This window comes from Carica papaya, chromosome 2, assembly GCF_054855325.1.
Source record: "Carica papaya isolate Zhongbai chromosome 2, ASM5485532v1, whole genome shotgun sequence".
NCBI lineage: Eukaryota > Viridiplantae > Streptophyta > Magnoliopsida > Brassicales > Caricaceae > Carica > Carica papaya.
In genome coordinates, this window is record NC_142310.1 from 36,786,164 (window position 1) to 37,021,858 (window position 235,695).

A 235,695-nucleotide genomic window follows, 5' to 3' on the forward strand; every position below is an offset into this window, starting at 1 on the left:
AGGCTGCAGAATCGAAGTGTGAGTCTGTACTCCAAATGATGATCCAACTTGCATCCTTGATGCATTGTTTTGAACATTGTTGAACGAGGATCCAATCTGCAACAATGAATTGTTAATATGCATCAAGTAATTCTCATTTGCTCCGGGGTGCAGCATAGGAACATCAGTTTGCTGCCATCTGAATGGAAATCCGGGTTGCAGCAACGAGATATTATGCTGCATGTTTCCTGATGATCCGGATTGCAGCATTGAAATATTATTCTGCAGGTTTAGTGAGGATGCTGATCCGGGTCGCCGCACTGGATTGTTTCCCTGCATAGCTAGCATTGGTGACTCTGGTTGCAGCACTGAATTGTTTCCCGGCATAGCTAGTGCTGGTGACCCTGGTTGCAGCACTGAATTGCTGTTTTGCAGCCATGGTCGCGAAGATCCAGCTTGCACCCTCGCATTGTTAATCTGCAGCCGCTGAGATGATGATCGGAACTGCCTAAATGAACTGCTATTATGTGCTCGATTTTGCAGAGATCTCGATTGCAGCAATGAACTGTTTTCCCTCATTGGCAGTGCTGGTCCAGAATCATTGATTTGGTTGCCAAGTAGTAAGGATGTCAAGGGAAATTTGGACTCAGGAAGGGGTTGAGCTTGAGCTTTGTACTTCTGGAAACACAACTCCGTTACTCATCAGTGATAATATAACAATAAGATTTATATATACGTAGACTGATTTTCAACCAACATATCAAACTTTCAATGTATTTGTACACTAATCTGTTTATAATTATTTCTATAATGTATATATTTTCCCTACATTCATAAGAGTTTTGTACTTCTTCTACTATGCATGCCTAATTTTATAAAATTTATAATTAATAGAAAATTGGAGAATTTTATTGTTATTGACTCAAGGAAAAAAAGAATATATATATATATATACTAATATATATTATTTAAAAATCAAAAAGCAAAATTTCATAGTATATGGTTGATAAATTGTATATTACATTTGCCCATTATGACCAAAATTGAGACCCTAAAAATCCATATATTACATGTCTAGTAAATTTCAATAAATCATACTTTAAAATTTATTTTAATAAAAAATTTTATAATTTGACTTAAAATTCAAAATTAAATCTCTGTAAATTGTATCGAATCGTATGTTAATTACATTCTAATTTTGATTTTGTTACGAATACTTAACCAAATTTGTTCTTTGAAGTAGTAAAGATTAATAATTAATACATGTATAAACCTGACTACATACAATATAAAAGCGAAAGAAAATTAGATGTTAATAATTATTCTTATAATTTTTAGTGACTGTTTGGGTAGATTGTAATTTTTTTTGTGAATTTTAAAAGTATTTTTAAAATAATTTTGACTAAAATATTTTTATTTAAAAATTATTTAATATTTTAAAAAAATAGTTATTTGTGTTTTGTGAAACTTACTTTTAAAATTTTAAATATAAATTTTTAATAAAAAATAAAATTATTTTATCTATTTTTTGTTTACTTTAAACTTATAAAAAGAAAATTTTAGATATAATTATTATAAAAAATATTTTATATTTTATTTTTGGGGGAAAAAGTTCTTAATTGCAAGTTAATTATATTTCTGGAGCAGATAATAGCTTTTGGATTTAAGAAACACTGGCAGAAAAAGGGTTATAGTAAGGAACCTGTAGATGACTAGCATCTTGGCGTTGAGTCAAATCTGGAACATCCATCATATTCAGGATTGTCTTTGGACGAGCATCTGTATGTAGAAAACAAAGGATACCATTATATATACTATGTGCATATATATATATATATGTGTGTGTATATGTATATTAAAATTAAAGTAATAACTTATTGTGAGGAGTGAGAAATCACCATTTTTGCCTAAAGCATTAACAGCAGCTGTAAACTTCGACTTAAGGTCTGGGTTCCAAACCAGACGTTGTTTCTTAGCACCGTTCTCGCCCTTGTCATCCTCGTCGTCTTCCTCACCAAATCTTGTCTTTCTCACTTTTGATTTTCCATTCTCAGCTCCAGCATTTGGTTCCTTTCTTTTTGACACTGGAGTATTCTGGCTACTTTTAGACATCCCTAATGGGTCCATGTTAGCTTGATTTTTCCCAACTCCATTACCAATCTTTCCTTGATCTACTGCTTTCTTCTCCCTTTTCGGAGCATTAGGGCCAACGTTGACCGCCTCCTTTCTGGCTGTTGACACACCAGTTCCCTCGCTGATCTTCACGACTTCCAGTACTACCTTCCTTGAACTTTCCTCCCTGTTTTCTCGACGAACATAAGAGGCTGGTCTGGCACCAGGTGTGGTTTCATTTGGTCTCCTTCTACTCATCGCATATTGCCAGACTTGTCTCGCATACTCTGGTAAAATGGGTTTCTCAAGATAGTAGTATGCACCATCTTGCAAGGCTTTTACGGCAGCTTTGATATTGTTCTCTGAGGACATCACTGCATGATAATAGAAATAAAATAAGAAGATCTGAAAATTAAAAAGACTTACAAACTCTTGAATCAACTTACCAATTATTGGAATTCCTGTTCTTTCCACTGTTTTCATAAAAACTGTAATGTTCAAATCATGTAATTCCATAGATACCATAATAATCTTGAAAAGATTTGGCTGTGCCAAAATCATGCTCACAGCGGCAACTCCAAATTCAGTAGTCGTCACTGAAAGAATAAAAAATAAATAAAAATTATTAAATTTAAAAATGTTGAAAAATTTTCTTAATGAAATTATATATTATGTATAAATATATGAAATCTAATGAACTGGGATGCATAATATCTTATGTATGTATATGCATGTGGGTATGTTTGAATGTAAGAATAATGAAATTCATAATGATTGATTGTATTTAATTTTAAATTTCAGCACAAACTTAAAATTAAATATGCATACAGAGATGGCACATACTAGCAGACTCGCATTCTATCTTATGGAATAAATACTGAGATAACGAAGAATCTAATTGCTTATATATTTGTATTATATTTTATCATGAATCATATGAATTGTCTGAGTTAAAATATTATTTTGAACATAGATATAATAATTATATATGATCAAAGTTAAAAATCGTAGTAATGATATGTTTTCTATATTAATTTGATATATTTAGAGATTGACTCTAAAAAATTAATGACCAAATCAGATTTAGAATATTAAAATAGAAAAAATGTATTCTTTTTTCATCTTATATAACATATGTGATCGGATTATGCTTCCTCTTAATTTATTAAACATTATTGTCCGTGATTTTCTATTTCTAATAATAATGAATAATTGAATCTACCCATTTACATGTATTTTTCTATATATTCAAATGATAAATAGATATATATAATACATAATAAATATAATTTTTTCTTTCACTTAGAAAAATATGAAAAGACAATAAAAGATGACAATTCAAATAAAAAAATTCTAAATTTTAGATTATAAGAATAATCAAGTGTCATTATCTAACAAAAGAAAATAAAAAATATTTGAAAAAATGATAAAAATAAAACATGTATACATGGACAAACCTTCGCATGCATGTCCAAAAAGCAATTCTCATTCAAACAAAAAGAAAAATATAATATGTTATACTGAAAAAGGAGAAGCTAGCTGTATATATATATTTATATATATATTATACTGAAAAAGGAGAAGCTAGCTGTATATATATATACATATGGGTAATTCAAATAAGTTACCATATGGTGCAATATCTAGACATATGTATGTTACAATACCAACCTTTCATTCAATTCTTTTCCATACATAAATGGGCGATATAATTTTATTTATTGTGTGCTGAATGGTTAAGTTGTAGATCTATGAAAAATCTGAACAATTTTATTAAACATTATTGAGTATAGAAAAATACCTTGCGAGATCTATGTCAATACATACACATACACAAACATACTGAGACATATATATAAAGGCATACGCATATATAGAGATAATCCAGAACTAAATCTATGGTTAGATGAAAAAATATTGTCATCAAATTAAAAACGTAAATTTTAAATTAAACTAAGTTAAAATCACGATAACCAAAATTTAGATCTGATTGATACAAACACACAGATATATATGGGAGTTTACCACTGTAGTTGTACTGTTCAAGCAGTGAAGATAGGTGCATGCGTGACCTTGTCTCTTGATCAACCACTAGGACAGAGAGGCCTTGAGCGAAGGTTGGGATAGAGCTCTTTGAACGATAATTGGTTTTTTCCATCTCCATTTTCGTCAAGAGAAAAAACAGTCGATCTATCTAGATACAAAAGAAGAAGAAGATCAAAAAGGATTACAGTGCGAGAAGATCGGATAAAACAAAATGGTGAGTTTTAGATTTGAAGAGAAAAATTGAGAAAAAAAAACGATAAAGAGAGAAGAATTTAGAAAAGCCCCTTGTGACTTTGAACCTTGATTGTGTGAATAGAAAACCAAGGAAAAAACACAAAATGTAAGTCTTATACTAGGAGATAAAGACCCAAGAGGGCAGATTGAAGAAGATGAGCGAAGAAGACAAACCTCAAGCTTTCAGAGTCTGAAACCTACTGCGATGTAGAGAGAGAAAGAGAGAGAGAGAGAGAGATGAGAGATAGATATTGAGAGAAAGTGAAGAAAAAGACTGCTTTTGAGTTTATAAAACAATAATAGAGGGCTGTAACATCAACACGTGGCATACGTGACGATGTGAGAAAGTCTGAACCGTTCATTCGAAATCATAGTGAAAAAGTTAAAGGACAAGGATTCTGTCTTTTTTATATGGAAGCGTTTTTAAACATCAAATCATTAATTGACACGTCAAAGCTTATCTCAAAATATAAAATTAATAACCGTTACATTTAACGGATAAAAATCAGCTGTGTCTATCTCATTTGACTATGGTAACGTAAGCAGTAAACTCATAAAATTACCAAAAGGTCCTTCCAATCTTAATTTGGTTTTCTTCTCCAATTTTGATAAATACGCTTAAATGAGTAATTTAAGTAGAAAATCATTTATATATAATTAATTTTTTTGTATTAAATACATCATATTTAATTACTACCAACACAGTAGTATTATAATTAAAATATTTGCACTTTATTGAAAGTTTACTAGTTCAAACTTCACTAATAACGTATAACTCGTCAATTTATAAGTATATTATATGCTAATAATAACTGAATTGTAATATTTGATTCAATATAACTTATAACTTAGTTTATTAATATGCTAGTAGGACCATCATAATAATGTAAGTTTCGTTTTAGCGAGTTATAATGTACCGGGTACAAAAAAAAATATAATGATTAAATTTTCTTAGTCGATACAATTTAAAGGACTAAAAAAATTTGATATTTGACGTATGTGATGGCATGAGAACTCATGGTTGCTCATTGAAAATTTTAGTGAAAATTTAAAAGAGAAGTGTTCCGTCTTTTTTAGTGGTCTCATTTTTAAATATCCAATTATTGGCTGACACGTTAGAGCTTATGCTACCGTGTGGCATTAACTGTTAGATTTCACAAATAAAAAGTTAGCAATGTCTATCTCACTTTGTAGCGCCCGGAAAGGGGCCGAAAAAAAAAAAAAAAAGCCACGTCGGCAGCCACGTCAGCAGGCCCGGTCAGCAGTCCCGGCCAACCGAGACCTGCCACGTGGCAAGACCACGTCGTTCCGAAACGGGCCACGTTGGTGATCCGCGTAGGCGCGATCGGACGGCCCAGATCAAGCGTGCGATCGGACGGTACAGATTCAATCAAAAACGGACGGTCCAGATTAAAACAAAATGGACTGCTGAGATCAAAAGGCAAAGGGTTATAAATAGAACCCCCACACCAGACCACAAACCCTAGCCGCCTGCCGCTCGCCGGAGAAGACGAACCAGAACCCAGCCGCCGCCACCCGCCGCCGCACCGGGGAAATTTCCGACCGCCGATCGAGGTAAATTTCGTACCCCCGACTCGTTTTTCCACGCTAATTCCTCCTGTGGCCAAATCGGAGCCAAAATCCCGGCCAAACGGCCGGAATACACGGCCGAAGCCCAGCGGCGCCGTCACGCCCCTTCTCGGTTTTTGCCTCCGATGAGGCCCTTCTCGGCCTCCGTTTGATGCAATTTTTATATCATCGTGATCACCATTCTTTTCTCTACAGGTTGACCAGAGCCGAATCGCCAAAACACGAACCTCGCCGGAGAGCCGCCGCACCCGAGAGCGCCGCCGCCGGTAAGCTCCGTTTTTCCGTGATTTTTTGGCCCCCCGAGGGCCCTAGGGTTGTTTTGTCGCAGGGACCGATGCGAGTGTGGCCAAATTTGGCCGGAAACGGCCGAAAACAGCCAACTCGAGGCGAATCGCCGCCGCCAGCGGCGGTGCCGTCGCCGGAGCACGGCGGAGCCGCCGTGCCGGAGTTGCGATATTGGCCGAAAGGGGCCCTGGGCCTAATTTGGGATTTTTTGGAACACGTGCAGGTACCAGTAGTGCGTTTCAGTTCCCCGAGAAAAATTCAGAGAAAATTAGGGACAGCCTGTAGGCGCACTGTGAAGCCGTGTTCGGACCCTGAAACGTGTAAGGACCCCTCACCTTATTTCCTATCACGGTTTTAAAGTTTAATAAATGATAAAACGGTATTTCATGAATCAACGAATGTGTGAAATTGCTTAAGGTCGCTAATGGAGCCCAAGTCTAGTGTATTTGTCGGTTAACTGTTATTTGGTCTGTTTTACAGTTTTAAATGTAGCATGAGGTTCGATGTTTTCATTTTATAGTTTCGTGTGCATATTTTACTGTTTTATTGATTATGGATTAAATGACCGGGATATTGATGCTGTATGTTGTCTGTTTAGCATAAATTACTGTTTGCTTGCTTGTATGTGGATTAATGATGCTGATTGAGGAAAAAGAGAATGAAAAATTATGTAAATGGGTAATGGTATAATGTGGTCAGCCTGACTAGATATCCTGGGAGATGTGGACGGACCGGGTCCGTAGGGAACCCTACCGGGATTGTGGTCTCCCATACCGGGCGGGGTATGGAGATCTTATGTGTTTTGGCGCCCATACCGGACGGGGTATGGGGACGGCCCGTTTCACCCTCATACCGGACGAGGTAATGAGGTCTATGGTTTGGCGCCCATACCGAACGGGGTATGGGGACGGCCCTGGAATGGATTTTAAATGTTAAGGATTAACGGGTAGCGGGACCCCTATGGATCCCAATGGATACTAGTGGGCTGGTAAATGAGGAAAAGATATGTTGTATAATGATTGAATTACAAAAGGCATGATAAGTGTTATGTTTTATAGTTTATATGATTCCATGATTATGATAATGTTATTGATTTCGTATATTATTTTATAAATTCCACCGAGGTAAGTGGATGGTAAAGATTTTATTATTAATAAAATGATTTGTTGTAAATTATGCTCCATTGGTCTTTTTGTGTTTTCCACCCACCTTTACCTCCGTGACGGTGAGATATCGTGATGTCTTTACTGGGCTAGTGTAGCTCATTCCTTATTTAATCATTTCAGATCAAGAGGACATCGTTCCCGAGCCGGTTCCGCAGGAGGACGACGAAAGGGACGCCTAAAGACTCCCTAGTCACATTCGTAATTTTTTTTACTTTCAAGTTTCTCCTTTAGGTAGTTTAATCTTTTATATTTTGTGAGCACGTTTTTGGTTTTAGTGTAAGAGATGTTATTCAAATTTTGACTTCGCTTCCGCATTTGATATTCATAATATAATTTTCATTTTAAATTTCCGGGGCTGCTACACACTTGACCACAGTAATGAAAACATTGAACTCATAAAATTACCAAAAAGTCCCTACAATCTTGATTTGGCAAACATTTTTAATACCGTTTTCTTAATTTTTTAATTAAGTACTTGGTTTTTTATTTTTCAATTTTGCCGAGTTCACTTAGTTAGTACCTCGTAACGGGTTAAAAAAATTCATCTTTATATTTTAAAAACAATTGTACTTAAAAATACTTGGTTGAATTGAGTTTTATTTGATAAAGTCATTCAATTTTATTATTCTTTATTTAATTTTTAAATATTAACTATGGAAGATATAATAAATAAGTCATCATTTACTTTTATCTATAGTTAAATCAATTTTAATTCTATGTTTAATTCCATGATTTTAGAATATATATATTTGTACGTATTATAATTGAATTGAATATAAAATTAACTTAAAATTATGATATATTTTATTTGAAAGAAAAATCGAAAATCGAGGGTCAGAATGCAATTTAAAAAAATTTTGTCACGTAGGATGCCCGGTCAGCAGCTCCGACGAATCAAAACATGTCATGCGGCAGCGGACGTTGACGCGGTGCCACGTGGGAGGCCACGCGAGCGATTCGCGTGTCCGCGATCAAACAGCTCAGATCTATTCCCACGCGTACCAACCCTGATGCGTCTCCCTCTAAACGCGATCGAACGGTCAAATTTGAACGCGATCGGATGACCCAGATTAGATCACGATGAACGGTCTAGATTGAATTGCGATGAATGTGCCAAATTTACTTCATATTTAATCGCGATCGGACAGTTCAGATCAAACGCGATGGACGATCCAGATCAAAAGCAGACGAGTATAAATAACCATCTTTATACCAAACCCTAGCCCTAGTCGCAAGTCGCCCTTGTTGGAGAAGAAGACCCAGCCGTTGGGAAGGAGAGTCACCGCCGTGCTGAAGCTACTTTCGACTGCCAAAAGAGGTAAACATTTTCTTTTTTGCTCGGAATTTAATTTTAAACACCCATATGTTCAAATCGGAGCAAAAAGACTGGCTGATTGGCCAAAAACCACAGATGAAGCTCGGCGATGACGCCGCAGAAAATTTCACAAAACGCCTTCGATGAGGCCCTTTCCGATTCCCGTTCAGTAAAATTTTTTCACCATTGTGATCATCGTTTCCTTCTCTACAGGTACACCTAACCGCAACGTGAGCTGGAGGAGCCGTCACACCGGAGAGCCCCGTCACTGGTGAGTTTCAATTTTTTGTGTTTTTTCGGCCAATCGAGACCTTTTAACATGTTTTCTCGCATAGATTGATGCAAAATCAGCTGAATTCGCCCGAAAATAGTTGAAAACAGCCGACCCAAAGTGGAACACCATTGCGGGCGGCAACACCGTCACTGGAGCACGGCGGAGCTGCCGGACTATAATTCTAAAATTGGCAAAAATGAGTTCTGAGGCTGATTTTGGATTTGTTTGGGACATTTATAGGTACTTATAACACATTTTGATTCCCGAAGAAAAATTCAGAAAACTCGAAGACCATCAGTAAGCGCAGTCAACAGTTTAGCCTTTCGGGTATCAAATTGAGTAAGAATCCATCACTATATTCTCTATTATAGAATTGATGTCTAATTAACAATAAATACAGTATTTTGTATAATTTAAAAAATATTCATAATTAATTACGGATTGCTGATGGAGTCAGAACCAGAAATTATATACTGTTGTTCTGTTGATTATTTTTATAACTTTGAATGCATGTATTGTTGTTTTATGTGTTTACGGTTGAATTGAAAAAAAAAATGGAGGTTAAAGGTAAACGAAAAATTTATGTAATTAAGTAAATAGATAAAACGGCAGCCTTACTAAATATTCTGAGAGATGGTGGACAGGCTTGGTATATATGGAACCCTACTGTGAATGTTGTCGCATACCGGACGGGGTATGGGGATGGCCAGCTTCACCCTTATACTGGATGGGATATTGATGTTTAGTAATTTGACGCTCATACCGAATGGAGAATGTTAAAGAAAAATGTTCATACGTAGCGAAGACATCCCTATGAAACCCCATAAATACCAGCAGACTGGTAGAAAAAGGGGCAATTGTTATTTTGATGATTTGAATATGAAAGTAAATTATATGTTATGTTGCCAATTATATATGGAATTATGATATATATAATATTATTGTTTTCTATATGTTATTTTCTATAAATCTCACTATGGTAAGTAGACGGTAAATGATTTTATTATTGATAAATGAATTTGTTTAATTTAGTACTCCATTAGTTATTTTTTTATTTTCTACCAACCTTCATTTATGTGTCGGTAATATAGTGTGATATTCTTATTGGGTTAGTGCAGCTCATCCTTTATTTAACCGTTTCAGATCAAAAGGACCAGGATTTAGAGCCCGATATGCAAGAGGATTATGAGTAGAATGTTAGTTTTCTTTATTTTCCGTTCATTTCCTTATTTCTTTGTATTTCTTTCAAAAATGTGAATTCCGTAACAATATTTGGTACTTTAAATTATTGTGTAATGAATGTAAAACTTGAATATTTATTTCGCTTATGTGTTTTAATTATCATTTATTTCCTTTGAATATTTCCAGAACCGTTATAATATTGTATTTCTATACTTGTTATTCTACGAAATTTAAAATATAAATCAAATTCAACTTAATTATGTATATAATTCATGATGACTTAATTGGTTCAGCAATAGGCTATGCATGCATATGTTCGAATATGCACTCATGAAGTCATGAACATATATATATATATATATATATATATATATATTACAATTTCTTTTCTAACAATAAGTAAAATAAATAATAATATAATTATAATTATATTTTAGGTGAATAATTTATTGGGATTATAGGATATGACAATGATATAATTATGAAAAAGAAAAATAATTTATTAATTATTTCTCTTGATAAATTTCTCATATCAACTTTTTTTAATTAATTTATATATATATATAGAGAATTAATTATATTATTACGCGTAGCAACAAATTCACGCTAGATTTTTAAATAAATAAAGACAAATTTAAGTATAAAATTAGGCAGCCTTTATTTCAGGGCCTAATGGGCTTGACCCGCCCGAAACCAAAGAAACCAATGGGGGAACGAAAGCCCACAAAAACCCAATTTCCATAACTTTTTTCAAATCATTTATTCGTTTCCGAATACCACTATATATATTATATGTATATATATATCTAGATATACTAAATGTTGAAGGAGCATCTGCACGAACAAAATCCAGCCTTTATTTGGACGAGCTTCTGCAAGTAGAAAGCAAAGGGTATCACTATATATACTATATGTATGTATATGTGCATATATATATATATATATTAAAATTGAAGTAATAACTTTTTGGGACGAGTGTGGAGTCACCTTTGGTGCCAAAAGCACTGAGACCAACTGTAAACTTCAAATGTAGGTCTTGCTTCCAAACCAGACATTGCTTTTTAGCACAGTTCTCGCTCCTGTCCTCCTCACCACCCTCTTCATTCGCATTACCGCTAACATTCTCTGAGGCAAAAGCCTGCCATTATTTTCATTTTCAGCTCCAGCATTTGGTTCCTTTCTGTTTGACACTGGAGTATTTTGGCCACCTTGAGACATCCCTAATGGCTCCATGTTAGCTTGATTTTCCTCAACTCCGTTACCATTCTCTCCTTGATCTTCCGCTTTCTTCTTCCCGTTCGGATCATTAGGGTCAACATTGACCACCTCCTTTCTAGCCGTTGACACGCCAGCTCCCTCGTTGATCTTCACAACTTCCAGTACTCCTTTCCCAGAAATTTCTTCCTTGTTTTCTCGATGAACACGAGAGGTTGGTCTCGCACCAGGTGTCGTTTCATTTGATCTTCTTTTCCGCATTGCATGTTGCCAGACTTGTCTTGCATCCTCTGATGAAACGGGTTTCTCAAGATAAAAGCATGCACCATTATCCAAGGCTTTGAGGGCAACTTTGGTTTTGGTCTCCGACGACATCACTGCATGATCATAAAAGTAAAATAAGAAGATTTTAAAATTAAAATGAATTATAAAATTTTGAATCAACTTATTAATTATAGGAATTTCGCCTTTTCTGATCGTATTCATGAATGTTGTGATGTTCAAATCACGTAATTCCATAACTATTATAATAACTTCGAAACGATTTGGTTGTGCTAAAATCATGTTCACAGCGACAGTTCCCAATTCAGTAGTGATTACTGAAAGAATTAAGAAAAAAATTAAATTTGATCAATCTAATGTGACAAATAGAAAGAAAGAACAAAAGAATTGAAAGATTTTCTTAATAAAATTATATCTTATATATAAATATATGAATTTGATCAATTCAATAGTTGGAAGTATAGTATTTTATGTTCGTATATGCACGTGGGTGTGCTTGCATGTGCTGGTTCATGAAGTAATGTATATAGTTACGAAATAAATACACGTACAAATATACATAAATGCGGCACATGCCATTGTGCGGCAGCCCAACATGCATATACGAACATAATATAGTATATTGTGTTATATTCTAATATGAATCATATTGAAGTATAAGTTAAAATGTCGTTTTGAAGGTACACATAATAATTATATAAACAAAATTACAAATGATATTAATAACATATTTTTTATATTAATTTGATATATATAGATATTTACTCTAAAAAGCTAATGATCAAATCAAATTTAGATTATTAAAATAGAAAAGACTGTTTATTTTTATCGTCTTATATAATATTTTTGATCGGATTATGTTTCTTTCTAATTTATCAGATAATGTTATTCTCTATAATTTTCTATTTCTAATAATAATGAACAATCGAATCTGATTACATAAATATATCTTTATTAAATTTAGATTATAAAAAAATCAAGTATCTTTATTAAACCAATAAAAGTGGAATTTTTTTTATAAAAAATATTAGATTAAAATAAAGCATGTATACATGGACAAATCTATGTATGTTCTTATGTATGTCCGAAAAGTAATTCTCGTTCGACCAAAAAGGAATATATAATATATATACTGAAAAAGGAGAATCTAGATATATATATATATATATATGGGTAATTCAAATAAGTTACCGCATGGTGCAGTATCTAGATATATATATGTGTGTGTGTGTGTGTTCTGTAATTTTATTTCTTGTGTGCTGTATGGTTAAACCGCAGATCCATGAAAAATCTGAATAATTTTAGCTCAAAAACTCCATTTTTATGCAAGATATGGGTATAGATAGGTACCTTGGAAGATCTATATCAATATATACGAGAGCATACACAGACAAATATATATAAATGCATATGCATATACGGAGAGAGTCCAGAAACCAATCTATGGTTAGATGAGAAGATATTTTCGTCAAATTAAAAATGTAAAATTAAACCAAACTAAGATAAAGCGGATAATCATAATTTGGATATGTTTAATATATATATCCATATACACACACATATATATGGGAGTTTAAGTTTACCACTGTACTTGTACTGTTCGAGCAGTGAAGACAGGTACATGAGCGACATTGTGTCTTGATCAACCACTAGGACAGAGAGGCCTTGAGCGAAGGTTGGGATAGAGCTCCTTGAAAGATAATTGTTTTTCGCTGTCTCCATTTTCGTGAAGAGAAAAAACCAGTCGATCTACCTGGATATCAAACAAGAAGAAGACCCAAAAAGATGACAGTGTGAGAAGATCCGATATAGATTTGGAGAGAAAATTGAGAATAAGAAGACAATAAAGAGAGAAGAATTCAGAAAAGCCCCACGTGACGTCGAAGCTTGACTGGTCTGAATAGGATGACAGGGAGAAAACACAAAAAGGTGAATCTGAAACCTACCGCGATTTAGAAAGAAAGAGAGAGAGAGAGAGAGAGAGAGAGAGAGAGTGAAGAAAAAGACTGATTTTGGGTTTCTAAAGCAATGAGTTGAGGGTTGTAACATCGACATGTGGCATATGTGATAATATGAAATTTTCTGAGTAGATAGTTGAAAATCCTAGAGAAAAAGTTAAAAAATTAGGGTTTTGTTTTGTCAAGATATGCCATTAATAACCATTAGATTTCAAGGACAAAAATCAACAATGTTTCTCTCATTTGACAATGGTAATGGAAGCAGTAAACCTATAAAATTGTCAAAAGATCATTTCAATCTTAATTTGGTAAATATTTTTAAAAACATTTTCAACTTTTCAATGACGTATTTATTTTTTTCTTCTCCAGTTTTGACGAGCTCGCTTAAAATAGTAGTTTAAATAGAAAACTATTTATGTATAATTTATTTTTATCTTTACTTCTGCTAAATACATCATAAGTAATTACCACCAATATAGTGACATCGTAATTAAGATTTTTGCGTTCTACTTGAAATTTAATAGTTCAAACTTTACTGATAGCGTATAACTCATTAATTTATAAGTAAATTATAGTGTGATGATAATCAAATCATAATGTTTGATTCAATAAAGACTATGACTTAATTCATTAATGTAGCACCCGGAAAGGAGGAGGAAAAAAAAAAAAAAAGGGCCACGTCAGCAGCCACGTCAGCAGGCCCGGTCAGCAGTCCCGGCCAACCGGGGCCTGCCACGTGGCAAGACCGCGTCACTCCGAAAGGAGCCACGTTGGCGATCCGCGTGGGTGCGATCCGACGGCCCAGATCAATCGCGCGATCGGACAGCCCAGATTCAATCGCACGGACGGCCCAGATTCAATCAAAAACGAACGGTCCAGATTAAAACGAAATGGACGGCTGAGATCAAAAGGCAAGGGGTTATAAATAGAACCCCCACACCAGACCACAAACCCTAGCCGCCCGCCGCTCGCCGAAGAAGACGAACCAGAGGCCGACCGCCGCCACCCGCCGCCGTACCGGAGGAACTTCCGACCGCCGATCGAGGTAAATTTCGTACCCCTGACTCGTTTTTCCACGCTGATTCCTCCTATGGCCAAATCGAGGCCGAAATCCTGGCCAAACGGGCGGCCGAAGCCCAGCGGCGCCGCCGCGCCCCCTCTCGGTTTTTGCCTCCGACGAGGCCCTTCCCGGCCTCCGTTCGATGCAATTTTTATATCACCGTAATCACCATTCTTTTCTCTACAGGTTGACCGGAGCCGAATCACCAAAACACGAACCTCGCCGGAGAGCCGCCGCACCCGAGAGCGCCGCCGCCGGTAAGCTCCGTTTTTCCTTGATTTTTTGGCCCCCCGAGGGCCCTAGGGTTGTTTTCTCACAAGGACCGATGCGAGTGTGGCCGAATTCGGCCGAAAACAGCCAACCCGAGGCGACTCGCCGCCGCCAGCGGCGGTGCCGTCGCCGGAGCACGGCGGAGCCGCCGTGCCGGAGTTGCGATTTGGGCCGAAAGAGGCCCTAGGCCTAATTTGGATTTTTTTTGGAACACGTGCAGGTACTGTTAGTGTGTTTCAGTTCCCCGGAAAAAATTCAGGGAAAGTTAGGGACGGCCTGCAGGCGCACTGTGAATCGTATTCGGATCCCGAAAACAAGTAAGGACCCCTCACCCTATTTCCTATCACGGTATTAAAGTTCAAAATGATAAAACGATATTTCTTGAATTAACGAATGTGTGAAATTGCTTAAGGTGGCTAATGGATCCCGAGTCTAGTGTGATTGGTGATTCACTGTTATTTGGCATGTTTACAGCTTTAAATGCAAAATGAGGTTTGATGTGTTCATTTTACAGATTTGTGTGCATATATTACGTTTTTATCAATTATGGTTTAATGACTGAAAAACTGATACTGTATGTTGTCTGTTTGGCATGAATTACGATTTGTTTGTTAAAATGTGAATTGATGATGCTGACTGAGGAAAAAGAAAATGAAAGATTGTGTAGACTGATAATTGTATTATGGGGGTCAGCCTGACTAGATATCCTGGGAGATGGTGGACGGACCGGGTCCGTAGGGAACCCTACCGGGATTGTGGTCTCACATGCCGGACGGGGTATGGAGATCTTACGGTTTTGGCGCCCATACCGGACGGGGTATGGGGACGGCCCGTTTCACCCTCATACCGGACGGGGTATTGAGGTCTATGGTTTTGGCGCCCATACCGGACGGGGTATGGGGACGGCCCGTTTCACCCTCATACCGGACGGGGTATTGAGGTTCATGGTTTTGGCGCCCATACCGGACGGGGTATGGGGACGGCCCTGGAAACTGATTATGAATGTTAAAGGTTAACGGGTAGCGGAACCCCTATGGACCCCCACGGATACTAGTAGGCTGGTAAATGAGAAAATGATATGTTGTACAATGATTGAATTACAAGAGGCGTGATAAGTGTTATGTTTTACAGCTTATATTATTCAATGATTATGATAATGTTATTGTTTTTCTTATATTGTTTTCATAAATTCCACCGAGGTAAGTGGATGGTAAAGGTTTTCATGTTAATAAACGAGTTTGTTATAAATTATGCTCCATTAGTCTTTTTGTGTTTTTCTACCCACCTTTACCTCCGTGACGTTGAAATATCGTGATGTTCTTATTGGGCTAGTGTAGCTCACTCCTTATTTAACCATTTCAGATCAGGAAGACATGGTTCCCGAGCCCGTTCCGCAGGAGGACGACGAAGGGGATGCCTAGAGACTCTGTAGTCATACTCATAGTTTTATTTTCGAGTTTCTCTCTTAGTTAGTTTAATCTTTTATATTTTAAGTACGTTTTTTGGTTTTTCGTGTAAGGGATGTTAACTGAAATTTTGATCTCGCTTCCGCATTTGATATATTTAAATACCCATTTCATTTTAATATTTCCGGGGCCGTTACAATTAATATGTTAGTGGGATTATTATAAACGAGTTGAGTTTTATCTCAGCAAGTTATAATATGTTGGGTAAAAAAAAATCCTATAATAATTAAATTTTTTTAATTAGTACTATGTACATGACTAAAAAAATATGACATTCTACTAAATACATCATAAGTAATTACCACCAATATAGCGATCTTATAATTATGATTTTTGTACTCTACTTGAAATTTACTAACTCATCAATATATAAGTAAATTATAGTGTGATGATAATCAAATCATAATGTTTGATTCAATAAGAACTATGACTTAATTCATTAATATGTTAGTGGGACTATTATAAACGGGTTGAGTTTTATCTCAGCTAATTATAACATGTCAAGTAAAAAAAAATCCTATAATGATTAAATTTTTTTAATTGGTACTATGTACATGACTAAAAAAATATGACTTTATGCTAAATACATCATAAGTAATTACCACCAATATCACTACCTTGTAATTAAGATTTTTGCGCTCTACTTAAAATTTACTAGTTCAAACTTTATTGATAATGTATAACTCATCAATTTATAAGTAAATTATAGTGTGATGATAATCAAATTATAATGTTTGATTTAATAAGAACTATGACTTAATTCATTAATATGTTAGTACGAGTATTATAAACGAGTTGAGTTTTATCTCAACAAGTTATAAAATATCGAGTAAAAAAAAATTCTATAATGGTTAAATTTTTTTAATTGGTATTATGTACATGACTAAAAAAATATGACCTTCTACTAAATATATCATAAGTAATTAGCACAAATATACTGAACTTGTAATTAAGATTTTTGCGCTCTACTTGAAATTTAGTAGTTCAAACTTTACTGATAACGTATAACTCATCAATTTATAAGTAAATTATAGTGTGATGATAATCAAATCATAATGTTTGATTTAATAAGAACTATGACTTAATTCATTAATATGTTAGTGCGACTATTATAAACGAGTTGAGTTTTATCTCAACAAGTTATAACATGTCGAGTAAAAAAAAATTCTATAATGGTTAAATTTTTTTTAATTAGTATTATTTACATGACTAAAAAAATATGACATTCTGCTAAATACATCATAAGTAATTATCACCAATATAATGACCTTGTAATTAAGATTTTTGCGCTCTACTTGAAATTTACTAGTTCAAACTTTACTGATAACGTATAACTCATCAATTTATAAGTAAGTTATAGTGTGATGATAATCAAATTATAATGTTTGATTCAATAAGAACTATGACTTAATTCATTAATATGTTGTGGGACTATTATAAACGAGTTGAGTTTTATCTCAGCAAGTTATAACATGTCGGGTAAAAAAAAATCTTATAATGGTTAAATTTTTTTAATTAGAACTATGTACATTACTAAAAAGATATGACCTTATGCTGAATACATCATAAGTAATTACCACCAATATAGTGATCTTGTAATTAAGATTTTTGCGCTCTACTTAAAATTTACTAGTTTAAACTTTACTGATAACATATAACTCATCAATTTATAAATAAATTATAGTGTAATGATAATCAAATCATAATATTTGATCCAATAAGAACTATAACTTAATTCATTAATATGTTAGTGGGACTACTATAAACGAGTTGAGTTTTATCTCAGCAAGTTATAACATGTCGGGTAAAAAAAAATTCTATAATTGTTAAAGTTTTTTAATTGGCACAATGTATATGATTAAAAAAATATGACCTTCTGCTAAATACATCATAAGTAATTACCATCAATATAGTAACCTTGTAATTAAGATTTTTGCACTCTACTTGAAATTTACTAGTTCAAACTTTATTGATAACGTATAACTCATCAATTTATAAGTAAATTATAGTATGATGATAATCAAATCATAATGTTTGATTTAATAAAAATTATAACTTAATTCAGTAATATGTTAATGTGTTTATTATAAACGAGTTGAGTTTTATCTCAGCAAGTTATAAAATATCGAGTAAAAAAAATTTCTATAATGGTTAAATTTTTTTAATTGGTATTATGTACATGACTAAAAAAATATGACATTCTGCTAAATAAATCATAAGTAATTAGCACAAATATACTGACTTTGTAATTAAGATTTTTGCGTTCTCCTTGAAATTTAGTAGTTCAAACTTTATTGATAACGTATAACTCATCAATTTATAAGTAAATTATAATGTAATGATAATCAAATCATAATATTTGATTTAATAAGAACTATGACTTAATTCATTAATATGTTAGTGGGACTATTATAAACGAGTTGAGTTTTATCTCAGTAAGTTATAATATGTCGGGTAAAAAAAATTCTATAATGGTTAAATTTTTTTAATTAGTACTATGTACATGACTAAAAAAATATGATATTCTGCTAAATACATCATAAGCAATTACCACAAATATAGTGACCTTGTAATTAAGATTTTTGCGCTCAACTTGAAATTTACTAGTTCAAACTTTACTGATAACGTATAACTCATCAATTTATAAGTAAGTTATAGTATGATGATAATCAAATCTAATATTTGATTCAATAAGAGCTATGACTTAATTTATTAATATGTTAGTGGGACTATTATAAACGAATTGAGTTTTATCTTAGCAAGTTATAATATGTCGGGTAAAAAAAAAATCTTATAATGGTTAAATTTTTTTAATTGGTATTATGTACATGACTAAAAAAAATATGAGCTTATGGAGAATACATCATAAGTAATTACCACCAATATAGTGACCTTGTAATTTACTAGTTCGAACATTACTGATAACGTATAACTAAAACATATGACATGTGTTATATTAAATTACATGAGAATTCATAACTGTTTATTAAAAATTTCAATGAAAAAAATTAAAACTAAAGTTATTCGTCTTTTTTAAGTGGCCCCATTTTTAAACATCCAATTATTGACTGACACATTGGAGCTTATGGCAATAAGTGACATCACTATTGTTAGATTTCACAAACAGAAAATTTGCAATTACCAAAAGTGCTCTGCAATCTTAATTTGATAATTATTTTTAATATAATTTTTAATTTTTTAATTATGTACTTGTTTTTTTCTTTTTCAATTTTGATGAGTTCACTTAAAGAAGTAATTTAATTAAAAACTTATTTACGCATAATTAACTTTTTCTACTTTTGTTTTTATTAACTACATCATAATTAATTACTACCAATATGGTGATCTTATGATTGAGATCTTTCAGCTCTATTTGAAGTTTATTGGTTTAAATCTCACTAATAACATATAACTCATCAATTCATGAGTGTATTATAGACTAGTGATAGTTAGAATGTAAATATGGATTCATTAAGGCTTCTAACTTAGTTCATTAGTATGTTAATGGAATTGTTATTATCAAGTTGAACTTCGCCTCATGAACTATGATGTGTCGGATTAAGAAAAATTATATAACAGCTAAATTTTCTTAATTGATATCTCGTAAAGGACTAGAAAAATTGACACATGTTATATGTGATGACATGAGAAATCAGGATTACTCATTGAAAATTTTAGTAAAAAAGTTAAAAGAGAAGTGCTCAATCTTTTTTAGGTGGCCTCATTTTTAAACATTGATACACATTGGAGCTTATGTCAGCATGTGACGTCACTTCTAACATATTTCATAGATAAAAAGTTTGCAATTACCAAAAGGCCCATGCAAGATTGATTTGCTCAACATTTTCAATACCATTTTTAATATTTTAGTTATGTACTTGTTTTTTCTTTTCATGTTTTGACGAGTTCACTTAAAAGAGTAGTTTAAATAAAAAATTATTTATACAAAATTAAATTTTTCTATATTAATTTCTATTAAATACATCATAATTATTACCACTAATACGGTAATATTGTAATTAAGATCTTTGCTTTTACACAAAGTTTACTAGTTCAAACTTTATTGATAACATATAACTCGTCAATTTATGAGTATACTATAAGATGGTAGTAGTCAAATCATAACGTATTATTCAATAGGAATTATGAATTAATTTATTAATACAGTAATGGGACTATCATGATTAAATTGAGCTTTCTCTCGGCAAGTTATAACGTGTTGGGTAAAGAAAAATTCTATAACGACTAAATTTTCTTAGTTGATATCCCGTAAATAACTAAAAAGAATTGGCACATGCAATATGTGATAACATGAGAACTCAGGGCCATTCATTGAAAATTTAAGTGAAAAAAATTAATAGAGAAGTGTTTAGTTTTTTTAGATTTCACGAAAAAAAAAGTTTGTGATTAACAAAAAATTTGTGCAATTTTAATTTGGTAAACGTTTTTTAATATCATTTTTAAATTTTTAACTATGTACTTATTTTTTTTTTTTAATTTTGACGAGTTCACTTAAAGGAATAGTTTAAGTAAAAAAAATTTTATGCATAATTAACTTTTTTTATCTTTCTTTATCAAGTACATCATAATTAATTATCACAAATACAGTGATATTGTGATTTAAGATCTTTGTATTCTACTTGAGGTTTAAACTTCACTAATAACATAAAACTCGTCAATTTATGAGTATATTATAAACTAGTGATAATCAGATTGTAACATCTGATTCCACAAGACTTATAACTTAGTTCATTAATATATTAATGAGATTGTCATGATCAACTTGAGCTTTGTCTCAGCGAGCTTTGACGTGTCGAGTGAAGAAAAATTCTACATCGACTAAATTTCTTAGTTGATACCCTGTAAAGAACTAAAAAAAAAATTGTCACACGTCATATGTGATGGCATAAGAACTCAAGACTGCTCATTGAAAATTTTAGTCAAAAAGTTAAAAGAAAGTGTTCCATCTTTATTAGGTGACCTCATTTTTAAACATCCAATTATTGGCTTATACATTGGAGCTTATATCAGTGTATGACATGACTACTATTAGATTTCAAAGACAAAAAATTTGCAATTACCAAAACGTCTTTGCAATCTTAATTTGGTAAATATTTTCAATACCATGTTTTAATTTTTCAATTTTGTACTTGTATTTCCTTTTCAAATTTTAACGAGTTCACTTAAAATAGTAGTTTAAATAGAAAAGTGTACAATAATTAGTTACCACTAATACAGTGACCTTATGATTAAGATTTTTGTGCTCTACTTGAAGTTTACTAATTCAAATCTCACTGATAACGTATAACCTATCATTTATAAGTGTATTATAGGTTAATGGTAATCAAATCGTAGTATTTAACTCAACAAGATTTATGACTTAATTCATTAATATATTAATGAGACTGTCGTGATCAAGTTAAATTTTTTCTCAACAAGTTATAATGTGTCGAGTGAAGAAAAATTCTACAACAACTAAATTTTCTTAGTTGATACCTCATAAATAACTAAAAAAAATTTGACATATGTCATATGTGATAGACATGAGAATTTAGGGATGCTCATTGAAAATTTTAGTGAAAAAAGTCAAAAGAAAAGTGTAATCTCTTTTTTAGGTGGCTCCATTTTTTAAACATCCAATGGTTTACACATTGGAGCTTATATCAGCATGTGATGCAATTACCAAAAGGTCATTGATATCTTAATTTGCTAAACATTTTCAATACCATTTTAAATTTTCAATTATGTACTTGTTTTTTTTTTTCTAATTTTGAAGAGTTCACTTAAAATAATAGTTTAAATATAAAATTATTTATGCATAATTAATTTCTTCTATCTTTGTTTCTATTAAATATATCATAATTAGTTGCAACTAATACAATAATATTGTGATTAAGATTTTTGCACTTAATTTGAAGTTTGTTGGTTCAAATCTTACTGATAACATATAACTCGTCAATTTATAGGTGTATTATAGGCTTATGGTAGTCAAATCGTAACATCTAATCCAGCTAGGCTTATGACTTAGTTCATTAATATGTTAATGAGATTGTCATATTTAAGTTGAATTTGTCTTCAGCAAGTTATGACGTGTCGAGTGAAGAAAAATTCTACAATAGTTAAATTTTCTTAATTGATACCTTGTAAAGGACTAAAAGAAATTGACACATGTCATATGAGATGGCATGAAAACTCAAGGTTATTGAAGATTTTAGTAAAAAAGTCAAAAGAGAAGTGTTGTCTTTTTTAGGTGGCTCCATTTTTAAGCATCCAATCATTGGCTTACACATTAGAGTTTATGTCAACATATGATGCAATTACTAAAAGGTCCCTGCAAGCTTAATTTGGTAAATATTTTCAATACTATTTTTAATTTTTTAATAATATACTTTTTTTTTTCTAATTTTGACGAGTTTACTTAAAATAGTAGTTTAAATAGAAAATTATTTGTGCGTAATTAACTTCTATATTTGTTTTTATTAAATATACCATAATTAGTTACCACTAATATGATGATATTGTGATTAAGACCTTTGTGCTTTACTTGAAATTTACTAGTTCAAACCTCATTAATAACATATAACTCGTCAATTTATGAGCGTATTATAAGTTGATGGTAGTCAGATCGTAATGTATTATTCAACAACGCTTATGACTTGGTTCATTATTATATTAACAGGATTGTCATGGTCAAGTTGAATTTTTTCTCAGCAAGTTATGACGTGTCAGGTGAAGAAAAATTCTATAGTGGCTAAATTTTCTTAGATGATACCTCGTAAAAGACTAAAAGAAATTGACACGTGTCATATATGATGGCATGAGAATTTAAAGCTGCTCATTGAAAATTTTAGTGAAAAAGTCGAAAGAGAAGTGTTATGTCTTTTTAAGGTGGCTCTATTTTTTAAACATCATATCATTTGTTTACACATTAAAGTTTATGTCAGTATATGACATCATTACGGTTAGATTTCACAGAAAAAAAAAATATATACAATTACTAAAATGTCCCTGCAATCTTAATTTGGTAAACATTTTTAATGCCATTTTTATTTTTTTAATTATGTACTTATTTTTTTGTTTTTCCATTTTGACGAATTCATTTAAATGAGTAGTTTAAGTACAAAATTATTTACGTATAATTAACTTTTTTTATCTTTGTTTTTCTTAAATACATGCAAAATTAAGTACCACTAATATAGTGATCTTGTAATTGAGATCTTTGTGCTATACTTGAAGTTTATTAGTACAAATCTAACTGATAATGTATAACTTGTTAATTTATGAGTGTATTATATGTTAATGGTAGTCAAATCATAATGTTTAAATCAATTGGACTTATGATTTAGTTTATTATTATGTTAATAAAACTATCGTAATCAAGTTGAGTTTTTCCTCAATAAGTTATGACGTACCAGGAGAAGAAAAATTCTATAATGGCTAAAGTTCCTTAGTTGATACCCAGTAAAAGACTAAAAGATATCGACACTTGCCGTATGTGATGGCATGTGAACTCATCGTTGCTCATTGAAATTTTTAGTTAAAAAGTCAAAAGAGAAGTACTATGTCTTTTTTTTTACGTCGCTCCATTTGTAAATATCCAATCATTGGCTTATACATTAGAACTTATGTCAACATGCGAAATCACTATTATTAGATTTTACAGATAAAAAATTTGCAATTATCAAAATGTCCTTGCAATCTTAATTTGTTAAACATTTTTTAATAACATTTTTAATTTTTCAATTATGTACTTGTTTTTTTTTTTGTTCTCCAATTTTGACAAATTCATTTAAAAGAGTAGTTTAAGTAGAAAATCTTTTATGCTTAATTAATTTTTTCTATCTTTGTTTTTATTAAAAACATCATAATTAAGAATCACAAATACGGTAATCTTGTGATTGAGATCTTTACACTCTACTTAGAGTTTACTAGTTCAAATCTCACAATAATATATAACTCGTCAATTTATGAATGTATTATAGACTGGTGGTAATTAAATCGTAATATCTTATTCAACAAGGCTTATGACTTAATTAATTAATATGTTAATAGGACCATCATGATCAAGTTAAGTTTTGTCTCATAAAGCTATGACATGTTGGGTGAAGAAAAATTCTACAACGGTTGATACTCCGTAAAGAATTAAAATATTTGACACGTGTCATATATGATGGCATGAGAACTTAGAGGTGTCATTGAAAATTTTAGTAAAAAAGTCAAAAGAGAAGTGCTACGTCTTTTTTAAGTGTCGCCATTTTTAAATATTTAATCATTGATTTACAAATTGGAGTTTATGTCAGTGTATAACATCACTACTGTTAGATTTCACAAACAAAAAGTCTGCAATTACTAAAAGTTCCTTACAATCTTAATTTGTCAATTACTATTTTCAAAATTTCAATTATGTATTTGTTTTTTTTTTATTTTCTACTTTTGAAGAGTTTATTTAAAGTAGTAGTTTAAGTATAAAACTATTTATGCGTAACTAACTTTTTCTATCTTTGTTTCTATTAAATATATTATAGCTAATTACCATTATTTCTATCTTGTGATTAAGATATTTACGCTCTACTTAAAGTTTACTAGTTCAAACTTTATTGATAAGTACAACTCGTCAGTTTATTAATATATTATAGATTAGTAGTTGTCAAATTATTATTTTTAATTAAATAAGACCTATGACTTAAAAAAATGACATATGCCACATGCAATGACATGAGAACTCAAACATGATTTATATATTAGAGTTTATATCAGTATATAATGTAAGTGACAGTTAAATTTTATAATTAAAAGTCATCAATATGTATCTTATTTTACTGTGACAATATAAATCTGCATAATTATCAAAAAGTCCGTGCAATCCTAACTTGGTAAATCATTTTATCCTTTTCATTTTTTTCAATAATGTATATTATTAAATTAATTTTAACTATATGTTAAAATTCCATGATTTTAGATTATGCATTTTTTGCATTTATTATAATTAAATTAAATATAAAATTATGATATTATTTTTAAAATTATTTTCTCCGTATCTATATTGTATTTATGTACGTATTAGGCTACAAATTTAAAATATAAACCAAACTCAACTTAAATATACATAATTCATGCTGAATTAATTGGTTTGACAATAGGTTACTCGTGCACATCTACGAAATAACAAAAATATATATAATTAAAATTATACTTTAGATGAATAATTTATTGGGAATAAAATTAATTTATTAATTTTTTCTTGATAAATTTCTCATGTCAATTTTTTAGAAGAATTAATGATATTATTATATGTAAACAAATTCATGCTAAATTTTTAAATAAATAAAAACAATTTTTAATTATAAAATTAGGCAGCCTTTATCGTAGGGCCCAGTGGGTTCAACCCGCCCGAAACAAAAGAAACCAATGGCGGAACGGAAGCCCACACGGAGCCATAAAAGCCCGAGAAAACCCAATGCCCATAACTGTTTTCAAATAATTTATTCGTTTTCCAATATCAGAAAAGGTTTTCGGCTTTGAGCAGAACATCGGGCCATCGCAGACTGAAAGCAAGTTACAGAGCGTGTGAAGAGCGAGAGAAGAAACATTGGAAGATAATCTATGGTTTGCTGTTGCTTTGAATAATATTACTTCTGTATATGTGATTTATTGTATTGGATCTAGGATTCTCTCTTTGTTTTTTTTCTTTTTAATGTTTTGTTGATTCTTTTTGAGTTCGTAATCCTTCCAGGCGGATTCGTCCGATGAACTCGAACCTTTATTCGATTATAGTCGCGTTCAGCCCGTTAATATCGTTTTTGTCGACGGTAATTTCATTTCTCTGTTTCTTTAGCGAGAAAACGCGGGAACTCGGAAGCAGAATATTTATTAATTTATTAAATTTTTTATCTCCTTATTTTATGGTAGACGACGATTCGCCAATTGCGTGTCCGAAGAGGAAGAAGATTTCTGAACCTGTAGTGAGAAATTTCATCCGTTTTCTTACTTTCCTGTAAATGAATTTGTTTGGATTGATGCAATATTTCGTAATAGAGTTCCTTTGTAGATTTTGTTCGAAACTAGTCGTGATGGCCTTCTTTGATCAATAACTGTGCGGTTAGGTTGAAAAAGGAGATGAGACCGTGAAAGTGATTGAAATAGTGAATTCTAAGGAGGCCGAGGAGGATTGGCTACTTCCTCCGCCGAAGGTTTCCGTTGATGCTCATAATGAGCTTGGTGAGAATTCAACTATTAAGGAGTTAAGGTATGCTTGAATGAATAGAAAGTGAAGGTATGGTTGAATTATTGGATCTTAGTTCATTTTACACAATTTATTCATTTGGTCTATTGTGTTTTATCTTATATATCAGGGGTTAAGATGTAATCTTATGTATTTTTACAACTGGATTGAGCATGTATATAGTCTTGAGTTTTTAAACTAGCTGTTAAGTTGTTATAACAAGCTTTTAGTATTCTCAAGATGATGTATTGTGAAAGAAAAATATTTTAGCTGGTTGAATAGTGCCTGCTGAATTACATAGAATACTAGGTTGCCCCAAGTGCTGCAAGGTTTGTTTGAAATGGATTTCTGTTTGTGCTGTGAGTAAGATAATGATCTTAAATGGGAAAGTTTGGAACTGTTTTTTTTATTGTTTGCTTGTGCTAATTGTGGTTTTTCTTAATGGGAGAAAATGGAGCTTTACTATTGATATAGCTATATTTACTTTTGCTGTCTTTATTGGCTTTGTCCTAATCTAGTTTGAGCCATGCATTCAGATTAAGAAAGCAGGAGCTTTTGTCATATGCAAAATCAGCGGAGCATGCTTTAGAAGAGGTTGAGTCATCTGTTACAGGAGAACTGGACAGATCATTGCAGCCTTCTTTAGATGCTGTTGCCGTGGAACCACCAAAATATTCCCATGAAAGGGCTAAAGTTGTAATTTCAGTCCAGGGCAAGGATGGACAAAAGCAATTTCGTGTGTACATGGTATATTTTGGTGCCAGCCTTAGGATTTCGTTTTATTCAGTATGGCCTGCCTGAATCTGGTTGCTTGCAATGAATTTTATTGTATGCAAACTGCAAATAAGGAAGTCATATGCTAATTATTGAGGGGAGCAACAGTGTTTTCAAAAGCTAGTTGCTTGATATTAAGGATGTGACAGCTGTTGTGATTTTCCTCTCTAAACCAATGGCTTCTTCTTCGTAATAAGATGGTTTGAGTAATATTTATAACATCAGCCTTCCCATAAATCATCTTTTGTTTCATTCTGATGTTCAAATAATTGCACCTTTTTCTTTTTCCTCTTTTCTGCAGCTTTGTATATTTTTCTTAATATCTACGATTAATGATACTTATAGCATATATGTCCTCTTTATAGATGAATAAGCGAGGTTTGATACATTTTGTAGGATGACAAGTTTGAGCGGCTCTTTAAGTTGTATGCTGATAGAGTTAAGCTTGACCCAGAAAGCTTAGTATTCTGTTTTGATGGTAGCAAAATTAGTGCACATGCAACCCCTGATAGCCTTGGAATGGAGGATGATGACATTATTGAAGTGCACGTGAAGAAGAGTTGATCGAGGTAGGGTATAACTTTAGTCAAAGTCAAATTCGCCTGTGATATATGTTGTGGAAGTATGTCTCTATTTCTGGATGAACTTTGAGCTTTCTACATATAGTAATTTGTGAATGATTTTACCTCACAACTCAATAATACTGTTCTACCTTAATAATTCAATATTATTTTTTAAGAATAATGCATCAATTACTTCAATTAGGGGCTCAAGTTTTCCTCTTATTTTTTTCATACTTCTTCTGCTGTGATTCAGGTTTTCACTTCAGCTTAAGTGCTTATTTGTTTTCAGTCTTGGAGTCTCTGGAAATCCTGTTGTTGATCATAGTTCCTCAAATCCTTAGTTTCGTAGAAGTTTTTGCTTTTATGCTATTGCTGCAATTGTACAGTCTATCAAGCATGTTTTGAAACTGTTTATTAACAAAGAATCTCTCAAAATATTCTAATAGCTTAATGATTGAAGGATCTCCTGTGATAGGAGACTTATTCAAACATTATTTAATTGTACACTAGCTAATGATTCTTCGATGAAACAGTCATTTTGCTTTGCATTCTTCTCTGGTGGCATTATGGATTCTATACACACATAATTAAGTACCGTCTGTCCATATACTTGGGAAGCCACAATCAAGATTGTTGCATTTCAATGAAGTTCCACTTAGACGTGGCCATGAGTTGGGCATATATTCTGTTTGCTGGACCTTGCCAAACTGGATTTGCTTTCTGTTTGTGCCTTGTATCTAGTGAGCGAAGAATGTACCAGGGCTGCAAATGGATAGTAAAACATAAAATCCATGAGATTGCATTGAGCTTCTTGCTTCTTGTTTTTGTGTATCTTTGGGCAGCAACTTTTCTCTTCTTTGCAGTATGGCTGGTTATATAATTGGTAATGCTTCAACTAGAATGTTTATCAACTACCATGAGAAATACCAGTCTGTGGTGGTTAAGCAATATTTTGAAAAACTGTTGATAGATTGTTGAATTTCAATTCTACTGACATTTTTTTGGGTAAACCCTTGTTATCCAATTGAGAAGTTGCTCTAGCCTTCTTTTGATCAAAGTTGTACCAAAGTATTTTACCTTATTGTATACATCTTAGAGCATACCCAGAGGACAAAAAAAGAAGGCAGCAAATCGAAGAATGGATTCATGTATAGAGGATATGCCTACAGCCTAAATTTGGTTGCAGGTATGCAGCAAACACTCTTAACATTAAGGATAGGTGGAGAATTTCTATTAATGTTTCTTATTACATGGTGAAGAAGTTTCGACAAAATTGTTGGTGGATTGCGTAATGATCCATAAGTGCATATGCTAGGGCATGGTTGCATCATTTTCCTCCTTGGATACAGCTTCACTTTTATTCTGTGGGGAGGAAAATTTCACACTGAATTTTGGTATTGAAATTGTCATATTTACTAGAGGTTTTCATGCCATCTATGTCTCAATAAGCAACTGATATTTTTCTTATGCTTCCATATCATGCATGCTTTCTCTGATTTTGTAGTATATGCAAGAATTTACAGTCAAATATGGCTTGTGACATTTTTCTTTATATGCAAATAGTTGTGTTTGGTTCAGTTTATGTAAATCGTGATTAATTCACCTTTTTTGTTTGTTTATTGACCGAGCATTCGTGTTTAGCGTTAGAAGATTCTAGGGGCAGACTTTTATGCATTCGGGATCTATGAATTACTTTCAATTCAAATTCTATAAATCTTTTCTTTTTAACAATTTAGTTCATTTAGTTTTTTTTAATCGTCTTACATAAAACTTAGTAGTTTTTAAAATATTATCTTGTAATTTTTTTGTAACTTTATTTTTTTTAACATCAAATTTTTATGTATTCATATTTAGAAGCCTAGATATATTCAATTAAGTATTCGAAACTTAATAGTTTTATATATAAAATTACAAAGCAAAACAAATTACATGGATTGAATTGTTACGATAATCACTAAGATTAAATTGCAATAAGAATCACCTGTAGATACTGAACTGAATTACTCTTTCTTTTTATAACCCGAATAACAAACCAACAATTTTACTGCAAGGTAAGTACAAATTTTGTAGCAAATATTGCACATTTGCCTTTGTTTTTTGTTTGTTCTTTTTTTTAATTCTAAAACCCTGATATATTACGTAACAGACCAAACAATTTGAAGTTACACGAGCCACTAGTGTAGAATATGAAAATCAAGATTTATGAGAAGAAACAGAAGACCATGTCTCATTGTGTGAGTAAGATCACCTAGAAATCCAAACACAGAACTTGTAGGTTGCCGTCAAACTCCAACATGCCTAAAATCATTTATTGCTCAAAGTGGAATATGTGCCCTGTTTTGAATACCCATTTTGAGAGAGAAGAAATGATGATTTTGATGGGTCGATGACTCCATGGCCAGCCTTGATGGCTTCAAGAAAATTCTCGACCTAACAAAATTTCTAGTTGCCTCTCTGTTAAAGAATCTAATAAATGTTTAGATGAAGTCGGTGCTAAAAGACTTCAAAGCATGAATCTTGAGAAGTCTTGATTCTTGACCCTAGTTTGACCAAAGCCAATGTAAGTAAGATGAATAGCTTTGGGTGCGAGCGGCTAACATAGTCGATTTGTTTTTCAATTGTAATCATATGATAGTTTATCTATCCACAAGTTTAAGTTGTGTTTATTAATAGTATTTTGGAAATAAAACTTCAACTGCAATAGATTAAGACATAGGAATGTGCCTGAAACTCTTGTAGGTGTGAATTGGAATCCAATTCGCAACCCCAAATTATACTAACACGTTTGAGTGGTTTAAAGATGAACTACTTAGAAGTTGGGTTCTAGTGAAGTAGATCATATTTACGGATGGTGTAGGTGTAAGTGTAAGTGTAAGTGTAAGTTTAGTTAACTTTGGTAGTTGAATATCTAGAGTTAATGTATGTATATACATATTAAAAACAGTAAATAAGATGATAGAATACATATTCAACTATTTACTTTCATCTAATAATGTTTGTAGTTATTTTTATATATTCGAGTCAAATATTTGAAATTTCAAACTTGAGTATAGCTTTATTTTTATCTGTTTTGAAATCCACTTAATATACAATGAAACAATGAGGTAGATTCGGGTCCAAAACTCAATCTAAACTAAATATGTTTTTCTATATTTGGGAAAGAATTTAGTATTTTAGCACCAAGTTGCTACTGAAACAAGAAAAAGTAATTCTTATTTTAAAAGGTTTAATTTGAGTTATAAGATTGATAAGTAGTACTTTCTAGGATGTTCCATTTGGCCGATAGATTTACAGTTAACATATTGAAAGTAAATTATCATTGTAGTAACACAAAGTAAAAACTCTTTTGAATAATTAAAAGTACAAATTATTATCATAAATGATTTTATATTCCTAATTTATCTATGAAAATTATAGTAAAAAAAAAAAAAAATAGAGTAAGATCTCTTTTATTACCATGATGTCTTAAAATCAAACATTATTATTATCAGTACTCCGAAAAGTAAAATTTGATAAACTGAAAAATTGTTCAAGAACAATTTAGCAAATTGAAAAGGTGTTTGGAATTAGTATTTATTTATTTATTTTTTAAAAAAAAAACCCACTTTAAATAATATATTATTGACACTTTTTTTTTTGTCGGTGCACAACATTTATTTACATATATGATATGTCATACTAGATTTTGCAAGATCTAGCAAACTCCCCAAAGGTCAGAAGAACGAGATGCATGAATTCAATAATTGGGAGACTATTTTTACCAGTCAGTATAATAATTAATGATGATTTGGTGCAGGCGTTGGTAGATATAACTTTGTCGTTACTATTAGTTTATATATACAAGTACTAAAAATTATTCATTACTTTTCAAAAAAAAAAAGTTAACATTTGATGGATTACCGTAACTTATTTTTACGTCAAGTTGCCATAAAATTTACGTTGTTACTCAAATATTTTTTGTCTGCTTGTGTGGGGGGAAGCAAGAGAAAGCGACCCTTTCATTAGAATGTCCAAGTACAGAAACAGGTTGATTTAACATATTAAACTAGATAGATTTAGGTAGACCGATTTAGTTAGTCTGGTTACTAAGTTTAATTTAGTTTTTAATTAAATATTGTACAATATTCAATTTGATTATTCGTTCTGAAATGTATAATGAGACCAACTCGTTTAATTAACTTCTTCAATATTTTTTAGTAATATATAATATTTAAATTATATATTACAGAACATTAATATAATATTGTATACAATACTTATATAATGGCAAAAATAATGATTTTTATTCAAATTGATTTCTATTTTAATTTTTTTACCAAATTGATTTCTATCTTAATTTTTGGTCAATTTAGTTTTCGTATTTTAATTATCTATTTATAGCGTCAAATCTTATATCATACATTGAAATAATTTTTCATTTGCTATTTTGTTAAGAAAAAAAATAATCCGTGTAAAAGAAAAAGAGAAAGAAAAAATTATTTTAATTAAATCTAATTTATTATCAGACGATAAATCAGTTGTTTAATTATCACGTGATATTGTATTAAAAAATTATTATATAATATGCAGGTGAAGCTTAAAAGTGTAATATGGATAAGTTATATATAGTTTTATGAATTTTTAAAACTAGTAAAATAATAAAATAAGGATCAAATAATATAAATTTAAGGAAAGCTTTTTTCTTGGACAAAAAACATTTCTTATTTTCAAAATTTTTTATAACAATATATTAACATGTCAACTTTTTATGTATATAATGATAATAATAATAATTAGTAGAATGACAAAAGTTTTTTTCAGAAGTCAAAAAAAAGCACTTTTACAGTACGAAGACTCGAGCGACTCGTGACATGTACTTCTTCTCCGGCCGGTTCCTCACGCCGTCAGAACTTGACAGCAGTCAATCTTCACGCCACGTGGCAACCACTCTTTGGCCGAAGGAGGTAAGCTTTTGGATCCTCACATGAAAGGAGAACTGAAACCTCCACAGCTTCCCATAGCCTCCGCATGGACATGGATAACGTACGCGGGTCCCACACCGACCACGTGTTCACGTCCACGTCTGAAAAAAGTTTACGCTCCGGCTGCTCACGTCAGCACGAAAAGGTAAAAGACACCGAAACAGCGAGAGAGAGAGAGAGAGCTGAAAGATAAAAGAGAAAAAGAGAAGCTCCCAGTACTCTTCTCTCAAAACTGACCATTTTCTGATTCTTCGGTTGCTCTTGGCCTTTACCTCTTCATTTTCTAGAGAAACAAACACAGGTACGTTTCTTCTTCTTTCTTCTTTTTTCTCTTCTTTGTGTTTGTATGTATTCCGTCTTTTGTCACCATACACAGTGAACATCCATTCATCTTTAGCTCGCTGTGAATTACTGTGAAGAACTGAGATTTGGGGTTGAGTCAATGTTTTCTGGTTGAGATCGTTTTCGATTTAAATGGTTTTTGGAGTTCTTGAGTTGTGAGCGTGAATTGGTGGATGAGATGCTGTTTGTTCTTAGAAGAATACGTGATTTGGTTAATTAAAAGCAGCTCGAAAACCGCTAAAGCTCTGTGAATTATGCTTTCTTGCATGATGAGCGTGAATTGTTCGACGAAATGCTGTTTGTTCTAAGAAGAATTTGGAAAATCAGCAAAAGCTCTGTGAATTGTGACTGGTTTGAGCCTCTTAATTCTTGGATTCTGGTAATTGTATACCCATATATAGCAATAGTAATTTTCATTTCTTGTGGTGTGTTTTAACTTATGCAAATTGTACATATCAGTTGCAGTGGTTCTATATCTGTTTAGTTTCTTTATTTGATGGCCGGAAGTTGCTTGTGAAGAAGGAGGCGGCGTCTGTTTCCAAAATTTGTTACAATCTTCTCGTTGTGACACTTGAATCTCCTTTTCTTTTTTCCTTGATTGCTCTAATTTGTTAAGGTTTGGATCTTTTTGCCTTGTTGCAAGAATTTGATAATTATTTACAGTACGGTGTATTTGACAAAAAACAGGATTTCCCCCGCAAGTGTTCTAATCTGTCTGTGTGTGTATGCTTATGTTGTTTCCTATAGTGTGATTCTCTTGTAAAACGGGTAAGGAGTTTAATCGGAGTCGGACTCATGGGGTGACCATTATAACTTCCAGGTCAAGTTTGAATGTTTAGCATATGAAGAGTGATGGTATTTTGAGGTTCATAGCTACTGGAAAAGAATGAAATGGAGAAAATATGTGAGTTCTGCACGGCTTTTAGGCCAGTTGTATACTGCAAGGCCGATGCAGCACATCTTTGCCTCTCATGTGATGCAAAGGTTCATTCAGCAAATGCACTTTCCAACAGACATCTGCGAACTCTTCTATGTGATGCCTGCAGATATCGCCCATCTTGTGTGCGGTGTTTGGATCATCAGATGTTTCTGTGTCGTAGCTGTGACCGCAGCCTGCATGGTCTCTCTTCCCAACATCGGAAACGGGCTGTCAGTAGCTACATGGGATGCCCATCTGCTAAAGATTTTGCAGCACTATGGGGTTTTGAATTGAATGAACTGGACAACAACACTATTCAGAATCATTCTATCCCCAGTTTACATGGTTCCTTGAATCCAAGTGCCACGGATTTAACTTTCACAGGGCAGTTTTGTTCACAAGGCGGCTCTTCACATGCATCTTCAGTGATTTGTTCAACCTCAGCCTCTAGCGAAGAATTTGGTGTGGGATCAAACAGTCAACAAAGTGAGGTGGGCAGCACCTAATAAAAATACTGTGTTATGTTTGCTTGAACTTTGATTTTTTGGTATATACTACTGTGACACAAATTCTATTGATTAAGTTTCTTGAAGATTGTGGCTACATCCTCTCTGACATCTTTGTTAATAATAGGCCACAGTTATGCATGCAAATTGTCATTTTTGTTCAGCACATGCGAAGTTTCAATCAGGTATTAGGTGATCCATTGAGTGAAGTCTAAAACTGAGAAATCCTGTTTATTTTGATTTTGTACAAGAAAATGACAGCATTTGCATTTGCTTAAAATTGTGCTTTCTCTTCTTTTCCTAAAGACTGGGAGATCCTGTATATGTTTTCTTAATGTTGTGCCAATCTTGCAGATGTATTGTGAAGATCAACACAATCAAGACAATTGCTTTATTTTGCACCAGATTCTTGACTTGAAAAGGCTTCAGCTCACTGAGGGAAGTGGCCTTTTTTCTGTGGTTCGTCGCCAGGAACAAAATGAAAAGTCTTCATCGTATGATCAGAATTCACAACTTTCCCAGGATCCTGGTACTGATCTCCAGCAAGTCTCCAATCCACTTCAGGAGCTAAAGCTGGATCCCCTGCCATCACCATTTACTCAACTGGAGAATTTATCGTCTACTTCAACCGTTGGGGTTAGCTTGGGTGGAGAATCCTTTTGGCAATGGAAAAGTCCAACTCAGTGTGGTCAGGTTTGGTCCAATTCCCAGAATATTCATGATAGATCCTTTCTTATTTGTTGAAACTAATAATCCTTGAGAACTTAGGAGTTCCTATGGATACAGATTAATTGATAATATGCTTTCTTTTTATGAAGAATAAGTTGCCATAGTTCTCTAATCGCTTTCTCTTTATCAGTCAGCTTAATCCAATTTTTGGTTCTGAATTTCTTAAACATTCATAATTTGATTATTTGAACTGGGGTTTGTATGCAGCAATTGGCTGACTCTCAGATGCTTATGTTTATATCAACTACATATAGTTGTCTTCAAACTTGATCTATTTAATTTCATCTTCTTCTTTAAGTTTGCTGCAGGATAATTGCTTGGTCAAGGAGCTTTTATCCGCTCAAAAGTGAAAAAAGTGGAGTTATAAAATTCTAAATTTCAGAGACGTTATCACCATTAACACAGATTTTGACCCCCTTATATTGTTCTACTGATTTATACCTACAGTAAATGTCAGTATTCATGAAGCAATAGATCTAACTTGTTGCTAGGGAGCTATCTTTTTCTGTTTTCCACTCTGCCTAGGTATCTGGGTATTAGAAAAGTATTGGTTTGTTAAAGGTTGATATATAACCTGTAAATACAGTTGCATACAATCTCCAATTACAAGTGACGAGCAGATTGTATAGGGGACTCTTAACTTATATAATTTTTGCAGTTATGGCCCCATAATATGTTAGACCTTGGTGTTTGTGAAGACATTGTTCACCATGATTACTTCAATATACCTGATGTTGATCTGACATTCCGGAACTTCGAGGAACTCTTTGGAGCTGATCAAGATCCAGTCAGAGCATTGCTTGATGAAAAAAATCAGTCATGCTCCTCTGTAGAGAAGGATATTTCCATTGATAAATCAGACAATGCAAATGCAAAAGCAATGGAGGTTTGAATTCAGGCATCTCTTCTCTAACACATATACATGGATATCTCTGGACTAGTTTGGAAAGGAAATTGAATAAATAGCATAAGCAGTATAAGTTTGTGACTTTCAATTTCTAGAACCTTTAGGACACCCAATTGATATGCATATTATCTTTTTAAATTTCTGAAGATTTTGACCTTATATGCTTATGAACATCATCTAACGTGAACATCATACCATTTTTTAGAATAAAGCATTACTTGGCAGTGGTTTCTTGGCACTGTGACAGGTCTCCTTGTTGGAATCTAAAACATCAAATAATGTGAGCACTTTATCATCTTTTGGGTGTGGAATATTAATTGATGATGTGAAATGACTACAAAGATTTTTTGGGAACTCTCACACGTGTAGTTAGCCTAGGAAAGTAACGCGGAATCCATGTAGAATTCTAGATCATATAAGTATGTGCATCCTATAATTTCTTGATTTTGATGGTTCAAGCTGGCGATAGACATGAATTTAGAAAGAGATGGAGCCTCTTTTTCTGTAGGTATTTCAAAAAGTTCTTAAAGGCCACATGTTTAGTCAGTCTACTAGTTTTCTTTTTTTCACATACATGATTTATTTTCCCTTCTTGTTTCAAAATTTTCAATCATGAAAGGATGCCTCCGTGCCTTCACCAGCCTACATCATTCCATCTGCTATGATGGCGAAAAATGGTTGTCCTTCTAACCAAATTCATGACTTTGCTGGAAGTGTGGATCCTCTTCGTACAATTAGATCATCTTATTCGACTATGTCCTTCGCTATGTCAAGGTTTAGTGCAGAAAGCACTGGTACTGAATGTCTTGATAGCGGATTTTCCCCGATTACAAGAGAGGAAGTTTCATGTTACTCACCTGGAATAGAGTGTGCAGATCTGGAAGCTAGAGAAAATGTTATGATGAGGTACAAAGAGAAGAAAAAAGCCAGACTGTAAGTTTCAGAATTTTCTATTAAGCCAAGTCTATTAAAGTATGTTGATTTTTTTTTTTTTCAAAATATGTGCCCTAAATTTGGTGGATTCTGTTAAGTGCTGTAGTTTTTCTACATTTGTGCTCTGCCTGCTCGCATACACATGTCATGTGAAGATGGGTCTTACCATATCAACCAATTATGATGACATACTAGTTTATATATCTATTGACAATACCATATAGTTTCGAGCTAGAATCTAATAAATTCACTATTACAGTTGCTAGAACCAATTATGTGACTGTTTCATGTTCACTATGTAATGCTATACATTCCCCTCCTCTGAACAAATGATTTCTAGATTTTGTGAGTACGTGATGTGTGTGACTTTGACTAAACAAGTCATGTTGACAGAGTTTTGCCTAAACAAGATTTATTTTTTAAACACTGATTCTCTGAGTCACCAAAATGGACCGGCATTCTTAACCTAGCATTACATATGTACTGCAGTTACTGCAGTGTGATTTAATATTAAAGTAATCTGCCAAAATTGTAACAGGAGGTATGCCTGAGGGTGACTGCATTAACTACTGCTAATGAGGGAATTCTTGCTCAAATTGTGTTGCTTCGATCTTTTTCTGTTTTTGGATTGGATATAAGTTTCTATTTTCCTGTTATAAGCCTTTCGAGATTGTTCTGGTGAATATAGTAGAATTTGGCCCATGAGGTGAAACAGAAGATTTTGCTGTGAAAATGATTGTCATATGATTGAATCCATGGAAGAAATATGCCACTTTGGACTTTTGTATTTCCATGTTTAAGTAGAAAAACTTATAGATTCTGTTGATTTTGCTTTCTAACGCCGTATGTATCCATCCTAATGGATTTAGGCATGACAATCAAGTTCGACATACAGCTCGAAGAACCAGATCTGATGTTCGGAAGAGAATAAAAGACCAACATATGAAGACAGCAAGCTATGACTCTGAGTCTGTCAATGTGACAAGGAGCTACTGAGATGTGTTCTCATTTTGGTTCTTGTACATAAAATCTGTTCTAAAATGGATAAGTGCAATGTTATTCCCTCCTTCATATTTAACTTCACCAGACCTTCTTTATGTCCTCCATGTTTATATGTTCTGTTTCTAAGAGATCCGTTATTTCGTGCATCTTGCATCCCATTTTTCTTTTCTAACTTTTTTTTTTTTTTTTTGGTTAAGCTCCGAATCAAATCCCTTACCTTGTGCCCCCACGGGTTCGGGTTTGAGCTCGATTTGCCTCACCACCAAATCATCTTATACTTTAAAAAAAAAAAAAAAAAGAAGGAATGCTTCATGGACAAAACCAAACAACATGGGCAAAGTGAAATGAAAATGAAAGAGAAACTTAAAAAGGAGTTTTATGATTACAAAAGGCTATAATGTTGAGAGGAATTTTGTGGGTAACTTAACAACCATATGAAATTAAAAAAAAATTATGATTTCTCATTTACTCACCAAACTATATTGATGTTATAGGATTTGATAGGAGGAGGAGGAGGAGGAGGGGAGCCATTTGTCAATAAAGAGGTAGTTATAGTTGTAATGAGGAAGCAAACTCATCCATAATCATATAATTAAATCAATTTTTGCATAAAAAATTATAAAAAAATTAAAGTAATATTCATCTATATTATTTTTGTATAATTTAACATTCCATTTATTATTTTTTTTAAAAAATACAAATAAAACTTAAACTCAGATCGTAGAATTCCGTATAAAAATATCATATCATCTGAACTATATATTTTTAATAAAATTAATCTATGAAGATGAATAAATAATTTTGTCTTGTAATAAAAAATGAGCACATGTCTTAATCTCTCACTTCTTTCATGATATTGCAAGAATTAAAAAAAAGCCTCCCAAAACCACCACCAACAAATATTCAATTATCTTCCAAACCAAGCAATTAGACACAATCAAATGCTTCTTTAACTACAAGGGGGCCTCCATACTTCCCTACTTACCCTCCCTCTTACACAAACTCATCTTCTTTTTTCTTTTTTTTTTCAGAAAACAAAAAATGGTCAATAATTTCTTTGGTTTTTTTTTTTAGTAAATTATTTAAAAATATTTATACTTTGAACTTAATTATATAATTGGGCATGCGAGTTTATTTTAAGACGTACAACTTTACTTTAAAAATTTTATAAATATTAATACGTGTATTTATAAAAATTAAATTTTTAAATAATTTTTAATTTATTTTATTTTAATACTGTCTCAAACTAAAAATTTATAATATAATTCAGTCTGAATTAAAGTTAGATCAGTTTATTTTTTAGTTGAGTAATTTTTTTTTTACTCGACTTTATTAATACAAAGAAATACTTATAATGGTTGTATTAATAGAGTAATTGATTTTCTAAAACAAAATAATTAAATTAATTATTTCATAAAATCATTTGATTAAACTAATCCCTCTGGCAAGGAAACTTCAGGGTCAAGGAAGAGGGTATTGATGTAAATAAAACAAAATAAAGAGTACATTTACGTCAATCCAAGTAAATATTCCCCGGGGGGGGGGGGGGGGAGTGAGAGTGTGCGCTGTATAACGCACTACCCAATTCTCGTTTGGTGATGGTGACCCACGCACATGAAACGTCAGTGTCAGTCTCCTCCTGTGTATAATTTTTCTCCCGTCCGAGCGACCGTCAAGTGAGCTACTCTTCACCGTTAATCAAACGGATTACAATCAGACGGCTAAAAGCATCTGCTTCAATCTTTGGAGTCGGTCCCACTTCGATTTGGAGAGACCGCTCATTTGAGCTGTTTAATATGTTAAATGACGTAAATACCCCGATAGGATAAGGGTATATCGGGTATATAGAGGTTAATTCTGTTGGAAAATATTGTTACTTCTTTAACGGTTTGAGACAATCATTTTCGCTCTCTCTCGTCTGTGCTTCTCTTTGGACGAGCGTGCCTCCCTTTTTTTTTCTTTTTTTTTTTTCCCTCCAATTCTTGACGGTCTATAAAGCGACCTCCCAGGTCCCTATTTTCATTTCTCTCTCTAGCAAACCGGAGAAGTAACATCTTCGTGTTCTTCACCGGTCCGGTACTTCAGGTGAGCTTTAGTTTTTGTTCTCAGATTTGTTCAAGATTTTGTTCGTTTTCATTATCTTTGTTCGTTGCAATGAAGCTGCTGCATATGTGTGCGTGTATGTATTAGTTTATTGCAACTTTTTTCTAAGTTTGATGGATTCTTTTTTACGTAAAGCGATTTGTTTGTTGAATTATTGATGATTTTATGATTAAATTTAAGGCTGATTTCAGTGATCTGGTGAGCTTTTGCTTTTTGGCTCTCAGATTTGATCAAATATTTTGTGGCCTTTTTTATATCTGTCTGTTTGTTGAAATGACGCTGATGTACGTCGTGCGTGTATGGTAATTCATATTGCAATGTTAATATCTCTCTGAATTTGTTCGAATTATTTTTGTTGTTGAGGTTCTTCACTTCTCGAATTACTAATAATGTTCTCATAATTTAATTTTACGGCTGATTTCGTTTTTCATTCTTGGATTTCTACAATCGATTTTGTTCCTGAAAATTTGATTTTAAAGTTCACAAGAACGGCATTTGGTTTACTTATTTTCCAAGAAAGAAAATATTGTTTTCAGCAAGAACTCAGGTTCGCCAAAAGAAAAAAGAAAAAGAAAGAGAATCCTTGTGCGTGATTTTCCGGTTTCTGTAGATTTTCCAGCAATAAGGATTTAAGTTCTCCTTCATCACTCAACAGTGTACGATCTGTTTTTGGCGCATCTTTTTGGAAAGTTTCTAGTTAGATCTCAAAGTTATGGACCTTTTTCTTCAAAGAAAATGAGAGGAGCAGAAGAAACTAAACTTGAATCCGTACATAATATGGTAGTACGTTTATGTATTCATTGAGCTTTGGCTCATCCACATTACCTATTATTTGTACTTCTTTTAACAACTGAATTCAAATTTCTAGTTCTAGTTTTTTCTTTTTTTTTAAGACAGATTTTTCAAGTTCTTGTTATTCATCTGCAGTGCGTAAAGAAACCATATAACATGCAAAACGATACCACTTCAACCACCTATGGCGACTATACCACGGATGCCGCCACAACCACCACCATGAAATTCCAAGACCAGCAATTTGATGGCGGCGTTATGAACTCGCTATACTCCTCTTCATCTCCTATGTTTTCTCCAGAAACTTCCCTCTCGCTCGCTCCATACTTGGACCCTTCATACCAGCAGTCTCGCCTCCTCATGCAACAGCACCAAGACATGGTCAACCGCCATGCACTTTCACTCTCACGTCTCAGCGAAGCTGAGAAGGAAGCGGAATCCCTTCGCCTGGAGAACGCCAGACTCCGGTCCGTCAACCGCGAGCTCAACAAGCAACTCAGCATCTTAATCCGAGCATCCGTTCAAAACCACTTTATTTCCTCCTCGGACTTTGAAAGTACGCCGTTTGACGTCCTCAACGGCTTTCGCAGCCTCTCCATCTGTGGCGGAGACGATCAGGAGCATGCTGCTAGTTGGGAGGATGTCTGCGATGAGAGTCCAACGAGCGTGATCGAGAGAGTGGATGGAGAGAGGACTTCATTGCCCAAGAGTATCTCCATTAGATCCAACGGATATTTGAAGATGAGTGTGCAGAACGGTAATGGACATGGTGGAAGGAGTACTCGTGGCGCGACTCGTCCTGGAACTTCTGGTTTGCTCAATGAAACGGTAATTATTTTATTGTTGTCCTTTTATTATTTTCCCTTCTAATTTCCGGTTTCTTAACTGTTTCTTATTTCTATTTCTCAGTGGTAAATGGCACTTTATTTGGGTTTGTCATGAGAAAATGCCAGTACTACATAGAAAGCATGGTTGGATATGCTAGCTTTACGGTGTTGCCATGAGCTTGCTTAATATATAGAGTAGTCTAGTGTTGATGTAGGAGCTCGAGTAATGAACGAGATGCCTTGCAGTTGAGGTTTCTGTTCATGATTTCGGCTTGTCGTAATTCATAATTATACAAGGCAGTATTATGATGTAGAGTCTGATTGACAATCATATTGAAAACCTTGATCTATAAATTAATTGGGCTCGTAGGGCTCAAAAACACGACGTCCGAATAAATAAAATAATTGATAAGCTCTGTATTAGGTTATCTTTAATCGGTCGGCTAGCTTCAGTTGTACGTGTTGATAATTCTTCTTTAATATAGAGTGACGATATATGATAAAATTAAGAATTATGTAGGAAAGTGGGATGGTAGCGTAGTGCCTATTCATGACAAGTTTGACCGCATATTTCCTTTTCATCTTAATTTGTATGAATATTTTGACGTTAAACGAAATTGGGATATCCTCGATGGGGCCCTTTCTCTAGTCTTTGCAACGCAAATAAATTGCATATGCCTTCCCTCTTCAGTTTTGGCGATCAATATTTGATTAAGGGGTTACTCTGTAGTGTGAAAATAGAAGTTTATTATATGACGGGAATATAAATGATATAGGATTCCGGCTATTGGAATGGACTGTCTACTAGCTGAATATTTAAAGAAAATAAAAAGAGGTTTCTTCACTTATTTTCCATTTCGTCTTTCTGATGCGATGTATGTTTTTTAATTCGTTATGCAAATATTGACAATGACAAATGCTGAAATGCAGCAAAAGGTGTACGTACATGGAGGAAAGAAAGAAGAGGAGCCACTTGAACTTGAAGTGTACAACCAAGGAATGTTCAAGACCGAGTTATGCAACAAATGGCAAGAGACTGGTTCATGTCCATATGGCGATCATTGCCAATTTGCTCACGGCATTGAGGAGCTGCGCCCTGTCATCCGCCACCCACGCTACAAGACCGAGGTCTGTAGGATGGTCCTTGCTGGTGACGTTTGTCCCTACGGTCACCGATGCCACTTCCGACATGCCCTCACCGAGCAAGAGAGGTTTATGGGTCAAGTGAAACCCAGGGCAATCAAGCTTGAAAGGTAAAAGAATATCAGAGCTATCTGAATGATGATTAATATTTGAAGATAGACTTTTCTGAACGGCTCACATAGTAGAGGTTTTCCTACGATTCTCTAAGAGGGAAGGTAAATCATGTTCATAGATATAGAAATAGAGGCTTTGAATTTGTTGGAGATAAAATAAAAGACCAAAAATAATCGTAATGTAGGAAGAAAGAAAATATTGATACGTTGAGGCTTGAACGAGGCCGGGAAGCTAAGAAATTTGACGAGGAATATAGAGAGAGGGATTCACTGTTTCTCGAATTATATTTCTGTTCCTTCGGTTTTTTTCTAATAAAGGTTTTTCTTTTTTTTTTTTTTTTCACTTTATTAACATGACTTGTCGAAGCATGATATATACTTGATATGAGACTCTTGATGATTGAAACCAACCAACCAAATGGGGACCTCATTGTAATGATATTTTTGTCGATTCCGCCGAATTTTATTTTGTTCTCAGAGCTTTCTAATGTTATATTTCACAAAAGCCTTTTCTCGAACATTTTCCTTGTCCAATGTTCATTTACCATTGCAGTGGAGTGTCATGCATCTATCTCTCTGAGACGTGCATACGCATACGTCGTCCTTTTAAAAAAAAAAATTCGTGGATTTGGTTTGTAGATGAAGTAAAAAGTCTACCGAAGCTATGATTGAATTTGTTGGAATGCAGAAAGCCGTGTTATGCCGATCCAGCCTGTGAAATGAATAGAGTTCATTAATTAACCAACATATAACTCTCTATTGTGTTGTACAACCAAAAGAGCCCATTATGGGTTTTTGGGCCCAGGGCAAGTTTCCTCCCGAATGTAACATGCGAGACATCTTTACCCAATTATTGTATCTTATTTTTAAATCACTCCCTCGACATCCCACGACTACAACCTTTTCCCAACTCCTACACCAATCCTGCTATATATTATCTAAATAATATAATGGAACATTCTATTTTTAAAAAAAAAAATTTACTCATGTCGATAATAAACTTGTGTTTTTCTATGCAAAGTATCTTATTTTTAAATTTTAGTTTAGATATAAAATGCAACTGAAATATTATTTTTATTATTTACACCTGTAATTTTTATTTTTACTTCTATACTAAAATTTGAATCAAAATTAAACTTACAGGTTTTAAAAAAACAGAAGCTTTGGGATAGGCATAAGTCTTTTTTAATCGAATACTGACTACTCCCCGTTGCCATCAGCAACCACCGAGCCGCTAATAAAGGCTAATATTTCTCGGCATAAGTCTTCGTTAATTGATTACTATCAGCAACTACCGAGCCACCAGCAAAGTTGGTTACGTAGGATATGGTCTGTTTGGCATCTTCTATCTGTAAGAATAAAGTTGGAACTCTTTCTCTTGAGCTGTGCTGCTGAAGATGAAGTTCTAATAGAGAGGCGAGAGAGGGAATGTGAGAGAGTTGGAGGAAGTTATTGGCATGAGAGATTTGGAGAGGAAATACTCTCCGTCCAACTGCGGATTTATGATGAATATCTTTTCCAAATTCTCTCGTACCGATGATTTCCTCCTATTCATCCCTTTCCCTTTCCTTCCCTGCTTCCTGGTTAGCTGGACGCTATCTCTTTACTATGAATTTGACAATAATCCATCCTCCTTACCAAACCTACTGTTTTCCTCACACCCCTCTGTTTTTTCTTTTTGCATTTCAGGTTCTTCAAACAGTATGAGCTCAAATTCCATGTTTATAATAATTCAACTAACGAATTAACAGTGATCATTATCCAGTACGAGCTCAAAATTCCGTTCTGACTTCTCACTTGTCGGTAACCTGCAATCTTCACCGAGGAATTTGGGTTAGCAAATCACGGGAATAAGGCGAAATGTTGGGATGCCGGTGCTTCGAAAATGATAGGAATTGAAATCTTAACAGATGTAATTCTGTGTTTATCCTTGTCTATTTATAATTTTGTATTAATAAATCTCTTCAGTAAATATGTTTTCATTTTTGCTTTCTTCAAAAATAAATCAGTGAACTGATTTGATCCGGCGAGTTTCTTTCAGTCCACCGGCAGCTTTTTTCGCGTGAACCCTGACAGCTAAACGTGGGCTTTTTACAGAAGCCTTAAGCTACCTACAATCAAATTAGCTTTTCTAATTTTGTCTGGTTAGAGAATTTTTAGGATTTTTCGATTAATATAAAAAATTAACAAAATACTTCCTCCATCATGAACACAACTCTCTTGAGCAAATCAAGCTGTTCTAATAATTAATACATTATTTACTAATAATATAATATTCTCAGAATTAAAAGGGATATTTAGATATTTTGGTTGACAATCACGTATTCAAATAAAGTGAGTTTATTGCAATAATATATACAAATAATATATATTTGTATTACATACACTATATAAATATTAAATACATAAATAGTATGTGATATATATATATATGCTATTTCTTAACATTTAAAACTATATTATTAATATATAAATAATATATTTAAACAAATTAAAAATTTTGACACAAAAAATCCACTCTTGATGAAATAAAAAACTAAGAGATTAATTGTTGGCCCAAATACGATTGTTGTGTTTCTCATAGCCCATGACTTTTGGGTTTTTAAGTATCAAAAGTTTGGTACAAACCAAGGCTTTGGACTCGGGTTAATTCTTATTTTGGTATTGTAATTTTGATAATTTATTTTTTTCCAAAATCGGTATTGAATTAATTTTTATTTTATATTCAACTCAACGATATATATAAACTCTTTTCAGTTTTAAGAAAATTTAATTAAAAAATACATTGAGTACAATAATCACAAGATAATTTAATATGATAGTTTGAGAGAAAATTCTAATAGAATTTATATATTTTTCTGTACTTAGAGGTTCGAAAGATAAAAATGAAGTATTTGTACTTTCAATGAAAAGAAGTTGACGTGCACACCTTATACACCTTAGCATTTTTTATGTTTAACCTAATATGTCTTCATCACTTGTAGCTTTGGTTAATTCGTTTTACGATCTAAGATTCATTAACATCGACGATAAAAATTTTAATTTTGCGAATTTAAAAGTTTATTAAGAGATTTTGGTCTTTCGTCAAAAAACATTTAAAAAAATAACAAATAATACATCAAATAACATAAATCTCTATATATATATATATACACCTTTAAAATTATATTTTACTTACAAATAAGTTTATTTAAGACAATTACTTAGAACAACCAAATGAAAGAAACTTTGGACCGTGAAAAAGAGTGTCATTGACTCATAAAAAAACACCCTTTTGAGGTCTCTCCCATCACCACTTTCACTTCTTTTCACACACTCTTTCCTCCTTCACCACATAACCAATCAAATTTTTTATAATTTGTTAAAAAATAAATAAATAAAATTGTATTTTCTCTTTAAATTAAATATTTAATTGGCTTCAATTTTATGTTAAAAATTTATAATTTTAAAAACGAAAAATAATATTTAATTAAAAAAATAAATGGTAAAAACCAAGATTTCACAATTTACCACAACCCATGCAGGATCCAATGCAAGAGCAAGTGCGTGTGATCTCAGTCGTCTCTCCTTCAAAACGGATCGCCGTATGTGGCCAGATTGACGGCTTGAAACGGCTCAAAACGGGGTCTGTGGGTCCCGCTTTTTTTCGTTGGAGGAAAGATTGTGTGGATCGAGGCCCATGCGCCGCTCTCTGTTCGCCGTGGAAGCGACAGCTAGTGGGACACGTGGCACCTTTTGTTCCACAACACAAATTGTCAGCGTTTCTGATGACCGTTGAGTATCCAATGATTGCTTTTCTCCTACTTAGCCAGTAAATTTATCACACTCTCCATCCGCACTCTGAGACACACTCTCCAACTTTACTATGCCATTTTACTTTGGAGCAGTGTCGCCCCACACTACAGAGGGCGAGTGGTTTTGCTTTTTTCACAATTTCATTATTTAGAGCCATTATCTCACTTTTAGTAATACTTTCAATTCGTGCGGGATTAAAATATAAATAATTATGATGTGTTAATGACGTGGTAGTGACGTAGGAAAACCGAGTCGCGTTTAAACGTCAGTCGAGCCCGACTGGCGACGGCTCAGATTTAACGCGCAGATTGGGAAAGTGGAGCACTCCCCGAGAGTGGAAGTTGCTGTATCGGGACCCACTTATATAATTGGTCTATCATGGTTCAAATGGATTGGATTTAACGATTCTCGACATATCAAATCAGTCCCCTTCACTCAAAAATGAAAAAAAGTCAGTCCCCGGGTGAAAAGCTAGATATAAACCGTTTGATCAAGATCAGACGGTTTTCACTGTGAAGGTGCACAAATGTTACGCTGGACAAGTTTAGCATGGTAGCATCAACTCAAATAAGTTATCCTTTGGTCGGTATCCTACTTATTTTTTTAAAAAAAATACTATTAAATATAGTAATTTTGCATAAGACATGAGTCAATATATAAATTTTAATAATAAATTAAAAGTAAATTAAAATTTATTTTTTATTAAGTAATATAAATATATATATATATATATATGTATGAAAAGAAACAAGAAGATGAGAATTGCAATGGCTGACTATTGAATAGGCTTTATACATGCACTTTTTTTTTTTTAATTTTTTTTTTGGGGTTATGATGGAATAGACAAATCCAAAGGTAAAGTTGAATTTTAGAGGTCCCCCCAATTTGCACTTTCTCTCTTGTTTACTCGTTAGGTTTAACTTCCCCCGTCCATCAAACCTAAAAAAAAAAAAAAGGTGTTTTGGTAATGTCTTCCCAAATCATGCCTCAAACCAGACAAATCACTAGTGCCATTATTTCTTAATTTCTAAGGCTAACTACCCCACTTTATTTGACAAACTTTGTGTATACACATATATGTGCATACCCACATACACATACGGGTAAGTTTTGTAAATTACAAAATTGAGAAAAAAAAAATAATAATTGGGTTGTTTTATATATTTATTTGTAAAAATATATAAAATTCATATATTTATAGGTTAATCATGTATGATTTATTATTGGAATCTTTATCGCTGATTGACATATATAATTATGAAAATATTCTTAGGTACTAAATAAATTTTCAATTTTTTTTTTTTGTTATTGTTCCGACGATTAAGGAATTAAAGGGTTCTATCTATCTTGACTTGAGTCAAACTTAGGTCAAGCTCTTCGACTTGACATAACTTGATTTAGTTGTTCGGCATGTTTTCTTCTCGTTTATTTTTGACTTTTAACTAATTATATATTAGATTGCGTTTGATAATAATTTTAATTATATAAATTATGATTGAAAGTATAATATAAATAAAATAAAGATATAAACAAAATAACATTTCGATGTTAACTGTGTTAAATATTATTCTGATAATTGTACTGATAAATCAAAATAAAAATAAGCATTAAGTATGTTATTAATTATATTAATAAAGTTAATTAAATATAATAGCAATAAATAATTATTTTATTTTTATAAAAAAATAGGGAAATGTAATTTGGAGATGTTTGTATTAAAGCTTGTGCTATATGAGTTGACTTGCTTGTAAGTTTTTGTAGATATTTCTATTTTGGTTGTGTCAATTCTATCAATCATCATTATGCACATGCTTATATATTCAAAGTTTATATTATAATTCTCAAATAAGACAATTTTTCCAATATTAATTTACGGGTTTTAATTAATTTTTTTACAAAATGATTGGTTGATTAATTAAACTAATCAGTCAATTAATTGTTTAATTAATTAATTTTATTTTACCATCCAACCTATAATTGACTAGCTAGTGAGGAATCACTAATCATCCATACTATCAATCCAAGGAGTCTACATCACTAATCATTTTGAAAATTTATATTATCAATGAGTTATTTTTTCATATATTTCTAAAATATTACAACTATACTTAATTACATTAAGAGGAGATTTATTAAATAAATAATATATATGGTATTATATAGCTAGTATAAATTATAATTTTTGAAAACAATTTTTTTTTATAAAAAAATTAATATTTAGTGGCTAAAAAATCTTTATCTCATAATTAACAACGCTCGTAATTTGATTTAAATTGAATCCAATAAATCGTTCTGTATTGAATTGAAATTTATATAAAATTTTCAATTCATTATATAAATTATCAAAAAAAAATTAATTCATTTTTTAATTCAAACTAATTTATAAAGTAAAAAATGTGTTAATTCATTAATTTTAAATAACGGAAATTTTTTATATTAATGTATAACAAAATGTTGTCGTTTTGTAATTAAATTAAGCTTGAATCTTATATATATATAAAAAAAAAAAATTATAGACAAAGTTAATTTATTTCAAACATAATTACCATAAAATAAATTGTCCAATTATATATAATTATATAAATGTATATATAATTTTTTTAAATGTGGAAAGCAAGTCATAATTGGTGCATAAGCTTTAATATAGATAAGTATAGAGCACCATCAAATAAACAACCGAAAAAATGGAGGCATGTGACATAAAGCTATAATATATATGTATATATATATACATATATGAAAAGCAAATATATATATATGTATATATATATAGTAATGGAGTTCGAAAAGTCAAGAAACATAATTAATCATAACCTTTCTTTTGATATTCACATAGTAAGAAGAATCTAATTACCACCTAACACTAATGATTTTGTTTTAAAGTTGACTTCTCTTTCTCTTATTGCCTTAAAGTTCATCTCCATTTTCGTCTCAACAAATCAACCAAAAAGCTAAAACTTTAAATTTAATTTTGTTACACATTAATCTTTTGGGCCATCGTGGTACCTAACAAGTATGCATGCACAGCTAGCACATATAAATACATATATATATATATATATACAATCATTGTTATATCTTTCATTACTTTTTTTTTTATATATATTAATTAGATATTCTTTGCCTAAATAAATGGGTATTCATGCATATTCACCGCACCCACTTACCCACTTCTCAATATGGTAAAATTAATGTACAACTTATAAGTTAAAAATAATTATTAGTGGGTTAAAAACTAAAGTTAAAGAACTCTCACTCTCAATTATATGGTAATAAAATTCAAAAGTTGGCCATCAACACTATTTTTGTCTCGACCCGAGTGATTCATCAGACTCAGTCCTACTCGACTCGTTTTTACACACCCACTATGTTATATATATATATATAATATATGTGTGTGTATAGTTTCAGATTTTTCAGCAAATCGAGCCACGTTCACATACGGAGACAAACAAACCCCCTCTAACACCCACTTTTTTTTTTTTTCCTCTCTTCTTGTCCTCCATGGAGCATAAATATGAAAACTCCAAGAGCCTTGGAAATCGAGTTAGTGGAGTTATTTGCATTTCCCCACAAACATGCCCTTACACTCCTTGGACCCATCATTTTCAACCTTCACTTTAACAATAACTTAAGCTTAATCCTCAGTTATAATTATTCAATATATATATATATATATATATACTGCTTAATGTGATATTGATAAAATAGTTTATATCATGGTTGATAAATTTCTATAAACTAGCTATATGTATATCTTTATGTATATATATATATATACACACACGCAGAGACATATTATATAAAGAAAAAATCCAAAAAGCTATAATCTCGCCTTTATATACGACCCATCATGTCCCCTCATCGCCCTATATCTCACCAAGCCTCATGCACTCTCTCTCTCTCTCTCTCTCTCTCTCTCTCTCTCTCTCTCTCTCTCTCGCTTCCTCATTTGCTTTTCTCTACCTATTTATAATTTTTGAGCTTACGCATCCACACACACCATCTTTCTCTTTTGCTTTCTTCTTCCTCTCCCTAACTTAAATACCAGCCATGATCCGCAGCCACCGGCACGGATTTTTCGACTCCGGTGGCGGCGGCGAACGGACAACAAACGGTGACGACAACGACGGCGACGAGCGGTCGCGGCGAGACGGGGAATGGTTCTTTCGTAAATACGGGTGAAAACTGATGGCAAAAGAACAAAGAAAACCAAAAACAAAAAGCTTTGCAATTTTCACTCTCCTGATTTCTTTTATGCTTTAGAATTGGGAGAGGGATATTATTGCATTGCGGGGAATTGAGGGTAGCGGTCCGATTTTTAATTTACTTTTAACTCGCAGTACCATTTTCTTTTTCTTCGACTTCAAAATTAATTTACCTTTCTCCTCTTTTTTTTTTTTTTTACTAAATTCCAAGTTTGACCCTCGGTCGACGTCGTTTTTACGTATATGCCCTTAGTTTTTAGGTTGAATTAAATGGGGGATGTAAGAGATGCATACGAGGTAGCTTCTTCTTTTTAAGTTATTTGGGTGTTTTTCCTTTCATGGGTTTGGATTTGTTTGTAATGCTACTGGGCATGCATCGCTTACACACACCTATCGTGTACTAATTTGCTTTGCAACGAAGCATATATTTGATTATCACAAATTTGGGTATTTGAATTAAGTTGTGTGCCAAAAGTGTTACAAAAAAAAAAACATATATTACACGTGTGTATATAAATACTGCTGAATGAATCGTACGTAAACTTTTGAAGATGAGTACAATAATGAGGAGACAAATTTTACAGCCTTCAGAATTTGCAGTTAAAATTAAGTTACCAGACGCACTGAAAAAGTTGGCAGCCTCCAAAATTCCTTTCAAGTGCATCGTTTATCAATCTCTGCCTTAAACCTTACTGATTTTTTAATCTTTGTTTAAATTGGTTTTTATCACTATTTTCAGTCAAATTAATTTATATATATATTTTTTTATGTGTTAGTTGATATGATATTTATTTACACGATTATAAATTAAAAGATAAATACGTGTCGCGGTTGATAGAAAATTAATTAGAGAGATTAAGTTAAAATTTTTTTAAAAGTATATAAATTAACGAGGTAGGTAACAATTAAAGTAAAAATTAAAAAACATAGTAACGAAATCAATTATTTTTTGGTAGGTGAAAGAGCAGCTGACGAGTCCTTTTCAAGCTACAAGTATGCGTTGCTTGTGACTGTGAGTCACCGCTTTTATTTATTTTTGGGGGGGGGGGGGGGGGGTGAAAAAAATTTACCTTTTTCTTTTTTACTCTCATGAGGTTGGTAAATAGCACAGTAAAGTTTTATCTTTTTGTTTGTCTTTTAACACCCCTTTTTTTTTAACATGGTGAGTAAATATCAGGTCGCTAAATCTGCTTTACAATAGCAACGAGGTAATTTTTTTGGAGGAAAAAAAATTACCATCCTATTTTAATTTATTATTATTATTTTAATTAAAAAAATATTAATTTTCTTAAAAAATATTTTTTTTTATCTAAAATCGTAATAAATATATCGATATTAATTTAATTTTATTATCATAAATTTATAAATAAATTATTATTAATAAAGTAACGAACGTGATATTCACATAAAACATAATAATTTTAATAATAATATCGAGCCAATTGAGAGTTCGATAGACATTCTCAAACTTGAGGTGTCAGTATATACATATTACCATGTGTTTAATATTTTTGTAATAATTTAGTATTAATTATTTTTAAAAAATATTACATAATTAAATATTTATTAAAATCTAAGAATTGTACGAATTTTTAAGAAAAATATGATAAATTTTGTAAAATTTACTTAATAAAAATTCCACACGTAGTTCAAATCAGAAGTTATAATTCTAATAAGATTTAAAACAACTAAAATCTTATTATAAAACCCTACGTGAAATTTGATAAATTTATTTTATACTTTTATTAATTTTGATAAGATATAAAGTATAATATAGTGTTACAAATTTTATTATCTACAGTTAATTTTTATCATAAAGTAATAATTTAACATTATAGTCCAATCCGGTCAACTACTAGTCCATAGAGCCCTATTTGTGTGCGTTGACTTTAGGAGGATGTGTACCGGGTCTCATCTGTTATACCAAATGGGCCTGCAACAAAGTAGATGGGCCCTGCGTCTCTCCACACTGAGCCAATTTTTTAAGGTTTATTATTAAATTTGTTTTAAAATTTTGATTTTATCATTTTTTTTTCGTTATAATATTATATATATATTTTAAATTTTTATTTATTATATACCAAAAAAATATTAAAATAATAATAAATATTTATTAAAAATTTTCGAACATAACTTAATTATTTTAGTTTTTTTTTTCCATAAGAATAGATAAAAATTAGACTTTTAAAATAAATATAAAATATAAATGACCAAACTATAATAAAAAATATATTAAAATTAAACTGTTATAAGCATTATTTTTGGAAATTAATTAATTAATCAATTTATTTTTTCAATTACAAATTTGCTTTTTTATTAATTGTCTTATGACAAATAAGATACCTTTTTACAGTTTGCATGTAGTAGCCCTACGTAAGTATTAAGTCAACAAGTCAACCAAACAAATTTCCCTACAGTGCGAAAATTATAAAAAAAAAGTTCTAAGAATTATAATGTGTTTTTTCCACAGAATTTTAGAAAAGTCAAGCCGCCATTGACAACCGATCAATTATCATTTGAGTTTACTTTCTCAGGCAGGAGGACTTGGAGAAGAAGACAAGAAAGGATTTGGAGGGATTGGAAGATGCTCAAACTTTCCCTCTAACATTTCCACAACTTCGGCTATGGAAGGTCTATCTGATACCTTAATTTGTATACACCAGAACCCCACTATACACAATTTTCTGACTATCTCTTCCACAAAATCACTTACATTCTCAACCTCTGAATCTCTTCCTTCACTCAGCGCATCGTAGACCCATGAAGGCAACTCTAAATCCCTTGTCATCTCTCTCACATTCCTTCTTCCTCCTGCAGCAATGTCCAACAACAACATCCCAAAGCTATAAACATCTGATTTTTCCGAAACACCGCTAAAATTTCTCGATAGAACTTCTGGAGCCATGTATTTTGTTCTTGCTTCTCTTGATAGAAAACCGTAGTTCTTCGATGTGAATTTCGTTAAACCGATGTCTGAGATTCTGGGGACAAAGTTTTTGTCAAGCAGGATGTTTTCTGGCTTGATATCTAAATGATTATGATAATGTACGTGTAAGTATTCGATTCCTCGAGCTACTCCTAACGCAATTCCATCGAGTTTCTCCCAAGTTAATGAGTTTATTTTTCCTCTCTTGGGAAATATAACCTCGTCAAGGGAACCATTAGTCATGTACTCATGGACAAGGGCGCGATTAGACCCCTCAATGCAGAATCCCACAAATGGTACCAGGTTGGGATGGTGAATTTTGGAGATTGTAGAAGAAATTCCATTGATGAATTCTTCTGCAGAGAGATTGTGATCATCGAGAATTTTAACAGCAACTGAGCCACCACCAGGAAGTTGTCCTTTATACACAGATCCAAACATGCCTTGGCCTAGCTTTTCTCTGAAGTGGTCAGTCATGGCAAGTATATCTTCATATGAGTATCTTCTAAGCTGATTTTTCTCATTAGGTTTCCCCAAGTTAACATACTTTCCCTTTCTTAGTGTTCTGTATTGGTGGATAAGGAAGACAAACACAACTAGGGGAGCAATTATATATCTTCCAATGAGCATTAACCCTAAAAAGCACAAGTTAAAAGTTCATTGAGGATGCAGATATAATCAAAAGCTAATAAAATACAATCAGATTTCACGTGGGGTAACTGAAATCTCACTCACCGAAAATTAAGTATATGATACTTGTCAAGAGAGCCAAAACCAAGTGGAGAAGGTAGTTTTCTTCACCTGCAATGACAGTGTTAAGAAAATAAATTCCTAATATGCATACAATTACACAACATAAATAGTGAACCAATAAAAGATATAAGATTTAATTATAGTTAGACAAGTATGCTTATATTTATGGATAAAACCTGGACAAAATATCAAACTTTCCTCCTAAAATAATGCCTAAGATGTGCACAGTATATTCTTCATTATATATACAAAATATTTTCACAATCAAACTACATCAACAGACAGTAAGTAAACCTTGAATTACCTTAGCCCTATGGATAATCAAACATCTCAATTCTACATTCTAGTCTGGTAACAAGATTTGATACTAACAAACTCAGAAATCAAGATTTGAAAAGAAAAAAGGAAGTGAAACAAATTTATAAGAAAACTTACCGGAACTCTCGCATTTGAAGATAGAAAGTGTTTTATCAGTGTCAATGGAGTCCAAGACACAACCACGGCCAATTTCAGCGCAATCCCTGCACTCCACAGACCATAAAAGGTCGAACCCAGAAGCCAGCATCCTCTGGATAGTCTCGTAAGAAGGATTCTTCACATCCTCATAAACCACCGGAGCCTTTGAAATCACTGAGCAGAACTCAGGAACAGGATCGCCGAGAGTCACGATGCGAAAATTCCAGTAATGAGCGTAGAAAAAACTTGACGAGTTTCCAGCCAGACATGGAACTTCCCTGTAATCCGGGTCGCTGATTTTCTTCGAGCACCTGAGAAAGCTTACGTCCGTGTTGAGCAGCATCCCTCTGTATCGACTATCGAAGAAAAGTTCATCGATCGAGAGAGACTTGCTCGGGAGGCTGCATCTTCTGTCAGACAAATTAACATCCAGAAGGCGGACAATACGCTGGTCGTAAGAGATTTTCTTCACGTAATAGTTTCCTGAGTTGAATTCGAGGAGGGCTCTGTTTCTTTTGCAAGAGATTTCATAGTCGACATCGCCGCAGCCTACTGGGTCGGTGGTGAGGCGAAATGGGTAAGTGATGTTTGTGATTTCTCCGCAAGAAGATGAACAGATCTGTTGATTAAGTGGCCTTCCCTTGGTTTCCATGGCGGACAAGAAGAAGAAGATATGAAATAGAGCAGTGGGGAGTGGTGATGGTTGTTTGTTTTTCATGGCTGGAGTTTTATGAAATGGTTACGGAGGTGAGATTTTAGAGCAGAGGAGGAGATTACGTTTGGGGAAGAAGAAGATGATCTGTGTAGTATTTAATTTGGTTTCTGTTCTGTGTTTCTTGACCGCCATGGTTGACACAGGGTCGTCTTGGTAAAAGACTTCGATGTTGAGAAAAGTCTTCGAAGCTTATCCATAATTACGCAGAAAGTGGTCCATAATTATGCAGAAAGTGGAGAGAACTTAACGTAAAGTACTTTCTCTGCGAGTGGAAGATACATGCAACGCCATTAATAAAAGTTAATTAGGTCTAGATTGTAGAAGATATTTCCGATCTATTGGAAGGTTTTTAACCCATCCTATTAGTATATAGATTTTACTATTTTATAACTATATTATGAATTATCCATATATAATTAATAATATTTAATTTAAAGGATTTAAATTTTACTTATTCATGTATTAATATATTATAATAATTAAGTACGAATAATAATGCATTATGGTAGGAGCTTCCTTTATTTTTTTTTTATTTCAAGAAAAAAATTTATTTGGATGTAAATTATGTAGTGAAATTGGATCCTGTTGGGCCTCTATATTTACATTTATGCATATAGATATTTATATATGCATTTATAAATATAGTAATGTGTATATTTGTATTTATACTTTTATATATATATATATATATATTGGTTGGCACTGATAGATCAAATATGAACCTCTCTTGCCTTGCTCACCTCTTATTTTTGTGCCAATCCAAATTTGTTCTTACCAATACTTGTTATTTAACAAAAAAAAAAAAAAAGATATCGGATTAAGTTGGATATGTCGAGTTAAGTATGTTCGGAAAAAAATATTATTCTTATTTTTTAATATCTATAAGATAATATTTTTATTAATAAATTTCGTTAATATAAAATTTATACATTTATAAATATAATAATATTTACATATTTTTAATATATATTGAGCTAACTTTAAATAAATTTGATAGGTCATATTTGAACTTACCTTGACTTACTTTATTTTATATTTTTTTGTCAATTTAAATTTATCGAACCAATTAAATTAAATCGGTTTAAGTAAAAAATATTATTATTATTTTTTTATTTATATAAAAAATTATAAATTCAAATCAAATTATATATATTTATAGATGGTTGGTAATAGAGTTTATTATAAGGGGGTATGAATGTATTACTTGATTATTTAAACATATATATTTAAAAAAAAAAATGTTAAATTAAAATAGTAATATGTTGTTGATTAAAGTCGTAACATATTTACCCATTGAGAGTTAATTTAATTATTGGATATAATAGTTAATCCATCAAAATCAATCAACCTCGAGATTAAAAAATTGAACATTAAAAATTACAATAATTACCACGATGGAAAAAAAAAAAAAAAAAAGTACATGAAATTAAGACAACAAGCGTGTCTTTTTTTTTATTATATTTTAATCAAACTTTTTTTAACAAAAAAACAAAAATAAAATTAATAAAAGTAAAAAATTTAAAAATAATAATAATAATTTAATCAAATTATAAAATTACTACCATTCTAGTTTCTTCCACTTTATTCCCCTCATTAATTGCAAATTTGACAGTGTGAATTATTATTATTATTATTATATATTATTTTGCTTTCATCTCTTCGTGGTCCCTCTTCTGGATTCACATGCACCCAAAAAGCAACAGGAAAAAGTGAAGCTCCCTCTAAATTTACAAATTTTTAATTAGAATTTGAACAATACCCATTAATTTTTATGCTATGAATTTTAAATCACGCACAAAAAATTTTACCATTGAGGAAACAGAACTAGAAGCATTTTCTCATAAGCCAAGCATGGTTTTTACATACAATAGGTGCCAACCCCTATTGCAAATACTAAAACTGTAAAAAAAAAAAAAAAAAAAAGAAAAGAATTTACAGCGGTTGAAAGGTTAAAAAAAAAAGTGCCCACGAAAGAGGGCCCTTCAAAAAAAAAAAAAATGGAGAAGAGAAAAAGACAAAAATAAAAAAGCAGAAAAGGAGAAACTAAAAAAAGAAAAGGGTAGCCACATGGTCCAAACGGCCACCAACTCTCTGTAAACTGGAAAAGGTTAAGAAACGGTAAAAACTATCGTCGTCGTCGTTAAAAACCACCGTTATCACATCGTGATCATCATCGTCGACGTGATCGTGCACATCATCACCACCGCTATGGACTACTCCATCCAATAGACAACCTGGTGCGCACGCGCGCGCATCATCTCAACGGAAACCACGCAAGTAAATCCCCACCCACGCGGCGCCGGGTGACTGCCACGCGCTCGTCGGAGACCAGGGGAGTGCGGCACAGGGGACAGGTGAAATGGAGATGATCGAGCCAACCGTCAAAGCAATCTTTATGGAACACGTGGCGGCAATCGAGCATGCGCACGCGGTCCCCGTCCCTTAACGTGGACAAGCACACTACGCAATCGGAACCATCGCCGCGGCAGCAGTAGCGATAGGAGAAAACGCGGTTGATATTCAGTTGCTCGGCGAGGACGACGAGATTGGCAAGACCCGAGCCTAGGAACCGACCCTGGTCCGGGTCCGGGTCCAGTCGGGGCAGGAAGCCCATGGATTGGAAGATGCCGTGGAGAAATGAGCGGAGCTGGTTCATCGCGCCGGCGATCATGGCCACCACCAGAAGAGGGATTGAATCCGATGAGATGTCGTTCAGTTGGCTCTGTAATCCCATTTTCTTCTCTTTTCCTCTCGATGTATGTATGAATATCTCTATCTATCTATATACTTGTTGTTTTATAGCCAGAGGAAAGATATGTATACACGATTCTGTATGTGTGTATGTATAGAAGATGGAGAAGTCCGGGAGAAGGGGTAAGAGGAAGGAGAAGGTGCACATGTAAAATGAGAGGGCAGGAGGTTTTGTACCAGAGCGATGAGATTTGGGTTCTTGTGTGATGAAGGCCATGTGTGATGGGGTCCCATTTTTTAAATGGTATGTTTAGTATATTTGTAATGTTTATTATACTTAATTAAATCTAATCCAAATTATTATCTTTGTAATTAGTTTTTTTACCATTTAATTTTTATTATTTTGTACTTTATTTACATTTTTTTTTTAATTGACGATAATTTTTTTTTTTATTTTAATATTAAAAAATAAATTTATTTAATATCTGATAGTTCTGAATAAAATAGTTACAAAATATTAAAAATAATAAATTTATCAGTTCAAACGATGTAACACCGTTAAAATGACGTCATCTCTTTGAACAGCACATGCTATGTTGGCAAAACAATCACCTGAGTGTTGTCTTTTCGGTACGTTTTGAATTTTTTTAAAAAATTTTTCATTTAATATAAAGAAATTATTCGAACATTCGCACTTATTTTATTTATGATATATTTAACATTCATGATATATTAAAAATTAATTTTTATAAAAAAATTTATAATTATCTTTGACAATGTATTTCATTATAAACACTAAAAGCCTCAAAGTAAAGAAAGAAGTACACAAAGATAAAGTTAATATTATGTAATAAGTGATTATTTCAAGTACCAATATTGTTTTTAACGAGATCTTTAATGATAACATGCTTGAATATTTACAATTATAACTAGTGATACTAAACTTGATTAGTTCGTTTAATAAAATATTTTAATTTCGTTGATAGCTGAAGTTATAATTATAAAAAATATTTAAAATACGATCATTATCAATTATTGTATAACACAAATATTAAACTATTTAAAATAATAGAAAACTTTCAACTAAATTTTCAATTACTATTTACGTATTTTTCTTCAAAATATAACATAGTATATGTTAATTAAAAATCATACTCTATATCTCTACCATAAATTATGATTCGAATAATTGCTACACGAAAACTTATCATTGATCCCCATCGTCGTACGTTAATTGACATCGATCCGTGTTATAATCATTCATTAAGGTGATGAAAAATTGGGTCACACGTATCATTGATTCATATTGTGAAACAAAAGCAAATTGAAGGCAAATGACAAGAGAGAACCAAGCTTCAATTGGTGCAACTTGTAGGACTAGTAAAAATTGTGTCATATGTATATATAAAAAATGAAATTTAATTATAATTTTTAGTTAATTATTAATGATTTTTTAGATTATTTTTTTTGATTAAATCCCAAATTATGTTGTAAATTTTTTTCAAATCCGGCAATTATGATATTTTATGGTCACATCTCAATGATCTTCAATTTGTGTAAGAAAAAAATTCTTAATTTACTCCCAATCAATATGCACGGCAATTAGTATTCATAATTTGTATTAATTTAATATTTTTAAATCATTAATTTTTTTAATGGGTCAAGAAGAACAAGTTGTGTCATAAAATTTAGTATTAGATTATAAAAATAAAAAAACCTTTGAATTGTGAAGTATAAGAATATAACAAAATAATAGTATGGGTTGTTTTTTATTTTTTTTTTAAAATTAAATTATATAAGTTTAAATTAACTTAAAAAAACAAATAAATTATTTAATTAAATTAGATTAAAGTAAATTAATTTTCTCACTATTTAAAATTTTAAATTATATATCGTATAATCATATTCAATCTGAATAAAAATCGTGGTATAACATATCTTATTTATTTTATATATAATTAAATTAATAATATTTACGATAATTTATTTATTAATATATGTTATCATTATTGTATATTCATTAAATAAGATTAAAATTTTACTTTTACATCATGAAATTTGGTTTATTTAGTTTTGGGGGGCTGGGGGGGGGGGGGGGGGAGGCGTGAATGTGATGGCATATTGAGACAAAATGATTAGAGAGTGAATGAAAGCACACGTGGATTGTGCGCCGCCGTTAGTCAAGGGTCAACACACTTCTTCCACAACCTGCCTGCCTAACTCAATTTCTATTTTTTACACTGCCTAATTTTTTTTCCAATATCACCCATATATTATTGCTATTTACCGGACTGTCCAAAAACTCATAATAAAATCTCATTATAACCCTAAAAAAATAAAATGTACCCAAATAAATTTTAGTACATCTTAAGATATATTAACTTTACTCGGATCAAAAGTTTTATACTAAGTTGAGTTAAGATTCGGGATGATCGTAGAATTAAAATTTATTAATTTATACGTCTTATTATATATTTTACGATTAACATTTCACGCGATCCCAATGGAATCATAAGCATGGCGCATGCCACAAACTTATATATAATTAGGCATGAGGATTACCCAAAAAGAAAAGGAGCACCAAAAATTGAAAATGCATTAAGTGATGACAGAGAGTTGATATTTGGTAGACCCACTTGCAAATCCATCCTCATATTTCCTTTTCTATCTTTAATGCTTCACCTGATTCTTTCGTTTCTTGCATTTATTCTTGTTATATACCACTTCCACTTGCTCCTCTGCATACGTACAAACATCCTTACCTATATATATATATATATATATATATATATGTGTGTGTGTGTGTGTGTATATGTGTATGTATGTATGCATACATTAATATTTACATACTAAATGATGTAAAGAAGATACCCTTTTTATTCTGCAAGGAAACGAGAATTCCCAGTTTCTCTGTGATGATATTTTGTTTTTGTTTTTGTTTTTTTTTTTAATTTTTAACGTAAATTAAGTCTACATATAATTTTTAATATGAATACAACAAAACAATTTTGAAAAAATAAAAATAAAATATAAGTAGTACGAAGAGTGATATAAAAATTAATTGTATGTTTGGAATAAATAAGTAAATAAATGGTTTATAAATTATATAAATGAAAAGTTAGACTAAAATTAAAGAGATGATATAGGGAGAGAGAAATGTCGCCCAATTATGAGACATACAAGTAGGTTTATTGAACTACTAAATTAGTAATTAATCACATTAATTAAATTAAATCCAACCGGTCATTTTGGACGGTGTAAGATTTAACCTAAAATATAATTAGTTTTTTAATTTAAAAAAAAAAGCCCTTTAACTTAGACAGGAAGACCAACTCAAATCAAGAAAAGATTAGGCAAGATCTGTGGTTATTAATATTCTAATTAGAAAAATTTGTAATAAAATATTTGGAGTGATTAAATAAAGAGATTAGAGGATTTGAGATGCAATCTCCGCCGTCCAAAAAGATCCGCGTATCGACCGACCATGCTGTTCAATGGTCTTGATGTGTAGCTCGAAGTCTCCCCTCCACACGCCTAACTTGTTATTTTAATTTTTGATTTCCATAAATTTTGTTGGTTCAATGCACATTGCTTAATTTCCTTTGTTTGCTAAAACACATACATACACATTAGTCGGCTTATGAATATTATAATATATTTAATATAATTTAATTATAAATTATTCAAATAAAATTATAGATAAAGGTCAATACATACTATACGTATTAAATATAAACCATACATATAAATAACAGGTTGATGCCTTCAACTCATCTCTCTGAAATTATTTTGATAAACAAATATATATATATATATATATGTGTGTGTGCTTGTATGATATAATCTTATATTATTATTTTTAAAGTGAAAGTTCTTCAACTTTCTTAATATTTTATTAATAGTGAAGATTTATAAATGAACTACTAGTAATTAGTGAGGAAGAATATGTACCAAGTCACTACTCTATACCGAATATATATTGTGTATATATGTTTGCATGCATGCATGTATCTATACATGTACTTATACATGTAATGATGCATAATGATTAAAGAAAAAATAACTCTTAAATAAATTAATTATAAATTTGAGTAAAATTATATTTTTATATATTCTATTTAAAAAATATATTATTTTATAATTATAAACTATTGTAAGATTAATTTATAATTACAAAAAAAAGACATGAGTTAGTTCACATATAACCTGTGTTATCGTTTTTTTTTTAATTTAGAAACTAAAAATTTATAATTTTTAATTTAATAAAATTAAATATTTAACTCTATAGTATATTATTAAAGTTGTATTGATTTAATTGGATTAATAAATATATTATGTTTCTAATCAAACAAATATTATGAGGTTTATTTTTAGTTAGAATAATTACAAGATTAATAGAAATGAAATTGAATGTTTTAATTTTAATTTTTTTTAAAAGTTTTAGAAACCGGGAGGTATTATACATAATTTCTGTTCTACTTTCTAAAAAAAGATTTATATATATATATATATATATAGAAGATTACAAGAAAAAACTCATGCCATTAGAAACTGATAAAAAACGGGAGGTAGAGATGCGAAGATGGAGGCAGTAGGTGGTGGTGCAGCAGCAGCAGCCACTCATGCACAGAAACTGCTAAACAGAAGTCATGGTTATCCATGGAAGTCCATGGAAATAAGATGGTTAAGCAGAAAAAGAAGCAGCACAACAAAATCATTAAACGACCTCCGCCGCAATTTAAAATCTTCATCGGTAGCACCGCCATTAATGATGCCTGTATATATCTCCACCCAGCCAATACACATCGATCCTCAACAACTGAGAGAGCTCTGCACCACCTGTAATTACTCCTGCCATCGCTTCCCCAAATTTGAACCCGAAGACGGCAGAGTTGAAGAATTGATAGACGTCGACAAGCTGCGAATTGCTCTCTCTCACAGCTCCATCCTCGTCTCCGTCTTCTGCAGGCCTCAAGATGTTAATGACGAAATCGATTCTTATTCCTTAAACGTAGAAAGGAGAGAAAAGGAAAGGGGTCCTCTCGGAGACTTGCTACAGAGAGTGATTCCGGTCAGTCCTTCCAATGGCCAGCTTGTAGGTTTTGGCCGGGCCGTCTCTGATTGTGGATTGACTGCTTCCATTTACGATGTTATGGTACTTTCTCTTTTTTTTTTTCAATCAACCGATTTATCTGTTGCCGGAATCAGATTTGACACTTAATAGACGATGCTATTATGTATAATTTGTTCAAATTTCATTCAGGTTATTCCTCCATTGCGCAGAATGGGAATTGGAAAACTGATTGTTCAAAGGATTGTGAGGTAATTGGTTGATGGAAAGGCTTCATTCTTTTCTTGTTTTTTCAATTCTTATTCTTAACATTTCTCATTTCCTTCTTTCTAGGATGCTGACAAGTAGAGACATCTATGACATATCAGCTCTTTGTTCAGAACATGAGAGGTGATTCAACTTATCTTTCTTAAATCTTCAACCTGGGTTGCCCAAAATCTCTTTCAAGTTTCCTATTTTCCCATTAATATGTGAAATTAAGCTATGAATTCAAGCATTCTTATATTCCCCCAAAATGTTTTAGGACTATTAAATTGCATATTGGCAATAAAAGTCGGAAAGTTTTCTAATTGCTGGGACTTGGGAGAAAAAGTAACGGAGAGAACCTTCATATTTGGGCTGTTCAAAGCAAGCCTGGGGATGTCTATTATCTTCCTAATCAAGATGTTGGGTCACTTTTTATCAACTTAAACTTTTGGTATAATTGGTCTGACACGCAAGAGAGTGCATATTAAAATACAAATAATAGATTGGATATCTTTCTATTAATTTCAGCTTTGGGACTGTTGGTATATCACTATTATTTTAAGAGTTTCTACACATGATGATAATGGGCATAAAGAGAAAAAGTAATAACTGCTTATCATGATCCTCAAAACTTCTCTCAGGTTGTTCTTCAAAGCGTGTGGATTTGGAGATGACATATTGGGTTCCACTACAATGATGCACACTAGGACTGTCACAACTAGTGGTGAAGATAATCAATTCGTGGGACATGAGATCTGAAAACTCCTGTTAGTTCCACCACTTTGGTAAACTTTTTCATCTTTGAAGCCTAACAAATAGTAAAACTATGCCTTCCTCTGAAGTATTCAGATGGCTAAATCAAGAAAATCCTATCAAGAATACTAGCAGCAGAGTGAATTTGATGCTCTCTCTGCTTATGACAGATTATAAAGTGAAGTTTTACCCCCTTTCTCCCTTTTCTTATCGCCATCTGGAAAAATATTAACTTTTTGACTAGGAGCTCTGGCCTTTTTTTCCCCCCCTTTTCTAAATTTTACCGGCCACATAATCAGTGAGAATCTTTTTCATTGCATTAGGTATACATTTTAGTCCACATTTTTGGGCCATATGAACTGTAATCTTATCTAGATTCCTGCCCATCTGTGATACACTTTTTAGAAAAAAACGTTGACAAAAAGTAACACAGATTGGGCATATTGCTCAACAAAAGTAAAGTAGCCCCCCCCCCTTCTAGTAATGCAAAACTTGGAAGAGCAGCTTGGCATCAGCTTTTATCTTTTTTATTTTAATTTTAATTTTTAATTTTTAATTTTTTTGGGAGAGAGGAGAGAAAGAACCTTAACAGAGTTCTCTGATCATCTTGATCTTCCCTCTGTTTTCCTTCAATGGGAAAGATATGTGTTGAAGTTTGTCTGATTTCTGGACGGGGGCTTAGGCGGTCGTCCTCATTTTGGAAGCTCCAATGGTTTGCTGTTGGATGGATTGATCCTAACAACAAATATTGCACCAGAATTGATGCTTCTGGGAATGCGAATCCTGTATGGAAAACCAAGTTTTCTATATCAGTTGATGATTCAAACTTGCAAGATATTATGCTTCATGTTGAAGTGTACAGCAGGGAACCCTTTTTCCTAAGGGAAAAGCTCCTAGGGACTGCCACTGTGGCCTTGAAAGAATTTATGACAAAGCACAGCAAAATTTCTGAGGAGTCTGCAATGTCAGGAACAGAGGAAGCAGGGAGCTACCAGTTGCGCAAAGGAAATTCTAGTAAACCTCAAGGGTTTGTTGATATTTCAGTTCGTATCTTGAAAGAAAGGGAAGAACCAAGTTCATTCTCAGGTATTCTGAGATTGATGTTAGATTCATCTTTGTCAGTAATTACAATTAAACTGAGCTGTTGACAGGATTTAAATCTGGGGAGACTGTTTTTCGTCTCTCCATTTCCTACATTATTTATGATAGCAGCTAGAATTGGGGCAATTCTATGCTGCCTCTTCCGATTATTTTTCTATTTGGAGATACTGGTTTTTACTTAGATTTGACTATATTTTGTTATACTTTGGCTATAATTTGTGACCATCCATTTTTACTACATACTTTTAAAGTTTGTATATAATCTTTAAATGAGTGCTTACTGGATATGACTTTTTGTTTGCAGGTGAGGGAGGACTCCTGCTGATGGATCATAGCAATAATATTGCAGTGTGGCCGGTAGGTGGATCAGGGGAAGCCTACTTTTCTGGTCCGGCACCACTACCTTCAACCTCAGCCCACCCACCACATAGTCCGTCACAGAACAATTTTCGATATAATCATCCAGTGGCATGTCCTCCAAACCATTCAAACCTGTTGCAGGGAGGACCAAGCTATTCAGCTGGTGGAAATTATTATCAACCCCCACGAACTCCTCCTCCACCACCTCCACCTTCTAATGTTGGATACATACCTATGTTTCTTCCAAGAACTGAGAATTATGTTAACATGCCATCATCTGGAACAGCACCTGGACGAGGGCCAGGGCCTGGATTTGGCATGGGAGTTGGAGCTGGAGCACTAGCAGCTGGTGCCATAATCTTTGGTGATGACTTCTTGTCTGGATTTGATTTTCCTGGAGGCTCACAAGATGCTAGTCTTACAATATCAACTGATCCTCCTTTTTGATAAAGAAGTGATTGTATCCTGTAATAACATCACCTGTTCAATAAGATGCTTCTTTTTAAAGTTTTAGTTGTCCTAGTATCAACTCTTAGCTATTGGAAAATTAATGTTGTTTATGTTAAGCAGTCATCATCTTCATTACCTAACAAATTGAAAGTTACGGCAGTTATACTTTCACTCCATAGTTTTGAAAAATACGATTCATCATAGAAGTTATTCTAATGGAATTTGGAGAAAAAGCTTTGGACTGCCAAAACATTTTGATGAAAGACTTATCCACTCCTAGCTAAAATGAACATGAATTTTGAAATAAATTTCACAAAATGTCATTTGTTCCAAACATAGCCTATTTTCAAGTTGACTAATAAAGGTAGTTGGCTGTGAATGTACAACTATCAGACAACTGAATGTACTAATTTCAATAAGACTAGGCATAACCATTCATTCCCTGTGTATCAAGAGATGGCAATAGGAATAGGCACAACCATTCAATCCCTGTGTATAAAGAGATGGGGTGGAGAGGGGGATTCTTTCTGTGGGCTGGTAAGGATATGTGAATTCACCTTCTTTACAACTTCCACAAGCAAAATTTGTACGGACAAGAGCTTAAGGAGCAGATCTTCCTTCTCTGCCTAAAAGTTCCTGAAAACATTTGATACACCAGAAGATTAACTTATTATTAACAAACAATAAAAATCTCCATAATATCCTCCCTCTCTCTCTCTCTCAATCTCACAATACCAGCTTGGTTGCAGCAATTGATAATCGCTGCCTTTCTCTCTTTTCACGTTGGCACTCCCCGCACCAGCTTGAGCAATCATCTTTCAGATATTTCTTCAGCTCCCGAAAAATCGAACTGAGAGAAGATTGTATATGGAGTTTGAGTAAAATTAAAATAGTATACAAATATCCATTATGTCCAAAAACTACACAGGTAGCAGAAACGTAGATACTTTTGCATTTGTCTCCAGATTCTAAATATCTCAAACTTTTAAGAATATATTTCAGCTGAGGTTCAGCATCACTATTGACTAAGGTCAATTCCAAATGCACAAGTAAATTCTATTTCCCATGTTATTTTAAAAAAAAAAATTCTATTTGCCATGGAAAAAAGTGCCAGTTACCTGCCTAATAAAATGAAAGCTCTCAGCCTTCCATAACAAATTAAAAGACAGAAAAAACATGAATGGCTTTCTCCAACAAAGCTCCTTAATAGCTCCAGAAGATATAGACTACATTTCTGCTAATCACTGTTATATGCTAAAACTTTAGTATGTTAATCAAGCACTATATGCCAATACTGGCAAATAAATCATAAAAAAGCTATAGATACTCTTTCAAAATGATGCTTCAGAATGATTACACTAAGAAAAAAAATATTACTTGATTGGAAGAACAAATCTAATAACAGATACAGAGAACTAAATATTCTTTTCAAGAAGTTCAGAATTGACTAGGATTGCATTGCACAATCTCCATCACCCCGGATATTAAATTTCAAGTCACAAATTATTTCCATTATTGTGCTACTTCAAACTTCACTGGGGCAGTGAATGTTGCTTTAAATCTTCATTTTATCTTGTAATTATCAAAGGGATGGATGCTGGACTTTCTAAATTACAATATGTTTGAGCCCCTATGAAAAAAGATGACAACAAGACATGCAAGTGCACCTTAAATGCTTATTTAAAAGAATCAAGACGGTAGATGGCATTATTTTTGTTTTCTCCACCCATGAGGCAGCTTGTGCAGATATCAGACTTTCAAGGGAGCTTATACAGGATCTGCAGGCTACAGATTCTATAATTTTAATAACAAATAGATGAAAAAGATACCTCCTGCACCACAAAATTAAGTTGACGCGATGCCCGAATGTTGTGGCTCTAGCACCATGTCGGTGTCGCCCACGGTGAAGAACTGCACATCCCGGGACATGAGAATAATCTAAAATTTCCTAGTAACACACAGTAAAAAGAATCAATCACAAAACCACTTTGTTAATTAAAATTAGAAAAAAGAAGAGGTTCCATACGCAAGAAGGTACTATTAAAAGACAATGAAATAGTCAACGCTAAGGTTTTCTTTACTTGCTTTCATTTTGAATAGAAAGTAATCAAAGAAGAGAAGCAATGTGAAATTTATGGGAATGTTAACAATTTTTACAATTATTTTCAATGCAAAGGAAGAAAAAAATCATAGTTGACCGAAAGAGATTGCAAAGCCAAGCCTGTCTAGTTGCTCCTTAATCATGTTGACTTTAGAGAGACCAAATCACACTTATTAAGTCAAATGTGAAGATTGCATGAAGCTAGTGAAATTCAAGTGATCCTTAGCCTTTGCTAGCATTGCTTGTCGAACAGGTATTTATATTGATATGAAAGCTAAATTACTGGGCCCAAACAAAAAAAGAAGTAAAAAATCACAAATATTAGCATACCTCAGGTTTAGTTTCTGTATTCACATGCCTATCACACCGAATGCCACGAAAGAACAGTTGCCCACCAGAAAATTGTCTTCCCAAGCAGACGTTCAAGGTGACTTCTGAGTCATCCACATGAAATCCTACAGATAGAAAGCTGCTAAGATTTCATAAAAACTTATGAAGTCCTACTTTAGTGCCCATAATTGAAGAAAAAATAACAAAACCTGTGAGACAAAGAAAAATTGTAGAACATTATTAAAAAATAGTATATAAGTACTTACCAAATAAATGTTTTCACAAGTTTCTTTTTCTTTTCAAAATATGAGATGTTTTCAGAAATAGTATTATACAGACAAAAAATGCATTACTAATTAAAAAATAGTATATAAGTACTTACCAAATAAATGTTTTCACAAGTTTCTTTTTCTTTTCAAAATATGAGATGTTTTCAGAAATAGTATTATACAGACAAAAAATGCATTACTAATTAAGTGGCACCAAAACAAAAATATAACAGCACAAAAATCTCACCAAGACCAGAAAGGAAATTGTGCAGAGCAAAAACTCAACTTCACTATTCGTAGTTAATTAAGCGTTTGTTTATTTAAGAATGAACAATTCAACAACATAAAAAATTTATAAAAAACGTGTTTTATGGATAAACAAAATCCTATAAAGTATTTCTAATTGACATAATGAATTTTCTTTCTTGCAGATATTTCATTATGAATAGTTAAGCATACTGCTTCTTCCTTTTCATCTCATTTTGAAATGAAAAGCAGATGAAAAGAATTGAAGCGTTTAACTCTATCAGAATAACATGGCAAAGAATCAATATCTCTATGTTAAACTTAATGGAAAAAGGAGAGCAAGGTTGAAACGAGCACCTACCAAGCTCAACATCTCTATCAATTCCATATTCAACAATGAAACCATGATGATAATCCAATGTGGATCCACCAACTTCAGGAAAGAAAACTGCAAAGAATCAAACCAAAAAAGAATGAGCCTAATCCATAACCTCAATTGTCTATTATTATGTCTATTTTCTTTTTTCTTATAAACATTAAGGGAAAAGATAATACCCTTGGATATAGGTTTTATATAGACATCCATCAATTGGCCAAGCATGGTTTCAAAGCCAAAATCATCTAGAACGACACCATATTCATTCATTGTATTTGGGCGCATGATTCCACAATTTACTGCATGGACCCACCTTTCAAAATTCTCTACCTAACCAATTATAGTTAGATAAGAAAAGATGACTTGTATTTGAAAAAATAAATTGAGGAAAAGAGACTACACCTCAGACAACAATAATCTGCAAAATTTTGGTTGAAGCATTTCAAATGTGAAAATTCCTGGAGTTTGTTCAGCCATTATACTCCTAAAACTCTCCTCCGTATTCTCTTTAATGGCTCTGAGAAACGAAGGGACAAAGAAGCTTTCTGCATTCATTGTGTACAGCTCCCGATGCTTACTCTGCAGAGAAAGAAAAAATGAAGGAAAACATGCATGCCAGTGCAGATGCAGAATCCTAAAATGCGGTCAGCAGAAAGGAGAACTTTGTGCATTCCACGGGAATCAATATCTCCTCTGACCTTTTACTTATCTGTTCCCATATCTGTAAAATCTGAGCACCAATGCAGCACACATTTTTTTTTTTTTTTTTAAAGAAAGGAGGAGTTATTCAGAAAAGTGCATGAAGGTGCCAGCAAAGAATGCAAGGGTTTCCTTTATGTATTTACCTTCAAATGCCATTTTATATCTAGCCATATATATGTCAATAATCTATCAGATATTAGCGATTTATAATCCATTTTACATCTAGATATATATATGTCAATAACCTATAAAAACCAACCAACAAAAATCCATCTCATGAATACCTTGTAATTCGATATAATCTTCTGCCTGTATCCTTTAAGTTCTTGAATCTGTTCAAAAGCAAAGACCATAAGCGATAGTTTGACCAGATTGAAGGAAAAACAAACATGCAAGCACACAAAAGGAAAAAGGGAACAGTATCCGCAAACGAGCAAAAGAAGATGCATCAGAATAGAGACTATAAGAAAGATCAGCCATTAGGCCACGTGCATCATGATTACCATCCAGCCATACGCTCCATGGGTTACTATCTTCCTGAGTTTGGATGAGAGAACGTGGAAAGCAAACAAATCCCTTGTCAGTCACGCCACATAATGACAACAGAGACGCAAAGGTAAATTAACTGCACAATCACCAGTTTTCATGCTCGGTAATTCAAGAATAATTTATTGACCATTTAGTTAAATGTTACTATCACTTTTGTCTTCTGCCTAGCCACTGCAGGGTTCAAACGTCAATTGACTGCAAAAGCAGTCTGGCATATCCAACCCTAAAAACAAATACAACTTTGGTAGAAGGCTCAGCCAATGAGAAGTGACAAAATCAACTCCAGAAAGCAAGGCTATATAGCCTATTCAACTCATCGCTCAGCTTAGTATTTGTATTTTCCGTTTTTTGTAAGAATGGCCAAGTTAGGAAAAAGATAATAGTAGTTTATACAATATTAAATGAGGATCCCTGCGCAAATGTCCCTGGCAGAGAAACCTGTTTGAAAGAAGCCCAATCAGACTGTAAAAATCTCACCAAAACTAAATATGATGAAGAATGCAGGAATACCACAGACTAGACCCCGCAACACAAAGCAATTTGGGAAAATGAAAAACGCACGTAGAAGCAGTACAAATGTATTGCTTCCTTATTTTCATATACCAAACGTACATATTTGCTCTCTTTCCAAACAGATTCTTGTTCAAATCTCAAACAGGATACGCCAGTAATTTTGCATATCACGCTGACACGAAGAACCACATAAAGGCAGGAACACGCATATACACATTGAATTTACTTGTACAGACACGGATATGCACATGTATACATTAATACACAGACATGCAATTCATTGCAATTTATACTTACACGAATACGCTCACTCTCAGGCAAGTATCGGTTGAGAATGTCCTTCATGTACTGAGCCTTAGCATCCCGTGACATAGAGAGCATGGAGTATGGCAAGTACCTCTCAAGGGAGCTGAAGAGGAGGGGACTGAAATCCAATTGGAGGTCATCGTAGCTATCGGGGTGGTGGTCCGTATTAGGCTTCAGTCTCAGCCTGCTCATAGTCAAAGAACCGATTCCGTTTTCATCCCCCTTTCTCACGATCGCCTGCTGAGGTTGCAGTTCCTTTCTTCCCTCCATGGAAGCGTCCATTGACATCATTTTCCTTCTACAGAGATCAAGAGGTACCGATCAGATTCCTAGAGAGATTGTTTCAAGCGCAAGAAACTGAATGCACCATTTTTCCCTTCTTCCCGAGCAATGAGAGCCGTTAGTGGGTGTGAATGTAATTTTGGGGATTATGAGGACGAGGGAAGAAGAAGCGGTAGTTTGTACTGCAGGTTAGGGTCACGGCGTATTTTAAACGCAACGAAATTTGAATCAGACCGGTTAATTTCATGTCGGTTTTTAACTAAAATCGAACCAATTTAATTCGCATTGAGTCAGATTTTTTTTTTTTAATTATCGGATCACTTTACACTCAAGTTCGAACTTAAATTCGATTCGGTATAATACACATAATTTATATAAATTTTAATACAAAATATTTTGTTTATTAAAATTTATCTCAGTATTTTATACATTAATAAACTAATTATTTAATGTGTATATAAAATATTTTAGTTTATATATTTAAAACATAACAAGCGAATTTCCATTAAAAGCCTAAGTGGAGCAAATGTATAATTTATATAATTTATAACATTGACTTTAACAAAAATTCAAAGGTTCATTAAATATTTCCATCAATTTTTTATAATGGTGTACATTTAAATAGTTTGGTTTAAAGTTATTCAAATTATAATTTAAAATAAAGATTTTAATTTCAAATTTTATTTAAAGCAACCTCTACATAGATTATAAAAAAAATGAAAAAAAAATAAAATAATACACCATTATTATTGAACTGAGCTGTTGACAGGATTTAAATTTGGGGTAACTTTGTTTTTTTGTCTCCCCCCATTTCCTAAATTATTTACGACAGCAGCTTAGAATTTGCCTCTTCCGATTATTTTTCTATTTGGAGATACTGCTTAGATTTGACTATATTTTGTTATACTTTTGGGTATAATTTGTTACCATTCATTTTTACTTCATACTTTTAAAGTTTGTGTATAATCTTTAAATGAGTGCTTACTGGGATATGACTTTTCGTTGCGGGGGAGGGAGGACTCCTGCTGATGGACAATAGCTATAATATTGCAGTGCGTCCGGAAGGTGGATCAGGGGAAGCATACTCATCTGGTCCGGCACGACTACCTTCACCCTCAGCCTGCCCACCCCCATAATCTGTAACAGAACAATTTTCGATGTAATCATCCAGTGGCATGTCCTTCGAACCATTCAAACCTGTTGCAGGGAGGACCAAGCTATTCAGCTGGTGCAAAATTGCTATCAACCTCCGCGAACTCCCCCACCACCACCCCTAAGTTTCTCCCAAGAACCGAGAATTATGTTGATATGCCATCTGGAACAGCGCCTGGACGAGGGCCGGGCCTTGGATTTGGCATGGGAGTTGGAGCTGGAGCACTAGCAGCTGGTGCTGTGATACCTGGTGATGAGTTTTTGTCTGGATTTGATTTTCCGGGAGGCTCACAAGATGCTAGTCTTACAATTAAACAACTGATCCTCCTTTTTTATAAAGCAGTGATGGTATCTTGTAATAACATCATCTTGTAATAGTATCAACTCTCAGCTATTGGAAAATTATGATTTTCATATCAAGGAGTCATCATGTTCATTACCTAACAAACTAAAAGTTAATGCGGTTATAATTTCACTCCATAGTTTTTGAGGTTTTGGAGACTATCAGAACATTTGGAAGGAAGACTTATCCGTTCATAGCTGAAGTAAAAAAGAATTTTCAAATAAATTTCACAAAATGTCATTTGTTCCAAACATAGCCTATAATTCAAGTTGACTAACAAAGGTCTACTTGGCTGTGAATGTACAACTATGAGGCGATTGAATGTATTCCAGTTTCAATAGGAATAGGCACAAACATTCATTCTCTGTGTATCAAGAGATTGGCAATAGGAATAGGCACAACCATTGATGATTCCCTGTTTACAAAGAGATGGGTCGGGAAGGGGGATTCTTTCTGTGGGCCGGTAAGGATATATGAATTTACCTTCTTTACAACTTCCACAAGCAAAATATGCAAGGAAAAGAGCTCAAGGAGCAGATCTTCTTTCTCTACTTAAAAGTTCCTGAAAAAATTTGACACACCAGAAGATGAAGTAATTATTAGAGAACAATAAAAATCTACGTAATATCCCCCCCTCCTCTCTCTCACAATCTCACTATACCTGCTTGGTTGCAGCAATTGATAATCGCTGCCTTTCTCTCTTCTCATCTTGGCACTCCCCACACCAGCTTGAGCAATCTCTCTGATATCTCTTCAGCTCCCGAAAAATAGAACTGAAAAAAGATTGTATAGGGAGTTTTGAGTAAAATTAAAATAGTGTACAAAACTTATATCCATTATGTTCAAAAACTACACAGCTAACGGAAATGTAGATATGTTTGCATTTGTCTCTAGATTCTAAAACCCTCAACCTTTGAAGAAGATATTTCAGATGAGGTTAAATTCAATTCTCCATGGAAAAAGGTGCCACTTACCTACCTGAAAAAAGGAAAGCTCTCAGCCTTCCATAACAAATTAAAAGACAGAAAAAACACGAATGGCTTCCTCCAACAAAGCTGCTTAATAGTTTCAGAAGGTATAGACTATATATCTGCTAATCACTGTTACATAATGTTCTCTATACCAGTTAGAACTTTATGATGTTAATCAAGAACTAGTATATGCCAATAATGGCAAATGAAATCATAAAAAAGCTATTAGATACTCTTTCATAATGATGCTTCAGAATGATTCCCCTAGGAAAAAAAATATTAGTTGACTGGAGGAACAAATCAAATGAAAAGATACAGAGAAGCAAATATTCTTTCCACGAAGTTGGGAATTGACTAGAATTGCATTGCACAATCCCCGTGATCCCGGATATTAAATTTCGAGTTGCGAATTATTTCCATTATTATGCTACTTTAACCTTCACTGGGGCAGCTAATGTTGCTTTAAATCTTCATTTTATCCTGTAATATCAAAGGTACAGATGCTGGACTTTCTAAATTATCAGAATATGTGCGAGCCACTATGAAAAAAGATGATAATATGACATGCAACTGCACCTTAAGTGCTTATTTAACAGAATCATGAAGGTAGAAGGCACTGTTTTTGTTTTTTCCATCAAAGAGGTGGGTTACGCAGATATCAGACTTTCAAGGGAGATTTCACAGAATCTGCAGGCTACAGATTCCATAATTTTAATAACAAATAGATGAAAATGATACCTCCTGCACCACAAAATTAAGTTGACGCGATGCCCGAATGTTGTGGCTCTAGCACCATGTCGGTGTCGCCCACGGTGAAGAACTGCACATCCCGGGACATGAGAATGATCTAAAACCTCCTATTAACACACAATAAAAAGAATCAATCACAAAGCCACTTTGTTAATTAGAATGAGGAAAAAGAAGAGGTTCCATACGCAAGAAGGTACTACTAAAAGACAACGAAATATTCAAGGCTAAGGTTTTCTTTACTTGCTTTCATTTTGAACAGAAAGTAATCAAAGAAGAGAGAGCGTAAATTTATTGCAGCTAACAGTTTTTACAATTATTTTTTATGCAAAGGAAGAAAAGAAATCATCATTGGCACAAAGAGATAGCAAAACCAAGTCTTTCAAGTTGATCCTAAATCATGTTGACATTAGAGAACCCAAATCATACTTATTAAGTCAAACGAGAAGATTGCATGAAGTTAGTGAAATTCAAGTAATCCTCAACCTTTGCTAGCATGGCTAGTCGAACAGGTATATATATTGATATGAAATCTAAATTATTGGGCTCAAACAGAAAATAGGCAAAAAATCACAAATATTAGCATACCTCAGGTTTGGTTTCTGCATTCACATGCCTATCACACCGAACACCACGAAAGAACAGTTCCCCGCCAGAAAATTGCCTTCCCAAGCAGACATTCAAGGTGACTTCTGAGTCATCCACATGAAATCCTACAGACAGAAAGCTGCTGAGAATTCATAAAAACTAATGAAGCCTAACTTTAGTTCCCATAATTGAAGAAAAAATAACAAAACCTGCGTGAGACAAAGAAAACTTGTAGATCATTATAAAAAATATTATATAAGTACATATCAAATAGATGTTTCCAGGAATAGTATTATACAAACAAAAAATGCATTACTAATTAAATGGCACCAAAACAAAAATATACCAGCACAAAAATTCTCACCAAGATCAGAAAGGAAATTGTGCAGAGTGAAAACTCAACTTATGTATTTATAGTTAATTAAGCATTTGTTTATTTAAGAATGAACAATTCAACAACAGATATTTCATTTTGAATAGTGTTTTATTGATAAATGAAATCAATAAAGCATTTCTAATTGACATTATGGATATTATTTCTTGCAGATATTTCGTTTTGAAGAGTTAAGCATACTGCTTCTTCTTTTTCATCTCATTTTGAGATGAAAATAAGATGAAAAAAACTGAAGCGTTTTAATCTCTCAGAATAACACTGTCAACCTTTCGAAGAATAATGCTCTGTCCTTCAATGTTAAACTTAATGGAAAGAAGGAAAGCAAGGTTGAAACGAGAACCTACCAAGCTCAACATCTCTATCCGTTCCATACTCAACAATAAAACCATGATGACAATCCAATGTGGATCCACCAACTTCAGGAAAGAAAACTGCAAAGAATCAAACAAACAAGAATGATCCTAATCCACAACCTTAATTGTCTATTATTGTCTCTATTTTCTTTTTCTTGTAAACATTAAGGGAAGAGATAGTACCTTTGGATATAGGTTTTATATAGTCATCCCTCAATTGGCCAAGCATGGTTTCAAAGCCAAAATCATCTAGAACGATGCCATATTCGTTCATTGTGTTTGGCCGCATGATTCCATAATTTACTTCATGGACCCACCTTTCAAAATTCTCTACCTAACCAATTAGAGTTAGATAAGAGAAGATGACTTTTAGGTTGAAGAAAAAAAGTGAGAAAAGAGACTATACCTCAGACAACAATAATCTGCAAAATTCTGGTTGAAGCATTTCAAATGTGAAAATTCCTGGAGTTGGTTCAGCCATTATACACCTAAAACTCTCCTCCGTATTCTCATTGATGGCTCTGAGAAACGAAGGGACAAAGAAGCTTTCTGCATTCATTGTGTACAGCTCCTTATGCATACTCTGCAGAGAAAGAAAAAATTACGGAAAGCATACATGCCGGTGCAGATGCAGAATCCTTACATGCTTTCAGTGAAAGGACAACTTTATGCATTCCACGGGAATCAATATCTCGTCTAACTTTTTACTTATCTTGTTCCTATATCTGCAAAAGCTGAGCACCAATGCAGTGCATTTCCCTTTTTTTCTTTAAAAAAAGGAGGATTTATTCAGAAAGTGCCAAGAAGATTCTAGCAAAGAATGCAAGGGGTTCTTTTATGTTTTCACCGTCAAATGCCATTTTACATCTTGCCATATATATGTCAATACTCGTTAGCGACTTATAATCCAGTTTACATCCAGATGTACATTTGCCAATAAAATATTACATCCAACCAGCAAAAATCCATCTCCTGAATACCTTATAATTCGATATAATCTTCTGCCTGTATCCTTTAAGTCCTCGAATCTGTTCAAAAGCAAAGACCACAGATGATAGTTTGACCAGATTAAAGGAAAAACAAACATGCAAACACGCAAAGGAAAAAAGAAGATGCATCAGAATAGAGACTATAAGAAAAATCAGTCACTATGCCATGTGCATCATGAGTACCACCCAACCGTACGCTCCATAGTTTACTATGTTCATGAGTTTGGGTGAGAAAACATGAAAAGTAAACAAATCCCTTGTTAGTCACGTCACATAAGGACAACAGAGACGCAATGCTAGCTTAAGTGCACAGTCATCATTTTTCATACTCAGTAATTCAAGAATGTTCTGCAGACCATTTAGTTAAATGTTACTATCACTTTTGTTTTCTGTCTAGCCACTGCATGGTTCAAATGTCACTTGACTTCAAAAGCAGTCTCGCATATCCAACCCTAAAAACAATTGCAACCTTGATAGAAGACTCAGCGAATGAGAAGTGACCAAACCAACTCCAGAAATCAAGGCTATAGCCTATTCAACTCATCACTCAGCTTAGTATTTATATTTCCCTTTTTTTGGAAGAATGGCCCAATTTAGGAAAAGATAATAAGAGTTTATCAATATTAAATGAGGATTACCGTGCAATTTCCCTGGCAGAGAGACGTGTCTGAAACAAGCCCAATCAGACTGTGGAAATCTCACCAAAACTAAATATGATGAAGAATGCAGGAATACCACATAGCCTATATCCCGCAACACAAAAGCAAATTGAGAAAAAAAAAACGCACGTAGAAGCAGTACAATTATATTGCTTTCTTATTTTCATTCACCGGAATATATATTTGCTCTCTTTCCAAACAGGTAGAAAATCTAACAGTTCTTGTTCAAATCTCAAACAGGATATGACAATAATTTTACATATCACCCTGACACCAAGAATCATAGAAGCCAGTAACAAGCATACGCAGATTGAATTTACATGTACAGAGACGGATATGCACTTGTACACACACACACACACACATGCAATTCGTTGCAATTTATACTTACACGAATACGTTCACTCTCAGGCAAGTATCGGTTGAGAATCTCCTTCATGAACTGAACCTTAGCATTCCGTGACATAGAGAGCACGGAACATGGCAAGTACCTCTCAAGAGCACTGAAGAGGAGGGGACTGAACTCCAATTGGAGGTCATCGTAACTATTGGGGTGGTGGTCCATATTCGGCTTCAGGCTCAGTCCGCTCGCAGTCAAAGAACTGATGCCGTTTCCGTCCCTATTTCCCACGATCATTTGCTGTGGTTGCAGTTCCTTTCTTCCCTCCATGGAAGCGTCTATTGACATCATTTTCCTTCTACAGAGATCAAGAGGTACTGATCAGATACCTGGAGAGATTGTTTCAGGCGCAAGAAACTGAATGCAACGAGAGCCGTTTGTGGGTGTGATTGTAATTTAGGGGATTATGAGGACGAGGGAAGAAGAAGCGGTAGTTTGTACTGTAGGTTAGGGTTATGGCCTCTTCTACACGTGAGGAAATTTCATTTCCTATTTTAACTAAAATCGAACCAATTCAGTTCACATCGAATCGGATTTTTTTTAAATTATCGGAATACTTTACACTTAAATTCGAACGTAAATAATTCGCTCAAATTTAATTCGATAGAATACACATAATTTATATATATATATATATTAATACAAAATATTTTATTTATTAAAATTTATTTTAATATTTTATATATTAATAAACTAATATTTAATATATATATATATAAAATATTTTAATTTATATATTTCAAAAATAATAAGTGAATTTATATAATTTATAATATTAAATTTAATTAAAATTCTTGTTCATTAATTAAAAGATAAATATTTTTATTTAAATAATTAGTTAAAAATTGTTCAAATCATAATATAAAATAAAGATTTTAATTTCGAGTTTTATTTAAAGTAAATTCAACGTACATTATAATAAAATGAAAAAATTAAAATAATACACCAATTGTATTTTATGTGTCCATACTTTCGACGTATGTTTTCACAAAATAGCAAAAGAGTGATGTATGGGATGTTGATAATATTTTTGTGGAAGAGTCCGAAGCTTGAAGGCATTGAGAAAAGTAGTTGTCAAATATTTGTAAGATGGTAGTAGGTAAAGGCTCCCCTCGGTACGTTGTGAAATTGCTTTGACAAAAACACCCCTCGCATTTTTTTTGGTCTGACAAATATAATAATGTTTGTATAATTATATAAAATATTATATAAACATAATCTTAGAGAAATAAATAAAAATTTATAACAAAAAGTTAAAAATTAATAATTAAGATATACTATAATATTAAATTAATTGATAATTATTTTATATTATTAAATTAAATTTTAATAATGCCACCGAATAGACACTGAATAAAAAAAAAATGTGAATCTCGGAAGATTATGGGGCAATCCGGTAATTAATGGAAAGTCCATGAGCCAGCTGTTTGGTAATACCGCAGGTTCTTTGTCTTCGATACTCTCTCTGACTCCTCCCTGCGGACTCCTCGAGGACCCAGACGCATCTTGCCTCAGATATAATACTAACCAAGTCGAGCACGACTAAAATTAGCATATAAATCGTGGAAGGGTCAAACCAGCTTTCTCGCTTGTTTTGCAGCTATCATCGGATTCGGACCTCGCTCTCTGATCTCTCGCTATTGTCTTCTCCTCTGATTTTCTGGTGTAGTTTTTGTTGAATCGAAAATGGCTTGTGTAAGCTTCGCAAAGCTAAACGCGGCGTCGTCTCCGTGGATCGGCCAACAGTCTTTCGCTCAACGTCCCGGATCGTCAACCAGGTTCGCTACCCGCCGAGTTTCTGTCGTCCCGATCCGCGCCAGCGCTTATACTGACGAACTCGTTCAAACCGCTGTAAGTCTTATCTCTCGTTCGATTTTTTCTTTAAATGTTTAATTGTATGATTGATTATTGGTGAGCTTTGCAACTTTGCGTGATTGATTGTTGCTGTAGATACGCAATTTCGATATCTCGGTAATGCATTTTTTTATTTGAGGAGTTTTGTTTGTTTTGCTTGTTTTAATTGATTCATATGGAAAGCTGATTACTAGCCCACATGATTTCGTGCTTTTTTGATGAGAAAAATCTATGGTCAAATTTTACTGCATCTCTGAAAAGACGCCCGGGGGTGGGTGGGGGGGGGGAGGATAGGGGTTTGCCGTCTGGTTGCGAGTTTCAATCTCATTATTGCTTGAAGAAAATTTACAGTAACATAGTTTTTTATGAGGCTTTATTAAATTTTCTTCTTGTTTTTGGATGGTGTAGAAATCTATTGCATCTCCTGGTCGTGGTATCCTTGCTATTGATGAATCAAATGCAACTTGTGGGAAGAGATTAGCATCTATTGGATTGGAAAATAATGAAGCCAATCGACAAGCATACAGGCAACTTTTGCTGACCACTCCGGGGCTCGGTGAATACATTTCTGGTGCTATTCTTTTTGAGGAAACGCTTTACCAGTCAACCACAGACGGCAAGAAGTTTGTGGATTGCCTGCGTGATGAGAAAATCGTGCCTGGCATCAAAGTTGACAAGGTATAACATCAGTTCTATGTGGGAGTTTTCTATTGTTCTTTGAATTGCTTAGGCTGACAACTCTTTGCTTAATATGCATGTGTTTACACGACACTTGTCCGATCCTGTTTCAGGGTCTGGTTCCCTTACCAGGATCAAATAATGAATCCTGGTGCCAAGGCCTGGATGGACTAGCTTCAAGATCTGCTGAATACTACAAACAAGGTGCACGTTTTGCTAAGTGGTAAGACATCTTATTTTCTGGAAATTTGCGCATTCTAAAGTTTACTTGAAACTTTCTGATTGATAAATTTAATAATTTTTGTCATTTTATTCAACCAGGAGGACAGTTGTTAGCATCCCTTGTGGTCCTTCGGCTCTGGCTGTTAAGGAAGCTGCATGGGGACTTGTACGTTATGCTGCCATTTCTCAGGTATATCTTCACTAGCGAAGTCCTTTTCTGTTCTGATTCCTCAACTTTTCGGCTTTTAACTCAGGCTGTTTACATTTCTATCAGTAATAACATTAAGTTATCTAAGCCCTTTGATTTTTTCTAAAACCATTAAACTATCTATCAATTTGCTTACGATGGAATTAACTTCTATCTATGTAGGAGTAAATGCACATAAACTTAAGCTAAGTAATGAACAACTAACTTGAAGAGAACTTTTGTTGGACAATTTTGTTCTCCCATCTGAATGGTTATCTTTTTCACATCTTTTGTAATATTTGTTTGTTTGTTTCAGCCTATGGTTAACTCAAATTAATATGCAGGACAATGGTCTTGTGCCCATAGTAGAGCCTGAGATTCTTCTAGATGGGGACCACCCAATTGAAAGAACTCTTGAAGTAGCTGAAAAGGTCTGGTCAGAGGTCTTTTTCTACTTGGCCCAGAATAATGTTGTTTTTGAGGGAATACTTCTGAAGCCCAGCATGGTGACCCCAGGAGCTGAACACAAGGAGAAGGCCTCTCCTGAGACCATTGCCAAATATACACTCACAATGCTAAGAAGGAGAGTTCCTCCTGCAGTTCCAGGAATCATGGTACGAATACCCTGAACTTTTCTATTGAATCTGAGATGATATGCCGTCTTCACCTCATCTTATATCGCAATGCAACTGTCGAACATTTAAGCTTGTGTTGCCAAATTGAATTTATGATCCTAGCAAATGATTTTTGTAGGCTGATTTCCCAAATAATTGATTGCGTTACCAATTATCCAAAAGCTTAAACTTATATAGTTAATGACTTCAACTCCAATTTATGCTACAATTTTAATAACTGGGTTTTTTTTTTGTGACCAAACAATTTCTCTTCAATATTCTTATCACTTTGCACATCGGTCAATGTTTCAATAACTCTTATGGCAAACAGGGTATCAGATAAGAACATGATCTTCATACTTTCATGTGATTTATATTTTTGAGTTTATAGCCCCATTTTCAAACTGTTAATCTTCACATTTGCATTTGTATAATTTTATTCTAATATGCCTTGCATTTAGACTTCCATTAACGGTTGTGTTTAATTGTCAGTTTTTATCTGGAGGACAATCTGAAATGGAAGCCACACTGAACCTGAATGCAATGAACCAAAGCCCCAACCCCTGGCATGTTTCTTTCTCATACGCACGTGCCTTGCAAAACACTGTCCTCAAGACATGGCAAGGACGTCCTGAAAATATTGAAGCTGCTCAGAAGGCACTTTTGGTGCGTGCAAAAGCCAACTCTCTTGCGCAGCTTGGAAAGTATTCTGCTGAGGGTGAAAGCGATGAAGCAAAGAAAGGAATGTTCGCCAAGGGCTACACCTACTAAAGTCAAGGCAAACTGATCTCCTCTTGCATCTCTATATATGTTTGATTTCAGTGTTCACTAGTTAATAGATTTCGCATTTTGAGGACTTCCAATATAGATAAACGGGTATCTTCTTTTTACTTACTGAAGAATAGAGAGCCGAATAATACTTTTGAGGGAAAGGAAAATTTTCCTGTATCGGTGACCTGATGAAAGATGAGAGTTGATAAACTGTTAAAGCAATAATATATATATTTTATGCTTTGTATTTTACAACTATTAAAAGTAAATCTATTTTGAGTCTGCAAATTCTTCACCTTCCATGCCAAAAATTTTATTAAAAAAATCAAAATATGTTTTCTCTAGCATATGTGCAACTTTTATGCTCCTTAAAAGGACTTCTTTTTCTCTTTTCCTCTATACCTTAAATTCCAAAGAACTTTTTTTCCATATTATTTTTTTTATTAGTTACCCGATGATTTAAGTTGTACAGTTCAAAATTTGAACCCATATTTTTTTTAAAAAGCAGTGAAATAACTAACCATACATTGAATAAACAATGTAACGAGCTGTAGTTAAATGTAAATTTTGAGCTTACAAAATAATTCTTTTTACAAAAATCAGATTCTTCTTCTTTACATAATATAATTTTTTATAATTATACAAAATATAATACTATTTTATATGAAGAAAATTTTATGAAATTAAAAAAATTATAATAAAAATATATTAAAAAAAAATTATCATATCTTAGTTTTTACTGAAAGATTTATGAAATGAGATGTAGAAAAAATATGTGATCAAAGAGTTCATGTAGTGTGTAAATTCAGAGTTTGTAATTGATTAAAAATAAAAAATTATAAAAAAAAATTATACTCACATATGTGTTCATATTTAAAATAATTAAATAAATAATTATTAATACGATCACACATTAAGAATTATTATATTATTACATTAATTTTATTTTGATATATTTAAAAATTATTTTTTTATCCTAGAATGTTAATTCTTTATTTTTCTGGTTAAATCAGATAATTATAATGCGGATTCAAGTACAAATACCATCCTTTTTCCTTCAGAAAAGGTACAACCACCTTTTTACTGCGTTATAATTAAGCCATATGGTATTAGTTACTTTTATAATATTACTTCTTCCCCACATCACTTTTAGCTGTCGTTTCATTCGATAGAAAAAGCGTTTTGAGGGGGGTTTTAGGTAGAAATCTTTTTTTAGAGGATTTTAAATAGAAGTTCAAAAGGACAAATAGAAATTAAAAAAGAAACAAAACGGGAAATAAATAAATAAAAGACAGTATCACTAAATATTCTCTTCACTAATATTCAAATATTTTCTTCCGTTTCCAGGATCTAAGAAGAAATGAGGGCCGATAATTCGTAGCATTTCTCTGGTCTCTCTGTTGTCGAGGACCCGAAAATCACCGTCTTCATCATTGCATGCTCTCTTATCCTCTCCTGTCGACGTCTCTGTGTTCATCTCTGTCTCCGTCTCCGGAATCTGGTTCATCTTCACAATCACACCTGAAAGCAACAAAAAACTTATTCCTACTCCCTTTCATCGCCATGAAGGATCGCCCTCCTTCCTCGTACGGCGACGTTTACATCCCTCCTCACCACCGTTTACGCTCCGTCGTCACGGTGCCGCCTCGTCACTCTTCCTCCGCTTCTCCGATCGACTCCAAGCTCGGTGACAGCCAAACCGCCGGTCTAAAACCTAAGGCCAGCAACTTGCCTTACTTGCAAGCTCGTCAACAGGAACAAAAGCAGCGACAACGGCAACAGCAACAGTATGTTTCAGCTTACGATGACGGTGTGTCAGAGGATGGCTCTGATCGTGAGTACGAGACACCATGTCAGCCGGTTGGTTCATCTATGTTCATGCATTTTTACGTGGTTTTATATTCGTTTTGACTGTTTGTTTGAGTTCAATTTGTGAGAATGATATTTTGGTTAGCAGTGAGCTGGGGTTTCTGATTCTTGCTTCATTTATTTCTTGTCATCGTTGTATGAAATGGTATCAAGGTTGTCGGATGGAGCTTTAAATTTTGGATTTGGATTTTGATTACGGTTTGTGCATTTGTAATTTAGTTGACGTTAAAGTGACAATGGTCATTTTTTCATTTTCAAATGGCATATACACGAATTTAAAGTTATAGCTTTCTATTGAAGTACACTTCTTCAGGGCTATCTTTGAGAAAAATTCCTTCTGAATTTTAGTAGCCAATATTCCATTGATCACATGCAGAATAGAATGCCACAGTAGCAGCAAGAACAATTAAAGTCAGTATAGCTGTTGAATTTCATTACGAATTCAGTCAACTTGACAGAAAATACATGTCCGGGTATGAAACTGATCTGTTATTGTTGTGTGCTTCCTTTGGCCTTGCTTGGAATTAGTACCTGTATATTCATGCCCTTAGAGATATTAGGAACACGAGCTATATTAGTAGGAAGTGAATGAATTTGATATATAGGATAATAGTGGAGGACAAAATCCAGTTATAGTGTGATTGTTTGCTCTAGAAATGAAACCAGGTAGCTGTTCAGGACTATTCTTGATCTTCCTCAGATACATAATCTATATATGTCTGTGTGTGTGTGTCTATGCATGTAAGCATGTATATATTTCATATGCTTGTAATTCCTTTGTGGTCACGTCTTCCTTGCAACTGAATTATAGGTAATTATCATTGTTGTTGTTTTTCTGTTTAGAGGTTTTCTCATAATAATATGTGTAAGATACTTGGGAAAATAACTTTTTTTTTCTTGCAAATGCTTTGAGCTGTTGCTATTTACAAGATATAACTCTCTTTCTTGCAATGTGTAGAAGATTACTACATAATGTAGTAACGAGATATACTTATGCTTGAACCTGTTCAGTAGTATTCCTTGTTGATGGCATTTTTACTGGGTTGGGTAGTTGAAAGGTTTAAAGTTCTTGAAAAATTGTGGCCATTAATTTACTATCCGAAGGCCTAAAGTTTTTTAGGATATAGATTGTTATTGTTTAGGGTTCTATGGTTGTATAACCTAGACATATCTTGTTGCAGTGATGAGAACATGGATCTTTTGTGGTTGACAAGTGAAAACAATAATCATGATCTGGAGTTGGTTGCGGCATACTGCCAAATTAAAGCCGTGGGAGGTTTAAGCTGAATATGATCCTATACTTTTGGGTTGTAAAAGGGTATAGTTGCTGATTAAATATCTGAGCATGCCCCTGGGAGTTAGTTATAAAGATGTGAGGACGTGGGGTCTTGTTGTCACAAGGTTTGAGAGGATGTTAGCGGGATGGAAGAAAAATCTCATGTCCAAAGATGAGCGACTCACACTAATAAAAAGTACATTAGCTGATTTTCTTATTTATTACATGTCCTTTTTAACAATCTCAGTGAGTGTTATTAAGAGATTGAAATCAATTCAATGCAGATTCTCTCGGATCGATTATGAGGATAGAAGAAAATATCACTTGGTGGCATGAGATGAGATTAAAAAACCGATGCAGCAGGCTGGGTTGGGGTTGGGATCTTTTGTTAAGATGAATATAATGCCACATGGTGAGTGGCTGTGGTAGTTTATGGAAAAAAAAAAAAGGTATTCTTTGGCTGAAGGTAAATGAGGCGAAGTTTGGTATTGTGGATAGATGATGGTATTCTAGAATATCGTTAGGACTGCATGGAAAGGGGACATGAATAATAATTCGCATGTGGAGGGATAAATTTGAGGAAAGTATCAAGGAACGGTTGGCAATAGAGAAGAATCAGTTTCTGGATGGACTCTTCGTTTAGGGGAGGAGCTTAGAGATCAATTTTCATAGATTTTTGCTATTGCATGATATAAAGATATCTTGCCTTGTGAGTCCTTCAGAAACATTGAGAGGAATAAGGAATGGCATGTGGAGTTGACGAGAAACCGCAATGATTAAGAGATCAGTGAATACGAGTCCCTTCTCATATCACTATCCCTAGCCTATCTGAGCAGAAGTAATGGTCAACTAGTTTGGAGCCTCAATGCTGAATATTCGCAATTAAATCTTTCTATAACTACTTGTTAATAACAACTCCACTGATACCAGCTTCTTTCCGAAAAATTTGGAAGATGAATGCTCCTCCTATTATTTTTTTTTTCACTTGGGAGCCAGGGAGGGGATGTATCCTCACTATTGATAAGTTAATGAGAAGAGAAAAGATTATAGTGAACGGATGTTTCCTATGCAGGAGGGTGGAGAAGTCTTGTAATCACATCTTGCTATGATGCCCACTTGTGTATAAGTTATAGACCATGGTACTTGGGCTCTTGAGGATTGTTTGTGTAATGGCAGTTACTGTAAGGAATGAGATTTGAGCTTGGAAGGGTATTAACGGTGGGAAGAAACATGTGGCCCTCATTCCTCTTGCTATTTTTTGGATAGTGTTGAAAGAAAGAAACATGAGAGTTTTTCAAGAGGTGGAAGCTGATTTCGATAGGGCTAGAAATAAATGGTTTCAGACCTTGAGTTTTTTACCATGAGTTATTCTTTATATTTTATGAAGGATTTTGGGAACCTTATTAATATCATACTTGATATGTAAATAATTTTGTATATGAGTTGGCACCCTATTGGTGCTTGTAATTAATTATACATATTATACTTTTTATTACAAAGAAAAAGGATGTTATCCTTATTAAATTGTGGTTACCAATTGATATAGGTTCTACTCAGGAAAAGGTGTTGAGAGGTTTTCTTTTTTGGCTTAACATATACTTCTTTTTCCGGTTCTACTCTGTTCTTTCTCCTCTTTGAGTTGTCCTCCTTCTCTTCTTTCCCTGCACTATGTTGTCTTCCCTCCTAAATTCTTTCTTTTCTCTTTTCCCCATTTTGCTCCTCTTTTTATCCCATCCTACATTAAAATGAAGAAGAAAGGTGTTTGTGCTAGTTTTCTCTCCAAAATAGTGTAAGACTAAAAAAGTAACTGAAATTATCCGAAATTTGCATTTGTAATCTCAAATTTCATGTTCCCATGCTTGTTTTGAGATAGAAATTATATCTTGCACTACGAGTATCACAAAATGTTTGTGAATCAAAAGTGAGTTGACATGTTTGGCGACCTCTTCTCTTTTACAATGGATTAGGCATGCATGTAATACCAAATATTTGCTGAGAACCCAGAAACCGGAAATTTGGGATGTTGCCTAAAGTTGGCAAAAAGAGCTGCTATAAGTGGTTGTTGATAGTAATTTAAAAGATAAAATATACTAGATGAAAGTGATCTTGAAAGTTCCCTTCCAAAAGTTCCTTTATGGTGTATGATTTTTAGATTTCATTTGTTATAGAGAGACAACTTTTAGCTTTCTATTTGGCTATTACTGTTAAAAAACTCCAATACACTTTTGTAATCCATAAGTCCTTTCCTTTTGAAATCAGCCAAATGGATCTTTTTTCTCTGTTTTTTGAAGGGCACATGTTCAGTGAAATCTTCAAAAATCAATCTATCTGGCTCTAGGTTCTGGACCTTTTACTTTAACTACCATTCAGAAGAAATGCATAATTAATTTGATATTTGAAGTAACTCTTATTATTTTAAGTTGTAGAATTCAATTCAATCACTGCATTTTGGCAAAACTCAATGATAATGCAAGGCACATTTCTTCCTCCCAAACTCTCGACCCTATTTTCAAATTCCATAAAATTTGATGAGGTTTGAAATGCACCTCCTCTATTCTGTATGATATTCATTTCAGATGATTCTGTAGTTGGAAATAATTTTAAACATAAAATGCGAGTTACTAAGTTCCACATTTCTTTTTGGGAATTTATTCGTTCCAGACATGGTATATATCTGTCTATAATATCCGAGTTAATTTCATATTGCCTGTGTACTCCTTGTTGCTTATGATACAATTGACCATATTGGCATTACTAGTATCTTTTCCTTTCTTCTTTCCTTTTTTTTTTTGTTTTTCACTGTTATAACATTGGTCTTGCAGGGTACTTCCCCTTGTGCTAATATTGATGAGTGGAAACAGAAGTTAGCCATGCTTTTACTTGATGGGGGAAGGCAAGAGTTGGTCTCTCGGGAGAAGAAAGATAGAAGGGATTTTGAGCAAATAGCAGCTTTAGCAAGCAGAATGGGGTTGCACAGGTATCTTATTCTGTATGAAAATCCATGTCTTGATTCTGTTAATTTGAAAGTGGATTCTTATCAAGGAGTATATTTGGCAGCCATGCATATGCTAAGGTTGTTGTCTTCAGTAAGCTCCCACTGCCAAACTATAGGTTTGATTTGGATGACAAGCGTCCTCAGAGAGAGGTATTATTGTCATTCTATTGACTTAAACTGCCTTTTTCTATTTCTTCCCTAAATAAAAATTTTTGCGTACTGCAGAAATGCCATTTTTGTTCACTGACAAAGTGTACACCTTTTCTACTGTTTTTACCTGAAACTTCCTCCAGCTGTCTCTTTTTCCCCTCATTTTATAGTTTTCAACAAAAGTATTTATGGTTTTGAGATTGACAGGTCAACTTAAACACCTATCTGCTTAAAAGAGTTGATGCCTATCTTGGGGAATATCTTTCTCAAAAATCAAGGACTAAAGATAAGTGCCCTGAAGATTCCTTTTCAAGATCAAGCAGCAGTGGTAGTATTGCTACTGATGAAGGGCTTTTCGAGCAACCAGAGCCACTTGCAGCCACTAAGACTGTAATGGAGAAAATCTTCCGGAGGCGAAGTTCTCAACTACTTGATCAGCAAAAGTCTTGGCAGGTTTTTTCCTCCTGATAATTTTCCAGCTCAAGTTCATTTCCAATTTTCTTGATTCATTTCCTTTCTTTAGGACTCTGTTAATTTCTATATATCCATCTTGGTCTGTCCCAAATTTCATATTACCCTACTTGGCTTCTTATTGAAAACAGGGGTATCTTTGGCAGTGTCTTAAAATGGATATGATACTTGTTAAGGCATGTAAAGTTAATTGTAGCCCCTTTAAAAGAGTTTGGGATCATAACTTAGCATCTAGTAGAATGTGGACAAAATGCTGGGAGATTGTGTGTTGGAGATAAAAAGGAAATAGGGGATTTTGGAGGGATGAGGAGCTGAAGAAAATTACTTAATATGACAATATAGATAGTCTAGGCACTTCTTGTTAGTTGATTGGCTTTTTTAGAATACATATAATATTATAGTTGCACCCATTAAAAGGGCTTAATTTCTGTCTCCAAGATATCTCCTCCATATGGATTCTGCTAGCTAGTTCAAGCTTTAAGGATTCCTTTCGTGCTAGATCTTCAGCTGACAACCACACTTCCTCCTCCATCCTACTTGATTTTTTGGGATATTTAAATGCCTTTTGTACATGGGTAGCACTTCTCCGGTGCATGTTTCTGACATTTTTTCTTTCCCTTGCGACAAAAAGGTTTTTAAGATAATCGGTAACAACTCTTTTAACATTGTATTGACATGAGATCTAGTATTCATATCATAGGAATCTCACCACCTTTTCATGAAGGGCTTCATTCGACCTTGTCCACAGTTTGACCTTTGTACAAATCCTGTTAGCTGTTCTTTGGCTTCTTGCTTTACAGTTCAGTGAACAAGTCAAGTGTTACCGAGCTTGCATGTGAAAAGGAGTATTAGAATATACTAATTTTGTTTTTTCATTTTGGAGCATTTCCATGAGTTTAAACTGTAGAATTATTTTTCTGTATTTTTTCCTTTCTCCTGTTTTTTACAACCTGGCAATATCACAAAATGGTTACTGCCAGGTTATGCTGTTTTTTCCCTTCCACTAGGGAAGTTTGTTAGCTTTTGTCTTTTTTCTTCCTTCCTTTATCTATAAAATGTTGCTGATTATCGATGAATAAAATAGAAGAGTGTGAGAAGAAAAGAGAAGTTTTTCCTTATTCTCAAGTTCTTCATAAACTTTTATACTAATCCTTATTCTGTCTATTTTGAGACGGTTCACCTTTTACACTTTCTTCGGTCATTATTATGATCTTTGGATGAGGTCAAGGCAAATAGTTCTGAAGTGTCCAAATTTAAGGATAGGTTCAATATTCAGACCAATAAGGAAGGCTCCAAGCCCAAAAATTTGATTTACCTAGAACTCTCAGCTTCAATAGGTGGGGGCTTTCGTGGTCTCATCCAGAGAGAGCTATGTCATGTTGCACTTCCCACCGTTTGCTCCAGCAAGGAAAGAAAAAGAGAAACAATAGCCTATGGAAATGTTTAATAGTCTTGTCTAATTGTATACATTTTTTATTTGGTACACAGTGATAAAGGGCTCTCTTGAGTTGGTATTTTTTTCTTGCAACAGGAATCTCCGGAAGGTAGCAGAATGCTGGAATTTCGTAGAACTCTTCCTGCTTATAAGGAGAAGGATGCAATATTGACAGCCATTTCACAGAATCAGGTGCATCAATGTTTCAAGAATTATTATTTTTTCTTTTTAGTTGTTTTCTTATTCTCAAATGAGGAAGACTCTTTCTGCAGAGTGCATCTTACAGAACATCACTGTAATGTTAAACAGGGCTGTAGATCCACTTTGACATTTTGTTGCTCTATTTTCCTGAAACGAGACTTGGTGTCATAGAGGATGTCAAATATTAACTACAAAGAGAGCTTGATTTCTTTATGTTCTTTTAAGCACATATGCTTGAGCTTGGGTGCTGTTTTGTATTATATGTTGTATTCACATGTATTTCTTTTGTAAAGCAAAATGAAATAATGATTTCACACCTCCTTACCCAACAGACTAGAATTTAGTGCTGCCACTTGATCTCCCATTGTTAAGTACACTTAAGTTTTGGGTTTTGGAATTTTATGTTGATTGTGGAACTTGCTTTTCTAATTTCTTTTGTCCTCTTTATATTTTCCACTATTTAAAACTCTTTATTGGTTAGTATGGAATAGATATCAGCACTTTGCCCTATTTAATTGACCATTTCCAGTTTGCATATTCTCTTTATCTCCTCCCTAGCCGAACTATTTGATTATTCTAATGAAAATGTCTCCCTAGGTGTTAACTAATACTACTGAAGAAGTAATGTTGTTTAAGTTTTAATTGCAAGGGATTAAATTATGGATGCTTTTTAGTTTATACATGAATGTTTCATAACGAGTACAATGTGGTACTATGCAGGTTGTTATTGTCTCAGGTGAAACTGGCTGTGGCAAGACAACACAAATTCCCCAATTTATTTTAGAATCTCAGATTGATATGGCTTCTGGAGCTGCTTGTAGTATTATATGTACACAGCCAAGGCGAATATCTGCCATGTCTGTTTCTGAAAGAGTTGCTTATGAGAGAGGGGAGAAATTGGGTGAATCTGTGAGTTTCTCGGATAGAATTTGTAGCAACAGCTTTTCTGAAACATTGTGTTTAACTGCAAACTTTTCCCTACCTTTTATTCCAAAAAAAAAAAACTGCTGAACTTTTCCTAGCAATAAAATTTCTCTCTTGGCTTATTGATTTGCAGGTGGGATACAAAGTACGGCTGGAAGGTATGAGAGGCAGGGATACTCGCCTTCTCTTCTGCACCACAGGCATTTTGTTAAGAAGATTGCTTGTCGATAGAGATTTGAAAGGTGTTACCCATGTGATTGTGGATGAAATTCATGAACGTGGAATGAATGAAGGTAAAATGTTGCTTGGTTGAAGACTTAGTTGTCATGTTAATTATGTGATTACTCACTGTCATAATCATTTGATGCCAGATTTTCTACTTATCATCCTTAAAGATCTTCTTCCTCGTCGCCCAGAGTTACGGCTGATTCTGATGAGTGCTACTTTAGATGCTGAGCTTTTCTCATCTTATTTTGATGGGGCTCCTATAATTCGCATTCCGGTGAGTGAGGAACTAGAAAAGCTTGGTAGTACAGTGATTTTTATCTTCTTTTTTTTTGGTGGGGGTTAGGAACGAGGAGGAGGTTCTTAGTTCTGATATTTCCATAATTTTCTTTAGACACAGTAACTGTTTCCTTTCATCCAAACTAACTCGATGTTCTCATATCATGAGGCCTGCTGAGATTGATGCTTCTTGGGAGCTAACATCATCTATGATTATTGCTTGACCTCATATTATCATATTTTCATTTTATGAATTTTGGTTCAATAACTTCTCGTATTTGCACAGATATCCCTAATTAAGCAATTCATTAATCATCTTGCATCATTACTTGCTTTACTTTTAGCCATCCTTTTTGCTGGTTTCTTATTCATTTTTGCACTTATATTTGTACTAATGTTTACAAAGGCCTCATCTTGCTAGTCTTTGCGCTATGCTTCTCCACTTTGAAATTTCAGACCCCAGTACTCCAGACATTTCTGCTTTAATGGAATCAGTTGCTTTTGCATTTATTTCTTTGTGCTATCATGTTGCACTTTGTTCACTAATGTTTCTTCATTCAGCCTGTCATACATTGAATAACTGATTACTTAGTGATCAGCTGGAAAGAAGGAAAGACTTCCTTTAGAATTTCATATATTAGGTTGAAATCTGGGATCTGCCTGATTGTGTGATATTTAGATTGTAGTCGCCTCACTTATGAAGGATGTCAGATCAGCATCTACCGTTTTTCCAAGGCATATTTATGGGCATATAGATTGAACTTTTAGATGGTGCTTGAGGGCTAGAAGAGCTGTGGGATTTAGCTCTGGCCTTCTCTTGACTCTGTTGGTGTTTTGTTCAGTTGGGCAGGAATTGTTTGCATGATTGGGCTCCAAAGCTTGTAAATCTAGGGAAAAGCTCTTCAACTGATTCTCTTATCTGTGAGTCATTTGGAAAGAAAGAAACAATAATTTTTTAGGGTATTTTCTCTTGATTTGATAGAATTAGAGGTTATTGGTACCATACCCTAAGCGTTTTGTTGACAGAGTGCCCATTCTTAACAGAGAGGATCTGGGAACCTGATAGACATTTTGGTTTTTAAGTTTTTTTAAATCAGTTATACATGCATGGAATCCATTGGTGTTTCTTAATGATACTTCTTTTTTCTTCTAAAAAACATTTATTCAACCTAGAAAAGGCTACTGATTTCATCTTTTCTTGAAGCTTTTGGTTGATGTTTTCAACCTAGAATTTGCCATTCGCGTTAATGCTTCAATGGGTTCTCTCCAGTTTATCATCTTCTATTAAATGGGATACATTTTGTATAAGGCTTCTAAAATGGCCTTTCGGAATAGTGAGTGAAGCTTGTTTAGTTCAGCATTCAAGAAATTCCAATAGTGTATACATTATCAGTTTCTCCTTTAGTTTTGGTTAATTTAGTAGAATTTAATACTAAACTTTCTGGATTAAATATTTTGGTGCAGTGGCTCAGTTTGTCATTTGACTTTTTGGTCTAATTTAGGGTTTTACATACCCAGTTCGGACTCATTTTCTGGAGAATATTTTGGAGAGAACGGGCTATAGATTGACTCCTTACAATCAAATTGATGATTATGGTCAAGAAAAGATGTGGAAGACGAGCAAACAAGCACCAAGGAAGAGAAAGAGCCAAATTGCATCTGTTGTGGTGGTATGAACAATTATCTATATTTTCCAAGCTGCATGCATATTTACTTATTTTCTTTTGAAAAACTTGGAACCAGGATGCACTTAGAGCAGCTGATTTCAAGGAATATAGCCCCCAGACTCGGGAGTCTTTGTCATGTTGGAATCCTGATTGTATTGGTTTTAATCTCATAGAATTTCTTCTCTCTCATATATGTGAGAATGAAAGACCTGGTGCTGTTCTAGTTTTTATGACTGGCTGGGATGACATAAGTTCTTTAAAGGAGAAGCTCTTGGCACATCCTGTTTTGGGGGATCCAGCCCATGTTTTGTTGCTTGCCTGTCATGGTACCATGGCAAGTTCAGAGCAGGTAATACCAAGCATTTTAACATCATCACTTTGAATTTTATTGTTTCTTACATGTACTTTACATGTATTCTAAAACTGTTTGCCTTCCAATAAATTATCCATTCATTGTTTATTTATGTTGAAAGACAAAATGAAGTTGAATTCACTTCTGGAAATTTCTTAGGTTCAGATTACCTAATGTATAACCACTTCCCTCGGAAAAGGGAGGAAAGCCCTATTAGCGAGTTCCAATCCTTTAGTTTGAAATTTTGTCTAGTCTGATATTTAGATTTTTCTGCTTTTTTTACTCAAATTATAAAGTGGATTATTTTGAGTGCTTGTAGAGATTGATATTTGAAGAGCCTGAAGATGGCGTGAGGAAAATAGTGCTTGCTACTAATATTGCGGAGACAAGCATCACAATTAATGATGTTGTTTATGTTATAGACTGTGGGAAGGCAAAAGAGACCTCCTACGATGCACTCAATAACACTCCTTGTTTGCTGCCATCATGGATTTCTAAGGTTTCTGCTCAACAGGTGCGGCTATTTTTGCTTAATTTTGAGGATCAAGATAGAGAAAATGTAATGATTATATATCGTTGATGAACTAGACAAAGTTGTGTAGTCTTTAAAGAATAAATTTCATTGTCACCAAGTATTTATGGTGAACACTTGATATCAAAACAGTTATTCCAAAAGCTTATGTCATCGGGAAATAGTTCGACTTTACTTGCTAGAATATGATAACAATGTGCATGCTTGGAAAACCTCAATGCCATTTGATCTCCGTGAACACTGATAGTTTGGCATTTTGCGGGCTTGATTTAGTAAATTTCTATTTAAGATTGATTTTTAAATTCTAGGAGCTGATTAGTCAACTACCAGATTAGTTGATATACTTGTTTGATCTGCTTTATGTATTTGCAGAGAAGAGGTAGAGCTGGCCGTGTTCAACCTGGAGAATGTTATCATCTATATCCTAGATGTGTATATGGCGCTTTTGCAGAACATCAATTACCTGAAATTTTGAGAACACCTTTGCAGTCTCTTTGTCTGCAAATTAAAAGCCTAAAACTTGGGAGTATTTCTGAGTTCTTGTTTAGAGCATTGCAATCACCCGAGTTATTAGCGGTATTGGCTCATTTGTTGAAACTTCAGGACGTTAGTTGCAGTTTTCACCTGTTATATTTAGTAGCTTTACCCTTCTGATTTCTTAACAAGATACAACATTTAGTTGTCGAGGCATTTTTTATCATTTTCCCTTCCATAATTTTTGGGTTTGGTTGATTATTTTTACAGGTCCAAAATGCTATTGAATACTTAAAAATTATTGGAGCCTTAGACGAGAATGAAAATCTCACTATTTTAGGTAGGTGGAGACTTGCAGTCTTTTGTTTTTCATCTTAATGCTTTCCATAGTAATTTAATTTCTTGAGAAATTTGTTTCATGGGAGCTAAACAAACTTGGCAGGTTGCTATCTAACCATGCTTCCAATGGAACCCAAGCTTGGGAAGATGCTTATATTAGGAGCCATTCTCAATTGTTTGGATCCAGTATTAACCATTGTTGCTGGCCTTAGTGTTAGAGATCCTTTCTTAACACCATTGGATAAAAAGGATGTAAGTGTCTGCCCCTTTCTTATGCCCTTGCGTATCATGGTTAATATCATAGCAAAGAAGGGACTTATTAGTCTGCCTTTTACTTTCTTTTTGTTGCTTCCCTACTCTTATCAATGGGTAGACATGTTGGTAAAACGTAGCTATTTAACCATGCTTCCACTGGAACCCAAGCTTGCAAAAATGCTCTTATTAGGAGCCATTATCAATCGTTTGGATCCAGTATTAACTATTGTTGCTGGCCTTAATGTTAGAGATCTTTTCTTAACACCAATTGGATAAAAAGGATGCAAGTCCGTGCCCCTTCTTAACACCAATTGTGTATCATGGTTGATATCATAGCAAAGTAGAGACTTACTAGTATCTTTTGTACTTTCATTTTGTCTTTCATTGCTTCCCTACTCTTATCAATGGGCAGACATGCTGGTAATTGGTCAGATGGGTTCATTATTGTTCCATTTAAATATGAAACTAAATATACTCAATTTTTTCCATATGGATTTGTTTCAAAATAATAATCTTAACATAAAGTATGAATTTGCATGTGTTGGTAATCGATCGGATGGAGTCATTTCCATTCACTTTTAAAAGTGTAATAAAGCACATCTAATATATTAACTTTCTTCTATTTGTTTATCACTAAAGAAGTACGGAAATAACTTTTAGCTCAAGTGAGGCATATGCATAGTGTTTTGTTTTGCAACTACCATGAGATTTTCTTTTTTTGGCTGTACTGAAGCAAACAACATTATCTGCTCCAAATTTAAAACAGCTTGAATTCCTTTTAGAGTTGCCATTTGTTTTTTAACTTCTTTCTGGGACCACTCCTCCCTGTGAGGAAAAACATGAGGGTTTACAGTTACAACTATCTCAATTTATGCTTGGTGACTTGGTGAAATTACGGTGTAATTGAGCAGTAACATTGTAAAAAATTTCTCGCAAGTGAATGCTGAAAACAATGAGTTTAATGTTTTTTTTTTTATTTTTTCCAGCTGGCAGAGGCTGCAAAGTCTCAATTCTCCCATGATCATAGTGACCACCTTGCTCTTGTCCGGGCCTATGAGGGCTGGAAAGATGCAGAGAGGGACCTTGCTGGTTATGAATACTGCTGGAAAAATTTTCTTTCAGCACAGTCGATGAAAGCTATTGATTCTCTCCGGAAAGAGTTCTTCTCTTTGCTTAAGGATACTGGACTTATTGATGGCAACATAAGCAACTGCAATGCATTTGCCCATGATGAACATCTCATCAGAGCAGTTATTTGCCATGGCCTGTATCCTGGAATTTGTTCCATCGTGGTGAGTCTTTTGTTTCATATATCCAGAGTTCCTTATTATACTCCAGTCTCATAAAATTTCTAGCGGGAAATTATTATCCTTTGATCTCTTTACAACTCCATAAGAGTGGATTTGTTTTGTACAATTGGCAAAACTAAATAATGGAAATGGTTGTTGATACTGGTTTATCTTCATGAATGTCTCAAATTATGGTACTATTTTGCAGCCAGAGTCTCATTCCTTCGAGCTTTCTGGTTTGACTATTTATGGAAGTTGTATTTATTCATCAGTATAACTCTTAGAACAGATAATTTGGCTGTTTCCTCCCATTTGAACTTTTATCTTTTACATTGTTCTATTTTCACAATTATCTTAACATGCATTCATATGCAGCACACTGAGAGATCATTCTCACTGAAAACTATGGAGGACGGGCAGGTGCTTCTGTACTCGGTGAGCATGTGCACCCAAATTTTTGTGTGGCTGCTGCTGCTTGCTTGTACTCATGGCTTGCGTTTTGCGTGATCATGGCTTCTATCTTGTTTTGTTAATTAATGTTACTTCATTTGCTTAGAACTCAGCCAATGCTAGGGAGTCAAAAATTCCGTATCCGTGGCTAATTTTCAACGAGAAGATAAAAGTGAACTCTGTCTTCCTAAGGGATTCTACTGCTATTTCTGATTCTATCCTTCTCCTTTTTGGTGGTTTTATCTCGAGAGGAGATGCTGTAAGTATTTCCCTATCCTACCATCATTTGTTGGTTGTAAAAATAATGCATGTGCATCTCTTGGCCCCTTTTTTCCCATTCCAAACAACTGTTTAGTGGTTTATGCCACACTTTGACAGGATGGCCACTTGAAAATGTTGGGAGGATACTTGGAATTTTTCCTGAAACCTGCTGTAGCAGAGATGTACCAAACCTTAAGGAAAGAACTCGATGAGCTAATACAGATAAAAGTAAGTTAAAGTTCTCCTTGAGCTGGTAGGATTCCTCCATTTTTCGTTTTTTTTTTTCTTTTCGTGACCCTTTCAAGTTTTATATACCTGTCTGCACATGAAACAAAGATATCCTTACTTTTCTCCTCTGGCTTTATCATAGTTTTGAATTGAAAAAAACTGTGATGATTAGAGAGAGGTGTAGAACCTGACATAAATAAGATGGGTACACTTATGGGCATTTGTGACAGAGAGACAAAGCTAGGGAAAGAAAATATTCTAGTATGTGGCCTTATAACTTTTCTCTTTTATCTTTTTGTTTCTTTTTTATGTTTCTTCAGTAATTCTGGGTAACAAAATTATATTTATGACTTCAACTAGGTTTACCAACATCGGGTGTGACTTTGTTAGTAATATATATAGGTTTCTCTTTAAGGTAATAAATTCTCAGGGAAAAACAAAAAAACAAGACTGCATTATTAAGTTGTTTTATGTTGTAAATATGACCAGCTTTTAAATCCTAGAATGGACATACACGCCCATCATGAACTCCTATCAGCCATAAGGTTATTGATCTCGGAGGATCACTGTGATGGAAGATTTGTTTATGGCTCTCAAGTTCTTAAGCCCTCAAAGATCTCTGCCATGGCAACACAACCAACACTTGTTTCAAGGACTGAAAGTGGACCTGGGGGTGATAATTCTAAGAGTCAACTCCAAACATTGCTCACCAGAGCAGGTTATGCTGCTCCAACTTACAAAACAAAGCAACTGAAAAACAACCAATTTCGAGCCACTGTAGAGTTTAACGGGATGCAGATCATGGGCCAACCTTGCAACAACAAGAAAAGTGCAGAAAAAGATGCCGCTGCCGAAGCTCTGCAGTGGCTGATGGGTGAGACTCAGGCTGGGCATGAGTACATAAACCATATGTCCATGTTGTTGAAGAAAAGTAAGAAGGATCATTATTGAATACCTGGCTTAGGTTTTTCTGTGAAACTTGGCGACAAGTGGCCTATTGGTGCTTGCAAGTGCTGGCATATATGGAAATGTTTTGATCACGAAACTCTTACTTTCCAGGCAGGTGTAAAATGCTTGAGTGGTGTGCTAGAATTGCTGCTTAGAAAAGTTGGAAAATTTTTTGTAGATCCTCGCTTACCCAAGTAGCCAGAATCAGCTGGATTGAAGTCGAATTAAAAGAGAGGAGTTGCGGATTCATGAGATTTTTTTTAGACTTCTTTTGACCATAAAATCTTGGGTCTGCCAAATTGGAACGACAGCTGACGAATTAGTGTTTAGGAGATCAGGGTTCACCTTATTCTGTAGGTTTTGCCCCTATGCAGGTACCATTAATCAAAAGCTCACACAAAATTTTTCCAAAGGTAAATGTTGATATTTTACTCATTTTGAGCTCAGCAATAACTCGATGGTACATATTTTTCTGTACATTTCAAATTCAATCTTGCAAAAGAAGTAATAGAGCATGTATTTTCTTATTCCTGATCACGTCTAAAAAAAAAGATCGTTCCTGATTTTTCTTGTGTGTGTGTATTTCATGATTATGTTAGTAAAGAAATTATTTGTTTATTACAACATTATTTTAGAAGTATAGTTTTGCGCACAATGGATTGGCCCAATGGACCTTTGATGAAGCAAAAGAGAATTCAAGAATTCAGGGTACTCATCCAAGGGGATACACGGGCTTCAGAGGCTTTCGAAGGAACCCAATTTCAATACCTAAACAAGATTCCGGCTTAAGCCTTGTTGAACGATGATTAGGCCACAACCTTTGATTTTGTCATCTAACCCAAGAAAGGGACAAAAACAAAAGTGACCCGTCTTGTACATATGTGTATATATATATATATATATATATATGTATATAGACGCTGCATGGTCCCGTGACCCAAGTTGACTCGTTGCACGTGATCGTAATTAAGTAGTACTCATATTTTATATTTTCGGAGATAAAACCGCTGATCTTTGCTCGTATAAAAGGTTTAAAATTTGTGTTTCCTTTCCAAGGGCATCCAATCTTTTGTCCCAAAAAGAAACAATCTTCATAATAATAATAATAATAATAATAAGAACCAATTAAGAAAATCTACAAATCAATCCACATAAATAAAATTAAAAAAAAAAATTGAATAATTTCGTAAATTTTTTAAAACAAGTAAATAAATATATTATAATTTGATTTTTTATATATATAAAAAAAAAATGTGACTCGTCCTCGAAATGCGACATCGATTTTGCTGTCGGGTGTAGTAGGGCTAATTGATTAGGTAAATAATTTTTGAAAAGAGTGGAATCTGACCATATGGGCACGAGACAGCCTGGGAACATTTGTTCCGGTAATGTCCAGATTCCTTTTAAATACCAAAATTAAAACTTCCCTGTAAATTTAACTACTAATTTCTACTCCCCCCCCCCCCCCCCCCTCTAAAAACCCATTAACAAATTTGCTTAATAGTCAGAAAACATTGTAATTTTTATTATTATTATTATTATTATTATATATAATAAAACGAAGTCCACAATTTTTTTTTTTTTTTTTTTTTAATCCAATTGATCCAAACCTAAACCCGGAACCATGTGAGAACTCACCGCTCCTCGCGACGCTGTGTGTCTGCCGGTGTGTCGGGCCATCAATGGCGGATTCGAACCCACCTCTTTTGGGGTTTTGATGGCTTTGCCGTCTTCTTTTATTGCCAGTTTCTCATTTGGAATTGACTAGGTTGCTTTACGGGTCCCCTTTTGGTGCGTGTCTTCTTCTTCTTAAACACTTCATCTTTTGCTGCAGCACGTCACCGTTTTGTTACTGTTTTACTTTTTTCTCCTTTGGGCCACTTCTCTTGTTTTGTTTTGGGATCTTGTCAATGTGTTTCTTTGAATCCCATTTCACATCTTCCCCCGCCCCCTTCTCTTCTGTTGGTCAATTTGCTTATCCCAAACTCTTATCTACTTTCCTATTTTGATTTATCATCACTACTTTAAACTATATAAAATATCAAATTTTTTATAAAATTATTAAAATTATACTTACATACTTTATTTATAAATTTTCACTTAATTTAACAAAATCAAGTTAATAATTATTCAAAATTTTTTAAAAACCAAAAAAAAAATAGTCAAAATAACAATATAAGTATGAATTCAAGTTAGGTCTCTTGTAGACTTACTTGCAAAAAAATATATATATATATATATATTTTTATCCCGATCCAATAAAATTTTTATAATATAAAATAATATTTACTCGACTTTATATAAAATTTTATTTAAAATAAACTCGTAATCTAACATAATTCTAACTGTATTTATTTATTTCAAATAAAGTATGAATTTTTGTTAAGATAATTTCTTACTCCCATATGTTTTTTTTTTTATTTAGAATTCTATTATTATGTTCTTATATTGAATTTTAAATATACACTTATTAATAATATGTAAGTACTAATTATTTTAATTAATATAATAAATTAAATATGTTTACCATAATTATTTTTATGCAAAATTTCAATTTTCATACATTGTTATAATGTTTATCGGTACATTTATTTTCATTTCAATAACTAATTTTTTAGTATGATATTAACTTTTTTAAGTGACTAATCATTATTTTTCTATTTTTATAAGATACTATGATTTTTAGTCGAAGTATATATTTGTATATGTATTTATTAATAATTATCATATAATTAATATACGTGCCTTAATGTATAAATCTTTATTTAAAAAATATTATCCAAGTATAGTTATATATAATATAAATACATTAAAAAAAAAAAAGAGAAGCATTTGGGAATATTCTTTGCCATGTGCAATATATATACATATATATATATATACGTATATAGTTTATTTTTATGTATATGTTTGGGTCAACTTCGGTGGCGTAATTATTTTCGTTATTTATGCATGTGGAATATGATTTGTCACGTACCAAAATAGATACACAGATACATACAATTTTTAATGCGTACTATAATTTTAATACAACTAAATTTATTAATTCTTTTACCAACAACGTATGATATAAGGTTTTTCATTAAATAGTTGATGACCCCAAGTTTAAATATTATTTTCTACAACGTTTTAAATCGAATTTTAAAAATTATAAATTTATCGGGTTCGTATTATTATTTTATTTTTACACTCAAATTTTTTTTTTTTTTTTTTTGGGAATTTCATTGTTTTTCATTTTTCAGTTTTTTAAATAAAATTATATAAATTTTAAATATATAAAATTATAATATAAAATATTTAAATTTTAAAAAATAATTTACACGAGGTGTCAAATCAAGAAGCTAAAATGGAGATTCCATGAAGACCAAGAAAATTAAAATTGGGGGGGGGGAAACCTTTAGAAGTGGGTCTCCTTTTTATAATTATTGCTTGGGATTTGCCATCAAAACAACTCAATATTTCATTCTCATAGCTGGATTATTCTACCAATAACTTAATTTTTTTTTTCCTCATTTAATTATTTGGGTATGTATCTATACATACATACATACATATATTTGGGTGGGTATATATATATATGTACATATGTTTATTTATTCAGGTAGGTAACCCTACAAACAAACATTAAGCAGAGTTCCATATGGGCACTGTTCCCTGTAGATAGAGATAATAAAAGTACTGTGTGAGATAAAGCAGATGGGTCTGTCTTCTGTAGTTTTATTTTTATTTATTTATTTTTTAATGTTTTTATTTATATATTTTGTTTTAATTAATTAATTAATAATTATAATAAAAATGATTGGAGAATTTTTTTAAAAAATATATAAATAAAACCCAAATAATATGTACATTCAATTTTTTAATTTTTCAAAATAAATAAATAAAGAAACCATTCCTTGTCAATATAAAGTTGTAAATGACATTAAAAGATAGAGGATATGATTATGGATTGACAAAATATTTTGTCTTCTTATATGTTGTCCTTATATTTCTTCACACTAAATTTATCACTTGTTATAATATAATATAATATATTTTATAATAAAAAAATTAAAATTAAAATCGCTTGAATACTTTAAATAGTAAATTTGGTTAATTAATTAAATTAATAACAATATTGGGTTTTTTTTATTATGAAATAAAAAAAATAAGAAAACTAATGAATATTATTTGTCATTTGATTCCTTGCTTTTAAAATATATTAATTTCTTATAGACATTCATGTATTAATCATAAGATTCTTTGAATTTGATTTTTTTTCTAACCCAACATCTACTTATTGTTAATGCAATATCATTTTATTAAGATATGATTTAATTATATAAATAGTTGTAACTCTTGTTACACAAGTCTTGTGTTGATATTTAAAAAGATATATATATATATATATATGTACATTTCACTTTTTATCTTATATTATTTCTAATGAATTTATAAACAAAAAAGTAAAAGGGAAGCATTGAGTTGATTTGATTTATGATAATGAGATTATTCAATTCAACTTTTTTACTTAACCCTCATCTAATAATGAATTAAACATGAGTATTTAGATTAGCATCTCTCTATCAAATCAAAGATACTTATCTTTAATCCCATCATTAAACCCATTTAATTAAACAACTTTTACTATTTCTTCTCTACATTTGTATATCAAAATTTACTAATTATGTAAACCCATTTAGTTTAAATTTCTATTAAATTCAAGACAAATGGGTTATTTTCTTGATAAATAATAATTGATTTATATCCCTTAAGTTTAATAATTTAATTATTTTTTTTAACGAACTCTTCGGATTTTTTTTTTATTTTTATATAATTTTTTTTTTTGGTGTATCGGGTTATATTATTTATTATTTATTTGTATTAGGGTTTTTTTTTTAATTTGATTAGAAAAAGTCAAGTAACTTTTATCAAGCACAATGATTTCTTTGACCTAAATAAATGATTTGGAAATAATCTAACTAAACTTTTTTTTTTTGTTTAATTTGTCAAAGATTCTACCAATTTATATGATTCTCCATTAAAAGAATTAATTTTTTAATAAGTAAATTCCTAAAAAATACAGTGTTTGACTGCCTGTTCGTGGTCCCTTCCACCTCATATCATCAATTAAATATATATATATATATTTTCAAACAAAAAAATTGTAATTACATATATATATATATTTTAATTTGATACCCCCACAATTAAACTTTATTCTCTTCTGTCCCCCACTATCCTTTTCGACTTGTCCCTTTTCGAGCCTCTTGATATTTCGTACCACACCATACCCAACTCCCAAAATTCCAAATGCAACGCCGTTTTGACCGTCTCATCTTCTTCCCTTGCACCAAACCCAAACCCAATTCAAAATTTACATTTTTACCGTGAGTAAATTCCTAAAAAACTTGTACCGTGAGGTAAAAAACAATTATTACTAGTTTAGTAAGTTAAAAAAATAAAAAAATAGGAGCTTACCCCTTAAGAAAAAGTGGGTAGTGTGACTGGTATTTGTCGGTCATCGGTCAATCCACCTATTAACTTGGAAGGACACCCTAAACGTCCAAAAACTACAACTTTAAGTGGCTTGTGATAAATGAACACTAGGAGTTGTACGCACGTGCAAAGTACACAAGTCATTAGCGTCACACGTGTGCGCGACCACACGAAAGTCAAAACTCAAGACACCCCGGTCAAACTTGGTTTGTTTGATGAGCCTGCTGCAGCTGCTTAATAATAATAATAATAATAAAAAAAATCAGCCAATCCAAGTGGGCTCCACGCTTTGCGCGATCGAGGTGGGCTCCACCTACACGCTTGCCAGCCAGTACGCCAATTTAATTTTCTTCATTTCATAATTATTCGTGCAAAAATATATATATTTTTACTATTTTTAAATATTTTAATTTTATTTTATAATTTGTTGTATTTATTAATTTTACACATACATTTACTTCAATCATATACATTCATGCATTACTAAATTTACATTGTTTTTATATTTGATTGTCAATAGTGAATTTTAAAAAATATATTTTTTTATTAACAAATAAATTATTACATAAATTAAAAATTAAACTTTCGACTAATCCTTCGTCCAACACTAACAGAGATGTAATACGATTAGTGATTAATATTTTATGTTTAATTAAGTAAATTTACACATAATTTTTAATTTTTAAAAATAAATAATTTTACATATTTTTAATTTAATTTAATTATTTTAGATTATCACAAGTCATTTATTATATTTTTTTTATATAATTTTGACAATATAAAAAATTAAGAAATTATTTTTTAAAAAATAATAATAAATTAATTAATATTCCAATACTATAAATTTTTACAACATAATTGGCAATAACATCTTTGTATTATACAAGTAATGAGTCTCGTATAAGATTTTCTTTTTAAAAAATTATTTTTATCATTATTCAAACACATCATAATTTTGTATTATTATTACTCATGAACTCATTAATTTATAAAAATAAAGTCGATAATATTTAATAATAAGAGTACATTTTAGTAACATTGAACACGTAAATGTATTTCATACTTAAAAAAAAAAATATCCAATTGTGACATTTCAATTAAAATAAACTTAACATTCACGAAATATTTATTTTATTAATAAATATAGTCAATTCAATAAAATTATATACATTTAATCAGTGTAATTTTACGTAATATATGTATATTATTAATAATATAATTAGTCTACACGAACATATATAAAATATACAGTTTAATTTAAATATATAATATAAAAATATATTAACAAAATTACCCGTTAAATAATTGTTAATTATATTATAATATAGTTAAAATATATAATTTGAGTAGTTTTATAAAAGGGAAATTAGGTATACAATGTTGACAAATTCCCTATTTAAAGGGATATAAAGCATAAACCTATATAGCCCCATATCACTAGGAGCTTTTAGTAGAAATATAATTGAGTGGTACCTAATTGATATTGGCATTTGCTTTTTGTAGTTCATGGCCAAATCAATTCATATTTATCTTTCACTTTAAAAAATATATGTCAATTATATGCTATAACTATATATGCCTATTAATATAGGATGGTGACCGGCACATCAAATGACTATGAGTACCTATAGATATAGGACCCAATTAACCATAGGGTATGTTTGTATAGAGGAGAATGAGAGAAAAGGGAATGCATTTGTGTTTTCTAGTATGTGTATATATATATATATGTATAGATATATATAGGAGAGATTGAATTCTCTACATATTTCCTCTTACCCAAGTAAGATATTTGGTGTAATTTTTATAAAATTTACTTTAAATAAACATTATACTATAACTATAGAGTAAATTGTCAAATTAATTTTTAAAATTTGTTACTCATTATATTATAACTATGAAAGTTAATTTTTTAAATTAAATGAAAATGGTGACGGTAAATTGTTAAAAAAAAAGTAAAATTTACTCGTGAGGGTCAAAATATATACGAAGCATCTTATTGGAAATTATATAATTGTGTTATATCTATCTATCCACGACCTATGGTTATACACATTCTTCAAGTTTTTCCTCAATTTCAGCAATAGAACCAAATCTTATATACCAACTAACTCCTCTCCTATATATAGATATAGTCATTTTTATTTATTAATTTAAATTACTTTTTTTGGGTATATGATTAATTACGTGTTAGATTTGGAACAAATAAATTTCAATTTCAATTTTTATAAGTAAAATTATACGAATCATACCCATATTGTTTTTATAATAATAAAAATTAACTCATAATATATACAAGTAAAATTTATAATCATATAACTTAGTGCATAAAAAGTTAGCTTTCGTATTTGTGTAGTGGAGTGGTTGTCTTCATAATTATTATTATTAAAAAAGTAAAAAGTAAAGATTATTGCTTGATTGTTTAATTTAATAAATAAAATATTTATAAAATTATAATATAAATTTACCGAGTGTGAAAAAAAAAAGTAAATTAAGATACATATTTAACTTTAAATAAACATTTAACATATGATTCAAATACATATAAAATGGTAATATTAATTTACGAATCGAACCCTGAATTTGTTAATCATCTATTTTTAAAGTGCAGAACACGAATTTTTTTTTTTTTTTTTCACACGAATTTAGAAATTGAATATAATCATAAAAGAAAAATGCTCGGTTGATAAATAACTCAATTATTGATTCTATTAATCATCGTCGCGCACACGAGTAAGATAAAAAGAAGAGGTATTTGATCCCAAATCATTGATGCATATCAAAAGGAGGAAAGGAAGAAGAACAAAAGAAAAAAGTAGGGAAAGGAAAAAAAAACACAAGGGAAAAGGAAGTTGAGGGTATAATCGTAAATTCACAAGTGATAACGGAAGAAAAGCGTAACGGCATCTAACCCTCGGCCACGGAATTAGATTAGATACTTAAAGCCACAAATCTCTCTATTATTTTTTTTAATTCGAATTTTTATAAATTAATTAAATTTTGTAAGTTAAATGAAAATTGATATTACAGAAAATTTAATTATTAAATTTTATTAGAATTTTTTTTTATCATTTAAGATTGTATTATTTATTAATAATAATTTTTTTAAAAAATTTTTTAGAGAGAATTTGAACGTATTATTTGTTGATTAATGAAATATTTTAAATTTCAGAAAATAATAAATTATTTTTTTATCGAGTAGAGCGTATCTATAACCATCTTCAAATCTCTCTTTGACCGTCGTACTCTCTCTCTCTTTCTCTCTCTCTCTGTGTCTGTGCATCCGCATCATCGCCTTTTCGCCGCTGTTGCAGAGAAACCAAAAAAAAAAAAAAAAGCAACTTTAAAGACGACGAGAGAGAGAGAGAGAGAGGGAGAGAGAGAAAGCGGAGAGAAGAGATTCAGAATTTCAGATTAACGAGCCTTAAACATGCATTAAATTGAGAAAGCAAAGAGTTATCAGATAACTTCTTGTTTCACTGCCTGATTATCCTCGTCTTCCTCCTCTGATTTCGATAATTCATCGTCTTCTTCTTATTTTTCTCTCTCTTTTTATTGAACTTTCTCTTCTCTCTCACGCATAAGCACGCTTTATCTTTTATACATCTGTTCCTGACTTCCTGAAACCTATACATACATGTATACACACTCACACAGGCATATACAGATATATATCGAACTCTGATTCGGACGGCTACGATCTTCTCGTCCCAAGCAATCGTACGGCTAGGGCTTCCCTGTCAGCTCTCTCTATCTACGTAAGTATCCCCACTCCTGAAAAGAAAACTCACTTCGCCTTTTTAGGCCACCTTTTTATTTGTTCTTCTTCTAATCTCCATTTTTCTTTTATTTATTTATTTTTTCGTTGCTCAGTTTCGTTTCTTGGTTTTGTACGCGTATGTTGTTTGAATATCTGAATACGTATCTTAAAAAAAAAATACATACGTATTGTGTTCGTGTGTCTCTCCGTCGTCGTCTTTCTTGCCACTTCTGAATCTCGTTGGTTGTTGATTATACAGATTTTGAATTCTGATTGCAAACTGGTTTTTTTTTATTTTTATTTCTTTTTCGGGAATGGGGAGGGGGTGGGAGCGGTGGTGGGCTTACTGTAATTTAGGCATTTTGTGGTTTACTGCGGGGTGTTTGAGTATTGTCTGATTACATGCAATTATCAAAATTTGGAGTGTGACAATTGATGTGAGATTTTGTTTTCTCTTAATTGTTTTTTCCTCCATTATTAGATAAGGTTACCTTTAAAGTGTATGGTTTGAGTTATAGATTTTGAATTTCGGTCAAAAGATCTGTTCGAAACGGTCGTTTAGCGGCAGTGGCTGTTGCATCAAAGAAGCGGTTCACTGCTGCTTTTTCTACTTCTTTATTTGGTTCAATTTTTTTTTTTTGCTTTCGATCTGCATATGGATTGAGTTTTATGTTTAATTTAAGAAGATAGGTTGTTTAATTCTCTTAGGAGCTAATGTTGCGTCGATAAGGAATTGCTTTACTTCTTTTAGAAGTTCATAGACTTATCTGTTAGTTTGATACTGTGTTTTACAGAATGTTAATTTTTTTGCTTGAATACTGAAAGCTTGGTCTAAATTTTCGGTCAACTTTCTATTACTATTTGTTCTTTCGGAGTTTCAGTTTTTTGGGTGCATTGGTTAGGTGACACTAGTAAGTTCTGTGTTTTATAGAGATGTGAATAATTGGCTTCCCCAAGCCTCTTAAGTTTCACATGGAACTTTCTATCATAAAAGTTTCACATGCAATAGGGCTCTTGAGATTTTTTTTTATTATGATTAATGACCTTAAGAAATTGTTGTTGTCTGGAAGTGATTCTGGACACTCTTGAATTGTCTCTCAAAGAGACTGTAAAAATTTGAATGTTTGTATCCTGTGTTACTTGTAGAAATTGCCTTATTTTGATTGAAATGATGTGCAACTTTAAAATTATGGAGGATAATGTGTAGCATCTTTGTAATTGTTGTGATAATTTCTTGTGGTAGATAGATTAAAGTTCAGAATATATCTTTTTGTGGTGGGAGAGTAAGTGGAATGGATTGTCACATCATATTGACCTGTGATGATATCAACATCAGTTATTGGCACAATTTGTAGGGACCATAGGTTTATGTATGTTGAATTGGTTTGCTTTTGTTGTAAACTAAATTTCACTTGTTTCTATCAGAATGTTTAGAAGTTCTGTTGCTTAAATAGCCTAGCATTTCGTACTCTCCGGCCCAAGCATGTCGCGTAAATCTTGCAATGCCATTGGATTTGTTGTCCATATTCCAACCTATATGTGTGCTGAGCAAGTAAAGTGATCATGTAGAGTGGAGCCATGATAAATTATTGGAGCAATAACCACACTGGTTTTGGTTTGGTTTTAGAATATCATGACCTGCCACCAGCAATCTGATCAAAACTCTAATGATGGCCATGCATAAGAATTTGGAGTAATTATAATCTAATGTTACCAAGGCCCATAAAACGATAGGATCACACATAAGATCAATTGTCTACTAAAGTTAGATGCTGCATGGCACTCAAATAGCAATCTGTGGATTGACTTCTTGAACCTGATTAGAGAAGTAAGAAAACTACCGTTTTTCACATATGCAATTAGGACTGAGAATTACTAAGAACGGTATAAATTCTGGAGTTTTGTCTTTTATAACAATATTCTTAACAGACAGCGCAGGAAGCTTTGTATATATGGATTCTAGTTTAGTTTGTGCTGGATTTCTTTTGTTAGTTGATGACTGGAACTGACTAAGTGCAGGATCCGACGGCGTATAGAGATCACCTTGAGATCATATATAGTGCTGTGAAATTTGCCTCCCGTTTTCTAGATTGAACTTGAGAAACTCATATATGTAGCTTTGATTTTTTAATTATTACTCTCCTTTTTATGCTTAGTGTCTCATTTATTAATGTCTACCTTCAACTTTATTATTGTTTTATTTTTTAAGCTGATTGAATGCACAAAACCAACTGGGATTTCATGAGGACCACTCCACTGGTATTGAAATGTCAAGAGCAATATGTTTTTAGGTTTGTGCAGTATAAGGAGCACATGGTGTTGCAAGAAGGGGCCTGGGCCTGTCTTGATAGGGTTATGGGTCCTATAGTTGAATAAGAATCCTAGAGTTTTTATGAGCAGTCTTAGTCAGGCCATTTCTCTTAGGATATACATACTGGTGTTCCTTGCTTCTCTTTGGGCTAAGTTCTGTGGTTTCTTCTGGGAGGTGTCTTTATCTACTTTGCAAATGGATTAGATGTCACCTTGTCTTGATGCATCATCTTTGCATTCTTTGCTTCTTTCATTTTTTCTTCTACCAGAAGGTGCCATATACTCCCTATCTAGTTTGCGATTAGATTCTCCCCTTCTAATTATGTTTCTTCTTTAAAATATTTTTTCAAGATGGTACGAGTGTTTCTGCAAACACGGACACTGGATTTAAAGTTATATTTTAAACATTGTAACTAATGTTGTAAATTGATCTTGATCTTGTTAGTTTTATCTTCTCGACTTCCCTCTTGCGAAACAGCTGGAAAGTGTAACGATTCTGTAGTTTTAGTGCATTATAGTGATGCTTTAGTTTTCCATTTTTGAGAAACTTTACAGACATGTTTTAGTTGCCTCATCGATCAATGGTATATTCGGACAATATGTTTACCTATGTTATAGTTGTATTTGCATATTGTCCTTTTGGTATTGTGAAAGATATTTTTGTTCTTAAATGGAACATACCTGAGTGTGATGCCTGATTTATTTTTTGCAGTGAATAAGTTCCATATTTTCAATACAAGTAGACCATGGAGCCTAATGGTCATAGGAGAGTCAAAAGGAAGGACCATTTTGGCCAAGAAAATGGTGATGTCAGTTTATCTAGTGTTGGTGATGATCTTGACCCATGGACTGCATGGGCATACCAGCCTCGTACCATTACTTTGTTACTAATTGGTGCATGCTTTCTGATGTGAGTCAGTGGAATTCTATTGGATGTATAATTGTTGTCAATTTTCCTTTCCCGAGTTGATTTTCTTTCTGTGTTGTACCTCAAACCTTTTTCATTTATTTGCAATAAATTTATCATATTTCTCGGATCATGTTTTAATGTCTGTCTTTTTACTGTGTTTTAATGGATTTACTTAACAGTTGGGCAAGTGGAGCCCTTGATCCTGAAAGTAGCACATCTGGTGATCTAGTAACATCTGTCAAAAGGTTTCTTTACATTTACAGATTTCAAATTATTTCCTTTAGCTCTCCATGACTAGATATTGTAAGGCTAATATCAGCCACTTCTTGTAGGGGCGTATGGGCTATGATTGCAGTCTTTCTTGCTTATTGCCTGCTGCAGGCTCCTTCTACGTAAGTTCCTTTACAAACTTTGTTGTAGATACTTTCTACTGCTGTTTGTTTGGACTTCATTTAATTGCATATATGGAGTTTATCCCAAGTTTGCTTTATGGTTTGGAGAGTACTATTATGATTTCCAGGATGGGTTGGTTTGACTTGTCCACTGGATTCAGGTGGACGAGTCTGTCATTGAGCATCATTTCCTGTAATATTAATGTATCTGGTTCATGATATCAACAGTGTAATTATTTTTCTAAATATATGAATGGTGGCAAATAATTGTCTTTCTGAAGCTACCCTTAAGTGCTGGAGCTTGAGATGATTTTCAAAAAATAAGATCCTGTGGCTGGTATTTCGGTTTAGTTGCTGGAAATACTTTTTATGGTTCAACAACAGATTGGTTGGTATCAGAAAATTCTTGTTTTGGACAGGGTCCTTATTAGGCCTCATCCTGCTATTTGGCGCTTAGTTCATGGAATGGCTGTTGTCTACCTGGTTGCACTAACATTTTTGCTTTTCCAGGTCGGTTTATTTTGCAAATGGTTCAATTTTATGTGTCAAATAGCACTCTAAATTAATTGAAACTCTGTCTGTATTTAGGCTTTTGAATATATTTTTTGCCTCTCTGAAACTAAGTAAATGATTTCTGATGATAATCTTCAATTTCTCTTTCCCAGAAGCGTGATGATGCTAGACAATTTATGAAGTTCCTACATCCTGATCTTGGTGTTGGTAATTCTTTTGGCCTTAAAAATCATTATTCTTGCTGATGCAAGCACACAACTGTATAAACTATTGACAGTAAATTCCAGTAACTAACTTATCAAGTTTTCATTCTCATATCAGTTGTCATGGATTCATCAATCAAGTCTATATTTAATATCCTTGACTATTGTATCCTCATTCTATGCAGAACTGCCGGAAAGATCATATGGTGCTGACTGTCGCATTTTTATTCCTGATAATCCAACAAACAGGTTTAAGAATGTTTATGTATGAATTCCTCTTTCACCTGTCTACCTCTGTTGTTTTTTTCCTTTGCATCTTTATTTTTCATCCAGGAGATTACTTTTTTAATTAAAATTCATGTTAGTAAAAGTGTTTGTTATATTAACTACTGATGCCTTAAATATCTTTTTTCCCCTCTCTGAAGGAAACGCTTTTTGATGAATTTGTCCTGGCTCATATCTTTGGATGGTGGGGAAAGGCAATTTTAATACGGAATCAGCCCCTTTTATGGGTGCTTTCAGTTGGGTTTGAGTTGTTGGAGGTTTGTTTATGCCCCCCAACTGACTGACTGAATTGAATGAGTAATTACTCTGCCGCTGTAAACTGCTGCTCATCCATGCAACTAACTTAGTTATGCACATTTTTCCAGTTTACTTTCCGCCACATGTTGCCAAACTTCAATGAATGCTGGTGGGACAGCATTATACTTGATATTTTAATATGCAATTGGTTTGGTGAGTTTCCTCAAGCTCCTTCTTTTCCCCCTTTTTAAGTCTTTAGGTTCAATGTTCTAAGCCACTAGATTGAGTTATTAATTTATTAGTGATTGAAGTTGCTTATTCAAGGCCATTTGAAACAAATGTGATACATACTGCTGTCTTATATCTAATGAAGACCTATGGTCTGTCAATAATTACAATCACTTTGAGAAGAAACAACTAGATGCTCAATATGATTTTATAGGAAACTAATTTGCTTTTACATTCAACAAAGCGTTGTTTTTTATCTAGTATTTCCAAGTTTCTTTTCTTTTACAATAAATGAGGCGTCCTTCTGTTCTGTTGGCACTACCTTTTTCTTTTCTGACTGCTTGGTTGTTCTCTGTATATTGACTGGCATGTTTATTCCTTTTAAATTTTTTAAAGGTTTTATTAGAAAAGAGAATACATGACGATTGATGAATTAATGATTACTAGCTAATGACTAGTCATTTTAAATGTTTCTAGGTATTTGGGCTGGAATGCATACCGTTAGATATTTTGATGGAAGGACATATGAGTGGGTTGGTATAAGCCGCCAGCCTAATATTATAGGCAAAGTATGTTTCGAACTCTCTGGTTGTTGGTGAGATACTGAATAGTGGAGCGTTTTGGTTCTATCCTTGAGCATACAATGAGAACTCAGTTTCTGCAAGCTAACTGTTTTTGGATGGAGTTCTTTTTTATGGTTTGACTAATTTAAGAAACTGCCATTGTTTTGTTTGTATCAATATATTCTTGCTATTGTTCAATGAAAGGCCTACTGAAGGTGAAAAAGAAGTCTTATACATTTATACGATGGACTGAGAATGCATGTTTTACTTCCGATGATTTGATTTCAGATTATAGTTTTTCCTTCTCCCATTTTAAATGCTTCCATCTTAAGAAATGCAAGTAATATTTTAGGAGCATATGCATCATGCCTTCTATTTTAATCTTTCTACTGGGAATTCTTCTTTTTCGATAGACTCCATTATAAATGCATAAATCACCAAATGCGGGTACTTGCATTGTTTTCTTTGCTATGGACCTAGATATTACATGTCCTGGGAATTTCTAACGGCAGTGCCCTTTGAACTAGAAATGCATTAAGGTAGATAGAGCCTTTTAACTGATCCTTGTGCTAGTTGGCCTGTGCATATCTTTCCTTTCAATATTTAGTTGCTATTATGTGAAACTGTTCTATAGTCTCATTCAACAAGTGCTGATGACCTATTCTGGGATGTGGCAATGACTTCTTGTTGCCAGGTTAAACGGACCTTAGGACAATTTACACCAGCTCAGTGGGACAAAGATGAGTGGCACCCCCTTCTTGGCCCATGGCGTTTTATACAAGTTCTCAGTCTTTGCATAATCTTTTTGACAGTGGAGCTTAATACATTCTTCCTGAAGTTCTGCCTTTGGATTCCTCCCAGAAATCCTGTGATTGTGTATAGGTTGATATTGTGGTGGCTAATTGCAATCCCAACCATTCGTGAATACAATTCATACCTCCAAGACAGGTATTTGTTACTCCCATTATATGTATTTGATTGAATGTTTGCATGCAGAAGTTCCCTTTTTCTTTTAACCCAACATTTTCCCTTTTTTTTTCAGAAAACCTGTAAAGAAGGTTGGAGCATTTTGCTGGCTTTCCATTGCTATCTGCATTGTTGAACTTCTTATTTGCATCAAGTTTGGTCATGGTATGTTTATGTACTTTAATTCATGCATGACATGTTTATTTAGTATTTTGAAACATAATTTCCAATTGAGTTCCGGCTGACCTGTCTCTGAAGTGGCTGCTAACGCAACTCCTCTTCTCTTTTGGTTCTCCACTATAATTTTTTCACTAGGCCTGTATCCAAAACCCATGCCTTTATGGTTGGTGAGCTTCTGGGTATCGGTTGGAGCTGCCCTTTTTATCTTCCTGATTATTTGGTCTTGGCAGTCGCATCGGAGATTGGGGAAAAAGAGACGATGAATTTGGCGGTACATTATTCTTTGATTCCTTGTCTGCCCAGTATCTGCGCTAGTTGTAAATATCAATCTCTACATGAATTGTAAATGCCTATTCTCATAGGGTTAGAGGATCACAGTTTCTTGAATAGAGCATTACTCTTGTTAGGTAGTGGGAAATGCTTCTAAAGTAAGCTTGTGAGTCAGTTTGCTGACATCACAAAATTGGCACAATTTTCGTTACTTCCCTAATCTTGGGCCATCCTTGACAATTGTTTTTCTCCCCCATTTTGCATTTTCCATTTTTAGGTTCAAATTATTTGAATTTTAATTATAATTATGAGTTTGGAATGAGAATTACCGATTGCCAACATGAAAGATTTAAGGCTGGTTCTCACAAAATCAGAGCTTTCTCCATGTGTAGGCCTTTGCATTTGCAAATGCAGTAGGCAAAAGTCTAAATGATTATTATGTAGAGCTGATTGATAGTAAGGTATAATTGAAAAGTAAAAGAAGTTCAAAAAGGCATTCGGTGTCTTTGGAATCTGATTATCTGTTCTTTGTCTATTCTCTGATTATCTATTTGCCAAATCTCCAAGCAAAAGTGGAAGCATAGGTTTCTTTTTTGGGGTAATTTTGTCTTGATTGTTTCTTTTCGAATTGTGTCATTATTGTTTGATTGACCTTTTTGTTCCGACGTTGGTTCTGTAGTACTCATAGAATTTTATCTATAATGGGGCAATGCATATTAAGGGTGTTCCTTCTCTCTTAAGCCCTGTTTGGATAATAAATTATTAATTTATGTAGAATTTATGAAAGAATAACTTAAAAGGAGGAAAAATGGACGGTTATTGTTATCATGAAGATACGCAAGCGAGAATGTACTCAATGCAGAAAGTTACACAGCTCAATAATCGTTGAATTAGAGTTTGCTTGTACATGAATTGTGATAATTTCCTTTGTGCAGGAATTTTTTATTATTCTGAAAGTCTAATATATATCTATATGTAAGAATTTTTGTCAATGCTTGTGCCAATTGGTTTAAAAAATTAAATACGTGATTTTCTTACATATGACAAATTCCTCTTAACGATTTTAGAGGACAAAGATCTCATCCACAATATGCTTTTGCCCCTTTCTACTTATTGTCAGGGCCATTAATCTTAACTTATGTACTCACTGATGTCGAAAGAGGGATCAGCTTCAAGCCCTTCTTGATTACTAAAAAAAGTGTATGAGTAACCATTTTCAACCTTAGCTACTGTATTCTATATAGGCTTCTTTTTCCATGTTGTCCGGCCTCTAACGATTTCTGCGTGTTCGTTTTCTTTCTCTCCCTTGATTTGCAAGAGATGTGTATACCTTAAAGGCCGCTTGTCTAGAGAAGCCAGAAGTCCGTTGCCTTGTATTATTTCAGATGCCAATGTAGTTAACCCGTTGAGAAGTTTCATGTCATTGTTTTGTTGCATGGTGTTTGCCACTAGAATTCCTTCTTCCTCTGGTTGACAGAGAGATTGAACTATGTCTGAACTCCGGCATTCTCTTCTGTATTCTAATACAATACTTGAGAGCTCGTGAGACTCCAAAAATTGGTCAGGTATGGTCTGCAGAATTTGGAAAAGAAGAAGAACAACAATAAGAACTAGAAATTGAAATTAGTTTCCGAAAGTTAATACTCAAAGGTTCTGTGTGAATTGTTTGACATATTAGATTCTTTTCCCATCAATCTAAGTTTAAAGCAAATTCATTTCAACTTAGTTGTTTAATGTGATTTTAGAGATAAAAGTTTAACATTTGAATGTTGGGTAACTGTCACATTTTTGTTAATTAATTTTAACGTAAGCCATGACATGTGTGCTTAATTCGCATATTCAATTGAATAGACTCACAGAGTTTCAAAGAAAACGTACCTCAAGCATCCATCTTACATATTTGACATTGTTTACATGGTGGTTCATATCCAAATCGCTCCTCTTGGGCTATAAAGTATAAATGCGTTAAGAGTCAGAAGATGTTTTCTTGAGCTTATTTGCACTGGTTGAAGTTTGTTTTTTCATGTTTAATTACCCTCAAGTTAGAGCTGACATATTTTGCTTGATCATCCAATTTCAGAATTTTCTCTGGACTATCTTCTTTGATTGCTTGCTTCTTAATAAACCATGGCGAAACCTCAGCCCTAACCTCTTCGGGCATCTTTGAGAGACGCCTGGTTTGTTGGTTCATCATCACCCAAGTGCTGTGTTCGTGTTCAAACAACTCAATAATTAGTAAAATCATTGAAACAAAGTCGAGTTTAAATACCATGTTTGAAATTGTTAAGAAGTTTACGAGCACCTACCTGGTTGCTCGGGTGAAAATGTGACCTGTGGCTTGACTTCTAACAAGCCAATCTCTGCGCATTCCATTTTTTCCTGACTCGCCTACCCATGTGTCAATTTCCACTCTCTCTCCCCTGCAAATCATGGAAGACAGTTTTGGAAATCATAACATCAACATTGTTTTGCCAGAATTGGATTTGTCATTCCATCTATCATAGTCTCTTGGTCTATATGGTTTAGCTTATGTATAAGCAATATATTTGACCATTGCATATCAACTTCAAGTTTTTATATAGTTAGTCACAATTAGTTATTTAGCATAATTATATCCAAATCAGATATTCAAGATTTGAGTCCTGATTGTCCCAAAAAGAAAAAGAAATTTCACTTTTGTATAAATGGTGGTAAAAGAACTTACCATATCGGGTAACTATCGATTTCAACATTCATTCTTGTGACAACCCAGATGAGATTGTTCCTCTTCATTCCGTGGGTAGCTCCAAATCCATTGCTTAGAAGTCCAGACATCCAAACATGGTTTAACGCTGTTTCCTACATATTTGTAAAATCTTTTCATGTTAATTCATTGTCAACAACGATTATACTTTACTAATCCTATAGGAAACTCTGGGTTTGAGTCTGATTGGATTCTGTTATTATTGATGAGTATATATCATCTGAAAAAAATTACCTGAAAAAGATTGAGGATGCTCTCAAGAGTTACAGTTTTATCAGGACCAACTTCATATGACCGAATGACAAGTGTCTGTCTATAGGCAACTCCTCCTTCAACAATCAACCCTTGTCGATATGGATCAACAAGTTGCTTTTTTGTTGGAATATTTTGCCGGGTCTGCTCCTTTGAGATATACCCATTTCCAGTTACAGAAGAAACCGAGTCAAACCCAGTTGATTGACTCAGTGTATTCACCTTACTAGACCTGGTAAAACTCCCATTCAAGTTCAAGCTTTTAAACCCTTTTGTCTTCATATCCTGCTGGTTCTCACTCCCATCATAACAAGACTTGAGATTTACAGGAAAAGAGACTGTAAAACTGAGAGAAGCCATTGTTGTTTCTTCTTCCCCCTCTTTCTTTCTCTGGAGCTGGAAGAGGGGACTGGGGATTGAATGATTTTATACCAGTTATATTGACGGACATGTCCAAGGGGAAGTGATTGGTAGAGGACAAGATTCTGAAACTGGTATTGAACATATCAAAGAGGATTTTGTAGTTATTGGTAAAGATGTATTGAATTATTTTATCATAGGAGCTATCGTCGAGAGAAAACTGACACACAGTTTGGATTTTGCTTACATGACATCAAGGAGTTTTACGTGCCAAAAGACTTGGGGCTTGTCTGGTTTTCAACTCTGTATTTTTCTGATTTAGAAACATAACAATTTTGTACTAACAAAATACTCTTTCCTACTACATATTAGGACAGTAAGTAGAACCTTTGACCGCCATTGATGAACAGATGAAGCTTTTTTCCCCCCCTTGGTGTAAAGTGTTCTGTACAATACAAAACATTGAAAATCTATTATAAAATCAAATTAGGGTGCTTTTTTTAGCTCTCACTTCTGCGTTTTAGAAGTACTTCTGCAACTAAATATATAAAATTCAAATTTTAATTAAAATATTTTTAGTGAACAATTATTTTAATAGTACTTTTAAACTCACTGTATAAGAACAAAAACATTGGGAAGTGGCACACATTGAGTTACATTGGTTCTCTTCCATTGCTACAATACTAAATTTTACAAATTAAACTTTTACTTACTAAAATTCAGCTTATTTTATTTTGCTTAACTTTCCCATTTACTTATATAAAATCTAAGCAAGACTACCATCATATACTGTTAAACAAATTGGGACCTCAAACTCAGAACCAGTACACATTGATTTCATGTTTAAAAGCTTAAACTGTACAAGTCATTCTGAGTAAGTGGTGAAGTTGACAGCTTGAAATTTTACATATTTAAGCATATATAGATATAGTTTTTGAGCGGTATCGTGGACTGAACAAATTTATAATGAGGACAGCATTATGAATAATTAGAAGCAGGGGATGATTGGATTCCATGGAATTTGATTGGAATCCTCTTGAAACATAGTCAGACAAAAACAACAACAGCACTTGATTTTAACTCAATCAATCGCCATCCCCTCATAGGCCGTTCGCAGCTTTCTATGTTTCAGAATCTAAACCTTGTTATCTACAACAATTTATATTGGATCTTTCTACTTAAATATATATATATAGTATATAGTCAGTAAATATTTACCATACCCACTTAAAAATCAAAACTTGGAATATGAAGTCAAAATTTTAACTTATTATGACTAGTGCATCTAAAAGAACTAAATCAAATTAAATGATTTCGAAATGTTTATTTTATTCAAAAAATAAAAACTAATTAAAGATATGCAATTTAGATTTCTATGCAAATATCATCGCATGCTAATCATTTTCACTACCTTACTTAATCGCGATAACATCAAAAACTAAAAGGCTCCCTTTTCCTCGACAATCATTTTTCAGGTACTGCCAATGCAAGCTATATACTACTTTTTCTTTACGACTTTTAATTCAAGATAAAAAAGATAAAAGCTCTAGAAATACAAGTGCATCGTCCTATGTTTGGTGGGAATGTCAAACAGGTTGTTACTGCATTGTGATCATGTTGTATATGATTTTTTCCGAGTAATTCTGTGTTCGAGTCTAAAAATTGCTAGCCCTAAGGCAGAAATTTATGAATTAGAAGCGAGAGGGTTGAAGAGGTAAAATAAAGATGATCCATCGTCTTGTTTCAATCCTCCCCCACCGAGAAAAGGGGAGAGAGAAATAAGATGAAAGGAAAGAGGAGAAGAGAAGACAGATAATACAAGCTCATCCAAGAGAAGAACTCAGTGAGGAATTGCAAAGCTGTAAGGACAGTACCTATGATATGCAGCCTTTTCTTTGGACAAGAGAGAAGCAATATGCAGCTATTAAGAATTCGGTCTAGTATTCTCATGCCTCCGCAGTCTAGATGGAGAGCATTAGTTTATTTTTGAAGGCTTCTAATTGACACAGTAATTCAAAAACTAAGATGAACTGAGAATAACAAAGATGGAAACTAAATCTACATAATCATGTTTGTTGTTTTCACTTCCAAACCTAGGTTATTCAAATGTGGTTCTGTTTAATTCTTTTAGACCTACGAGAACATAATACGGACAACAGATATTAAGGCCAGCAAAGCCAGGAAGAGGTCATTTCTCTTATTCTTATAGCCATCATTTGGGTGGACAGGAAAGAATGGAACAAGATGGTTCTTTATGGAAGTATATTGCCTTCTGCTAGTAGACCTTTGATAGTTTGTTTAATGATCGTCTTCTTAGATCTTGAGAGAATCCAGGGAACCTTTTAGACACTTTTGCTTTCTTTTGGTAGTATGTAAAGTTTCTCTTGTAAATGGATGCGCATCCTTTTAGTATCCATAGCCTTTTTTTTCCCTATAAAACAAATGGGAACCTAATTATAATTTTCAGAATGGAATTCAAAGACAAGCAACTCGTTAGTGTCAAAAAACCCAAGAAGTAAATTAATCACATTGTTCTCTACTTGGAAAATGAGCAGGGGTCATTAATCAAAGTGTGTAAATAAAAGACGTGTATATTTACAGAAGAAAATTAATAGCACGAGGCCAGAATCAATGGATCATGCACAAAACTTTGACCCAGATAACAAATAATAACGACAACAACCTATGGAAAGAGCTAACTGCTCTCTCTCTCTCTCTCTCTCTCTCTCTCTCTCTCTCTCCTTACCTCAAAAAATCTAAAAGAATGAATAAATACACTACATTTGTGTTTGAGACTTATTCTAAACAACTTGAAACAGTTTTGTTTCATTGTATACCTGTTGTTTATTTCACAGTCTGGTCTGGACTCGTACACATGTATTAGCCAGATCCAAGAACTTGTCTCAAGTATAACTTAGGGTGCATCCAAAAGGGATAAAGATAGGCTTGTGACCTTTCATTTCACCAATACGACACATTGGCTACTCTATCCTGCAATTCGTCTGCAACAAGCAATCATAAAAAAGTATTAACTCTAGTAGAATCCATAAACCATATATCTAGTAAATATCAACAAAACAAACTCAAGCAATTAGAGGTGAGAAACTTACTCATTACAGGGAAAGTTACAAAATGGTTTTCGGAGCACATTTACAACTGGTAAAGATGATTCCTTCAAGAAACAAGTATGCCAGTGTCTCATGGATCATCTAAAAAACCTTCTTGTAGAGGCTCTAATCAAGTCATCTCTCCACAGCTTCTTCAATACCCACAAGTAGATTTTCAAGACACTGAGCTGCATGCAACTTATGGTCTTTGTCTAATTGCTTGAACAGAGCACTGTATGTACAAGAATCAGGCTGAATTTTCAAATCTAGCATTTCTTTGTACAATCTCAGAGCCTCTTGCCAATTGCCAATTTCACAGTTCTCGTTTATCAATATAGTGTAGGTATACTTATTAGGTAGTATTCCTTTTTCTTCCATCTCAGCAAGAAATTTGTAACCCTGATTCATTTTCCTGGCTTTGCAGAAGCCATTTATCAAGGCATTATAGGTGATAACATTTGGTAGAACACCCTTCTCCTTCATCTCTGAAAAATACATAAAGGCCAGTTCTAGCCTCCCGCTACCTGCATGTGCATGAACCAACACAGTGTAAGTCACCACTGAAGGACACAAGCCTTTGCTCAGCATGTCATTGAATATATCTCTGGCTTTCCTAAGAAGGCCCTTGTTCACGTAAGCATGGATGATGCTAGTATATGTTATGTGATCTGGAACAAGACCATCTCTGACCATCTTCTGCAACAACTCACTAGCTTCTTCCAAATTCCCCAATTTACAAAGTCCATGTATGAGAACATTATATGTGATAATATCTGGTGGGAATCCCTTAGCTTGCATTTCTTCTTGCAAACTAAATGCCCTGGTTGGGTCCCCAAACTTCAGTTCACCCACTATTCTTGTAGTATATGCATAGTTATCTGGCTCCAGCCCTTTATTCAACATTTCATTGAAAAATTCCTTTGCCAGTGACAGATTCCCCATCTTGCATGATCCATTTATTAGAATTGTATAGGTAACAACATCTGGGAGAATCCCCTGATTGATCATAAATTCTTTGAGCTGTAGACAAACCTCCAAATCCCTTAATCTGCAAAGACCGTCAATGAGGGTGTTGTAGGTGACAATGGTTGGAACTATATTCATGAACCTTAACTCATCAAACAAGAGAAAAGCCTCCCCCATTTTCCCCAACCTACAGTACCCATATATTAGAGTATTGTATGACACAACATCCGGTTTCAGATTCTTCTTCAGCATATCAGAAAACTGCTGCCTAGCATCACTCATCTTTCCCCACATACAGAGTACATAAATAGAAGTATTAAATGTTGCCACTGTAGGAGAGGCACCTCTAATTACCATCTCTTCCACAAGGCCTAAAGCCTCAGCAAACAACCCTCGTTTGTAGTACCCATATATCAATGGGTCGTAAGTGTGAGACGAAACTGTTACTCCTGATCTTATCATTTCATCAATAAGTCCCCTGGCCTCCTCTAGTTTCCCTTTCTTTGACAATCCATTGATCAGAATATTATAGGTTACATCACTTGGAAGACACCCTCTTCTCTGCATCTCTAACATTAAATCTAGCGCTTCCCGTACTTCCCCTTCTTTGCAAAAAGAATCCAGCATTGTGTTATAGGTAACAATGGTGGGCTTAATCCCATACTCTTCCATTACTCTGTAAACCTCCCTAGCTTTCTCTACGAGATTTTTATCTCTAAGCATCCTAAGAATCCTATTGCAGTTCTTCACATTAGGCAAGAAGCCATTCCTCAACATCGTATAAAAAACGGACAAACACTGTTCTAACATTGATTTCTTGGTATAAATCCATAACAAGAGATCCAGGAGCTTAGTGGAAACATCCGAATTCAAATGCTTACCAATCAGGACATCAGCAATTCCGCCCATATCGGCTAAAACCACTCTCTCCATGACCCAATAAGCCGACCTCATCAAATTGTTTTCCACTAGGATTTCAAGCACCGCACGGAAAGCAAGCTCGGAAGGCTTAACCTCTGACTGCCACTGGATCCATCGGAAGAACCGGAAAGCGATTCTAGGTTTCTCTCTTATCATGTTAAGGATTTTTACAAGCAAGTCAGGGTCAGTTACCACGGTTCGAAATTGATCAGACACCCAGTTTCTGTTACAGAACGCAAAGGGCTTATCTCTAATAGCGTTAAAAATGAGCTCTTTGAAACGGGTTTCTGGGATTCTTAATTCAGTGATTCCCCTGTTGACAATGGCAGATGGGCAGTTATGGAGAGATGTAGAGAAGGGAAAGGTAAAGCGTAGACTGAATAAAGGGTGCGTAATAAAAAGAGTAGCCAAAGATTTTGAACTTCTTATACAGAGGATCATTGAGGAAGAAGAAGGTTATACATGCAGGGCCCCTTCTTCCTCTTTCCCTGTTCTCTTCAGGCTGAACAGGGAAAATTGTCGTCTCTCTCTCTCTCTCTCTCAATAGTGATTTTTGAAGTTGTCTAAATTGGATACTGAAGTTCCAGAGGCCGCCATAGAAGTTATTTCAGCGGCGTAGCTTTTGGGGTTTTGGAGCTCGCCCCAGAGGAAGGTCTTTTTGTGGGATTGAAAGTTCTATCAGGGAAGCAGAGATCGTGGAGCAGCCACCAGCATGCCCATGGTTTTTGCTACCCGACCCGTGATTTGGGATCTGGGTCCGGATCTTAGTCCAGAAAAATGGGCCGGCTAACGCCATTTTTCCTTTAGTCTTGGTAAAGATCATGCTTTGATTTATCAGATTTTGCCTTTGGAAACATTTAAATCCCTATCTAAATCACTTAGGTATTTATACCTTTTCTCTTTCTGGTCATATAATTTGTAACGTTGATAACTTATATGGATGTATCCTAAAGATTCAAATTAGTAGATATAGATTAAAACAGGCAAAATTAGAATTTAACTTGAACTGCTTCATACCATCATCCAATATTTTTGGGCGCAGAGAAATCTTATGGGTGATAGAAAATTGCTTGATCATTCATGTTAACTTTCACTAGATGATACACCATAATGCAAAAAACGAACTATATTTTCAATACATCACTTGGCTACTATCGTATTACAGCAGGGAAAGAGTTAAAAAGGTGAATTTAATAAGTCGCTTTTGTTGGCAGCAGAAGAACGGATACATCAAATTTTCTGATCTCGCAAGAACTTGTCCATCGGAAGCTGCAGAGAATCTTCATCCCTTTTCCCAGGTCTCACCGCAATAAGTTAACGTTTGATTGAAGCCCCAAGTTATTTCGGCTTTCATCGATCCATCAGCTTAAGAAGAACGGCCTGAGAAGCACACCAATCTGCTGGTCAATTTGAGGGAACGCATGAAGGTAATTTCTAAAAGACAGAAAGAGAAATCTTGCCAAAAATGGCCATTAATAATAATGTAGATATCTGAACAGACTGAAAATGATTTCTATAAAATCCGATTGTTGATTGCTGGTCCACCCGGAAATCAGCCTTATTTATAACAGAAAAAATGAACCGCAAGATCTTACACGGTTGTGCAGATGAAAGCATGCAATTTTTTGTGACCGACTTACAGGACAGGACCGATAAGATTTCATTCCCTGATGTAGTTCAGCATGCGAGATTAGAAGCTTCACAGGACGGAATTCAAGAGATTGACCATAGCCTCTGTTGTCGGCAAAGCAAATAAGCTCACGCTGTAGAAGGTTTTCAAATGCCTGCAGAAGTAAGAGCAAAATACTAAGCGTGTTGCAAGAGAAATTGGGTGGAACACTAACCTTGAGGGTCAGTGGTAACTTGCTAGTCTAATTTCATATGTAGAGTCTATAGAGCTAGCCATACCCGTAAGCATACATCCTGAGAATAGTGATCAGATGTCTGAAAAGAATCGTGTACGCTTTTGTACTCTGCTAACATGTCAGAACAATATCTTGTTGAATAACAAATTGGTTTGAACCAAATAATAATTAAGAGATCTTTAAGGTCGACCTTTCATCACAGAATTGAAGTTGTATGAGCTTTGCTCCTTAACTTCTAACCTTTTCATGCAAACCAGAAGATAAAGTTCCAGGATAGAGCAATCTGCTTGAAAATATTGAATATGCATTTAGTATACTGCCTAATTCCAAACTGAGTTAAAAAAAAGGAAAAAACTTCTCTTTAGTATAAAAAGTTGAGCCAATACGTGATGTAACTATTAGTGGTGTTTCATAGTGATAGAGTACAACACTAGACAAATGAATAGTACAGTACTGGACAAATGTACACTACAACATAAAGGCAGTACAGAAAGTAATGTACTGAATTTTGTTTAGTGCATAAATACAGGACTAATAATATGTACGACCCACGTTACAAAGGTTTATCCCAAGTTTTAGTAGTCATAACTTTCTTTTCTGATTACAAACTGCATTCTGTTTGCTACCAAGTTTTTAAGACAACAAAAATAATGTTATACGTCAGAGTCCTTTGACCTGTACTCCAGCAACAAGTGAGAGAGAAAATAGAGGTTTAGAGTAGAATAATCGGAGGACAGGGAGAGAGAAAGATAGAGAAGTAGTTAGGAGAGAGAGGAAGAAAGAAGAGGGAAGAGAGAAGAATTCTGCAAAACCTCAAGGAATTGCCGATTTAGATTAAAATTGATTACAGAAATTTCATCATACTTGAAGATAAGGCTAAAATTTCTCTTATATACTTCCATCAGAATCCAAACAAACTCTCACATAATGCAGTGAGAACAACCCTAATAGAATGAGAACCTAAAAACAAATTCTGGGTACGATTAACCATTTATTGCGCCCTCTCTACTATCCCTAGACCACTAGACACGTCACACCCCCTTAGCTCGACGTTTGTAAACCATTAAAAGCTTGGATGCCCTATTACCCGGATCATCTTTGTCCCCGGATTGTGACATTACACAGTTTAGGTACAGTACAGTAAACAAAAAACTACCTTTATCATGCTTGTTTTTTTTTTTTGAGATAAATTTATCATGCTTGTTTTGGTTGTAATGTGTAATAAAAATTTATGCCAGCATCAGCATTATGTTAATAAATCTTTACACCTCTGGCACGAGTTGCCTGAATGCCAAACTTAAAAGACCCATAGTTGAAAGAAAGATAGATTAATACTAATCCAAGGCATGGCTACTAACAATAAAGGATCGGTACACTTTAGGTGGGATAACGGAAGAAACCTAACCAAGTGGGATGACATCTAGGTTTTTCATATATGCTGTTTTTATAGGAAAATAGGCCAGTAAATACTCCAATAAGCATAACATTCAGCATGTACGACAACAACAGTTAATTTCAGACAACTGATCCATAACAATCGCAACAAAGCAGAAGCCTCATGCTAATGTTAATTTTTCTTTTCCCTTTTGAAGATAAAGGTTAAAGAATAATAACCTGCTCTTCTCAAGGCAACCAGAGGGAATGTTTTCGCATGTGAGATAGGCAAAAAGAGCATGAATGAAGGTAACTATTGACTAACCAATTTATTTGAATAGTGCTTCTATATTCCCGCCCCACATGTTTTATTAATGTGAATAGGTTCCAAATATTAGTTCACCATAGAATAATATGCAAGAACTTCAGAGAAGAAAACTAATACACTTTGGCCCACCATGACATTTTTCATTTACGATAAAGCGACGATATCTAAATAAACCACCAAATATATAGTACATTAAGTTTGTTGCTCGACCTATAAACCCCAAAAAATTTTAAGAAGGAAATAAGTGGATAAAGTAAGTTTTATGTGGTTCTCCCGAAGACAAATATAACTATACGTGGCTGGAAAAGTCCAGAAAATGACAAAGACAATCAAGATACAAATATTTAAATAGACGTATAAAAAAGCATCATAATTTTCCATGCCTTTTATAGATTCCATCTTTGGCTGCCTCTGCATGCTTGAAAATGCAGTTTTGAAGTTCTCAAGCGAAAGGAAGCCAGATTCCACATCCATATAGGAAACAGCAAGAAACCTAGCACCAAGACAGGGTAAGTCAAGCAAAGAAAGAACATAATGATCTTTGCAGCAGTATTCACATATCTGGAAAAAGACAGAAACTTACAGAAATCTCAATAAACTGTTTACTGTCGAATTAGAGTTCAAATATGCATGAATTATATCTTTTAATCTCCCATCCATTAAAATATTCTGTAAAAGGTTAAGGGGATTCAATCCTCTGAGATATTAATTACTTTCGCAATCTATAACTAACATTCCCACGGTTCGAAGCAGACAGCTAAACAATTTTTTGTTGAAATCGGAAAAGGCTTTTCTATCTTAATGTTAACTCTCCACAAAACAAACTTTTTCCTAATGGAGAGACTACCTGATGCCAGTCACAGCTTAATAACCAAGAGTTGAGCCAAACAAGTTGGTTGATGAGCAATAGTAAAAATGGCGACGAAGTTAGATGAAAGAAAACTTTAAAGTATTGTTCTTAGTAATTTTTTGAAAGTTATTTTATTTATATTTTGATTATTCTACAAATATGTAATTCTTACATATTTTTATGAGTAACAACATGCATAATCATATATATGAATTTAGAAAGTAAAATTCATGTAGCAAATGGAAGCTAACATATGTTCTGCTTAAGACAACTCGAAAGAAGACAATTTTATCATGTCCAACTTGTAAATCGCCTAAGGGACCTCCAAGACTCCTTAATTCAATATAATCCTACTCAAGTGAATTATTCAAAAATAAATTTATATATCACCCAAATTCAAAAATAAGGATACTTTAAGCTTTCCGTTAAATTCATCAGTGTATTCACATGGGAAGTCTGTATCTGTTGGTAAATATAGAATGTTTTCCAACAACCTGCATAGACAGAACGCAAGCAAGCAGAAAAGGTTAAGCAAAAAAAAAAGAGTTCTTTTCTTAACAAAAGCCATATATTACATCGAGTAAGAATAGAAAACTTACCTGTCTAGATCTTCCTCGGATGGAGGAAGAAACAACAGTTTTCTATGGGAAAAGCGAGATCTTACCCTTTTCTCCAGAAGCTGGTCAGCATCCTAGATGAGATATGGGAAAAGTTTTTGAGTTAATCATGAATATCAGTTCTGAATCTAGTTTATTAAACAGACAAACTGGGAATAAGCTTTCTGTCTACTTTCAATTAATGAAAAATTTAAATTTAGAGCCAGGATCTTCTTTTTTCGGGCTGAGGAGTTCTATTTCCTTAATAGTTGGAGGATTAGAACCTCATACCTTAACCTCAGCCACCTATCATGTCTGGAGCGATATAACATATGAGCTATTACACGCATGTCTCTGCTCTATGCCATAAGTATTATAAACATCAATAAGAGGCATGAAAGAAGAGCAACTACATACCAATCGACAACTGATACCAATAACAACACCTTGTGATGTTACTGATTGCATTGCATCTAGCAAGCTATAAAGTACTCGTTGTTTTCCCTGAAAAGTTCCAGACAAAGAAACTGCCAGCATTATATCATAGCTACCAAATGCTTTTTTCATTTGAAGAAACAATAGGCTAATTAGCACAGTGCTTGTTTTACCAGTATATGGAGGTTATACCAGCCATACATGACTTAAGATCAAATTACAAATAGTTTTAGGAAAATGAACAGAGGAATGAGCTTCTTACCTGAGCAAACAAGTCAAATTCATCAAGTACAAATATAATTGTTTTATGTGCCAGTCCACACTCCCTGACAACCAGAGACCACAAGACAAGGGTTGAACCATGCTTATGAGAGGCAAAAAGGTTCCATGAGGCAAGTTTAATATACTCACCGTAACATAGATACTATGAACTGTGAGTTCTCATCAAAGGATGCCTGAAAAAGTTATCCGGACATCAGGAAGGCAATATTTTTAAGTTGTAAATGCATTCACTGACCTCAAAAAATAGCAATCATATTGTACCATTTTTGAGAACACCAGTTGATGTTCCACACATAACTGTCTAGCAATTTCCTGGACGGTCAATAAACGAACGCAGGTCACCATCAAAAGATAAGTTCTGGAATTGATATCATTTTGAAGCAATTACCTTCATATCTATACGAGGATATGGAAACTTAGACATGTAGCACAAGGAAAACAAACAACAACAAACAAAAAGAAATGGCCATATAGAAGATAATTTTTATGTAGTCAATATGCACACAATTAAACTCATAATCTCTCCCATGGAAGATTACCAATAAGTAAATCCATCATTATGCAAATCCAGGATCCCATATTTGCAATTTGTCACACAAATGTCAACAATTAGATCTTCCTACGAGATCGTTAAACATATGCTGTTTCCTTATGTGCTTTAGCAGCTGCATAATCACAATGTAGCTTAAAAATTTCAGAAACAAGAGTCACAAGATTACCTTCAGAAACTTTCTATCATGTAATCCCAATCCCATAATTGTCAATTTTCGTGATAATTGTTAATAGCTGAATCTTTCTAACTGACAGTTAAACCTTATGATTTTGTAATGTGCTTGGCACCAAAGCAAGGACAGTATGAGTATACAGGTTAATAAATTCAGAAATGATGTTCACGAAATCACCTTGAGAAAGTTTCTCCAGTAAGATATCTAAGGAAAAAAATGATGATCTTACACTAAATTTACCAAAATTAAGAGTCAAATTGCATCAAGTGCGGAAAGAAAGAACACAAGATATCTGACCTTAAATGCACAATTGTCATCATTGTGCAAAAGCCCATTCAATCTGATCTGCAACATGAATTCCGTTCAAAATAAGATGGAAAGGTACACTTGATGCAGAACAGATCAGTTCTAGATTAGAAGTTATAATACTATTAGATATAAAACTACTTCACTATTTAGGAGTCTATTATTATAATTTTAGTAACTCTCTGGTATTTGATGTAATAAAAAACTTAAGTTTGATGATTAAGATTTCTTATATGTGATGTCCAACAAATCCTAAGGCTGTTGTCTATGTGGTTATACCCAAATCCCTATGGAAGCAAATTAACCTTATTTTGTCCTACATCAACAGTATCTTATAAATGAGGAAGTGTCTGGACCAATACCCAAAAAAACATAGCATATAACAATTATATTACTCTTAATATATTTGCCTTTGTGGATATCCTACCATTTCCTCTTAACTTTCTTTATGTAGTGTGTGTGTGTGTGTGTGTGTGTATCCATCATCCTCATCATGTTACCAGTGCCTCTTAAGTTTCCTCACTGGAACAAAATGAGTTGTTCGAAAAACCAAGAGAACTGCACAATTTAGCCATACCAGAGTGATAGTATCAGGATATTCTTGCAATAAATCACTCAGGACAAGCTCCAATACCTACTAGCAAAAAGAGCAATGAAAAAAGTGTTATCTCTGCTACTGATATTGATATTAATCATAGGCCATACCTGAATTCAGAATTAAAAGGGAAAAAAACAAGCATACCGCTACTTTTCCAGAACCGCGAGGACCAAGAAGCAGGATTGAGTTGTTACATGCCTCGGTGACTGAACTTGATAGTATGAACTTCAACTTGCTGCATATTTAGAAAATTAATTGAATCTAATTACAACAAAATGAACAATAAAAATGGAAGAAACAATGAAGAAGTAATATGCATTTTGTAGTAATATTACCTTTCTATTTTAACCATTCCGGCCAGCATAGCAGCTAAACTTGAAAATATTCAATGTAGGTTTCTTTGGGGGGATGAGGAGGGTTATAGAAAATTATCATTAGGTGAGATGGGATGATGTGAAGAAACCTGTTAGGGAGGGGGACCTAGGTTTAAGATCTGTTTGAGAGATGAACTTTGCACTTCAAGGGAAGTGGCTGTGGAGGTCTCTTATCGAGGAGGAGAAGCTGTGGAAGAAGGTGGTGAAGGCGAGATGGGTGATTGGGAGAGGGAGAGAGGCAGGAGGGGTAGGTTTAGACCGGATGGTATGAGTTTATGGAAGAAAATAAGGGATGACAGCAATGTTTTCATGAGCTGTGTGGGATGGCAGGTGGGAAACGGAGAGGAGGTTTGGTTCTGGCAGGATGAATGGGTGAGAGACTTCAAGTTAAAAGACCGTTTTCCTAGAATTTATGCTAATGCTAGTGATAAGGAGGTTAGCGTGGAGAATGCTTATGGGACAGTTGGTGGGGGTAGGGCTTGGAGTGTTCGGGTTAATAGAAATTTACAGGATTGGGAAGTGGAAGAGTATGACAATTTACTTCTCTGTTTGGCTAACATTAATTTGGCCAAAGAAAAAGATAAAAGGGTGTGAAAACTGGATGTCAAGAGGGGTTTCTCGGTGAAACCTTTCTATAATTTTTTATGCAAGCGAGAGACCAGAGAAAGCATGTCAGCACCTTTTAAGCAAATTTGGAGGTCTAAAGCTCCCTGTAGAATTGTGTTTTTTGCTTGGGAAGCTGCTAAAGAATGCATATTGATTCTTGACATGTTAAGGAGGAAAGGCAGCACTTTAGTAAATAGATCCTACTTATGTAAAGCTGATGAGGAATTGTGTTGCCACTTACTGCTGGGATGCTCAGTGACATACAGCATCTGGTCTACTGTGTTCGGGTTTAAGGAGTTGAATTGGATAATGGCAGGTAATGTAAGTAATGAGCTGTGGGCGTGGGCGGGCTTTTGTAAAAAGAAAGGGCATTTATTCCTTATTCCATTTACTATTTTTTGGATAGTTTGAAAGCAAATAAATGCGAAAGCTTTTAAGAGTATAGAGACTAACTTTATAAACACTAAGGATAAATAGATTCACATTTTTTACTCCATATTGTTGGGTCATGACATTAAAAATTGGGAAGATATTGGTTTAATCATTAATCACTTGATTGATATGTAACTATTTTGTATACGGATCATGCTCCCTTGGTACCTATGAGCATAATAATACTTCACTTTTATTTCAAAAAAAATATGCATTTTGTGGTAAAGAACAACATTGTCAATGAATATATATGGAAATAATGAAGAATTAAAATGCATTTTGTGGTAACTAACAGTATTGTCAATGAATATATATGGATTCCATATTTTGAGATCTGACCTGTAATTGCTCTCTGGGGAGTCAGATAGAGGTTTGAAGATGAAGCAAGGGTTGCAAAGCCTACTTCGGAGGAGAATTAGTGCTTTCTCTGCTAGATTCTCTCTGCCCATTGAATTCTCTCTTCAGCACAACAGGGATATGTAGGTTTTTTCCTGACAAAATTTAGAGGATTCTGATCCATTCATGAAAGGGACCGGGCACCAAAACTAAAATTGGTCAACAATTCAGATATGGAACGGTGTTGGCAAGTTGCAAAACAGTTTGTCTATGGTCAAGACTAATATCAATTAAACTTTCAGGTATCTGAATGGCATCAATATATAAGTCCATTATATTGTAAATACCCGTTTTGGACAGAAAAAAGAAAGGACACCCAAGCCTATCATCAATCATTCAATCTATTTATATTACCACCCAAACAGTATTCACAAACCAAGCATACACAAACTCATACATCACAGAGGTAAGAGATCAAAAATCAAAAGAAAGCAAAACCAAAGAAGTGATTTCGGCTATGAAAATGCCACAGGTTATTAGGTACTTGGCTCATTTTTCTCGTGATTTTTGTGGCAAGATTCCCATGTAAAAACAAGAGCAAATATCAGGTAACCAAGTAAAATCTTGACCAATTTTTATTCGTTCAAGGACCTGAACAATTAGATTCTTTTCGTATCAGAAACAAAAAATCAAGTCACATATGCCTGGTATGTAAACATCCATTTGACTGAGTTCCATGCCTAGGACCAGACGGTGAACGAGATTAAGCAAGCAAAGCAGAGTACTCTGGTTACAGAGCTCCCTCGTCAAGGGAAAATGTGTTTGTTTTAGCATGGTGAAACACAACCTAGCAAAACTCCATTTCAAACATGTTCCACAATTGATTTCTCACATGACTTTTCACAAACATGTCGCGTGCATCGAATGATCATTTATGCTGAGATAAAGATACGCTAATTACCTTAAATCAGTGCCAGGAATCAAAATCAAACGTCCTGGCCCTTTTCTTACTGACTGAAACACGGCTAGAACCTTTATAAAATGAAACCCGAAACCAGGTACATTGTCTATTTAGTGTCGGAAACCAGTTGCCGAGTGTTACCTAGTAAGCGCGATGGAGGAATGGAACGGCTGTGCCGTGATGTTGTACGTGCGACGTCCCCTTTGTTCGCCAGAGAGAGAAGGGCAACGCTAGTGTTTGGAAAGAAGGAAAAAACGAAGGGAAACCAGAACGGACGAGTTTCCCTCGTATATTAGAGCGCCAAACGAACTGATGGGAAATAATCAGGTGTACGCGCATTATCTGTTCCTTCGTAACCGTTGTTCAATTTATGAAAATAGAGGGATCAGATTGAGTGTTATAGATTACATGAATTATGATGCACCCTCGTTGGGCTCATTCGTGGGCTCTCACAAATAATTTTAAGCACTTATATTAATGAGACTAAGTACTAAGTTGTTATTTATATTATTTTAAAATATTAAATTAATTCATATATTAATTTTTATTATCTTTTAATTCATTTATTTTTAAAAAATAAAGGTACTAGTTTATATCTGTTAAATATCGCTTACACTATTAATAGAGTTGTCACGTAAAAATAAATTAGTTACATGATTATTTTTTTGTTACGTAAAATTCTATGTCAAATATAACATATTCAATGACGAACTTTGATTAAGGTAATTTTTATTTTTTTTTGTTCGAATCAATTTATTATATATAAATTTAAAAAATTTATTATATTAAATATTACATTATCATATATATAACATGTAAAATGAAATTTTATTCAACAAAAATTTTTGTAATTTAAAGTTTTTGTAATTTATGTTTTTTTCTAAAATATAACTCTTGTAACTAAAGTTCAATTTAGGAATATAATTAAAAAATATGTTTTTTTTTTTAATAATTTATTTTTTTATTTATATGATTTTTTAAATTTATAAATCTATTTTTTAGATTATTATAATACTTTTTAAAAATTGAAATTCTTGATCAAATGACTACTGGGTATCTAATCCCATTTGCTCCCTTAGCTTTCGTCTCTCAGTGTCAGTGTCAGTCTAGCAAAGTACTTTGCAATTGGTGTTCTTTTCGATCTCTATGCATTTCATTGCTTCATCGTAAATTTCCTCTGCTCCTACTGTACTTCAGCTTGATAGTTTCCACCGCCTGTTTAGGGTTGAGTCTTAAGATTTGATGTCGAACTTAAAAAGCCACCAACAGACGCTTTACACTCAATCATTCCAGATAATACTTGCGTCCTTTGTATTACTGCGGCTGCTGGCACAGAATTAATCGATACTTATTCTCCAGATACCGTCATTCCTTCTTCTCCGGAAAAAGAAGTTCATGGCTATTATTTAATTCATTATCATATTATCCATTAACAATATTAGTGATACTTAACGAATATATATCAATATAAATATTTTTTAAAAATAGGATAACAAAAAGAGTAACAAATTAGTTATAATGACTAATTTAAATATTATAAAATAATACATAAATGAATTCAAGTCTATATTTATATTTGTTAACGTAAATACGAGATCATTATTAGATTCTTATGGATAATTTGAAGAATGTAGAAAATAACATAATAATCTTAATATTTTATATTTTTATTTTTTAATCTAAGTGTAGGAGAAATATTCACTCTTAATAAAATCAATCGTTTATCAACATATTCGCAAAAACAGCATTATTATTATTATTATTACTACATCGTTTTAAATTATTTAATAGTTATGCATGTTAAAAGTAATACAAAAATTTTAAAATTATAAGTTGATTAGGAGCCAAATGGAGAAAAACCAGGTGCAGCCTAATATACGAGAAAAACATATTCTACAAGACTGGGTGATGGGGGGGAAAAAACCATTGCACCCACGTGCGAGACATCAATAAGTAGCAACTGCACAGCAACCAAATATGCCAAAACTACTTATTTTTCGGGCAAACAAACTAAATTAAACATCAAAATTAAAAATTGAGCAATTTAAATTTTCGCAAATAATACAGAAATTCTCTTTTTTTTGTTTCTTCTCCTTTTCAAATAGTAATACAATCATCCAATATCTAGAACAACCTCTTCATCCGAAGCCATATTGAGGATCAATCTCGTGGCGTTATGATCAGATCACATAATTCAGCTTTTTGAAACATTATATATCAAATGCTCCATCATAAACTAAAAGAGGAAATGTATAATCCCTTGCTGACTGACACAAGAGGCAGTCCAGGCAAAGGGGTGTATAGATTCCCGATAAGAAGGCCACGGCAATATGCTTCCGTTTAGAACTCTGTAGGGGGTTTCAGCCTTATCAGTCTTCTAATTCTGTCTTTGTCTGTATTCTCCAGCAATCCCTGCAAGCACACAAAACTACTGAGAACAGAATCATGAGAGTATAATGATGCCAAACAGCAGCCATAGAAGATGTAAAACACAATAGGGTATTAATAACAAGTGCCAGTATGAGCAACCATGTTACTACCCTTTCTAGGCAGCTGAAACTTCCAACTGACTCTTTTTGAAGAAAATAATGAATTAACATCCCTCTATTCAATAGAAAGCAAACGGCAAGGAAAAATCTATTCGGTGAACAGTAATTGCAACTACTTGGAAATTGGCAATTCTTTCCAAGAAAAAAGATTTATAAATGGCACCAAAGTGAGAGAGAACAAATGTGCAGACAAAACTTTAAGAAAGGTTTCCCGTGAGTTCAACTATCGATTTCTTCGCACAATATTTCCCCCCTAAGCCAAAAATATAGCCATGTTTTGAACAAACTAAGAATTTCTTTTAGAATTCATTTTGAAAATTCATACTCCAACTATGAGTCATAGTTGATATAGATATCACTAGAAGATGAGAAAAAACTATCAACTAGGAAATTTCAAATAGATCTATTTTGAGAGAAAATTTCAAATAGTATTAAAACAATATATTTCAAATTTCATCAAATTTGATAGATTTTAGAATTTATTTTTCAATTACACTTGAAATTTCCTATAGGCTTCTTTTAGCTGTCCAATGAGATTGTTTACCATCTCCAGATTTCCAAATAAATGCTCACATTGTTCCCAAATGTTGTCTTAGGATATACGGAGCCAGGTGGAAGGAAAGAATTTCCTCCTTTCAGGTGGAAATTTCCGGGTTCAAACCCAAGCATAAGAGGTGTTTTCTTAATCCAATCTTTTTCTTTATTACAAGAGGACTTTCCACATCACCAAAAGCCTTCTGTTTTTGTCAACCATTCTAAGAAAAATTGGAAATTTCAAACTTCAGATTTCTCAATGGTCTTATTGATTCGAAATTTTTGCTCACCTTCCAAACAATTTCATCCAAACACAGGCATATCCTTCCATACTTATCCAAGAAAAGGCGCTCTGTTGGAGGCTTTCCACATACATCCTTCACTGCTGAAGTTATGACGAAAATCACTTCTGCCACTGGACAAAAACCATACAGTAGAAAAATGAATTCTTGAATGTAGGCAAGAAACGTCATACCCAATTTAGGACTGTAATCAAGAATGTAGAAGTAGGACTCTCAATGTCAACACAAAGGAAAAAGACCAAAGAAAAAAAAACAGCGTAAATGCACAAACTAACATTTCTCCTCAAAACAAGAAACTGATACTAAAGAAGATTACAAAAAAATATCAAACCTTGTGAACATCTTATAATCAGAAAAAGTAGCAAAGACTTACAGGCAAGTTCATCATATTCATCCTTCCCCACAACATAAATGCTGACATCCCCAAGCACTGTGTAAACTATATAAACTGACCTGATAAAAGACAATAATCAAATTAAATCAAATTCAGAATTAAAAAACTTTGGAGGAATAACTAAATAGAGAAGTTAATTTTTTAAAGGTATGTAAAATATTTTACTGATGATTTATTTATATCATCCATAGGTACACCATAACCTGGCATTACTGAATAAGTTGTCTGTTTTCAATAAAAGCAAACCAATCCTATTGAAATTATTTTAGTTTCGACCTCAAATTTTGCAAGTTGCAAGACTTGCCAATGAAGATGTTCGGGATGCATATCAGAAATCATTCACTTAGCCAGATCATTAATGATCATAGGACACAATTAAATAGCAAGACAACATTATTACATCTATTATTTTCTCGGCAGCACTTGATTTCAAAATCATATTTTGTGCCTCTCTCAGACAATCCCCTATGCAGTGCTCTAGCAGGAATGTATATTTCAAAATGATTTTTCCAGGTTCATACCATTCAGAAGGTTTCTTCACGTTCCTACTGTACAGAAACAGAAAAATACCAGTTGAATGCTAGATATTTTACTCTTATGTCTAACACAACACTAATCACACCAAAAATAATTTCTCAAAGAGTACCCGATCCTAACCCTTACCTCAGGATTCTTTTCCACATAATATCTACTTCACATGTTTCAATAAGTAATTGACACACTTACTTGTGTGAAGCAACTAAGAGCTCCTCATTTTTGACACCTCTAAGATTATCTGCTCCAAGCTTAACTAAGAAAGATCGCCAGTGTAGCCTTTCTTCTGCTGGAACTCCATTAAATCTGAAAGAGATAAAGCCTTGAAATCAGTGTTTTGATTGTCAAACAGAGATATCTAACTTATTAGGCATGTGGTATATTCTCTTGTCAGTCAAATCCTATGTTAGAAGCAACGTAATTCACAAGAAAACTTCCATCCATTAAGAGATAGACACTCTAAATGTTGTCTATGATACTCTTTGATAATAAAATGCAATATATTTATGACATTGTAGCAAAAAACCAAGACACAGATATTAACAAATGCCCAACTTCAGTTTTAACAAACACATTGGAGGTCTTGATTCAGTTTAATTTCAATTCATGGTAATGCTCATTCAGTAAAGTTTTTTAAAGTTTTAACAAACATATTTATGACATTGTTTGCTTTCTATCATGACCTAAAAAACTTAAAAATCAATATAAATTGCTGGCAATGCTCATTCAGTAAATAAAGATTTATTGGAAATCCCAAAAATTCATTGCAACAATTCCACAGCTTAAAATTCCTCAAAAAGTAGAGATCACAAAAGGCACAACAGAAACATATGGAATTGAGTTCGGCATATTCAACAGATTTACAGGCACATTCAGACACCAGCTAAATCAAATCAGGAACTGACTCATTCTTATTATAATCTGAAAAACAATTAAGATGTAACCAACCTCAAATGACTCAATGTAAATAAGCTATGATCATATTAAAAAGAAACTTGAAGTAAAACCAAATACAAAAACAAACATTCTTATATTTGTGAACTTTGATGCAATACCAAATTCAGGCACGAGAAACTGATAAAATACGGGAAATGGAGGAAGAGAACAATGCACACCGTTCAATTAGGATGTTCCCTTCGCTGTTGGTGAACAGGATTGCAAGTATCATCTTCTTCGCTTCTCTCTTTTCTCTGTGTCACTTTGGATCTAACGTAGAAAATATCTTTTTTCTCTGTTGTTCTGTTATGAATGAAAACGAATTAAAACAAAGCCATTCTTCAAAAAATTCTGACCTTCTTTGAAGTCCCTAAGCACTAGACAGACAACAATTGGGAAATCATCCATCAGAAATAACCACAAAGCACTCGCGGTGTCACGGTGACCCTGATTTGTAAATTTTGGTGAAAATATGATGTAATCATTGTCCATGCCAATTGGAAAATTCACATTATAAGGACCAGATTCATCGAGGTATAACCGAAAAGAAGAAGAAAAATATCGACCTCTGTTTTCTAGCGAGAATGTCAAAAGCTTCCTTCATTTCATGCGGAAGAACAATAAACCATAAAAACGACGAAGTGAGAAGAGCACGGAGAAGAAGGGAGAGAACCAGAATGAAGAGAAACCGACGACAACATGAAATCATACCAGGCCTGTGGAAGCAGGTTATGGCGTTCCGCGAGACAGCGCCTACGGTTGAGATAGCAAAGGGACTGTTGGGGAGATCAGCGCCCCGCGACGGAGAAAGAGCGAAAAGTATTAGATGTGCAGGTGCTGAGGTGCTTTACAGTAGAATTTATTTGACAATTCTACTTGAAATCCACACCGTTGGATTTGAAGAAGAAGAATCATTATCTACCTTCGTATTTTTTTAACGTAAAATCACATTACCAAAAACACTATCCACTTTCCCTCTTTTTATTCAGCGCACGTTTTTTAAATTTATTTCTACAAACGTTAAATAATTTTTTTAAATATTGTTAATTAATAATTATTTTTGTTATATTTTTAAAATTCATAGCATAAATTAAAGCATATCAAAATAGCCACTAAATTATCAAAATAATTTAATTTGTTGCTAAAAATTAGTTTTCACAAAAATATAAGTTAAGTTCGTATAATTGAAATTCTTGATTATAAATCTGTATTATTTGCTTGGCGTCAATTAGAAGAAACAAGGGAGTTTTACTAAAATGCGCATGGTTTCCTCATATCGCTGTCCGAGAAGCGCACATTAGGAGCCAACCATTCATCGATTCCGTTTTAGATTTTTTTTTCCTGGTAAAATTGAATTAGGAAAACCCCCCAAAAAAAAGAAGGAAGAAGAAGGAAGCAATCGAAGCTTACACCATTTTTGTACGAAAACCCCTATTGAGAACAAAGAAGAAAACACAGGAGCGAAAATGGCTAGTACAAGCACGAGTACTGCTCTAATCCACCATTTTCGGTCGCGCCGTTGCTGCTTTAAACACCTTGAGCCCGTTAGGACACAGCTGAATTCCGTTAAAATCAACAGCTCGTGGAAAGGAGCCGGGTTGCGATTCATTGCATCGCGGAACGGGAATGGTTTTAATAGAGCTGTCTGTTTCGCTGCTTTTGATGATGATTTGAGAGATAAACCGCCTGAGTTAGGCAATACCAGTCGTTCTGGTGGCGCTAGCTCGGCTCTGGAGGATAGACCTGGTATGTGCAAAAGAACCAGTATGCAAAGAGAGAAAGAATTCAAAGTTCACTTGTTTTTCACTTGTTTATGGCATATACTCTGTAAATGTTTTATGTATATGTGCGTGTTTGGTAATTAGTTCAATAAGCTGTTCCTAGTTAAACATGTAGCTTGCTTGAATTGTTTAAATATGGAGATTTCGTGGAGAGTATTAGCAACTAGGAGAATAGATGAGCTGGATCTTGCTTGTTCGGGAGATGGTAAGGGTTGTATATTTGCAAGACGAAGAACGATTCTATTCATGAATTATCAGCAACCATTCAGGTGTAATGGCCTATTGATGGCTGCACAAAGCAGACTTTCATTTTGAAGTGCTTGTTTGATTATTTGTAAACAAATACAGTTTGTTAGCATGTTACTGAATAAGATTTAGGATGTCAGGTCCACCATAAGAGTATAGACCACTAATATGTTGGCTAAAAAAGCATGTTTGCTATCTGAAATTATTTTCACTTCATGTTCTGCATTATTTCTCCGTTTGCTGCTATTGATATGATAGCCTTTGCCTATGTTCTCGGTGATTGTACATTTTTAAGTGTCCTTTACATCATGTCAAGGAAAACTCTGGGTCTATAGTTGTTGGATTGTTTTGAGTCCTAAATTTTTTCTACTGTATGTCTCTGGATCATTGTAAGTTCAGGGAATAAACGTTCAGTTTTTAGATGCTAACAACTTTTCTACAATAAACTACCTAGATACAGCTGACATCTCAGGAGAAGAAACTGTTGAAAAGTTTGAGCAAGCTAATGGAGACAGTGGACTTTATGATTTTCTTTATCCAAGTAAAGAGCTCCTCCCAGATGATAAAGAAATGAGTGTATTTGATCATCTTGAAGAACTGCGTCAGAGAATATTTGTATCAGTTTTGGCTGTTGGAGCTGCAATCTTGGGATGCTTTGCAATTTCTAAAGAACTGATAATATTTCTTGAAGCTCCTGTTAAAGCACAGGGTGTGAGATTCCTACAACTAGCTCCAGGAGAGTTTTTCTTCACAACTTTAAAGGTTAGATAACGAGATATCTATTCCATCTTTAAAATCATTCCATCTCTGAAAATATGGGGGTTATGCTTTCTGGAATTTATTTTATGTCAGATGCTTGTGGCTACTGCATTTGGTCAATCTGCGGCTAGTTTTATTCAGTTTGTATCTGAAATCTGTATCTGAAAATTTTGGTCACTTATCTGTATTAGGCTCAGAATCTCTTGCTCATATTTGTGCTTTTCTTAAAAGAAAATTAGTATTGCAATTAATTTTCAACGAAGAAGTGTGTCAGCAATTGAGGGTTTTTCTGTACTGACTAACTGAAAACATATCTTTGTTGGTGTGAAATATTTATGTTTCTTATAGGATCAAATATTGGTTTTTCTGTAGGTTTTTTCTTATAGAATAGAAGTATTACTTAATAACAAATGAAAAGTGCAATAGAGGACTAGTTTTTCGCCAAAAACGAAGAGAACATTATTTTGAGAGGAAACCATTGTTAGCTTTACATCGTACTAATTCAAAAAACATCTTGAAAATTCAAAATTGTGCTGCCAACTGCACTTGAAATATATTTTAAGTGTGGTAGACTTAAAATATATACTTAATGCACTCTCCTGGCCGAAAAGTACATTCTTAATGCACTCTTGATCTTTAATTAGGTGGTGAACGTTCTACTGTCTAATCTTTGCTTAGGGCTCTTTTCTTTTTACCATATATTTTAAGCATATTTGAATTGATATTGTTAATATTCAGCTAGTTTTATGGAAATTGTATTATGTGCATGACATTGACCAGCACTTCAATCTACACTCTACAACATGCATTCTTCAACCTTAATTAGGTACTAGTTGATTTGCTGCGTCTAGTACGAGATTTTATAAAAAATGCTGGTTCATCTGAAAAAACGCATGCATACGGAAAAAAAAGGTGAATGGAAAGGTCATGTAAACTACTGTAATAATGGTGTGATAAGAAAATCTGTTGGTTCTTTTTCAGGTGTCCGGATATTGTGGACTTCTTTTAGGAAGCCCTGTAATTCTCTATGAGATCATAGCCTTTGTTCTTCCAGGTTTAACAAAAGCAGAGAGGAGGTTCCTGGGGCCAATTGTTCTGGGCTCTTCTGTGCTTTTTTATGCTGGTATCACTTTCTCCTACTGGGTTCTGACTCCTGCAGCTCTGAATTTCTTTGTTAATTATGCGGAGGGTGTGGTGGAATCTTTGTGGTCTATTGATCAGTACTTCGAGTTTGTGCTTGTACTCATGTTCAGCACTGGCTTGTCTTTCCAGGTAATGCTTCTCTTAGAAGAAGTTCATATGGAAGTTCAAGGAATGCCCTGTATTTTGTGCTTATCTTATTAATATCTATATACACAATGCACAAGATATCAGTTAACAAGTCTAATTAGTATGTTGGGATAATTTTGGAACTGTATAATTGGAGTTGTTTTTTCTTTAATAAAAGAATTTGATAGAACATAATATGGCATGTCCAGTATCGCGTTAGAATATGATATAAAATATGAGGTTGTTTCATTTTTCTCAATGGGATTGGACATGAATCTCAGCTGAAAATAGACATGACTGTTTGAATTCAATTTGGTGGAAGATTATAGTATTTAAATTTGTTTTGAAACTTGATTCCAGGTCGTCCTAGGTCTCTAATTTAATTTGTATAAAGAGTATTAATTTTCAAAATTTTCTAGACCTAAGCTCAGGAAAAGAGAGGCTTAGGAAGCTCTTCTCTTATTTATTCATATGGTATCGAAGTCAATTATCAAGAGTTGGAAATTTTACTACAAGCTCTTATTTTAAAATTAAATTCAGCACAAAAAATGATAATCATATTCTCATTCCTGAGAAAAATGTGGAAGTATATTAGTAATTAATCAATTCTGTCCAAAACTAATCTTGATGGAAAGTGGACCAACATATTATTTTATATTATATTTGTGCGTTCTAGGCCAACACTTATTTATCCCAAAGATTTAGACGTTCCTCTTTCAATTTTTGCACAAAATTGAAGTTTATTCATGCTTGTATTACAGGTTCCAGTCATACAATTACTACTGGGGCAAGTTGGCCTAGTATCAGGAGACCAGATGCTGTCTATCTGGAGATACGTTGTGGTGGGTGCTGTGGTGGCTGCTGCTGTACTAACACCATCCACAGATCCTCTTACACAGATTCTTCTGGCTGCTCCTCTTCTAGGGCTTTATTTGGGTGGTGCCTGGGTGGTTAAGCTTACAGGCCGATGATTGATTGGCTTGCTTGTATATTTACCAGACTTGCGAAGTAAAAGCGTTACTAGAGTATAAATTAGCCATTTCTTGATCTTCTTTTTAATTTGTGCATCCCTTTGACATAAATAAATCTTTCATGACACAATGCATGGTTTGAGAATTTTGTTCTAAGCCCAAGGGATGGATCTTAATTCTTTTCCTTTTTATTCCACTATAGGGTTTGTAACATGAATTGAAGATGGGCATTATAGTTTATCTCAAAGGTTGTTCTTCGATTTAAAAATCAAACTGAAAAGATTGAATAGAAGATTGGACCAAATAAAAGAAAGAGGAATTGGTTTGACCAATTCAATATTTGTGATCCTCATGTATCTTTTAATGACTCATTTTGATCTAAACTGAACTCAGTTCATTTTTCTAGTCCAATCAAAAAATGAAACACCAGTATACTATATATTGGCCAGAGGATCATGGTAGATTGATGAAAAATTCATAATTCTAACTTGTCCGGTGGCCTTCTTGTACTGAAATAAAAAAGTGAATACATTGCTAAAACACATTACTGTTTTCACTAAATTCTGCAAGATTAATAAAATACAAGTGAGCAAGGGCAAGTTCGAGTACCCTTAATTTCTTACATCAACATTCTGCATTTTCACAGCTAAATCAGCTGCATCAAAGCAACCTAGTCCAGACTCCATTTGTTTTAAAGAACTCCTCAACGAATTGCATGCCTGAACAAAAGCCTCCGAAGGGCTTTTGAAACTTTCTACCTCCTCCTGTATTTCGTTAACATGGCTTGCTACTTTCTCCAAAGTCTCCTTCATGCCAGTAACTTCTTGTGGTGGATAAAGTGAGGCTCCAAGCTCCTCCATCTGTACTTCAATTCCTCGACAAAGCTTCAATAATTTCTCCAGAGAGTCTACAAATTTAGAATTTTCATCACGATTTTCCAGTTTAACCAAACCTGTGATGGTGCGGATAAGTTCTTTAATGACTATAAGTGTCTCTGACACGATGTTAATTGCCAATTTTGCAACTTCCATTTCTTCGGGTGATAAGCTGACATCTAGAAAATCACTGTCACTTGAGTTATCCTCATCAAAGGGCACTCTTTCTGCTTCAGCAGAGCTACTTTCACAAGCTGCGTCTGTGTGTTGAAGAGAAGCTGGTTTAAGTTCCTTCATCTCCCGAAGAACATCCTTTACAGAAACTGCAACCTGTGTTATTGCTCGACCAATTGCTGTGATATTTGTGGCAGGAGCCTTCTTTAGAGCAGAGCATGCTTCCCAAACTGCACCAGCGAGCTGTGGCATTGATGGTTTTCGGTTGTCGACATAAGTTCCCTCTGTTCCAAGTTACATGGAAGTTTGTTTATACAGAAGAAAGAACCAATCATCTAGTTAGCATGTATTCACCCCTATGAAAACTTAGTGCATTTGTATGGGCAAGTGAAACTATGACAGTAATAACAGCATGCTGTGGCTTGCAAATATCATGACAATTATCTTTACGTATTTCATGAATCAATGATAACAATGTACATAGAAATTTCATCTCAATTAAGTCTCTCTTTTCCAATAAGAATCGTATTTAGAGAAAATCCAATATCAATAAGTTGATTTTTTAGAAATGCACGTGATTGCCATAAAGATAAATTACATATGTTCTTATTTGCAAATACCAATGACCAAGTTCTCTAAAAAAATTGTAATATTTAACCTGATAGTGATTCCTAATTCCTAAAACCCCAGCAGTGCCTTGCTGGTTATTCCTAATAGGTGTTCATAATCCCTTTGAATATCTCTCTATTACTGCAACTCATATTGCTGTTTATTTGTACTCCCTTCAAAAGTTCAGAGCAAACAGAAAAGAAAAGAAAACAAAATTCAGCCTAAATTTCCGTCCATTTCAATTCTCAAGAAATGCCTAACCTAACAAAATTAGCTCCTTGATTCTCTCCCCAGAATCTACTCAACACAGCTGAAAAAAAGTATAGTATGCTGATTCCTAGAAACCATGGTCCACGTCTATTTATAGATGAAGCTGTGTCTGGAACAAGTGAATTCCACCAAAAAGCATGGAATTCATTTAAAAATTGACATATATCCACATTCTGAACACAAAAATGTGATTCGGTACATGAATTCTGACTTTATATGGACTTCTTTTCTTCCAAAAAGTACATAAGAACATTGTCAATTGTATGGCAGCTGGTGTAGCAGTGCATAAAACAGGTGAGTGGGGAAAGGAGGTTTTTACCATATAGAGAAACAGAACCATGCATCAACTTAAAACTGCAATCAACAACTTGCTTAGCAGAGGCAAGGACACTGGAAGAAAGTGTAGGCCCTGCACCAACCATACTTCCATGTGAAAGCAAAAGGAAACCTTGTAGCAAATTAAAATACGTCGTCATGTTCTCCTTGAGGGCTCTAGCATCTGGTGCTTCCCCATTCCAAAGCATTCCAACTATGTAATTAAATCAGGAAGAGTATTAGCTACTTGCATCTTGAGTAAACACACGTAGTCACAGAAATGGGCAAAGCCCAGGACAAACATAGAAGAGAAGAAAGGAGAAAGCAAGACAGCCCATATATATTACCATTTTTATCAAGGTACTTCAGAACACTATTTCTGTAAGAATATCAATGTGAATTCCCAAGCAGACATAGAGTTAGGCCTACAAAAATATCAAAAGATTTTTTAATTACTTGGTCCCTTACGATATGGCCATGAATTGTATTCGTTACCTAATTCATTGAAAATGAATTTTGGTTAGCTTTAAATTCATAACTTTTGCATTGAAAAGTCCTAAATTAGGGGCTAGCCTTTCCTGCTTTTAACATGCATACAAACACAAAATGCTTTGTTCCCAAATATATATATATATAAGAAGTCTAAAATAAAAGAAAGAAGTTTAGCACCAAAAAGCAACATCATTTCAGTGTGCAAAATATTTCGCTATTCCATATAAATAAAACTAATAGAACGCTTTTAATTACACAAAGAGTTTCTTTGGTAAATGTCTTTTAGACTATGTATAAAACAAATGAACTTTGGTTGTAAAATTTATTTACAAATATACACTTACTTTAACAATGCAAATATAGAGATTCCTCACGATTAAAATTGAATATCTACATAACTTCAACTGGAATCAAAATAATATATTTCAAACTTGAAATTATATAAGAACTCAATTATTATTTGTAAGGAATCTCCACCTTTCGGTAACTAACAAAGGTATAGATTTCTAGATGAATTACATCAACAAATTTATTTGTTCCTAACACAATCATTAAAAGAAAGAAAACTCCAACCTAATTGTAACTCGCTTGACTTCCAAACTCTGCCCCCACAATTCCTTAATTTCTAATGGATGAATAAGTAAAAAGTTTCTAACTTCATACAGGAGGATAATTGAAGGGGGATACGAGAGTCATAAAGATTACCAATAGTAGCTTGCTTGGAAACTTGCTCTCCCATCTGTATAACATCTTTCCTAACACAATCATTAAAAGAAAGAAAACTCCAACCTAATTGTAACTCGCTTGACTTCCAAACTCTGCCCCCACAATTCCTTAATTTCTAATCGATGAATAAGTAAAAAGTTTCTAACTTCATACAGGAGGATAATTGAAGGGGGATACAAGAGTCTAAAGATTACCAATAGTAGCTTGCTTGGAAACTTGCTCTCCCATCTGTATAACATCTTTCCAGCTCACTTTCTCAAGTGATGAAGATGGTGATTGGTCCAGCAACTGTATGTAGACCCACAGAGCGAAATTACTCGAATCAATCAATTCCGTCAGCATATAATCAATCAATATATATATATATATATATGATGCAAAAATGAAAAATCCAATGGCGACAGAACCTGTAAGGTATCGTGGATTGTGTTGAGATGGCCGACCAGAATTTGATTCAGTTCCTCTTTTTTTCCCTTCCCCATCTTTCTCTCTGTCTCTGCTGTGCGTATCAGTGTGTGGGTTTTTCTCGCTTGTTAATAGAGTACAAGATATAACAACGGAGTTTCTCGGTTTGGGGTTTTCCAAAGAGGGTTCTTGGTAATTAGAAATCAAACGGCGTCGTTTCTCTTAACAAGCTTTTTCATTTTTTTTAAAGAAATAGTTCCAATAAATAATTAGTTTGATTTTATAAAGCATCATATTTAATAACTTGGAATTTCTTATACTTAGAAAAGTGGAATAAATGGAGTTATAATGAATATATATATATATATATATATAATTTATTTATTTATTATTTGTAGCATTCATTCTCTCCCAATAACAAATTAAACATACTCATAAACACATTGTTCTACTTTTCCAGTGTTCGTTCAGTACCAATTATGTTTATGCTTTATGTAAAGAAATCGGATAAAATTTTTATTATTTTATTACTATTTTATTTAAAAAAATTTAACTATCATAAATATTATTTTATCTAAATATATAATAATTTATTAGAATAAAATGTAACTCGAACACGTAACACCATTAATGCACTAATAAATTAAGTATTACATCATGTAATATTTCGAACATCAGTTCGTTCGGCGGTAAATCTCAATTGACTAAAAAGAAAAACATGTTACAAAAATTCAAATTCATTCTTAGACTTAAATTTATTACAATTCTAAAAAATGGGAAACAATTGAATCCCAGTTTCAACATGTTTCAAGAGATGAGATTAGTCACTATTTCATTGTATTCTAACCGAAAGAGCTAGCATAAGAGATATATGTATATATATATATATGTGTGTGTGTGTATATATATATATGGTTTGACTATACCCAAAATTGCTTCTTGCCTCTAGGCTATGATTTACTTATCCCTGAGAATCTATACTGACATATTCATAACCATCTTCCACTGAAGATATTCTACCAAAGACTCTCTCCCTTGCCTTTGCTGCCTGAAACATTAATAAAAAAGAAACCATAAGAATGTCGTCTTCTTCACAAAACTAACTAAAATTTTATGATTTTACGTATTAATATACTCAAAGGGCACATTATAGTATTTCACGATACTGGTTAATGATATAATATATAGTATATTGCGTTCAGTAGTTTAAGAACTGACATGATATAACTAGTGAAACGCAGTAAAAAACTTTTGCAGGCTAGACAATACGAAAAGGAGAAAATCATGGACTTGGGACGATTTTGAAGGGAAGAGAGAAGAAGAGCAAGACCTGTTTTTCCCAATTTGTGCAACATGTTATGGTAGCAAGCAAGAGTGTCTGAACAAAAGCACCAACTTGTATTCCAAGCCAAAGACCTCTTCCTCTCATCTGTGCCCAGAAACCTAAGAAGGCAGCAACGGGAATTCCGCAAAGATAGTATGCTCCAAGATTGACACAGGCTCCTAAGTCTTGCCGCCCAGATCCTCTAGCGATTCCTGACCATTTTTTTTTTATTGTTTCAATTAATTATGGTTTACCCATTTGATAAACTTGAGCAAACAAATCAAGAAATAAAAACAAATGGGTGCAACATGGATGAATTCTGAAAATTAACTGACCAGAAAGAGTGGCTTGAAAACTGTTCAATACAACGCATAGACATATCAGAGGAGCCATGCTGCTCACATAATCCACAACTTCAATCTCATTGCTGAAGACATGACCGAAAACTCTGCGGTTGGCGAACAAGGTTGAGCTCACAATGGCTGCTTCCGAGACTGCAAGCAGCAGCACAGTCCCAACGGCCAGTTTCGCTGCTTGTGGTTTCCCACCTCCTAATGCATTTGAAACTCTAGTGCTGCAGAACAAGACAAAGGATAAAGGTTTAGTATATTATGTAATATAATATCATATCATGAAATTTCACTATATAAAGGTATATATGTATGTATGTATGTATGTTAATTGCACCAAACCTTGCAGCAGCACCTAGTCCATCTGGTATTGTGTAGAGGGTAGCTATTGTTGACACACTGTTCCATTAATAAACATGTAAGATGCCAATCATCATGAAATTCTAGTCATAAAATTGTAAAAGCAACAGACTTTATGAAAGAAACTTGAAATTTTGGAATAACCCACATCATATTTCTAAAAGATGTAGATGGATGAAAGGGAAACATACCAGACAGACAAAACAGAAGTTTCAAGCTGTGGATTTGGCATGAGCCCGGATAGTAAGGTAAGAAACTCGAAAGACCACCATTCAAGGCTGCAAATCATTCACATTCAAACAAGTTCACATTGAGATATATATATATATATATATATATATATATATATAGATGTCGCATTATTAGGTTCCGAGTCTATTGTATTCTTATTCAATTCTTGGAAAGAATAGATCGTACCAGACCATAAAAGCCGAAGGTATAGCTAAGCGGAAGAAATCTTTCATTCCTTTGAAGAGATCCATGGAAAATGGTGGAGAAATGCTTACACAACTTGACAAATACTTCATGTGCAAGCCAAGCAAAGCCACATTCAACCAATAAGACAAGCTAATTGCCAATGCTCCACCAAGATTGCCTAGTCCAAGCTTAAACACAGAGACCCAACAGAAAAATACATGGAAACAAAGGGACACCAGTGAGCTTGTAAGCAATGGAGTGACCAAGCTCTGGACTTGAAAAAAACGAACAAGTGGCTGGAGAGTTGCGTATGCCAAGAGCGCAGGTACAAGACACATTGCAAATTTACCAGCTTCTTTGGAAACTAGAGGGTCTTGGCCAGAGAAAACCAGGAGTTTTCCCATGGAAAACCAGATAAGAGATAGAGGAAAGCAAGCAAGATTGAGTGAAACTATAGCTGTGTAAATATGAGTCCCAAGTTTCTGATATTGCTGTGCTCCATAAGCTTGTCCACATAAAGTTTCAAGTGCAGCTGACATTCCAAACTGATCACCCATGTGGAAATCAGATATCCAATTAGCTATTTGAGGTAAATGAATTGATCCGAGTAATTACTTTTATAAGATTTGACCTAACAATAAATAGCCAGTAGAAGAAGAGGAGGAAGAAGAAGACATACAATAACGCTGAAGCCAGTGACAGCACAGAAGGAAATAGCTAAGGCGGTGCTGGCGAGATAAAGTTCACCAAGGTGACCAACCATCATTACAGCAATCACTTGCAGAAAATATTGAGAGAGATTCACGGCAACCATGGGACCTGCAACATAGCCCAACTTCTTCATTTCTTGAATCATCAAAGCTATGGTGATACCAGAAGAATCCCCTGCATTTCCCTCCTCCTCATCTTTACCCAACAAACTCTTTTCAATCTCCTCATCTCTCTCTTTGGTAGGACACATATTCTTATCTTCTGGATCACCCTCCTCTGAGATTTGGGACGTGAAGAACGCAGGAGGAGGCTGGTGGGAAGAGAAGAGAGAATTATGTAATGTGTGATTGCTGAGGCCATATAAATAAGCCTCAAGAGAGTACAAATCAAGGGTGGTACCCTTTAAAATTTGTATATCCCATGCCCATACGTACCTCACATGTGATGTATAGAATGAAAGAAACTAACTAAAGATATGACAGCTGAAGATTTCCAGGTGGGTATAGTGCAAAAAAAGGCTTTGAATGATGATTTAAAAAAAATCCGCGAATTACTGTTGACTTTGAGAATTCAGATTGTCAAGTTTGAATCAGTTGTGAAGTTGAGTGGAGGTTGATGACAAAAGAGATGGAAACCAGGGAGAGGAAGTGAAAACTGCGTGTATTTTCTTGTTCCTCCATCAACGTTGTACAAGTGGGCTTTTGCAAGTCGTCCCTTACTTGAGCAAGAATAGGCTAGTTTTTAGTTGACCGAGTATTACGGTAAATAATTAATTATTTTAATTACAAAATTAAGCAATAAAAAATTAATTGATAATAAATTACAATAATATTCATTTTTTACCCAAGTTCTATGATAAATCAACGAATATGAATTTCCTGTATCCCAAATCTGATTTCCTGCCATAGTGACTCACTGCTCGTATCATGGCAGCCCAGGTACTCCACGTATTTGGTGTTATAGATTAATTTAATACATCATTATAAATTAATTATTTATTTATTTATAAAAAATTATATACTCGAGTTGAATTGTGTTTTATAATTCTTATTATTACGATCAGTATTTATATTTAACAAAAAATATAGTTCCACATATATATATATATATATATAATACAAAAACAGTGTATCTCCTTCCAATTTCTTAACATACAAGAAACTAACTCCAAAACCCAGTAGCTTCTCAATCACTTCATTGAATGAGATCCGCAGAAGATGGTCCTTTAAATATCCTCTCCCTCGCATCACTTGCCTGTAATACGAACAGTAAAAACAAATTGAATAGTTTCTCACACATTTCGAGAAATTGTGTCTCTCTCAAGCCAAATATTCTGAGATTTGTAGTTGTTCCAGACAACGGGCGTTAATTTTAATAAATCATTCGTAGTTTATATTCAACACGTTCCCCATGTACTAATGGGTTATTGTATTTCAATTTGTTTATATTTCTAAACACAATTTTTTTTGCTATTTGTCTCTTATAATAATGAATATTCACACACACACACACGATTTGAAAGTACACCCTTAATGATTATATAGAGTTTAAGAGATATTTTATTATATTTGTAAAAACTTACTGATTGTTTATCCGGGTCTAAAAATATAATTGGAAGGTGAAAATTGACCTGTTTTTCCCAATTTGTGCAGGCTGTCACAATGACAAGAAGAATTGTTTGCATACAGGCTCCGGCTTGTACTCCAGCCCAGAGACCAATTCCTCTCCACTTTAACCAAAAGGCCAAAGTGGCTGCAACTGGAATTCCCCAAAGATAGAAAGCCCCAAGATTGATAAAAGCTCCTATATGCTGCCACCCACATCCTCTCGACACTCCTGACTCAAAAAAAATATATATATATATATTAAACAACATTAGTTGGCAATCAAACTACTAAAATTAAATTAAAACAACTGACATGTGTAGAGATATCTCAATTTTTAACCTGAGAGCACACCCTGTATGCTGTCTAATATCACAGAAAGACAAACCAAAGGAGCCATGTTGGTAACGTAGTCCACAACTTCTTTCTCATTGCTAAAAGTATAACCGAAAACCCGACGACTGGCAAAGAGCGATCCGCTGACGAGAAGAGTCTCTATCATTGTGAGAATCATCGCGGTATAGACAGATACTCGAGCTGCAGGAGCATTCCCGGCACCTAGTTCGTTTGAAATTCTAGTACTGCCCAAGAGAAAAACACCATCCTTATTTATTTTGCTAAATATTAAGTATATACTTAGTACTGCGATATATACAGAGACACACGCGCACACGCACACATGCATCGACAGAGAGATAAAAAAAGCAAGGAGAAAGATTGAGTATTTCTTGGAATAAGCAGAGAGATTTTCTTGATTCTAATAAATATAAACTAAGAAATTATTTTATGTGTTATGCTAGCTAAAGATCCAAGGAGAGTTGTGAACCTTGCTGCTGCGCCAAGTCCATATGGTATTGCGTAAAGCGTCGCAATAGTTTGCAGACTGTTCAAGAAAATTGTCGGAAATAAATTAGATGGAATTTTGCTTGAGGCATTACATTTTATTGTTCAAGTCAATGATAGAGAGCATACCATATAGACAGCACAGAAGTTTCAAGCTCTGGATTTGGTAATAGCCCTGACAATAAGATAAGGAGCTCAAATGACCACCATTCTAAACTGCAATTATCAACAAAACAAAAAGGAATTTATAAAGAAAAAATTTGGCGAAAATCATGAAGGAGAGACAAAGATTATAGAGAAATTCTCGCATTACTTGTCTTCTGAATTGATAATTATATTCGACTAAAATATATTTTTTAATTTTCGTAATTTTTTTTCGACTTGATTTCTGTGTCGATTCTGTGTGAAACTAATTTTTATATTTTTAAAACATATTTAAATTAATTTCTGACTGTAAATGTCGACGAACTCTGTTAATGTCTGTACTATGTGTCACCTAAACGGGTGAAAAACCAGTAAAGACGAGATGCCTCGCCTTTCACCGAGCTGAAAAAGAAACAGAGACGGTGTCGCCGACAACGAGAAAAGAGAGTTTGAGACTCGATGCGAGAGAGATAGCGAGAGTAGACGAGACAGAGAGGCGGCGAGAAGCCACCGCGAGACCTAAGGCCAGCGCCTCTTTCTCTTGTTTTATCTTCCTGTCATCTCTCTCTCCTCATCTCTATCTGCTTCTGTCTCTCTCTACCCTCCTTTCTCTCCTCCGTCGTTCTCATCTTAAATTCTTCTCTCCCCTATCTCTTGCATTTTTCTCTCACAAATGAGGATCCTAGCTGGTGAACCTACAGGAATGTTTTTTCCTAATTTGGGATTTTTTTTTGCAGCTTTTTTCTTACAAAGAGAAAGGGAAAGAGAGATCAAGGGGGGCGGAAGGAAGTAAGAGAGAGAGAGAGAGAGACTGCGTGACAGAGGAGAAGGCATAAATTTTGGGCCGGTTTTTTTTAATCTGAACCGGTCTAAAACAATCACTTTTCCCACGTCATATCTTACATGCGCAATGGGATGAAAAATTATTCAATTAAACGACACATGTCAAGTTCCTTGAAACTTGTGTTCGAGAGAGAGAGACTGATTTGAATATTATTTTTTTTAAAAAAATACTAATTTATGGTAAAATTAAAGTAGATACCGTATTTAAAAAATAAATAATATAAAAATTAAATTAAATGTAAGCCAATTATATTGCATAGCCTAAACTATGTGAGGCATGGTAGATGGCATACCAAATCATTACCGCAGAGGGAATGGCAAAGCTAAAGAACTCTTTAATTCCACCGAAGATCTCCATCGAAATTGGAGCTCGGGTCTTGGCGCAAACAGGCGAAAACACCATGTAAAGCACCAGAAAAATGGCGTATAACCAATTTGATATACTGATTGCCAATGCTCCTCCTAGATTGGCAAGTCCAGACTTGAAAACCAAAACCCAGCAGAGAGGAATATGGAGACACAAACTGGAAAATGCGCTGATTAACAAAGGAAATATTAAGCTCTGTGTCTGAAAATACCGAATGAGCGACTGGTTAGTGGCATAGGCGAACAATGCAGGAATAAGCCAAACTGCAACTCGACCGGCTTCGTGTGAAATTTTCGGATCTTGGCCGATGAAAACCAGTAGGTTTCCTAAGTTGAGCCAGAGGAGAGATAGAGGGAGACAGACTAGGAATAGGCAAAACATTGCAGTATAAGTTTGGAGTCCAAGTTTGTGGTATTGCTGAGCTCCATAAGCTTGGCCGCTTAGAGTTTCCAGTCCACTCGCCATTCCTAACTACATTTTTGCAAATACAAAACCACGTCGCGTAGAGAATTAGAAATGATGCATTTTTTTATAATTTTAAAAAATTATTAACAGATTTTTGTTAAAGAGAAACTTTACGTACAAATTAAATCATAATGTTTGCAATATTTAAAATTTTATTATTAAAATATTTAAAATTTAATCGAAATTAAAATAACTATATAAATATATACATATATATATATATATACTAGAATGTAAATATATGCTTATGTACTAACAATTCATTATTTGCTCAATAAAAATTTAACTTATCTAAACAATTATTTATTTAAAAAAAACAAACGCAAAAATTTTATTCTCATGAACTTCGACTACAAGGAGCTGATGGTTGACGACAAAAAATAATTGAGTTATCTTCCTCTCTAATTTAATGTCAATCAAAATCAGTGGTAATGACATTTAAGGACCACTTAGAGATGGGTGGCCTATATTAATCATCTGTCTGTATATATAACTAAATGTGTATAGCCTAAAAGTTAGGCGTACTAATTACGAAGATCAGAAATGGACCAGAAAAATTCCCAATCATCTTGCTGCCTCACTTACATTTTGATTTCTCGAAAAGGAAACAAAAATTATTCTAGAAAATGTTACTGGATTTTGGACGCAAATTCTTCGAGCTCATTAAATTTGAACCGACCAGGAAGAAACTAATCAAGAATTTTTAGAAAAACAAAAAACGAGAGAAAAGCGGCGAAAAGAATGAACTATACAACGAAGAAATAGTAATAAAGAGAAGAAAGAAGAAGATCAAGAAAAAGCTCACGGTAAGACTGAAACCGGTGACACCACAGAGAGAAATGGCTATGGCGGTGCTGGACAGAGCAAGTTCGCCAAGGTGGCCGACCATCATTATCGAAATAACCTGTGACATGAGAAGATTTACATTTACAGGACGAGTTTTGAATTTTGATTTTCACTAGCAAAAATCTTTTGCTTATAGATCTTTTAACAAATCTAGGTCTGAATTGAAAAGAAATTTAACTTCGTAATACTGTAACCTGTATTAAGAACTGTGATAGAGTGACGGCAACCATGGGAGCTGCTAGGTAACCTAGTCTCTTGACTTCTCGTGTGAAGACTGTCCATGTTAGGGTTGAGTATTCTCTGGTCCTATCTTGTCCGAGTGTTTTTGGTAGCAAGGCTTGATGATCCATGTATGTGACTGTAGGTTTCCCTCTCTGCAAGTGTTTGTTGCTGCTGCCGTGGGAAATGAATAGTGAAGAACAGAGGAATCACGCGAGCTGAATGAATGTAAATTGTTAGGTCTAACAAACGTCCGACTCTCCAACATTCCGCAAATTTATACACACACAATCCGACCAAGTCAATATCCTTGATGTGTTAAATTACCTAAATGCCCCTCTCTTTTTTTTTGGAAAAAAAAATCATTATTGAGGTAAGAGATATAATTTTTTAAAGTAAAAAATATATATATCTTATTAATAATATATATATATACATATAACTGACTCATCTCATTTGTATGTATATGTGGAGTTTTGACAATTTGTATTATTTGCAGTAGCGAGGCGGATCGCGTTCTTGGAAGCTACGTGTACGCAAAGTGCACTTTTTAATGTGGTATAACTTTTTTCAGTAGAATTTAATATATATTAATTTTGGACCTACTAAGAGTTTAGAGGTAAATATTAAATGTGTGCTTTTTGTGCTTTAAATGCTTACTTATTAGTAATATTTATATATATATATATACAATTTGAACTTGAATAATTAAATTTTTAATGAAAATATTATATTTTTGCAATAAAAAAATTAACATTTTTTAAAATAAAAATAATAAATATTAATAGATAATATGAGAACACGACAAAAATAATCTTTAAATAAAAATAAACAGAATTACAATTTAATTTGAAGATAGTCTTTTAAAAATATATAATAATTATTGAATTAAATAATAATTAATAATGTAATAATGATGCTAATTTACTTTTTATTTAATTTAATATTATGTCGCTTTGTGCATTAATTAAAGATTCCCTACATCATTATATATAATATACAACATTAAAATACTACATGTACAAAGTTTACTTTTTCTTGACTTTGATCCTTGTCAATTTAATACTAATAGATGTCAAATTTATATGGTTATTAAATTTTAAAGTACCATACCATAGACTACATCTATTTACTTAAGGACAAGATTGCTGACGTTAGAAAAACTTGACTTTTCACTTGTAAATAAATTCATAAAGATGCTCCAATAATATTTTAAATTATTGCGATTTATAAATTTTTTTTATATTTGTTTTTATTTTAAAGTTAATTAATTAATAACGATAAAAATGACAATTAAACTCAAACCCAATTTATATTATAAAATATAAAATCTAAATCTATCTCGAACTTACGGCGAATTTAAATTTTATTTTTGTTTTTCGAATTGTTTCACATTTATAAATTATTTATCATGAACCCGACTTAACTATTAATTAGGCAACACTGAGAAAGAAGAAAACCGAGAGAGAAGAAAAGATAAAAAATGAAGGAGAAAGATAAGAAATAACAGAATGACTGAACAAAAACATAGACTAAAGAATGTGCTTGAGGAAACAAAGCGAAAATGAGGTGAAAAAGCAAAACACGAAATGAGAAAAAAATTTTAAACGAGACGACAGAGATTTGCAAAAAATTTCTCGATGAATCACTAAAAGATCTCTCTCATTATATTATATCGAATTCGGACAAGTTTTTATAAATAAAATTTACACTCGTTTTGTCCCTGTAATTATTGTTTCACTTATTCGAACTTTACTAAACTTAAACCTAATAATGTCAAAAAAAATTTGCTACGAGTTGAGTTCGAGAGATGGGATTAATCAGATTCGTGTGTGTTGGTGATGTTATCTCTTAAGTCAAGAGAATAATATTAAAAGACAAAACTAAAATTTTGGATTTCTTTTTTCTATATGTATATTACTCAATGTATCATTACCAATCAGAAATACCCATCATGTTTTTATTGTTTTAGAACGTTTTTGCTACATCGAAGAGACATGATGAGGCATCACTGTAACAGGGCAGGCGCCCACGTTTGCCCACATGTTATGCACATTTGTCTTTCAGTGTAATATATATATGCATACACATAGTTATAAGGAGAGGACATAGTTCTATAATATACTAATTTGGACGGAAGGAAAAAGGAGAGGACATAGTTCTACAATATATATATATATGTAATATACTATGTACTATATATAATACTATATGAATGTTTTTTCAGCTATATGGAAGGTTTTAAATTTATGGCAATTACTTGCCAAACACTGTAAGATGGGTGTGTCTTATTTTATGTAGACGATGATGCAAATTGTCATTGAACTTTTGAGTTCATGGACAGCAACATTATATACACACACACACATATATATATGCATATAATTGTATATATGGTGGCCAAAAACGTTAAACTTAGACTAAGTCAATCTCTTGGAGAGCAAGATGAGCTGCATCTTCTCTTTTTCTCTTTTATTTTTTTTTTATTTTTTGCCATGTGCTTGCATACACACATTGATATACTCGTTCAGGTTCTTGGATAGCAAGACTACATACACATGCAAATAGACATATACATCTATATATATAGGAAAGTGGAGGTGAGGAAAATGAAAGTGGAAAGCAGAGACTGACCTGTTTTTCCCAATTTGTGGAGCTGGTTAAAATAAAGAGAACAATTGTTTGCAAAAACCTCCAGTTTGTATTCCAATCCAAAGCCCAATTCCTCTCAACTTCACCCAAAAAGCCAATATAGCTGCAATTAGAATTCCCCAAATCTAGAAGGCACCCAAATTTATAAAAGCTCCTATATCCTGCCATCCTCTTGCCACTTCTGAAATAAACAACACCACATCATATATACTCCTCAAAGATCAATGAATATTTATTTTATGTAACGGGTATTCGGCTAATACAGTAAATTAATAAAAAATTTAAATAAATTATTTATAAATTTACTAATACTATGTAATTAAATATAATAATAGATCAACATATAATTCACTTGAATTCAATAAATAATTAATGAGAATAAGAGTTAAATTTTATAAGAATAACTGAAAGATAAACTAGAGAAAAGATGTGTACACAACAAAATTATTATATACAAACCCATTCTTGGACTTAGTTTTAAAAATATCGAAGTTAGTGAAAAGATGTGTTTAGGCTTCTTCTAATGTAAACCTAAGATGAAATATATTAAATATAAGTTAAAAAACAAAAGAACTACAAGGTAACAAAAACGTGTGAAGAGTTGTTTACCAAACCTTGCGGCAGTACCAATTTCACATGGTATTGAAGATTTTATTAAACTAGTCTGAAGACTTCTCAAAAGATGACAACATGAATAAGTTAGTAAGGAGAATTAATTCCAAGTGACTTGCAATTTATTTTTGATGAATAAAAGAGATATACTTTTTCACTCCGTTTGACTATGGATGGAGAACATACCATATAGACAAGACAGAAGTTTCAAGCTCTGGATTTGGTAACAGACCTGGGAGTAAGATTAGAAGGTCATATGACCACCACTCTAAACTGCAATTAAACCCAGATTTAGGAAGTCACTTGGTGAGAATTCTGCAAGCTGGTTGGTGGAGGAGACATTGCAAGCTTGACTGGAGTGAAGGACGACCTTCTCTTGGACAAAGTAACAGTCTATCTCGATATGCTTTATATGAGAATGGAGAACCAGGTATAAAGTCAAGTAGACAGTTGAAAGTTGTCAAAAAGGGTAAAGAAGCTGTGGAGCAGCTTGGAAGATGACTTATGGAGGGCATACAAGCCATGCTTGTAGTTCCCTTGAATAACATTTGGTGGGTCTTGGAGTCCTTTAGACAAAAACTAGAACCATAAAGAAGAAAATAGCACAGGTAAATCAATTGTTAGCTAGTTAACTGACAGCAGCTTCTTCTTCATCTCATGAAATCTTCAAGTGGAATAGAACTGTCTTGGTGTGGGAACAACATCAATATCAGCATGAATTATTACAAGGGCTTCCATACCTTATCAGTACTAAGATGAGTAGAATCAATGAGATTACCCTTTAATGCTAGTGACACATTAGCACCAGTGTCAGGATGCCATTCTGGTACTTCAAAGTCTGAGGTTTGCAACGCAGCAAGGCCTTGATGAATCTCTTCGCTCTGATTGCTGTTGTCAAAATTTCACTGCATTATGACCCCTTTTATGACATATTTGGCAGATTGTAGGAGGTCTGTGTGACATGTCTGATGAGGTATTGATAGACTGCTACTAATGAGTTTGAACTTCCTGGTTAGCAAAGCACCAATACCTCCATGCCCATTTGTATCTTGAATTACGCTCTAAGATACAAAGGCTACCACAGGAAGTAGATATCAGACTGAGGGTTTTCTTGTTGCAGATCTCAAAGCTTTCCAACTGAAGAATGGTCTCTGTCTAGTTGGGTAGCTGAGGCAGGAGCACGGGTAGTTTAAAATTATTCATATTTATCTCCAAGACCTTCAATGAGCCTGAAAACTTTCTTGGCATCAGAAACTAGTTTTCCAATCACATTTAACTGGTAACATGTGGATTTGAATTCTCAAAGATAAGTTGACAGTAGCTTGTCTCCTTTCTCAATATGCTGAAGCTCACAGGAAGTCAATTTCTCTAGCCACGGAATGTTGTTTGAAGTGCTCTAGCAGAGCATGCCATGCCCATTAAGCTGTTCAAAATCCAACAGCACGACCGAGACCATTTTCAGATAGGGCTCCAATAATCAAATATTTCACCAGTTCTCCGGACCCATGAAGCATGATAGGAGTTGATAACATTATCATCATTTTATAAGTGCCATGACTTTTAATATTCTAAAACATGTATATCCACCAATACGCTCTGAGTTTATAATGACTTTGATGTGGATGTCTGGGTGTGTATATGCATATACATATATACGTGTGTGTTTGTATCTAGATATCAACAAATTGAAGGCTTCTAGGGTTAGTTTAGCATCTGTGTCTTGGATCCAGGTAGCAAAGAAGAAGAAACAAAAGGACAAAAAGCGCAGCAGAAATAATATCACAATCAGAAGCAAATAAACAAACAGTTGTCAGTCATAAGAGAAAAGAGTAACGAGAAATTTGAAACCAGTGACCCCGCAAAGAGAAACCACAATGACGGTGCTAGACAGAGCAAGCTCGCCGAGGTGATCCACCGTGATCAACGAAATAACCTGCAATAAGAACTGTGAAAAAAAAAAAATTCACATCTACCATTGATCCAGCGAGGAAATCCATTCTCGTCACTTCCTGAAATAATACAACCACGTCAGTCCTGAATCGCCGCCTCCTCCCGCTTCAGCATCTTTCTCCAGCAAGCTCTCCTCCATGACGCAGTTCTCTTTGCCGGCCATGCGCGCTCTTTTCGCATTTTCTTTCGTTATTAGGATGCGAATAACAATGGAGGCGGACATGAGCAGGAAATGGAGGGAGAATGAATATGTTCAACGAAAAGAAGGAACCAACCCAGTGGAATTCAAATCAAAAGCCCATTGGGCTGTGTGTTGGATTCTTTTCAAACAATTTGTAATTTCTTTATTTAACAAATACATATATATATTTGAATATAAATATACTAATTTAAATAAATAAACAGTTATATAGAGATTAACAAACATTAAATATAAATATTTAGTATGTAAAATTTTATTGATTAGTACCGAAATCGAGTAATAAACATACATAATTAATAACGTATCAAAAAAATAATTACACAAAAAATTATAAACTTAATGATAATGGAATTATTTGATAATCAGCAACATAATTCGTAATAATATTTTTGAAAGACCCACCAAAACATCTTAAATTTGGCTAATGATTATTTACATACTAAAATATTATGTCTTTTAAGATTCAAGAATTGCAATTCTATTTTTGTGTATATTAATTTTAGTGTGAATTATATAAATTTTTTTACTATTTACTATAAAAGCATGGGTATTGATATAAAAGATATTTATTTGATAATATATAAGAGATATAAATACTTAGTGAAAATATAATATTCTTAATAAATTAACATTAATTTATTGACTGTGTATAAAAAGGAGGAAGCTATTTTTTCTCTTATTTATATGACTATTTCAAATATACGTGAAAAACTTATAAAATTACAATTAAAAAAAAATAAAAAAGTGAGCTTGAGAAAATTACCCAGGATGAAATTACATTTTTGAAAAATAAAATTTCAGGTATTTTGGGAGACAGAAGCCAGGGGAGTGACGAAGGTGACTTCTTGTTACCAAACATTCTGGAACAACCAATCGAGGGTATGATCGTCTTTTCAGAGGAACGTCAGTCTATCTTCACGCTCTCACCATCCAAATTTACCAGGTAATTGGAGTGGAAAAAGTAAGTTGCTAAACGACATCGTTTGAGCCATACGGACGGTCTCACGGTCAGCGTCAAAGTAACGCCATATGTCCTCGGTAGGAACAGTAAAACTCCCAGGTGAAGTTCGAAAACGGAAAAAGTAAAAAAAAAAAAAGAGAGAGGAATATTCCTAATTTAACTCCGCGGTAAAAGTGAAAAAATCACTCTCACCTGTACAAATACTGGTCTCACGCACACACGCAGCGTCTCCACAAACCCTAGCATATTTCCTCTTCTCTCTCTTCGAAGCCCTGATCAATGGCTTCTCGAAGATTGCTATCGTCTCTCATCCGTTCTTCCTCTCGCCGATCTGCCTCCAAATCATCCACTCTCTCAGGCCCTAGCCCTAGACTTTCGTCACCGGCTCCTTCTTGCCGCCCATCTCCATGCGGGTATCTCCTCTCACACGCCGCGGAGTATGCCACATCCTCGGCAGCCGCTGCGGCACCGCCCACGCCTCCTAAGGTGGAGGCGAAAAAGACAAGTGGGAAGATCACCGATGAATTCACCGGAAAAGGTGCGGTCGGGAAGGTGTGCCAGGTGATCGGTGCCGTTGTGGATGTGAGATTCGATGAGGGACTTCCTCCTATCTTGACCGCGCTCGAGGTGATAGACCACTCGGTCAGGCTGGTGCTCGAGGTCGCTCAGCACTTGGGTGAGAATGTGGTCAGGACCATCGCTATGGACGGAACCGAGGGGCTCGTTAGAGGTCAGCCTGTCCTCAACACCGGGTCTCCTATTAAGGTATACCTAGTTTTCTATATTTATGCAAATTTATGTCTCTCGATGAGGAATGCTGGGTTTCATTTGCTGGTTCGGTTAGAGTTTCCGGTAAAAGTTATTGCTTTTGGTGCTATTGGATTATCAGCGCCTAAATAAAGTAGGAAACCCAAAAGATGCGTAATAGTTGTATGAATGTAGATCCGGTCTTTCTGGTATTTTGAGTGCGATAAGATCTTCGAATGTTGCTTCTTTATGTTCTGCCAATAAGTTCTTCCAGTTAGATTTCATATTCAACCCATATCACTTGTTAATCGCCTCAGTTACAACTAGTCAGAAGGCCTTTGTCTACCTTCGCCAGTAGGAGATTTTTTATTTTATTCGCAGATCTAGATCTTTATGTAGATTGATAATTTCATTGAGTAAAAGCTACTTTTGGCTGTCTGCCCAAATTAAGATATGCTGTGGGAAATTTAGAGTTTACTTGTTGAATAGTCTTGGCTTCATCAAACTTGAGTATTCACGCAATTGATCTGCTTCTCTTGTAGTTGTTGTGTCTTGGGTTTATTGGGCTTTGAGATTGAAAATTTTTTCCTTTCTTTTTGCCTTCTATTATTTAACTTTTGGAACTGATAAGACAATTTTAATATATTTGCATATTTTTGTGTAGATTCCTGTTGGTAGGTCTACCCTTGGACGTATCATGAATGTTATTGGAGAGCCTATTGATGAGAAAGGAGATATCAGTAAGAATTACAGACATTCCTTCTAATTGAGTTATTTTATGGAATAGTGTTTTAATTATGATATATATTATTTATTTTGATGTTATGACAGAAACGGACCACTATCTGCCCATCCACAGAGAAGCTCCAGCTTTTGTTGATCAGGCAACTGAACAACAGATCCTTGTCACTGGTATCAAGGTGGTTACTACACTGATATATGATATGTTTTTTTTTTTTGCTACATCTCCTACCTAAATAAGGTTGAGTTTAAGGTGAAATTTTTGTCTCATGTTCTTCCTGTGTGTTTATCAATGTTGGTCTGTTCTACAGGTTGTTGATCTCCTTGCACCGTACCAAAGGGGAGGAAAGATTGGACTATTTGGTGGTGCTGGTGTAGGAAAAACAGTGCTTATTATGGAACTGATTAACAATGTTGCCAAAGCACATGGTTGGTTTCACAAAAATGCAGTTTCAAAATTGTATTTTGTCATTTAACCAAACTTTACATGTTCTCTGTTAATCAGGTGGTTTCTCTGTGTTTGCTGGTGTTGGTGAGCGTACTCGAGAGGGTAATGACTTGTACAGAGAAATGATTGAAAGTGGTGTCATTAAGCTAGGAGACAAGCAGGTCAATGAAATACATTTTACTTCTCGATGTCTTTATTATTGCATTTTAGTCTTCTTCATTATCCTTTCTTTTCTTTACAGGCTGACAGCAAATGTGCTCTTGTATATGGTCAAATGAATGAGCCCCCTGGTGCTCGTGCTCGTGTTGGGCTTACTGGTTTAACTGTTGCTGAACACTTCCGTGATGCTGAAGGACAAGATGTGCTTCTCTTTATTGATAATATTTTCCGTTTCACCCAAGTAAGTATGTTGGGGTGTAAACATATCATGTCATGCACTACATTTTATTTATCTTGTAAGATTCTGAGTTTTTTCTATCCTGCAGGCTAACTCTGAGGTGTCTGCTTTGCTTGGTCGTATCCCATCTGCTGTCGGTTACCAACCTACTTTGGCTACTGATCTTGGAGGCCTTCAAGAGCGAATTACAACCACAAAGAAAGGTTCTATAACCTCTGTCCAAGCTATATATGTGCCTGCTGATGACTTGACGGATCCTGCACCTGCAACGACTTTTGCTCACTTGGATGCTACCACTGTGTTGTCACGACAGGTACGCAACGTATCAACCTATTGTTCTAATATTCATGGCCAACAATTAATCTTTAAGATCTGAGCATTTTTTCTCTTTCTCCGTTGTGTAGATCTCCGAGCTTGGTATCTATCCTGCTGTGGATCCTCTTGATTCTACATCTCGTATGCTTTCCCCGCATATTTTGGGTGAGGAGCACTACAACACTGCTCGTGGTGTTCAGAAAGTTCTTCAAAACTACAAGAACTTGCAGGATATCATTGCTATTTTGGGAATGGATGAGCTTAGTGAAGATGATAAATTGACTGTTGCTCGTGCTCGCAAGATTCAAAGGTTCTTGAGTCAACCTTTCCATGTAGCAGAAGTGTTCACGGGTGCCCCTGGCAAGTATGTGGAGTTGAAAGAGAGCGTAAACAGTTTCCAGGTACTATTTCCCCCCCCTATTTTAATGGAGCTTATACTTGTGATTTTTTTGTTGCAATGCAATACACTTGTCATTTGGGGTTCATGATAGTTTTCCTGCTAGAACAAGTTATTTGACTTGAAAACTTGTCATATTCATGAAGTCTGTTTCTATAACCAGGCACGAGATCTAAGAATTTCTGGAACCCTTTAGAGGACCGTCTAAAGTAGATATTGTCAAAATTTTCAGAGGTCCATAGGTTGTCATGTTTCTCGTGGATGTGGATTATTATTCTGGTTCTTGTAACAGTCAGGGTTTGTTTATTATTTGATTGTATTGAAACTTAAGGGTAAGCAAATGGCAATTTGAGTTTTGATGCCGCGATCCTTGATATCTATTGATGGAGAAATTTTTTTTGAATATTTACAGGGTGTGCTTGATGGAAAATATGATGAACTCCCAGAACAGTCATTCTACATGGTTGGAGGCATTGACGAGGTTATGGCAAAGGCAGAGAAAATTGCCAAGGAATCAGCTGCTTAAACCATTCAACCTCGATTTTCTTCTTGTTCTTTTCTCTAATAGATGCAAAAATCAATAATCTAGGTGGTGTTGGTGATACCAACAGCAGGATGTTCAATTTTTTGGAACCCAAATGTACTCGAGGATTTTTTTAAATTTCCATATTAAGGTTATGGCAGAGTGTGAAAGTGCAACAGAACTGGAAGCCGGTCCTGCCAAGATCGCTTTTTTCTTTTAATTTAATAAGGGGAAAAAGGAAGGCGGACGTGTATATTTTTCCTTGGATTTTCAGAACATCGAATGCTCTAATTGCGTTTTTTTTCTTTCCGCAAGGGTACTGTTTATTTTACTTGTCCTGAGTGATTTTCATTTGAACTCAGCCAGTTGCCGATGGGCTTATATATGATCTAAATAGTTGTTTGGATAAAGCTGTTTTGTATTTGGTAGTGATTGAAATCGTGTTTTGTCAATCTGAGCGGAATAGGTGCATGGAAAACGCAGCTGCGTCGTAAGATGAGAATGTTCAGTTCTTCAAATTTGCTGCTCTTAATAATTAACTTGCAAGACGAAGACGATTGACTATTTTTGTCTTTATCCACCACTTCGAAGTTGATTGTGGAGAAGTTAAACCAGAAGTTGTGTACTTTTAAGAGTTCACCGCTTTGAAATTCTTTACTTACAAAATTATAATAAGTGCAAAGTTCCTAAGTGGATCGAAAGCTTTTATAAGATCATATAATTGCTATTAAATATTATTAAGCTGTAAGCTTCTCCATCCAACGTTACTTAATAGCAGCCTTCCTACTCCTGCACCAAAACGAAAGAGCAAATACAAGACATTTACCGATTGATATAATATGAAGTTGCAAATTTTGAACGATGGAAGTGGGTCCCACTTCTTATCTTCCGGATTGAAAGGCTCATCTTCGTAAATCTGCCACGTGGCCATCTTCTTAACCTGTACCCAAACCTATGCCTCTATCGCATGAGCGCATTTTGTCAAACGCCACCTCATCACCAGCGCCCCCTAACTTTAGCGCCGGCGCTCTCTAGCCGACCAACCCGCCATAGCAACGCATATAACCGAACTACGTACAACTGGAAAGAACCATGGCCCTTTCTCTTTCTCCTCCAATCCTCTCTCTGTCGCCCTCTCGCTCCCATGCGCACCGTAGCCTCTCCCTCCCTCCCATGTCTATTCTAAGCCGCCTTCATTCCCATATTCTGACTAGTAACCTCCGTCTCTCCAACAAACGGCGTCTCGCCTCTCTCGCCTCCGCCGCAGTCCGGCAGGACACAGCAGCCTGGACTCCGGCCCCTCTCTCTGAGATTGAGCCTGTTGCCGACTCCCTTTTTCACGTCAGCATCGACATCTCCGATTCTCCGGACCTAGCTTCTTCCCACACGCGCGCCGGCCAGTACCTCCAGCTCCGGCTCCCTGACATCTCAAAGCCCTCTTTCCTTGCCATAGCCTCCCCGCCTTCTTCTGCCGTTGACCGCGGTGCTTTCGAGTTTTTGGTGAAGAGCGTGGCGGGGTCAACTGCGGAGTTGCTCTGTGGATTGAAAAGAGGGGACGTGGTCGAACTGAGTCAGGTAATGGGCAACGGTTTTGATATCAACCAGATCGATCCGCCAGAGGATTACCCTACGGTCTTCATTTTTGCCACGGGATCGGGGATTAGGTGAGGGTATTTTCTGCAGTTCTGCTCTTGTTTGTTTCCTATTTAGTTGCTAGCTTAACAGACATAAGATGTTTTGAATTTATGACTTTGGTTGCTCTTTAAGGTTTTAGGTTTTAATTTAATACACTCCAGATTTATCGACTTAGCCAAATTTGTATCTTTATGCGTGTGGGTGTGTATGTGTATATAATAATTTGCCTGTAGTGGATCTTTCTGCTAATTCAATAGGTGTTTCATGGCGTTTAATAGAAATCCAAGGTAGACATGCAAACACAATACCTTTCCTATTCTAGCAGGCACTTCACAAATTAGCATTAGTTCTGCTAATTCTATAGGTGTTTTCAGGGTGTCACTAGCTATATCAAACCTTAGGTAGGGCATCCTGTGTTAGATCTATTTTCTGTTCTAGCAAGCACTTGTCAACTTAGCTTTCATGTAACATTACATGTTTTTAGGTTTTCCTCATTCTCTGGCTTTGTGATGTCATCTTCTTCGTGCACCAACTGTGATGCATTCTGTATAGTGGAGAGTGTCAGTTATGATGAAACCGTTTTCTCTCCAAGAATAGTGAAAATAAAACCTGAGAAGCACGGGAATTCCATAGCTTGGTCTCCAATCTGTAGTAAGTTATTTGGAACAAGAGCAATCAATTAGTTGGGAAATTGGCGCGTTTGGAAGAAATCTTGTTGGAAATTATTAGTTTAGTGATACTAAGGCCAGTACAAACTTCTAGTAACAGTTTTATTTACTTTGTGGATTTTGGGTATGTTATTGATTCACTAACAACATTGTGAAGCTTTTGTATAGGGATGGTACCTCCGATTGTTTGGTACCATGTTAATATTATTTCACACTTTTTATTTCAAAAAAAAAAAAACAGTTTTGTTTACCTTGGGATGATATGCTGATTGATCTGCCCTTGAGTACTAGTGTTTTATTTTGAGGTCCTGTGCTTGGACTGTTGGATTTGATCTTTCAGAAAATGATGGAAGTGAGTTAAGTCAATGCCTTGGGCTCACTATTTTATGCTGACATCAGTCGTAGCATGTCTGATTTTTATTTTTTCTTTTGAGAAAAAGAAACATGTTTGTGATTAAGATTTGATGGAATATGTTTGATTTTTGTGCTTGATATACTAAGGGAGAATGCGGATGCATCTCTAATTTTCTCAACAAGTCTGTGAGACAAATTTTTGAAGGGTGATGTGAAACAATTCCTCCATATTTGTTTATTCTATTCCTCTTTAAGAACTACACATTCATGTGCGGCCACTCAACAAGTCTGTGAGACAAATTTTTGAAGGGTGATGTGAAGCAATTCCTCCATATTTGTTTATTCTATTCCTCTTTAAGAACTACACATTCATGTGCGGCCACTCAGCCACTAAATCCCATATGATCTCTCAAGGGCTGGGCCACCTTGTTTTGAGTGGATGCTAGCTCCCCCTTTTCCTAGTTCCATGGGTAGTATTTTTGTTCCAGTGGTGAGACCCCATTGAGGGAAAATGACCGAAAGTATACAGTAAATTTTCATTATAAATTTGGGATTTCCTATTTTACATATTTAAATAACAATAATCATTTCAATTGTGCTGTTGTCATTTATTACATGTTGGTAATTGCAAAATGTTTCTAGCTTTTGCTTTTCTGCTACTGAGCACTCACAAAAACTAATTTGCAGTCCAATCCGATCGCTCATTGAATCAGGATTTGGTGCTGATAGGAGATCTGATGTGAGGCTCTATTATGGGGCTAGAAACCTGAAGAGAATGGCTTACCAGGTTCGATTTGCTTATGCATTCATTATTTTGAATCTTTATTATTCTTTGGAAATGCCAATCCTATCTGTTTCATTGTGAACCTTTTGTTTTGTTCTTCTTGTAGGATAGGTTTAAATATTGGGAATCTTCTGGTGTCAAGATTGTACCAGTATTATCACAACCAGATGATACTTGGACAGGTGAAAGTGGCTATGTCCAGGTACGAATGTCTCTGCAACTACATGCTGCAAGGTTGATATCCTCCTGAAATCAAATATTATCTCCTCAAACAATCTGTTTTGCAGGCTGCCTTTGCTAGAGCCAAACAAATTTCTACCGCTAAGGCCACTGCTGCTGTGCTTTGCGGACAGAACCAAATGACAGAGGTTTGATTCTATTTATAGTTTAGTTATCTTCAGTTATTTTTATTTTATTGTAAGCATTATTGGGATTAATGTGTGTGTTAGTTGCATGTTGCTTTTATATAACCATGTGGTGCCTGAAAGATATGTAAACTCTAGAATGACGCAAAATGCTCTTTCATTTTATTTTATTTTTTATCTTCATGCTTCTAATTGTAACTTTTGGCTCCCTTCTTCCATTTTTGAAATTGTCTGGCATCTCCTTTCTTTGTTATTTGTATGAGGAAGTTTTCACTGCAACGCGTCCAGGGCTTTTAGCTAGGTGCTCTGATTGAATTTAATGTTTGTGAGATAGCAACCGATACATGTCTTATTCAATGATAAATTTGGATAAACTGGGTTTAGATCAATAACAGGTTGGACTACCTGCAGTGTCTGCCTGATGTTTTATACAAATTAAAGGATTTGGAAATAAGGAACATCATGTTACCATGAGCTTGTTTGTTGTTTCTTTACTGAACTATATGTTGTTATTCCCAATTCTTAATGCAATTATAACTGAGCTAAACGATCTCTGGATGGATTAATATTATTATGACTTGTTGGTTTCAAGGGAGATGGTGCCTGAGGGTATTAGTAAACATAAAGTTCTGGTGCTTTGGAACTTACAAATGCCTAAAGCTGACAGAGGGGATTCCTAATACTAACAGATGTATATTATCAGTGTTCAGAAATGAAACTTGTATGTAAGCAAATAAAATGAAGTCAGGAGTTTCAGGGATATGATGTTTGTTTTCTTATAAGTTGCCTGGCCTTGCTTTCCCTAGTTTTTCTTGATAGCAGTGTAAGTTTGCCGAAAGTAGTAGTCAATTTTTGAGTTTGATGTATGATTATATTGAGAAGAGCTCCTTTTTTCTAAAAAAGAAGAAGAAACAAAAACTTAAGATATAGATTTCTGATTATGGGATTTATTTCCCCTCCAAATAGCCTAGGATGCGATACTTAGTTTTGGTTTGACTTGTTATTACCTCTCCTTCATTTGAGAAAAAAAAATTACCTCTCTTTAGAAGGGATTAAAGGATTCCTATGTGCAGCTTTTTCTTTATAATATTAAGGGAAAAAACCATCTTCATGCTAGTGTTGAATTATCTGGAAAACATTATAGGATTAACATATTGGTTGAATAGATTGTTCTCTTTTACAAAAAAAATATATTCAAGTGGCACTAATGGGGCATCACCCATGTACGAAGGCTGTAGACAAGAAACAAAACCATCCACAAGTTCTCCATTGCTGGTGAGTGTGTGTCCTGAAATCAATGGGTAAAGAGTATATCTCCCAAACTCTTCTGTCTCTATTCTTCTAGATGAGCCAAAACAAGGAGAGGCAGATGATTATGTTGGCTTTGGGTCCCTACTAATCTTATGGGAAACTGACCAAGCTCAATTATCATTCCGAACCCTTTCCAGCAATCATTTGAACCTCATGAATCGAAGTCCATCTCTCATAAAAGTTTTTTTTTTTTTTTTAAATATATTCTCTCATAAAGGACTATGATTGTGTATTTAGTTCACATTTATATGAGGAACATCTATTAACAAGGTGATGCCACACCTATCCAGGTTGTCCAACGTGAGAATCCTATTCCAGTTGGCTTCCCATATAAAAACACAGCATTTGAGCTGAGTCCTTCCAGAGAGTCCTCAGGAGTAGTTCCCTAGGCAACCTTCCTGTGAAGAGGAATGCATGAATTACAGAAACCTTGCAGTAAATGCTCCTTTCCTGCTGAATTTCCAAATTTCTTTATCCATTGCTCCAGGCTGACCTTGACAGCTAAAGAACCTCTATATATATATATATATATTTTGGAAATAAACAGCTAAAGAACCCATACATCGGAGAGAACACAGAATCCAGCTCCAAATCATTAAACTGCCTCTGAAACCAAATGTCAGACACCCACCTTCTGCTAACAATTACTCTCATTTTCTTAAAAGAGAGAGACAAGAAACAAAACCATCCACAAGTTCTCCATTGCTGGTGAGTGTGTGTCCTGAAATCAATGGGTAGAGAGTATATATCCAAAACTCTTCTGTCTCTATTTTTCTAGATGAGCCAAAACAAGGAGAGGCAGATGATTATGTTGGCTTTGGGTCCCTACCAAGCTCAATTATCATTCTGAACCCTTTCCAGCAACCATTTGAATCTCATGAATCGAAGTCCATCTCTCATAAAAGTTTTTTTTTTTTAAATATATTCTCTCATAAAGGTCTTGACTATGATTATGTATGTAGTTCACATTTATATGAGGAACATCTATTAACAAGGTGATGCCACACCTATCCAGGTTGTCCAATGTGAGAATCTTATTCCAGTTGGCTTCCCATATAAAAACACAGCATTTGAGCCGAGTCCTTCCAGAGAGTCCTCAGGAGTAGTTCCCTAGGCAACCTTCCTGTGAAGAGGAATGTATGAATTACAGAAACCTTGCAGTAAATGTTCCTTTCCTATTGAATTTCCAAATTTCTTTATCCATTGCTCCAGGCTGACCTTGACAGCTAAAGAACCTCTATATATATATATATATTTTGGAAATAAACAGCTAAAGAACCTATACATCGGAGAGAACACAGAATCCAGCTCCAAATCATTAAACTGCCTCTGAAACCAAATGTCAGACATCCACCTTCTGCTAACAATTACTCTCATTTTCTTAAAAGAGAGAGACATGGAAACACAAGCTTCAGTGAAGATGGCTCCATTTAAGGGATTGTGCGAAAACAACAGGAGCTGCCTAGTGTGAACTGCAGCCTCTGCCTGGACCACGCCCACCAATTGTAAACTTCCTGGCCATAAGCTCAGGGAATGGAGAGGAGGGGTAGGTAATGGACAGGACCGTTGGCAATTATGCTATGAATCAAGTTAAGTGGCAGCTTGCTTTCTAGTGACTTTTCCAACCAGTCAGTTGCTTCTATATCTTGACCAGCGGTCTTAAGCTTTCACATTCTTGTGCCTAGCACTCAGAGACAAGCCTAGATAGAATATAGGAGAAACCCCAGGCTTGTAGCTCAAAGTCGCAACTAGCTCAGCCTCATAAATGTCACTATCTACCATAGTCAACTCACTCTTCCACAGGTTTAGCTCAAACTCTGAGAATGAGATGACCTAAAAGCACAATTAGAAGACATCTGAGATGGAGAAAGTCAGCGGCCATCTATGTGAGAAAGAGAATACCAGGATTTGTGAATTGTAGGGCCGAGACTGTTAAGTATGAAAGATCCTACTATGCAGCTTCTTTTGAGTTCTACTTTATCATATTTAAATAAGAAATATTATATCATTCGCCCACTAATATATGGGAATTAATATTAACAGTATAATCGTCCTCACTTAGTAGTTCATAGTTGAAAATTAAGAAATTATCACATTTTGGGGGATTATTTTCTATTATTTTCTAATTGAAAAAGAGTAGTTGAAGGGAAATAACTTCGATGATCTAAACTGTCCATTTCTCTCTTTATTTTTTGTTTTTTAATTAAAAACCAAGCAATTCAGAGTAAGGACGCATCATCATTTTCTTTCTTTCCCTATATCCATAATTCAAACACACTCTCAGTAGTTTTAAGGCACAAAATGATGTCTTTTAGTATAAAAAGTTGTCAAATACTAGAAAAAATTTCTTTCGGCAAAAATGTCTTTATAATACCTGAATGAAGACCCCCCAAATATTTTTCCGACATGGCTATGCCATTTCCTTTTCGCAATTTGTAGCCACTTTAGACTGTTATGGAAATATGGTGAAGGTTCTGAATTATCTTGAAAAACTTGTACTTAGTACTCCTTTGTTATGAAATGGAGTATTATAGCCCTAGACTGGCCTTTCTTTTTCCTATCTTGCTCTAGCACTAAATATGCTATTTGTAGTGCATTTGTAAAATTGGGTGCTATATATTGGACAAGTATATGATTGAGGTTTACATATCGCAAGATTGAAGCATGAATTGTGCTACAGAAGCTGTGGCTACATTTGCAAATAATGACTGATTGCAGCAAAGATTTCGACAAAAACTCTCTCTGGTCTAGATTAGATGGAAGTGTAACATAGTGCTGGTTTTCTTGTGTCTGCAGGAAGTAACCTCAATTCTTGTGGCAGATGGAGTCTCAAGGGAGAAGATACTAAAGAACTTCTGACAAAATTCAGGATTGGTTCCTATTGTTGTATTATTGTTGAAGAAGAGTTGACAATTATTCTTTATTCCAAGTGGCTGAGGATATGAAATTCCTCAAAGCGAATAAAACCAAAAATTTGGGCAATTTTCACTGTGTGAGCTGTCTTCAACAGTTCAATCACTGTATACACTTGAGAGAAATCGAAAAACGGCTTCATGTTTTACTTGTAAAGGACCCGTTATAGCACTGCTCATAATGATCATTGATGTTATCCTTATTGTTTCGTTTGCTCTTTTACAGTATTACGCTTTAAAGAACAAATGAACAAACTTTTGTCTGCAATTAAGTTCTTATCAGTGATATTATCCTTAATGTTTCTTTTGCACTTTTACACTATTACGTCTTAAAGAACAATGAATAAACTTTTATCTGTGATTAAATTCTTAAAAGGCTAAGAGTTGAAAGTCTCAAGAAAAACAGTGTCGTCAGTTGACGTGCTAGATCACATCAATATCGAGGGCAAAAATAGGCACGATCGAAAAGCACAATAAAGTATGCAAACAGAGAAATATTTCTGATCCAAAATTCCAAACGAGCCAAATAATCAGTAACAAGTAGAGTGCAGATTACAAATTCAGATTGAAGTCTTAAGCTACTCAGTTGCTAAAACAATCTAAACCAACCATCCACAGTCCGCTGAATGATAAACCCAGATCACTAAGGACACTCCAGATCATTGTTGCTCCCGATCATGCTTGTCTCCTATCTCTGCATGATCCTTCCCATCGGGTGCTTTGGTATCTTCAGTAGAATGAGTTTTCTCCACATTATGATGCTTATGTTTGTGATGATGTCGATAATGACCATTCTTCTTATGCCTGGATTTTTTACCCTCTTCTTCCAGGTTGTCATCGGATGACTTTCCCAGCGATTGGCTTCTTCGAATATTCCTGTGCCCATCAGAATCAGACTTTGAATCTTCACTCTGTGAATGTAGGTGGCGTTTATGGTGTTTCCGATGGCTTTTCCTTCTGATTACATTATCCTCTTTGGTTGAAGAATCTGAATCACTAGACTCTGACCGTCGATGGCGTTTGTAATGTCTTGTGTGATTTTTCTTTCTGCTTCTAACATGGTCTTCATCACTTGATGAATCTGAATCACTAGATTCTGAATGGTGGTGGCGTTTGTGATGCTTCACATGACTTCTTTTCACTCTCTCGCCATCATCACTCAAAGCATCAGAAGCACTAGATACTGACCTTGAATCATAGTGCCTGTGTGTTCTGTGGTTTGCCTTCCTCCTTCTCTGCTCTTCTTCAGAGTCACTTTCAGACTCTTCACTGCTATCTCCACTTGAGCTTGAGTTTCGTCTCTTCGGCTTTCTCTTTGATCTCCTGTCTTTCTTCCTGTCATTGTCCCCTGAATCAGCATGGGCATGCTTTCTATGCTTCTTGTGAGATCTTTTCCTTATCTTTCTTCCTTCAACGCTCCTATCACTATCACTTTCAGAACTAGATTCAGAAACAGATCTTCTTTTATGTTTTGCAGCCTTGGACTTTCTCTCCTTGGCTTCAGCATCAGCCTTAGCCTTCGCAGCAGCTTCCAGCTTCTGCTCCCATTTCAAAGGAGCTTCTTTCTTTTCTAAAGCTCTCTTCTTTTTCTCCTCCACCAACTGGATGAATCTTCTGCAGTCCATTCAGATACAAAAACCAGCTCAATATCTGCATTTTGGTATGATGATGACCGGAAGTACATCTCACAGAAGAGAAAAAACAATGTTAGCTCTTCTATTATTTAACTATATACCCTCATAAAAATATCACGCACAAAAGAAATAATGGGGTAATGTAGAATAATTAGATATCATGCGTAAATATGAACAGTTGCAACTTATTTCAAACTTGAGGAACCAACCCAATCTACTCCTTCAAGAATAATGTGATAAATACCAGTTCAACAGTTCATTAAAGGCACAAAAGCTACCCCATAAGATTACACCTCACATGACATGTTAAGTGACCGAGGTCGACACAAGCATAAACTGACCATCAAAATGCCATGGATAGCTACAAGAAAAGAAAAGAAAACAAAAGCATATATCCTCCCAGAAGGATGAATTCAAACCAACTTTCTTACCTTATGGGGGAACGGAAACAATGCCAAAGGCCTGAGTGAAAAGTCCAAAGCCACAAGTCTCCACAATATATCTGAAATCTGTGTAAAATAAGTTGAATAAATACTCATCGGTCAGATTCTTCATATCTAAAACTCTGTAGATAGAAAATCTCAAGATAATCAAAGACAAGTCAACTGGGAAATACACAACTAAAAAGGATAACGCTTTGCTAGAGCAAAAATGACTTATCGTCTATGCTATGCAACAGAAAATTTTCAGTCATAAACAATGAACAGCAGATTGGTGAATGATTTAAGAACAAAGCTTAATATCCCTTATACGACCAAACACATAAAAAGAACATCTCTTTATCAGGAAATCTTCGACCCAAATATATCTAAGCCGATGAACTAAAATTCCGAGATCTAAAGCCCTGATTAACAGTTAATCTCAATCACAAATCAATTGTCATCTAGAATCAAGACAAACAGTGACGTTTCTCAAATCCAAATCCCTAATCACCGGGACAATTCAAAACAGAAACAGAAATTAGCAAAAGATAATCACAGATCTGAAAAACAGCACCTGATCGAGAAAGAGTGATTGCAGCGGAAGGGAGAAGGGAGAAGCTAGGGCTTGACTTTTCTACTACGCCTGCTGCCTGCCTTCCAGAAAGCTCTAAAGAAAGAATTCGGGTCGCACAAGCGTTAAGCTTGTATATATAGATTTACACACACGAGCCGCACGTACGAGATACGTAATTTTATTTTGAGCATTTTTTTTTTCTCTTGGAGGAATAGTAATTTTCATTTTGTGCATTTTGACGCTTAATAAAATTAATTAAAGGCTTGATAATCTAATCTAATTTTTTAACAGCGACTTGTTTTTTAATAATTAATTTTGGAAGGGCACCAGAATTTTTCGAAAATTTTAGATAAGAATACATATAAATTTGAAATTAAATAAAAAAGCAGATAAATAAAATTATAGATTAAATTATGTTTAGTATCAAAAAATAAACTATAAATATTATATTAATAAAAAATAAAGTTAAAAGAGATATTTAAAAAAAGCCCAATCAGCACCGGTAGTTAGAAGGAAAAACTCCGAGGCCCACAAACCAAGTTCGCTTTCTGGGCCGAGCGAGTTCGGCCCAGTCCATATCCATGGCCTCTCTGTGTGTTGCTTACGTAGCTTCTCCTACATTTCTATTTTCTTTGCAATTAAGTTTCAACAGTAACAGAGAGGGGGATAGTCAGTCAATCCAGATTCATTAAATCCACGCCTCTTTTGATCCCCAGAAATCGACTGATCGAACCAAATTTCAATTCCCCCTTTCTTCAATCTTCCGCCATGGCCGCTTCCTCTTCCTCCGCGGCCACCACTAATATCATGCTCGCCATCTATGAAAAGAAGACTTCTACCCTCGACCTCTACCGCCCACTCCGCAATTACATCTCCTTCAATTACTCCGACCGCGAGGCTCAGAATTTGGAAGACGATCTCCAGACCCTCAAGCAGCTGCGCTCCGATATTGAGCGGATACCTGACCCGTCCCCGCCCGCACGCCGAGACCTCTTTATTTCCTACTTCAAGGCGCTTTGCCTCGTCGAGAATCGCTTCCCTATCTCGCCTGACAAGGACCATGTTAACACGGTCACGTTTGTTTGGCATGATGCCTTCAAGCAGAAGCAGAAGTCCAGCCAGCAGAACATCCACCTCGAGAAGGCTGCGGTGTTGTTCAATCTGGGAGCTGTGTACAGCCAGATTGCGTTGTCCTATGATAGGACCACGGCGGATGGGCGAAGACAGGCCTCTCACGCGTTCATCGCGGCTGCTGGTGCGTTTTCCTATCTGAGGGACAATGAGTCCACCAAGGCGTCGATGGGAAGCAGCACCACCGTGGATGTGTCGATAGAGTGCGCGGGGATGTTGGAGAGGCTCATGCTCGCGCAGGCGCAGGAGTGCGTCTTCGAGAATACAATTGCCAAGGGAAGCACCTCTGGGGTTTGTGCCAAGATTTCTAGGCAGGTCAGGCGGTTCTTTTTTTTTTTTTTTTAATGCTTCTACCTTCTGTGATTTGTTTAATTTTAATTGCCAGCTATTGAATTCGATGATGAGTAATGCCTTATGGATATTTGGGTTTCAAGTGATGAGAGAAAGATAGACCACCTACTAGTTTGTAGAGAAGTGGAGGATTTACACTAGTAGTTTGTAGAGTATATCCAATTTAGCTTAATACTAATAGTAGATGTGTTTCAGCTTGCTTCTGTTAGCTCCCTTATTTATAAGAGAAGTTGTAACTTATGCACCCACCCTGAAAATATGTTGTTGACTATAGAAGAAAACTGCAGTTTTACAAAATGTAGGTAAAGCATCCATTTTATGGCTTCTTTTGGAGGAATGCAATTCATGGACCTAATTAGTTTATTGCACAACCATGGAAAATATTGTAGAGTTGGTTGAGCTGTAATGAGTATCTAATTGGTCTTTTGCAGGCTGGGTTGTACTACGAGGAAGCTTTGGCAGCACTTAATGTTGCACCTTTGAAAGATCATTTTGATAAGGCATGGTCTTCCCATGTGCAGCTTAAAGCAGCTCTTTTCTGTGCTGAGGCTTGTTATAGATATAGTTTGGAATTGCATGACAAAGAAGAGATTGCAGAAGAAATTGCCCGGTTAAGGAGTGGGATTAATGCTTTAACTGAAGCAAAGAAATCCTCAAAAGGGGCTGCTGCACAACTTCTTGATGCAATTGTCAAGTTGGAGGCCAATCTTAATCACAACTTGGATCGGGCTGTGAAGGAAAATGACAGAGTTTATCTTATGAGGGTTCCTTCCCCAAGTTCTTTGCCAGGACTTCCAGCTTTTTCCATGGTTAAGCCAATGCAGATGCATGAGGTACTGGATGCAAGCAAAGAGAAGATGTTTGCAAGTCTTGTTCCGGACACCAGTGCAAAGGCTCTCTCCAGATACACTGAAATGGTTGATGATGTTATCAGGACACAAGCTGAGAAATTACAACAAGGGAGTGAGCTCACTCGAGTGAGACTCAAGGAAATGGATTTGCCTGAATCAATTCTTGCTTTGGAAGGGAACTTTACCCTTCCAGATAATCTTAAGGAAGATGTGGAAGCAGTTCAAATTAGTGGTGGTCCAGCTGGATTGGAAGCTGAGTTGCAGCAGCTTAGAGATCTGAGGAGGGTGAACCAGGAATTGCTGGTTCAGACTGAAGAGCTTTTGCAAAAAGAAGCTGCAGAGGATGCTCAATTTAGAAGCCAATTTGGGACTCGGTGGACTAGGCCACATTCTGCTACTCTAACAAAGAATTTGCAGGATAGGTTAAATCGATTTGCAGCCAACTTAAAGCAAGCTGCAGAAAGTGATACTCGTATTGAGCGTTCTGTGAGAGATCATTCTGCACTCATGTCAATACTTGATCGCCGTCCGGTGGGTATTCTTGCCTATACATAATAATTCCTTACCGCTGTAAGATATGATATCTCTCTTGTAGCTTATATAATAGTGCATCTATTTGCATGCATATTATTTGGCAGTTACAAATTCGTTTCTAAGTTCTGAGGCCCACTTTTCTTGAATGGTTAACTTGAACAACACTAGAAATTCCTACCATCCATTCTGCCATTAATAGTAAAAATCCCTTCTTTATTTAGATGGCTTATTTTGTGGCTTTTGGCCCTGTGGCATAATATTTCCAAACTATCATTGTGCTTGATATAATTCAATCTATTTTATGGCATAAGTTTTACATTATCGCCTTCTCAACTAATAATTGACTAAATTTATGTTTTGCTCTGAACTCTGAGAATAATAAATGTTGTACTACTTATGTACATTATGTGCTCACCAGATTGAATCAGCTCTTCCAACTCTGTCAAGGCCAATAATGTCTTTGGATGCCAATGAAGATGCTATTGTCGGGGCCCTGAAGCAGAGCTTGGTATTTCTTCATTCACTGGAAAGATTATTGAATTTTTTTGACTTGTTAAAGTAGAAGAAGATAACTATGTTTTACATCTTGCCTGCTTGTCTATGCAGAGGCAGTTGGAGGCTCTTGGTGCTCAACGGGCAGGACTTGAAGACATGCTTAAAGAGATGAAGAGAAAGGTATTCTGTTTGTTTGATAATGCTCGTGTTTTTCCCCTTTTATTGTGTGCTAGCACCTTTTCCCCACTTGTTGCTTCAATTTGGAGACAATTTTCTCCTATTGCAATTAATTGGTCTAATAATCTGAAATTCTTGGAATGTTAACGGTGGCTAAGCTTGTGGATGGCACTAATTGATTGAACATTTTATGTTGGTACTTGATGCATGATACAAGATTTTGACTGATAAGTGCTGATTCTTGGCTTATTTTGCAACTGTGTGTGGACACTGATTTAGAAATTATTATGCCACATATAAGTGACCTTTTGGTCAAGTATATTCCGAATATTAAAAAACAGGGTTCTTTATCCCAGGTGAGTCGCATGTACTCATGGCCTTGGTGGCAATTAATGAGTTTAGAAGTAGTAGCTAATGACAAAAGATGCTTTAAAGATTTTCTAAGCTGTTGTTCTGCTTCATTAAGCATAGGGATAAAGAACCCTGTTTTTTAATATTCGGAATATATTTGACCAAAAGGTCACTTATATGTGGCTCATTAAGCATAGGGATTTATAGGAGTAAAAGCAAATGTAAGATCCTATATTTTCGTTAGCCCCCTTAAAGATAGGATTCGTTTTAAAGCAAAGGTATTCAGTATCCCTCTCTGTTAGGATTTGTCTGGTTTTTGCTGATTTTGTTTAGTTATTAACAAAGGAAAATAATGTGTCATAACTGTTTATATAAGATGTATGAAGTTTCATGTTTGATTTTTTAACTAGGATGATAGAGACTCCATTTGACTTAGGTTGATCTAGGCCAGAAGCAAACCTATGTCAAGATAACCCTTCTTTGAAACACTTTGGTAGTGCTCCTGTATTGTATTAGAATTTAAATAATGAATCAGTACACGTGGAGCCATTTTCTTATTTTTCTCTTAAGAAAAAATATGGTAGACTAACTGATATTTATATCAGTTAATGAAAAAGCTCAATGCAAAACAAATGCATGTTGGGTCTTTGAAAGAGTTCAAATCATTTTGATAATAATCAGTTCGATTTCTTTTACCGAGAAGGTCTACGGTTCCTCATTTATACATTCATCCTTTTCCAAAATTATTATCTCCTTTTTATGTATTCTTCTGTTCCAATTTTTTGTTTCTCAGGCTATTTCAAAAGACTTCAGTTCTAATTTATAACCCTGTATATGTGCAGCAGCTTGGCACCCCCTTGGTGCCTTGCATATAACATTCTTAAAAAAACTTCTTAGTTTTCTTGTGTTTCTCTCCTTGTAGTGGTTAGTTCTATACTGTTGCACATATTCTAGAGTTGGCGACTCTCATGTTGTGTATGTGATTGCAGGATGATATACTACCAAAGTTGATGACATCCACTGGCTCATATGAAGATCTTTTTAGGAAAGAAATATCAAAATATGATCACATTTGTGAAGACATTGCGCAAAACATTGAGGCACAAGAACAGTTATTGATGCAAATTCAGGTTTGTTTCCATGCTTTTCTGTGATTTCTGAACTTGTGATCTCTGATCGCTTAATAATGATGACTGTCAAATGACCTGCTCTTAATAATGACTTAACATTATTAAGAATATTAAAATAAGTCGAACTGAACATTTAAAAAAAAAGATTTTGTAAGTAGAGTTGGAACTTCTTGCTTCCTCTTCCTGGACTTCAGTAATTTATGAATGTACTCTGGAACTTGTTCTGCTCTTGTTTGTATGCACATAGCTTTTGTGCAGAATGATTATGATAAGGTCCGTGGTATTTTGATCTCATAACAGGACCTGTTAAGAGAAAGTCTGAAGCAGAACTGATGTTCTCGCTTTGGATTTTGATTTTTCTACCTATGTTGAATGTGGTTTTAAGGTTTCATTAGATAGAACCCTTGAATTTCATAAAGAACAGAAATAAAATTTTGTTGTCTGAATCTGATCATTATATTCCCTTCAATCGGGTCTTTTGTTCCAGATATTATAACTGCTTCCTACAGTTAAATAACTGTCCTCTAGTAAGATAACTACCTTCCCCTACAATAGGATCGTCTAACACATCAAGCTACTGTTTGGTTCCAATCAAAGCTTGAAGAAAACAGGAAAATACTTTCTGCTGAAGGTGAGAAAGACACCAGAATTTGAGTTGAAATTTTTACTTCCATTCCATCTAAAATTGTAGGCTTTAAATAGCCAACAAGAGATTGCATGATAATGATAAATTCCTATGTTTACGACATGAAAAATAAAAGGATAAGGATCGTGGTCACTTCCGCTGTGGGGAGTTGCTACTGTGGAGTGGAGCGGTTCTTCAATTGGAGGTGGGTAAGTGATGTTGTGGAGAGTTGCTGCTGTGGAGTGGAGTGGTTCTTCCGTTGGAGGTAGATTAAGTGAGACCGATTCTATGGGTGCACGCGTTGTTGACCCGGTCATGCTCCATCAAGATACTTTGGGTTCTTTGTGGGGATCCCTTGGGATCTACGGATCCTAACATTACTCCCTCCTTTTTTAGTGACTTTGTCCTCAAGGTCAGGAAATTGGGTGATGAGGTTGGTAGTGTTTTCCCATGTGGCATCTTTGGTGGGCAGATTTTTCCAGTGGACCAAGCTTTGTTCTACAAATTTACCGCCTTTCTTCAGCCAACGTGTGTCCAGGATTTGATGTGGGTGGAGTAAGACAGTACCTTCCTTGGTAGTAGTGGAGAGATCCTTGGTGGTGAAAACTGATTCGCCTACTTGTTTTTTGAGTAAGGACACATGGAAAACCGGGTGGATACGAGTTCCTGCTAGTAGTTTGAGTTTATAGGCGATTGGACCAATCCATTGCTCTACTTGGTAAGGTCCATAGCATCAATAAGCCAATTTCTGAAGGGCCCTGCGGAAGACAGTTTGTTGGCGGTAGGGTTGTAACTTGAGAAAAACCCAGTCTCCTTCCTGAAATTTCAAGTTGCGTCTCTTGGTGTTGGCGTAATGTTGCATGCTATTCTGGGCAACATGGAGATTGGTTTTTAGTTGTTGCAGTAACTCATTTCGCTCCATTAACTGTTGATCTACTTTGTTGACCGGAGTCATTCTTGAATGATGGTATAGTATGGCAGGGGGAGGTTGCCCTTAAAGAGCTTGAAAAGGAGTCATTTTGATGACAACGTGATAAGTAATATTGTACCAGAATTCTGCCCATGGAAGCAGGGAGCTCTATTTATTAGGTCGTTGGTGACCTAAACATCTTAGGTATTGCTCGAGACATCGGTTGACTATTTTGGATTGGCTATCCGTCTGGGAGTGGTAAGCTGAGCTCATTTTTAGTTTTGTGTTTGATATTTTGAAGAATTCCTTCTAAAAGTGACTGACGAATATCAGATCTCGGTCACTGATTATGGTGTGGGGTATCCTATGTAGCTTAACTATTCCCTCTACAAATTTCTCAGCCACCGTCCTAGCTGTGTAGGGGTGAGATAGTGCCAAGAAGTGTGCAGACTTACTGAGGCGGTCGACTACTACCAAAATGGTGCTCTTGCCACTGGAGAGAGGTAAGCCTTCTATAAAATCCATCGTGATGTCTTCCCACACTTGGCATGGAATGGTAAGGGTTGGAGGAGACCTGCAGGTACCGGTGTCTCTATTTTTACTCTCTGACAGGTTTCACAAGCGGATACGTATTCTTGGATTACCTTTTTCATAGATGCCCAATGAAATTGCTGTGTCAATCTTTTATAGGTGCGGAGGATTTCAGAATGTCCACCTAATGGTGAATCATGGTAAGCTTGTGGTATCAAATGAGACTTGAGGGGGTAGGACTACTCGATGCTTATAATAAGTCAATCCATTTCTTGCGGTATGAGGCCCATCTTTTTGCTCTTCTGCCAATTTACTAACCTTTTGCATATAGGGTTGTGTTTCTGTTTCTTTCCTGGTGTCATCCCAAATTTGATTCTGGTGGATGAATAGGGCATCCAGGGACAGCCCTGTAACGTGTCTGGAGAGGGCATCTGCCGCTGCATTGTCTTTTCTTGGCTTATACGTGATCTCATAATCGTACCCAAATAATTTGGATACCCATTTCTGTTGTTTCGGAGTGGTGATCCGCTGTTCGAGTATGTATTTGAGACTGCATTGATTTGTCTGAATAAAAAATTTCCTGCCCATCAGATATGGTCTCCAAGGCTGTACTGCAATAACAACGACCAACATTTCCTTGGTATAAGTGGACCAAGAGTGCTTAGCGACTCCCAAAGCTCTGCTTAAGTAAGCTATGAGTTTCCCTTGTTGACTGAGGACTGCTCCTATTCCGATCCATGAGGCATCAGTCTCAATAGTGAATAGCTCACTAAAGTTAGGTAGGGGCAGTGTGGGGGTGGAGGTCATGGCCTCTGCTTCAAGCTTTTGAAGGCTTTCTCTGCTTCGTCGTTCCATTCAAACTACCCTTTTTTGAGGAGCTGTGTCGATGACCTGACAATGAACCCATAATCTTTTTACAAATTTTTTGTAGTAGCCAGTTAGCCTTAAAAATCCGTGGAGTTCTGTGGCAGTGGCCGAGCTTGACCAGTCTAACATTACTTGAATTTTACTCTGATAAACTTGTACCCAATTCGGTGTAATGATGTGGCTCAGATATTCTAATTCTTGTTGGCCAAACACACATTTCTTGAGCTTGATATTCTGTCTCAAAACTTCAGACGCTTGTCGCACATGTACTAGGTGAAATTACCAGTCAGGGCTGTATACTAGAATATCATCAAAAAATACTGACACAAATTTGCGCAAGTACGACCGAAATATGACATTCATAATAGCTTGGAAAGTAGAGGGGGGCGTTGCAGAGTCCGAAAGGCATTACCAGATACTCGTAGTGGTCATTGTGAGTTCAGAACGCTATTTTGTGGACATCCTCAGGGTATACGTTGATCTAGTGATATTTGGATGTTAGATCCAGTTTGGTGAAGTGAGTGGCACCATATAACTCATCTAACATGTCATCGACCGTTGGAATAGGAAAACGGTCCTTGATGATGATTGCATTGAGTGGCCGGTAGTCGGTGCAGAACCTCCAAGTGTCGTCTTTCTTTTTGACTAACAAAACCGGGGATGAAAATGGACTAATGCTGGGTCGGATGAGCCCGGAAGTAATCATCCCGTCTACTTGCTTTTCAATTTTGGCCTTTTGGAAAGAAGCGTATCGATACGGCCGAACATTGACTGGTTTACTTCCTTTCTTGAGGTTGATGTGGTGTGAGACTTCTCTAGCTGGGGAAAGTCGATCGGGTTCCTGAAAAAGACCCAAAAACTCGGCCAACAGCTTCTGTAATTCTGGATTGGCAATGGCAGAATCGGCTGTGCTGATGGAGAGCAAGCAAACTGCATACAGAGAAGGTTGTCTACTGGCTTTCTTGGTGATCTCTTCCAGCGAGGCTGCCTGAATAGGAGGGGCATCAAGACCTCATAGAAGTTGCTTCTGATTGTTCCATTAGAATACCATGGTGAGCCTCTTCCAATCGCAGGTCATGGTGCCAAGGTTTTTTAACCACTGGACACCCAAAACAATATCTAACCCTGTCAGTGGTAAAGAAAAGAGTGTGAATGAAAATGGGGTACCTTAGATTTGTAGTGGAACATTGTCAAACCGTCCTTGGCATTTCAGGGTGTTGCCGTTGGCCACCTTCACTGAAAATGGGGTTGTTGGTACGACTGGAAGTCGTAATCAGCTTGCCACCTTTTCACAAATGAAATTGTGGGTGGAGCCGCTATCAATGAGAGCAACTACTTCATGATGTCCGATGGTGGCGGTGATTCGCATGGTGCGAGCCGGTGTCCAGCTCGTGAGAGCATGCAAGGAGATTTCAGGCTCGGGGCCATCTGCTTCTTCATCTTCTTCACCGCGTCCTTCAAGTATCAGGAGCTGCGGTTTGCGACAATGGTGACCAGCCGTGAAGCGCTCGTCCCAGTTAAACGACAACCTTTGAGATCTCTGTCGTTGCATTTCCTCCCAGGTGAGCCTCTTGGGTGTTGCGGGCGTGGCGGCTAGGGTTTGCGGAAGAGGATTGAGTAAGGACGACAGGTGCTGGGCAGGTTGGGCTCTCCCAGATCGGGTCAGTCGGTTTTGTTGACCCACCTGCTCTTCCCGCATTTGGGCCAGGCCGATGGTGTCTCTAAGTGTCCTGGGCTTGAACATTCAAATCCCATCCGTTATCTTAGGCTTGAGCCCACCAATGAAGGCTCCAACTAGGGCCCGCTGAGGCCACCCATAGACTCTGTTGCCCAATTTTACGAACTCTCTCTGATAGTCACAGAGTGGGCCGATCTGACGGATGTGGGCTAAAGCCTCATCAAAGTCTTCAAACTCGATCGGCCCGAACCGCACCCACAGCTCCTCTTCAAACCCTGTCCAGGTGAGTTCTCTTCCATCTTCTCTATAATTTTGGTTTAGCCATTACCACCACTGATTGGCTTCTCCTTCTAGGTGGTAGGCTGCAAGAGACACTTTGTGTTGCTCGGTGGTGCCTTGATAGGAGAAGAATTGGCCAATCCAGCACAACCATTCAGTTGGGTCACCCCCAACGAAGACCGAGAACTCCAGCTTGGCGAGTTTGGAATAGAATGGGTTGCGGCTGTTCTCTTCGGGTTGTGGATTTGCATCGCGGTTGGCGGGCTGGGACAAAAGAGGTGGTAGCTATTGGAGCCTTCTCTGCTAGATGTGATGGAGTTGGTGAGTCGTTGGATGGATTCTTCAAGCGCCCGAAATTGGTCAACGATTTCGATTTTCTTTCAGCTTAAATGATCTTGCACTCCTCCGAGGCCAGCCCCCAAATTCTCAATCCATTCTTTGTTGGTCGACATAGTAAGCTGCTCTAATACCAATATTTGATTCCAATCAAAGCTTGAAGAAAATAGGAAAATACTTTATACTTAAGGTGAGAAAGAAATCAGAATTTGAGTTGAAATTTTTACTTCCATTCCATCTAAAATTGCAGGGTTTAAATAGCTAACAAGAGATTACATGATAATGATAAATACCTATATTTACGGCATGAAAAATAAAAGGATGAGGATCGTGGTCACTTCCATTGTGGGGAGTTACTGCTGTGGAGTGGAGCGGTTCTTCAGTTGGATGTGGGTAAGTGAGTTGTGGAGAGTTGCTGCTGTGGAGTGGAGTGATTCTTCCGTTGGAGGTGGATAGGTGAGACTGATTCTGTGGGTGCATGTGCTGTTGACTCAGTCATGCTCCATCAAGATACTTTGGGTTCTTTGTGGGGACCGACGGATCCTAACATCTACTCCCTGATATAATACAAACACAATAATTAGATAATAACAAACAGTTGCTACATGACAACTAAGTAACAAACCTAAACATCATTGCCACTGTCCACTCTTGCTGTTTCTTTCTTCTGCCTATGCTTATAATATACTAACCCAAATCTTTGACTCGTAGCATATTATATTTTTTGTTTGATTTGTCACTTATCCATATTTCTCCTATTTAGAAATTGCATATTGAAGAATTATTTATCCTTCATTTACAGGCACAAAACGAGCAGTTTTCTGCTGTTTTTAACCTTGAAGATTATAAAGGTACATTTGTCTTTCTTAAGGCCTCAACCTAGTTCCGATTGGTTTCTCCTCGAGGAACTTTGTTATAATTGTGTGTGTGTGTGTTTATGTACATATTATATATATATATTGTACTTGGTGAAGATTTTGTTCTGTACCATGTGCTGCTTATTTAAATATGCTATCAAACTGTTTTTTCTTTTTGTTCTTTTGGGATGGGGATATGTTGTCAAACTTACCACGGAAAAAAGAAAGAAAAGAAGAATTCAGTTGATGGAAATATCATCCTTTTTTATACTGAAGTACAAATTTGAGAGAGAAGCTTTAATTTTATTAGAGAACCATTTGAATGATATTAATGTGATGGTGCTTCAACCCAAACTGCCTGTTAAATAGAAAGCTAGTTAATGTTCCCAAAGTTAATTAGTTTCGAGTGTGTCAATTGTCACCATTACCACCTATCAGTATTGTGCGTAATGCCAGTTGAAAAGTGAAGCGAAGAATAATCCTAAAATAGATTTTATAGATTTTCCTATAATCTCGAAGTTTTTTTTTTTTCATTAGACTTGACTGAGGGGTAGCAGAGACATTTCATTAACTCCTGTTGACTCTTTTACATACAAATTAATAAGATTATACTAGAAACAAAGAACGAGCTTTAACTATATTCTGGAATTTCTCTGGAAATATATTATCTTAGCTATGCCACAGAATGATAGAAAAAAAAATTCTTATCAAAATTCAAAAGTGTGATTGAAACTATATATTTTTAACTACTAAAATATTAAATCAAGACAATATAATTTAAATTCCACCAAATGATTTGCATCTTGTCACAGTTCATTTATTCCGCAAATTAAGTACATGTGATCCGTGCATAGTTAACAAAATATATGTATACTTGGTTGATTGTCCTTAGGGTTTTCCATGTCCCTCTGACATATTATTCTAGTGATAATGTATTCTTTAACTTTATTTAAGGAATTGGCAGTTCTTATATTATTGGATGCCTCTGTGTTTCTATTAAAAAAAATGTATATAATTGGATATCTAGGAGGATTATAGCTTCCATTTGGTGAAATGATAATTACAATTGTCTTGTTTTGCTTGTATTCTCTACATTTGTGCTGGTCTTTTGTTGTAAATATTTATCTATTATTTTTTTCAACTTCCAGCATCCCGAGAGAAGTGTTACAAACAGATACAAGCTGGCATAGCGAAATATAGAGAAATCAAGGAGAACATAAATGAGGGATTGAAGTTCTATGTTACTCTTCAGGTTAAGAATTTTCCAGTTCTGATTATTAGGTTCTTGAGGTTTAGCATTCTGTTTGAAGTATTACTTATTCTACTTTTTGGCTGCCCATGCAAATGTCTGACAATAAATTAATGACCAGTAGACTTTATGTTATCTAGCGCACGTGCTTTCGATTTCACATGCCTGCTAGCTTGCTTTTATGCATCCATAATATTTTTGTAACAGTCAGTGAAGCACTGTAAGTTCTCTACGAAATTTTAATTATCATTCTTCTTTACACAGGATGCAATCACAAATATCAAGCAGCAATGCAGTGATTTTGTAATGACTAGGAACATCCAGTGCCGAGAAATGATTGAGGACGTGCAGAGGCAAATGGCAGGTCTCAGTTTCCAGGATCGCAAGAGCTCGGGCCCGTATTCTGCAGTGGGACAACCCCATCAAACTCCAAGATCAGGTTCACCACCGCAACCAGACCCCCAAACCGCACACCACCCTCCTCCTTCTCAAGCCCCATATTATAGGCCACCAGAGCAGCCAGCAATTCCTGGTTATGGACCCCCTTATGGTGCCCCTCAACCGCCAGCTCCATTCCATATGTCTGCGGCACCTGGTGCTCCCTTCCCTCCTCCACAGGTCCAACAACAGCCACCGGCAAGTCATGAATATGGTCAGCCTGCGTATCCAGGGTGGCGAGGTCCATATTACGGTGCCCAGGGACAGCAACCTGGATCATTTCCACGGCCTCCTTACACCGCTCAAAATCCATATCATCCTCCGCATCAAAGTGGTTATTATAAGCAATGATAGTCTCTATTCCTTCATTATCGTTAAAAAAAGGAGAAATTATTTCATTTCAATTTATATAATGATCTTGATGTGTTGTTCTGTTGTCCTTGTTTGGTCATCTTGCAATGTGAACTGCACTCTCAATGATGTTGCATATCATAGTACAGCCTATTCGTTGTGAATATTCCTGATTGTTTCATATGGATTTTCATAATGTGATCAGATTATAAAGGCCTGTTGTACGTATAGCTTCGGTTGTATTTATACCATGAGATACATGCAGATGAATCCAGGTTTCTTAATGCAATAGAAATTGATAAAACTACCTCGACGGCACCTCAGAAATTCTAATTTCTAACCGGTTTGTTAGTGGCGTGTGTTCGTATGGTCACAGCATGTAATCTTTGTTAGCATGCCCTAAAACTGAACCAGCGGTAGAGTTAGGCTTCATGTGGGACATGTACATATTTATATGTACGTATATATTTTCGAAAATCTGTAAGAAATAAAAATAAATTATTAATTTTTAAGAAATACTGGAAATGACATCATAATAATTTTCAAATTACATTGTTATTTTTATTTATTAATTTTTTATAGTATTAACTTGTTTATATGTTTTTGTTAACAATATACAAATAGACGGAGAAAAATGATATTAACTCAAAATATAATGACAATATATAAGAGACAATATATGTTATTTATGTACCCAAGACTCACCCTACATGATATTCACCAACGTATACGTAAACATGAGTAGATCAACATGCATTATGCATTAAGTTTGAGGAGGACAAACAAGATTGAAGATTTCTGGTTATTAGGGTTCAAGAAAAAAGAAGATTCTGCAACTTTCTTTGAATACCTCTCGAACAATTCATCCACGACCCTGGTGCTACCAAAGTATTTCTCAATGATGTTTTCGAAGACGGCTCTTAGGTACAGTGTCCTTCAGGAACACCGGGAACCAGAAGTGTCATCAAGCTTCCACTCACAAGCTCTTCACCTCTTGAAGATAAAAATAAGTCCACGTCCTTCTTGTACTGAGCAAAGTAAGCTTCCCGAACTTGTTTGGGCGCACCCGTGTAATGGATCCTCCCAGGGTTCCAAGCAGGAGAGGCTTTCTCAATGAGCTCTCCCGGTACTTTAGATAACCAGCACAGGGCACAAGATGAATAAGCAAAATGAATTGAGGCCTTGGGAAATAAGCGACCGTAGAAAGAACCGGGTGCAGTGGCTGCAAAGAACTGCTTTGTGGGTGGCAGTAGAGTGAAGAGAGTTTTGAAGTCGTTGTCTAGTTGATCGTTGAAGAAGACATGAAATTCTGGGTAATGTTGATCAGAGTTCAATCCGTTAATAGACTTGAGTTTTCTCTCTATGGCTTCTAATATGACTTTCACTGCAAGAATCGTATTAGGTCCGCTGGAGCAGCCAAAATCTACAAGGTTAAATGAGGTTGAATTTGGTGATAAGATTTGTTTGATGTCGAGTTTTGTATCGATCTCCTCATTGATTATATTCTTTGCAGCATCCACAGCTCCTCTCTATAAATAGGGACAAGAAGATTATATATTTTAGATCTTTAAAGTAAAAAAGAACGTGATTTGAGTTCTTACATAAGAACTCTGAGAATTATATTTCAGAGTCCAATTTGAGATTAAAGTATCATAACATCATAAAAATTAAGTTTTTATACGAAGCGAAGTGTGAATGATAAGGAGAAGAGAGGACCTGGTAGGAGGAGTTCTGAGCATAGCTGAGAGGGCCATCTCCTCTATTCATGGCAAATGGAGGCAACGTCATTTCTGTCTTCTTCCAAATATGCATGTCTTCCGTATCCTCTATAAACTAAATTTTCTTTTATACTTATGGTTGAATATTATGTTTTACTCCCTGATCTTTTATGTAAATACATTTTTTGGCCCTTCAATAATGATAATTATATTTCTAAATAAATTAAATCAAATTTTTAATTAGTTATAATTACTATAAATATATCGAACCAATCGAACGCACTTCTAACATTTATTCCACTTTTATAAGACCTTGTGTTATATCACCATATTTCGATTTTTCGTATATAAATGTAATTGAAGTATCTCATTCGTAAAAAAATTTACCATAATGCACACAAACAGTTGCTTCTGGAGTAGCCAAATAAGGCTTAGCTGATCTTATATATAACTAAAGAGTCAACTTGAACAATTAAAACTTGACCCGATTTTAGTTGCGGTCCATCTTTGGTTAGACATACATTTTCACAAATAAATTGTCCAAGACTAATTATTGTAGACGTTTCTTCGCAATAATTACGATGATAATTTTGACAGAAAATATACCGATTCAAATCGAATGGATTCAAAATGATATTATAAAATAATAAATTTTATAATTTTAATAACTTATATATAGAATATACAAGTGTTTTAATTATTAAATTATTGATTAATTCAAAGATTTCGAATTTGGTACTGTGGTACAATTCAATAATTTCAGCAACCAGATTAGTGTTTATCCATGCAGCTTCTTTTAGCGGTGTGTTGTATCTAGTCCAAGTTCAGTACACGACCATCCATGCAGCCTTGTTCCTTCATCTACCTGCAGATTTTTTTTTTATGATCATCCAGACCATATATATATATATATATATGTGTGTGTGTGCATATACTTATTATTATTTAGGTTATGGAGTATAACATGTTTAATACCACTGGTCTACGAAATTATAGTGATGAAACCACATTTTGCAAATCACTATATATACATTACTGTTTCTTAATGTAAAATCAGTCAGATAATTATCATCATTATATAATAACTGTTATATTATTCGATTTGGATCGTATATTATTATCTGATTAGATCGAGTTAAACTAAATAATAATTTAGTTGGTTCCCGATCTGATAAGAAGATGTGGGTCAAAAAAAACTTTCAAATCGTATTATAATTGTGAAAAATAGTTAAATGTCAAATTCTTACGAATGAAAATTAATTAAGAATAATTATATTCTAATTATATTAATGACGGATATTAATAGAGCTTGAAATCTTCAATGTTTGACTGTCGGCAAAATTATGAATAAATAATTTCGTAATTTTGGAAAAGAAAAATGTAGAGAAGAAACCAAAATAGTATTTTTATTTAATAATTATAAATACGTTAATATAGTATCTTATTTTATTATAAAAATTGCGAATTTATCAATAATTTTTTTTTTTTTTAAAAAAGATATTTGTAAGTGAATCATGAAAATAATATATATATATATATATATACAAAATAATTTCTCATCAATAGCGTGTGTGTGTGTGAAATTACTAATATTAATATCTTTTTAACGTTACATGCACGTAACCACCTCATGGACAAATGATACTGAATTATGCATAATTCTGTAACTTAATTATTATTCTATACATATATATATATGTTTTTTTATATTGTCTTTGATCAAACAAAGCTTTATATATATATATATATAACTTCATCTTACCTATAACATTAATTTAATTAAAGTTTAGAGAGAAGGATAAACAAATCGACAAAGGGGTGATATTTGGAATCATCTTCAAAAATACCAGAGTCCAGTACTTTCTGAGTGTACTGATCGAACAGCTCGTCCATGATTTCGCCGCCGAAGCTCTCGACAAGAAGTCCTTGGATGACTGCTCTTATCCCGGATGTGAATCGTTGGACGCTTGGCCTGGTTGCCGGAGGCATTGGCCGACCCAGCTGCTCTACTAATTCAACGGCGAAGCACCCGTTTTTGTCTATTGCGGCCTTCAGCTTCTCCGGTGATGTATTGTAGCCTGGCAGGTTGAAGCCGTCCACTTTTGCTTCATCAACTAAACCCTAATTTTTTTAGATCAAGACGAGAGTTATTTTTAATTAATTAATATTTTTATATATTACAACATTATATATACGATCATGGCCATTGAAATGCTGAAATTGAATTTTTGCAATCTTGCTCCAGAAGAGGAATGTATATGAATAAAACCTAGATTTTGCGAAACTTAAATTGAATTCCACTTTCTTATCCTACAAAACTTAGGGTTCGTAAAATCAAAATTGAATTGTAATGTTTAGGGAAATTTTGATTTAGATATAGAGATTAAATCTAGGAAAAATCGGAACTTTTTAAGATGAAGGCGGCTTTTTTTACATTATAAAACATGGGTTTTCTTCAGAATCTAAATTGAAGTCCGTCCATGAAAAAGTTCTAAATTTTAAAAAAAATAATGAAAAAAGAAATATTTAACTATGCGCATGTGGTATGGTAAATAGAACAAAATGCTTGATTACCATCTTGGCCATGTCAACAAGGGCAGATTCGAGCATGTGAAAAAGTGCATTTACAGCACATCTGGATGAGTCAACTCCATCTGGTATACTTGGAACAAGAAGCGCCATGAATCCTCCAGACACGAGCTCTTCAGACCTAGCCTTCAAGAACGAATCTATATCTTTCATATACTGACCAAAGTAGGCTTCTTCTACTTCTTTTCTTCCATAGAAAATCTTCCCTTTATTCCATGCAGGCGATCTGGGGTCTAATACTTCTGGTGGAACCTTGGATAGCCAATGGAGCGAATAAGAAGAATAAACAAAGTGCATAGAAGCTTTTGGGAATAGCCGGCAGTGAAAAGTGCCGGGATTTCCCACGGCATAGTATTTTCTCTCAACAGGGAGTGACTTGAAAAGAGTGTTGAAGTCATTTGTAACATGATCGTTGAAGAAGACTTGGAACTCAACGTTTTCTTGTTTTTCTTCCGAGGTTATAAAGCCCTCGACTTTGCACTTCGACTCAACGGCCTCGACTATGTTCTGCACGGCAATGAAGGTGTTGGGTCCGATTGAACAGCCCAAATCTGCAATACTGAAGAGATGAGGACCGTTTGAAGATGATGATGCGAGTAGTTTCCTTACGTTGAGCTTCTGCCGGATTTGATTGTGGATTAAAGAGTTGACTGATTCTACTCCTCCTTTCTGGAAAAATTATATTTCCATATTAGAAAAGAATTTGAGAAAATTGATATGGTATCCTCTAACTAATTAATAAAGAAGATTTTATTTGAACCTGGTATGAGGACTGTTGAGCATAGCTGTATTGCCCTTCATTATTCATAGGAGATTCAATTGTTTTGTTTTCCATCTTCTCTCCGAACCTGAAAATTATAAGCACCCAACAAGTTTTCTCTCAAGTTTCAATGGCGTTCGGCTTGTCTGTTTTAATTGGTGGTAAGTCAAATAGCTCCCGGAGATGCCAATGTAGATACTCTGAACAAATCAGAAGAATCCAAACAAAACTTGGAACGGGTAAAAACTTGAACTAAATTTTGTTTTACACCGATTTTTAAAATGCACGGTTCCAACATCAGCCTGTTGGATTCAAGATTTTTTAATTCAAGAAGCATATCTATTATGAACGAGGTCGCAGTAATTACCTGTCCTTTTTAACTGTTATGCTGAGATTGTTTCTGTATATATTTTGATCAAACTACAAAAACTTGTTCATCCTTTTAAGACAGCTTTTGGAACTCTAAAATTTTACTGTTAGTATTTAAAAAGTCAGAAAAACGAAGCTTCCGCCATTTCAGAATAGAAAATGATGATTCTCCCGGCTTGGTCTGCGTAGATCACGTGGGATGTTAAAAGGAAGAAAATCATACAATAGCAAAAGAGAAAATAAATCAATGTGTTAAAATAATTGGTAAATTTAAAGAGGAAAAAAAAATTATATTATTAAAAAATAAATAAATTAAGACGTTTAAAATGAAAGAAATCATAATATTAAAAAGATTATAAATTAAATTAAATTATAAAATTATATCATTTGTAATTAATTATTATTATAATTATATCATATATAAAATTATAATATTTAAAGCGAGAAAAATAAATCAATGAGAAAACCCTTTTAACACGGGACTAAGACTGCCTTGAATTGTCAACAAACCTACAATTTAATTTGTTACTGAATCAATAATTGAGTTGAATTTTATCCTTGTAAATTATTGCAAATATTTTGTAATTTAATAATTTCAATGTATAATAATCACCTTAACATTTTCATAATAACCAGATTAAGTAATGGATTATATAAAAATTGTGGATAACAATGAATAATATAACGGCTCGCGGAGAAACAAGAATATTATAGAAAGTAATCAAACGCGACTAAACATCGATTGTATATACACCTGTTTTCGGAGGGTGAAAATTGATATGAACCAGAATTTATATCTACAATACGACATGGAAAATTGAAAAGCAGACGAAACGGAATTTTCCCCCCTTCACTTTTCAGCCCTTTAATCTCTATACACACACACACACGCACCATACAACACGAATCATCAATTGGAAGTTTTTGCTGAACTGAAAATCCTATTACACATGCAAAACTCTGAAAAACGGTATGCGTTTTTCATGGCTTATGCTGTGCATGGATTGATGTACAAACCGCTTGATTTGCAGGCAACCCTTTTCCATTCACAAGCACTTGCTCTAAAAAATCCACTCGAACTGACTTGAATTGGTAACACTGGTCAAATTATGCACAAAATGGTGAGGAAAGGATTTGCAAACAGATAATATAAACTTATATTATCAACAAGCTGCATCCAGTACGTATTTAAATGCGTTTTGACAGTTCTGTGTAGCCAATGACAAAAGCAAAAAATGTGAGAATTACGTGAAAGTACCTTCCCATTCCAAGAAAAATTGACATATCGGTAATTGGGTTCCAACAATGTCAACTGATCTCCCTCTCTAATCTGTGAGCAGAAGTTTCAGTCAGATTCAAATTGTAATACCTTTCTCTTTTTACACACAGGATGGCAAAATCAAGGTCAAGGGTCACTCATTTAAGTAATTTCATTAATCTCATGGACAGATGTTACCCTACAACATAGATACTGTTCGTATGACATGTCTTACCCATTGAAACAGGAAATTAACCAGTCATGTTAACGTATGGCATAAGATGCACAGTCAGTGGCTTTAAGTTCTTTTCAATTAGAAAATTATATAATAACTACCCAGGTTGCTATATGCTTCGGATGAATCATAAATTACAACTGCAATTCAATCACTTAACACATTCAAAGGCAAGAATGAAAAGAGGAGAAAAAAAGGTGAAAAGAAGAACCAGTATTCTTACCGCATCATTGCGGATGCCATACACAGACAGAATAAAGCATATTTGGTCTGAATCACACAGTAAATAATACCTACAAAAAAAATATTTTTGTTACAAATTTATCGTACCCACTTAATAACCTATGCATAAGAAAATGGAAATTCTGATTTCACTTCAAAAATGAACCTAATAATTGATGAAGACATTAACCAAGGGTTTAGCCCATTGATTGCCTCTGCTCTCCTTTACACTGGAGAGTGAGTTTTGAATCTTACCATATGCAAACTCTATATATATGTTTCATTAAAAAAATGATAAACATGATTGGCAGTTCTCAACAAATTAATGTTGCATCAAACATTACCAACGTCATCAGATTTCTCCCTGAGATTTCACCTGACATATCCTCATCCAGATTTATATAGACGCAAGCCTCTAAATAAATAGATTGACAAGTATAGGGTACACAGGTATATGAATAGATGTAGTGTATGAAATCAGGGAAATTTCTTATTATCAACAATCGACATTTTAAAATGCTTCATGTTCTAGGATGAGTAGTAAAAGCCATGTATACACGCAAGTCCAGCATGAGCAACAATACAAATCAAGATGCCATTATTAAGAATGCCTTACAAAGGAGTGCCACTGTCATGCTTGACAAAGGAAAGCACTTTTCCTAATATTGCTGTAGCTTTGTTCAGACCCTCTGACAGCAGGTCAACACTGGCCATTTTATATGAAGAAGTCCCTTGCAAAAGAAAATCCTGATAAGAAAATATATACTATTTCCAAAGCCAATATAGGAATTGTATACTGGAGGTTCCCCATAACCCATCAGACACCATTAACTTTTTAGGCATGGATGAATCAGATAGCTTACAATTAACAGCAGTCAGTGATGATGCAAGTGAAGCAAGTCTTTTAGCTTTAGCATTTGCCTGCAAAACCATATTTTATGAAATCAATTGCAGGGGAAATAGCATTAGATAAATTATACAAGCTCCATCTAGAAATTGTAGAAGGGTCCCGCAGGATCCTCCTAAACGAATGTCAATCATGACTCACAGAAGATTATGTGGTTTGAAATATAAATGCCACTTCAGAGCTCTGAATTCTATATGTTTTCTTTTTTCTTCTAGTTTCTTTTTAGAATAAATTATGAAAATTGTATCTCTGGCAAAGGGTAAAGCAACATAAGTCTCTTGGCTGTTTCTAAGAGAAAAGTATTACCTTCAACAGAATATCTAGCTTATCAAGAAGACTAAGAATCTTCTTAACCTCCTCATTAGCATTCAAACTAGGATCTTTTGAAGCAGCAGCTTCAAAGCCACTAAGAGCCCTCTCATAGTTCTCCAGATACTTGTTTACCTGAAAAGAAAAGGAAAAAGAGGACACATCAATGAATAAAGTTTGGAGATTACCTGTTTCTGGAACATTTGAGAAAAAATTTCAGAAATCTACATTTAAAATTCAAAAGCAAAGACATACAGGACTTACAGTAGCACAGTTGAAATATAGATCTGGATTTGACCTCATTCTTTCATCTTTCTCCTGATATATGTTCGCAACAATCAGAACATGTTTAAAAGCCCAGAATCATTCTTTTGGTTATAAAGAATATGCTAAGTATTTACATGATTGTTTAACAATTTGAACATATACAACAGGGATATGCAAAAGGATCTGATGGGGAATTCCCCATTTTGCAAACTTACAGCATTCTGATAAGCTTTTAAAGACTGCAGAAGTTTACTATGATCCCAAGCTCCCATCACAAAGAAACTAGTGAGGCATGCATTTCCAAGGTTGTCTATCAATAAAATGACAAATTGTTAAGGGAACATAATCTATGGAAACAGCAACAAATGGGGAAAGTTATAACTATAAATTAGCAGCCACAAGAAATACCAGCAAATCTTAAGAATCATAACTAGAAATTTAAAATCAACACAACAAACAGTAGGTGCTGTTGTATATCACTCATGTTTGACAAACAGCAAAGTTAGATCACATTTTGTGTTCTCATAAATTTAATGGGGAATCTTACACCATGAGTGCCCATCCTTGACATCCAGAGTGATAGCTTCCTTGGCATGTTGAATGCTTTCCTCAATTAGTTCAGACTGATTCTCAGCTCCTACAGAAGGGTGACGACCATTGTTAAGCATAATGATAAATCCATCTAAAACCTTCTTTTCTTCCAATTAAACACCGGATGCCATTTACATGTTTTTTTTTTTAAAAAAAAAAGCCATTTATATCTTGATAGCAATTTCTGAGACAAAAGGTTGGCAACAGGGAGCTGTGTATGCTTATGTTGAAACCACATGATGTCACCCATATATCGCCTTCATCCTCAAGGTCATCATTTTGTCATTTCTAACTAAGTAGTGAATCATTCCAATCTAAATTAAGAGATAAGATTGGTAGCATGGCACCTTGTTTAGTTCCACCAAAGATTGAACAATACATTTCATGATGACTGAGCCCTCAAATATCACCTTAACTTCAGAGTTCAGACAAGCTTCAGAAACTCAACGAAAATAGCTCAAAAATCAAAACAATACTAAAATGCACTGAGCAATTACACCTAGTTTTTTAAGAAGACAGTGACACCATATTTCGAACATTGAACATATGCAATTATTTTGTGATTTCTAAAACTTCAAATAAATTAGAAGCTACATTGCTTTGAAATGCTGCCAGCACAATAATTAACACAAGAACTTTTATTTCAACAAACAATAATGCTTTCTCCTGCACATTGTCTCTTAAGACAGACATTCACTTTCATGACCCAAGAAGCAAGTCTCCCTTAGACCTTGGCACTAGCACAGTTGGTCTACTTTGGCCTCCCCATAGAGGAGGCTGAGGTTTCAAGCCCTATCTTGGGCAGTTCCTCTAGGAGAAGAAAAAGTCTCTCTTTGCATGAGCAACCCAAAATTAAGTGCAAGACGACAGTTAGAATACAAGAGAAGAAAAGAAAAGGAAAAAGTAAACTTAAAATCTTGCCTTGTGACATTCTTCTTTCAAGCATTGATAATTGACAGAGTATCTTCTTGTTCGGACCCTGCATGAGTAGCAAAATTGAGTATCTGCATAATTGACAATAAGACACAAGAAATGCGAAAAACGTATTTTATTATTGTGATTCTCAAAACTGTAGGCATATAAAACCAAAAATACCTTGCTTAATGCAAGATTGAGGCAGTTCTTTGCTGAAAGTAAATCCCCCTTCTTCCAGATGGAGTTACCTAGGCATAGCCAAGCATCTGCAAGAGATGGATTTAGCTTGACCTGAAGAATGGGAAGTAAGTTTCAAAAAAAAAAATCCCAGTTATAGCTCTATAGAACAATAAATAACCAACACTAACAATTTGTTCGTACTTACAGCTTTTGAGAGATGATCTTCAGCTTCTTTCCTATAATCAGGTATCACATCGAGTATCTTTCCTCTAAGATATTCATACGTTGCACGTTGCATAGGTAATTTCCTTTGTTCTAAAAAAGATTCAAAACAAGAATTCATGTCTTTTGGCGGATTAACTAAATACTATAGAGTAAACAAGAGCATATAATACCATTAAATTATATACATATATTTACTGTGCACTGGAAGTAATTATTAGGTACTCCAAGTATGTACACAAATGCGACGCAAATCAGGTGAAAGAGGCTCCATAAATGTCTCAGACTCGTACTTTCTACAGTTCTTGTTGACTCTCTCTCGTTAAAGTTCCTACTTCCACTCTCCATATACAGGAATTTCCACTCACTAAACTCCTGCCCGTTTTACCAGAAATTCTATGGGCACTTCTTTCCCACAGCAGGCAGGAGTTCTACTTACTGCATCTTTTGCTAAAAATCCCCTAGACCCATCACTCACTGAGCGATCACTTATCCATGGTTCCTTCCGTTTACAAAAAAGTACAAGGTCAACCAAGTGATAGAAGGCTCTTCTTTTGGTTGATGATACAGAACAAACAAAAAAGAAAGCATCCTACAGCCCATCTTACTACATGTGCCACCATTTTTTTCTAGTTATTCCAAATTTTACTTTCTTTAGAACAAAAGATGAAACTAAAAGCAAGAATTCAAAAGATTGCGATTGAAATTGAAGAAGAAAGTACCAAAAGGAATGGAATCGAGCAGATTGAGAGCAAGATCGGATTCTTTCTGCAAGACGAAGACCTTTTCATCTGGGTTTGCGGGGAAGTACGTGTCTCTGAGATTGTAGAGATCATCGACTGCTTTTGTGACCTTCGCCCATAAATCTTCCTCTCCGTTTTGGTCGCTCATTTCCGCGAGCTCTGTGAGAAAGAGTACACTAACTCACTGGCAGAGAAAAATGGAAAGTAGGAGTAAGAGAGGAGGGGCAGCAAGGGGACGGGGCGATTGAAAACGTTTGTTGTTTGTGTTTGGCGAAGAAAACGGTGCGTTTTAGGAGCCACAAGGAGAACGACGACGTTTAATATATCCTACACTTACCGCCCTGTATTAGAAGCGACAACGTTTCAGTTATTTTTTAGTTTCTTTTCATTCTTTTTCCATGAAAGTGGATTCTAAATGAACTCGGGGCTCAAAAGCATTAACAATTAAAGCAAATGATGACCTAACAAAGCAAGCCATTGATGCACCATGCTCGTGCTTTCAGTTTCATTTGGGCTTTGCTTTCGCCACCACTCCATCCTCCTCAAATATACACACACATATATATGTACATTTAATATGTACTCCCTCCATCAATCTCTTCTTCAGCTTCCCAAGCTTAAAAAATGGAGAAACAATATTTTCTTGTGATTCTCCTTATCACGCAGTTCTCCGTCTTGGCCACCTCGCTCAACGTCCCTGCAATCTTCACATTCGGGGACTCCATTTTCGACGCAGGCAACAACCATTTCAACAAGAATTGCTCTGCACAGGCTGATTTCCCACCTTACGGCTCCACCTTTTTCCATTATCCCACTGGAAGGTTCACCAATGGTAGAACAGTTGCAGACTTCATCGGTCAGTACACTTAATCCTCCTTTTTAACTTCTTCACTTGCTTTACATTGATTCTGTACATATCAAATTGCTTTTCTCTTACTTGGTATTCGTCAAAATGGCAGCACAATTCATCGGCATTGATTTGCAGAAGCCATTTCTTGAGGTAGACATCGCTGTCAAGAACGGAAGCAGAAGGGATTACCCATCTAACGGCATAAACTTTGCTAGCGCAGGAAGTGGTGTGCTAAGAGACACAAACAAAGATTGGGTAATCACGAAAAACTTTAAACTATTTTTTTCAAATCTTGAAAATCTCATCAATGGCGGCCTGAGTCTAATTAATATTCGATTCGCAGGGAGTGATACCGATTCAAGAACAACTACAGCAGTTCCAAACATTGGTGAACCAAAACAAGATCCACAGAGACCTTGTCGGGAAATCTATGTTCTTCTTGGAATCTGGATCGAATGACATCTACAACTACTTCCTGCCGTTTGACCCGCCCAGTCTGGACCCAGATGCCTACGTGGAAGCCATGTTAGTGGAAGTTAGGAAGTTGGTTGACGAAATTTACAAGCTGGGTGCCCGGCGCATTGCGCTGTTCTCGCTTGGTCCGGTGGGTTGTGTCCCAGCCAGGGCGCTGTTGCCTGATGCGCCGACCGATCGGTGTTTCGAGAAGATGAATTTGATGGTTCGTAAGTATAACATGGGACTAGAAGCCATAGTTAAGAATGTACCGGTTAAGTATGCTGGTACTACCGCTGTCTTTGGAGCTGTATACGACGTCGTTCAGAGGTTTAGAGCATTCCCTGCACGTTATGGTAATTAATTTCCCATTTTGACCTTTTTATCTTTCATTTACCCCATTTTTATCCGTAATTTTTAGAAAGTAATTTGGTCTTTTATTAAAATTTACAATATGATATACAGTACGTTCAAATGCCTACTTAATACTTTGTGATTAATTTAGAACTCTAAATCTAATAAGTAAATTTTTTTTTTTTTTTTACAGGACTCTCTGATGTGTCAAGAGCATGTTGTGGTGATGGAATTCTTGGAGGACTGTTACAGTGTGGAAGAGAAGGTTACAAGATTTGTACAAGTCCTAACAAGTACCTCTTTTGGGATTACTTTCATCCTACCGAACACACGTATAGTCTCATTTCAAAGGCCTTGTGGGGAGGCAAGATTACTGAAATCAGACCATTCAACCTCAAGACACTTGCCAATGTCAATGTTCATCTCTAAGCTCGCCACATTTGTAATTTTATCAAGAAAATGCAGTCACGTAATGCATCAAAACTAAACTAAAGGGGTAAGATAAGATCGTGTGGATCAAACTTTTAATATGGTGATGAATTTAAACCGTGAAAAGATTAAGCAATAAATAAATATTAAACTCTGATATATTTTTAAGATTTGTAAACAGTTCCCACCATAATTGACTGTGTCCTGGTGTGAATACGAGGATGGAGTCGGTCTTTTAGCCGACTTGCGCGTAACCGAGAAAACTAATTAAACACACTCGCTGTCAAATTAAACTCCAATTTACAAAAAAGAAGTGGAAGAAAGGTAGCCGACCCCACACGCAAATTACAGCCAGACACATTGGATGACAAGCACCTCCATCCCACTTTCCTTTCTTTTTCCCTGTTCTTCTTTGATTGTGTGCTAGCTAGCTAGGAATCGTTGTTGCCTAATTTACGCGTCTCTTTCTCGTCATCCAAACACTAATTTTCACATTTCCCATGCACCCTCTAACACTTTCCTAATTTATTTATTCAAACTCCATGATTGACTAACTCTCCCTCTCTCTCTCTCTCTTTATGTGTATATATATATATATTATACTAACAACATTCTTGAACCTCGATAGAAACATCTATTCTGCTCTCGTCGATATCTGCTATATATGCTTGTAAATCTTACACATACAACTTCTGTAATAGAGTCAATCCAAAATGGGGAATTACGTTTCGTGCACTTTGGCTGCTCCTTTGATCAAGAATGGCAAAGCGGCAAGAGTCGTGCTTCCCGGGGGGGAAATCCGGCAGTTCAGGGAACACGTGAAGGCCGCCGACCTCATGCTCGACTGTCCCAATTTCTTCTTGGTCAACTCCCAGTCTCTCCACATCGGCAGGAGATTCTCCGCTCTCGCCGCCGACGAGGAGCTCGAGTTCGGTAACGTCTACGTCATGTTCCCGATGAAAAGAGTCAACGCAGTGGTCGCGGCGGCTGATATGGCTGTGCTTTTTATGGCGGCTAACTCTGCTGCCAAGCGGATATCCGGCGGAAAGGCCAGAGTCTTGCCGGAGTCCGGCGGGGGTGATGAGAAGACATCGTCGAAGGAAAGTGATCGGATTGATAGCGACGAAAGTGGAGGTGAAGGGTCAAGATTGAGTTTGGAAGGTGTTGACGATGGATTTCCTTTGCCGGAGTTGAAGTACAGGTTAGCTCTGTGTAGATCGAGGAAGCCATTGTTGGAGACCATAAAAGAAGAGCCTGTTTCTTCGAGATGAGATCGTGGCCGTTGATCCGCTAGGTAGAGACGAGAGACATTAGCTCTTCTCTTTGATTTTTGGTCTTCCAATTATTTTGACCCATTAATATTTTTGTGGGTGAATATTCATAATTCAAACGTATAATTTTAGTAGAAGAATGAAATCAACTCCTATTCATGATTCTTGGGTATTTACTCTTAAAATTACTGAATAAATATCTCATACACATATACTTATACATATACATAATTAAACAAAAGTTAATTCAATTAATTAAACGTAATTAAATAAAAGTTAATGGTTGGTTTTTTAATCATACAAAAAGTCCCACTTTTCGAAGCGCTCACAAGTTATAATTTTATAAGCTGTTACAATTAATTGTATTTCGTTTTATGTAGTATATTATAAAAGAAACTAACTATGGATTTTAACCTAATTATTGTCTCTGATTACCTCTATGTTATGCAGAGTAGGAGATACATAAATGTGGGTATAGCAGTACATATGTAGTAAAAATATATATACTTATTGAAGAAGCGCACGCACATACACACACACACACATACACACGCACATATATATATATATATATATATATGAAGCGGAGGGTGAATATTTTACAAGTGAAAAGCCCAGTTAAAACAACCCACGTAAGGCAATTTTAGTAGGACAGAAGATAAGCAAGGGGCATATATAACATATTACATAAATATGTTATATAAGAAAGAAAAACAAAAGAAAAAGTCCCAGATGGAAATTTGATCTCATATATATAATATATATATATTTATTGTACGGATCATATGAGAGTATCCAAATGGGAAGGAAAGCCTACGCTTCACTTCTTGCCCTTCTGCCCAACATGCAAACCAGTGAAGTAAGCCTTCGGGTTGCTCTCGAACACTCCGCGTGGAATGAAGGATCCACTCCCTCCCGGAGCTTTCATCTGACCTCCTCCGCTGCTTTTGAATCCTCCTCCTCCTCCTCCTCCTCCTCCTCCGCTTTTACTTCCAGCCCCACCGCCACTCTTACCGCCGCCGCTGCCGCTTTTGCCACCACCCATTTTGCACCTTCAACTAGTTTGTAAGTAAGATGAAGTTGTAGTTGTTTAAGATATGTGAAAATGAGGGAGTCTGGTTCAGTTTTTATAGTGGGTGTGGGAAGGGTGAAAAGGGAAAGTAAATTTGTGAAATTACTCTCTCGGTGTGCGGCAAAGCACTTAATTTTCTTTGGCTTTTTTCATATAAGATACTTTTTTGTATGGAAAAATTTATTCTTTTGATAGGAATAAAGTTGTTCGAGGTACCTTTTACTATAGCTGAATTTATCATAGATAGATATATATATATATATATAAATGTATGTATGTATATGTGTGAGAGAACTTTGGATCTTAATTATTTGGTGTGAATGATTTTACTTGTATCATAAGTATTCTTTGGATATAAATCTAAACTATGCTTGCAATGAAAATGTCAAGGTTATTATGTGATGTTACTGCCACCATATAAAAGAACTTTATTTATTTTTGAAAAGAAAGTGAGAGGTGAACTTTATAGTACATATAATTATTCTTCTTTTTATTTTTACAAATTTTCCAATTACTTTTTCATATTTGATGTACGATTTTTTTCTATTTATTCTTAACAAAAAATTATTAATTATTAATTTAATTAATTAGTTAAAATTATTTTTTAAAAACTGTTTTAAAAATATTCAAATATGATTAATCAAATTATTGTAAGTAATTAAATATAAATAATTAATTTCGTAAATTATGTTTTTTTTTTTTCTATTTTACTCAAAAATATTATGCTTTTGCTTTTCAAAGAATATATCATTTTGCAAAATTTCACATTGCTTTATGCTTTAATTTTCGGGGGGGCCTTTCCGGTGTCGTATCAAAAGTTATTTGTAAAGAATGACTTTGTAATTTGTCTTGGTCTTCTTAGTCTTCGGTCATGTTCTAATAAATTTAATTTTTGATTAGTTTAATTACTGGGTTTAGTTGTTATAATACGTTCGGTAATTCATTAATCGGATTAAGTAGTCTTTTAAATTTTTTTAATGTAAATATAATAACAACCAAGTTGCTATAATGTTATATAAATAAGTATTCTTGATCATAATAAATTTAAAATATTTTATTTTATATATATATATATATAAATATGTTTATTAAATAATTTTAAAAGTAAATTCAAATACGTATTATTTTACATAAATATGTAATTTATCACGAAAGATTATATGGGTATGAGATATAAGTCAATAATCTTCGTTTTAATCTGTGCAAGAAACTCATTTGATTTCTACGAGGAGATATAATTACGTAGAAATGAGGTACAGTCAATAATTTACGTTTTAACCTGTGCATGAAACTCATTTAATTTACGATTTCGTTTTAATCCACACATGAAATTCATTTAATTATAATAATATAGGCGTGAGCTATATAAGTCAATAATCTTCATTTTAATCCATGGATGAAACTCATTTGATTTACCGAGACGATGTAATTAGAGAGTGTGAAGTACAGTCAATATCTTCGTTTTAATCTAATATTCGCGGTAAATGCTATTAAAGAAAACTTCTGACCAAACCATTGGATAATCTACTAAATAAGCTGAATGATTATGAGCTTATGTTTCTCTCTGTGCCAAGATATTCCAGCTACCAACAAAACAATCAGAATTCAGAACTACAACCACAACTTTATTCATTCAATTACCAACATGGATCCAAATAATGAAAAATATACACAAGCACTAACACGATTCAGTGAATGCTAATACCTTCAGTTCTTCGTATACAAGAAGGAAGGAAACAAACACCTCTTTTGACTTTGCCATGTCTGCTGGAAAGTCTGAATCATCACCATTACACTGTACTTAAATCTACTACTAGTGAAAGTTGCATCGGCTATAGGACAAGAAAGGAATTACACGAATAACAATCATGGGAAGCAAGTAAGCTTTACCCGTCAAGTTCTGTCAATGGTCTCACTTTGACATATAAACATCATTAATATACAGCATATATCAACTACACCGCGGTGTCAGCAATCACATGTCCATGTTATCAAACATCTCCTCATCCTCCTCGGACGAGATGTTTTCTGTAAGATATCCATCGGCTACCAAGTTACTGCCACAAAAGCAGCAGAAATGTCAAGAAGCTTTCATGTAGCTTGCTGAAACATAAAGAAAATAAGAATATCTATCCCCACCTCAAGCAGCAGAAGTGAAAACTCACTACACGCTTCTGCTTTCTGTTGTAGAAGAAGAAAACAAATGACCATCTGGATGGAAAAACACAAGCAACAAAGTCAAAATACCAGCCATATATGACAAACAAAATAAAGTATGAGATGATAGAAGGATACTCACATTGCTCCTTTCTCTAGAAACGGGTCAGCATCACAGTCAGGATTATAACTGTAAATCTCACATTCTGATAGTTTTACGACCTGTAGCATTAGGTGTGTTAAATTATCTTGAAGCTCTCTGTAACTCACATTCCTTTGAAGTGAACTTACCTCATCTAAAGCCCTGTACAGTGATTCAAGCAGTGAACTATCCTCATTTACCTCAGTCCATTCCTACATAATTGTTTAAAGCAGAAAACCACAACATCATGTTCAGGGTCATAGGGTTAATACTTAACACACCAGGGTCAAAATAACTGCATTATTACAGGCTGCATGAACTCACAAATAGATGCATAAATGAAGAATCCAAAACAATTAATCTCTCCAATCAGAACACTGTAACTTAGACATTAACACCAGTTTTGTGGGTTTTACAAAGAGTAGGGGCGCATGACCAGCATGAGGAATATAGCGATAGACCCAAAAATGATTGCAACTCTAGTACGCAAAGGAGTACCCCCTCTTTTCCTCACAGGCATGAGCTACCTGATGGTTCAAATTTGACAGCTAAGTGGCATATCCTCGGATGAGCTTAATATGCAAAACAAAGTTCACGGCAATACCTTTGATGCTTCAAACATGTAGGTGTCAAAAATCTGCTTAAAAGTGTCCCAGCTTTCCTCTGTGAAGAACTGGTGTGCTCTGACTGCACTGGTGACCAGAAAACATGAAAGTTAATACCATAACATGAGGAAATAATATAAAAACCCATATTGAGATATGAATAGAATCCCTGCATGAGTTTCCAAACATACACCAAAAACCGTGTGAATGGACAATATCATATTTGGGAAATGGAGAGACTTGAACTCTCAGCTCCTCCTGGAGCGACAGTTTTTAGAACTGTCTGTCAAACCTTTTGACAACACTCCCATTGCAGCTGAAAAGGATTATATAGTGGGATACCATGTCGCCCAGAAAGCTGACGAAGGCATTACCCATAATCCCTCTTTGAAGCACTCTTCAAATAAAATTTTTGATGCAACAAAACATACAGAGATACCTGAAATCATAATCCGGATACATGTGATAAAGGGCAAGAACTAGGTAGATCAATGTCTTCCGGCTGGAATAAGCACAAGAAAATACCTATCATGACCCATCATAAAGTATATGACACAACTGAAATTATCTAAAGCTAGCTGGGTAACAAGCAGCACCTTGATCTGCTTAACAGAAATTCAGCTGGAGAAGAGGAGTCAGTGTCCAAAGATTTCCCAAGATAATCAAGGATCTGATTTAAAAAAGATTTAAAAAATTGAAAAAAAAAAGAAAGAGATAATTACAATTCATACAGAAAAAGAATTCTAGGGGTATCCAAATAACACAACATGATACATCTATTCGACACTTATGGCAGTATCAAAATTTAGCGAGAAGAGCAAAGACAGAAAGAAAAAGAGACATGAGACAAAAAGGGTTTTCATGCATTATTACCACTAGCAAGGCATAAGGTGAGACCAATCTAGGACTCTGTTCTATACTTGTACTGCTTAATTTACCTCATTTTCCAAACTTAGAGACAACCTTTTGTCTGTTCCTGTATGTTTACCTGGAAAAAAACAGGAAAAATAAGTTTCTCTTCAATAAAAGTGAGGAGAAAAAATATTTTTGATTTGTGCTTACAAGAGTAAGCTTCAAGGCATCCTTTGATGGTGCGTTCTCCGAGATTTAAATGATTCAAAAAATCATTTATTCTGTAAAATAAGATAAATTATAGTACCCAATCCACCAGAGAATGAGTAATGACTTACAAAATCAAATAATATAAGCAAATTAAACAATCTTAAGGAATCTCATTTCAGCCTAAGTTATCGGAAAATTTACCGATCCAGATGGGTGTATTCAAGGAACTTCATAATGACCGTTCAAACATACACAGTGCAGATATAACCGGCAGGTATACAAAAGAAACCTCCAAAATCACCTGTTCCAATAATAAAGTAACAACTTTCAAGTAACAATCACCTATATGGTCAAAAATTGAAAGTTAAAGCAAATCCAGACCTAGATAAGTGAAGCTCCAAAGCTTGTTACACGGTCAAAGAGTTATGACCATCACAAAATTTACAAGCCAAAAAACTCATACAACTACCAATAACACTCAAAACATCTTAGATTCTAATTAAAACCTACGATATAACCAAAAATTGAACTTTTTGTTTCCCTCTTGGGCTCAAAAATCAGATATACAAAAGATCAGCTTCTAGGCAAATTATACAGCAAAACCACATAACATAATTACTATACATAATTATTTAAACTATGAGGAATTGGGGTTCAACATTTTAATTTAAAAATAACTGAGCTTCATATCTCTCTGTGTACCAAAGGAGATTTGTAAAAAAATCAATCATTTGCAAGGGAATCACACCAGCCAAGATCTAAACTTTACGGGCATAGATTCAAACTTTCACTTACTAGCAATCCACCGTGTTACCAAACAGAAATTGCATGCCGTTAAGTGTCTTACTCATTTTCCTCCGGCTTAATGATAATTAAACATGAACGAAAAACAAAATGTAGAGAAGAATTTAATGTGATAACAACAACAAATAGAACCACGGCGGCAAAAACAAGACGATAAAGAAAGGTGTTAGATCGAATGACAGATCATCTTACCTGGACGTTTGCAGGAAAACCGCACTGATTTTTCCAGAGCTGAGCTTTTTATTTTATTTTTCTAATTATGAGGGGTCGAGGATGCAGAATTTGAAAATTTGAAGAACCCTAAATTCGAATATTCGAGTTGCTTCTTCGGTTCAATCAGAAAATGCAACCGATTCTGATTGGTTGGTAGGAGAGAACGAGGGTTTGTTATGGGCCTAACTAGCTGGGCCCAAAGCAAATGGAAGCGTACGGGAAAAGCCCGAAATACTGTAAAGTTTTCAAATACAATTATTATTATTTTTTTAAATCCCATCCTAAATAATTAATATGTAATTCGTGCATAAATAATAAATAAAATAATTTCTAATTTCTCAAAAAAAAAAAAAAACCTCAAATTTTTTTTGAAATAAAATGAAAAAATTATTTACCCGTTTAATTAATTATATTATTTAATTTTTTTTAATAATAATATCGTAAAATATTACGTTATTAATCACTGTCTACTTTTTTATAATTATATTGAATGAGATTATAAAATTATTAAATTCAACTATTAACTCATCGAATATTTATATCTAAATCAATCTCGTACTTTAATTTCCGTTTATATCTAATTAAGATTTTATGCACATACATAAAAGTTTTAACTAAGGTTTTGACACAAACTTACAAATCAAGTCACGCATTCATCGAATTTCTTAAAGTTTAAAGTGGTTTCCTAATAGTTTAATGTGTATCTAGATATTCATATATATATATATGTATATCTAACTAATTATGTTAAACATTTGTATTAAGTAAAATTATATTAAAAATTTAATTTTAATATGCAAAAGGGAAACATTAATATATATATGTATAATCATGATTTTTATTACAAATTTTACCGTAATAAAATAGCAAGGTTAATGTGGCGGAGACATGTCCGAGAGACGCCCATTAGGGAAACCAGGGGCGGATTCCTACCAGGGAAAACAGAAAAGGAACGGTGCATAAAAAGAAAACGGAGGGAGTTATAGTGCGCACCTACTCCGCCGGAATTTGACCTCGCCTTATCGTGCGCCAGACCACCTCCGTCGCCGCTTACTCTCTCAGTTGTAGAAACCGGAAAGCAAGAACAGATCCGTTCGAGCTTCCATACTGAAGCCTGGAAAACATTTTTTTACTGTTTATCAACATAACACAGCCAGAATCCAACCAGAACTGCATCAGATCCTAAGGAAACCTGATATTGTTCTCCTCCTTTCTGAAAGTTGGATTCCCATGTCTCTAATATACCTGGTTCTGGTCCTGAATCTGCTGAGCCTCGAAGCCACGTCGTTTTCAGCGGGATCGCGTTCAATCCTTCGTGAGATCGGCGGTGGAAATAGCCCTGGTGAGGTTAAGGACAACGCTGTGGAACTGAACGTCACGAATTTTGATGCGGTCCTCAGAGACACCCCTGCAACTTATGCTGTCGTCGAATTCTTCGCTCACTGGTTGGTTTCTTAAACTCTTTAATCTCAGAACTTTTAAAAGCTTACTTCCAGTTGTTTTCTTGTTAATTTCAATAGCTTTTTATGGTTTCATATTATTGTCATTGTCCCGACGACTGGCATAAAATATAGATATTCGATTAGTTTGCACAGGAAAAGGGTCGTGTTATTATTTGAGTAGTATGATTGGAAAGGTTCCTTTTTTTTATTTTGAATTTCCCTTTATCTAACCCTAAACTGTGACGGTTTGATGATCTGGAATCTTTTTAGTTAGACAGAACGCCTAAACTACGAAAAGATAGTCTTAGCTGATGTAAATAGGTGTCCAGTTTATGGTTCACTGCAATGTTACATGTGGAAATTAATTCATACCATATGAGAACGAAAAGTGAGTTTCTTTGCATGAAACTATGCATATCTGCCGAGGTTGTTAGTGCATGAAATATTGGACAGCTGGGCGGTGTAGACTTACGTATTAGGACAAACATTTGAGATTTCTAGATTTGTAATTCTGTTACAATTTCAATTTCTTGGCTTTATGTAGAAAGTATTAGTCCCATGGTCGATTGGTTGCAAGGGTCCACTAGGATTCCTCTGATCAGCTTATAAATGTTAAGAAATACATGCATTTTTGTTAAGGAAAACAATTTTCGGAAAATGCTAAATGGGAGAAGCCAGTGCAGCATGCTTATTGGGAAGTATAATGGAGAGGGAGGTAAATGTAAGACCTTTATTTACCCAAACGCTTCGGTTATTTTGCATGATTTACGTTACATTATATTCAATTCTAAGTTGAAGGGGCTTGAGTATCGGTCTTTATTGAGGAGATGAGCCCTAAACTTGCTCATTAATGTTAGATGATTATTTATTTATGATTTTGTGGACATTCTTTATTTACCGCCATTAGACATGGCCTACTTACTGCCATGTCTGTAATCCCCTTTGAGGTTCAGTTTCGTGATTGGTAAAATTTTTCTCCTCAAGCTGTTCTCAAGCATGTGGGTGTAAATATTCCATGCACACGCACACACGCATATACGTTGTATATGTGCATATGCTGATGTATTTATGCATTTATTGGTTTTTTTTTTTGCTGATTGCTATGTGTGCCTAAGAAGTCGTAAATGATTCTGCCAATATTGATGTTCTCTTTCCGTGTAACTATTGGCTTTCAGGTGTCCTGCTTGCAGAAATTATAAGGTATTGCATGGTCCATTTTTATTCATTTCGGAAACTCATTTTACTTGGTGATCATTATTGCTTGAATCTGCGTTCTGCAGCCCCATTATGAAAAAGTTGCTAGACTTTTCAATGGACCTAACGCAGTTCATCCTGGTATCATACTGATGACAAGGGTAGACTGTGCACTGAAGGTATCTATGCTATGTCTTCATTTTTTTCTCTGAAATGGACATTTTTTTGCCAAATTCCGGCGATAGAGATTCTTTTCTTTTTTTTGGGGGGGGGGGGGGGGCGGGGAGGGATTTGCAATTTCTTTTGTTTTAACCAGAGTATTCTAACCTTTTCATTCTGTTAATCTTGGTGACTTTGCTCATTTATTGCTCCCTTTATCAACCATTAGATTTCTTGTGTTCTCCAGATTTATTTCACACCCTCTCATTTATTGAAAAATATTACTTGGTAACTGGTCCCTTCTTTTTGTTGACCTTTTTGGCAGCACAGATAAATACCAAACTTTGTGATAAGTTTTCTGTGGGTCACTATCCAATGCTCTTTTGGGGAGCCCCTTCTAAATTCGTGTCTGGAAGTTGGGAACCTAGACAGGAGAAGAGTGAATTGCAAGTGATTAATGATGGACGGACTGCTGAACGCTTGCTTAATTGGATAAATAAGCAAATAGGAAGGTATGGGGTCTCTAATCCACTCTGTGTTGCTTGTTCTGTTGAAGATATTGTCATATTAGTGTATCATCGGCCATTCCACTCTAATCCACTCTGTGTTGCTTGTTCTGTTGATAGTTATAGAGACAAGTTTGACGCCTTAGTTTGTTCTGTCTCTGAAAAGTGTGTGCTTCTTCCATTATACTAGTTCACTATTTAGCCACATACTTTTAAATTAGCCTGGCTAGGACCTTCTTACGGAGCCTATTCCTTATCACAAATTAGTCCAAAAGGCTCAAATTCAGACAAAAGCCTATTTTAAATACTTTATTTATGAAGGTCAACAAAGATACCTTTTGATGAGGGGGTAGAAATTTCCCGTGATCCATTCATGCTTGGTTGTTAGAGGAAACAGATGCTGACAAGCAACACTAAGTTTTAGTGCTGTAGGCACACACTAAATGTTGCTTCTAAACCTGCTCAAACAGAGTTTTTTAGTTAAACATCTGCCACATTTTCCTGAGGTTAGCTTGAAAGCTTGTTAAACTTTTAATTAGTGGCAAAATTCATTTTGATGATCAACTTCATTTTGCTATTTTTTGCTCCTAAATGTATAGACTTATGCAATAATTCAAAAAGAGTAAATACATTTGTTGTCAAGTAAGACTCTTGAAGACAAGCACATACCAATTTTGCATACCAGAAGTTTGATTAGATCCTATTGGAAGGCAAATTCCCTTATGAAAATCCAGAATTAGGAACTACTAATTCAAAGAGCATATTTACATCATCATTTTTCTTCTTTTCTGGGAATGGGGGGCGGGGGTTGATGGTTTTCATTGTGATACATTATAGTACCTCAAACATTCACCAGACCAAGTTTTAAGATGTTTCTTATGCGAGTGCAAGCATTTAGTTTGGTTTCTACAGAATGATGATCTGGATCTAATAATCATAAACAGAGCTTTTTTAAAAAAATCATTAAGGGAACAAGAAGTCATTTATTTCAGTAGTTATGAGGGTGAAGATACTTGCTACTTCAACTCATAGATTTTAGAGGGCATAACGCTGAATCCCTAGAAGTTCTTGCATGATATTCTGAAGAGAGAAATCTGGAAATGCTAGGAAAGGATAAAAAAGCTATAAAAAATTTTCTTCTGCTTGCTTGCTTCACTATGATAACGTAATAGATCCTAGGATATGTAGATGTAAACTTTCATCTATTGTAAATTTCGGTGATGAACTTATATTTCTGTGTCAAAATCTTGGCATTATATGTTCCGTTATTTCCATTGTAATTTGATAATTAGCTACCTATCTTGTTATTAATCCCATTTCTTCTACTTTCTTACAGCTCATATGGCTTGGATGATGAAAAATTTGAAAATGAGCATCTTCCATCCAATATATCTGACCCTGGCCAGGTAATACTGAAAGCATAGCTCCAAGTTTGACAAATACATATATATGCACAGTTATTATTTATTCTAGATATTAAGTTCTTCAGTGCATGTCTTGTAAAAGATTGCCAGAGCTGTATACGATGTTGAGGAGGCAACAGCCACTGCCTTTGACATTATTTTGGAGCACAAGGTAGAAATTCCTTTTGATCTTGAGCTAACTTCTCTTTCTTCATTTTTCTGGTTTTTTTTTTTTTTGTTCACTGGGATTTATAATTCCCATCAAAATGGTGTTTTACAGATGATCAAATCAGAAACTCGGGTTTCCCTTATAAGATTCCTTCAGCTTTTGGTGGCTCATCACCCTTCTAGGAGGTAAAGATATACCTAATTAGTTTGCATACCTGCTTTTTCAGATGTGGTGGCATGTTCAGACTTGGTGCATAAGTGTTTTGCTTTTGAACTGTTTGCATCAGGTGTCGAAAGGGAAGTGCAGAAGTACTAGTGAACTTTGACGACTTGTGCCCATCAGATATGATTCCTCCTGTTAGACAAGAAGCAGTTGCTAATAAATGTGAACTTCAGAATTTTCTTATCTGTGGAAAGGAAGTTCCACGTGGATATTGGGTTGGTACTCGTCAGAAATTACATTCCAGTTTATTTTTATTGCTGTGCTCTGGTGGCAGAATCAATTTTACTCTGTTCTTAGCTTTACTTGTGCATGTGTTGCATATTCTTCTAATTAATTTGCACTGAGATAAATGAGAAGGAAAGGGACGCTGATTACCTTTTCCTTTCTTTTTTTTTTAATATTTATTTATTTGAAAGAAGGGATCTGATTAACTTGATTCTTTTGGATGTTGTGTGGCAGATGTTTTGCCGTGGCAGCCGGAACGAGACTCGAGGCTTTAGGTAATGCTTTCTTTTGTTAATTTTCAATTATGTTACCATATGGACACTCATGCATGCACGTTTATAAAGAATAACTAAATGATCTTTCAGGTCTTGCTTTAGACATCTGCTTTTCCTTTTGATTATTTTCTAAATGATGCGACATACAAATTGGTGTCCAGCATTAAAGGAGTTTTGAATGTTTTGAACACCCTGGATGGTGGAGTAGTCTTGTAAATATTATTATAAGTGTTTCCCTCGAAGGAAATGCTGTTATGAAGAATTAAGAGTTTCCTGCTGCTTCTATTTCTAAAAAGGCTGTCTACATGTGGCCAAGAGAAATGGTCTGGCATATCAACATCTTTATTTTACCGTCAATGGAAAAGAGAAAATGGTGGGGGAGAAAGGCTTAAAATAAAGCATGCATCCGCTTATTGTTATTAGAAAACTTCAAATTTTCTTTCAAGTGCAAGAACGCGTTTTGCTTCTAGGTACTGGTAGTAGTGTTACCTCTTTTGCTTTTAGAGAAAATGCGATACATGACTTTTAGAGAAAATGCGATACATGACTATCATGATTTGAGTTTCAAAAGTCCAAATGATTCTGCACCTCGGTTCAGTTTCCCAATCAATGCAGGCACCAATTGATTTGTCTTGGCTAGTCACGTTGGTGGTTGCAATTCTATTGTGATTTGTTTCTTTTGGACAACAGTTTAGTCACCAGGCAGAAGCAAGACATATAGTTTTAGTTATTTCCATAAAGATACTTAAATCACTGATAAGTACATATTTTTCCCATTAACATGAATCTCTAATGTCACAATGATGATAAATTATTTCTCCTCAGTTCAGCTTTGTTTTATATTTTCCCTTCCTTGTAATGTGATGAGTGATTGTATTCATTACTGCCTAGGTAGCTGTAAATCAAGAACATAGTTATTTCTTTTAGTTGAATTATTTGATTAAATTGTCTAATTATTTGCAGTTGTGGGTTATGGGTTCTGATGCATTCACTATCTTTGAGAATTGAGGATGGAGAAAGCCAGTTTGCCTTCACCACTATATGTGATTTTATACACAACTTCTTTATTTGTGAGGAATGTCGTCAACATTTTTATGAGATGTGTAAAAGGTATCAACCAATCTCAAAAAATATATATTTGATTATGAATTTCTTTTTCTAACTACGAATAATTGTAATTTTCAGTGTTACAAGTCCTTTCAAAAAGACACGTGATTTGGCCCTTTGGTTGTGGACTGCACATAATAAAGTCAACGAGAGACTTATGAAGGAAGAAGCATCTCTAAAGACAGGCGACCCAAAATTTCCAAAGATTCTATGGCCTCCAAGACAGCTTTGTTCTTCGTGTTATCTCTCTGGCAGCCAAAAAAATGAAGGAAGCAATCAGGTTGATTGGAACCATGATGAAGTCTTCAAGTTTCTGACTGATTATTATGGGAAATTGCTTTTGTCTTTATACAAGGAAAAGGGCCTTCTTGGAAGTGACGGGACAGATGTGGCTCATGAAGATCTGGCGGTGGCAACAAATGCAGTTGTAGTGCCTGTTGGGGCTGCCTTGGCAATTGCTCTTGCAAGTTGTGCATTTGGGGCGCTGGCTTGTTACTGGCGGTCACAGCAAAAGAATCGGAAGTATTACCACCAACTACACTCTTTAAAGAACATATAATACTTAGGAGGTTATGATCTCTTTGGAAAAGTTAAAAATTGTGTAGCTGAAAGGAAAAATTTATATATAGAGAAGTGGAGAGGGAGAGATGTTTCTGATTGTTAGGATGTAACCTTATTTGTTTTGTTCTTCCCCAATATTTCAGGCCAAGAAGAAGCTGGAACTAAGTGTTTTAGAAAAGACAACTATACACAGCCATTAAGGTGTCAGTCAGTCCGACGAATCGGGGTCTGATTAAGAAACCAGATTACACCCTTGTACCAAATGGCCTGCTTGAGGTCCCCGCCATACTTTTGCTTTTATTGAGCTTTTTGTCCCTCGAACCTTTAATTTTGGACTGTACAGATTAATGTCAACATATTTGGAAGAAAATTTGTCATAGATCTGTGTCGTTTTGTATTTTGTTTTTTTATGTACTGCACAGATCTATTAAAGATATAAATGGAGGACTGCTTTTTGTCACTGCAGTAAATTGTTATCCATGTACCTAGGAGAATAAGAGTTGGAAAGAAGAGTAACTTAGTTAAATGTTAGGACTGCTGGATGATTCTTGATTTTGTTTCTGTTGCACATTATTGCAATGAGTTGTTGGCAAGGTTAAATATTATTATGACATTATCAGATGTATACATGAAGTTGAATTATTTTTAGAAAATATACATTTTATTCAATTAGTGCCTCCAAAAGACAGTTAGTGATGATTCTCTATTAAGTATGTCTCTTTGTCAGACAGTGATCCAGAAAACACTGCTCAGCTAAGTTTCGCTGGCTCATGGACCATTTCCACACACATATTTCTTGGTGCTGGCAGTTATAATCGGTGAAGTTATTGCATATTCTGTGTGTGTGTGTGTATAAATCTTTTTTCTGGGAAAAAAATAGAGCAGAGGATTATATATTTATATCTAAATTCTAACACTGTACAGAGTTATCTGATAATGTGCACTACTGTACAGAGTAATCTGATAATGTGCAGTAATGGGAATGCAATTCCCTCAACTGTACAACTACCATGGAACTTTTTGTCAGTTGAAGATTTTTTTTTTTTAATTGACAACTTCTGTCACGCCTATCCTGATCTTCGAAAGCTTTTTCCAGTCAATGGCTGAGAATGAAACTATGATCTTCACTTACACTATGATTGAACAATGGTGGCTCTGAATCTGATCAAAATCCATCACCATTCTTTTTATTGTCAGTTCATTTCCACGAAGCAACCCAAAAGCTCAATTTAGTGAACATGAATTACATGAGGCTCAGGCTGCACAATCGAATCTTCAGTTTCTTCATCTGATGACTCGGATAATGAATAGGCGGTGTCCTAATAACCAACCACATAAGCAAACAATCAAGCACATTTCTTTGCCAATTACAAAGACACCCAGAACTTGAATATTTAACAAATTATATCAACAGAAAACTTACCGGTGGATTCCGCCGTTTGGTTAATGTAGCTGCTAAGGCTTTTGCCACCACATAGATTGGTAAAACAATTCCAATGGTTCTTAGAATCAACAACTGCAGGAAGAAGATAAATCCTTTAACACTTTTCATCTGGGTCCAGGCCAAATCAAATGCACTAAGTGAGCTCATCTTACCATAACCAAAGGGAAGGAGTAATCATTGTTCCCACTGAGTATGAGAGGAAGGGTGTGTCTCAAAACCAGAAGAACCATGAACTGCAAAAGAAGAAACATGGTTATTATTTATTTATTATGGTATCAAAATTAGAAATTCAGAATCTAACTATTAACAATATTGTTATAATAATGATTCAAATGATCATAAACTAATTATTTCTTGCGAAAATCTAACTATCATAGTAATAAAATAATTCAAATGCATCTTAGATTAGAAAGTAGAGTAAGGGTGCTGAGAGATTTACAATCAAGACAACAGAACGACAACATAACAAGTTTCTTGGAGCTGAATCCGAATATCGTTCATAGTCAGAATCCAAGAAGTTTCTATCAGTTGACACCATTGTTATAAAGTGTTGACTATTTAAGTCACTTCTTGAAATTTCCCAATTTCCTCTAAAATATAAATAATAAGATCATATCAATATAATGAGATATTAAAAGAATTTAAAAGTAATAAAATCACAGTAAGTTATGCATAAACTTATATATAAAATAATCGTACACAAAAATGTACCTGAAGTTCAAGGGAACACGGTCAAACTGAAACAAAGGAGGTGGTGCAGTATACCCTGGCTTGAATTGCTGAAACTCACAATGTGTGGCATATTCATGGTTTAGTTCAACTAGAAAACTAAAACATATCCATATACATATAAATAATAAAATTTACCTGGTGACATATTTCACAGGTAGTATCACCTTTTTCATTGCACCACCTCTGAACACATCTACGATGAGCATACTGTAAATATAACGAGTCAAATATGAAGGTTCGTCAGTTTATCACACGCAAAGGTAAACCTAAATTAGGTATTGTCGTTTAAAAGTTCTATTCTTAAAAAACTTAATTCAGGAAAGGTGACCAACTTTTCTTGTAAGTAAAGAAAAAACAAAGAAGGCATTTGAATTTTCCATTAAAATTCTCAAAAAAATGATCAGAAAACCCCCCCAAGAAAAAGCTTCAAACAAAGTGTGCCAAATTGCAATAAATAAAAGCTCTGAGACAATTATTGGTAATTGCAGAGAGACCCAAATTAACAAACCTTTAAACTGCCACAACAAGAACAAGGAGTTTCCATGTTTGAATCTTCATCTTCATCCAGGCAAATCTTGCATTCTACCAATTTCCCAGGAGATGATACGTCTCTGAAACTCACCTTCCGGTGATCTTCCTTATTATCCGTAGCTGATGTTGTTGCTTGCATCATCCTGTTTCTGCTCTCAATTGCAGCCTCCAATGTCGATTCGGTTATGAGCCGATCCACCAGCAACACAAAATGATCCCCCATGTTCCAGTACGAAGCAAATCTAATAATGAAATTCTCACTTTATGAACAAGAAAACCTTCTTATTCTTCTTTAATTGTTACTGTAATAAACCTGAACCTGATTTCAAAAGCTTAAACAATCTGTTCAAGCACGGGAATTCTTTTCAAACTTATCTCAGATTTTGGTCGTATCAGAGCCTCTAATCACTCTGCATTAAAGAAGAGCTGAAACTGAGTGAATGAAGAAAAAGAGTAGAAGAAATTGATTAATAATAAGGGAAGGAACAAGTAAAGGGAGCATAAGAAGATATGAAAAATTCTGAAAGGGATTAAAGATTCTGCAACATCATGAATGATAAAAAAAAAAAAAGAACTTTACCCCCAAAAAGAAAATTTAAAGGCTTTTTAATGAAATTTCCTACCAAACATCTCGAAGAACCAGGGATGGAGGAAACCAAATTGAGAAAAACATCCAGAGCCAAGAACAGGCGTTGAAAACTATACCCAGATGGAAAAATACGAGGAGAAATGAAAGAAAATCGAAAGAAACCCAGATGCCAAAAGGAAAATTAAAAGAGAGAAACCTTTATGAAAAACAGAGCTTTGAAAGCTGAAAGTTAAAAGAATCGAAGATTATTAATAAGAGTGAGATAAAGAAAAAGGGAAGGAAGAAAAGGAAGAAAAGAGAGACTTACAAGAAGGGATTCGTATTCGTATTTTCCTTCAAGCCAAGAAATCTTTTTCCCTCTGAATATTTTTGAGGAAAGCTCTGGTTTTAGATTAAGCAAGAGGTTAATGGCGACCAAAATGGAAACTCTCAGTTTATAAGCCCAAAAAAGTATCTATATATAAAAAAATATGTACATATATATATAAAACATAAATAATCAAGAAGCTTACATATTTTTCATGTTTTGTAGCCACAAAAACAGGTTCTCTCTTAATTTTTCTTTCCGGGTACTTGGCCAAACCAAAACATGTCAGAGATATATATGCGTGTATATATATATATACACACATATATATGTATGAATGTGAAAAATATGTATAGGTTGTGTGAGGTTAAAAAGAAGAAAGCGCCCCCGGAGGTTAAGAGAAAGTAAGAAGAAAGATTCTAACGGTAAAACCCGCCACAATTCTTCTCGTGTTCACGCGTTGCCGTTAAAATCCTTTTGTTTCTATTTCTCTCTCTTAATTAAATTAATCAACTTTTTTTAATAAAAAAAAAAATCCTTTTTTTTCCCCATATTTTTAATTTTAAATTACATTAAGTCTCAATTATTTTTTTAAAAAAGTAATTATATATAAAATTTTTGAAATAATTTGTTTAGAAAAGGAAGCAACTAATTCTTAAATTGGAAGTCATATTTTTTAATTCCAAAAAAAAAAAAGAATAAAAATGGGTCTATTAAATTAAAACTTTATTGATCGAAACATTTTGCAATGAAAATTCAGGTAGTTTATTCGGTTACATGCACGTTATGTGTAAGCAAAGGGATAAGGTCACAAGTTCACACCCAAAGTACAAACAAATGGGTCGTGGTCATATTTTGTGGGTGACACTCAAAATCAAATTTGTAGTCTATAGTTGATTCATCTTCTTCAATAATATTTTATATAAAAAAATATAGTTTCTACGTATGTATAATTTATAATATAATTCGTCGAAATTAATATATTAATAATTTAAATTTTTTCAAATCGTAATACGTGTACCGAGCGATGAATTTTATATTTTTAACGAGGTTGGTTTTTTAGGGTACACTTATTTTGACATTTGATTCAATTTTGTACGGTTAATTATCTACTTTAAAAAAAATTTGGCTTCAACTTATAAAATTTGGTATTTTCTTGTAGGACAAGTAAATTATTTAGCTTGCAAATTTTTAGTTTAAACTAGTCGAAGACCTTTAGACAGTTTTGGAGTTTATTGAAATCGTAATATATTTAAATTTAATTTTATTTATTTTTTAAAATTATATAATAATTAAAATATATTAAAAATTAAAATTAAATTGGCACCTTTTTTATTTTTTAATAATTGTTAAAATATTCTCTAATCAATTTTTATATAAATACCATTCCTTCATTTTGTCACCAAAATAATTATTTTTTATAGTTTCTTTCATCCATCCGCACACGAAATTAATTATTTTCTTATTAATTAATTAGATGATAATTAATTACGTTTTTATTAATTAATAATTATAATTTAGAAGATTAGTTGTGCGTGGTTGAACCAACTAGTACTATCCCATATTAGGTCAGCATATTATATATATATATATATATATATTAGGATCAATGTTAAGTAGTTAATCATATTATGCACGAATATATACAGTGTATATATATATATGTGTATTAATATAAAGTTTCCGATTTTATTGAATCAATCAACTATTATATGTCACATTAAATTAATTAAACATTAACCTTACTCTATTCCGTATGATTTTGTGTAATAAAAAAGAATCAGTATGATCGTGACAGACCATGAGGGGCATTTTGGACATTCTCTAACTAACTTTTTTAACTCCCGGCAAAATCAACCAATAAAAAACCACCACGTAGGACCGTCCTTCCCGCCAGAACCCTTCCATCTAAAACCAACCTCCTTCCTCGCGCACATTTCTCTGCAACAAAAACAGACACACCAAGAACCAACACAAGGAAATAGCACAAAACCAGCTCCGACCTTCATCAATGGCGTCCAAGCATTTCTTCTACCACTACTTCAGCATTCTCTTTCTCCTTCCACTTTCCTCTTCCCTCCCCACTGAGTCCGTCCTCCATGCCGCTGAAATCCTCTCAAATAGCGGATTTCTTTCCATGGCTCTCTGAAACCTTAACCCCAACATCTCAATTTCTCACCATCTTCTCTCCCTCAGATTTCGCCTTCGCTAAATCTGGTCATCCCTCACTCTCCCTCCTCCAATTGGGGGGGGTGTCGGGGTCAAGGTGCTAATCTCCAGTGCAGAGCAGCGAGTTCCTCAAATCGGAATTCGCTTAGCGAAGCATCTAAGATTTTGAGAGCAAGAGGACACTCTATCATGGCTTCGTTTCTGGACTTGCAATTGGCGGGGCTTAAGGACAAAACTGCTTTCACAATCTTCGCTCTTGTTGACAAATTGATGATCGGGCTTGTCAGCAATTTCAGCGACTATGCATCGATCTTCTTCAGGACGGTGGTGCCTTGTAAAATTCCATGGAGTGAACTCGTGAATTTCCCTAATGGGTCTCTTTTAGAAACTTACACTAAGGATTTTAAGCTCAAGATCACGAGAACTGGAGATGAGATGATGATCAATGGACTTCAGGTTACTGCACCAGACATGTATTGCAGCAACTGGCTTGCTGTTCATGGCCTTGGCGAAGAGTCTTAGAAACAGATTGAGAATAATGATGAAGATTATAGCTGGAAACAATTTGCCTGTCAAGTGTCAACTCTCTGGTAAATCTCTGCAACCGAATTTGGCATTAAATTCGTCAATTTGATACTTGATAAATACATGGTGTTTGAGATTTTTGTGATATTGTATATGGAGTGCTCTCTTTTGTTTTGGGTTTAATTGTTCGTATCGGAGTACTCCAACCCAGAGTGGGGAGAGTCGTTACAATGAATCTCTGAGATTCAAGTTGGAATCTCTTTATATAAAAATACAAGTCTCAATTGTTTGCAAAGACAAAAATTTTATCGGAAGAACAGCCTTGAAGTATCAATCTGAACAATTTCATTTTCATTTTTTCACTATACTAGTTTTTACAAAATACTAAGACATCAGCTACAGGCATCAATCAAAAGCTCGAGCTTCGCTCAACTTCGATTTCCTACAGTATAAGGTATATAAGGCATAGCAAACTTAGAACTATAAAAGCCTAAGGTAGTAAGTTGTTTTTTCTTTTTCGTATATGATCTATACTCCATTTGATGAATTGGACAATATGACATCCTTGTCCCTGTTACCTTTAGGACTGTGCTTGAGACCACAGCTGCGTTTTATGGACAAGGGTAGTTTCACAAACACTTCCTCCCTTTGGGGGCGGTTTGCATACAGTATCCATAGAAGCAGACACAGCAATACTCCAACAGATATCAGGCCTAATCCTGCATTAACTGTCTTCAAATAATGCTCCAGTGGCGGACAGTAATTTGATGTAATGTTTTGGAATGTGTCCCTCACAAAATTGCAATCCTGGAGGCTTAGTAAAGGCGGTGCATAATGCTCGAGAGCATAGCTCTCGTTCACTGCTGCTACCAACTGTGTATAGATATCCGGGGTTACCCTCCCTACAGTAGTGCAAAGACCATATGCTGACACCATACATGTGTAATTCTCCCAAACCTGAAATGAAAAAAATGAACTGGATCAGGTCTCATCCTGCACCAAATACAATTCAATTGAGAAAGAATCTGATGACATATCATGAATGAAGCTGTTTCAAGCAAAATGTGTAAGAAACATTACTAAGAAAGTGTCACTTAAGAATAGATGGACATACCAAAGATGCGTTTGCCATGGAAACTTCTTGAGGTCCACACTGGCGATCTTCTAGGTTTGGGCCAAATGGGTAACACAGAGGAGGCATTGGAGGTCCAGACTGATTGTAATAATGGGATTCTCCCGGGGATGGATTTGAGTTGGCATATGAATATATAAACGTATTTACAACATTTACGATATCATTGATGACTTCTTTACTCTTCATGAGAGTCTGATTTGTTGTTTTTTGGTCTACACATGGAAGAATGCTGCTAAGAGCAGTCTCTGCATGAGGATGATTCACCCATTCTCCCATGGCCATACAGGTGTCGGAAATTGCACTGAAATGTGTGGAGCAAAATATCAATCAACAATTTGATTATTTTGATTCTTAAACATGATATGCTGCATATGCTGGCGATGCTTCAAATGGAAGCGCTTTAAAGAGAGAGAAAAAAGAGAGATTTTATAAAAGTAGTCTATAGCCTTGGTCCTTAATTAATCAGCAAAATAAACCAAACATCAAAATCTGGGTTGGAAAAGAAAGAGACTGAAAATCACAGAAAATAGAGCATCTGAAGGGCCTAAATAAGGTGAACCAGACTACAAAACCAAGATAACCCTCTCTATACTTCGTGATTAGTCTTTTGAACATTGTGCGGACAAGGGTTTTAGATATTCTTGTTTTACATTTTTTCCAATTAAAAAAAAAAACAAGCAAATAATGGATAGAAACCTCGTATTTTACCTGTTAAGGATCACAAAAACTCCACAAAGAATGAATGTAATTGTCACTAGTAACCATCCACTCAATACAAATCTGCAATGATAAATCGATAGTGTCAGAAAGAAAGATCAAGTTGCAGTAACGCTGCTGGTTGAAATATAACAACTAAATCTGCAGAGGACTTACATATGAACTGCATGTTTGTAGCCAAAGATAGACAATACTGTAAATAATCATATAAACCAGAAATCAGAAAACAGACGAGAGTCAGGAAGAGGAGAAGCGTAATTGAAGATACCAGTGATGGAAAAATTTAACCATACTTACAAAGACCAAGAACAGACAAGAGAAGCATCACAGCAGCCACAGTGATCAACGCTGACCGCCTACAAACTCAAAAGTATTCGATAACATAAGGAATATATGTAAAAATCATAAACCAAAAATTAAAAATAAAAATAAAAAATTGGAACATACACACTGTTGAAGACTTTTCTTATTTTTTCAGAATTTTTATTTGTTTTCTCAGCAAGTGTATCTGCTGCATCATTCAGATCTATATTCAACTTGTCGATTTCAGTCATAACATCCGAAGGAATGAAAACCTGGGCAACATTGATACTTTTTGCAAGGGACAGATATTCGGTCACATTTCTCAGGATATCGACGGTGTAATCTGACTGGTTTACAACATATCTCAGGGTACCCAAAGCTTCACCATGAAATTCATTCTGCCCAACAGAAAGAAGCACACATCCAGTCCTGGTGATAAAATATGGAGTTAGAAAGAAGTTAGTAATCCAGCCATAAAGTCTTAAGTAACAGAAAGTGTGGTTTCCAGTGGAAATATGGCTTAAGACTTGATTAATTCACAAACAAGAAAGGCATTTATTCACCAAGAAAATTATGGAAAGAAGAGAAACTTGACTCTGCTATCAACATGCAAGTTTTGAGATGGGTCACTTAGGCTAGCCAAAAAGAGGAATTTTTGTATGTGTATATAAATAGAAACCAAGCTGGTAAATATCACAGGGAAATTCATCCCTTTTTTACCAGTTAGATAGAAATAAGCAAAAACTTGAAATGTAGTCATGCCATCCATGACAAGATCTTCAAAATTCAAATTTTACCAATGAGTAAAATTAAGCCTCAAAATTCTTTCAGAAAACTTCAAGCCACAAAACTACAGAAAAATGAATTTCTAATAAAACATAGCATCTGCTCAATACAATATTAACTGCAAACACAGTAAAAGTACAATCCAGATCATTAAAATTTTTTAAGAGAAGGGAAAGAATGATTGTAAATTAGTGAAGGAAAAGAATTAACAACACAGAAAATCAATTAAATCAATTAAATTGGGGAGCTTTTTGGAGTTTAGATTATTACGCTGCGATGCAAGTGAACACTATAAGTATTATGAGACAGATTCTTTGCGAATGGTTTGATCCTTTCCCTTTAATGTTGATTGTCCAACCACAGCAATGATGTACAACGAGAACCAAACCAAAAGAAACAAACCAAAAGATAGCCAGAATGAAAGCAGCTGCACCTGTAAATCCAACAGACTGCAGACAATGGTCAGTACAATAGCAAGGATGAAATGGCCAAGCACAAGATGCATAACATATACCACCTTGACATAAATATAAAAGAAAAATTAAGCAGCACCCAGATGTTATCATTGGAAATGATCAAATAATCAAAATTTATGATTTTTGTATCCAGATTGTTTATTATATCGAGAACTTTTACATCGATAGCCTTTTAAGTGAATCTTAAGTAAATAACTATACCTTGTATAAGAAATACAATGAGACAAAATCACTATTTGGTAAAAAGTTAAAACTCAGAGTGAGCACTATGGCAACTCAGCATAAGATTAATGCATAAACTGGTTTGTGCCAGTAACACATGGTAGATCAACAGAACACAAACTATATATACAAGTTAATACCTTAACATGACTTGGTTAAACCAATTTGTTTCTCAGAGTTACTTTCTTTAAGATCTCATTCAAAGAAAAACATATAATCTCGTATCCAATTGATGAACAAATATGTCTTGAAAGTTATAAGCATCTCTTAATAATAAGCTTTCAAATGATCAATTAAGCAAACTATCAGAATGTTAAAGACACAACAGAAGGGACTTACAGCCCAGTAATGGCGGTTAGTAATATTCCAGCCACCATGGTAATGCGTGAAACCCTGGAGAATGTCGGGCCTTTTAGTCCGGTTTGCCGCCAACACTAGCGTGCCTTCCCCATTATTTGAAGGTCCCGGTGCTAGTTCTGCAACTGAGATGCCATCTTTCCACGATCCAAAATTCTGCTTTCCTGAATTTATATTAAAAAAAATGAAACAATAACGACACTAAATCTTCAATGCCAGCTCTTGAAACGTGAATCCAGACCAATTTGCAAAATAAAAAATAAGAATTGACTGCTAAGAAATGTTAATGTCGGTGCAAAAATGGAAGTGAAAACGAAATACTAGAAACCCACTGGGCTAAATAATTGCTCTCGCAAGAAAACCAGGAAAAACATCAAGCACCAGATTGATAAGTCCATTTTCTATCCTAGAACCCAGAAAGAAATTACTCATGATCACGAAATCCAAAAATTACAACAAAAAACCATAAAACCATAAACCCAGATGAGGGAAAATAAACCAGCATCAACAGCAAATTGATTCATTGGACATCAAACGCCAAAATCAAATTCTGAAGTCTAAACAATCAAGGACCAACCTAGGATCATGGAGAGAGGATCTTTGGTAGGCCCATCTTGAGTCACTGCCACAACCGAGTTAAAAGAACCAAAAAGAGGTAAACACAAGAAAATGGACTCCACAAAGAAGAGCACGATCTTCATTGGCGGCTCTCTCTGTGTCTCCGATATCTCACACTGCCGACACTGTAAATGAAGCTTCAGTCCATTTCCAAGATTCGGATTGTCACTCCCCAAAAAACCAACATCTGCGGAGCCGAAAACTGAATCGAATCAATAAAATACAAGAATGAGACAGAGAAGGTATGGCACTATCCCTCGTTTTACATATAAAATCAATATGGGTCACATGAGAGGAATGAAAAAAATAATAATAATGGAGATTTATCTAGCTCCTCCAACACTGGGAAAGAAGGAGAGGAAGAGAGAGAGAGAAAGAGAGGCGGTGAGTCACATGGGTAAAGAAGACTAAAAAGGCGGGTATGTTTATAGTATAAACGCCTCTACCCTCGCTACTTAAAACTGCGGAATTAAGCCAAAGCATGGTCATTATAAATTATAAATTATCAAAAAATGCACTTCCCTCCGCCATTAAAGATATCTCATTTATTTACTCACCGAATAAAAAAGAAAACTCCTTTATTTGTTTTTGTCCTCTTCTTCTTTTTCCTTTTTCCTCTGTTTCTTTTCATTCCACTGACTCAGCACTCACTTTTTCTCGCATTAAATTTACAGACAAGTCCACGCCCATCATCAAAACAGACCAAATTACCCATTTTTTGTGGCTTTTCCAAAGAGAAATATCTAAACATTTTCTAACCCAAGAATGAAACGTGACGAGTCGGGAACCGAGTTAGCTGAGTTATCGGGCTTGAGTCGGGTTCACCGGACCAGTGGGAACAGAAGAAAACATTAAGAGGGTTTTACGGGAAAGAATCCCCGTTTAATTGGCGTAAGGTAAACTCGCTTTATTATTATAAATAAATTATTTACAAAAGTTAATAATTAAAGTACTAGAAAAAAATTATGTCCGTCGAGATGGATTGGATTAGATCGTGATGGGATCGGACGGTCCCAATTGAGTGCGGTCACTAGTTGAAACTTGACTAGCAGGTATGAGCATCATCACATGGTAAAAGTCTAAAAAAGACTGTGTAATAAGATGGCAGGCAGCATGAAAATTGCAGGTGATAGCAGCCATGTGATCGGGGGCCCACCGGACCCGATATTCTAATTTCGCGGCAGATTTATGTGGGGTCTACGGCATTACCAAACATGAAAAGTAGCAAATCCGGTGTCTCTCTGGGTTCATCTTTTAGATCGGACGGCTGAGAAATGAGAATGAGGGAAATCGAGACGTACGTTATTGTTTTGTATACGCCATAACGTGGCTTCCCTGCTTCATAAATAGAGTAGTTTAAAGTCTACATTATATCACGATCTTTGAATAACGTATGAACTATATATCTATATATATATATATATATAGATGCTACTTACAATATGTATTAATTGCTATGATATATATGTATATCTATACTGCAAATGACATATAATACCTAAACTTTTTGGTAACCATGTAAATTAGTTGAAGGCTAGCAAAGTTTGATCTGATACGAAATCATGTCATCACGCATGGTCAACCGCTTTAGCTCATATGATTTGCATGCTGGTATATATATATATATATATATATATATTGGAGCAATAATTAACATCATTGGTAGCAGATTGTACTCGAAAATAAATCTTACTTTGGAATTCAATACAGTATTGAATTTTTTATTCCAGAAAAAGAAAAAGGAAAACAGAGCAATTATTTTGTTTTCCCTTTTCGAGCCAAACATTTCTAGCTGTTTCTGGTCCATCCTAAACACATGCATTATATGTGTGTGTATATATATATATGCATATATATATATATATTAATCTCTAATACTGAAGGCCCATATAAGTAAATATTGCATTAATTGAAAGTCATGGCCCAGCCCAATTGGGATGGTGACCCAACAAGAGGAGGTGATTAATCTTTTTAGAAGGAAATATGACTGGTGCAATGTATCAAACCAAGAAGATAAAACTGTTCGGCCATGAATGTAGGGCGACAGCTATTCACTGAATGTATCAGATTCAGAGCAGAGCAGTAATGGCGGATTTTTCAATTAGAATGATCTCTTATGTATATATGTGTGTGTGTGTGTGTGTAATAAGAAAAAATAAAGAGGAAATTTTTCTATTTTCTTGAAAACATGCTTAGAAAAATCATACATGTCACCCAAGAACTAAAAAACACAAACCAATATCAAACAAGAACAAGATCACACGTGCAATGTCCCACGAGGAAACAACATATCTACGAGTCTAATGATCAGAACAAATCAACATGAAAGAACACATTGAGCTATGCACCAAAATGTCCCTCTTCGCCACACAAATATTAAGCCATCAAAGCCCACCTGGCTTTTTTATAACATTCCTCCATTTGTACTTCAAGAAGAGCCTAGTATGAGCATCGAATTGCAAGCTTACTTAGGAAGACAGATGATCATCGAAAGCTTTCGGATAATTTTGATGTATTGCGCTGCTGCCAGAAGCAACATACTTTATTGAAGAGCAAGTCTAGATAACACTACAAACCAGCAGCCTACCTCAACACAGCAATTCTGAGAAGGTAGTTGATTAATGGGTAAAATAACAGAGACGAGATTCATAACAATAAGAAGTTTGCAGCAAACTAGGTTTCCGAATTCAAGATTATAAGAGGAAGGAAAACCCACTTCTCCATATCAGTCCATACAACTTAATCGTCACTGAAGTTTAAACACCTTCCATGAAAAATACACAGTCCATTTCTCTTCTCCAGAAGATGCTACTATGGTGCTTCAAGGTCAATCATGTCTACAAAGGTAAATTCTCAATAACTCATGATAATTGAGTAACTTTATGCTAGTAATACTGTATTATAAGCAGAGAAATACAGTGTTAATACTACAAATTTACCATGATAACTGGCATAAAAATTTGGTAGATCATGCCCTTTGCAAGTTGGGAATATGTATAATAAATGCATACTGAAAAAGGGCTGAAAGTGTACGAGATAAGTGCATAATTAGATCCATGCAATGTCTACAATTCTACAATCAAAGGAGAAAAAACAGATTTATGAGGACAAAATAATTGACCTTCCGCAGTTCTCAGCCAATTTACACATAAACCGGATACATGTGGAGAGACAGACACTGGAAGCAAAACTAATATTCACAGATCCCAATAGCTTGAGAATCATACTTGAAACTACAAACCTATGATCATTTCATATCTATGCTTACAGAATGATGGATGCCAATATGATAAGTGTATTGAAATGAACAGGACTTAAAGAGTTCCATCAAACCTCTTACCAAGTCCATCTCAATGCATAAATAAATTAGCAAATCAGGAACATAAAACAAATTGTGAAAAGATTTAGTATTGAATTATTGAATACAAGGACAGCTGACATAGTCATCGTAGCAAGCAGCTGTTTACATAAACCTCTAAAGGTCACTAATTTTAAATGCTTTTCTTCACTTAACTACCTCAAGAAATAACAAAACTGTCTGTGAGGAAGACTCTTCCCCACATAATCACATCAACTGATGTCGTCGGAATCCAAAAAAATAACGCCCTTTTTCTGTTAAATAATCAAAATTCCTCACCAGTTTGACTTGGAATTTCAGAAGCCCATAAAATAAAACATAAGCCCCAAGGTAAAAACTTGTTAGAAACCCATCTTAAATCTCGATCAAGTAAAACTACTCCAGCTTCTCCTCCATCTGGTATTCTCCAAAGATGTTATTTGTTCTTGATCTTAATACCTAGCTCACCTGCAATAATCACTGTAGTAGCCATGTCAATAAACATACCGTGCTCCACAACGCTGGGAAGCCGCAAGATTGCATCACTTGCAGCCTTGAGATCACCAAAGTCCTTTTTGAAATACAAGTCTACTATATAATTCCCATTATCAGTAACAAACGGGTCTCCCTTGTCTGCGCCGCCGCAGCCAGTGGCTCTTCTCAGCTTAGCCACACAACCAGAGTCTTCGAACAGCTTTTGCAGCCTCTGTGCAGTAAATTTCCAACAAAATGGCACAATCTCCACGGGCATAGCCAGCCCACTGCCGCCTATATGCTTAACCAATTTCGATTCATCAACAATAACAATGAATTTCTTGCATGCTCCTTCTATCATTTTTTCTCTAAGCAACGACCCACCTCGGCCTTTGACGAGATTGAGGTGAGGGTCGACTTCATCGGCGCCGTCGATGGCTAAATCGACGACGGGATGCGATTCAAGATCCGAGAGAGGGATATCCAAGGACAAAGCTTGCTCATGCGTCTTCTTAGAAGTCGGAATTCCGATAATGTTTTTGAGCTTGCCTTGGTGCAGCAGCTCCCCAATACGGTCAACGGCGTGTTTGGCTGTGGAGCCGGTACCGAGAGCGATAACCATCCCCGATTCAACGAACTCAACGGCTTTGTAAGCGGCAATCTTTTTAAGTTCGTCTTGGGTGAGAATCACGGGAGGTGACATGGGCGGAGACAGAGAAGGCAAGCCCGCCTCCATGGCTGGATTATCTGAGCCAATGAAATGGGGATAAGCAACAGCCATTCTTCCCCCTTTTTGTGTGGACGCGAAAGGGATAAGAAAAAAGAATGAACAAAAATCAAGAAAGGAAACAAAAAAAAAAAAAAAAAAGAAACTGGGTTCTCTAGGATTTGAATAGGATGTTTCAAATTTGGACTATTCTGAGGAGAAGCAAACAAGGCTTAATAACACAACACAGACATTCACGAGGACGAAGACGAAGAAAGATTGTAGGCTAGAAAAAGGGAAGAGAACCCAGGATTTAAGAAGGGTTAAAACTCAAAAGCGAGTTCTATACCGATGAAAAGAGAGAGATCACCGATACGGGATTGTATGGTGGTGAATGGCGAAGGGCGGAGATAAATGGCGATAGGGTTTTGCGTAGAGACACACAAGAGGCGGGGCGGGGATTCGTCTGGTTCTCGGAAAAGTGAGAGCGTGGGATTTCCTGCCAAATCTATTCGGTATATATAAACCAAACAAAGGCGGAGAAAAATTAAAAATTAAAAATTAAAAAAAAAAAAAGGGAAAGTTCGATTTAATTTCGAAATTAAAAAATCACACGGAAGGAAATTGGCGCATTTAAGGCGACTGGGAAGAAGTTATTCCTCGAAGGAATAGAATGCTATCCTCTTGGGGAATAGGGCCTTTAATGGGTTTTTGACAGCTTGAGGATTTTTAGTAGCCGTGCAATTTATAAATTTCTTATTCTATTACCTAATTTTTTAAAAAAAAATTTGCATTTTATTTTCTAATTTTTCAAAATATAAATTGAAATATCCAAATGAAATTGATTAATTTAATCCGGTTTGATTTTCTTTAAGTATAACAGATTAATTCGATTTGGTTTTTAGATAAAATTAAATTAATTAAATAAAGCTATTGAAATTAAAATGTTATAAGTTGGGAAATTCTCAAATTTACTTTTCTTTTTTTTTTTACCTATCCTTTTTTAGTGAAATAATTAATAATAATGAGAAGTAATAAATTATTTTTTATTTTATTATTATTAATTTACATGTATCGTTTAACTAATAATTTTATAGTATAAATATATACAAATCGTCTCCGGTCAAAAAAATTCTTTAATATGAAATATTTTATGAATATTTGTATATGCTTAACGTATTAAAAAATAGAAATAAGACGACCCC

At 34.6% G+C, this 235,695-nt stretch overlaps 34 protein-coding genes and 1 long non-coding RNA gene across 76 annotated transcripts; 16 read left to right on the top strand and 19 right to left on the bottom strand.

Moving 5' to 3' along the window:
• The first annotated feature begins 25,889 nt into the window (after positions 1 to 25,889).
• LOC110813473 (Ubiquitin-like superfamily protein) lies at positions 25,890 to 29,570 on the top strand. 6 transcript variants are annotated; one of them, XM_022040632.2, is made up of 7 exons: positions 25,890 to 26,040; positions 26,168 to 26,243; positions 26,344 to 26,396; positions 26,538 to 26,680; positions 27,193 to 27,403; positions 27,827 to 27,999; positions 29,090 to 29,570. In XM_022040632.2, the coding sequence occupies exons 1-6, from the start codon at positions 26,038 to 26,040 to the stop codon at positions 27,992 to 27,994; spliced, it is 654 nt and encodes a 217-aa protein (XP_021896324.1). In that variant the 5' UTR covers positions 25,890 to 26,037; the 3' UTR covers positions 27,995 to 27,999; positions 29,090 to 29,570. The 6 variants fall into 6 exon arrangements, with proteins under 6 accessions (XP_021896324.1, XP_021896325.1, XP_088070681.1 ...); XM_022040633.2 differs by lacking the exon at positions 29,090 to 29,570 and adding an exon at positions 28,247 to 28,438; XM_088214555.1 differs by lacking the exon at positions 29,090 to 29,570 and adding an exon at positions 28,283 to 28,438.
• A 3,243-nt stretch (positions 29,571 to 32,813) lies between these two features.
• BBX27 (B-box zinc finger family protein) lies at positions 32,814 to 38,438 on the top strand. 6 transcript variants are annotated; one of them, XM_088214548.1, is made up of 7 exons: positions 32,817 to 33,255; positions 33,331 to 33,675; positions 34,117 to 34,706; positions 35,076 to 35,414; positions 36,109 to 36,336; positions 36,977 to 37,290; positions 38,160 to 38,438. In XM_088214548.1, exons 3-7 carry the CDS (start codon positions 34,188 to 34,190, stop codon positions 38,284 to 38,286), a joined length of 1,527 nt encoding a protein of 508 aa, XP_088070674.1. In that variant the 5' UTR covers positions 32,817 to 33,255; positions 33,331 to 33,675; positions 34,117 to 34,187; the 3' UTR covers positions 38,287 to 38,438. The 6 variants fall into 6 exon arrangements, with proteins under 6 accessions (XP_088070677.1, XP_088070674.1, XP_088070673.1 ...); XM_088214547.1 differs by having other exon boundaries at positions 33,352 to 33,675; XM_088214549.1 differs by lacking the exon at positions 33,331 to 33,675 and having other exon boundaries at positions 34,044 to 34,706.
• A 1,731-nt stretch (positions 38,439 to 40,169) lies between these two features.
• On the top strand, positions 40,170 to 43,608 carry LOC110813449 (Zinc finger C-x8-C-x5-C-x3-H type family protein). 3 transcript variants are annotated; one of them, XM_088214552.1, is made up of 4 exons: positions 40,170 to 40,377; positions 41,051 to 41,178; positions 41,323 to 42,015; positions 42,945 to 43,608. In XM_088214552.1, exons 2-4 carry the CDS (start codon positions 41,131 to 41,133, stop codon positions 43,269 to 43,271), a joined length of 1,068 nt encoding a protein of 355 aa, XP_088070678.1. In that variant the 5' UTR covers positions 40,170 to 40,377; positions 41,051 to 41,130; the 3' UTR covers positions 43,272 to 43,608. The 3 variants fall into 3 exon arrangements, with proteins under 3 accessions (XP_088070678.1, XP_088070679.1, XP_021896285.1); XM_088214553.1 differs by having other exon boundaries at positions 41,051 to 41,175; XM_022040593.2 differs by lacking the exon at positions 41,051 to 41,178 and having other exon boundaries at positions 40,171 to 40,377.
• An 811-nt stretch (positions 43,609 to 44,419) lies between these two features.
• LOC148269025 (uncharacterized) lies at positions 44,420 to 45,254 on the top strand. The gene is made up of 2 exons (XR_015816744.1): positions 44,420 to 44,853; positions 44,960 to 45,254. It is a non-coding gene; the product is annotated as an uncharacterized LOC148269025 (long non-coding RNA).
• An 8,249-nt stretch (positions 45,255 to 53,503) lies between these two features.
• On the bottom strand, positions 53,504 to 56,268 carry LOC110813422 (LEAF RUST 10 DISEASE-RESISTANCE LOCUS RECEPTOR-LIKE PROTEIN KINASE-like 2.5). The gene is made up of 3 exons (XM_022040545.2): positions 55,388 to 56,268; positions 54,935 to 55,000; positions 53,504 to 54,834 (listed from the first exon to the last, which is right to left on the bottom strand). The coding sequence occupies exons 1-3, from the start codon at positions 56,124 to 56,126 to the stop codon at positions 53,804 to 53,806; spliced, it is 1,836 nt and encodes a 611-aa protein (XP_021896237.1). The 5' UTR covers positions 56,127 to 56,268; the 3' UTR covers positions 53,504 to 53,803.
• A 1,670-nt stretch (positions 56,269 to 57,938) lies between these two features.
• On the bottom strand, positions 57,939 to 59,069 carry LOC110813406 (E3 ubiquitin-protein ligase RHA2A). Its single transcript, XM_022040515.2, has one exon. It carries the CDS (start codon positions 58,855 to 58,857, stop codon positions 58,378 to 58,380), a length of 480 nt encoding a protein of 159 aa, XP_021896207.1. The 5' UTR covers positions 58,858 to 59,069; the 3' UTR covers positions 57,939 to 58,377.
• Positions 59,070 to 63,396: 4,327 nt separating this feature from the next.
• LOC110813386 (Acyl-CoA N-acyltransferases (NAT) superfamily protein) lies at positions 63,397 to 65,349 on the top strand. The gene is made up of 4 exons (XM_022040480.2): positions 63,397 to 63,969; positions 64,078 to 64,136; positions 64,219 to 64,275; positions 64,773 to 65,349. Exons 1-4 carry the CDS (start codon positions 63,397 to 63,399, stop codon positions 64,888 to 64,890), a joined length of 807 nt encoding a protein of 268 aa, XP_021896172.1. The 3' UTR covers positions 64,891 to 65,349.
• LOC110813383 (2-oxoglutarate and iron-dependent oxygenase domain-containing protein CP2-like) lies at positions 64,616 to 72,643 on the bottom strand. Of its 3 annotated transcripts, XR_015817421.1 has the most exons (11): positions 72,179 to 72,641; positions 71,104 to 71,151; positions 70,520 to 70,696; positions 70,297 to 70,447; positions 70,103 to 70,189; positions 69,227 to 69,351; positions 68,625 to 68,743; positions 67,531 to 67,645; positions 67,353 to 67,431; positions 66,267 to 66,810; positions 64,616 to 65,667 (listed from the first exon to the last, which is right to left on the bottom strand). XR_015817421.1 is itself a non-coding variant. In XM_022040477.2 (9 exons), the coding sequence occupies exons 1-9, from the start codon at positions 72,476 to 72,478 to the stop codon at positions 67,396 to 67,398; spliced, it is 1,158 nt and encodes a 385-aa protein (XP_021896169.1). In that variant the 5' UTR covers positions 72,479 to 72,641; the 3' UTR covers positions 67,077 to 67,395. The 3 variants fall into 3 exon arrangements, 2 of the variants coding, with proteins under 2 accessions (XP_021896169.1, XP_088070682.1); XM_022040477.2 differs by lacking the exons at positions 64,616 to 65,667; positions 66,267 to 66,810 and having other exon boundaries at positions 67,077 to 67,431; XM_088214556.1 differs by lacking the exons at positions 64,616 to 65,667; positions 66,267 to 66,810; positions 67,353 to 67,431 and having other exon boundaries at positions 67,571 to 67,645; positions 68,625 to 68,706; positions 72,179 to 72,643.
• On the top strand, positions 65,517 to 66,852 carry LOC110813384 (Calcium-dependent lipid-binding (CaLB domain) family protein). The gene is made up of 2 exons (XM_022040479.2): positions 65,517 to 65,970; positions 66,290 to 66,852. The coding sequence occupies exons 1-2, from the start codon at positions 65,517 to 65,519 to the stop codon at positions 66,790 to 66,792; spliced, it is 957 nt and encodes a 318-aa protein (XP_021896171.1). The 3' UTR covers positions 66,793 to 66,852.
• A 1,519-nt stretch (positions 72,644 to 74,162) lies between the features above and the next one.
• On the bottom strand, positions 74,163 to 79,540 carry LOC110813332 (2-oxoglutarate and iron-dependent oxygenase domain-containing protein CP2-like). The gene is made up of 9 exons (XM_022040418.2): positions 79,057 to 79,540; positions 77,998 to 78,045; positions 77,424 to 77,600; positions 77,201 to 77,351; positions 77,009 to 77,095; positions 76,271 to 76,395; positions 75,674 to 75,792; positions 74,626 to 74,737; positions 74,163 to 74,526 (listed from the first exon to the last, which is right to left on the bottom strand). Exons 1-9 carry the CDS (start codon positions 79,354 to 79,356, stop codon positions 74,491 to 74,493), a joined length of 1,155 nt encoding a protein of 384 aa, XP_021896110.1. The 5' UTR covers positions 79,357 to 79,540; the 3' UTR covers positions 74,163 to 74,490.
• Positions 79,541 to 80,551: 1,011 nt separating this feature from the next.
• Positions 80,552 to 83,638, top strand: PDE345 (Aldolase superfamily protein). Its single transcript, XM_022040521.2, has 6 exons — positions 80,552 to 80,916; positions 81,328 to 81,597; positions 81,711 to 81,820; positions 81,919 to 82,009; positions 82,351 to 82,620; positions 83,113 to 83,638. The coding sequence occupies exons 1-6, from the start codon at positions 80,752 to 80,754 to the stop codon at positions 83,389 to 83,391; spliced, it is 1,185 nt and encodes a 394-aa protein (XP_021896213.2). The 5' UTR covers positions 80,552 to 80,751; the 3' UTR covers positions 83,392 to 83,638.
• A 1,054-nt stretch (positions 83,639 to 84,692) lies between these two features.
• Positions 84,693 to 100,538, top strand: LOC110813411 (DEA(D/H)-box RNA helicase family protein). Of its 3 annotated transcripts, none has more exons than XR_015817422.1 (19): positions 84,693 to 85,251; positions 89,359 to 89,513; positions 89,594 to 89,681; positions 89,889 to 90,134; positions 91,684 to 91,779; positions 92,509 to 92,697; positions 92,846 to 93,005; positions 93,084 to 93,214; positions 94,719 to 94,886; positions 94,960 to 95,232; positions 95,555 to 95,749; positions 96,140 to 96,343; positions 96,512 to 96,581; positions 96,684 to 96,832; positions 97,822 to 98,127; positions 98,500 to 98,559; positions 98,681 to 98,833; positions 98,930 to 99,063; positions 99,553 to 99,693. XR_015817422.1 is itself a non-coding variant. In XM_088214558.1 (19 exons), exons 1-19 carry the CDS (start codon positions 84,829 to 84,831, stop codon positions 100,012 to 100,014), a joined length of 3,639 nt encoding a protein of 1,212 aa, XP_088070684.1. In that variant the 5' UTR covers positions 84,694 to 84,828; the 3' UTR covers positions 100,015 to 100,538. The 3 variants fall into 3 exon arrangements, 2 of the variants coding, with proteins under 2 accessions (XP_088070684.1, XP_088070685.1); XM_088214558.1 differs by having other exon boundaries at positions 84,694 to 85,251; positions 98,953 to 99,063; positions 99,553 to 100,538; XM_088214559.1 differs by lacking the exon at positions 84,693 to 85,251 and adding an exon at positions 85,666 to 85,733 and having other exon boundaries at positions 98,953 to 99,063; positions 99,553 to 100,538.
• An 8,182-nt stretch (positions 100,539 to 108,720) lies between these two features.
• PSS1 (phosphatidyl serine synthase family protein) lies at positions 108,721 to 116,676 on the top strand. Of its 3 annotated transcripts, none has more exons than XM_088214560.1 (13): positions 108,721 to 109,247; positions 112,272 to 112,469; positions 112,649 to 112,714; positions 112,802 to 112,861; positions 113,281 to 113,371; positions 113,527 to 113,581; positions 113,763 to 113,842; positions 114,003 to 114,119; positions 114,228 to 114,312; positions 114,805 to 114,896; positions 115,585 to 115,838; positions 115,933 to 116,021; positions 116,172 to 116,676. In XM_088214560.1, exons 2-13 carry the CDS (start codon positions 112,306 to 112,308, stop codon positions 116,297 to 116,299), a joined length of 1,281 nt encoding a protein of 426 aa, XP_088070686.1. In that variant the 5' UTR covers positions 108,721 to 109,247; positions 112,272 to 112,305; the 3' UTR covers positions 116,300 to 116,676. The 3 variants fall into 3 exon arrangements, with proteins under 3 accessions (XP_088070686.1, XP_088070688.1, XP_088070687.1); XM_088214561.1 differs by lacking the exon at positions 108,721 to 109,247 and adding an exon at positions 109,608 to 109,839; XM_088214562.1 differs by lacking the exon at positions 112,272 to 112,469 and having other exon boundaries at positions 109,115 to 109,247.
• Positions 116,677 to 117,400: 724 nt separating this feature from the next.
• Positions 117,401 to 125,594, bottom strand: LOC110813376 (Pentatricopeptide repeat (PPR) superfamily protein). The gene is made up of 8 exons (XM_022040469.2): positions 122,916 to 125,594; positions 122,772 to 122,833; positions 119,284 to 119,722; positions 119,011 to 119,144; positions 118,613 to 118,726; positions 118,342 to 118,510; positions 118,185 to 118,253; positions 117,401 to 117,878 (listed from the first exon to the last, which is right to left on the bottom strand). The coding sequence occupies exons 1-8, from the start codon at positions 125,094 to 125,096 to the stop codon at positions 117,543 to 117,545; spliced, it is 3,504 nt and encodes a 1,167-aa protein (XP_021896161.2). The 5' UTR covers positions 125,097 to 125,594; the 3' UTR covers positions 117,401 to 117,542.
• A 117-nt stretch (positions 125,595 to 125,711) lies between these two features.
• ORC4 (origin recognition complex subunit 4) lies at positions 125,712 to 135,097 on the bottom strand. 8 transcript variants are annotated; one of them, XM_022040532.2, is made up of 18 exons: positions 134,865 to 135,086; positions 134,724 to 134,776; positions 133,766 to 133,917; positions 132,159 to 132,249; positions 131,994 to 132,050; positions 131,408 to 131,455; positions 130,647 to 130,697; positions 130,515 to 130,558; positions 130,366 to 130,429; positions 130,086 to 130,172; positions 129,672 to 129,763; positions 129,485 to 129,566; positions 128,806 to 128,891; positions 128,606 to 128,715; positions 126,711 to 126,803; positions 126,564 to 126,628; positions 126,296 to 126,439; positions 125,712 to 126,035 (listed from the first exon to the last, which is right to left on the bottom strand). In XM_022040532.2, the coding sequence occupies exons 3-18, from the start codon at positions 133,873 to 133,875 to the stop codon at positions 126,006 to 126,008; spliced, it is 1,254 nt and encodes a 417-aa protein (XP_021896224.1). In that variant the 5' UTR covers positions 133,876 to 133,917; positions 134,724 to 134,776; positions 134,865 to 135,086; the 3' UTR covers positions 125,712 to 126,005. The 8 variants fall into 8 exon arrangements, with proteins under 8 accessions (XP_021896224.1, XP_021896223.1, XP_088070691.1 ...); XM_022040531.2 differs by having other exon boundaries at positions 133,766 to 133,937; XM_088214565.1 differs by having other exon boundaries at positions 134,724 to 134,787.
• A 1,637-nt stretch (positions 135,098 to 136,734) lies between these two features.
• Positions 136,735 to 140,824, bottom strand: LOC110813415 (SNARE-like superfamily protein). Of its 2 annotated transcripts, XM_088214568.1 has the most exons (7): positions 140,684 to 140,820; positions 140,539 to 140,570; positions 140,152 to 140,275; positions 139,229 to 139,342; positions 138,482 to 138,561; positions 138,097 to 138,221; positions 136,735 to 137,135 (listed from the first exon to the last, which is right to left on the bottom strand). In XM_088214568.1, exons 3-7 carry the CDS (start codon positions 140,202 to 140,204, stop codon positions 137,064 to 137,066), a joined length of 444 nt encoding a protein of 147 aa, XP_088070694.1. In that variant the 5' UTR covers positions 140,205 to 140,275; positions 140,539 to 140,570; positions 140,684 to 140,820; the 3' UTR covers positions 136,735 to 137,063. The 2 variants fall into 2 exon arrangements, with proteins under 2 accessions (XP_088070694.1, XP_088070693.1); XM_088214567.1 differs by lacking the exon at positions 140,539 to 140,570 and having other exon boundaries at positions 140,684 to 140,824.
• Positions 140,825 to 141,282: 458 nt separating this feature from the next.
• Positions 141,283 to 145,154, top strand: APG2 (Sec-independent periplasmic protein translocase). Of its 2 annotated transcripts, none has more exons than XM_088214570.1 (4): positions 141,283 to 141,718; positions 142,460 to 142,761; positions 143,740 to 144,030; positions 144,789 to 145,154. In XM_088214570.1, exons 1-4 carry the CDS (start codon positions 141,439 to 141,441, stop codon positions 144,996 to 144,998), a joined length of 1,083 nt encoding a protein of 360 aa, XP_088070696.1. In that variant the 5' UTR covers positions 141,283 to 141,438; the 3' UTR covers positions 144,999 to 145,154. The 2 variants fall into 2 exon arrangements, with proteins under 2 accessions (XP_088070696.1, XP_088070695.1); XM_088214569.1 differs by having other exon boundaries at positions 141,286 to 141,718; positions 142,454 to 142,761.
• Positions 145,155 to 145,430: 276 nt separating this feature from the next.
• On the bottom strand, positions 145,431 to 149,026 carry LOC110813440 (uncharacterized). 4 transcript variants are annotated; one of them, XM_022040578.2, is made up of 4 exons: positions 148,867 to 149,026; positions 148,654 to 148,747; positions 147,246 to 147,455; positions 145,431 to 146,331 (listed from the first exon to the last, which is right to left on the bottom strand). In XM_022040578.2, exons 1-4 carry the CDS (start codon positions 148,939 to 148,941, stop codon positions 145,610 to 145,612), a joined length of 1,101 nt encoding a protein of 366 aa, XP_021896270.1. In that variant the 5' UTR covers positions 148,942 to 149,026; the 3' UTR covers positions 145,431 to 145,609. The 4 variants fall into 4 exon arrangements, with proteins under 4 accessions (XP_021896270.1, XP_021896272.1, XP_021896274.1 ...); XM_022040580.2 differs by lacking the exon at positions 148,867 to 149,026 and adding an exon at positions 147,589 to 147,666; XM_022040582.2 differs by lacking the exons at positions 148,654 to 148,747; positions 148,867 to 149,026 and adding exons at positions 147,589 to 147,666; positions 148,439 to 148,635.
• Positions 149,027 to 149,479: 453 nt separating this feature from the next.
• Positions 149,480 to 152,668, bottom strand: LOC110813357 (protein DETOXIFICATION 14-like). Its single transcript, XM_022040442.2, has 7 exons — positions 151,995 to 152,668; positions 151,316 to 151,860; positions 151,090 to 151,176; positions 150,881 to 150,937; positions 150,524 to 150,762; positions 150,195 to 150,400; positions 149,480 to 149,912 (listed from the first exon to the last, which is right to left on the bottom strand). Exons 1-7 carry the CDS (start codon positions 152,274 to 152,276, stop codon positions 149,826 to 149,828), a joined length of 1,503 nt encoding a protein of 500 aa, XP_021896134.1. The 5' UTR covers positions 152,277 to 152,668; the 3' UTR covers positions 149,480 to 149,825.
• Positions 152,669 to 153,047: 379 nt separating this feature from the next.
• On the bottom strand, positions 153,048 to 162,811 carry LOC110813389 (protein DETOXIFICATION 12-like). 3 transcript variants are annotated; one of them, XM_022040486.2, is made up of 10 exons: positions 161,400 to 162,811; positions 159,992 to 160,190; positions 157,333 to 157,575; positions 157,098 to 157,196; positions 155,754 to 156,298; positions 154,603 to 154,689; positions 154,457 to 154,513; positions 153,973 to 154,211; positions 153,657 to 153,862; positions 153,048 to 153,280 (listed from the first exon to the last, which is right to left on the bottom strand). In XM_022040486.2, exons 3-10 carry the CDS (start codon positions 157,486 to 157,488, stop codon positions 153,221 to 153,223), a joined length of 1,449 nt encoding a protein of 482 aa, XP_021896178.1. In that variant the 5' UTR covers positions 157,489 to 157,575; positions 159,992 to 160,190; positions 161,400 to 162,811; the 3' UTR covers positions 153,048 to 153,220. The 3 variants fall into 3 exon arrangements, with proteins under 3 accessions (XP_021896178.1, XP_021896180.1, XP_021896179.1); XM_022040488.2 differs by having other exon boundaries at positions 160,854 to 162,811; XM_022040487.2 differs by having other exon boundaries at positions 160,808 to 162,811.
• A 1,135-nt stretch (positions 162,812 to 163,946) lies between these two features.
• On the top strand, positions 163,947 to 167,633 carry LOC110813397 (ATP synthase subunit beta, mitochondrial). The gene is made up of 9 exons (XM_022040504.1): positions 163,947 to 164,499; positions 165,146 to 165,221; positions 165,313 to 165,401; positions 165,534 to 165,651; positions 165,728 to 165,831; positions 165,912 to 166,070; positions 166,156 to 166,380; positions 166,472 to 166,783; positions 167,192 to 167,633. The coding sequence occupies exons 1-9, from the start codon at positions 164,014 to 164,016 to the stop codon at positions 167,303 to 167,305; spliced, it is 1,683 nt and encodes a 560-aa protein (XP_021896196.1). The 5' UTR covers positions 163,947 to 164,013; the 3' UTR covers positions 167,306 to 167,633.
• Positions 167,634 to 168,262: 629 nt separating this feature from the next.
• On the top strand, positions 168,263 to 175,534 carry LOC110813337 (FAD/NAD(P)-binding oxidoreductase). The gene is made up of 5 exons (XM_022040423.2): positions 168,263 to 168,966; positions 170,647 to 170,746; positions 170,850 to 170,945; positions 171,031 to 171,111; positions 175,216 to 175,534. Exons 1-5 carry the CDS (start codon positions 168,395 to 168,397, stop codon positions 175,276 to 175,278), a joined length of 912 nt encoding a protein of 303 aa, XP_021896115.2. The 5' UTR covers positions 168,263 to 168,394; the 3' UTR covers positions 175,279 to 175,534.
• Positions 175,535 to 175,810: 276 nt separating this feature from the next.
• On the bottom strand, positions 175,811 to 178,544 carry LOC110813358 (FAM133-like protein). The gene is made up of 5 exons (XM_088212293.1): positions 178,498 to 178,544; positions 177,866 to 177,890; positions 177,564 to 177,628; positions 177,397 to 177,474; positions 175,811 to 176,945 (listed from the first exon to the last, which is right to left on the bottom strand). Exons 1-5 carry the CDS (start codon positions 178,542 to 178,544, stop codon positions 175,991 to 175,993), a joined length of 1,170 nt encoding a protein of 389 aa, XP_088068419.1. The 3' UTR covers positions 175,811 to 175,990.
• A 54-nt stretch (positions 178,545 to 178,598) lies between these two features.
• Positions 178,599 to 191,332, top strand: LOC110813330 (Endosomal targeting BRO1-like domain-containing protein). Its single transcript, XM_022040414.2, has 8 exons — positions 178,599 to 179,407; positions 179,875 to 180,825; positions 181,247 to 181,336; positions 181,435 to 181,503; positions 182,841 to 182,981; positions 189,010 to 189,058; positions 190,213 to 190,316; positions 190,578 to 191,332. The coding sequence occupies exons 1-8, from the start codon at positions 178,730 to 178,732 to the stop codon at positions 191,100 to 191,102; spliced, it is 2,607 nt and encodes an 868-aa protein (XP_021896106.1). The 5' UTR covers positions 178,599 to 178,729; the 3' UTR covers positions 191,103 to 191,332.
• Positions 191,333 to 191,544: 212 nt separating this feature from the next.
• On the bottom strand, positions 191,545 to 193,401 carry LOC110813359 (S-adenosyl-L-methionine-dependent methyltransferases superfamily protein). The gene is given in 3 exon segments (XM_022040445.2): positions 191,545 to 192,032; positions 192,035 to 192,631; positions 192,819 to 193,401. Coding segments are annotated over 3 exon segments (843 nt in total). The 5' UTR covers positions 192,891 to 193,401; the 3' UTR covers positions 191,545 to 191,858.
• A 1,159-nt stretch (positions 193,402 to 194,560) lies between these two features.
• On the bottom strand, positions 194,561 to 196,551 carry LOC110813360 (loganic acid O-methyltransferase-like). The gene is made up of 3 exons (XM_022040446.2): positions 196,170 to 196,551; positions 195,395 to 196,078; positions 194,561 to 194,941 (listed from the first exon to the last, which is right to left on the bottom strand). The coding sequence occupies exons 1-3, from the start codon at positions 196,242 to 196,244 to the stop codon at positions 194,600 to 194,602; spliced, it is 1,101 nt and encodes a 366-aa protein (XP_021896138.1). The 5' UTR covers positions 196,245 to 196,551; the 3' UTR covers positions 194,561 to 194,599.
• A 664-nt stretch (positions 196,552 to 197,215) lies between these two features.
• Positions 197,216 to 202,635, bottom strand: LOC110813378 (uncharacterized). Of its 2 annotated transcripts, none has more exons than XM_022040473.2 (13): positions 202,367 to 202,635; positions 201,628 to 201,737; positions 201,423 to 201,533; positions 201,249 to 201,306; positions 200,284 to 200,373; positions 199,952 to 200,046; positions 199,734 to 199,787; positions 199,467 to 199,604; positions 199,117 to 199,174; positions 198,870 to 198,984; positions 198,255 to 198,324; positions 197,797 to 197,868; positions 197,216 to 197,636 (listed from the first exon to the last, which is right to left on the bottom strand). In XM_022040473.2, exons 1-13 carry the CDS (start codon positions 202,533 to 202,535, stop codon positions 197,520 to 197,522), a joined length of 1,257 nt encoding a protein of 418 aa, XP_021896165.1. In that variant the 5' UTR covers positions 202,536 to 202,635; the 3' UTR covers positions 197,216 to 197,519. The 2 variants fall into 2 exon arrangements, with proteins under 2 accessions (XP_021896165.1, XP_021896163.1); XM_022040471.2 differs by having other exon boundaries at positions 199,725 to 199,787; positions 202,367 to 202,633.
• Positions 202,636 to 202,808: 173 nt separating this feature from the next.
• GLIP6 (GDSL-motif lipase/hydrolase 6) lies at positions 202,809 to 204,634 on the top strand. The gene is made up of 4 exons (XM_022040474.2): positions 202,809 to 203,243; positions 203,347 to 203,492; positions 203,581 to 204,046; positions 204,238 to 204,634. Exons 1-4 carry the CDS (start codon positions 203,012 to 203,014, stop codon positions 204,471 to 204,473), a joined length of 1,080 nt encoding a protein of 359 aa, XP_021896166.1. The 5' UTR covers positions 202,809 to 203,011; the 3' UTR covers positions 204,474 to 204,634.
• Positions 204,635 to 204,990: 356 nt separating this feature from the next.
• LOC110813361 (uncharacterized) lies at positions 204,991 to 205,906 on the top strand. Its single transcript, XM_022040447.2, has one exon. The coding sequence runs from the start codon at positions 205,187 to 205,189 to the stop codon at positions 205,742 to 205,744; it is 558 nt and encodes a 185-aa protein (XP_021896139.1). The 5' UTR covers positions 204,991 to 205,186; the 3' UTR covers positions 205,745 to 205,906.
• A 325-nt stretch (positions 205,907 to 206,231) lies between these two features.
• LOC110813380 (uncharacterized) lies at positions 206,232 to 206,850 on the bottom strand. Its single transcript, XM_022040475.2, has one exon. It carries the CDS (start codon positions 206,787 to 206,789, stop codon positions 206,565 to 206,567), a length of 225 nt encoding a protein of 74 aa, XP_021896167.1. The 5' UTR covers positions 206,790 to 206,850; the 3' UTR covers positions 206,232 to 206,564.
• Positions 206,851 to 208,549: 1,699 nt separating this feature from the next.
• On the bottom strand, positions 208,550 to 211,938 carry LOC110813400 (transcription regulator). The gene is made up of 11 exons (XM_088214571.1): positions 211,779 to 211,938; positions 210,984 to 211,083; positions 210,783 to 210,853; positions 210,659 to 210,708; positions 210,317 to 210,390; positions 210,160 to 210,222; positions 209,720 to 209,807; positions 209,265 to 209,327; positions 209,116 to 209,195; positions 208,956 to 209,027; positions 208,550 to 208,873 (listed from the first exon to the last, which is right to left on the bottom strand). The coding sequence occupies exons 2-11, from the start codon at positions 211,013 to 211,015 to the stop codon at positions 208,792 to 208,794; spliced, it is 675 nt and encodes a 224-aa protein (XP_088070697.1). The 5' UTR covers positions 211,016 to 211,083; positions 211,779 to 211,938; the 3' UTR covers positions 208,550 to 208,791.
• A 733-nt stretch (positions 211,939 to 212,671) lies between these two features.
• QSOX2 (quiescin-sulfhydryl oxidase 2) lies at positions 212,672 to 219,522 on the top strand. 5 transcript variants are annotated; one of them, XM_022040540.2, is made up of 12 exons: positions 212,672 to 213,244; positions 214,417 to 214,441; positions 214,522 to 214,614; positions 214,925 to 215,106; positions 216,437 to 216,506; positions 216,607 to 216,675; positions 216,784 to 216,857; positions 216,959 to 217,109; positions 217,354 to 217,394; positions 218,358 to 218,504; positions 218,580 to 219,070; positions 219,206 to 219,522. In XM_022040540.2, exons 1-11 carry the CDS (start codon positions 213,030 to 213,032, stop codon positions 219,058 to 219,060), a joined length of 1,548 nt encoding a protein of 515 aa, XP_021896232.1. In that variant the 5' UTR covers positions 212,672 to 213,029; the 3' UTR covers positions 219,061 to 219,070; positions 219,206 to 219,522. The 5 variants fall into 5 exon arrangements, with proteins under 5 accessions (XP_021896232.1, XP_021896231.1, XP_021896233.1 ...); XM_022040541.2 differs by having other exon boundaries at positions 212,673 to 213,244; positions 218,580 to 219,023; XM_022040539.2 differs by having other exon boundaries at positions 218,580 to 219,522.
• A 367-nt stretch (positions 219,523 to 219,889) lies between these two features.
• On the bottom strand, positions 219,890 to 223,014 carry LOC110813425 (RING/FYVE/PHD zinc finger superfamily protein). 5 transcript variants are annotated; one of them, XM_088214573.1, is made up of 11 exons: positions 222,871 to 223,014; positions 222,666 to 222,739; positions 222,555 to 222,580; positions 222,089 to 222,179; positions 221,747 to 222,011; positions 221,374 to 221,445; positions 221,218 to 221,285; positions 220,946 to 221,096; positions 220,659 to 220,739; positions 220,486 to 220,578; positions 219,890 to 220,381 (listed from the first exon to the last, which is right to left on the bottom strand). In XM_088214573.1, exons 5-11 carry the CDS (start codon positions 221,990 to 221,992, stop codon positions 220,292 to 220,294), a joined length of 801 nt encoding a protein of 266 aa, XP_088070699.1. In that variant the 5' UTR covers positions 221,993 to 222,011; positions 222,089 to 222,179; positions 222,555 to 222,580; positions 222,666 to 222,739; positions 222,871 to 223,014; the 3' UTR covers positions 219,890 to 220,291. The 5 variants fall into 5 exon arrangements, with proteins under 5 accessions (XP_088070699.1, XP_021896242.1, XP_088070700.1 ...); XM_022040550.2 differs by lacking the exon at positions 222,555 to 222,580; XM_088214574.1 differs by lacking the exons at positions 222,555 to 222,580; positions 222,666 to 222,739 and having other exon boundaries at positions 222,871 to 223,010.
• Positions 223,015 to 225,681: 2,667 nt separating this feature from the next.
• On the bottom strand, positions 225,682 to 230,425 carry LOC110813448 (uncharacterized). Its single transcript, XM_022040592.2, has 9 exons — positions 229,933 to 230,425; positions 229,338 to 229,519; positions 228,571 to 228,749; positions 227,659 to 227,943; positions 227,509 to 227,567; positions 227,368 to 227,404; positions 227,203 to 227,274; positions 226,474 to 226,795; positions 225,682 to 226,316 (listed from the first exon to the last, which is right to left on the bottom strand). Exons 1-9 carry the CDS (start codon positions 230,054 to 230,056, stop codon positions 225,888 to 225,890), a joined length of 1,689 nt encoding a protein of 562 aa, XP_021896284.2. The 5' UTR covers positions 230,057 to 230,425; the 3' UTR covers positions 225,682 to 225,887.
• A 2,931-nt stretch (positions 230,426 to 233,356) lies between these two features.
• RSW10 (Ribose 5-phosphate isomerase, type A protein) lies at positions 233,357 to 234,992 on the bottom strand. Its single transcript, XM_022040602.2, has one exon. It carries the CDS (start codon positions 234,563 to 234,565, stop codon positions 233,747 to 233,749), a length of 819 nt encoding a protein of 272 aa, XP_021896294.1. The 5' UTR covers positions 234,566 to 234,992; the 3' UTR covers positions 233,357 to 233,746.
• Between the last annotated feature and the right edge of the window lie 703 nt (positions 234,993 to 235,695).

Coding starts and splice junctions, on each gene's coding strand:
- LOC110813358 (XM_088212293.1), bottom strand. CDS start 178,544: ATGGATATGGACTGGGCCGAACTCGCTCGGCCCAGAAAGCGAACTTG. Junction 177,629..177,865: donor TGGATTTGAGAAACGTCACT/GTTTGTCTTGAT, acceptor TGCATAGCATAG/ACGATAAGTCATTTTTGCTC. Junction 177,475..177,563: donor GTGTATTTCCCAGTTGACTT/GTCTTTGATTAT, acceptor TATTTTACACAG/ATTTCAGATATATTGTGGAG.
- APG2 (XM_088214569.1), top strand. CDS start 141,439: ATGGCTAGTACAAGCACGAGTACTGCTCTAATCCACCATTTTCGGTCG. Junction 141,719..142,453: donor GGCTCTGGAGGATAGACCTG/GTATGTGCAAAA, acceptor TAAACTACCTAG/ATACAGCTGACATCTCAGGA. Junction 144,031..144,788: donor GCACTGGCTTGTCTTTCCAG/GTAATGCTTCTC, acceptor CTTGTATTACAG/GTTCCAGTCATACAATTACT.
- LOC110813448 (XM_022040592.2), bottom strand. CDS start 230,056: ATGAAGATCGTGCTCTTCTTTGTGGAGTCCATTTTCTTGTGTTTACCT. Junction 227,944..228,570: donor GTGTTCACTTGCATCGCAGC/GTAATAATCTAA, acceptor TTTTATCACCAG/GACTGGATGTGTGCTTCTTT. Junction 226,317..226,473: donor CCATGGCAAACGCATCTTTG/GTATGTCCATCT, acceptor TTTTCATTTCAG/GTTTGGGAGAATTACACATG.
- LOC110813440 (XM_022040578.2), bottom strand. CDS start 148,941: ATGGGGAAGGGAAAAAAAGAGGAACTGAATCAAATTCTGGTCGGCCAT. Junction 148,748..148,866: donor CAATCCACGATACCTTACAG/GTTCTGTCGCCA, acceptor GTCTACATACAG/TTGCTGGACCAATCACCATC. Junction 146,332..147,245: donor TGGTTCTGTTTCTCTATATG/GTAAAAACCTCC, acceptor AACTTGGAACAG/AGGGAACTTATGTCGACAAC.
- LOC110813383 (XM_022040477.2), bottom strand. CDS start 72,478: ATGATGTCAATGGACGCTTCCATGGAGGGAAGAAAGGAACTGCAACCT. Junction 70,697..71,103: donor AGATTATATCGAATTACAAG/GTATTCATGAGA, acceptor CTTTCTCTGCAG/AGTAAGCATCGGGAGCTGTA. Junction 67,432..67,530: donor CAATTGCTGCAACCAAGCTG/GTATTGTGAGAT, acceptor AAATGTTTTCAG/GAACTTTTAGGCAGAGAAGG.
- LOC110813376 (XM_022040469.2), bottom strand. CDS start 125,096: ATGATCCTCTGTATAAGAAGTTCAAAATCTTTGGCTACTCTTTTTATT. Junction 119,145..119,283: donor GCATCCTCAATCTTTTTCAG/GTAATTTTTTTC, acceptor ACAAATATGTAG/GAAACAGCGTTAAACCATGT. Junction 118,254..118,341: donor ATGTCAGCTCTAACTTGAGG/GTAATTAAACAT, acceptor TATACTTTATAG/CCCAAGAGGAGCGATTTGGA.
- PDE345 (XM_022040521.2), top strand. CDS start 80,752: ATGGCTTGTGTAAGCTTCGCAAAGCTAAACGCGGCGTCGTCTCCGTGG. Junction 80,917..81,327: donor ACGAACTCGTTCAAACCGCT/GTAAGTCTTATC, acceptor TGGATGGTGTAG/AAATCTATTGCATCTCCTGG. Junction 82,010..82,350: donor GTTATGCTGCCATTTCTCAG/GTATATCTTCAC, acceptor ATTAATATGCAG/GACAATGGTCTTGTGCCCAT.
- LOC110813337 (XM_022040423.2), top strand. CDS start 168,395: ATGGCCCTTTCTCTTTCTCCTCCAATCCTCTCTCTGTCGCCCTCTCGC. Junction 168,967..170,646: donor GCCACGGGATCGGGGATTAG/GTGAGGGTATTT, acceptor ACTAATTTGCAG/TCCAATCCGATCGCTCATTG. Junction 171,112..175,215: donor GACAGAACCAAATGACAGAG/GTTTGATTCTAT, acceptor TTGTGTCTGCAG/GAAGTAACCTCAATTCTTGT.
- LOC110813378 (XM_022040471.2), bottom strand. CDS start 202,535: ATGAGCGACCAAAACGGAGAGGAAGATTTATGGGCGAAGGTCACAAAA. Junction 201,738..202,366: donor GCTCGATTCCATTCCTTTTG/GTACTTTCTTCT, acceptor AATCTTTTTTAG/AACAAAGGAAATTACCTATG. Junction 197,869..198,254: donor ATGGCATCCGCAATGATGCG/GTAAGAATACTG, acceptor TTCTGCTCACAG/ATTAGAGAGGGAGATCAGTT.
- LOC110813400 (XM_088214571.1), bottom strand. CDS start 211,015: ATGAAGTTCCTTGAATACACCCATCTGGATCG. Junction 210,854..210,983: donor GAATACACCCATCTGGATCG/GTAAATTTTCCG, acceptor CTTATTTTACAG/AATAAATGATTTTTTGAATC. Junction 209,196..209,264: donor TGTACAGGGCTTTAGATGAG/GTAAGTTCACTT, acceptor CTAATGCTACAG/GTCGTAAAACTATCAGAATG.
- LOC110813406 (XM_022040515.2), bottom strand. CDS start 58,857: ATGGGATTACAGAGCCAACTGAACGACATCTCATCGGATTCAATCCCT.
- LOC110813386 (XM_022040480.2), top strand. CDS start 63,397: ATGGAGGCAGTAGGTGGTGGTGCAGCAGCAGCAGCCACTCATGCACAG. Junction 63,970..64,077: donor CTTCCATTTACGATGTTATG/GTACTTTCTCTT, acceptor AATTTCATTCAG/GTTATTCCTCCATTGCGCAG. Junction 64,276..64,772: donor CTTTGTTCAGAACATGAGAG/GTGATTCAACTT, acceptor AACTTCTCTCAG/GTTGTTCTTCAAAGCGTGTG.
- LOC110813330 (XM_022040414.2), top strand. CDS start 178,730: ATGGCCGCTTCCTCTTCCTCCGCGGCCACCACTAATATCATGCTCGCC. Junction 182,982..189,009: donor AGTTATTGATGCAAATTCAG/GTTTGTTTCCAT, acceptor CTTCATTTACAG/GCACAAAACGAGCAGTTTTC. Junction 189,059..190,212: donor TAACCTTGAAGATTATAAAG/GTACATTTGTCT, acceptor TTCAACTTCCAG/CATCCCGAGAGAAGTGTTAC.
- PSS1 (XM_088214560.1), top strand. CDS start 112,306: ATGGAGCCTAATGGTCATAGGAGAGTCAAAAGGAAGGACCATTTTGGC. Junction 112,715..112,801: donor CTAGTAACATCTGTCAAAAG/GTTTCTTTACAT, acceptor CACTTCTTGTAG/GGGCGTATGGGCTATGATTG. Junction 114,120..114,227: donor TTGGGTTTGAGTTGTTGGAG/GTTTGTTTATGC, acceptor ACATTTTTCCAG/TTTACTTTCCGCCACATGTT.
- LOC110813449 (XM_088214552.1), top strand. CDS start 41,131: ATGAGAGGAGCAGAAGAAACTAAACTTGAATCCGTACATAATATGGTA. Junction 41,179..41,322: donor AATCCGTACATAATATGGTA/GTACGTTTATGT, acceptor ATTCATCTGCAG/TGCGTAAAGAAACCATATAA. Junction 42,016..42,944: donor CTGGTTTGCTCAATGAAACG/GTAATTATTTTA, acceptor GCTGAAATGCAG/CAAAAGGTGTACGTACATGG.
- LOC110813357 (XM_022040442.2), bottom strand. CDS start 152,276: ATGTGTCCTACCAAAGAGAGAGATGAGGAGATTGAAAAGAGTTTGTTG. Junction 151,861..151,994: donor TCACTGGCTTCAGCGTTATT/GTATGTCTTCTT, acceptor ATGGGTGATCAG/TTTGGAATGTCAGCTGCACT. Junction 149,913..150,194: donor GCACAAATTGGGAAAAACAG/GTCTTGCTCTTC, acceptor TTAATGTTTCAG/GCAGCAAAGGCAAGGGAGAG.
- LOC110813411 (XM_088214558.1), top strand. CDS start 84,829: ATGCTCTCTTATCCTCTCCTGTCGACGTCTCTGTGTTCATCTCTGTCT. Junction 96,833..97,821: donor CACCATTGGATAAAAAGGAT/GTAAGTGTCTGC, acceptor TATTTTTTCCAG/CTGGCAGAGGCTGCAAAGTC. Junction 98,560..98,680: donor GGCAGGTGCTTCTGTACTCG/GTGAGCATGTGC, acceptor TCATTTGCTTAG/AACTCAGCCAATGCTAGGGA.
- LOC110813332 (XM_022040418.2), bottom strand. CDS start 79,356: ATGATGTCAATAGACGCTTCCATGGAGGGAAGAAAGGAACTGCAACCA. Junction 77,352..77,423: donor GCAGATTATTGTTGTCTGAG/GTATAGTCTCTT, acceptor CTAATTGGTTAG/GTAGAGAATTTTGAAAGGTG. Junction 76,396..77,008: donor GGATAGAGATGTTGAGCTTG/GTAGGTTCTCGT, acceptor TTCTGTCTGTAG/GATTTCATGTGGATGACTCA.
- RSW10 (XM_022040602.2), bottom strand. CDS start 234,565: ATGGCTGTTGCTTATCCCCATTTCATTGGCTCAGATAATCCAGCCATG.
- LOC110813389 (XM_022040486.2), bottom strand. CDS start 157,488: ATGGATCATCAAGCCTTGCTACCAAAAACACTCGGACAAGATAGGACC. Junction 154,212..154,456: donor GGACTTGGCGCAGCAGCAAG/GTTCACAACTCT, acceptor TCTCTTGGGCAG/TACTAGAATTTCAAACGAAC. Junction 153,863..153,972: donor CATACAGGGTGTGCTCTCAG/GTTAAAAATTGA, acceptor TTTTTGAGTCAG/GAGTGTCGAGAGGATGTGGG.
- LOC110813384 (XM_022040479.2), top strand. CDS start 65,517: ATGGGAAAGATATGTGTTGAAGTTTGTCTGATTTCTGGACGGGGGCTT. Junction 65,971..66,289: donor AGAACCAAGTTCATTCTCAG/GTATTCTGAGAT, acceptor TTTTGTTTGCAG/GTGAGGGAGGACTCCTGCTG.
- LOC110813415 (XM_088214567.1), bottom strand. CDS start 140,204: ATGATACTTGCAATCCTGTTCACCAACAGCGAAGGGAACATCCTAATT. Junction 139,343..140,151: donor GGGAACATCCTAATTGAACG/GTGTGCATTGTT, acceptor TATCTCTTTCAG/ATTTAATGGAGTTCCAGCAG. Junction 138,222..138,481: donor TGAATATGATGAACTTGCCT/GTAAGTCTTTGC, acceptor GTTTTTGTCCAG/TGGCAGAAGTGATTTTCGTC.
- LOC110813425 (XM_022040550.2), bottom strand. CDS start 221,992: ATGGGGGATCATTTTGTGTTGCTGGTGGATCGGCTCATAACCGAATCG. Junction 221,097..221,217: donor CGTGTTCCCTTGAACTTCAG/GTACATTTTTGT, acceptor TTTATATTTTAG/AGGAAATTGGGAAATTTCAA. Junction 220,382..220,485: donor CCAAACGGCGGAATCCACCG/GTAAGTTTTCTG, acceptor GTTGGTTATTAG/GACACCGCCTATTCATTATC.
- ORC4 (XM_022040533.2), bottom strand. CDS start 133,875: ATGGGCAGAGAGAATCTAGCAGAGAAAGCACTAATTCTCCTCCGAAGT. Junction 131,456..131,993: donor ATCCTGATACTATCACTCTG/GTATGGCTAAAT, acceptor TTCATGTTGCAG/ATCAGATTGAATGGGCTTTT. Junction 126,440..126,563: donor CTCAGGATGTATGCTTACGG/GTATGGCTAGCT, acceptor TTACTTCTGCAG/GCATTTGAAAACCTTCTACA.
- LOC110813360 (XM_022040446.2), bottom strand. CDS start 196,244: ATGGAAAACAAAACAATTGAATCTCCTATGAATAATGAAGGGCAATAC. Junction 196,079..196,169: donor CTCAACAGTCCTCATACCAG/GTTCAAATAAAA, acceptor TAATTTTTCCAG/AAAGGAGGAGTAGAATCAGT. Junction 194,942..195,394: donor TTGTTGACATGGCCAAGATG/GTAATCAAGCAT, acceptor TAAAAAAATTAG/GGTTTAGTTGATGAAGCAAA.
- QSOX2 (XM_022040539.2), top strand. CDS start 213,030: ATGTCTCTAATATACCTGGTTCTGGTCCTGAATCTGCTGAGCCTCGAA. Junction 213,245..214,416: donor GTCGAATTCTTCGCTCACTG/GTTGGTTTCTTA, acceptor ATTGGCTTTCAG/GTGTCCTGCTTGCAGAAATT. Junction 217,110..217,353: donor AAGTTCCACGTGGATATTGG/GTTGGTACTCGT, acceptor GTTGTGTGGCAG/ATGTTTTGCCGTGGCAGCCG.
- LOC110813380 (XM_022040475.2), bottom strand. CDS start 206,789: ATGGGTGGTGGCAAAAGCGGCAGCGGCGGCGGTAAGAGTGGCGGTGGG.
- LOC110813397 (XM_022040504.1), top strand. CDS start 164,014: ATGGCTTCTCGAAGATTGCTATCGTCTCTCATCCGTTCTTCCTCTCGC. Junction 165,402..165,533: donor TCCTTGTCACTGGTATCAAG/GTGGTTACTACA, acceptor TCTGTTCTACAG/GTTGTTGATCTCCTTGCACC. Junction 166,784..167,191: donor AGAGCGTAAACAGTTTCCAG/GTACTATTTCCC, acceptor GAATATTTACAG/GGTGTGCTTGATGGAAAATA.
- LOC110813361 (XM_022040447.2), top strand. CDS start 205,187: ATGGGGAATTACGTTTCGTGCACTTTGGCTGCTCCTTTGATCAAGAAT.
- BBX27 (XM_088214548.1), top strand. CDS start 34,188: ATGGAGAAAATATGTGAGTTCTGCACGGCTTTTAGGCCAGTTGTATAC. Junction 34,707..35,075: donor CAAACAGTCAACAAAGTGAG/GTGGGCAGCACC, acceptor CCAATCTTGCAG/ATGTATTGTGAAGATCAACA. Junction 35,415..36,108: donor GTCCAACTCAGTGTGGTCAG/GTTTGGTCCAAT, acceptor TAATTTTTGCAG/TTATGGCCCCATAATATGTT.
- GLIP6 (XM_022040474.2), top strand. CDS start 203,012: ATGGAGAAACAATATTTTCTTGTGATTCTCCTTATCACGCAGTTCTCC. Junction 203,493..203,580: donor GAGACACAAACAAAGATTGG/GTAATCACGAAA, acceptor TTCGATTCGCAG/GGAGTGATACCGATTCAAGA. Junction 204,047..204,237: donor AGCATTCCCTGCACGTTATG/GTAATTAATTTC, acceptor TTTTTTTTACAG/GACTCTCTGATGTGTCAAGA.
- LOC110813473 (XM_022040632.2), top strand. Junction 26,397..26,537: donor AGAAGATTTCTGAACCTGTA/GTGAGAAATTTC, acceptor CTGTGCGGTTAG/GTTGAAAAAGGAGATGAGAC. Junction 26,681..27,192: donor TCAACTATTAAGGAGTTAAG/GTATGCTTGAAT, acceptor CCATGCATTCAG/ATTAAGAAAGCAGGAGCTTT.
- LOC110813422 (XM_022040545.2), bottom strand. CDS start 56,126: ATGAAAAACAAACAACCATCACCACTCCCCACTGCTCTATTTCATATC. Junction 55,001..55,387: donor CTTCAAATGCGAGAGTTCCG/GTAAGTTTTCTT, acceptor CTGTCATTGCAG/GTGAAGAAAACTACCTTCTC. Junction 54,835..54,934: donor TATCATATACTTAATTTTCG/GTGAGTGAGATT, acceptor TGTGCTTTTTAG/GGTTAATGCTCATTGGAAGA.